A 288,358-nucleotide genomic window follows, 5' to 3' on the forward strand; every position below is an offset into this window, starting at 1 on the left:
CTCTCCCAGCCACCACTGTCAGCCTGGAGCCCCAGCTGTGGGACTGCCTGCCACCCTCCCTGCCCAACTTCACATAGCCGGGGTGGAGCAGTGGCACTGCAGAGGAGGCTGCTGTCCATGTCATTGTGGGACCAGGTTTATTGCCAGCTGTGATCACATTTCATCTGTAAAAACTACCCAGTGGGGGCCGGGCGCGGTGGCTCACGCCTGTAATCCCAGCGCTTTGGGAGGCCAAGGCGGGTGGATCACGAGACCAGGAGATCGAGACCATCCTGGCTAACACAGTGAAACCCCGTCTCTACTAAAAACACAAAAAATTAGCCGGGCGTGGTGGCGGGTGCCTGTAATCCCAGCTACTCGGGAGGCTGAGGCAGGAGAATGGTGTGAACCCAGGAGGCGGAGCTTGCAGTGAGCCAAGAGACAGCAAGACCCCGTCTCAAAAAAAAATTATCCAGTGAATCAGAAACAAATGTAGGCCCATTTTGCCAATGAAACAGAGACTCTGTGAGATTAATTGACTTGCCTAGGGCTCCTTAGCAACGGGAGGGGCAAACTGTGCACCTAGGTTAGTACTGCCCTGAAGCCCCTTCTCTCCAAACTAAATGCCATGAGGCAGAACAGCAGCACAGTTAAACCAGCCCACGTCCTGGCTTCTCCACCTCCCCAGCAGTGTGACCATGCACAAGTCACTTCACCTCTCTGAGCCTGCATGCTGTTCTCTGGAAGATGGGGGGTGCCTGTCCCACACTGTTTTTTGGAGAGTCAGGAGTTCATTCCTGTAAATTGCTTAGGAGAGGGCGGGGCACCCAGGGCTTGTCTGGTGGTGGGGAGGGAGGGGAGGGAGTGGTATTTACCCAAAGCAAGAGAAATCAGGTAAGGGGAGAAGGAAAGGGGCGATACAGACCCTGGACTCTTGGGAGAGGTGAACCTACAGGCTAGCAAGGGGAGGAGTCCCAAGAGTGGGTATGTATACTAATCCCAGGCAGAGCAGGAAGGCTGAAGAAAAAGGAGAAGTATCTTTTTTTTTTTTTTTTAAATGGAGTCAGACGTCTTGCTCTGTCGCCAGGCTGGAGTGCAGTGGCACAATCCCAGCTCACGGCAGCCTCCGCCTCCTGGGTTCAAGCAATTCTCCTGCCTCAGCCTCCCAAGTAGCTGGGACTACAGGCACCTGCCATCACGCCCGGCTAATTTTTTGTATTTTAGTAGAGACGGGGTTTCACCACGTTACCCAGGATGGTCTTGATCTGACCTCGTGATCCACCCGCCTTGGCCCCCCAAAGTCCTGGGATTACAGGCATGAGCCACCGCGCCCGGCCAAAAAATGAGAACTTTCTAAAGCCCTGTTCTTGCAGGGCTCCCAGAGAGAACACAGGAGTTGGGTTTAGGAGGCAGGAACCAGACTGGAAAGGACAAAACATACCCAGCATCTTCCCTGGTGGCTGGAACTGTCACCAGAGGCCTCATGCCCTTAGCAGCCAGTGGAACAGAGTGACTCAGGGAGGCAGCAAGGAGGAGCGGAGCCGTTGGTGCTCGGCTGGCGCAGAGAACAATTACTGAGAAGCCAGGGCGCACAGAAGAAAAACAAAACAAAAAAATTCGCCTCCATTAAATGAAAATGCTAAATGGCACTAGCCAGAAAGTATTCCTGGTTTGGAATTTGTTTTCAGGACCCTAAATGTCACCGGCTGGAGTTCTTTCCCAAGTACCACGCTACCAGTTGCCCTCATGAACATGGAAATTTCATCGTGATTATGGAACACAGCATCCTGAGCTAAAAGATTCCCAAGAGGCAGCTTCCTCTTGCAGGACAGGCTAGGTTTGGAGCCTCTGGAGGTTCCTGGCTGCCAGCTCTGTGGAGGCCTGTGGCCTGGAGGTAAATGCATTAGCACCCGGAGGTGGGCGCCTCTCCCCGCCCCATCCTGTCTCACTGATGTGTTGCCGAGAACTCCTGGAGTTCTTGTTTAGCTAACCAGAATTTGCAAGGCTAGAAGACAGGAGAGAAATGGCCTTTAAAACAAATGAATGAGAGTCATGATGAAGGGGACAGACTGGGGGGTGAAAGTCATTACCAGAACACTTGGGCAGAGACCCGTCAGAGCCAGGGAGGAGCAGAGTCATCAGAGCTGTGCCAGCAAGTGGCATGGAGCAGGGGTGGCACTTGGACTCGGGCTGCAGGCAAACTTGGCGTCAAAACTGGCTCAACCCGTCGCGAGCTGTGTGGTCTCCTTGGGATTTTTTGAGCCTTAGATTCCTTATTTGTAAAATGGATTTGTGAGTCCCCACCTCCCAAGGTCAGTATGGAAATCCAATGAGCTAACACCTATCAACGGCCTCGCACATGGCCCTAGCCCTGCGCATGGAGGCTGCCAAAAGTCACCGCCTCCTCTCTGCAATTGCGTTTATTTATACATTTGATAACTATTGGGTGACTACCCAGCATTGATCAGGGGGGTGGGGGGCTGCCGCATTGACCCAGACAGACTGCTGTGCATTCTTGTTGGAAAGACAAGGCAATAAACCACAGTCACAAAACCCAGGATCCCATGGTAACGAGCTCCACAGAGAGAAGCGAAGTGGGCCAGAGGTTCTGAGAGACACCCATTGGATTGCAGGAGGGTGAGAAGGGGTATTCATCTGTGGTGGAGTTAAGGGGACCTCTGACTAGCTCACCTGCATGAATTTGGAGAGCAAGCCATGCAGAGAGCTGGGGAGAGCATTCTGTGCAGAGAAAACAGTGCAACAGCCCTAGAGCGGCAGCAGCAAAGGGGTAGTTGAAGGGATGGTGGGAAGCCACTGTCACTGGACAATAGCAAGTGGACAGACCAGGGGGTCCCAGGTGAGGCTACAGAGTAGCCAGAGTACGGCAGGGCTCTCCAGCTCCGGGAGGACTTGACGTTTGATTCCAGTTGCCAGAGGAAGCCGTTCACGGGCTTTGAGTGTAGGAATGATGTGTCCGACTTGGGTCTTTTTATTTTTATTTTTTAGAGACAGGGTCTCACTCTTATCACCCAGGCTGGAGTGCGGTGGCACAATCACAGCTCACTGCAGCCTTCACTTCCTGGGCTCAGCTCAAGCAATCCTCCCACTTCAGCTGCTCAAGTAGCTGGGATTACAGGTGCCTGCCATCACGCCTGGCTAATTGTTAAATTTTTTGAAGAGACGGGATCTTGCTATTTTGCCCAGGCTGGTCTTGAACTCCTGAGCTCAAGCAAGATGCCTGCTTCAGCCTCCCAAAGTGCTGGGATAACAGGTGTGAGCCGCTGGGCCCGCCCTGGCTTGGGTCTAAAAGAAACCGTTCTAGTTACTATACAGAGCAGACTTGGGGCCATTGCGGGAGAAAGAGGAAGCCGGTCTGAGGTAGTGGCAGTGCAGAGATTGTAAGAAATGATGGGCTCAGTAATAGACTGGATAAAGAGAATGTAGCACATATACACCATGGAATACTATGCAGCCATAAAAAGGGATGAGTTCATGTCCTTTGCAGGGACATGGGTGAAGCTGGAAGCCATCATTCTCAGCAAACTATCACAAGAATAGAAAACCAAACACCACATGTTCGCACTCATAAGTGGGAGTTGAACAATGCGAACACATGGTCACAGGGAGGGGAACAACACACACGGGGGCCTGTCGGGGATCGGGGAATGGGGAGCTGGGGAAGGGATAGCATTAGGAGAAATACCTAATGTAGATGACGGGTTGATGGGTGCAGCAAACCACCACGGCACGTGTATACCTATGTAACAAACCTTCATGTTCTGCACATGTACCCCAGAACTTAAAGTATAATAATAATTTTTAAAAAAGAAATGATGGGCTTTGGGGTCTAATAAGAAGGTGGGGCTGACAGGGCTTGGGGAGACAGAGAGCTTGACAGGAGACCATGATATCTTCCCCAGGGGTCTGAGCACCTGGGGAAGTGGTGGTGCCATTTACCATGCCTGGAAAGATCATGGGAAGAGCAGGTTTGGGACACTGAAGGCCCGAGAGCCCCTGGCAAATCACGAGTGTAAGTCCAAGAGTCCAAAAGCTGAAGAACTTGAAGTCCAGTGCTTGAGGGCAGAAAACAGCCAGCATGAGAGAAAGATGAAGGCCAGAAGACTCAGCCAGTCTAGACCTTCCACGTTCCTCTGCCTGCTTTTATCCTAGCCTCGCTGGCAGCTGATTAGATGGTGCCCACCCAGGTTAAGCATGGGTCTGTGTCTCCCAGTTCACTGACTCAAATGTTAATTTCCTTCAGCACCCCGTCTCTACTAAAAAAATACAAAAAAATTAGCCGGGCATGGTGGCGGGCGCCTGTAGTCCCAGCTACTCTGGAGGCTGAGGCAGGAGAATTGCGTGAACCCAGGAGGCAGAGCTTGCAGTGAGCTGAGATCGCATCACTGCACTCCAGCCTGGGCAACAGAGCGAGACTCCATCTCAAAAAAAAAAAAAAAATTCCTTTGGTGACACCCTCACAGACACACTCAGGAACAATACTTTGCATCCTCCGATCCAATCAAGTTGGCACTCAATATTAACAGTTTTGGCCAAGCGCGCTGGCTCACGTCTGTAATCCCAGCATTTTGGGAGGCTGGGGTGGCAGGATCATGAAGTCAGGAGATCGAGACCATCCTGGCTAACATGGTGAAACCCCATCTCTGCTAAGAATACAAAAAATTAGCCGGGCGTGGTGGCGGGCGCCTGTAGTCCCAGCTACTCGGGAGGCTGAGGCAGGAGAATGACGTGAACCCGGGAGGCGGAGCTTGCAGTGAGCCCAGATCGTGCCACCACACCCCAGCCTGGGCAACAGAGCAAGACTCTGTCTCAAAAAAAAAAAAAAAAAAAGTATTAACAGTTTCATTCATTAAGGCAATGACCATGGGGCAGCTCCTGCATGCCAGGCCACCTCTGCCCTGACATACTCCCAGGCTGACCAACAAGAACTGGGGAGAGGGCGTCTTGAAGAAACAGTCCACCCTCCGCCCTCACATACCTGTGTCTCCCAGTGGACAAGACACACAAGGGCAGGGACTGCACTTTCCTGTGTGCAAATCTCGGGGATGGTCCAGAAATCACATCTCTTTGGTCTGATTGGCCTTACCTACCAAACCCTTAAAACGATGGAAAGAAGCTTGGTGTTCCAGTGAGGGCCAATGGGAAGACCCCCACCCACCAAACCCTCTAATTAGGAGCCTACAGACCTCATTCCATGGAAGTTCCCCTTGTCCCCTGGGAAACCACCACCTTCTGAATCGGCAGAGCCAAGGCCCCCAGTGCCTGTCTTCAACAGCTTTTCTTAGCCACCTTCCCCATCCTGCAGGGCTTTTCAACATTTTGACCTTTTAATCCTTCCCTGCCTAAGATATAGACGTGGTGTTAGTACCGGAACCCTGAAGGCAAAGGAACAGAAACGAACACCCTCAGAAAGTCCTAGCAGGATGGTCTGAATTAATAGACTGCTGCAGGCAGCCTGTGTGCAAGGCATGTTGGTGGTGGTAGCGGCGTTTCCGGAATGAGGGCTGTGATCCCAGGCAGCCCAGATCCCAAGGCCAAAACATGCACGTCACCTGGCATCACCCTGTCCTTGCCCAGGGTGACCCTGAGACAGCAGTTGGATTCTTCCACAGTTGAACTCAAACCTGCTCCCTCAGCTCTCCCCAGCACGAATTGGAGCCCTCTCCAGGCCGTTGAGCCAAAGCAGAATGTGTCTGGCCAAGCAGATCTGCCCAGGGAAGAACAAAGATGTGTTCAGACACTGTCTGGGGAATTGGTTCTGAGCTCGCTGTGAGCTCCATTTGTGCAACAAGGTCAGCGTCAACTGTTACAGAGAAGGGGCTTGTGACAGTTTATTACCCTGCTGAGCTGGCTTGGGGTGAGGGGGACATGCTGACCGCAGGACTCTAAAGGACCTAAGGCGGTTGGCAATGTGGGAAGCAGCAGTCCCCAAAGCACCCCCTCAAGGAAACGATGCAAGAGCTCTGTCCACCGGACCAGCCCCACCCTACCCCGCCACGCCCCGGCCTAGAGGGAAGGACCTTGCATTTCATGGGCCTGGATGGCCAGGGATGGACAGTGGCATGGGCACAGAGACACCTGGACAGAAGGAAGGGCCCAGGCTCCAGAACCAGACCCGATCCAGGCTCCCAGCTCTGTCATCTACTGGCTGCATGAAAAGGGTGACTTTTCCTTGTTTTGCAGCCTCAGCTATCTCAGCTGTGAGAGAACAATGGCGCCACCTCCCTCACGTGGTGATCCTGAAGATTAAATGTAATGCATGCAGCACGGCTGCCGGCCCACCATGTGCTCTGAGTAACTGGCCGTTGTTCTCTTCAGCCCTCCTGTTACTGAGCACCTCGAGGGCACTGTTCCTCCAAGCTGACCATTTCTTGCCAGTCACCCACTGCCCAGCTCGCCCCGACCATAGAGTGGGCTCTAGTCCACGTGCATGGTGAGCTGCCATCTTTGTTGTCCTCTGGACACCACGTCTACCTCCTTGGGAAATAGAAATGAGCCCTGCATTTGAACCTACCCTTGAGTCCTGCATTGCTTTGTCAAATTTCACAAAAACCCTAGAAAGCAGATATTGCTCTAGTTTACAGATGGATAGACAGAGGCTAAGAGAAGCCAACTGACCCGCTCCAGGTTACAACCAGGGTCCGGTAGGAGAGCACGCCTCCACCCACCGCTCACTGCACCCACCGACTCCTCGCTTGAGGGCAGAAAACGAGCTGGGGTGGGGCGCTCCAGGGAGCACAGGCAGCCTGTGTTCAAGGCAAGCTCCTGAGCCCCACAGCAGGGGCGGAGTCAAACCAGGGCTCTGGTTCTGGGGTGAGCAGAGGGTGGGGCCAGGCCCCCACTGGGAGGCTGACTGAGGAGGGGCTCAAAGTGCTGGCAGGCTCCATCAGAGAGGTTTGATGAGCAGGGCTGCTGAGTGACCCTCAGGTCAAGGCTGGGGCCTGGGCCACCAGGGACCAGGTCTGCAGGGCCAGGGGTCCCTCCCAGGATAGAGCAGGAAAACTCTGGCAACTGCCTTCTTGAGTGGACTTGACCTTCCCTTTCTTTGCTAATGATCTCAGATTAATCCTGTAAAGCAAGTGCCCCAGGGTGGGTGTTGGTTGCACAAAACAAGAGCAGTCTTTCTCCCCTCCCTTCCTGGCACAAACATTTGTAGGCCACCCCCGATGTGGCTCGTCGTGGTCTGGATTTGGGGGCACATTCAGTCACTCAACAAATATGTCGTGAGGCCCTGTGATGAGCGGGGGGGCTGTGCTTGATATTGGCAATACAGCTGTGATCACTCGAACGGATGTGCCCACCCTCACGGGACTGACCTCTAGTGGTGACAGACACTAACCGAGTCACATGTGTGATTACACGTGTAATCATACTTACATATGTAACAACACATGAGTTACACGTGCAGTGGGGGGAGGGGGCCCTTCACGGTGACCAGCCCAGCAGGGAAGGGGATGCGGGTGGCAGAAGGAAGTGGTACACCCTGGTCCTCATGGAGCTCACGGCAGGTTCTCTGACCCTCACCTTGAGCCACAGGCTGTGTCTGAGCCTCACTGCCCTCAGCTATAAACTGGGTGCACGACTAGACCTTAATCACTGGGCAGCGGGAAGTACTACGTAAGCTCATACTGGTGCATACTGGTGCAGAGGCCCTTGGGAGACCTCAGGGAAAGCTATTGCATGAGGCAGTGACAGACTCGGCCTTCGGAGTCGGGCTAGAATCTGAGTTCTGACAATGATCCCTGCCTTGACCCATCTCTCTCCTCAGGCTGCCCTGAGCCTTCCAGTTAGGCCTGGGCTTTGGGCTTCCATGTTTGTCTCTGCATTGTCCGATTTTAGCAAGAGTCCTGCTAAATCGGTCTCACTGGAATCCCCCGCCCTCCACATCTGATTGCCCTCCCTGTCTGATCGTGGTCTTCACACCCCATCACCTCCAGGGGACGTCTGATCACCTGGCCTGCCTTCAGCAAGAATCCCATCAGGTCCGTTTAGCCAGAATGCCCCCGGATGTTTCCTCTTAAGAGGTTTTCCATCCACTGAGCCCACCCTGCTCCTTGGCCATCAATTCCCACTTGCCTATACTGTATTCAGAGTGGACCCCAATCTCTCTCCCCAGCTGCAGTGGGCCCTGTCCGACACTGCCCCCCAACTTAAATAAAGTCTTTCTTACTGTCTTTAACACATGCCGTGAATAAAGTTTTAGCAGATCCACCAATTCCCAGCTCTGTGATCTTAGGCAAGTTACCTAACGTGTCTGGGCCTCAGGATCCTCATTTGAAAAATGAGATAAATGCCACTCCATAGGATTATCAGGAGACTAAATGAAAAAAATGCTACAAAGCAACAGGCCCAGAACCTGGTGCCCAGTAAACCTTGGTAGATGGTGGCTTCTTTCCGCAGGCCCATCTCACAGGCAGCCTCATTTACCCACAGGTCTAGGTCATCAACAGCTGGGGTCCCAAACACCTATAATGTACAGACTTTCCAGGGGCCAATATTCCTCCAGGCCTTCCAGGGCTGCTTCGAGGCAATTTTATTATTCATAAGGCTAGGTATAAACTCTTTGTAATTATTTCTCCTTTCAATTGTAAAATCAAGACACATTTACCAATTAAGGCTAAACAAAACTACAAAACCAATAAAACTCAAATGAAGAGCATTCATTTAAAATAGTGGATGACGTTTTGCAGACACCAAATGAGCTGTCTAATGTGAGGGAGGAGCGGCCGCCAGGGCCCAGGTTTTTTAGAGCTCAGCGCCTGTCCTGGGTGCCAAGCAGTGACTTGGCTCCCTTCTGCTTGCCCCTCAGGCCCTGTGACACCTGTCAGCATGTTTCCCCCATCCGCCTGGGGTCAAGCAGCACTGACCCCCTTGGCACTGATACAATCCTAAGTCGTGGGTCCCTTTTCCCTCCCTCTCTTCCGAACACTCCAGGATTTGTTTAAGTTGGTTTTAAAATGAAAACATAGGTGGGGCACGTGGCTCACGCCTGTAATACCAGCACTTTTGGAGGCCAAGGTGGGCAGATCACTTGAGGTCAGGAGTTTGAGACCAGCCTGGCCAACATGGTGAAACCCCATCTCTACTAAGAATACAAAAATTAGCCGGACGTGGTGGTGGGCACCTGCAACCCCAGCTATTCAGGAGGCTGAGGCAGGAGAATCACTAGAACCTGTGAGGCAGAGGTCATAGTGAGTCAAGATCATGCCACTGCAATCCAGCCTGGGAGACAGGAGTGAAACCCTGTCTCAAAAATTAATAATAATACATAAAATGAAATGAAAGCATAAAAATTTTTTAATTCTTCCAGAGACCTCTAGGAACTATCCTCCCCACCATATATCTGTAGTCCCACGTTTGGGAAGAACTAAACCAGCACAATCAGGTGGGGATTCTTTTATCTGATTAGTATTTGCTTCCACTGTCAGAGCAGGGCTCAGAAAGAAAGTGAAGGAGGCGACAAGCACTCCAGGACTGGGGCAGAGCGATGTGGGATGGGGTCCAGAGAAGGTGAAGAGGCCCTGTGGTATGGGTCAGCAGGAGCCTAGCACAATGTGGAAAGCAGTGGCCCCAGATGAAGCCAGGGGGACCACAGAAGTGTCATTGCCAGCCTCTCCTGGTCCAGGGAGGGCAGGCATATGGGCTCCACCTCAGGCCAGATCACCAAGCATTAGAAGGGCCTTGCTGAGGATGCATATAGCCTTGAGGGCCACAGTAATGAGGATTCACCCCACATGGTGCTAGCATGTGCCAGACTCTGTTCTCTCATCAGGGAAGTGACACTGTTCTCCCAGGGTTACAGGTGCAGACGCTGAGACCCTGTAAGGTTAGCCACCTGGGCCAGGTCACAGCAGCCAGGATGCAACCTGATTTGAAGGTGAGCTGTCTCCAGAGCCCATGCTCTCAGCCTGTCTGCAGTGAGGGCCCTGGGTCACCACACTGGGCCTTGAGTCCATCTTGTACGAGCTACTTGACACCACACTCTGCTGCTGCTGCCCAGACCTTCCCACCTCCCTACCTCCCTGCAGTACAGAGAGCCTGGGCCTGATCCTAGGCAGCTGGGGCCGTGAGCCCATGAGTCCAGCAAAGCCATGTAGATGCTAAAATACTGAAATGACACCAGGATGTTAGCAAACTCTCCCTATTTACTACTTGCCCCAATCCCCTAAAGCCCTATCACCACTCCAGCTCAGTTCCCTGAAGGTCTTCAGACTCTTCCCACAGTCCAACAGAAAAAAAGGTTAACATCAGGCCCAGCAGGGAGTCTTAGGGAGCCGCTCTAAGCTGGGACCTGGCTCTTGTCTGCTTTAAATATCCTCCCTGGTATGGGAAGCCTGGGGAGCAGGGACCTGAAGTCTGGCTGAACTCCCAGCCTGCTCAGCCCCCAGGGAAGGTAGCACCCCCTTTGGCCCCTCTCTGGGCACCCACAAGAGAAGGCTCCAAGCACAGCAGCTGCTCCAGGCCACTGTTCAGCCAGGGACCAGGGCACCCCGAGACCACAAGGAATGAGCCTAGAGGACCTGGTACTGAGTTCTTCACCCTGGAACACTTTCCAAGCCCCCTGCACCTGCCGAGGCAGGAGGCGGAGCTAGGGAGGAACAGAACCTGGTCTTCCCAAGGGAGCCTCAGTCAGATGGGGGCGCCAGAGTGCACCAGGGGCTCTGACGGCATCTGTGGGCACAGGGAAGACACCAGCAGGAATGGAGATGGCAACAGTAGAGCCAGAGATGGCCAGAATTGATTATTGAAGACCACCAGGTGTTCAGCAGACAGATGGAGGTGATGGAGAAGGAAGAAAGGGACCGCACCCTGGAGGTGGAGCTGGCCTCCTCCACCTGAGGCCGAGAGAGCAGCTGGAGCTGGTTGCAATGAGGGAACTCAAGAAGGTTCAAGTGGCCAGCAGGGGCAGGTCACAGAGGGCCCCAGACTCAAACCAGGGCACCTGGACGTTAAGGTGAAGGTCACCGAGAGCAGCTGGTGATGCCATGGGGGCCTTGTGGCTCACAACGGTCCCTGCAGTTGCCCCTTACAGGTGGGAGGAAGAAGAGGCTGGACTGCGGAGCAGGACCCTCTGTGTCCCTGCACGAGGGCTGGAGGTAGGGATGAAGGAGGCTGGGGACAGGGCAACCTGCCCCCTCGCGTCCCCTGTTCATGGAGGGCAGCGAGGTTGCCTCTCCCTGCAGCCTCTGCCCCTCTCCTCCCCATCCCCCATCTCCCTTCCTGCGGATACCACGTGGCTCCACATCTCCTGGGGTGCAGAGGGGCTCTGTTGTGGGCTTCTAGGGGAGAGACCCACCGGGGCAAGAGAACAGCCTGGAACTTCCCTGGAAGAGAACTTCCCTGGGTTGGGTTTAGGTGTCGGGTGCCGGGCAGGCTGTTTGTGGAAACCTGCTGCCCTCTGCAGGATAGTTCTAGAACCACATTCACTCAGGGGCCCTCAGTCTAGGCTTCAGAGAGTCAGAGCTGATCCCAAAACACAGGACAGGCCCCAGTGCCACCCTATGATCATGACAGCTGCCGAACCCACCTGATGTGCACCTCAGGGACCTCACTTGTCCCTGCCTAGCCTGGTGAGAAGCTGTAAGTGTCTATTTGTAGTTGAGGCTTGGAGATAGAGAGAGAATGTGCTCACACGACCAGCTGGTAAGGGACGGAGCCAACGTTCAAATCCAGGTCTGTCCAGCCGTGCTGGCACCCTCCTGCTGGCCCACGTGCCTTCCTGACTGCCCATCCTCATCGCCAGGGCTTGGCCATCTGAGTAGGGGTTGAAGTTTGCCCAGATCCAGGATTTTCACAACCCTGTCCCTCTACCTCTGGCCGTTGTCTCCCTGGCACTCATGTGACATTTGTCCTCTTACTGTTTGCTTCTCTAGAGCCTGCCCCCAACCCCTACCCCAGCTAGAATATCAACTCCAAGGGGCCAGGGGCCTTATCCTCCTGGTTCACTGCGGGTCCAGCTCCTGGAGCAGAACCAGCCCACAGGAGGGGCTTGAGACCTGGTTCAAGGAAAACGTTCTCTCCCATAACTCTGGTGCCAGCAGCGTCTCCCCCATGAGACTATGAGCTCCTGGGGGTTCTGGTCCCTGCTGGGCCTTCCTGCTGGGGTTTAGTCTCCCCACACAGCAAGCTGCAGCTTTCCAGAAGCCCTGGCCAGTGGGGCTCCACGAGGGCAGCTCCCTTGTCTTACAGGCTCTGGAGTGAGAGGTGCTGGGTCCAGTGCTGACCGGGCCTGCCCTCCAGGCCGGGCAAGAGACTTGGTCTCCCTCAACCTGTCCAGCTGCCCTCTGACTCAACCCTCTCCACCCACTCCCTAGCCAAGGACTGAATGCTGTCTCTTCCAGGTAGCGCTTAGGGTTACAAACCTTTTCCTTTCCACTGTGCACTCATTTAAAAACCACATGAACCTGGGTGGCTAAGGCGGGCAGATCACGAGGTCAGGATATCGAGACCATCCTGGCTGACACGGTGAAACCCCGTCTCCACTAAAAATACAAAAAAATTAGCCGGGCATGGTGGCTGGCGCCTGTAGTCCCAGCTACTCCGGAGGCTGAGGCAGGAGAATGGTGTGAACCCGGGAGGCGGAGCTTGCAGTGAGCTGAGATCCGGCCACCGCACTCCAGTCAGGGTGACAGAGCGAAACTCCGTCTCAAAAAAAAAAAAAAAAAAAAAAAAAGAAAAGAAAAAACAAAACAAAACACATGAACCCAGGAAGCTGCCTCCTTCATTTGCAGGTGAAGATGCAAGGTGATCAGCCAACTGAACACGGGGAAAGTCCACATGGGGGCAATGCACTGACCTGGGAGGCCCCTTTATAGCCCCCCACGCTCCAAGGGCCACCACAGTGCCTGTGGTTAACAGGGCATGTGTTTTAGCAACAATTCCTTCTTAGGTCACTAAGGAAATTAAGAGAAAGGTCACGTGTGATGTTCCATAAGTGGGTATTGTTCTGTCCATCTTTGAGGTAAGAAGCCTTTAGGCCATGGACTTGTCCATGTTCCCACACAAAGCCAGACAGCAGGAGGCTCAGCACAAAACCAGGTGGCCTGAGCACATTGTTATCCACCACATCACACATCCGCAGAACTGACCAGAACACCCCCAAGACGTTGAGCCTGGGGGAGGGTCCCACCAGCAGCAACGGGACAGCTCCTCAATTAGCACCCAGGTTTCTGCAGGATGGAGCTTTCATTCAATCCAGCCGCACCTTCTCCTCCCCACCCGCTCACTGATCAGAAGAAATTCGAGGTAGGCTGGGAGACCAAATGGTTCCCGTTATGATAGAAAGGACTGGTGCAGGGGGCTTCAGTGAAGGCAAAGCCTTACATCAGAGCTGGTCCTGCTCCTTTAAAAGCCACAGGTTGGAATCTGGAGCTGACTCTGGTCTGGCAAACTACAGGGACTTGGGTTTCAGTAAGTGACCTTTCTGTTGGCGCTAATCGAGGAGGGCTTGCCGTGATGCCAGGCATACGAGGCCCCGCCAGGGAGGAGGGAGGAGGCAGGGGCCTTGGGCCGGCCGCTTCCAGTAAAAGGCAGGCGTTTTGGCAGCTGGCAGTTTCGAAGCCTTGTTGCTATTGTAAATCATAATAAGCTGATTATTGCAGTACTTGTTCTTAAAGTTTCCCCAAATCGTTCCAGCTGAGTCATGAGTTACAACATGATTGTGAGTTGTTTCTTTATGGGCACGAAGAGCCCTCAGCTTTTCTTCGTCTTTCTCAAGAACTACGTGAACTAAAAATCCCAGCCTCCGGCTCCAGCACAGGCCAGGCCTGGCAAGGGCCCCTGCATCCAAGTCCCCTGGGCTGACAGAGCAGTCACAGGAGTTGACCCCTCAGCTCTGAGTAGACACATGGCTTATTTGGTATCAAGATTGAAGAGTTTCATAGGGATTTAGTTCAGTCTCAAAGTCACCAAAACATTAGTGAAAATCGTGGATCTGGGCAAACTTCGACCCCTATTCAGACACAGATCTCCGCCCGCAGGCTGTGCCACCCTTCCTCTGTCTGGGCTGTGCCAGGGCTGGGCCTGCCCCTGTGCCAGAATGCTAGAGCTAACGTGTGTGTCAGTGTTTCCATTATAAAATGCCACCCCCCTGACCCCATCTGTTAAATTACCCTCAAAGCTACAGGCTGGCAGACAGTGTTATTTCTTACAGGATAGAGGGGGTGGCCCTGCTAGGTCTCCCTGGATCCTCCCAGGCAGGACTAACCCACAGGAATTAACTACCAGTTTCGGCAACTTAGGGTCCTCCCTCAAGTGCAGACCTGTGGGCCATGGCCTGGAGTCGGCCAGGGAGCTGTTCACCTCAGCAACAGCATATTCAGGAATAGCTCAGATATCTGTGGTGTTAAGGCTTGTACGCAACAATGCAACTGCTCCTGGATAGAGGGAAATGCAACTTTAAAAGGCTCCACTTCACAAGCTGTCAAAAAATCTGGATGTGACCCAGCAACCAAGGGAAGGGAGACAAGGAGGTATCTCTAGTCACACAGCTCACACCACAATGCAATGCAACGTGTTAGCCCAATTCTAAAAATCCTCAGTAACACTTTTTAATATACAAGAATCAAAAGTACAGCAGTTTTACAATGTAGGAAAATTTAATACATACTATATAAACAACATTATTTACATCAGAAATCACTAGGACAGTGGCATTTTTCACAAATATAAATTAATTACTGTTTAGTCAACAGGTTTTAAAAGTCCACAATTTTACAATAAAGAAAAACCATCTGTCCCCAGATGAGTGGGGCACAGATGGCCTAAAGCAGCCTGGACCCTTGGCATGGCTCCCCTCGCCCAACATGGCAGCCCTCAGAGGAGCCGGAAGACCGCTGGTGCTGGGCCTGGGCTGCTGCTCCTGCTGACAAGTGGATTTTGGTCTGTAGGATTTCAGTGTCATTATGTGACTTCCTAAATGAACCGTGTTTGCACCGTGAGGACTGATGCAACTTTCAGACACACCAGGCCAGAATGTCTGCAGCACAGCGTGCAAAGTGTTTGGGCTTCCCTTTGAAGGGCTAAGGAATGACTGAAAGGAGAGCGAGCCCCGGGCTCTGCTGGCACCTGTCTGTCCGGCTCTGAAAGACCGCAGTGATTAGCTTGGGGTTTCATGTGGCCCTTTTCTAAGGCCATAGTGTATCATGTCAACCCTTATTCACGTGCAGGTTTTAGGTGATGCTAAATCCCTCTTCCTTAACCCCTGTTATTTCTACCAACAATGAAATCTTTCAAAGCCAGGCTCCAGGGAATACCATCCTCACAGATTCCTCGGGCAGCTTCTCCCATTCACAAGTGAGAGAATTTACCTGTGCAAATTTGTTTTTTATTTAAGCATATAATATTCATATTGATTTAAATCGAAGAAGAAATGCTTCCTTTTTCCCAACACTCTTCATACTTCAGCACCTAAAACAGTTGTCTAATGGGGACACTGTAATTTTACAATCAATGTAACACTGATCTGGCTGATACTGCCTTTTGCTACTTCATATGGCACTAACAGTCAGTCCTGAATGTGAACAAAAGGAAGTTCCTTTTTCCTCATGATAAGACATCTTTGGGCATAACTCACATCTATCAGCGACTCAGGAGAAGCCCTGATGACTGTGGAAACCCCGATGGAAATGCAGGACCTCTGGTGACTCCATTGCCCCTCCTTTCATTCCTGGAGGACATGACCCAACTCTCTGCAGGGGCTCATCCCCTTCCCACCCCATCTCCCATTGCTCAAGGGCTTGACAAGCCAACCTAACCTTCCTCTTTGGCTTGGGCAAGGCAAACGTGGGCTAGAGTCAATATTATCAGCAAGAAGCTCCATCTGTGGTTTCCTTATCACTCTGTGGCCTAAGTGGAGACACATGCCCTGCCCTCTCCACTGAGCGTCACAGCAGGCCCTCCATGGGAGGACTGTGGTCAGGTGGCTCATGCAGTCACCAGGGCTTTGCTTCAGGACATGTGTGCTACAAGTCCAGGCTGAACAACCCCAACAACTACGAGGGTTCAATAAGCGGGGTGGGTCCACTGAGCTCTCAACACAAGCTTCCAGGACCCAGACTCTCATCTGGAAACCGCACAGGCCAGTCCTGCAATGCCCTGTGTAGCAGGGAGCAAGGGCCACATCACAGCCACATCTGCTTCATTTGGGGGATACAACTCGGCATGTCTTGGTAAAGGCATTCATGGTGCTGCCCAGAACACCAGCAAGCACGGAAGTCCTCACAGGTTACTTCAGGGAGTTTAACGCTGCACATGCCTAACAGAGGGGTTTCCACCAGCTCTGAGCCTGGACACTTACAGGCACACTGTATGTTCAAGTCAGTTATTCTGTCTCCATCTAGAAAGGCCTTTGGATACTTTAACAATACTGGCAAGCTACACTGAGAATGATAAACTGAAGGCCCCAGCATCAGTAAATTGAAAAGAGCCTGCTTAACTGATGCAACCAACTTGCTTCCTAAACCTGACTCAGTTCAACTCTAGTATGAGTCTTACTATCTATAGCTCAAGTCACTGTGTCTTTGGATGCTCCCTGTTTGGGAAAAAGTTTAACTTAGGTCTATACCTGATTATATTCTAAGAGAAACTGAATTCAATTCTAATGATCTCCAACTACAGTAGAAACTTGTTCACCACAGGTACTTATTTCCATCTGCCCACCACATGATGTGTGATTCCGTCCCATCTATTTCTTCAAGCTGTGCAAAGGGAAGGAAAATGCAGCAGAAGTGTTGACTTAGCCCAATACTGAAAGTTTCCCCCACTTGCTGGCACTACTGAACCCCACATTAGAAGCCTGTTCACTGCCTGCACCAGGACCCCCACCTTTGTGATTGCCAGCAACAAATTGGTCAGCAGGCCTGCCTCTGCATCCCCTTCTCCAGGTCCTGTAGTTTTCCTTCTCACCATAGGAATTAGAAATCCACCAGGGATTCCAGTTCTCTGGCCACACTACTCCCCACCCTACCCCACCCTACCTCTCACTCAGCCTACTCCCCAGTCAAGTCCATGCTGGAGTCAGTGTTGCCTAACTCACAGTACTCAAAAGTCATCCAGAGCGACCTACTTTCCCCGGCACAGTGGGGAAAGGAGGCCCACTCAGGAGACCAAACCTCTGAAATGTACAAAGACAGTGTGGGAAAAATTAGTGTCGGCAGAGATAAAGCAGTTGTGGAAGCTGTTGCCCTCTCTCTACTTCCCCACCCCAACCCTGCCCATAGGTTTCACATAATGAGGCCGAGTTTTTTCTCCCAAGAACACATGTGAGGGGTGTACCTGCTCCCCTTCAAGTCCTATGCTTGTCCCCACCCACTTGCCCCAACTCCCCACTCCCCATCAGCAGCATCCAACATGTCAGAGTGAACCAAATCAACCAAATCACACACTGTAACATCAGGTTCCAGCAGCCTCCATGCACCAGTTCCTGCCCCAATGACGCACTAAGGTCCTGGGAACACTGACCCTGGCAAGAAAACATTCATGACTCTGAAGATCCCCTATTCCTTGACTGGGGAAACACATCCCAGTGAAGCTGGTATACACAAAGTCAGCTCCTCCTTCAAGTGCCCATCAAAGTGGGAGGCCAGAACTAGGCTGGAATGGGATGGGCTGCCAAAGTGCAGGAGTGGTGACCCAAATCAGAGCTGGACCCAGTGAAAGGCCTCCCATTCCTTGAAGTGCTCCTTCAGCCAGTGAGTTGACAGCAGCAGCGTGTCCGAAACTCCACTTACTGGTCTAGATAACTGGCTACTGTAGGATCAGACCAAAAATATCCACGTGTTTGGTGACTCTTACTCTCTCCTTTACGAGCTGTCCTTTATGTTTTCCGAACATTCCAGTTATAATCTGGGTTGTTTTTCTGTTCTAATGATCTCTCCAAAGGAGACCTATGATCCAGGGGTGACTTGGAATCATGAGGAGATTTCTGAGAAGGGGGTGAGCGAGGATCTGAGACTGCAGGGTGCAATGGGGGTAGAGGCTGTTTATATTCCCCTAGTTTGTCTGTGTGGAAAGAGCGGTAATGGTCTGAGGGTCCCTGGCCATGGTAGCCCATAGGGGGGCGGTGATCAGACATTCGTCGGAAATCCTGCTGGTGGTAATTTTGAGGCCTAAATTCATCGGATCTCCTCCGCTTGGAGTCATGATGGTGCCTGAAATAGAGATGCAAGAATTATTCGAAAGACTGAAGCCAAATTCTCATCCACTTCTCTTCACCACCCACTTGGCTCTTCCTCATATACTCGTATTCAAGGACACTTACAAACAGACTCAAGGACAAATGCTCACATTATCAGGAATCAAAAACATTAATAACAAAGAGTCATTTTACACTTAATAGCAAAACACATCCTATGAAATAAGCCTCAAGTGTGCAGTGACACAAGTACACACTTGAAAAATCACTGATGGCTTTGCAAACTCACTCCCTTTAGGAAAAATCTGGTAAGATCCATAAACATTTCCATATTCCTGGACCCAGCCCATGAGAAAAAGAGCCACAGAAATTATTTTGTAAGTTACTAATAACACCATCAACCTAAATACGCAACAAGTAAGTAACTAGTTAATAAAATTATCTTAAAAATCAACTCAGTGTGAACAGTATTAAAATTTTTAGCTTGGACCATGGTAAACTACTCATGATACCATTAAAAAAGGAATTAGTAAAACTCAACAACAAAAACAAACAACCCAACTCAAAAACAGGCAAAGGATTTGAACAGACATTTCTCCAAAGAAGATATACAAATGGCCAAAAAAACCATGAAAAGATGCTCAATATAATTAATCATTAGGGAAATGCAAATTCAAGCCCACAATGAGACTACTTCACACCCATCAAGATGGCTATATTCATTAAAAAAACAAAAACAAAACAAAAAACAAAAACAGGAAATAAGTGTTGGCAAAGATAAGGAAAACCTTCAACTCTTATACATTGCTAGTAGGAATGTAAAATGGTTCAGCCATCGTAGAAAACATTTTGGTGTTTCCTAAAAATGTAAAGAATATGACTAACAATTCCACTCCTAGGTCCATATCCAAAACTGAAAACAGGTAGTCAAGTACCTATATACCAATCTTCACTGCAGCATTATTCACAATAGCCCAAAGATGGAAACAACTCAAATGTCCATCAACAGATGAGTGGATAAACAAAATGTGGCATATCCATACAATGAAATATTATTCAGTCATAAGATGGAATGAGTACTGATGAATGAACCCTACCATATGAATGAACCTTGAAAACATTATGCTAAGTGAAAGAAGCTAGACACAAAAGGTCACATATTGTATGACTCTTTCTACATGAAATGTCTAGGATAGGCAAATCCAGGGAGATAGAATGCAAACTGGTGGTTGCCAGAGGCTGGGGAGAGAGAATAATGGGGAAGGATTATTTAATGGTTATAGGGTTTTCTTTGAGTGATGAAAGTGTTTTGGAACTAGACAGAAGTGGTGGCTGCCCAATATTATAAATGCACTAAGGTCATTCAATTGTTCGCTTTAAAATAGTTCCTTTAAGTAATATGAATTTCACCTCAATGCAAGAAAGAGAGGGAGGAAGAATTGAGCAACTTCAAGTTCCAGTCAAAATGGAACAACAGGGACTAGATTTACTCTCCTGCCTGAAACAGCCAAAAGGGACAAAACATATAGAACAGTGGTTTTCAAGACACCAGACATCAGGCAATGAACAGTGATCCCTGAGGAATGGACACTAATGAAATGAGCCTTTTAACTGCTCCTGCTCACTATCATGAGATAGTCCTCAGTCTGTGACACAGGAAGAAGGAAACCCAGAAAGACACCAGTTGGCTTCCCAAGGTGAGGCATGGGGAACCAAGGTGGCCAGAGTTCACAGGATATGGCATGAGAGAAGACAGTTCTGCAGAGAAAGAAGTTTGAAGATCTACAGAGGATTTCCAAGTATATAGCTGAATACTGCTTAGGATGTGCATGTGGGTAAACTACCCAAGGCCAGGGAAAAAACCACCCAAAAAGACTAAAGATAATAGTGCCCTGTGCTCACAAAGAACTGGCATCATGCCTGTTGCCACCAGTCACACCAAAGACCTCCAGATTCAAGAGGCACTGGTGATATGGTTTGGGTATGTGTCCCCTCCAAATCTCATGTTGAAATGTGACCTCCAATGTTGTAGTGGGAGGTGTTTGGGCAGATCCCTCATAAATGGCTTGGTGCTGTCCTTGTGATAATGAGTTTTCTGAGTTCATGTGAGAGCTGGTGCTTTAAAAGAGGCTGGCACCTCCTCCTCTCTCTCTTGCTCCCTCTTGCCATGGGACACCTACTCCCACTTCGCCTTTCACCATGAGTAAAATCTCCCTGAGGCCTCTCCAGAAGCCAACCAGATGCTGGTGCTATGCTTGTACAGCCTGCGGAACTGTGTGCCACATAAAACTCTTTTCTTTATAAATTATCCAGCTTCAGGTATTCCCGCAAAACAGACTAACCCAATTGGGTAGAGTGCAATGAGGCTCCTCACCTTGGGGGTGGGCAATCATTAGCCCTTGACTGAGCAATGCTCTGGGTCTACCTAACGAATCTTAACAGCAAGACCTGAAAGAAGGAAACTGCTTCCAAATAACCTGCAACTCATAACAAAGCTCCAGAATACTTACAGGAATACAGAAATATCCAGCACCCAATAAGGTAAATGTTACATCTGTCATCTGATCAAAATTTACTAGGCACGGAAAGCACCAGGGAGCAAGACCCACAGTGAGGTATCAACTGAAACTGACCCAAGTGGTAAGATTCGCAGACAAGGACATCAAAACCATTGTTATATCTGTGTTCCAGGTTTTAAAAGGTTAGAGACAGAACATATATATATATATATATAAAATATATGTGTGTGTATATATAATATATATATAGACCCAAATACAACTTTTTGAACTTTTAGAGATAGAACTACAATGTATAAAATACAAAGTACACTGGATGGGCCTCAGAGCAGTCTTGACATTGAAAAGCAACGTATTAGTGAACTTGAAGAGGCAGCAATAGAAACTATCCACAATGAAACACAGAGAAAGCATAATTTTTAAAAAGTCAACAGAATACAAGTGAGCTGTGAGACAACTTCAAGCAAGCTCATATAGGTGTAATGAGAATCTCCAAAGAAGAAGAGAGAGTGGGGGGTCAGAAAAAATATTTGAAGAAGATTGTAAAAATTGCCAAATTTTATGGAAACAATAAACCTACAGATTCAAGAAGTTCAAAAATTTCCAAGCACAAGAAACCAAGGAAAAATACACCAAGGCACATCATAATCAGTGATTTTTTTAAAAGGAACATTACGTAAAGACGAACAAAGATAAGGATGACAGATTTTTCATCATAAAACAATGCAAGTAAATAGCAGAGGTATATCTTTAAAGTACTGAAAGAAACTAAAAATAAAAATGTACACTCAGCAAAAACTGCTTTCAAAAATGAAGGCAAAATACATTTTCAGCATACATACACAAACACTGAAAGAATTTATCACCAGCAGAAAAAGTCCTTCAGGCAAAAGAAAAGTGAAACCAAAGAGAAATACAGACCTACTAGAGGAATGCAGGGCAAGTGCCCACTGGGTCCAGACAACAGAGAAGGGTGGGAGTGAGGGGCAGACTCCTAAGGAGGTGGCAGCTACTCAGCTACAGCTCTCTGCTAATACAGCCTGCTGTTACCAGTTCTTCCAAAAACAAAGCAGGACTTTGAGACACGTATATGAAATTTTCCCACTTTAAATTCAAGGTACAGTGCAAATGATGCACATCATCAGCCCAGGGAAAACCAAAGTTGCTATGAGGTTAAATTATCCAAGATATGAAATTAGGAAATACAGATAAAACCTCTTTAACCCTCCCTGGACTTGCTACTCTCACAATGTAAAGCTCTGACTCATCATACTACCGGTGGTATTGTACTGAAGGAAAGAGGGTGCAGCTTCAAAAGGCTTCAACTCTTCAATTATGGGCTCGTGGCAGGTAAGGACCATGGGTTGGTACCCATCTTGGGATCCCTGACACCTAGTGTGGCTGACAGCCTCACACAGAGCTTAATAATTTTGGTTGCTGACTCCAACATTTTATGGCGACCACTTGACTTGATTTCCTCAGAAGACGGCAGAAAACTCTTTTCCTTCACAGGTGAAATGTGCTCCCTATGACCCAGAAAATAAAACATAAAACCTATAACCAACACATGGGATTCCCTGTGGCTGACACATGATGAGATCTCCAGTCATTTCATAGATAAATACATTCATGTATACGTCACTTTCTCCCTAGAAACAGCTCCTGGCAAAGATGGGCACCTGGTGTCTCATAGCCTTTTGCATACCTGTCATAATAATCTCTGTGTCCCCGGTGGTCTCGGTCACTGCTGTACTGGTCATAAGGCCTCTTTCTGGACATGTTGTTGGGTCGATAGCTTCCAGAACGGTGGGCATCCATATGTCGCCGGTCCCCATAATGGTGGTCTTTGTACCAGTGCTGCTCATACTGATGGTGCCTGTCGCTTCCCCATGGTGGATTGTTGTTGCCACCACCATAGTTGAACTTTCTTTCCCTCTGCCAGTCTCCTCGATCTGCAGGAAAAGAAAAGAATGACCTGACAACTGCAAGAAATGGATGAATTTCACTTTCACTACAATTTTTTTTTTTTTTTTGAAATGGAGTCTTGCTCTGTTGCCCAGGCTGGAGTGCAGTGGCACGATCTTAGATCACTGCAACCTCCACCTCTTGGGTTAAGCAATTCTCCTGCCTCAGCCTCCCGAGTAGCTGGGACTACAGGCACCCACCACCATGCCTGCCCAATTTTTGAATTTTTAGTAGAGACAGGGTTAAACCAGGTTGGCTAGGCTGGTCTCGAATTCCTGACCTCAGGTAATCTGCCCGCCTCAGCCTCCCAAGATGCTGGGATTACAGCTGTGGGCCACCACGCCCAGCTTTATTTTTTATTTTTGTTTTCTTCCATACCAATCTTCTCTGTATTGTTCCAATTTCCTTAGGTATGCTGCTGAAATAAGCACTACTTTGCTGAAGTTCCAACTGAAAGTCTGACACGTTATAAACAGACATTAAGTTTCTTTCTTCTTGGTCTTGTTGCTGCTAACATATCAGTAATGACTCCTAAACATTCCTTCCAACAAGATTTTAAGGCAAAATTTACTACTCCTCTCCTTCTGAAATTTTAAGAACTACCACTTTTCACTCTCCATACCTGTTTAACCTTCCAATCTGTGGCAAACTCTTAACATCGAAACCAAACTAATTCAAAAAATGATACTGCTGAGTTTCACAGCTGCAAGGTAATATCCTCTGGTTATACATCTAATGTTTATTTCACCTGCTGGTACCTGCTGTGCCTGGTCTCTGAAAATCACTCACTGATTCTATTATTCTTCCCTATTCTGCACACACAAAAAAATGGACCTCCTCCTATAAAAAAGTAATTTCTCTAACTTTGAGCTTGGATCAGTGTTCTGTCTCTTAAGGATAAGGCCAAACTACAATCCTTTTACCTTCTGTAGCCTGCCTTTTCTCCTAAGGAAAAGAATCATACTCACTTGAATCAGAAAATGTAGTGAGGACACAGAAGTCCAGGGATGGAGAGTTAAATTATGGCTACGAAAATATCACGTCTACCCAGAGCCTGTGAGTGTGAAAAAATTTTACCTAGGTATTTGCAGATGTAATTAAGTTAAAAATCTCTAGATGGGATCACCCTGAATTTAGGTTGGGCTATAAATTCCAGGACAGGCATCCTTTCAAAGTAAAGGCAGAGGGAGATATGACAGGCTATGCATAGAAGAAGGCTATGCAAAGATGGAGGCAGAAAAAATCGGCATGATGCACCTATGAGTTAAGAACACCAAGAACTGCTGGTAGCCACCAGAAGACAGAAGAGAGGCATGGAACAGATTCTCCCTCGGAGCCTCCAGAAGGAACCAACCCTACTGACACCTTGATTTTTAAACTTCCTGGTCTCCAGAAATGTGAGAAAAGAAATGTTTGATGTTTTAAGCCACCTAGTCTGTGGTACTTTGTTATACACGGCCCTAGGAAACTAATACAGAGGACTAACCAAAAGGAACCTATGACCTCACGGAAAAATCCACCTTCTGTCTATAATTATGTTAAGATCAAAGACATGCTACCAAATAAATGTCTCTACTCATTTTGCTGGCCTTCTAGCTTTTTTCTACAGAGCTGAAGAATAACACCATTAAGGAAGTGCCCAGCTTAGAAACTGATAGCATTAATATGATGTACAGTCAACCAGTGGCTTAAATTCATTGCTGATCTGGGTAAATCAGATGAGAGTACCATAAAGTAAAAAACTTTTGCTATTCACCCTAAGAATTAACAAATAACATCAAAAAGAGAGAGACACCTTCTAAACATGCAAAGGATCACTTGAAGATGGCTTCAAATCAAATGAGATTTCTAACAGGATATCAATATCTGTGGTTTTGTAGAGATGTTTAAAACTCAAGCTAATTCATTGTTTCCAGAGTAAATCAAACAGATTTTCTTTCTTCTTAAACCTTCTGTGAGGTAAATCACAGGTTACAAAGTACTGAGCTATTAAAAAGATGGGTGAGGAATCCAAAGTTTAAATAAAACAATGCATTTAGTAAGAAGTTAAAGGATTCAGAATATAAAATAAGTGACATCATATGAAAAACACAGAAGCAGCCTAATACTAGAAAAAAAGCCAGTATAACTAATGCAACTAGGTCTAAGAACAGGGAAACATTTCCCAATCATTCTGCAAAGTCATTACCTGTTTTTCCCTCAACAAAATGGTGATGAAATAATTTTGAACTCAGATTTTTAAGATTACAGAACATAGAACTTATGCTTCCAGGCAGGGTAGCTTATAGCAGAATTACATCCTGCCAAAAACAATGAGAAAGGGAAGATTAAAAAGAACGTGTTTAAGGCCAGGCACAATGGCTCACACCTGTAATCCCAGCACTTTGGGAGGCCGAGGCAAATGGATCACTTGAGGTCAGGAATTCAAGACCAGCTTGGCCAACATGGTAAGACCCTGTCTGTACTAAAAACAGAAGAAAAAAAAAATTAGCCCAGCATGGTGGTGTGTGCCTGTAATCCCAGGTACTCGGGAGGTTGAGGCAGAAGAATCGCTTGAACCCAGGAGGTGGAGGTTGCAGTGAGCAGAGATCGTGCCGCTGCACTCCAGCCTGGGTGACAGAGAGAGACTCCATCTCCTCCGGAAAAAAAAAAAAAAGTTTAAAGGCATCAAAGAGCAGCTAAGGCAATGAGGACTAGAAGGACTAAGATTCCACAGAGCAGAAAACCTCAGAGATAAGAGATGACTTCTGTCACCACTGAAGAGATCTGTGATCCTGAGCACCAGCAAGAGGCTAAGGATCTGGGTCTTTCCCAGGCACGGACCACTGCTGGAGGAACAGAGAACCTGCAGAGTGGGTTTCTAGATTATTTTTGAAAAGGTTATTTTTTCACTTTCTTAGCAATTGGTGTGTATTTCCCTTTTCACTTTTTGATGATCTGAATAGGTAAAAAAATTGGTTAACCTATTGTTGCTTTAATTTATATTTCCCTAGTAGCAAGGCTGGTCATCTTGTCATATTGGCCATTTGAATTTTCTCTTTTATATGAACTAATTCATAACTTTTGCTCATTTTGTTTTAAAACAATGGATAAGCTCTACAGAGTTAACTTTTTCTAATCGAATTTCCAAAATTTTAATTCAATATGGATTCGAGTTTTGTTTCAAAACTGCAATTTTTGTTTTGTTTTGTTTTGTTTTGAGACAGTGTCTCACTCTATCGCCCAGACTGGAATGCAGTGGTGCAATCCTGGCTCACCGCAACCTCTACCTCCCAGACCTAAGAAATTCTCCCACCTCAGCCTGCCAAGTAGCTGGGACTACTACACCATTATGCCCAGCTAATTTTCGCACTTTTTAGAGATGGAGTCTATGTTGCCCAGGCTGTAAAAAATTTTTAATTGACAATTAAAAATTGTATATATTTATCGATTACAACGCAATGTTTTAAAATACCTATACATTATGGAATGGCTGAATCAGCCTAATTAACATATGCACTACCTTACGCACTTATTTTTTGTGGCAAGAACACTTAAAATCTCCCAGCAATTTTCAAAAATATAATACATTAACTACAGTCACCATGTTGCACAACAGATTTCTCAACTTATTCCTCATATCTAACTGAAGTTTTATCTCTGTTGTTAATGTCTTCCCAATTCTCCCCTGACCTCCAACCTTGGTAACTACTGTTCTACTCCCTGCTTCTATGAGTTTGACTTTTTCAGATTCCATATATAAGTGAGAATATGCAGTTTTTCTCTTTCTGTGCCTCTCTTATTTCACTTAACATAAATATCCTCCAGATTAATCCACGTTGTTGCAAACGACAGGATTTCCTTCTTTTTAAAGCTGAATGCTATTTGATTGTGTATATATACATTTTCTTTATCCGTTCATCTGCTGATGAACACTTAGGATGATTCTATATCTTGGCTATCGTAAATGATGTTGCAATGAATATGTAAGTGCAGATATTTCTTCAACGTAACTAATTTCATTTTCATTGAATGTATACCCAGTAGTGGGACTGCTGGATAATATGGTAGTTCTATTTGTGATTTTTTTTGAGGCATCTCTACATTGTTTTCCATAATGGCTGTACTAACTTACATTCCCACCAACAATGTGCTAGGTTCCCTTTTCTCCACATCCGTGGCAACCCTTATCTTTTGACTTTTTGGTAACAGCCATCCTAACAAGTGTGAACTGATATCGTGGTTTTAATTTGCATTTCCCTGATGATTAGTCATGTTGAACATTTTTTCATATACCTGTTGGCCATTTGTATGTCTTCTTTTGAGAAATGTCTATTCAGGTCCTTTGCCTACTTTTCAGTCAAGTATTTGCCTTCTTGCTACATAAGGAGCTGAGTTCCTTACACAGTTTGGATATTATCCCCTTATCAGATGTATGGTTGGTATATTTTCTCCCCTTACATAGACTGTCTCCTCACGCTACTGATTGCCCATTTTTCTATTGTTATTGTTTTGTTCTCAATTTACAAGAGCTCTTTCAATATTAGCAGTTTTAACCATTTAACGGCCATACAGAATGTAAACTTCTCCCTCAGTCTTTTTTGTTTGTTCATGTTAGCTGGGTTCTTCTTAATCTGAAGCTTAAATAATAGTCCTGGGGCCAGGTGCAGTGGTTCACACCTATAATCCCAGCATTTTGGGAAGCTGAGGTGGGCAGATCACATGGGGCCAGGAGTTTGAGACCAGCCTGGCCAACATGGCAAAACCCTGTCTCTACTAAAAATTTAACAATTAGCCGAGCGTGGTGGTGCACATCTGTAATCCCAGCTACTCGGGAGGCTGAGGGATGAGAATCGCCTGAACCCAGGAGGTGGAGGTCGCAGTGAGCCACTGCACTCCAGCCTGGGTGACAGAGCGAGACTCAGTCTCAAATAAACAAACAAAAAAATTGGGGGGATCTTTATTTCGTGCTTTCTCTCATTAAGAAAAGAGAGGACAATAAAGTGTTAGAAGAAAATAAAGCACAACAGTCCAGCCACTGTCTTTGGAAAATGAAACGGCTATGTGAATTTTTTATTTTTTGGCACCTCTTTTAAAAACTCCACTTAATGACCTACCTGCATTACTGAAGTGTCTCTTGTTGGGGTGATTGTAGTTATCTCTTGGGTGTCCATGCATCTGTGGGCCATGGGAGGCAGGCAAATGAGGCTTCTGAGGGTGAAGGTTGTGTGAGGTATGGGACTGAGATATCAGAGAGTCCCGGCTGGAGCCTGAGGCCTCTGGACGAAATGGTTTCTTACCCCCAGTCACGTCATCTTTCTTCTTTTGCTCCTAAAGAGTAAAAGGAAACCAAAGAAGCTCAAGATCCCAGGCTTAATTCCCCAGAGAAGAATAAAGGCTATCACCTCTAAATAGCTCCCTCTTGTCCTTCTTAACTTTTGAACTGCCGTTCACTACCTCCTAACCAAAAAACGCTCATAAATTCCACTGTTAGGCTATTTGCTGGGGGAACTCAGTGGAATTTATGCTGAGTTTGACCATCACTGCTAAGTACCTGCAAGAACACATGCATACACCGCTAGACGTCACTGTACAGGGCACTGTACAGGTGCCCAGGCTGGCGGCACTCTCGGAGGATCATCTTGGACCATATAAAGCCAAGATTACCAACTTTCCAAGGCTAACCGCAACAAAAAACCCTCCACTGTCCAGTGGGAACTAACTCCTAAGCCAAAGTCATCAAGCTAAATATCTGAATGTTGGAGTAACATTCTTCCTTATTACACAAGTCAAATAAATGTTTGATACAAAAAAAAATCACAAAATAAAAAAAATAAAGTGATCTAAAACCTAACCAGCAAGGGAATTACTGTTAATAATTTGGCACATATTTTTTAAGCTTTTTTTTTTGTATTTATATAGAGGTTTTTAAACAAAAATATTTGGCATTCATTTTTCACTTAATGTGTAAGTCTTTCCATGTAAATACTTATTTCTACAATATTATGTTTAATGATTGATTAGTACTTTCCAATATGGATATATCATGAACTACTGAGTTTTGTTTTTTGTTTTTTTGAGACAGAATCTCACTCTGTTGCCCAGGCAGGCGTTCAGTGACACAATCTCAGCTCACTGTAACCTCCACCTCCTGGTCTCATGCAATCCTCCCACCTCAGCCTCCTGAGGGGCTGGGGCTACAGGCATGTGCCACCATACCCAGCTAATATTTGTAGTTTATGTAGAGATGAGGTTTCATCACGCTGGACAGGCTGGTCTTGAACTCTTGGCCTCAAGTGATCCACCCCCACCTCAGCCTCCCAAAGTGCTAGGATTACAGGCAGGAGCCACCATGCCTGGACACACTGAATGTATTTCTTATTGCTGGGCTTCCAAGTAATTTCCATTACAAACATGTTTAAATCTCTATCTCCTTCTCAAACTAAATTCCTGGAAGCATAACTGCATGCTTTAGTCTTAATAAATCTTGCTGAATTCTCCCCCAGAAAGGTTATGACAATGTATACTCCCACTATTAGGATACCACCATTTTTGTTATTCAACTTATACTCATTTCTGATCCCTAAATGAATGAAGTCTTTCATTATTATGTGTCCAACTTCAGTCCCTCTTCCTAATTTTCACTCCCTTCTAAAGGGCCTTTCCTAACTATTTCATTCTCTCCAGGGCCTTTCCTGACTATCCTTTTATAGACTTTTTATAATGTTTATTAGTATATGATTCCTGTATGTTACTGCTATAACATATTCTTCCATGTAAAATTAAATTATAAACTACTTGAGGGTGCTGCTTCACAGGCCAACACAGCACTGGGCACAGCATAACAAATACCTCCCTGTCCCCAGCACCATTCTATTCCATTCTATGTGCTGAGGACAGAGCAGTAGATGAGAGACACAAAATCTCTGTCTTCATGGAGCTGACACATTAGTGGAGGTGGTATTTAATGCTCACAGATTGAACCAAATGTCCAACTTGGGTACAGCCCATGTGGCGAGTCAGCAGATATGCAAATGGGCACACCCACACAAGGAACATTGCCTCTTCAGCCTCCTCCATTTCACTTTTGCACCTATCCCCCTACTCCAAAGGAGAGGCAACTTCTAAGCACCTCTCACAAGTGAATAGCAGGACCCCTTCCATACAAAAGCTGGAAGGACACCAAGCAGATGGTCCAGAAAAGAAGAGAAAAAGTATTTTCTGCCCACCACCCTATTACTTCCTAGGAGCCACATTTATAAGCTACCATAAGACATGTACGGAAGAAAAATGCACATGGAAGAAAAAACCTGGTGAACAAATGATTCTAGGACATAAAAACACAGGGTAAACACTCTTTGTCAGAATTTCAACAATGTTAGGCTCCAATACATTGGCTATTTCACCCATCTGGTCTTATTGTTTGACTATTAGCACCAGCAATAACCCATGATTCTGTGACCATCTCCCTGTGGAAAAATAATAATTAAGAGATTTTTCTGTGGAATTGGTATTTGTTTGTATGAATTAGGATTGCATTTGTACTTTACCTCCTCTTCTTGAGACCTTTTCTTATGAGCCATCTTGTATAACTTATGCAGTTTTCGAGCATCAAATTCTGTAAACTTGGAAACAAAAATCCATAGGTTCCTAAAAAGAAAAATGAACAGTTCTGGTGAATTATAGAATTAGAAAAGCAATTTTTTATTATCTTCATGGATGGCAAGCTAATAAATTTTGCTGTGGTATATTCCCTAAGCATAGAAATTAAATTACAGAAATATTATTTCAGGTATTATTTAATAATAATACAGTACTGCATTATTTAATAATAATACAGTACACAGCGTTAATAATACAGTAAGTCTAACTTAATGTTGTCAATAGGTTCTTGGAAACTGCAACTTTAAGTGAAACAAAATCAATTTTTTTTCTCATCAATGTTACAATGAAACAAAGCTGAAGGAAACAATGTTATTTGAGGACTTACTGTACCCCTTTATATGGTTCTGCCAAAATAGTATGACAGAGGGATTTAGAGACTAAGGCTCTGTCAGTACCTAAAACTCCTCTGAATTTGTATCAGTGACACCCCGGACTCCAGTCCTTTAAATTTTCCTTCATTTTCTGGACTCTACCACAAATCCATCAGCACGACTATCTCCCAGGGTGTGGCCTCCATTCAGTCGGTCATCTCTGTGTTACTGCCCCTCCTTCCTCCCAGTTGTCGCCACCATGACCTTTCATTTACTCCTTAAAACTCTCAGTGACTTCTTCCCTCCAATTCCATTATGTTCACCCTACCATGGTGTTTCTGCACAATAGGGGAATGATATGATGAAATGGGTGTTTTTAGAAAGAGTAAGCACAGGTAGTCAGTGAGCGCCATAAAGGAGTCTCATATCTTCTCAAACTTCCTAACAGGCAGTTTCACCATGGCTTGCTGCTGACAGGACACCTGTACAGGCTCCCTAACTAGAAAGCCTGCTGTGTCAGGTGAAGAGCCACTTACCTTCCTGTCTAAAGCCTCCTATAAAGAGCTTCAGTCTTTTTAACAAACTCTCTTTAAGCCCTAAACACCACCCAGTCCCCTCCCTGACCCACTTTCAAGTCTTTGTTGAAGCCTGAGAACTCTGTTCATCTCAGCAATCCAACTCAGGTCATGTACGCTCAGTTCAAGTGCACCTGCCTGCCTCTCAGAAGACCTTCCTTCCTGACTACTCTTCATGCACTTCCTTCTCGGCCCTTCCACTCTATCTGGTCTTGCATTTGCTGCCTCATGATGAACAGTTTCTCCAGAGGCTTGCCTTGTACTACTTTTTTGACTTGTAAAGGGCGAGGACCTTATAAACTACTGCTAGCCAAGATCACAGTGCCTGGCACATTTAAAAATGAGTCTGTTCAGTGGGATGACCTTTTGCTATCTTCTAGTCAGTGTTAAATTTAAAAAGAAAAAAAAAAAAAAGCCAGATGCAAGCTAGGTAAAGAAAGAAGCTGGCAACAGTGTTAAGGTGAAAAAAGTACCATTTTGAAAATTAAATTTTTTTATAGGGGTGAAGCATGCTGTGGACACCATCAGGCAGAAGTTTTCTTAAATCCACTTTTCACTCAAAAACCAGTCCTCTGAGATTGGACATATTATACAAAGATAATCACATTATCCATGAACTATACAAGTTCAAAGTAACTGTGGTTATGTACAAACAAGCACATGTACCCTCTGAGTCTAAAATAAAATAAAGACGAACTAACGTGATTAATGGAAAGAGATTTAATGTTACAACTGCCTTTTAGAATTTCCAGCCATGACTGGGCGCAGTGGCTCACGCCTGTAATCCCAGCACTTTGGGAGGTCAAGGCGGGCGGATCACCTAAGGTCAGGAGCTCGAGAAGAGCCTGGTCCACATGATAAAAGTCCATCTCTACTAAAAATACAAAAATTAGCCAGGCATGGTGGCAGGTGCCTGTAATCCCAGCTACCCAGGAAACAGATCTTGCAGTGCCAAGATTGTGCCACTGCACTCCAGCCTGGGCGATAGAGTGATAGAGTCAGACTCTGTCTAATTTAACACACACACACAAAAAAAAGATTTTCCGTCATGTTTCCTTAAAATATCCAAAGTGATTAGTGGATATATACCTAGCAATCCCACTACTGGGTATCTACCCAGGGGAAAAGAAGTCATTATATGAAAAAGACGTTTGCACTCACATGTTTATAGCAGCACAATTTGCAATTGCAAAAATATGGAACCAGCCTAAATGCCCATCAACCAACAAGTGTATAAAGAAAATGTGGTATATACATACCATGGAATACTACTCAGCCATAAAAAGGAATAAAATAATGGCATTTGCAGCACAACCTCAATGAAGCTGGAGACCATTATTCTAAGTGAAATAACTCAGGAATGGAAAACCAAACATTGGATGCAAAGGCATAAAAATGATATAATGGACTCTGGGGGGAAGGAGGCTGAGGGATAAAAGACGACACATTGGGTGCAGTGTGCACTGCTCGGGTGATGGGTGCACCAAAATCTCAGAAATCACCACTAAAGAGCTTATCCATGTAACCAAACACCACCTGTTCCCTAAAACTACTGAAATCTTTTTAAAAATTTTAAGTGGATATATAAAGGAACATTTATAAACCATGATGCCTTAAACACTGGTAAGTTCTAGATTAACTGCTTTAATCCAAATTACTACTTTAATTATTAAAGAAGGATATGAGAATAGAGAACTCAAAGTTCTTGTGGTTTTAACCTCTGTTTCACCATGTGTTGGTACAGAACCAATCAATTAGTTGTATTAGATACAGTAATATCTGAATATCTGGTTATCAACCTGAGATGGGTAAAGTAGTTAAGACCAGATGATTTCTGTCCCTCGTAGGCTTAAAGAAAATTTATTTCTGAGAACAGACCAGCAAATCCAGTACCACTATCTTTCTCTCATAAAATAAATTAATGACATCATCCTACCCCTTCAAAAGGCTGGTCTCAGCGGAATGGCCTATTTCATGGAAAGGAAAGTTAAAGCCTGCAGGTACACTGCCAACAGATGAGTTTTGTTGGGAAGAAGGTTTCTTAGGTGGCTATGCCACCTTTTATTAAAAGAAAACAGAATCCACTCCCACACTCAGTCAAATCAAACGGGGCAGACGAGGCCAAAGTGGTTACCTCCTCCACAGTTTGATGTGCTCCTGATCTGAGTAGGCTTTAAGGCACTCGGCTATCCGGTCTCCGATTTTTAGTAGGCAGTTCCGGGTGTGTTCCAGCTGTTCTTGCACATTGAGCCCCTTGTCAGGTTTGTCGAGCTGTTTCAGTGCCTTTTTCACAGGCCTCATCCTCTCCTTACACTGCAACAGGACAAAAGAGTAAAGACATAAACAATCTGCAGAAAGTAAGTCTTGTCCCTTGCTTATTGCGCTCTCAATGAAAACACAGTCCACCCCTATGCCATACAATTGCTAGAGGAAGAGTGGGTAAAGCTAGTGCAGTGCAGTAAGTGTCAGCGTTAAAGTCAGAAAACCCTGAGGTGCAGTGCCAGCACCATCACTTAGAGTTATGTGATAACACTTCACGCCTTACTTAACTTCTCTAAATAGTGCTTCCTCATCTGCAAGAGGCATGGCATGCCTTACAAGCCCATTTTGAAGATCTAATGAGGAGCAGTATTACAGACCTAACCTGAAATTCTCCCACCACAAACTGTCTAAAAATACAGGATAAAATATTTACAAATCCTTTAGGCTTGAAAGAAAGCAAAAGAAAGGCTTCCAGATAAAGATGGTAAACAGAACACATCAATCTTTTCTCTGCCTCCCCAATCCCACTAAAACAATGGTAAAGGGAAGGTCCTTAAAAGAGACAAGCCCACAAAGACAGCGAAAACAAGCGAGAGGATAACAGCAACAAAATATTGGCAGCATGGGAAATGACAAAACAGATCTGAGAAAATGAAATTCGAAGCCAGGAGTAAAAAGAGCCAAGAAGTAACCCAGCTTACATGGCAAAACTCCCCCAAAGGTGAGCTGTCTTCAGAAGGAGGGATGAGGGCTAAAATAGGGAGTGGTTTAAAAACGCTTAAGAAGTAACACATATCCAGATTCGTAAAATACCCAGATCTCTAACTCCACCCAGCAACAAATACAAAGACTTGTTCTCCAGAAAAGGATAAAAGAACCTCTGAGCTGGACTGCACAGGCACAGATGAGGGGTGAGCCCACCACATTGAAAACAGGATTATGTGAGCACGTGAGCACAGTCACACAGGATGAGTCACCACCCAAGTCTTCTGCCTCTCAGATTCCAGAATGGAAGGAGCCAGGCCTTCACACTCCAGAGAGTCAGGAAACTGGGGCATTCTTCACAAAATGTGACCGCCCCAGAGGAAAAGCCAAATGATCCTGACTACCCATCGGAAGTTCCTGCTAGATCATCCTATAGTGAAAACTTTCAAAGGAGATCAAGACCCAGCACCCACATGCTCAAACTTCCAATGAGATGTTTAGTCCTCCACTCTTAAATATCAGCTGACAACTGAGGATCAGCAAAGCCATCAAGGCAATATGTATAACATGAACAATGGAAAACAAAGACAAGTATAAAGACATTCAAGAGTGGTGGAGGAAAAAGATATTAGAAATAAATAATGTGAAACAAAGTTGAAGGAATCTCCCAGAAAGTAGAGTAAAAAGCAGAAATGAGCAACTTAAAAAGACAAAATTAGGGACCAACATCCAGAATTCAATATCCAAAAACAATAAATTCCATAAAGGTAAAACTGGGAACTTAGAAAAAATTACCACCGTATAATTCAAGAAAATTTCACAGAATAGTGTAGGGATATGGTTGTCAGCCACTGAGTATCTGGTACAATGAACTAAGTAAGACACGTGGCCATGAAATTTTCAAATAATGAAAACTCTACAAACTTCCATCACTTTGTGGTCATTTCCACAGCTATATACTTACGATCTGTGGATTTTTCTGTTGTATTTCAATTTTTAAAAAGGGCATAAAATAAAAAATATACCAAAAACTAAAAGACTTCTGTAATGACTATAAAAAATAAAAGATTAGTATTAAGAAGGTAAAAGGAATTCCTACAGAAAAGGTAAGAAAAATAAATTATTCCAAATATATCAATTTGGAATAAATGAATAGGCAATTCACAAGGAACATGAATGACCACTAAAATATGAAAATAAAAGTCCAATGACCTTCAGTATTTCACAGCCCTCAGATTAGCAAAAATTAACAACTGTTAACTGAGTCAGAAATTAATAACTGTTTCTAAGGCTGGTAAGCAATTGGAACTTGAATTCATTGCTATAATTAATACAATCTCTACAACTGCTTTCAAGAGTAACTCAGGTATCTAACAAAGTGGCAGATGTGTATACCTAATGAATGACCTACCATTTTTTGCTCAAGTCATACACCCTAGAGAAGCTCTCACTTGTGTGGTACAAGAAAATATGTGCAACAATTTCACTATAGCCTATCTGCAGTAGCAAACACCTGGAAAAATCCTGATGTCCACCAATACGAGAAAGAATAAACTGTGGAAGAATAAATTGTGGGATAACATGAAACTTCAATGACAGCCACAATTAACATATATAAATCTCAAAAATGTTGACTGTTACAAGAGGAAAAGCAAGTTATAGGATACACAAGTGTGCCAATTACAGTTTTAAGACAAGGAAATCAATCCTCTGTATTGTTTATATGTGGGAGGCCAGGCAGCACAATGGTTATGGACCCAACCTCTCATGCCAAACTACCTGGGTCAAAACTGTGTTCTATGTCTTAGCTGTGTGACATAGGGCAAATCACTTAACTCTCTTCACCTTATTTTTAAATATGTAAAATGGAAACAATAGCCTACCTCACAGGATTGCTGTGGAAAAAATATACATAAAGCACATAAACATTAACTGGCTATTAATGTGAGCTACTATCATCTTTACAGACGTAAGTAGTAAAACTCTAGAACTACACGTTAAATATAAAAACTGAATTCGGAATCATGGTTACATCTGGGAGGTAAGAGAGAGAAAAGGCCCAGCGCGGTGGCTCACGCCTGTAATCCCAGCACTTTGGGAGGCTGAGGCGGGCGGATCACGAGGTCAGGAGTTCGAGACCGGCCTGACCAACATGGTGAAACCCCATCTCTACTAAAAATCCAAAAGTTAGCCGGGCGTGGTGGTGCACGCCTGTAATCCCAGCTATTCAGGAGGCTGAGGCAGGAGAATTCCTTGAACCCAGGAGACAGGCTGCAGTGAGCCAAGATCACACCACTGCGCTCCAACCTGGGCGACAGAGCAAGACTCTGTCTCAAAAAAAAAAAAGAGGAAAAAAAGCATAGGTTGAGAGGGAGGTACACCCAGGGATTCAGCTTTATATTCTGAGTCTTAAAGAATTCAGATTTGACAAAACTTCATGGTATATTTATCAATGCCTATTATATCCCTGAAATTTCTCTGCATCTTTTAAAGATTTCATAATATAAAAACAAGATTAAATGAGTCATTTTTAAGAGCATTTTTTAAATGTCATGGTACCACAGAACATTAGATATCATTTTCTCTTATAAACACTTGGATAAGAAAGACTAGGAAACAGATTGGTTAGCTGACTATGTAGTTATTCATTTATTCAATCTACTCACTGATACACTACTAGCATCTAAATGAACTTTATATAAAACATAATACTTGTCCTCAGCTCACAGGCTAAAAAGAGACTTAATTGACATAAAAGTGAAAGAAAACGTTATCTATATACATACGTGTATAGATTTTAGATAACTCAGAAGAAGAAGTCAAAGAGAAGTTACAGGACAGGGTCAACAGGGTCCTTTGCTGCCACAGGACAGAAGTATTTTCAAATTTGGAAGAAAACAGCTTTTTCTTTCGGTCTGAAAGAGCTGTTTGATTAACGGATTTGTGGAAGTATGGGGAGGAGAAACCACAGAGAGGTGGGAAAGGGATGGTGGCACAGTGAAATCTATACCTGCAGCTCCAGCCAGGGGCAAAGAAGCCTTGAGGACACACTGGCCTGTATCCAATCCCGTGCAAGACCTGGTCCATGCACTCGCTCCCCATCGCCTTACCCTCCCCTCTTCTCCTGTTACCTTTTATTATTCCTTCAGAACCCAACTCAAACATCACTTCCTTACACAAGCCCTTCTGGCATCCCCTGACTAGGTCAAATTCCCTTCTCACAGCATCTCCACAGTATGCACACTCTCTCCTCCAGAGGCCTGTCTGTGACAGGTGCACCAACATGATTTGTGTAGTTATCTAACTCCCCTACTCAAATGTACAGTTTACAATGATAGAAATGGTTATCTATTCAACATGGTAACTCTGGGGGCTGCAACACAGAAAACATTCAATAAATATTTGCTCAGTGAACACTTCTCTTTCCCAAATGCCTCTAAGAGCCCTTGGAGCCTCTCTTAACTAGGAGCACAAGACATGAAATCCACTCCTTAAACTTCCCCTCAATAAAAGACAAGACAATCTCTTCCTGCCGGCCTGCTGAAGAGCACATGGTCTTCAGATATTGTAAGCAATGTGTTTCCAAAGTAATGTACTATTGCTCAGCTCAACTGAAGCTCTGGCTAGACCTATAAAAGGCAGAGCCACAGCAAGCACTGTGGCTGCAGACACTGGTATCCCCCAATTTCAAGACTTACTATGCTGAATGTCTCCTGGTCCAGATCATCATCCTCATCCTCTCCAATGGGGACAGGTTCACTTCCTGCTGTAATATGGACAGGACCCTGAGATCGCTTTGATTTACTCGAAGATTTGGCATCACCACTTTTAGGCTTTTAAAAAAGAGTTACAAGGAGTCATTGTCATTTGTGCAATCCTACCGTGGAATCTGGATTTCTTACCTATGTTGCGTTATTACAATGGGTAAATATGATGGTCTCAGTTTATTTTTTAAAAAGTAAAATAAAATCCTGAAACATCATGAAGACAAACCTAACTGATTAGCAGCTTAGTCACACATTATTCCCATTTCCATCTCTAAATGTACCCAATTATAACTTCAATTTCATCAGTGCTATTTTTGGGCTTCTACTCCTTTATCCATAAAATGCACAGAAATGTCATCAAGAGGTTAAGATTGTAAATTGGCAGAACTCTTCTAGAGTATCATGTAGCAACTTTTATTAACAGCATACCTTTTGATTTAGGAATCTGCTGCATTACTAAATTATTATAAATGAAATCTATATACATCTCAATTATATCGAAGGAAACGTTGCAGAAGGATATATAAAATGACTTCATGTACTTTTTTTTTCTTTTTTTGAGACAGATTCTTGCTCTGTCATCCAGGCTATAGTGTAGTGTCATGATCTCAGCTCACTGCAACTCTGCCTCCTGGGTTCAAGAGATTCTTCTGCCTCAGCCTCCCAAGTAGCTCGGATTACAGGCACACGCCACCACACGCAGCTAATTTTTGTATTTTTAGTAGAGACAGGGTTTCACCATGTTGTCCAGGCTGGTCTCGACCTCCTGACCCTGTGATCCGCCCACCTTGGCCTCCCAAAGTGCTGGGCTTACAGGTGGGAGCCACTGCACTTGGCTTGACTTCATGTACATTTTTAAGCATACAGCATGCTTTGTTTATAGTTATATGGATATGCACTATAATATGTACTACAAATATAAATACATGAATAGGAAGGTTTCAAACCCACTTCACAGTGGTGGTTATGGGGGGAACAGAGGAAGAGTAATAAAATCAGGGAAAAGGAACGGGGGCAGCTTCAACCGTACCAGTCATATGTTCAAGAAATACAAAAGGTATCAGCCTCTCCCCCTGCCTGGCCCCACCAAAAAAAAGAAAAAAGCCACTTAAAGTAAACACGAAAAAATGTTAACAACAGTTGTGATATCTGGAGAGTGGATAAACAGATGTTGGCTAAAATTGTTCTTTGTGTTTTTATTTTTTTAATATTTTACTTTAAGAAAAAGAATGTCTTTCTGTGGGAGCACAACTGCACAGGTTATTTGTCACAATATGGTCTATTAACATCAAAAATTAGAAAGTATTTCAAAATGGGAAATTCAAATTGCTTCTAACATGTTACACCCAAACAGAATCCTCCCCAACTATTAAAAATGTTTTTTGTTTGTTTGTTTGTTTGTTTGTTTGAGACAAGGTCTTGCTCTGTTGCCCAGCCTGGAGTGAAATGTGACACAACCATGGCTCAATGCAGCCTCGAGCTCCTGAGCCTAAGCAATCCTCTCACCTCTGCCTCCCAAGTAACTGGGCCCACAGGCACATGCCACAATGCCCAGCTAGATTTTTGCTTGTTTTTATTTTGTAGAGACGAGGTCTCCCTAAGTTGCCAAGGGTGTAAAAATGATTTTAACATTTATTCACTTGGAAAGTTGTGATATACTGCTAAGTGAGGAGAAAAGACTACCCAAACAGTCTAATCTGATTTTTATATTTGTTTTTAAATGTTTATTTTATATTTAATAATATAAAATTTCAAAGTAAAAGTTTCAAAGTACTTATCAAGAAATCTATATTAGAGTTATCACTGGATATTAGAATTATAGCAGTTGTTTGTGTTTTGGCAATGATTTTACTGTGTTCAGACGTCAGCAAGTATACGCTGCAACACTGTACCAAATTATTGGGTTTAGAATGAACTTCATAAAACCCCTATGTAAAGGTTATAATAGCAAGGCTTTTCATCCATTTACATTCCAATAACTCTTGCTAATATTTGTTTTTGACTCAAACTCTTCTTCAAATTCAGTTGTGGACTGTGCTTCTCTAATATGAATCTGAGAACATATTTCGTATTTACATGTAAATGAAGATTTCTCTCACCTGTCCTATCTCATTCAAACATTTCCCCCTGAAATACATAATAAAAGACCAACTAAAGGCCTTCTTTTTTAAAAAACACCCCAAACTTGCAGGTTCCCCTCTCTCTGCAAGGACAAGTGCAGGTATTCCATCAACGGCCCCACCTATCCTTCTTAAACACACCCATAAAAAGACAATTATTGCAGGGCCCTCAAATCTTACGCTACTTCTAAATCCAAACGGGGAACTGCAAAGGCTGTGAGTATCTCCATGAACAGAAGGGCACCATTACCTTTTCCTTCTTATCTTTTGACTTCTTTCTTTCCTTGTCCCCTTCTTTGTCTTTCCTAGAACTCATTTGCTTCTCCTTGTTCTCCTTGTTCTCTTTCTTCTTCTGTTTTTTTTTCATTGGACTTTTTTCCAAGCCATCATCCTAGGAAACAAAACAGGGCTCTGAATTTTTATCACAAATTTTATATCTACTTATGTACTTTCTGGAAAAAGCAGCATTGCCCCCAGTGGTTCATCATTGTCTACACTTAGAAGCTTGTCTTCAAGCAAACAGCCTCAAGACACTCAGAAAAGTCTGAACTTTCCAGTAACAACCAGTTAAAACTGTAGAGGCAGAAGCTCTTTACTGATATCCTCTCATTTAATTCTCAGAGCAACCCTTCAACATGAGTTTTATCACTCTCATTTCATGGATGGAAACTGAGTACCAAAGAGATTATATACCTGTACACAGTCAGCTAATAACTGATTAGGTTGCTCGTTTAAATTTATGTACTGGCCAGGCACATTGGCTCATGCTTATAATTCTAGTACTTTGGGAGGCTGAGGCAGACCTATCACCTGAGGTCAGGAGTTTGAGACCAGCCTGGCGAACATGGTGAAATCCTGTCTCTTTTAAAAGTACAAAAATTATTTTAGGCAGGAGAATCGCTTGAACCCAGGAGGTGGAGGCTGCTGTGAGCCCAGATCGCGCCACTGCACTCTACCTTGGGTGACAAAGTAAGACTCTATCTCAAAAAAAAACTAGTAATAAATAAATTTATGTATATATGACTCAAATCCATGCTAGTTCCTGTACCCACTGCTGATCCTCTTGGAGCTAATATCCAAGTACAATTACACTTTCAGAAATTCCATAAAGTTGTCACTGAAATAGCACACTAAATGACACCAACTTACTATTCACTTTACTTAGACCAGAGGTTACAAACTGGCAAGCCAAACCTGACCCACGGGAGTTTTGTTAACGGAACTCCATAGCAGCTGTGCCCTTTACATTAGGCATGAGCTCTCTGGTAAACCACAGTCCTGACCACTCCCCCTCATTCCCAAGAATGAGGATACGTGTCAATCGCCATTTATCATTAAAACTTTAGGCTGGGAGCAGTGGCTCACTCCTGTAATCCCAGCACTTTGGGAGGCCGAGGCAGGCAGATCACCTAATGTCAGGAGTTTGAGACCAGCCTGGCCAACATGGTGAAACCCTGTCTCTACTTAAAATACAAAAATTAGCCAGGCGTGCTGGCAGGTGCCTGTAATCCCAGCTACTCAGGAGGCTGAGATAGGAGAATTGCTTGAACCCAGGAGGCGGAGATTACAGTGAGCCAAGATTGTGCCAGTGCACTCTAGGCTGTGGTACAAGAGTGAGACTTTGTCTCAAAAAGAAAAAAAAAAAAAGCAACAAAACCTTTCAGAGTCCCCTTCATTTACTTCCATTATGTATGAATTTGCAGCTGCTGACTTAAACTATATTCCTCTCTGACAGATTAAGCAAAGACTTACATCTTCTATTTCCATTTAATCCACTCATAAACCAAACACACTTCAGATGATTTTATTCCAGCTGGCACAATAAGTATAGCTAAAATAAATAAATAACCCTCAACCGAAACCCCACTTCATACTTTCACTTCTCCCTCTTCTGATGGATTATCTGAATGCCTAGGAGATGAAAGCTCAATTCCATGCTCCTCTTTCAGCCTGGGCACTTTGTTTTCCTTCTTTACCCGAGGCTTTCGCTTCTTTAATTTGGCCTGGAAAAGGAGAGAAAATGATGATTAAAGTACAAATCAAGACCCTCGAAAGCATAACCAAACAATATGATGACTCTTTACGGCAGTAGCAGCCATATAATTCAAACAAGAAAATTCCAAGGAAATCAAAAGAGTGCAACTCATTTTACCTGACAAGACCAAACCAAAACAAATAAAAAACCTATAGGCCTTATACATAGCCTATACCACATTAAAATATCCATGTTCCTTTTTTTTTCCGAGACGGAGTCTTGCTCTGTCACCCAGGCTGCAGTGTAGGGGTGCCATCTTGCCTCACTGCAACCTCCACCTCCCAGGTTCAAACGATTCTCCTGCCTCAGCCTCTCGAGTAGCTAGGTGGGACTACAAGCACGTGCCACCACAACTGGCTTTTAGTGTGTCTTTAGTAAAAACAGGGTTTTGCCATGTTGGTCAGACAGGTCTCAAACTCCTGACTTCAGGTGATCCACCCACCTCAGCCTCCCAATGTGCTGGGATTACAGGCGTGAGCCACCTCACCAGCCAAAATATCCATACTCCTTAAACCTACTGATTCCATATCTTTGGAATCCATCCTAAAGATATAATTTTTTTTTTTTTTTTGAGACAGAGTCTTGCTCTGTCACTCAGGTTGGAGTGCCGTAGTGCAATCTCAGCTCACTGAAAGCTCTGCCTCTCGGGTTCATGCCATTCTCCTGCCACAGCCTCCCGAGTAGCTGGGACTACAGGCGCCCTCCACCACACCTGGTTAATTTTTTGTATTTTCAGTAGAGACGGGGTTCCACCATGTTAGCCAGGATGGTCTCGATCTCCTGACCTACTGATCCTCCCACCTCGGCCTCCCAAAGTGCTGGGATTATAGGCATGAGCCACCGTGCCCGGCTAAGATATAATTTTTTTTAAAAAAGGAAAATCACTCTGTGTACAAAGATACAAATAAAGATAATATACTAAAGACATAATAGTAACATTAAAAAACCAGAAAGCAAGTTACATATAATAAAGATTAAAATACTGTTTATCTGCCTAATGGGACATGATCTGTAACATGATCTAATCTGCCTTTCCAGAGCCTAACACATAATGTATTGCATACTCAACGTATTACATGAAGAATGAGACTTATGATCCTATTACTTGAAAAAAATGAGGTGTGGTATTATGGGGTTTTTTTCCTAAAATTTGCTTTGCTTATAATAATACAGGGAAATTAATATAAATGACATAGCTGCAAGAGAACTTAAAGAACACGCACACATGGGCTGCTAGTACAGTGTGTAATTTGTATTTCTTAGCTGGGATTCCATCTTTCTGGGCCTGAACTGAAATTACAAATTGGGGAAATAAAAGGAGATAAAGCTCAGGTGAATTCACTGAGAATTTAGTTGGTATTTCACATAGCAACTAAGGTCTAGTTTCAGAATTAACTGTGCATTCCAACTGTCAATTTTACTCTGGGATCCATTATTATAAGTACCACAGAAATAGATATAACAACAGGCAAACCCATAGGTATTCAGTGCAGTTTGTTCTAAAACTGAGAAAGTAGAATAAAGAAACAGTAACAATATGTGTGGAATAGTGACACTGGGGAGCAAAGAGGATTAATTTGAAGTAACATTTCAGAAGGATGGGTTTGTAAGAAAGCTGCCAAGATGTTGTGGCCTTAAATGAATTTTTTTTGTTTTTTTTGAGATGGAGTCTTGCTCTGTTGCCTGGGCTGGAGTGCAGTGGCCTGATCTCGGCTCACTGTGAGCTCTGCCTCCCAGGTTCACACCATTCTCCTGCCTCAGCCTCCTAAGTAGCTGGGATTACAGGTGCGCGCCACCACATCCGGCTAATTTTTTTGCATTTTTAGTAGAGATGGGGTTTCACCATGTTAGCCTGGATGGTCTTGATCTCCTGACCTCGTGATCCGCCCGCCTCAGCCTCCCAAAGTGCTGGGATTACAGGTGTGAGCCACCACACCAGGCCTAAATGAATGTTTCTATTATTACCAACCAAACCATCACTACTGGAAACTCAAAAACAACATCTGCCTGTGAGAAGGTGACATTCTGTGCAGTGCCCAGAAACGGCCTCTGTCTTCCTACCTAATTCTGCAGGGTGGGAGCCTCAGGCTCCTGAAAAACACCCAGCTGGCAGTGTACTCACCTCTTCCCCACCTGTCACAGTCCCCTTCTTCTCCAGACCCTTTCTGAGCAGCTTCAACAAGTAATCCGCTCGGGTCTGTAGCTGCTTCCCCTGAGGCTTTTTATCTGTCTCCACTGGCAGAATCTTCAACAAGAAAGGAAGAGAAGCACCCGCCACCACCCACATCCTGGTTAGTGGATCAGGATAAACAGAGACAACAAAAACTGAGCACAGTCCTTTCCCTCCCCAACCACCCAAAATATAGATTAAAGCCTCAGATCCTATCTCATGTCCATGGCTCCCAGTCACTGAAAATCCCTCACGAGCCGTTCTCATTTTACAAAATGGGATGGAGAAATCCAGCTCTCCCAATGGCTCCTACCTGTGCTGTTAACAGGGTAGAACAACTCAGGTAGGAGGGGCTTGTGGCTTCATCTGCTAGAGCATCCCAGCCGTCGTGGATTTCCTCCTTCCAGGAGCAGGGAATCCCTGGAGCTAGGTTAAAGCTTCGTTTTAGATTGAAAATGCTTCTTAGAGCATTGCCGGAGAGCACTGAGCTATGCCAGGACATGATCTCTTCCTTGCTACAACAATTGGGCCTCTTGCCAGACTGAATCTGGTCTCAGTGCTCAAGGCAGGGTGCTGTCACCCTCCTAAAACCCAGATGGGATGAGCACTGTTAAACGTGCCAGGAGCACAACATGGAGCAAATCCTACCAAAATTTGAGCCAGTCAGCCTTCCCTGCTTAAAGCTCCAACCATGGCCTTGCTACTTGCAACAGATAGGGTGGGAGGCTTGATTTTGTGGGAGAAGAACAGCCAACGTTTAATTCCATTACAAAAAATACCTAGGTGACATTCAATCATTATGTGAGGAACTGAAATATGGTTGTTTCAAATGTACTTTTAAACAAAAGGGCCAATAACTAAGGCCAAGGAATGTTTTTATCATTAACAAACTTACCTGGGTATTTATTGTAATGAAATCTGACCTATAATTAAATATCAGAATTTTCAGATTTCTCCTATGGTTTCCCCAAAATTTCACCTGGCTACTGTCTTTTCCCTTTGTCTTCATCTGTGAAACAGTGCCACAGACCACTAAAGATGGACGTATTTCCAAGGAGAATGACTGTACTAATTTCTAATTTGATGCCCCCTCGAAAATAATTAGAAATAAGTAATCAATATAAAAATATTACACAACAAATCTTCTAGAAATCTCTAACATGGTAGGGTTACTTACTTTGTCAGTTAATTTAAGCTCTGGGTCTGTTTTAATTAACTCCCAGTTTCCATAGCCATGTTCATAAATTCCCAGCAACAGGCGAGAATCATCTTCCACCCCCCACTCTACATCAAAATGTGCAGCTTTGACACGACAGGTTAAGCAGTATCTAAAGAAAGTTTAAAAACAGGAAGACATTAGAAGAGGGGCCTTTTTGGCATGTTAAAGAGGAGACAGTAAAAACACTATGTAACTACACAAAGTCTAACTTCAAATCTATTTTCTTATGGTACAACCACCTAAGAATGTACACAAAATATACTCACTTTTTTTTTTCTTCAGGGTCCACAGGGATAGATTTATGCAGCATCTCAAACTCTTCTTCATGTTGGATAATGGATTTCACATTAACCTGAACTCCAGATATCTTGATTGTTGGACCTCTCCTTTTCCCTGGTCCTTTTCCTGAAGAATACCAATTTCACATTAGTTAAATGAAAATCTGCTTAAGTTCCACAGAAAACATGTGTCAACGAACCCTGACCTCTTAGTCTCTCTGAATATATCTCTGGCTTGTTATTTTGAAGATATAATCTATAATACAAAATTTTTTCTCAATGTCTGTAAAATAACCTTCGAACATTCAGTTTTTTAAGATTTGGAATTTTTTTAATTCACTGATGTTTATAGTTATATTTTAATCTTCCTGTTTCATACTACTTTGTTTCAAAACTAACAAAAGTAGATTCTGAGGGTATAATATTAGTGCTGAAGGTTTCTCTTTTTGTTTTCCTACCCATCCCACTAGCGGAGGTCAAAAAACTCTCAAGTATTTTAAACATGAACTTGATCTTCACAACACTATTACTGAAAAAACATGAGCTTAAGTTCGTATCTAACACATGTGAAATGATGAACAAGTGGTGGCTTAAGAAAATTACACTAGGCCGGGCGCGGTGGCTCAAGCCTGTAATCCCAGCACTTTGGGAGGCCGAGACAGGCAGATCACGAGGTCAGGAGATCGAGACCATCCTGGCTGACACGGTGAAACCCCGTCTCTACTGAAAAATACAAAAAACTAGCTGGGTGAGGTGGCGGGCACCTGTAGTCCCAGCTACTCAGGAGGCTGAGGCAGGAGAACGGTGTAAACCTGGGAGGCGGAGCTTGCAGTGAGCTGAGATCCGGCCACTGCACTCCAGCCTGGGCGAGTCAGCAAGACTCTGTCTCAAAAAAAAAAAAAAAAAGAAAAGAAAATTACACTAACCCGGCCGGGCACGGTGGCTCACACCTGTAATCCCAGCACTTTGGAAGGCCAAGGCAGACGGATTATGAGGTCAGGAGATCGAGACATACTGGCTAACACAGTGAAACTCCTTCTCTACTAAAAATACAAAAAATTAGCCGGGCATGGTAGTGGGCACCTGTAGTCCCAGCTACTCGGGAGGCTGAGGCAGGAGAATGGCATGAACCCGGGAGGCGGAGCTTGCAGTGAGCCAAGATTGTGCCACTGCACTCCAGCCTGGGCGACAGAGCGAGACTCCGTCCCAAAAAATAATAAAAAGAAAAAGAAAGTTACCCTAACCCAAATTTCAAATTAAAATGATCACGGAAGTAAAAACGAAACCTCAATCAAATAGTCCAAGTTGAAATCCACGAGATAATGCTACCTGTTTATGAGAAGAAAACTCCTTTCAATAGAAAATAGGCATAACATATGAACAGACACTTTATAGAACAAAATGCAAGTGACCCTTAGAGATGTACAATCTTGTTCATTAAAAGAAAAATGAAATACCATTTCTCACCTATCAAACTGGCAACACTCCAAACTTAAACTTTAACTATATATTCTGTTTGTGAGGCTTGTAAACAGGTACCAACAAATATTACTGGTGACCATGTAAATGGCACCAGACTTATGCAGAAGGATTTGGGAATATCGAAGCAAAGTATATATGCATTTTCCCAGGACCCAGCAATCCCACTTCTAGAAATTTATCCCAAAGATATGTTGGCAGAGATACGAAATGGTATATTCATTAAATCATTATTCATTGTGGCTTTCTTTATAATAACAAAAGACCAAGAACAACCCAAATATTAAATACTAGAGGAGAAGTGTGAATTGACATCTATCTACATGGTAGAATACTTGCAACTGTAAAAGGAAAGAGGATGATCTCTACATAATGATATGAATTTATCTCAGTCATGAAAATAAGCAGGTGCAAAAGAGAGTATGTTCTCTTCTGTGTAAGAAGGAAAATATACACACATACATACACACACACACACACACACACACACACACACACTTAAATTTTAAAAAGAAACAAAGGAAAGATAAACTTACAACTAATAGAAACAGTGACCTATTAAGGAGGAAGAGAAGAAGGCTGGGGAACAAAAAAGCAAAAACAAGATGCTCCAAATGTACCTTGTTTTATAGTTGTGACTTTGAACCATGTAAATGTTTTTACATAATTAAAAAAATTAAATCGAATCAAAATGAGAAAAGCAATCACTAAATATTGAAAATAAATGCAAACAAAAGAGTCTAACTGTATATTAAGTTGGTGGCATAACCACACAGAGAAAAGAATAACTTTGAATAATTTAAAAATATATTTTGATTGTATATTGTTAGTGTGATATATTCTAAGATCAAAAAGAAATGCAAAGAAATTACACTTTGCATTTGAGCATTTTTTTGTTAACAGTAACATTGGTATTGATGTTTGGAAACATATGTTTAGGATAAAGCAAATATGTAATTATGTTAACATTTTTAGAAACAAAAATTTCAACCTAAGGGAAAAGAAGTATCAATAATCTTCCATTTAGGCCGGGCGCGGTGGCTCACGCCTGTAATCCCAGCACTTTGGGAGGCCGAGACGGGCGGATCACGAGGTCAGGAGATCGAGACCATCCTGGCTAATACGGTGAAACCCCGTCTTTACTAAAAAATACAAAAAACTAGCCGGGCGAGGTGGCGGGCGCCTATAGTCCCAGCTACTCGGGAGGCTGAGGCAGGAGAATGGCGTAAACCCAGGAGGCGGAGCTTGCAGTGAGCTGCAATCCGGCCACTGCACTCCAGCCTGGGTGACAGAGCGAGACTCCGTCTCAAAAAAAAAAAAAAAAAATTCTTCCATTTGATCTAGTAATGTCAGCCTGGATTCAGAATATGCTGAATACTAGTTTACAGGAAGTACAGGTGTGAGGAAATAAGTTAACACCAAGAAGAAGCAATCAGCCAGATCCAGAATGTGAACATGCACAAAAAAAAGAGGGATTTCGGGGAGAAGGGAGTGCTGTAAGGGAACAGCTCCACAAGATACTATGAGATAAAAAAAGCAAGCACAGAAAAGTGTGCATGCTGTACTACCATTTAAAAGGGAGAAAACATTATTCATTTCTCAAAAGCATCAAGAAGTAATAGGAATATGTTTTTCAGTTTTAAGCCATGTAGATGTATTACTTATTCAAAACAATTACAAAGAAAACATACTGGATGTTAAACCTAAAGTTTACTTTTGGGTGTATTCTGAATGTTATAAAAGCACATATTCAGATCATTTTGCAAACCATACAAGTTATTTGTCTTTTACAAAAAAGAACGTATCTTAAAATAAGTTTTGACTCTCTTGAAGATATTTTTAAATTATATCAAATTCAATAATAACCTTAAAGAGAAAAAAAGAAAATTTCAAAGCACAAATACTCACTTCTTAATAATAGCTAACACTGCAAGCTAGATACTATGCTAAACAATTTACAAGTATGGAATTATTCAATCATCCAAATCCTTTGAAGTAGATATTGTTACTCTATTTTGCAAATGAGATAGTTGAAGGGATATAACTTGACCAAAGTCTTATAACTAGGAAGTGGTAGAACCAAAATTCCAGATAACTGACTGCCTCCTTTTCTGGAGCCTGAACATTTAACTACAGCTCAACGAAGCTGCAGAAGGGTAGCCTTACCTAATAAAGGCTGCCCAAAAAAATGCAGAAATGGCACAGATAAACCACAGTCTGGAGAAGTAGAATGATAACAACTTCATTTCTTTATTTAACTGATTTATTTATATTTTGAGACAGGGTTTTGCTCTGTCACACAGGCTGAAGTGCAGTGGCATGATCTCAACTCACTGCAGCCTCTGCCTCCTGGGCTCAAGTGAACCTCCCACCTCAGCCTCCCATGTAGCTGCGATTACAAGTGTGCATCCTACTACTCTCAGCTAATTTTTAAACTTTTTGTAGAGACAAGGTCTCACTTATATATTGCCCAGACTGGACTTGAACTCCTGGGCTCAAGTGATCCTCTGGTCTCAGCCTCCCAAAGTGCTGGGATTACAGGCATGAGCCACTGCACCTGCCCTCCCTCATTTCTTTTAAGTTCACTATGAGGGTGCCCTTACCAATAACAACTTCAGAGTTCTCTCCTCACAAGCATTCCTATACCTCTTGCTTTTAAGGATATCACACAGGACAGGCAAAATCACTTTCTGGTATCAAAGAGAAAACACATTGCATGTCCAATCCAATGAGAACAAATTCTAGTGGCATGAAAATCTCAATGTAACAAAAATGTTTACAATATTCATCCAATATTTTATTTATTCCAATTAATTTTCTAAATCCTTTCTGTTTGCCATAACACACAATATATATCCAAGATAATTAACAACGCTTGTGCTCTATAACACCTCTTATTTGCAGGAAAAATACAGAGGTGTCCACCAAGCTTTGCCCCTGGGTTTTACATCACTCAAACGAATTTAAACTTTCTACAGCAACATAAAAAGAAACCATTTCATCTTGTTCTTCACTCTACACCTTCTGCAAATCAACTTCATTTGTGAGTAGACCTGTAGGAGCATAGAATATTAAGCTCACAGAAACGCAGCTCAGAATAAACACCTCAAAGCACGAGGCATGTGTGTTCCTCAAGTCTGTCCTCAAAACGCCCTTTAGCAACAGAAATCCAGTCCACGAGTGCCAGCCTGTGAAGACTCACTAAAGCCAACTTCACTTACCCTCGCTGGCATTTTCTTTCAGCTGCTCTTCATATTCCTGCATTGCTGACACACAACTGTTGTGGATCAGTTCACCCAGGCGCTTCAGATCTGCCACCGACTTATCTACCAGCTCAGCATCACGTGCTATGCACTCCAGCCTGAGAAGGAACAAATATGGGGACACTTCAGCGCCCTGTGCCCACTCTTCTTAAATGTCATGAGATGCCACTAGGCCTCATATAAGCTTCTCCTGCAAAGACACTTTTCTTTGTGTTCCTTTAGTGGTCATTCTAAGGCTCCAACAAGAACCCCTGGACATTGAAGGCTAACATATTCATTTTCCATCATAAAGAATTGTGTCTTGAATATTCCACAAAACAAAACAATTCCAAAAAACAGAGAGGAAAGAAATAAACAACGAAAGCAAACTTTATTAAATAAATAGGCTGTTAGTGGCAGTAGGTGAAGTGCCTGAACACCATTTGTACTAGTTTGCTTCTTTGTATTCACTTTCCTTTCTCCAGCCTACTTTCCATTCACTGCAATATTCCTAGAAGCAGAGTATAGTTACTTCTACTACATGTTTAGTTGATCTCCATGTCATATGAAGCACACAAATATATTAACTATATGTTTAGTTGATCTCCATGTCATATGAAGCACACAAACATATTAACAGCTAAAAAATAGGCTGTCAAAAGGTGCCAAGCCCCCTTTTCCACATCCTATTGGCTTTTACAGTAACTGGCCCAAAGACAGGCAGTCTACCCCTGGGTGGTCAGCAATAGTCCTGGAAAGATGCAACTGACTTTCTTGGCTTTGCTGTGGCTTAATGCTACACATCACTACCTCCTCTCCAAATGGAGAGGACCAAACAAAAACAGACTTGTAATTTTCACCCACTCGAGAAATGTGTCAGAAGAAAGAGAAGGGAACCCAATATTTCCTTTAAATTAGGGCTTTTTAGATTTTATAGAAAGCAAAGTACCAAACTATTTGAAATAGAGTCTTCTGTTAAAATCCAACTTCTGAATCATTTTCTAAATGCTTATAGAATAGCAACAACAGCTACCCTTTTGGAAGTTATTATTGGCAAGGCCATATGAGTCCTTTGCATTTATTCCTCATAAAATCCTGCTAATTAGCAGAAGATTATAAAATCATCAAGAGCCTTTTACCTTTGACATTATTAAATCTAAGAACTAGGACACAAATAACTAAATACATTCTTTTCAACTGGAGTTATATGAACATCTCTCTGGAAATTATTTCACGCACTATGGTTTTGAATATACTTGCTTCATCTCCCTCACAAAGGTGAAAGTCTTTTTATGGATGGCCTGTCTTTACCATCTTTGTCATCCCTCTGCAGAGGGACATGAATCAACAGGCACCCAATATATAAATGTTTGTAAATGAATGTTTCCAGAAAAAAAAAATGTTCCCGGCATTATTATTAAATGGAAAAAATTACCAAAAAAGAACGTACTATATAATAAAAGCAAAAAAGAGGAAGATAAGGGACTATTATACTGAACTTACCGTTCAAGAGGGAGACCAAACTTCTTATAAGCCTTGATGAACCTAAGAATAGGATCAATAAAACATATTAAAAAACAGAGACTTACTTTAGTTATGTTGATGCTAACATATTCTGTGATGACATATGAGCCATGCAAATTGTCAAAAGTAGTGTAGGCTCGATCCTTGCAACTACTGAAAAAATGAATAAATGTTGAATGTCTCTGAAACTAGTCAACTTAAAATAATGACTGCTAAAAATCTATTCAAATTAAAGATCAACTTTATTCTCAGTGACTGTCCATAAACCTGCTTAGATATATGCTAGAGAACTGCAACTTAGCTCTAATATCCTTTTAAGAAGGTACAAGTTTATAGACTTCATTGTGCCATAAGGATTCAATCATCAAGACTCAATTGTGATAAACCCTTACATCGTTTTCATCAGTGTGTTCAGTTCACCATTGTTACCTTCAATACCGTATTTTTCGTTATTAGAAAACCAATGATTTTTTAGCTGTTAAGATTTTTTTGACTGTCTCAAATAGTTTTTGGATTAAGGCAAAGTAAAATATGATTTAAAACTTCTTAGGCAAACGATTTTGGAAACTCTACTGACCTCTCCTCCCAAAAATCCAGTCTATCTTCCCACAAGTCTCTACCCTAAACTATGCTACATACCAACTCATGCCATCATCCCCATTCCTACAGGCTGGTCTCAGTACTTTCCACTAAAAACCAGGACCTCATGACACATCAAGGGCATCATGTAATATGCCAAATTACTACAATAATTGGGTTATATAACTGTGTAAGGACAGACATTAAAGGAAAAAATGGAAATGAGAAGATATGGCTACAGAATAAAATGGGACTGAATATGACAATAGCTAAAAACAACATTAAAGAAACAGCACAGATACAAGGGTTAGGAAGATATTATATATGAACATAAACCTGAGGATTACTCCTTAACTCTGCATTTCTCCTTCTTGACAGACACTGAAATATTTTATATCTAAATAACACTTCAGATATGGCAGACTAACAGTCTGTGAAAATATGCTGCTCCATAAAAGCAATAGGAATGCTGGCATAAAGTGTCATAATCAGTATTGTCACAACCCTGGAAATTAACCAAATGCATGCAGCTATCTAAGAAATTTATTCAAGAAAATGGCTCATAGCCATCTAAGAAATTTATTCAAGAAAATGGCTTAGAGCCATCTAAGAAATTTATTCAAGAAAATGGCTCAGCAAGCTTCAGGGCATTTTTTAACTTGCACTATTCCCACCCCCTTAACCCCAGCTGCATGACAGCCTTGAAAACTAACACTTCTGCAACTACAATAGCTGTGCCAACCAGCAGCGTAGCAGCCACTGGAGGGTGAAGAAGAGGCTGGGAGTTCTACAAAAGCCCTATTCCCACAGAATGACTGGACCTGGCTAACAGCACCCTGAGAAGCTCCATTCTCAGGCTTGTCTTTATTGGACTGACCCAGAACTCACTCAGTGTGAATAGCCCTGTCCACAATTCATTGGTCAAAAACAATTAGATGCAAAGGTTTAACATCATGACGGCCTGAGGCGACATTACCAGTTGGAAATAACAAAAGGCTGAACAAAGACAAAAAGAAAAACTGGAGGGAAAGATGTCCATAGGATAGATACTCTGAAAAGCTCTGACACATGTGCTGGTCTGTGTCCATGCAGAGGAAAGATTTCAGAGGGTCCTTCCGCACATTCCTCGGACACCCTCTGTGCTTTGGCTTCCTGTCATCATCAGAGTCTTCCGTCTCACTCTCAGAAGCAGAGGATCTCTGGGCCTGCCTCTTAGACTCCCTGTCAGAGTCACTGTCATTTGTCTGAGCCTGAGAAAGACCTTGAGGAACTGTGCAAGCAGGAAATGAAAGTTAAGGCAGAGTTGTCAACTGCCTTCCAGATCATTGAAACGCCCCAACACACAAGGCTGATAGACTTACAGGGTCAAAGCATTTCAACAAAGGCTGACAGACTTACAGGGTCAAGGCATTTACGGAAATCTCTGTTCAATCATTAGCTGACCACTAAGCTAAAGGAGTAGAGACTACACATAACATGACAAGGATCACATAACATGACAAGGAATACAGACTTCAGAGAACTAGTACAAGAAAGTCACTAAACAAGCAAATACAATAGCAGCGGCAAACACAACGTATGGCTGGGAGGGGAGATCTGATTTCCAGAGTTGCCATATGACTTAAAATGTCCAATTTTTCAAAGAATAAATTGTGGGACATACAGAAAACCAAAAAGTAGGCTGGGCACGGTGTTTCACGCCTGTAATCCCAGCACTTTGGGAGGCCAAGGCGGGTGGATCACCTGAGGTTAGGCGTTGGAGACCAGCCTGGCCAACATGGTGAAACCCTGTTTCTACTAAAAATACAAAAATCAGCCGGACATTGTGTTGGGCACTTGTAATCCCAGCTACTCAAGAGGCTGAGGCAGGAGAATCGCTTGAACCCAGGAGGCAGAGGTTGCAGTGAGTTAAGATTGCACCACTGCACTCCGCCTGGGTGATGGGAGCAAAACTCCATCTCAAAAAAAAAAAAAAATATATGAAGTATACATAGGAAAAAAAGCAGGTAATAGAAACCATCCCTAAGGAAGTCTAGCATGTAGGCTTATCAGACAAGGATGTTAATGAGCTATTACACATCTTTACAAGAGTTAAAAAAAAAAATCTGTCTGGAGAATTAAAAAGAAAGGACAAAAATGTTATCAATAGAAACAGAAAGGCTGTTTAAAAACAGACATTTTTTAAAGAGTGAAATAGAAATTCTAGAGTTGAAAACTACAGTAACGGAAATGAAAAAAAATCACTGGGGAGGCTCAGCAGCAGGTATGAGCCTGAAGAAGAAAAACTGGCAAATCTGAAGATAGGCCAATTGAGACTATCCCACGTGAGAAACAGAAAAAAAGAAATTAGACTTTCTTTCAAAAATGAAGATGAAATTAAGACAGTGCCAGCTAAGCCAAAATAGAGAATCCGTTGTTAGCAGACCTGCCTCAAAAGAAAATGCTAAAAGAGAGTCCTTTGGGCAGACACAAAAGGACATAAAATAGTAACTGAAATCACATGAAGAAATAAGAGCACCCATGGAATAATAAAGTAAATATAAAAACAGTATACATGTATTTTTGTTTGTAACTCTTTTCCTTCTATCTGATTTTAAAAGACAACCAACTAGGCTGGGTGTGGATGGCTTACGCTTCTAATCCCAGCCCTTTGGGAGGCCGAGGCACAGCGATCACCTGAGGTCAGGAGTTCAAGACCAGCCTGGTCAACATGGTGAAATTCCATCTCTACTAAAAATACAAAAAAATTAGCCAGCGTGGTGGCGGGCGCCAGTAATCTCAGCTACTCGGGAGGCTGAGGCAGGACAGTCACTTGAACCTGGGAAGTGGAGGTTGCAGTGAGCCAAGATTGCACCACTGTACCCCAGCTTGGGTGAGAAGAGCAAAACTCCGTCTCAGAAGGAAAAAAAAAAAAAGAGACAACTAACTATATAAAGTATTAATTATAAAACTGCACTCATGGGTTTACAATGTGTAAAGATGTAATGTGTGACAACAGCACAAATGGGGGTGGTAAGCTATAACTGGAGCAAAGTTTTTATAATGCCATTGAAATTAAATTGACGCTAATTCAAAGTAAATTGTTCTAAGACGTTACTTGTAATCTCCAGGGCAATCACTAAGAAAATAAGTGAAAAAATAGTTATTTTTTTTTTTACAGGTAATTAAAATGGTATATATTTAACACAAAAGAAAGTAGTAATGGGGAAATAAACAAAAAGGACATGACATATAGAAAACAAATAGCAAAGTGCAGACATAATTCCTACTTTATAATAACTGCATTAAATGTAAATAGACTAAACACTCTAAGAAAAAAAAGAGATTGGCAGAAAAAATATTTTTAAAAATTTTTAAGACACCTTTTTTTTTTTTTCTTTTAGACAGAGTTTTGTTCTGTCACCCAGGCTGGAGTGCAGTGGTGCCATCTCAGCTCACTGCAAACCTCGGCCTCCCGGGTTCAAGCAATTCTCATGCCTCCGCCTCAGCCTCAGCCTCCCAAGTACCTGGGACTGCAGGTATGTACCACCATACCTGGCTAATTTTTTGTATTTTTAGTAGAGGGTTTCGCCATATTGCCCAGGATGGTCTCAAACTCCTAGGTTCCAGTGATCTGCCTGCCTTGGCCTCCTAAAGTGCTGGGATTACAGGCGTGAACCACCATGCCTGGCCAAATACCATTTTTTAAAATTTCAAATACCGAAAAAGAAAGCTGGAGTGACTATACTATTATCAAACTGAAAATAGGCATTAAAACAAAAATTATTACTACAGACAGAAACACATGTTACAATAATAAAAAGGCCAACCAAGACCTATCGATTATAAAAAATATATACAATTAATAAGAGTCCAAAAACACAGGAAGCAAAAACTGACAGAATTGAAGGAACAAATGGATCATATAAGAGTAACAGAGATGTCAACATCCCATTTTCAATAATGGGAAGAACAACTAGGCTGGGCACAGTGGCTCAGGCCTATAATCCCAACACATTGGGAGGCTGAAGCGGGAGGATACTTGAGGCCAGGAGTCTGAGACCAGCCTGGGCAACATAATGAAACCTTGTCCCTACAAAAAAAATTTTAATTAGCCAGACATGGTAGCACATGCCTGTAGTCCTGTCTACCTGGGAGGCTAAGGCAGGAGGATCACTTGAGCCCAGGAGTGTGAGGTTACAGTGAGATAGGATCATACTCCAGCCTGTGCAAGAGAGCAAGATTCTGACTCTACCAAAATAACCACAACTACACAGAAAATCAATAAAGAAATTAAAGACCTGAAAAACACTAAGCCAAATACAGCTATAGAACACACTGCCCCATAGCAGAAAACACATTCTTCTCAAAATCATACTGGGAATAGGGAGCAAGAGGAGGTAGGGTGTATATATATACACTACAAGTTTGGCTACAAATTCAAAATTGTTAAGACGATAAGTACAAGAGGGATGTGTTATATGCTATTCTGTCAGTAATTTGAAATATTTCTATTTTTCCATAGTAAATTAAACAAGGAAAGAAGAATAGGTGTGACCTTTAAGTGAAAAGAAACACCTCACAGTTTCAAATATATGAAACTTAAAGGACTATTTAATATAATTATAATATGGATTAGGCCTTAAAACCATCCTTATACTTTCTATTTTCTTCAGGCTTAAAAAAAAAAAAAAAAAGATGGAAACTGGAAAAAAAAAATTTGTAAGCAATAATTTTAGATTTTTTTTTTTGGGAGGACAGAGACATTTGAATCAGATACCAAGAAATGTATAGTAATCTCACATAGAAAGATGTCTAAAACTGATTTTAAATGGGATCAGGGAAAGCCACGTGCTGAACAACATGTTGTACATACTACTTATAAACCAAAGCAAACCACCAGCAAACTGATATCAGTACTAAAAGGGGGTGGGACTGGGATTGTGGGGGAGGGGAGAGGTAGTGAGGGTAGACATATTTGTACCATTTTTATTTTTGACATTTTTTTATATACAGATATATAAGTCTGTATATATATGTATGTCAATTATCTTTCCCCCAGCTGAACTTTGCGAAAATGTTCTGAATAACCAGAAAATAAGAGAAACAGAGAGATGAACAACAAATAAAAGTGATCTCAACAGAAAGAAACCTTGGAGAAAGAAGAATAATCCTAAAGATCTGGGACAGGACCCAGCTTCTCTTGCCTTTTTTGTAGTATAAGCCTCTGCCTACCCTGTCACAATGTCCAGGATCCAGTCAACCCAAGACTTACAGTATGCATTTCCAAACAAGCTCAGTGAGACAGAACCTCCACCAACCTTCGGATCTCTGCATCAGTAAATCCCTCCACGAGGTCCTTCCGCACACTCCTGGGACGCCCTCTGCGCTTTGGCTTCTTGTCATCATCAGAGTCTTCCGTCTCACTCTCAGAAGCAGAGGATCTCTGGGCCTGCCTCTTAGACTCAGTGTCAGAGTCACTGTCATTTGTCTGAGCCTGAAAAAGATTGAGGCAGTCACACTGTAACAAGTGCGAAGTTCAAGTGGTGAAAGGACTAAGAGAAGGCCATCTTAATTCTTTAGTACTCAGAACTTCTCATCACATCAGAAAAGTCAATTTTCCTTTGACAAATAAGGGGACAGAGGTCTTGGAGAAATACCCACTTAGGATAGTCATACTTTCAGAGACATTGAAATACAATGACAAGTGAACTGGATTAAAAATATTTGGATATTTTTACAATATCCCATTATAAAACAGGTTCATGTTTACTTCTTTGGGCAAGTAATTTTACTCTTTGTGCCTTTCTCATTTGAAAAATGAAGACAACAGTAGCTATAACATACGGTTTTTAGTAAGTTAAAGCTCTTAGAAGTGTGCCTAGCACACTGTAAGGGCTCAATAAATGGTAGCTAGTGTTACCTCATACTGATTTACTGTAACCTTGAACAAATCTGTGTCTATTATCTCCAACAAAATGGGTAACAAAACTTGTTCTACCTATTTCGATGTTGTTACAAAAATAAAATTAGATAGTGTCTGTGATGGAGCTTTGTGAACTCTGAGGTTGGTATGTGTTTCTTATTTATAGTTACATAATCCTTTAGTATTTATAGCAAGTGCTGTGAACTGTTATGGACAAACAGAGGTTTGACTTTCTGAAAGTTGAAGGCAGTGGCAATTAGAGCCAAATTGTGAGAACTACTGGTTCTAATCTCAAAGGCAAAATGTAAACTTCTGGAAATTTCATATCCTGTTTATCAGCTTCACAAAGAGCCAATCTGCAAAGACCAAATCCAATGTCTCATGGGTGTGCTCATGAGCTCTGCAGATTTCTCCACTTTACTTTGTTAAGTTTCCTACAGTGTCAACTCTGCTCTTGAAGCCTCTGTGTCAGGGGAACAATGCAAGGCCTCTTCTTTGAATAATCAACACTTCTGTAGCCTTCACAACATAAGAAGTAATTTCATATCTTTCATCTCACTTGATCACCTTTTTAGTGGAACTCCGAATTCGAGGCAGCATATAAATTTCTTCTAGCTCCTTCTGCCGCTCTTCCTCCTCTACTTTTTTCCTTTGTTCCTCTGGAATGATCTCATCCCAGTCCTTGTGAGGACGCTCTTCCAGCTCTTCTTCATCTTCCATTGTTGCAAAGTTGGCAACCTTAAAACAGACAACTCATTGTCTGACTGACATTTCCCTATTTCTAAACACCATCTGCTAAAACAACAATTTATCCAGTGTTTTTAATCTAAGTAGACACTGTGAATAATAAGACTTTTGTGATATTACATAATCAGATAATCAATTTTCTATTAGTTTTTCCTTATTCCCCTCCAAAATCAACTTGTCAAATCCTCAAGTTCATCATATCATAAATTTTACTGAAAAGCAGGGAAACAGCTACAAAGATACAAATTGTTTTTATAAGTTTTACTGAATGAGCTGTTATAAATCATAAAAATGTCCTAATACTGATAAAATTTAGATTTACTTAGATATAAAATGCTTAATACCTAATACTCCATGATGAACCTACATTTCTATAAGTTGTATAGAGTTCATTTGAAACAATGCATAACTCAAAGCACTCATTATCATCTAGCCAACTGGTTGCCTTATTCATTTTTATCAAAAATATGAAAGTTAAAGACGTGTGGTGATTTCATATGCTCACAAGTGCACTTTAGTCTTAGGAAATAAAATGAAAACATAAAACGGAAAACATTTAAATCTGGAAGAATATTCTCTTCATTTCATATCAAATATTATTTAATATCTGATATGCATCTGTACTAAAACAGTATGTAACCCAGAAAGAAAGCCATCTAAGTGTATCCATTTCAAAGTACCAGACGAGGGGTACACAGAAACATCTACCACCTCTGGACAGCCTCTGGGCAGTGGCAGGCAGCCTCCAGCCTGGCTCCGCATTCTTCTTATTCCTTCCCTCCTAGCCTTTGAGACAGTCATAAGGTGTAAATGAGCTTCTGGAGACTCCATTCCTTAAAGTCATTTGGAGCTGACAGTGAAGTCAAGTTAAGACTCTCACTTTATGACTTTTGGCTAAAATTAACTAAAATTAAGATTGATGTAAATAAATATGCACATATGTTAGTGGTTCATGCAGTAAGAAATTTAACCTTTCCAAAAGGGACATAGTGGTTAAAGGCCAGACTCTGGCCCTTAACTTAAAATAGTGCTTGAAACACAGTAAGAGTTAACACAAGTGCGGGTTTTTATTGCTGAAGAAAGGAGCAGGAGTCACAGAGGTGGAACTGAACTGAAACAGTGCAATGGACTGAATGTTTATATTCTTCCCAAAAGTCATATGATGAAATCCTAACTCCCAATGTAAGGTGTTAGGAGGTCATGAGGGTACAGTCTTCATAATAGGATTACTGCCCTTATAAAAGGGACCCCCAGAGAGCTCTCCAGCTTCTCTCTCTCTAGCATGTGAAGGTAAGAAAACTCAGCAGTCTGCAACCTGACAGCCTCCATCAGAACCTGACCATGTTGGCACCCTGATCTCAAACTTCAAATCTTCAGAACTGTAAGAAATACATTTCTATTGTTTATAAACCACCCAGTCTATACTACTTTATTGCAAGAGCCCAAACTGACTATGACAAACACTAATAATTCACCTTCACCCTTCTCTACCCCATCCCTCTGCATCCTGACACATTAATCTAGGGCTGTTTGGCCCATTCAACTCCATCCTTGTTCTTCCATTGAAACAACTTCTACCAGTGGCCAGCTTTGGAGCTAATCACACAATATTGCTTCCTTCCAAACACTTCACACAGTTTCCCGAATCCTAATATGCATGCTGCACTTAGCCATCATTGCAATCATCAGGTCTCTCTTGCTTCTCTACCTCCATGCAATCAACCCATGGTCAATCCTTCCTACCATGCTGTCACATGAATCTTGGAAACCTTTGCCATTTTGACTTTCCTGTGCCTTGCAAGCCAATCTCCCACCTTGGGATAGCCAACTGATCCAATTTCTCTGACCTCAAAAGTATTGCTGGTGAAAGTCATACGACCCTGCTGACTGGCTCCACAGCAAAGCTGTATCATCTCAATTCAGCTGACTCCCTATCAAGTTCCTCCCAACAACTCCCTGCCTCATCCATGGTTGTCCCAAATCTTTTCCACTTCTCAAGCAAACACCTCACTTACTTAACTCGTCATTAAGAGCATAAATTAAACTCCCACAGCATCTCTTTCCTCCTCTTCCCTGAAGTGTACTTGTCCTTTTTCTTCCCAATGCCAAGTCTTCCATCTGTGCTTTTGACTGTATCCCTTCCAGTCTCCTCTGTGGCAATGTGCCATCAAATCATTTCTTTCCTGAGAACCTTCAATATCTCCCTATACTCAAGTTCTTTTCGCAAACTAGAAACATGGTAACATCTTTCAAAAACCTTGTCTTGCTTCAATCTTCTAGCCATATAATTTAGAGTCCCTGTACTCTTCTAAGCTTTTTAATAACGTTGATACTCTGTGCTGCCAACTCCTATCATCTGGTGCCCAGCTTCTGTGTTTAGTCCTCATTTCATGTAATTTTCTGTTATATGAGACACCACTGACACCTCTTTCTCTCACTTACCAAACAAACAAAAAACTAAAATCTCACCAAGTCATCAGAGCCTTCTAATTGTCATCTACTCTTTTCCTATCTTTGACCTCTCTTTGGCATCTGATCTATTAACGTGTCTTGCAATGCTCCACACATCCTGGTTCTATACTCTGTCCTGGCTCTCTACCTAGCCCTCTCTTCAGTGATTTCTTTTCCTCCACACACTGACTCTACACAGGATAGCCCACTTCAGCGGTTACCTTTGTGGGGAGGACTGCAGAACCTACATTCACAACGTACTTACAATTCAGAGAACGATATTGAGGATATGACTCAATTCAGGTAAAGAGAAAAGCAGAGTGCCTAGCACAAAGAAAGTGTTCACAAACATTAGTATCATTAATGAATCAATGCTGAGAACTCTCTCCCACAAAGATCTTCATACCTTGAACTGTGAGAGAAGCTCATCTGTTGCACTTGTTGACACTTCATTCTCTCTCGTTTCAGCCAACCGCAAAATTTCATCTATATCCATTTCCTAAAAGAACAAAAGCCAACACAAATAGAATAAAATGGCAACAGAGGAGTTGCCTAGTTGCCCAGAAATTATTAGTATTTACTGAAAATGTTTGATGCAAATAAACCAACTCTCCTTTCTGATAATTCATTTACTTTCAGTTTCAACTCTAAATCCTTTACATCTAATGTCTCAAACTATTATTTATACAAATGACAAGGTGAAATTTCAAAAATTATAACAAAGAGAAATGGGAGAAAAAAATCACCCCAAAAAAGTATCCTCAAATGCTTTATTAATTCCTTCCTACTCAATTCAGTAAGAGCTATGAGAGTCCTATGAAAGAAAAACACACTGTCCTTCAAGTAATTACTTTTTCTTTAGAAAAGCCTCTAACAGTATCTTCTTACAGAAAATTTAGACTCTCACAGATCATACTTCTCAAAAAAATTTCCCTTTCCTCATTGTTAATTACCTGTGGTTCTGATTCCTCCCCTTCCAGTTCTTTGAAGAGATCTTCTGCTCCAAATTTCAAAATAGCTGTCAGCTCTTCTTTATTAAAAGGATTTGAGCTGTGGAAGTAAAATGTAGTTGGGAGAAACATCAAATAACCTCTAAAGCGTTCTACATCAGAATAACTATCCTTCAGAAAGAGGTCAAATAACTGTTGAAAATATAAACTCTGCCTCAAGAAAAATGATTTCTCAACCATCTCATTTTCTATCTACAGGATGAGTCTGTGATGGTAACCCTAAACCACCAGAATAGAAAATTAGTTACAGTCCTACTGGCTTACCTATTGTATGGGTAAGCCAGAAAGGTGACTAGCAATGTTACAGAATGGAGCTCTTTCCTTTGCGCTTTGACTCAGAAAGTTACAATTCACCAAGAATTTTCAACCTTCTCAACTCCGGTCCAAAATAAAAGAGCTAGGCTTTTCTCATCTAGGTTCCTCTTAAACAGAAAACTATCTGAAAACATTCTATTTAGGAAGGGCTAATTTGAATACATCTTTAACATAGCTGCAGCCGGGCGAAATGGCTCATACCTATAATCCCAGCACTTTGAGGGGCTGAGGTGGGCCTATCACTTGAGGTCAGGAGTTCGAGACCAGTCTGGCCAACATGGAAACAACCTGTCTCTACTAGAAAAAAAAAAATTAGCTGGGTGTGGTGGTGCAAACCTGTAGTCCCAGCTACTTGGGAGGCTGAGGAATAAGAATCACTTCAACCTAGGAGGCAGAGGTTGCAATGAGCCAAAGTCGTGCCAGTGCACTCCAACCTGGGCAACGAAGTGAGACTCCATTTCAAAAACAAACAAAAAACAAAGCTGCAACACCGCCACAAAAGACACTCAACAATCTGCTCAAAATGTAAAATTATATTATTATTATTATTATTATTATTATTATTATTATTATTATTATTCTGAGACGGAGTCTCACTCTGTTGCCCGGGCTGGAGTGCAGTGGCACGATCTCAGCTCATTACAAGCTCCACTTCCCGGGTTCACGCCATTCTCCTGCCTCAGACTCCCGAGTAGCTGGGACTACAGGTGCCCGCCACCATGCCTGGCTAATTAAACTTTACAGGAGATGTAGTTGTGCCTCTTTCCAAAGCCAATTAAAACTTCATTACTTTCTTTTTATACTCTTCTGTTTGCAACAGAAAAAAGGACAACAATCTTCACACAAACATTTTTGCCAATAGTAAAAAAAAAGTAGCTGCCAATCCAATCTGGATTCTCACTGCAGGAAAGTCAAAGGTGACATTATGCTGGGCTGACACCCAACACACAGCTCCACTGCTGTTGCTGTGTCATATGTCACATGTGCAGCCAAAAGCAAAGGCAAGGGAGACGGCAAGAAAGAGAGGAAAACACATAAGCAGGGGGGTGATGGGCAAAAAAAGGAACCAAGAAACTCAAATAAAGTGAAAATGCCATCCTATTTGTGGTTCTGGCCTGGCATCTTCCAGGTAATGAACAGACACTAACGTCTGTGGTACAGAATCCTATTATATCCAATGGTGATGTAAAATCAATTTGATTCTGCCTACCTCCCAATCTTTCTGGCACTTACTTGGACCTTCCCGAGTTGTTTTCCAGGATCGTCCGGCCAGTGGTGTCCATGCGCTGAATCACCAGATGATCCAATACCATCTTCTTTTTGGCCCGTTCTATGATCTCCTCCTCCACAGTCCCCTTTGTAACTAAGCGGTAAATATTTACCTGTAGGAAAAGTAACTGTTACGCTTATGCCTGAACCCTCCCGTCAAAAAAAAAAAAAAAAAAGGAGAGAGAGAGAAAGATTACCTCTGTCAAAAATCAAGAGGGGATAATTTTAACAGAATCAATTCTCTAATCATAAAAGACTGTAAGCCATCCAAGCAGGCAGCTTAAGTAGATGCAGTATTTATACTATGTGCAGCAGGTTACAGTCTTAAATAAAATTGCCTCTAAAGATTTGTTGTTATGGCCTGTTCCATCAATAAAAATCGTGCTTCACTGATGGAAAGTTTCACAAAAACACAGTATTTGGCCAAGAATGAAACTTACAAGTTATCCAATACAGAACAGACTTTAAGATTCACAAACAAAAAAGTGTGTGGTTTTCCAAAGTACCTTTAAAGCTAACGCTGTCATGTATAATAAAAACAGACCGTCTTAAACAATAGGATATTTAACTTTTCCACACTAGAGAAAAGGTTCAGTTCTAAGTCTATTCATTTTATAACTCTCTCAAGATAAACACACAGAAGGTCACTGACGTTGTACTTTTCAAACAGAGAAAAAGAAATGTTCCTTAATAGGTTCATCTTGGACCCAAAGACAACATCTCTGTGCTAGTTAACAAACAGAAATCAATGCTTCAGGGGAAATAAAGGCAAAACAGGGAAAAAGCATTTTGTTAACGTCCTGAAAGGGCTGAACAAGCCCCCTGGCCCCCCACTCTAAAGCAATTTCCAGAAGTCTCTTTATACTGACCTGCTTCTTCTGACCAATTCTATGCGCTCGGGCTTGTGCCTGCAAGTCATTCTGGGGGTTCCAGTCAGAGTCAAAGATGACGACTGTGTCCGCTGAAGCCAAATTGATTCCCAGGCCACCAGCCCTTGTCGAGAGCAGGAAACAGAAGTCCTGTACACAATGCAATATACTACTTTATGCAGTGGCCTTCTCAGAAACAGTTTCACAGTCCAATAAGCCCTTATACCTGGAAACCCCTGCAGGTGTGAAGAAAAGTGAGATATGATGGACAAACTTTATGGAGGCTAAAAGAATGTCAGGGACTTGATGGTAGAATGAATTTTCATTTGATTAAGAGGCAAAGTCAGTGCCATGAACAGGAGTAAAGTAGAATCTAATAAGGCAATGGGAGCGAGAGAATTAGTGTTACCTCCCGGCTACAACTAATATACAAGAAGTTAACAGCAACAATAATAAAAACAGACAAACAATTATCATGGAGATCTTTAACTCCAGGAAGTCACCTGTACAATTATTTTTAGGGAAAAGGTAGATTATGCCATGTAAGTCAGTTAGTATAAACAGAGATAATTTATTATATAACTATTTATGTTTGTTAGGCTGGTGAGAAATATAGAAACACCGCACTAAATAGATCACATATGGGAAGTGCTGAGAAGCACAAGATCCTCAATTACCATAAAATATGCCAAAATTATAAAAAAATCAAAACAGGTTTGGCTGGAGAGCGATGTGTGGAACCCCCCAGTAATGACAGTAGAGACTGGGCAGGCATAGCACACCTGCCTGCGTCTGAGTGCTCAGAAAAATATGGGGGCAGGAGAAAAAGAATAAAACATATAAGCCGGGGGGAAAAGGTGAAATATTTCTATTTTCAGGGAATTTAATCATATACGTCAAAAGATGCCTTTGTGGCAGAGAAGTAGCACTGAAAAACTGGTAGTCCTGAGTTCTGTCTTGATAAATGGTTATAGTTAGCATACACATAGAGATGCAATGAAAAGGTCTCCATGTTTTAATAGTCACATTCAACAACACTATGCCATAGAAATAAAAATGGAGACAACTGCCTCAAAAGATTTTTAAACAATTCCAATAAAGAAGTGATCAAAAGGTGTGTCTAGGCACATAATCTGTGATTCTTAGGAGAAATATTAAGCACTACCACATTCCAAAGAGAAGCCTAAAGATAAACAGTGGACAGTTTAAGATGAGATATCTAAAACAGATGAAATCTGGAGTTAAAATGATCATATCAACCAACAATCTGCTATATCACTCTTTAGCAAGGATAATGTGGATTATAATATGTTGTTTGCATCTATGATCAAGTCAACAAAGGTTAAAAAATTATAAAACTCAATGCCACTAAGGGTAAGGTGGTTAAATAAATAAATGGTACAAGCATAAGAAAAATTTAGAAATGTAAAAAAAAAAAATTTTTTTTGAGACAGGGTCTCATTCTGTCACCCAGGTTGGAGTGCAGTGGGGCAATCCTAGCTCACTGCAGCCTCAAACTCCTGGTCTCAAGGGATCCTCCTGCCTCAGTCTCCTGAATAGCTAGAACTACAAGCACACAACACCATGCACGGCTCATTTTTCATTTTTTGTAGAGACAGGGTCTTGCTATGGGCCTAGAAATTAAGTTTTGTAAAATCTTTAATAACATGGGGACTTTTTTTTTTTTTTTGGTAGAGACAGGTCTATCTTGACCAGGCTGGTCTCAAACTCCTGGTCTCAAGTGATCCTCCCCCATCTTGGCCTCCCAAAGTGCTAAGATTACAGGTGTGAGCCACCATGCACCTAGCCGCAAAGTATAATTTTGAAGGGAACAAAACTATATGCAACATGATCCGAATTAGGTAAACATATAAATGGTTCCATTTAGTAGGAAGGGAAATATAGCCCAAAGACATGAACAGCAAATTGTGTCTAGAATGAGGGTTTTTGTACAATTATTTTTTTCTTTGTACTCTTTACCATCTTCCCAATATTCTAAGTAAGCATATAATATTTGCCCCATTTAGTTTTTTAAAGGAATTTTTTAAATACTGCAGAAATGGTAGAGAACTTGTGTTCTATACAGCCATTATAGTGAGTGGGAATCAACTGAGAGCTATGCAAAAAGCAACTTTTTTCCCCCTGAGACAGGGAAATATGAAACATTCAACTCATACTATTTTTTAACCTAAGAGTGGAGAACACAAAATCAATTTCAGCCAACACTGTATGATAAAAATAGCAGACACTTAGAGCGCTTACTATGCGCTGGGCAATGTGATCGGTGCTTTATGTTGATTACTAAATTTAATTCTCACAGCAATATTATGAAGTGGGGTATCAGAATCATCGTGATTTTACACTTGAGGAAACAAGGAGCAAGGAAAGGAGGAATGGGAATTAGTTGATGACCGATGTCTTTAAATTATTCCATTCCTCTTATCCTTAATGAATCAGAGCCTTGGCTCTGAATAGATTAATGCCCAAAGCCCCTCAAGAAATGTTTAGACTACAGAAGTAGCCAGAATACTAGTCTAACTAGGATTTCTATACTCTAAAGGCAGACAGCAGAGCATTCTGAAGTAACAGCAACAGGCATCAAGAGTTTTCAAAGCCCTTCAGAAAGCTAAGTCTGTTCTATCTATTTAAAAAAAAAAAAAAACAGTGGCTCAGGCTCCAGAAATTAGCATTCTCTATGAAACACTTCTACTTCAAGTTGTCTCCACTGCTTCTTTTATCTCTACACATTATTACAGTTTTATTTACACCAGAACTCTTCTCTTCCACTTCTCTCAAATCCCATGGCATCTGATGATTTGATATGCACAAACTACAATGTTGTCATACCTTCTATTTCATTCTAAGTAGCTCTTCTATATGTGCCCCCCAAACAAAATACTTCATAATGCCAAATCCAAGCTCGACACTGATTGTAAAATGTTGCTGTTAGCAAGAGCAAGAACATTAAGCCACACTATATTACAAGTCCAACAAATTCGAGATATGGCAAATATATTATTCAGGACTTAGTCACCAAAAGAGTACAGAGATCAGAACCTTCTAATATTAATTCTATTGCCCAACCCTCCCCTACTCCTGCCTTACTGCTCTTCCAGGCCCAAGGATTTGGTATCTAGAAGCTACCAGGAGAACCACTCTGTTGTCAACCCAGAATAGGGGAGATAAATAAGCACATAGTTATTTTTCTGGAGTGACAACAAAATACCATATTTTATATGAGAGATTTCTTATTTTCTTCTCAAGGCAAAAGAATTGCACTATAAATTGTTTCTAAAACAGAATACATTAAGCTAGACAGACTTTCTCCTTGATGCAGAGCCCAAGTTGCTCAAATAACAAAGCCACGCATAGTATACCTCAGACCCATCTGCATTGAAGTGGTCCAGTGCCTGTTTTCGGATTTCTCCCTTGATGGAACCATCCAGACGCTGTAAAAATAAACCACAAGAAAACTGTAAGATAGGAAGATCAGCTACACTCAGAATAGAACAGCAGACTTGGAACCTTTATCACCTGAACACCCACTGAGTAAAAATAACTGGAATGCACTGGCAAAGTGCTATGAAGAAGCTGTGCTTAAGAAGCACACCCTACTTGACCTGAGCTCTCTAGTTACAGACTCAAGGTTACAAGCTTCTGATTCAAAGGGCTGTCTAGGTTTAGCCAAGGATCAGAAGGGCTGCCAGGACCTAAAAGAAAAAAGATGAAAACCCAACCTGTGCTTGAAGGCTGGGTTTACTTCTGTTTCTGTAGAAACTACGGAGATTAGGAAATAGGACCACTGGTCACTCAATAATAAGCTCCTGGAGAAAAATGATGCTTCTTAGCTAATGTGGCCAAAACTATCACTTAAAGTGTCATGCAAACAAAAAAATTACTTATGTAATAATTTTGTTTGAAAAACATTTTGCTGAATCATTGAAAATGCTATAATTGATCATACATCCCAGCTCTGCCAAAAATTACACTCTGAAATCATAGGAAAGTGTCCAAGCAGCTAAACTACACGTGAATTCAGGAGAGCCCCTGGCATTTATTAGCATACATAATTCCTTTATTAGAACATATGTCAGTTCTACATGCAAAACAATGTCACCATAGAGAAACCATTAACACGTAAAATACTAAATAATTATCACCTATATGCTGTACATTTTATAAAGCATTTCTCACTCTTTAAAATCATTTTCACATTTCATTCCCTCACAATCACCACTTGAGATGAACAAAATACTTCATTTTACAGAAGGCAAAACTAACCTGAAAGGTGACTTGGCTGGCAGCGGACTCTGTGGAAGGGCATACATCCCCAGAACTCTGCCCACTAGACCTAACTCAAGTCAACTCACAGGTGAGGAGCCCCTTACTTCTTTCTCACTGACTACTTACTCAGAGCCTTAAACCAAAGATATATTTAATGGGAGATTCAGAGCCTTTACTTGAAATCAGAAAACCTAATGCCCCCTTTTAATATACCCATTAGTAGAGGACATTAATTATCTAAAAGTCACTGACCAAGCTTATCTATTCCGTAGAAAGAAAAACGATGCATTCTTGATTTACTTGGTATCACAGGATTCGATTCACTGACAGAGATTGACTTTTTGCAATAGGCTGTTTCTTGATAACAACCACAGCCTTAAGCTATATTCTAAGACAGCAACTGAAAGACCATATAAGATATTATGGATATAACAATGCCTTTCAGGGTATTTTGAAAGACAATCTGATAGTCTTAAAGGTGGGCCTTCTTAGGAGATAATCACTGGGTCCAAGTTTCTACAATCCCAGCATAATTATGTGAGTTGGTAGAAGAGTTCATCCATTCAAAGTTTAAAAAAAATGTAATAAATCTTAAAATCTACGCACTATAAACATACACCAAGAGACAAGGTAAATTGCATATATGTCTATATGTCTATAAACAGATCAGAGAATAAGTTTCTACTAGATTATATACACCTAGAAAAATGTCATTACGCGGAAGAAACTTTTTCCCCGTAGGAGATAACTGTGTGAAGATAATAACTCCAGTTAAAAAAACTCCACAGAAGAAAGAGGAAGCCATCATCACTTACTTCAGGGACTAGCAAAGTTTTAAGTACCAGTGTTCTATTATGTTCCCAGCCTCACAGCCAGGGTCAACTTTTGGGGTGAACATCTGATACTGCCCTCCTTCTAGGATTTGGGCTTCTGGAATTGAGCTCGCACTTATTTCCTCTCTACTTTTACCATACACATGTAATAAGATGCTATCTGACATCCTTTTTTTCCTTGCCCAATCTTTGTCTAATCCTCCCCGCCCACCTTCGAAGAAAGAATGGTCTCCTCATGACCACTTTCATATGGTAGCCTAAAGACATGAAAGTAAAAATTAAGACACTCCTGGAATCTTAACCTTAATTTTTTTGAAACAAGAAAACTCTTACTTCCTACTTTAACAAGCAAAGTATACAATCCAATGTAGGAAGGTTGGGGAGGGGAGGCGGGGAGAGAGATTGATTCCCCCCACCGCAATTACTGAAATCACCTTACCTGGAAAGGATAATGTTTAATAGTTAGGTATTCAGCCAGGATATCCAACATTCTCACCATCTGAGAGAAGATAAGCACTCGATTCCCCCTTTCTCGAAGTCTTGTCAACAGTTTATCTAATAAAATCAGCTTCCCACTGCTCCTTATGAGGGACTGAAGATTTAAAAGACATTCCAATAATTACATTGAAACACAAATTTTAATCTTCCCTAATCTCTAAAAATCCATATTTTAAAAATCATCTTAAAGCTTTCTGAAGCCCTTAGCAACCTGGCTGACCAGCAATTCCCGAAATGTTCTTTTTCCCAATATCTGGGATATCATACTTCCCAAATCATTCTTAGTTACCTAACTTTTTTCTCCAGTTTTTAAAGCTTCCTTTGATGCTCCCTCTTAGGTCACCAAGCAGGAAACAGAGCATTCTGATGAAAAGCACCTAGAGAAACTAAGTGTTTTTTTGAGAAAGTAATTATGAGGAACTACGTACCAAAAGAATCTCCTGTCCATTTTCCCTTTCATTTTCTTCAGGGGGTTTAATCAGATAGCAGTGGTTGCAACATTTTTTCAGTTCCATCACAATATTAAGAAAACCAGACGTGCTGCCTCTTGTTCCTTTGGCAAGAGCCTTGTAATTCCTGGTCAGAATCCACCTGCAAATTAATATGATAATGATACTACTAGATACAAAAAAAAAAAAAAAAACAAAAAAAAACAGAAAGTTGTAGGTACCAGAAGAGTATAAGAAAAAGTAGTAGTATTGTGGGGAAAAGAAGAGGCCTAAAAAGGTTTAAGAAGCAAAGAAGAATATTTCCTTTTGTATCTTCTGCCATCTAATCATAATCTTTCACATCTCCAGTCAAAATTAGGAATGTTAAAGATTCTGCTGGATATTTCAACCTCACTGAACACAGGAATATTAGAAGAAAACAACTCTATATACACACAACACACACATGTGCTTTACACATATAGAGACACACACACACACATTTCACATATTTACACATACTTTATACATATTTAAGTGTGTGTGTGTACACAAAGGCTGAGAATCCTAAATGTGAAAATCTAAAATGTTCCAAAATGGCACTCAAAACTTCTGAGTGCCAGTATGACACTCAAAGGAAATTCTCATTAGAGCATTTTACAGTTCTGATTTCCAGATTTGGAATGCTCAACTAGTAAGTATAAAGCAAATATTCCAAAATCTGAAATACTTCTGGTCCCCAAGCATTTCTGATAAGAGACTCAACCTGTGTGTGCATGTGTGAATGGAAAATGACTGTCACTGAAGCACTCTTCACTGAAATATAAAACTTGGAAATAAGCTAACATTATGAGGTTAAATAAATTAAAATATACCATAAAATAGAGGCTATATGTCCATTTTAACATTGTAAAAAAGTATTTTATCTGACAAAATATTTATCAGTATGTTTTCTACCCAAATTTGGAGGAGAAATACAGATATATTCATGTATAACCATGTATAATCCTTAACCATAAACTCCAAAATATTAAAAGTACTTTTTTTCCTGAGTGGTGCAATTTCTTTATCCTTCTCTTAGAAATCACACTTTAGGAATCTATCTCAAGGTCTTCACTGCAGAACTATTTATAAAAGTGGGTAAAACAATCTAAATGCCTACCACAAGGAAACTGGTTGAATAAACCACACTGTATATCCTCAATGGAATACTATGCACTGTAAAGGCCTATCTCTACAAGCTACTATGGGGTGCTCTTCAGCATGCATCATTAGGGAAAAAAGGCAGAGAAACGTGTATATGGTATGCTACCACTTATCTAAGAGAAAGAAGGATATTCAAAGTTAAAATGCATTAACAATTAAAAGTTAAAGGAAGGATAAGCGTTAAAATGTTAAAAAATAATAATTACAGACCAGGTGCAGTGGCTCACAGCTGTAATCCCAGCACTTTGGGAGGCCGAGGGGGGCAGATCACCTGAGGTTGGGAGTTCGAGACTAGCCTGACCAACATGATGAAGCCCCATCTCTACTAAAAATACAAAATTAGCTGGGCGTAGTGGTGCATGCCTGTAATCCCAACTACTCAGGAGGCTGAGGCAGGAAAATCGCTTGAACCTGGGAGGCAGAGGTTGAGGTAAACTGAGATCGAGCAATTGTACTCTAGCCTGGGCAACAAGAGCGAAACTCTATCTCAAAAAATAGTAATAATAGGCCGGGCGCGGTGGCTCAAGCCTGTAATCCCAGCACTTTGGGAGGCCGAGACGGGCGGATCACAAGGTCAGGAGATCGAGACCATCCTGGCTAACACGGCAAAACCCCGTCTCTACTAAAAACACAAAAAATTAGCCGGGCGAGGTGGCGGCGCCTGTGGTCCCAGCTACTCAGGAGGCTGAGGCAGGAGAATGGCGGGAACCCGGGAGGCGGAGCTTGCAGTGAGCTGAGATCTGGCCACTGCACTCCAGCCTGGGCGACAGAGCGAGACTCCGTCTCAAAAAAAAAAAAAAAAAAAAAAATAGTAATAATAATTACCTATGGGGAAAGACGGACGAGAACGGAGGGAAGAGGGAATGAAGCTACATTTCTTTGAACATACCAGGCTTTGTAGCTTTGCCTTTGGAAATCTACAAATATTATAAATAATTTAAAAACAAAATTAAAGCAATCCCTAAAAATAAAAACTACAATGAAATAAATAAATCTATGTATCCATTAGTGGCCTAAACAGACAGAGGAAAAACTATCTTGAATACTTTAAAACTCTCCCATTTCTTGTGGTATATAACCTTAAAAAGCAAAAAAAATAAGTAAAAACAAAACCTGTAAAAAGAAAATCCTGTTGCAGTGAGCTGAACTCACGCCACTACACTCCAGCCTGGGTGACAGAGTAAGACTCCGTCTCAAAACAAGAAAGAAAATCTTAACCTGTTTCTACTATTCTTATTATTGGTGGTATTATTAGCTTTGTTGTATGTATAGAATGAATTAGCTAGGTGAGGTTGGGAAGTGAGATTTTTAGTATAGCATGATATCAGTAAGATCAAATAAAATATCTGTGGTACTGTTCATCATGTATTTTTACCATTAAAAACAAATTTCCCAATTCTGTCCACTGAAAAATATCTGTCAATAATGTTTGCTGCAGTTGCAAAGAGCACTTAGGGCCCAGTATGTGGTCTCCAAATACCATTTCCTCATCTTTGCCATAGTCCATAAACCATCAGAAAGAGGCCAGTCTTCTGAGGCTCCTTCAGACTCAACAGCCTTGGACTCCAGGGTACTGCGGAACCCGACAGTCTATGAAGTTACACCTAGAAGCAAGGTTTGGTGGTGACGGGCGCTGCTCTACAGTGAAAAGTGCAGAAGGGCCTATGCCTGTGGACAGGGATTGCAGGGAATGCTGGTGGCCCTGAAGTAACTCTGCTCACTTTCTTTGGCTCTCTAGTGCTTTCTGCAATCTTGCATGTTGTGCAGCCTGAAGGCAAGAGTATTAGCCAGGACTCTTAAACTGCAAGTGATAAAAACTCAACTAAATCAGTTTAAGCAAACTGGAAGTATCTAGAGTAGGCAGAAAAATCATATGATCAATCAACATCCAAATTAGCATCCACCAACTGATACATTCATGTTGTTACTCAGGTAACACTATTTCCCCTTTTACATTTTATAGTATTAAACTATTTTCAGAGGAAAAACAAAAACAAATATTTCCTTGTAAAAGAGTATGCAGAACTTCTTGGATATATGGCTGACTCTAGTTCTGGCGCAGGAAATGTACAAGACGAATGTGGAACACTTTATCATTCCAGATAGCAAAGAAACTATCAACTACTATTATGGTTATGTCAAAAGGACTCCAAAAACCAACTTGAATAAGTTCCCACTAGCTAAAAATGGGACTGTTAGAGCATGAATATGGATAATAACTGCAACAGAATTAACCATAAATAGGTGTAACTGATGAGTTCATAATTATATCAAAGTAAACCTCACTGGTCAAAACCTTTGAAGAAAAGTAGATCTTCTCCTCTGAAAATGGCGAAAATAAAAAAGAATCTTATTCTGCCTTTCCTATATGAACTGTTCCTCAGCTGACATGGGAAAGTTTCTTTTTATAGAAGTATTCCACCTAATAAACAAGTGAGTGATAAAATTTGAATATCACCCTTTTGTACTATCTAATGAATTAACAGATCTAGGCAACGCTCATCATTAGTCATTAACATCACAAAAAAAAGACATTTATCCTGTGAAAGAACATTCCTCTGCCTCTAAAGTCACACTGAATCTGAGTCTAATCAAGCCTTTACACTTACTTGTGAGTATACAAAAAACACAGTTCAAAGGAAAAGTGGTTTTAAAAAAAAATTTTTTTTAATAGAGATGAGGTGTCACTGTATTGCCCAGGCTGGTCTCAAACTCCTGGGCTCAAGCGATCCTCCTGCCTCAGCCTCCCAAAGTGCTGAGATTATAGGCATGAGCTACCACACCTCGCTGAAAATATTAAAGAATGCCATGGAGCTGCAATCAGCAAAATCCAGATTTTGAGAAAAATCCTCAAAACATAAATTCAGTTTCCTGACTCAAAAAATTTATAAGGCAAGGAAAAATTAATTAAAATATACTTAAGAGACATACCAACCAATCAAAATGCATGGAGCTTACATCAATCCCAAAACAAGCAAAATGGCACATGCACAAATGGATATATATATATATATGACAACCAGGAAAATGTAAACACTAGACATTACAACACTGTTAAGGAATTATTAAAATTTTTTAGACATAACAACAGTATTGAAATTTTGCTTAATAACAACAAAACGTTGGGAGGCCGAGGTGGGCAGATCACCTGAGGTCGGGAGTTCAAGACCAGCCTGACCAACATGGAGAAATCCTGTCTCTACTAAAAATACAAAAAAAATCAGCTGGGCATGGTGGCGCATCCCTGTAATCCCAGCTACTCGGGAGGCTGAGGCAGGAGAATCGCGAGACTCTGTCTCAAAAAAAAATAAAAAATAAAAATAAAAAAAAAATTAAAAAAAAAATATATATATATATATATATCCTATCTAATAGTTTCATGGTACTGATCTCAATCCCTTTAGGCCTAACCCAAACAAGAACTTACTTATAATACTGTTTCTGAAGGGCTGACATCTCCACCCTGAGAATCTGTTCCACTTTAGCAGGAAGGGATTTCTCCACATCTTTTTTGACTCTCCGGAGAAGGAAAGGCTCTAGCACCTTATGAAGACTCTGGTAGCCATTCTCTCTCCCTTTCCCATGGTCTTCTTCAAAATCTTCCCAAAATTCAAACCTAGGGAAGAAACAGTATAGTGTTATTTAGCCACATTGAGGAAAAGAAGAATGGGGGAAAAAAAACTGAAAAAAATGAATCTTTCCTATAAGGAAAGACAAAATTATCAATCACTAGAGCTCTTAAATAGAAGGGAAAACAAAAAGGGGAAAAGCAAAATGAAATCAACTGCATCAGTCTACACTGGATAATACCACGTTTCCAATTCTCAGACTGAATTCAGAGTTTATAAAATATTTCAGTCTATCATGTAACCAACATCATCTAAAACTACCCAGTAACTACTCAAAGCACATGCTCTCTGGTAAGATGGAAGGTCAGACACAGCCGGTGCCAGTACTGCCAATGGACACAACAGCCTCAAGAGAGTCACCGTCATTTCTGAACTCATAAGTAGTCATTTCTTTTTTTTTTTTTTTTTTGAGAGAGTCTCGCTCTGTCACCCAGGCTGGAGTGCCGTGGCGCAATCTCGGCTCACTGCAACCTCCACCTCCCGCCTCAGCCTCCTGAGTAGCTGGGATTACAGGTGTCACCACCACACCTGACTAATTTTTGTATTTTTAGTAGAGACAGGGTTTCACCATGTTGGCCAGGCTGGTTTCGAAATCCTGACCTCAAGTGGTCCGCCCGCCTCGGCCTCCCAAAGTGCTAGGATTACAGGTGTGAGCCACCGTATCCAGCCATACATTTTATCAGGTATCGTGAAGTGAAACAAAATCAGCCTTAGTAACACCTGGTATGGCCTAAAACAATCATCTACAGGAAAGCAGATAACATGATCTTTTGGGGTAGAGATTTAAAGTTGTCATTAAAGCCTACAGCCTGATAAACCTAAGGTAAACTGTATTTTCTCACACTGCTATGCTACTAAGCAAATACTCCGAGAACACAAAATAGGTGAGGAATTAAAACCGATAATTTAAAATGCACAATGAAAACTGAACTATCTCTGGCCGGGTGCAGTGGCTCACAGCTGTAATCCCAGCTCTTTAGGAGGCTGAGGCATGCGGATCACCTGAGGTCAGGAGTTCGAGACCAGCCTGGCCAACATGGTGAAACCCCATCTCTACTAAAAACACAAAAATTAGCTGGGCATGGTGGTGAGTGCCTGTAATCCCAGCTACTCGGGAGGCTGAAGCAGGAGAATCACTGGAACCAAGGAGACGAAGGTTGCAGTGAGCCAAGATCATGTCATTGCACTCCAGCCTGGGTGACAGTGAGACTGTCTCAAAAAAAAAAGAAAAAAAAAAAGGAAAGAAAGAAAACCAAACTATCTCAATGCTGGAGATGATACCTCACACACTAAATGTGTGAAGTGACTGGAAATCAGTAGAAGTAGAAATATCACTATATCAGGCTGTTTTCTGAATACCTGAGAGAATTTCAATAAGCTAATTTACCTAACACGTTATAATAAATTAAAACTTTACTAATCTAAAAAATTAAATGTAAAGTTTATTTCCAAGATTTACTTCCTCTCTTGTTTTAGGCAACCAATATTTTCACCTGCCTACAGTACTCTTATTATATTAAGGGAATTAATGAGACACTAGTTCTTTTTTTTTTTTTTTTTGAGACAGAGTCTCGCTCTGCCACCCAGGCTGGAGTGCAGTGGCGTGATCTCGGCTCACTGCAAGCTCCGCCTCCCGGGTTCACGCCATTCTCCTGCCTCAGCCTCCCGAGTAGCTGGGACTACAGGCGCCCGCCACCTCGCCCGGCTAGTTTTTTTGTATTTTTTAGTAGAGACGGGGTTTCACTGTGTCAGCCAGGATGGTCTCGATCTCCTGACCTCGTGATCCGCCCGTCTCGGCCTCCCAAAGTGCTGGGATTACAGGCTTGAGCCACCACGCCCGGCCGACACTAGTTCTTGACCTACAAATACTGAGGAGACATAAGTATCATTTATTTGTTTATTAATTGTCTATGGCTGCTTTTCCTCTAAACAGAGAGATGAGTGGCTAACAATGATTGTATGGGCTATGAACCAAAAATATTTACCATCAGATTCTTAATTTTTTTGTTTGTTTGTTTGTTTGTTTTAGAAAGAGTCTCACTCTTGTTGCCCAGGCTGGAGTGCAGTGGTGCGATCTCGGCTCACTGCAAGCTCCACCTCCTGGGTTGACGCCATTCTCCTGCCTCAGCCTCCCAAGCAGCTGGGAGTATAGGCGTCCTTCACCATGCCTGGCTAATTTTTTGTAATTTTAGTAGAGACAGGCTTTCACTGTGTTAGCCAGGATGGTCTCAATCTCCTGACCTCATGATCTGCCTGCCTCAGCCTCCCAAAGTGCTGGGATTACAGGCGTGAGCCACGGTGCCCAGCCTACTATCAGATTCTTTAGAAAAAATCTGCTGCCCTGAAAACAATGAATAATTTATAATATTAGATATAGAAAAGGTATAAGGTCATAGTGGAGATGTATAAAGACACCATGTTACATCTAAAGGTTCCTATTTTGGATATATTCCTGCTATCAATTTCTGTATTTAATATTTGTCTCTCATAGAACTAGAAAATATTCTGATCTTTATAACTTTCCAGAACATGGAATTTTAGAAAAATAGGTTACTTTAGTGAGGACCAACAAAGAAGGAAATTAAACCAAAGCAGTGAAAATGGTATGCTAAAAGTCACACAGTAAATATGTAAAAGGAAAAGTGCAAAAAAAATTAAGAGATTGGCCTAGACCACAGAAACAAAAATTTAAAAAATCATCCCAACACTAAAACACACAATCTCTGAAATACATGCTATCAAACTGAATTGTTTTGTGGGGTAAGTCTGAAGCATATATTTGCATATGATGGTCTTTATAAGCCGAATTTTTCAATCTTGTCATATCTTTTTCTACCCTTAATACCAAGTTCCATGCTTTGCAAACAGTATGTACAAAACAAAGCTACTGATTGATAAGTATTCACAATATGGTTAGTCATCATGTTACTCCCTGTCAGAGCCACCCTGCATGAAAGGCACTTAGACTCTATACTAAGGAAACAGAATTTCAGTTGGTTAAAAAGAGGACTAACTTTTGGATTTTGAAACAAAAGCCTGTAACATTTGAGTGGGGAAGTTCAAAAGCTATTTGACTAAACCTAATTCTCTCCTTTACAATAGTTTTTCTTCAGTGGATCCTTTCTTCAAAAGCTCTGTAGAGTCCTAAGGTACCTCAGGAACTTCTGCTAAGGATGAGGCAAAATACTTCACAAGACTATACTTACCCACACAGCAAGGTCAGGCAGAAATAAGGGCAAATCTGAACTACTTAACTAACAGGTTTTCTTTTTATATACACACCTTTGTGAACAATTTTTAAACTTTTTTTGAAAATGACAATGCTTTAAATACAAAATTTTCAAAGAAAAGAAGACCTCTTTCACAGAAAAAAACTTGCATCTCTAACTCTAACCTATCATTCCATAATTGATTCAACTGGCCAAAGGAAAATTTTGGAAGAGACTCCCTGAATGATAAAGTAATTGAAAAGTTCCTCTCTCCAATTACGAAAGAAGGATATATGACATTTTTCCCAACATAGCCCATGCTGAGTGGAATGCCACAGCTGCTTAACGGCAGGAAAAAGCTAATTATGACCACTTACGAGCCAAAATCCCTACCATCCACTTCAGCAGTTAGGTACACAAAAGCAAATCATGGCTAAGTATTCACTGGTAGAAACTACATACCACAATTCTTTTTCTATAAAAACAAACACAGATGTTCCCACTGTGTCTCATAACTCTTACTATGTAGGGTGACTTTACTTCGTCTCAATGGTTTTGTGAAGGATGTATTTTTTCTCTTAGAATTTGAAGTTCAGAGGACACTTGGTGAGAGAAGACTTGATATTGATCTTGGTCTATCTACTTATTGACCATGTGATACGGGACACCTTTTAATCATCTAACCCAGCATATTCTTATTTGCAATATGAAAATAAAGGAAGCCCTTCAGACTAAAAAAAAAAAAAGCAATACCCAACAGCAACCTGAAAACACAGGAACAAATGAAGATCACTGAAAATGATCAAATATATGGGTACATGTGAAAGATAGTATACATATATTTTTCTCTTTTCTATATGTCCTTAAAAGACAAACCTGTTTAAAGCAATAATTATATGCTTATATTCTTGGATTTATAACATAAGGAGATGAAAATGGAACTACAGTGGGGTAAAGTTGCCCTATTTCACCAGAATTGAGTCAGTATTAACCTGAAGAAGACTGATGCATACAATAATCCCTAGAGCAACCAATTAAAATTTTTTAATAGCAAAAAATTAACAGGAGTTAAAATGACACACTGAAAAGTACTTGCTGAAACAGGAAGGCAATAAAGGAGAAAGTGGAACAAAAAAGATGTAAGACATATGGAAAACAAATAGTAAAATAGCAGAAATCCAACCATATTATTCATTCTGTTAAATGTGAGTGAACTAAATATTCCAATCAAAAGGCAAGGATTATTGGCCTGGATAAAAAAGGCACATCCAAGTACCAGTTGTCTATAAGACACATTTTAGACTTACAGAAAGAAATAGGTTGAAAGTAAAATGATGGAAAACAGTATATCATGGACACAGGAATGAGAAGAGACCTAAGGAGCTATAATAAAATCACACAAAATGGATTTACAAAACAATAAATATCATTAGAGGTCAAATGGGACATTCTGGTATTGACTAGAAAAAGGTCAATGCCTCAGGAACATACAATAGTTATGAATGGATACATACCTAACAGAACCCCAAAATATATGAAGCAAAAAATGACAACTCGAAGCCAAAAACTCAACTACAGTTAAAAATCAAAATATTTCATTCTCAATTCAAAGTACAACTAAACTGGCAGTCAGAAAAGATAACAAAAGTCTTGAACACCACCATTAACCACAATGAATGGACATTTACAAAACACTAACCAAACAAAGATAGAATACAGATTATTTTTATAAGCATTTATGGGACAGTCTCCAGAAAAGAAAGCATACTATGACTATTTAATAAGTCATAATAAATTCATTTAAAGCATGTTCTCCAAGACAAAACTGAATTACGAGCCATTTGGAAAATCTCTAAATATATGGAAATCAAACACCATCCTTCTGAAAAACCCATGCTTCAAAGAATAAATCACAGAGAATTTAGAAAATAGATGAAATCAAATGAAAACAAAAACACACAATTATCAATATTTATGGGATGTAGCTAAAGCGGTACATAGGAGTAAACATACCTTTAAACAACTAGAAAAGAAAAAAGTTTTACATCAATAATCTAAACTGTATCTTAAGAGAAAAAGAAAAAATTAAATGAAAAGCAAACAAAGGACAGAAACCTTTGAGAGAGGAAATAAATAGAAAAACAGAGGGGCCGGGCACGGGGACTCATGCCTGTAACCCCAGCACTTTGGGAGGCCAAGGCAGGCAAATCACAAGGTCAGGAGTTCGAGACCAGCCTGGCCAATATGGTGAAACCTCGTCTCTACTAAAAATACAAAAATCAGCCGGGTGTCGTGGCAGCCGCCTATAATCCCAGCTGCTCAGGAGGCTGAGGCAGGAGAATTGCTTGAAACTGGAAGGCAGACGCTGAGTGAGCCAAGATTGTACCGTGCACTCCAGCCTGGGCAACAAGTGCAAAACTCTGTCTCAAAAGAAAAAAAAAAAACAGAGGTAGAAACCAATGATGTCAAAAGTTGGTTCTTTGAGAACATCAAAATTGATAAGCCCTTAGCTAGAGCTGACCAAGAAAAAGAGCAAAGGATACAAATTACCATAATCAAAAAATTAACTTTAATCACTATTGATTCTTAAAAAAGAATCTACCAGGCACAGTGGTTCATGCTTATTATCTCAGCATTTTAGGAGACAGAGGCGGGAGGATCACTTGAGCCCAGAAGTTCGAGATCAGCCTGGACAACTCAGCAAGACCCCATCTCTACAAATCATAAAAAATAAATTTTAAAAATTAGCTGGGCATTGTGGTGCACACTTGTAGTCCCAGCTACTTAGGAGGCTGAAGTGGGAGGATCCCTTAAGCCCAAGAGTTCATGGTTACAGTGAACTATGATCATACCACTGCACTCAGCCTGGGTGACAGAGAAAGACCATGTCTCTTAAAAAAGAAAACTAAAATTAAAAGGCTAAGAGAATACTATATAACTTTATGCCAACATATTAGGACAAGTTAGACAAAATAGACTAACTCCTAGAAAGACACAAATTAACAAAAATAAGTCAAGAAGAAATAGAAAACTTAAGTGAACTTGTAACTGGAAACCAGGTTAGTCATTAAAAATTTTCCCACAAAGTAAAGATTGACATGGCTACACTGGTGAATTCTACTAAATATTTAAAGAAGAAGTAACACGAAACTTACACAAACTCCTTCAGAAAACAGAAAGGAAACACTCTCCAATTCATTTTATGATCCCAAAACCAAAGCAACGTAAACATCAAAACAAAACAAAAAGCTACAGACTAAAATTCTAATTAAAATCAAAAACACAGATGCGGCCAGGAACAGTGGCTCACGCCTGTAATCCTAGCACTTTAGGCAGCGGAGACAGGCAGATCACTTAAGCCCAGGAGTTGGAGACCAACCTGGCTGACATGGCAAAACTCCACCATCTCTACTAAAAGTACAAAAATTAGCCGGGCATGGTGGTGCATGCTTGTAATCCCTGCTACCTGGAAGGCTGAGGCATGAGAACTGCTTGAACCTGGGAGGTGGAGGTTGCAGTGAGCTGAGATCATGCCATTACACTCTAGCCTGGGTGACACAGGGAAACTCTGTTTCAAAAAACAAACAAAAAACACCAAACAGATGCAAAAATCTTTAACAAAATATTAACCAAGTGAATCTAGCAATGCATAAAAACTATTAAACATTGTTAACAAGTCAGATTTAACGCTAGGAAAAAAAAAGTTGGCCTAATGTCTAAAAAGCAATTAAGGTAATATACTATATTGTTAAAGGACAAAACCACATGGTCATCTCAACAGACACAGAAAAAAAGCATTTAACAAAACCTAATATCCATTCTTTATTAAAACCTCACAAACTAGGAAGAGAAGAAAACCTCCTCGGCCGGGCGCGGTGGCTCAAGCCTGTAATCCCAGCACTTTGGGAGGCCGAGACGGGCGGATCGCGAGGTCAGGAGATCGAGACCATCCTGGCTAACACGGTGAAACCCCGTCTCTACTAAAAAATACAAAAAATCAGCCGGGCGCGGTGGTGGGCGCCTATAGTCCCAGCTACTCGGGAGGCTGAGGCATGAGAATGGCGTGAACCCGGGAGGCGGAGCTTGCAGTGAGCTGAGATCCGGCCACTGCACTCCAGCCCGGGCGACAGAGCGAGACTCTGTCTCATAAAAAAAAAAAAAAAAAAAGAAAGAAAACCTCCTCAACCCAATAAAGAGTATCTACGAAAAAAAATCTATAGCCAACATCCTGCACCCACCAATTCTATTTAAGATGGAGGTTCCTGCCAATACAATAAGGCAAGAAGAAGAAATAAAAAGCATCCACATTAGAAAAGAAACCTTTAGGTACAGAAAACATAATCCTGTCTATAGAAAAATACTAAGAAATACAGAACAATATAAACACACAGACAGACACACACAGTAGAAACAGTAAGTTTATCAAGTTTGCAGGATGTAAGATCAATATACAAAACTCAATTATAGTTCTATAATAGGTTATTTTTTTAATTCCACTCAAAATATAGTCAGAATTAAAATAATATTTTAAATGTATAAGATTTCTAAACTGAAAACCACTGTACACTGAGAAAAATTATATGGCCGGGTGCGGTGGCTCAAGCCTGTAATCCCAGCACTTTGGGAGGCCGAGACGGGCGGATCACGAGGTCAGGAGATCGAGACCATCCTGGCTAACACGGTGAAACCCTGTCTCTACTAAAAAATACAAAAAACTAGCCGGGCGAGGTGGCGGGCGCCTGTAGTCCCAGCTACACAGGAGGCTGAGGCAGGAGAATGGCATAAACCCGGGAGGCGGAGCTTGCAGTGAGCTGAGATCGGGCCACTGCACTCCAGCCTGGGCGGCAGAGCGAGACTCCGTCTCAAAAAAAAAAAAAAAAGAAAAGAAAAATTATAGAAGATCTAAATAAATGGAGAAAACTTTCCATGATTATGGTTTAGAAGACTCAATATTAACAATTTTGCTTTAACTGATTCGACACAATTTCTATATTTTTCTTGCAGAAATTAACAACCTGATCCTAAAATGTATATGGAAGTGCCAAGAACTCTAGAGTAACCAAAACAATTCTGAAAAAGAAGAAAATGGAACTTGTACTTCTCCATTTTCAAAAAGCAGTCTAGGCCGGGTGCAGTGCCTCAAGCCTATAATCGCAGTACTTTGGGAGGCCAAAGAGGGTGGATCACTTGAAGTCAGGAGTTCAAGACCAGCCTGGCCAACATGGCAAAACCCCATTTCTACTAAAACACAAAAAATTAGTTGAGCATGGTGATGCATGCCTGTAATCCCAGCTACTTGGGAGGCTGAGGCAGGAGAATCGCTTGAGCCTGGGAGGCAGACATTGCAGTGAGCTGAGACTGCACCACTCCACTTCCAGCCTGGGTGACAGAGCAAGGCTCCGTCTCAAAAAAACTAAAAAATAAAAAAGCAGTTGAAAGTTACATTAATAAAGACAGTGTGACATTGGCAGAAGGACAGAAATATGTATTAATAAAACAGAACTGACAGTCCAGAAACAAAGCATGACATTTATGGTGTCAACTGAGTTTCAACAAAGGTGTCAAGTCAATTCAATGGAGAACAGACATTCTTTTCAACAAGCGATACTAGAACAATTTCCCAAATTCTACTGCAAAAAAAAAATGAACTAAGGCACTCACAGTTCACACTATAAATAAAATGTACTCTGACCTAATATAAAAGCTAAAACTTCCAGAAGGAAATAAAGAAGCAAGTCTTTGTGTCCACAGGCTAGGCAAATCTGTCTCAGATATGATATCTAAAGCACAATCCATACAAAGAAATCCATAAATTAAACTTCATCAAAATCAGTAACTTTTTCTCTTTGAAAGACAACATTTAAAAAGTGAAAAAAAGCCACAGATCGGGATAAAATATGTTCAAATTATATACAGATGCTCCTCAACTTACAACAGGGTTATGACCTGAAAAACCCATCATAAGTTGAAAATAGTGTTAAATCAAAAATTCATTTAATACACTTAACCTACCAAACATCACAGCTTAGCCTACCCTAAATGTGTTCAGAATGCTTATCATTAGACTACTGAGCAAAATCACCTAACACAAAGCCAATTTTATAATAAAGAGTTGAATATCTCACATAATTTATTGAATATTACACTGAAAATGAAAAACAGAATGCTTGTGTTTATTCAAAGTATACTTTCTACTGAAAGTGTATTGTTTTCATATCACTGAAAAATCAAAAAATTTTACATCAAACTATAGAAAGTTGGGGACTGTACTGACAAAGCACTTGTATTTAGAGTATTTTTTTTTTTTAATTTTAATTTTTATTTTTTTTGAGATGGAGTCTCGCTCCGTCGCCCAGGCTGGAGTGCAGTGGCCAGATCTCAGCTCACTGCAAGCTCCGCCTCCCGGGTTTACGCCATTCTCCTGCCTCAGCCTCCTGAGTACCTGGGACTACAGGCGCCCGCCACCTCGCCCGGCTAGTTTTTTTTTTTTTTGTATCTTTTAGTAGAGACGGGGTTTCACCATGTTAGCCAGTATGGTCTCGATCTCCTGACCCCGTGATCCGCCCGTCTCGGCCTCCCAAAGTGCTGGGATTACAGGCTTGAGCCACCATGCCCGGCCTAGAATTTTTTTTAAAGAAATAAAAAACCTCTTCAACTCATAAGACAAACAATCCAATTTTTTTAACCCATTTATGAGAGAGGTTGCAATTTTTTGAATTTTTGCAATCAGACCTTGGCAATGACCTTGAGCAGGAGGATATAAATAATTCCCACATGCTTAGAGTTCCAATGACGGAACAGGAGGCATGAGTTAAATGCCAAAACATTTGAATAGAAATTGCACCAAAGACATACAAATGGCTAATGAACACCTGAAAAGACGTTCAACATCATTAGCCATTAGGGAAATGCAAGTCAAAACCACAATGACACACATTCGCCAGAATGGCTAGAATCAAAAAGACTGACAATGTACCAAGTCCTGGTGATGACGTAGGGAAACTAGAACCTTCAAACGTTTCTGGAAGGACTGAACAATGGTAGTCACTTTAGAAAACAGCGTGGTAGGGCCGGGCGCGGTGGCTCAAGCCTGTAATCCCAGCACTTTGGGAGGCCGAGACGGGCGGATCACGAGGTCAGGAGATCAAGACCATCCTGGTTAACACGGTGAAACCCCGTCTCTACTAAAAAATACAAAAAAAAAAAAAAAAGAAAACAGCGTGGTAGTTTCTAAAATGTTAAATATAAACTTTCCAAATAATCCAGCAATTCTACTCCTCCGTCTCTAAGCAAGAGAAAGAAAAACATACATCCACGCAAAGATATAACAACCCCAAAACAAAGCAATCCAAATGTCCATAACTGGACATTTTAACTGGATGCAATGAAATATTATTACCCAATAAAAGAGAACTACTACTGACAGACTCTGACATGAATGAATCTCAAAAAAAATATGCTAAGTGAAGGAAGCCAGAAACAAAAGCCTACATATTAGGATTCCACTTATGTAAAACTTGTAAAAAAGGGAAATCTCTAGAGACAAAAGCTGATTATTGGTTGCCTAAGGCTATATGTGGAAGCAGAGGTTAACTGCAAACAAGCAATGGGGAACTTTTTGGGATGAGGAAAATGTTCTAAAACTGGGCGATGATGGTTGCAAACTATAAATTTATTAAACAAATTTAAATTTAAAATTTAAAAAATAAAAGTAAAAAATAAAATTTAATCCTGAATTTAAAAAATAAAACAAAAAATGATTGTAGAGCATATACCTATCAATTGAACAACTATATTAATTGAATTGTTTACTGTACACCAGGTGCTATTCTAGGCAATGCAAACCAGCAATGAATCAAGCAAACAAAATCCCTGTGATTTTCATGCATAATTTAATGACATGAGATGAATGAGAACATAAATTTAAAAAGATATGCTATATAGAAACTAAAACAGGTTAGGGATAAGATGTCTAAAGGGCTACTTTAGGTTAGGCAGTCTGCAAAGATTTCTGAAAGGAGGTGGTCGTACAAGATGAGCTGAAGCACTAAGGTGGCTGGCCATGTGAAGATAAGAAGAAACAGCATTCCAGTCAAGAAGGAATACTAATGGCTTGGCATGTTTAAGGGAGAGAAAGATGGCCAGAATGGCTGAAGCATAATGAGTGATGGAGAAAGTGGATGAGAGGAATCAGATTATTGTCAAGGGGCCAGACTGAGTGGGGTCCTCCAAATTAACGAATATAGATGTTATTCTAAATATCACTGAATACCACTGGATAATTTTAAGTTTTATGAGATGTATACATCATCTCTCCCATAAAAATCTTTTCAATAAAGACATTCCACAGTTCTTTAATAATATGTAAATAAGATGTAAAGTTGATGTTTCGGCTATCAGACATTTGAGTGTAACCTACTTTTCACTGCTTGTGTACCTTGTATATTTCATTTTACTTATATTGATTATCTAATACCAACAGTGAAAAGGTCTGATGTCATCTATTTAACAGTTATTTCCCAACTGCATTAACTAATTCAGTCTTTCGGCAGACAATACTGCTTTCCTCCTGCTTAACAGGCTAATTTCTGTGCCTTCTTTCACTGATTATGAAACATTTTACTACTGCCATCCCTGCCTCCATTTGATGCTTTGCTTTCCCCAAACCATGCCATCTGTTTTCCCTAAGGTCTACTAAGAAAGTTAAAAAGCATTGGCATTTCAGACATTCTAGCATCTTTTGAAATACACAGGAAGGAGCTTACTTCTCCGGCATAATAAAGTGCAGCAAGGACCAGAGCTCTTTGAGGGAATTCTGAAGAGGGGTCCCCGTAATCAGGAGCCTATGGTTGGACTTGAAATCAATCAGAGTTTTATACAATAAAGAGTCATCATTCTTCAACCGATGGGCTTCATCCACTCCCAGAAAGGCCCAGTTAATACTGCCCAGCACAGTCTAAAGTAAAAACAAAACAGAACGAGCCACCAGGTCAGAAGGGAACCCAAAAGTGCTTTCAAGTGTTAATTATCTCTGTATAAATACCATTACAAAGGTATAAATAGACACATTTATTCTTCACTGACAATATATATTAGGACTCTTCTGTTTATTCTGTTAGTTGCCAGATTGGTAACTATTCAAACGAGAGTATCATCATCTAAAAGGTATAGGTGGGCCTCTTATACCAGCTATTACTGCATGCCCCACAGCAAGAACACAAAAACTGCTATGCTGGGCAAAAATTAAACAAAAACAAAAACCACATGATTCTGTATTCTCCCCTTAATTACGGTCCTTCTCCTGCCTATTCTCCACCCCAACCCTGAAGCACACAAACACCAAGAGCCACCAAACTGAACTTGTTTGCACTTAATACCAATGGGATCTACCTACCACATATATTTCTTAGCAGAAAGGCGATATTTAAAGAGCTTCTTATTTCTGTCCTCCTCACAAAGACCATTCACGTCATCTTTTCTGGAGAAATGCCTTAACAATGATACAATAGGAAATGCCTAAGATGACATTCAAGGCAAATACCTGAGGTGGCATCCAATGACTGACAATAATCTCAGGTAATTTATTGACCTCAATACCCTTTCATTCTGTTTAATTCAATTGGACTTGGTGACCTAAGGTCCCCTCATTTATAGGGTTCTGTTTTCTATTTATAACCTTAATATCCTTTGAGTAATTTTTCTGGTTGTTCATTTGCTTACTTTTTGAAATAAGAGAAAAGTAACATGGCAAGTAGGAGGTACAGACCCTACCCACTGTTTTTTATTTTTAACTTTCATGTATTTATTTATTTTTAACATGCTCCACAGAAAAGTAACAGACCCTAACATCTGGACAAGTCACAGTGGAAAAGATTTAGCCTCGCAGATATTAATTACACACCTTATCTTTTAAGAGGATCTCATATGTTGTTATAAGTGCGTTGAACTTCAATCTTTTGGTTTGGGAATGAATCCATTCATATTCCCGTATCTATAAGAAAAAAACATAATTAAGACATAATTTCTGCTTCTACCTTTCTATATCACGTAAGTGTTGTGATCGATGTAACAGAAACATGCCAAATAAAAAATAAATCGGAATAGAATTTAATGAATATCTCATACACTCTAAAATGACCTAAGCAACCAAACTATAAAGCAGAAGAGTTAGAATTCAAACACTGACCACTGAACAGCAAAAGCTTTATTGCCAGAATCAGAAGAAACTGGCCCCCAGAAACACATCTAATGAAGAAAATGCACCTCATCAGCTACTAAACCCTGGTGATTTGAACTCAACAAGGGATCTCCCATATCCTTAGAAATTTCTTTTAAAAATGCAATTTATTTACTTTTTGAATAGGAAAATACATATATTAACAAGTAAAACAAATTCCAACCTTTGGAATTTCATCAACCATAGACCAAAGAGATGTGTCCAAGAAAAAGGGAGGCTTATAAGACCAAAATATAATGCAATACGTATAATAACGTCAATGTAAAAGAACACAAAGATGAGCACATTCACACTGAAGTATAACTGGACACTTAGCAAGCACGAAGACTCATGACAAAGCTCTTGCAGTCTGGCTGTCAAGTTAGGAACTGGAGAACAAGACAGTAAGTGCCTGCAGGTGATCACCACCGAGTGGGGTTAAAAAGAACAAAGAGAAGGAGAACTGGAGATAGCAAAAACTTCTGTGACTACAATTTTTTACAGTTCATTTCCTTTGTTTGCAATCATTTTTGGAATGTAGTGCTTTAAGCTATTTTGTAAACCTATGAATTTCTCTTTTTTCTTCTTTAATGGTTAACAAATGATTTAACAAGCTAAAACTATATTCTTAGAAACTCAAAATTAGGCCAATGAAATCAGCCAGCATTTAAGTTACACAATTTTAATGAAACTATTTACTAAAAATAAATTTGAATTTGCATGAAAATATACGATTACAACATGCAACTCAAATGTTTAAACCTTGCTGATGGCTTGTTCTTATTACAAGCAATTTTCCAGAAATAGTTTATAGACAGTGATGAAAGAGGAAAGCTCTGGACTAGATAGATACACCTGTGTCCTAATCCCAGCTCTGCCACATACTTGCTTGCTAGGGCACGTGTTAAGATTCTCTGAGTCAATTCTTCATCAGTAGTAGGAAAGAATGCCATCAACTTTGAAGACTATCATGAAGATTACAGGTATTATACATAAGGCACCCAGCGCAACATCTAGCACACAGCAGGTGCTTTAAAAAAAAGTTACTATAAAGAAAAGATCTGCTAAACAAAGATAAACTTAAGTCACTGTGTTCTAAATTCATGATGCCCAAATAAAGTTTGGTAACCGATTAAAATAATTTTTATTTCTAGAGCCCTAAAATAGCTTATTTTCCTTTACTTTTACTCCTTTTTTGTAAGTTATGCAACCTCACTGTTTTACGAAATTAAGAAACAAATTCGAAGAATGTTTATTTTCAGTAAATGTCTATTGAGATAGCAAAAATAATATTAATATTACACAAAGTATTAACTCCATATTATCTCATATAAAGCAAGTAAAAAGGGCAGAGAGAAGAAAAATATTGCAACCCAGCTAAAAGAGATTCCCACTCACAAACTCCTGTTGCTTTTTAAATAGTAAGCATATTTGTTAAAGAACATCTGAGTTGCACTTTTGTGATAGATACACCTCCTAATATTGAGAACATAGCACAGTATCAGAATAATAACCAAAAACTTTACTAATGATCTACTAAAGGCTTCAAGTCAATTTTCAAATTACATTTATAACACAAATTCTATCCCAGCTCTTTTTGTTTACACACCGTATTTCTGCTCATCAGGTCACCTATGTAAACCACTACGTTAATCTCTGGTGCCCAGATTTCAAACTCTCTCTGCCATGAGGTGAGGGTGGATAAAGGGACGACTATAAGAAAGGGGCCATACAGCTGGTGTTGGTGGAACAGGTAGGAGAGGAATGATATGGTCTGGATGGTCTTTCCTAGGCCCATTTCATCAGCAAGGATTACACTGTTATTTCTGCAGGAAAAAAATAAATAAATAAAAACAAAAAAATCATTAGTTCACCAAAACACAGAATGTCCATAAATAGCAATGACACCAATGCTTCACAATAACAGTTGAGCAAGGTGTCATTCATAAGCCTCAACTGTATTTCCTCTCATCTGCAATTACTTCAGCTTTCGACATAAGGAAGAAAGTAGAAACCAAAAATAGCAGAATAACAAGTGACCTACCTAGACTTGGATTACTACGAGAGCCTCGTCAGACTCTTTACCTTTAGGCTTTTCACATCACCTTCCATAGGCTATCTTTTATCACAGAGAAGACAAGCTTTGTAAAAAGTGAAGACAAGCATGTAACCTTAGACTCCATCAATAGAGAAAGCTATCAGCACTGCTCGTGAATCCTATGGCCGGCCTACCCCATTCCACTGCATACCACTGGGTTGTTTAATGCCACATACACTATTTCCTAGACCTCCATGTATAGGTGTATGGCTCTTGTTTTAAATACACTTTAGCCTAAAGCAGGGGTAGGCTACAGATCGTATTTGTGGACCCTACCCTAGATCTACTAAATAAGACTATATGGAAAAGGGCTGACAAACACCTTTGGAGATTCTGACTCAGGTATTCCTTAGACCAGGGACACCCCACTCAGGAACCTGGCTGCACAGCAGCAGGTGAGCAGCGGGTGAGCGAGGGAAGCTTCATCTGTATTTACAGCCGCTCCCCATTGCTGGCATTAGTGCCTGAGCTCCGCCTCCTGTCAGATCAGCAATGGCATTAGAAGCTCATAGAAGCATGAACCCCACTATGAACTACACATGTGAGGGATCTATGTTGCACACTCCTTATGAGAATCTAATGCCTGGTGATCTGTCACTGTCTCCCATCACCCCCAGATGGGACTGTCCAGTGGCAGGAAAACAAACTCAGGGCTCCCACTGATTCTACATTATATAGTATAATGTAATAATAATAGAAATAAAGTGCACAATAAATGTAATGTGCTTGCATCATCCCGAAACCATCCCCCTCCCTCCTCCTCAGTCTGTGGAAAAATTGTCTTCCATGAAACCGGTCCCTAGTGCCAAAAAGGTTGGGGACCATTACATTAAACCACAGTTTGAAAAACACTACTCTACAAAATGGGCTAGATTTCAACAGGGTATTAATCGAAAAAGAATATCTAAGAAAAAAATTTTAAAATTGAAGAAACAGCCAGAGTTAAGAAAATATATTTGGGAAACAGAACATAGTCATTTGGCAGGAAATTAGGATTACATGTAAGACATCAGATTGAAAACATTATTAAAAGGTTCTTGAAAATAAGAACACTGAAAGTTTGCTGTATATATAATACACGTTTAATCAGCAAATCAGAAAGAACTAAAAGTAATTTACAGGTTAAAGGCAACCTAACTGATTCAAAAAACAAGACGTTTAATTCACCAAAAAGAGGCAATTTCTAAAAATACCTTCTGTGTTCTACAAAATAGCTAAAGGGTAAAATACAGAAACAAGGAAGATCACACTTGAGTAAGGGAGAATGATGAAGCCATACCCCTATACATCTCAGGTACACCTAATTTTCTATACAGTTTAGATGTAGTATATTCCTTTGAGTAACTTCCTTCTCATTTCTTTCACCTTTTCAATATTATTGAGGAGGAAGCACAGTTAAGTTTCTCCAATATTTCCTGCCCCTAGAAAATGCCATTGTCTACACACACATACTAAAGTAGGTTTGAACTGATTCACCTGTTTTTCTGGAATCAGACCAAAATAGCACATTATGTAATGTAACATTCCTGTGACCAGGGCTTAACAGGTGCTTGGGCCCTTTTCAATTGATTTTTATTCCTTTGGTTTAAAGTAAAAAAATGCTGGCCAGGCACAGTCGCTCACAGCTGTAATCCCAGCACTTTGGGAGGCTAAGGCGGGCAGATCACACGAGATCAGGAGTTCAAGACCAGCTTGGCCAACATGGTGAAACCCCATCTCTACTAAAAATACAAAAATTAGCCAGGCATGGTGTTGCGTGCCTGTAATCCCAGCTACTCAAGAGCCTGAGGCAGGAGAATTGCTTGGACCTGCGAAGCGGAGGTTGCAGTGAGCCAAGATCATGCCACTGCGCTCCAGCCTGGGCAACAGAGCAAAACTCAGTCTCAAAAAAAATAAAAAATTAAAAATTAAAACAATGCTGGCCAAGGACTGTACACAAAACACCATGCAACTCTGGATGGGTACATGGCACCTTTGCTCCTAAGAGCCCTCAAATATAAAATGAGGATTATTTTAAGGAAAATTCCTTAAAGTTCATCTAACTTTATAACTGTCATTTAGATGAATTAGGTCCCATTATCCTCTAAAAGGAAAAACCATTTTTAAGCAATTCAGAATCATTATATCAAACCCACATTCTCAAACAATCTTCTCAAGACACCTAATTTTCATAACTGAGTATTAAATATTGTATTAGATTTTATCAGATAAAAAGTAGATGGTTCACTTTGGAAAAAGTCACTGTAAATGCATCTCTATAACTAGAAACCTTCCTTTCAGCATTGAGGGGAAAAAATATTTTTTAAGCTGTCCCTTTTTTTTTTTTTCCTAAGGTAAAGTCTCACTCTGTCACCCCAGGCTGGAGTGCAATGGTGAGAAAATGGCTCACTGAGGTCGGGCGCGGTGGCTCACGCCTGTATTCCCAGCACTTTGTGAGGCTGAGGCGGGCAGATCACGAGGTCAGGAGATCAAGATCATCCTGGCTAACACGATGAAACCCCGTTTCTACTAAAAATACAAAAAATTAGCCAGGTGTGGTGGTGGGCACCTATAGTCCCAGCTAGTTAGGAGGCTGAGGCAGGAGAATGGCATGAACCTGGGAGGTGGAGCTTGCAGTGAGCCAAGATCATGCCACTGCACTCCAGCCTGGGCGACAGAGCGAGACTCCGTCTCAAAAAAAAAAAAAGAAAGAAAATGGCTCCCTGCAACCTTGGCTTCCTGGGCTCCAGCAATCCTCCCACCTCAGCCCCCCAGTAGCTGAGACTACGTAAGTGTGCCACCATGTCCAGCTAATTTTTGTATTTTTTGGTAAAGATGGGGTTTTGCCATGTTGCCCAGGCCTGTACTTTTAATTCTAAATATGGATTTTTTACTTTACTATAAAATACTAAAGACATTAAGAGCTTGCACTTAATTGAGCACTTCGAGAAAGAAGTGTGTGGGTAGGCATTAAAGGTACTTCTTACACTGCATGTTCTGTAAGGACAGCAAAATACATCTATATTAGTTCACTGTTAAATTCTCAAGGACTAATGGATCCCTATGTGAAAAGTAAAAAGTTCCTCTTCAAAGTTTCCCCTTTTGTTAAAGAATAAATAATAAGTGTTAGAAATAATAGTTTCTTTTAAAAATTAACTTCCTTCAAGCTTCCCTGCTTTTTGCTAATAACTCTTCCTTTGTTAAGCCCTATGTGGCTGTTAAACATAGTAAGGGAGTAAGTACATTCTATGTCCTTGTACTTTAAAACGGGTTATCTGTCCTGGACTATAACCTGCTCAGAAATGTCCTAACACGCCCAGACATTTCCTGGCTTACAGTCTACGCCTCTTTCTTATTTGGAAATGTTATTATTCTCCTAGTTCCCCGTAAACAACCCCTTTCCTTTGTTTTCCACTGCGCATTTACCTATTTAAGTTTTAAGTTTTTGGCCAATCGTACTCCGTCTAGATTGTGCGGTCCAGCTCCAGCCAATGGAGACAGGATACAACAGTAAGGACCCAATGCGTCAGGGATAAAAACCTCTGCTTTTCTTTGTTCAGTGTGCTCTCATGACAATTAGGCTTCTGAAAAGCACCCTTTCTGCAGAAAGTAAAATCACCTTGCTGAGAAAATTCCTTGAGCACTAGTTCTTCTTTTCAGCACTGAGGAACAAGCATTTATTTCTAACACCTAGCACTTAGTTATCAGGAACTACTTGAAATTGGTGAAGAAAATTTGTAAGTACTTCCCAAATGTACCTTTAAACCTCCAGTACTATCATTGTCTCATCTTTTTTTTTTTTTTGCCCCCCCCCAAGATTAATGTGGTATCATTATAAAAAGGATACTTTCACAGGTTCAATCTTCCTCTGAACAGGATAATCCTATAGTCTATACAGGTAGGGAGTGGGGTGAAGGGAGGGGAATCACATTCTCTACAGCACTACTGTAGGAAATTAACTTAAAAGTGTGCCTGGCCTAGAAAGAAAATACATGTGAAAAAGACATTTTCTTATTCCTCCTGAGTAACTCCTCCCACATTAAAGATTTGGGTGACTTAACTTGCTATTTACACTCATGAGTAACATGATAGTAGAGGTTTCTGGCTATGACAAATTACCCACCAAATAATGAAATAACAAAGTATTCTTTATATCAGAATAAAATGGTATTATACATACATAAAAATTTCCAGGAAGGATTTCTCTCAATCATATTTTATTTCTGTAATATGCAGTGTAAAGATTTCTTGGTTGAGATATAACAAGGGTGTGAAAAAAGAAAAAAAGAATTCTTGACATCTAACAATAAAGAAGACAGAAACAGTAAGGAAAACTGCACTCATATTTTTCTACCTACTTGCACCAGGAATGAGCAAGCCAGTTGAGACCTTCTAGCTGATAATCTCGAAGTTCCAGATTCTCCCCTCCTAAATATGCAGGTTGTTTCTTTAAAGCTACAAATCGTGGTCTCTGCTTCAGGGCCTGAAAAACAAAAGCCCAAGTCTGAAAGAAAATTTTCTTACTGGTACTATGTTAAAATGCTAGTCACAATTCACGTATTCGGCATCAAAGCATAAAAACCTAAATTTCTTTTTTTTTTTTTTGAGATGAAGTCTCGCTCTGTCACCCAGGCTGGAGTGCAGCAGCGCACTCTCAGCTAACTGCAAGCTCTGCCTCCCAGGTTCACGCCATTCTCCTGCCTCAGCCTCCCGAGTAGCTGGGACTACAGGTGCCTGCCACCATGCCCAGCTAATTTTTGTATTTTTTGTAGAGACAGGGTTTCACCGTGTTAGCCAGGATGGTCTCAATCTCCTGACCTCATGATCCGCCGGCCTCGGTCTCCCAGTGTGCTGGGATTACAGGCGTGAGCCACTGTACCTGGCCAAAAATGTAAATTTCATGTGTGAATCACCAGCTCACTCCATCACCCCTTTCTTATGGTTTATATTCCATAAGCCAGAGTTGGTTCATCCTCAAATAAAATATTTTTAGTTAACTTGTCCCTTTCCAGAAATAAGTCTATGAACATCATTAAATAGCACTTTATGTCTTCTCTATTATATGGCAGTGAGAGTCTCCTATTTTCAGAAACAATTATCTTCATGTTATCTTATCCTAAAAAGTACAAAACATTGCCTCCAGCTGTCATATGCTAAACGCAGTTGATCTTCACCATAACGGGATTTGTAAATTCAGAAATGCAGCCTATCTACCTTAAACCCTTTAAATTGTGTGAATGTGGTTTTCCCTTCAGAAACAACAAGGTTCTGAAGAGAAGGTTTTCAGCCCCAGAGGCTTGAAGGGTAGCATTCTAGTGAGGTCAGCCTCTATGGTTTGCATAAAAATGTGGATTCTGTGGCCAAATCAGTTTAGGAAACAACCGATGAAAAAGTTAAACAAATTTCTTTACTCATGACTTTTCAAAGTCTAAAATGTGTGTCCATAGTGTGAATTTACAGGAGAAATTTATTCAGGGATGTATCCCAAAGTTACATGGCCAGAAGTCTTTTTTCAGGGGACATTTCTCTGAAGATTAGTGCTCTATAGGGTACATTATGAGAAGTATCATCCTATTAAGAGTATTTGATAAGGTTACTGATATATTCAGCTCTCCTATGAGGGCCGCTGGCAGTGAATGGAATCTGACTGCTTACTCTCCAAAATCCAGCCATCCATCCATTCCTACCAAACCTACCCCATAATTGTTCTCCCATCCACTCCTTCCATGCCACTGTTACTTCCCTTGTCCTCACACTACTTCTTCATTCATGGACTTCGATGACATCTTACTGGCTGGACCTTCTGGCTTTAATAATTACTTACTCCAGAGTCTCCTATATACTGCTATTAGATGAAGCTTTCTAAATAAAATACTGTTTTCATACTGCCACTGTACTCAGTAGTACCAATACCTAGAAGATAAAGTCAAAATACCCTTCGAGGTAGCCAAGATACACAGTTTGACCTTGATGTACTTGTCAACATCATTCCTCTTCTCCTCACCCCTGGAGTCTAGCAGTCTCCTACTGAACTACCACTACAAGAATCTTTTTCTTGATACCTTCCATGGGAGGGCAATACCCTGGGCCCCCCTCTTGTCTGTCCAGCCAGCAGCACCAATCCATTATACAAGGGCCAGAGGCAGCTCGAGAACCACAACTTCCTCTTAAAACCCATTCAATGAACACTGGAGCTCAGAGACTTCTACATCGGTGCTTCTCTGATCACATTTTCCCTATCACACTCTTTGACCAGCAATTAAATACTGGTTTTCACAGATAGAATTCTAGTGCCATTAACATGAATGTCAACTTCTAGAGACATACCACTTGTCTGATATTTTATTACTGAGGACCCAAGCACATCACTTTCCTGATGGAATAAATTCCAAGGAAAGGATTTATACAGTCAATCTAGCAAATAAGCCTATATATTTAACTTCTAACTTAGAATTCAAAGATACTCGCCTATTATATCACTTCCTGCTCTCAGAAAGGGTATCACAATCTTGCCCAGGTTGACCTCAAACTCCTATGCTCAAGCGATCCTGCCACCTCAGCCTCCCAAGTAGCTGGAACCATAGGTGTGAGCCAATGCATGGTGGCTCACGCCTGTAATCCCAGCACTTTGGGAGGCCGAGGTGGGCAGATCATTTGAGGTCAGGAGTTCGAGACCAGCCTGACCAACATGGTGAAACCCCATTTCTACTAAAAATACAAAAAATTAGCTGGAAGTGGTGGTGCGTGCCTGTATCCCAGCTGCTCAGGAGGCTGAGGCAGGAGAATCACTTGAACCCAGGAGGCGGAGGTTGCAGTTAGCAGAGATAGTGCCACTGCCCTCCAGCCTGGGCGACAGAACAAAACTCTGCCTCAAAATAAAATAAAATAATAAAATAAAAGTGTTTAAATCCTTTTAAGTACTCTCCAAAATATCTCTATTTCTAACTATGTAAATTGCAAGATTAAAGAAGTCAACAAAGCCATGAAATAATTCATTCTCTGCTTTTGCTTTAATGTCACATTTAAGTCACCTTCTTTCACTTCAAAATGGCAATCACCATTTCATTTTGTAAATTTTCTCAGCACATATGTGACCAATCCTCTGTATCAGTATATCTTCTCCCTGAAAAAACAAAAGCCAACCATCACCATACCTTGCATTCTCTTGTTGGGATGGTTTTTGAGTTGTTCCTACTGTGGAAGCTGTCAATGCAGTTCTGGAATTTCTTTCCAATGAGGGCTTCATCTTCCCAGCTACACTCTGAATAGGGCAGTCCCATCCATTTACATAGATATTCAGGCTCATTTGAGGGTGCCGGCTTCCGACTGTGAGCTATTTCATATAAAAAAATTTATAGATTAGCAACTGTCAATTAAAAGTGAAAAATGACACTCTGTTTTATGCATAATCAACAAAACATCACATGGCAAAAGAAAATAATCTGCAAAACATACACTGTTCTGAAATGTTGAACATTTATAAATAAAATTTCTTGCTTACCTGGAAAATCTGTTTGACCCAATGTAGATTTACTTGTCTTTACAGCTAAACAAATACAAAATAAGACAGAAAAGTTATAAACACAATGAAGAATGAAACAGTTTAGGTTCTATGAATAAGAATGCAAATAGATTCTACTACCTCACATCTTAAAAAAAAAAAAAAGATCGGGTACAGTGGTTCACGCCTGTAATCCCAGTACTTTGGGAGGCCGAGGCAGGCAGATTGCTTGAGGCCAGGAGTTCAAGACCAGCCTGGCCAACATGGTGAAACTCTTGTTTCTACTAAAAATACAAAAATTAGCCAGGCGTGGTGGGGGTGGGGAGTGCCTATAATCCCAGCCACTGAGGAGGCTGAGGCAGGAGTATCACTTGAACTCAGGATGCAGAGGTTGCAGTGAGCCAAGATCACGCTACTACACTACAGCCTGGGCAACGGAGCGAGACTCCATCTCAAAAAAAAAAAAAAAAAAACAAGGAAGAAGAAAAAAAATTATTTTTCTCCTCTCTCTCTCAGGCTGACACTCCACTTCTCTGTCCCTCTTTGTAAGAAAACTCCCCCAATGAGTTGTTTATACTTGCTATCCCCTCTCATTTTCTCTGGAACCTACCCTAGCCACACCCTCACCACTCCATGGATGCATTTCACCAGTGCCAAATTCACAGATCAAGTCTCAGTCCTAATCGTCCTTGACTGACAGCATTTCCTCCCTCCTGGCTATGTGAATCACTTGGCTTCCAGGGACCCACTCTCTCTCAGCTCTCTTCCTGTCTCACTGACTGTTCTTTCTCAGTCTCCTTTGCTAGCTTCTTTCTGACTTCCAAAAGCTGAAATGCTCTCATACTACTTCTTACCATGTGGTACTCTATTTCTGATGATCCTGTTCAATCTCAGCCTTTAAATACTACCTAAATACTGATAAATTTCCAAATTTAAATCTCCAGCCCAGACTAAGAGTTCTAAGCTCCAGGTTCACATATGCTGCAGCCTTCATTATATTCTCCAATTAGATGACTAAGAAGTAAATCAAACTTACAAATATCAAACTAAGGTCTTGGTTCTCACTGCAATGATTGGCTCTTCCCTTCATTTTTCTACTTCAGTAAATGGTACCTCTATACTTCTACATGTTTAGGCCGAAAATCTTGACATGATACTTAACACCTCCTTCTTTCATCCCCCACATCCAAATTTACCAGCCAATCTTCTTAGCTGTTCCTTTAAAATAAATCTAGGACCTGTCTAGTCTCCAAAGTGCATTTTTTAAATTTACATTACTCCCAAAAGCAAAAGCCATTATTCCTTGAGTTCAAACATGGCTGAAGTGAGTTACCATGTACTTACCTATTACTCTTTCTACTATCTGATACTGTTTATTCAACTCTGAAGCCAGCTCCTGTTGGCAATTGAAATATTCTACATCTTCAGGAGAAACTTTCCCTAACCTGGATGGCAGACAGACAGAAAAAGTACACATAAACTAAAGTTTGGGGATCCACACACAATACATCAAAGCAAAAGTCAAAGGTGGAAAAGAAAACCTATTTTTTACTCACATCTGCCCCTTGAGTAATCTTTACTAGTAATTAGGCCAGAGATTTTACAAAAAAAAAAAAAAACAAAAAAAAAAAAACACACACACTTTTAGAAAACACTGAAAACCTTACACTCATAGAAGGATATACCAGTTACCTGCCTCTCTGATGTGTCTTGTTTAAAAAGAGACCTAAAAATAACTATTTTATGTGATAGATTCATGTGACAAATTCACACATCTAAACAGATCAGGAAAATAAAACTATGCCTTTTCTCATATATGTATGGGTTTTAGGATTGATTAAACACGACTTTTGGAAAACTAGTTATTCTTAGTACCAAAACTTTTCAGATGACAACAGCAGCAACTTAACATTAGAATTATTGTATTTCAGAGGACTTCAAATATCTAACTGCTTTACAAGCCTACCTCACCATCTAAGGGGTACATATTTTCAGTTTTGAGTCAAAGGAAAAACATGTAATTTACTAAAGTAGCACATTTTGCACAGTAATAAAACCAGAATTACTGTCCACATTCCACACACAAAAATAGGCTGATCACACCACACAGACAGGTATATCTTCAGGCTGAACTTGACACCATTATTACCCAGTTTAGGTTTGTGTGTGGTATAGCTCCACATATTTCCCATTTACAACACCCAGACATTCAAGGCTGTAAGTAAACTAAACACACGAGGACTGTCACAGTTTTAGTTACTTAATCATCTCCTTCACATCATTTCTGCAAATTGTATAAAACCAGAATTAGTTTTAATTGTATCATAACCCAGAGAGTTCCAGAATATTCTTTACATCTAAGCCATCCCAGCCTAACTACAGGAAAATAACAAGGTGCTTAAGAGAATAAGCTCTGGATTCAGGGTGTCAGAATTCAAATCCTGAGTCCACCCACAGAACTGCTGTGTGCCATATTCTCCCCATCTATAAAACGGGTAATAACAGTACAAATCTCATGCATTTATTGTGAAAATTAAAGAATGTGTGAATAATGCTCCATAAGCTAGTTAACTCCAAAAACTTGGTAATCGTATATAAAAATATAGTATCTTCTGGTCACAATCTTATAAAATAGAATTGTAAATGGCCCCATGTTTAGATGATCAAAGCAAAATCTGAGATTCTAGATAGCTGTGATCTCCATGTATTATTTTAAAACCTCCCCTTCCCTCAGGCTGCAAATATATTTCTTTAATCCATGATGGAAAATGTACCATTGTTTGATTTCATCCTCTTTTTTCTTGAAGTTCTCTAGCTTTTTTAGGCCCTTCACTTTCTGTTGCTGTAAGGATTCTTCACTCTCCCATGTGCTGTGGATGTAAGACCAACCCTTCCACTTGATGAGGTACTGGATTTCACCTTCATCCTTTTCAGTGTCAAAGTCACCACTAGGGTCTCCATTAGCTTCAATCGCATATACAGTAGTAGAAGCTCCAGTGGCTGCAAAAGGATTAAGTACACTTGAAAGAGAGTATATTACACTAGATATTAAAAAGCTTCTCAAGAAAGCAATTCTCTAAAGACTCCCTTTTTGGATGAAGCATCAAAATAGTCCAACCTGAAATAAGTACAAACTCACAAACAGCACAAGATGGACTCAATCACAAATTTCAAGTATTTTAAAAATGTAAACCCAATTTTTACATATTCCAAATTTTGCAGGTGAAATCAAAGAAATCCCTTATCCAAAAACAATAAAAACAGAGCAGTAACACCCTTTTGTTTTGGTCCCTTACTAACTCGTAAAACAAATCCCTCTCTCCAAGACTAAGGATAGAACATCAAAATATCCTCCTCCAACCTCCCCTACTCGAAGTCCCCTGTTAACTCTCTTAACCTCAATAGAAGACAGAATGAAGAAAAAAAAAAAAGCCAAAAGAAAAAGCATTTTGGTATTTCCTTTACGAAAGTTTAATGCAACTTAGTTATGAGATATCTAAATTAGGTATTTAAAAATCGTCGATAGTACCAAAATATGTATTTAACCAGTTTGGTATTTTCACAAGGAGATTAAGAAACAAATAACCAAAGATGGATTTGCTTAATGTGAATTAGCAGGTATCTCTGCTATATCACTGCTTTATAAGACATTGACACTTATCTATACTAGCTTAACTTAAAATCTTAAAGACATAGTGGACACATTCCTTTGTCCTCAGCTCTGAAACACTGGGTCAGAAAGACTTCTACATATCATAACAAATACAGCAGTAGACTAAAATTCATCACATCACAGCTAAAATACCTAAAATCTGAGCCTTACTGAGCATATATAAAATGCAATTTGCTCCCCAAATACACATACCTCCTTTCTTTCCCAGTCTTGAATCTAAGACTTTTTCAATAGTTTCACTATTATCCTGCTGTTCATCAACTCCTTCTCCAGTCATTTCAATGAGATCATCTGAGTCAGTCTCAAAGTCATCATCTTCTTTGTAACTGCAAGAGGAATAATGCTGAATAAATGAGAAATGATCTCTTCAGAATTAAACTGCCACACATAAGTATCACTATAATAAGAAACCATACCCTTTTGGTTCCAAAAACATGTTGTTTTATAGATCTGCCATTTGGTAGGTTCAAAGCTTGCTTTTTTTTCCTAAAGAGCTGATGCATGCTCCTAAGCAACTGTAGGAAGTCTAACTCATATTTGAAAATAAAAATGCTATATTTATACTAATTTGTGTAAGCAAGATAAATAAAACTATAAGGACACTTCTATTTTTTTCATTTTTTAGTATCAGATTATTATGCAAAAAAGCAGACTACCACAAAAGAAGAAAAAGCATAATGGAAGAAAAAATGTACTACCATTTAATCAGGCAAAAAGAGAAGCAATATTTCTAAAATTAAAAATTTCAACCCTGTTTGTTGTCTCCCAGTAACAAGAATATGAAATTTAAGTATTCCCAAACTGTTGGAAGCTTCAACACAAGTACTTGATGGTTTACAAAACGAAAAAGAAAAACACTGGCTAGGCATGGAGGCTCACACCTGTAATCCCAGCACTTTGGGAGGCTGAAGAAGGTGGATCACGAGGTCAGGAGTTAGAGACCAGCCTGGCCAAGATGGTGAAACCCCGTATTTACTAAAAATACAAAAATTAGCCGGCACAGCAGGCGCCTGTAATCCCAGCTACTCCGGAGGCTGAGGGAGGAGAATCACTTGAATCTGGGAGGTGGAGGTTGCAGTGATCCGAGATCGTGCCATTGCACTCTAGCCTAGGCAACAGAGCAAAACTGTCTCAAAAAATATATATACACACATATATAACTCTCTCTCTCTCTCTCTCTCTATATATATATATATGTAACTTCCCATTTAACAACAAATGATTGAGTCACAAGAAAGAAAAACAATCCTGGATGTAGTACAGTTATAGTAAGAAAAAGTGCTAGGCTATATACTAGCATACTCAAAGCCTAGACCTAGCTTTGGAATTATTAACTGGATACACTGAATAAGTTATGAATGTCTCTAGGATTCATTTTCACCATCTCCAAGAAGAACAAAAGAAATCTGTAAAATCTAAAAAAAAAAATACTTGATTTCTATAAAGTAAACTACTAGTGTTTGCATATATCTGTTTCTTTATTTCATTTTTTTTTTTTCTTTTTGAGACAGAATCTAGCTTTTTCGCCTAGGCTGGAGTGCAATGGCATGATCTCAGTTCACTGCAACCTCCATCTCCCAGGATTCTCCCACCTCAGCCTCCCAAGTAGCTGGGAATGCAGGTGCATGCTGCCACCACACTTGGCTTTTTCTCACTTTTTGTAAAGACAGGGTCTCACCCTGTTGTCCAGGCTGATCTCAAACTCCTGGGCTCAAGCAATGTGCTTGCCTTGGCCTCCCAAATTGTTGGAATTACAGGCATGAGCCACTGTGTCTGGCCTATTTCACTAATAATAATTCCTATTAATGCTTCATATCCTATTAGTACTTGATAAAATTAGATTCAAGTAGCAACACATTAAGTTGAACCTCAGAAAAATGTCTGTGACTCAAAAGAGCAATTCAGAAGTAGAAATATAATCCAAATATCTTTAATGAAACAAAAGTTACGAAATGAAGATAATGCCACTAAGTCACCATTGGACATGAGGTGAACTTGTGGTGGTTCTTTAGCAGGAACGAAGGCTTCAAATGAGCTATTGCTACTCTTTTCATATTCCCCTTGGCTCAATACCATTCTTTTTGCAAGAAAGCTAACCAGATTTCTGAAAACAACCTCAGGACATAGGTTGTTATTTTTATCTATTAAGTGCACAACCCCGAACTTATGAGAACCAAACTCTAACCAACTACTTTATCACACTGCACCAGTGAAACATTCTGGGGCACAACTTACCTAACATTTTTAGCCGCTCTTCGACGAGTCTGCCTTTTGGGAGCTTCGTCGTCATCATCATCCTCATCAGAAGAATCTTGCTTTTTTCTCTTTCCACGCTGAGTCTTAGGCTGCTTTTTAACACGAGGTTTGGGCACTGTTCTAAAATGAGAAGAGAAACAAAAAGCTAAGTCTTCACTCTATCATTTGGTGTCTACTTTATATTACAGTATTTCCCAGAGCAGTGGTTCATACATCAGAATGTAACATTTCACTTGGGGAATGTTAAACATGCATATTCTTGGGCCCTACTCCCTGAAATTCTAATTCACTAGAAATTTGGATTTTCAACAGGAGGGTCATTCTTTCTAATGCTGATAATCCTCAATCATTTATGGGAAAGAATGTGAATATTTCACAAATGTTCATCAGGATGACGTGATATAAAAACACATACACAGCATTTTGTTCATGGTAGTATCTCTTTGGCAGACAAATTGGAAATAGCTATCAAACTATTTTACTTGTAAGAATTAACAGTTTTACTTGTAGGAATTAATCCTACTGATATACACCTAAACAGGCATAATAAAGTATTCACTATAGCATTATTTGCAATAACAAAACATTAAGAAAACTCTAAATATTCTTCAACTAGGAACTAAACAGTACCATGTACTCATTAAAAAAAAGAGTTTTCTGTATACTAATACGAAAGGATTTCCAGGATAAAGAAACCTACAGAACAAGAAGCAGAGGATGCTATTATCTGTGTGAAGAAAGCAACGCACAAGAAGTAACTATACATAAAGACTACCTAAGAGACTGTGTGCCCTGTCACAGAATTAACTTCGACAGACCAGGGAGATGGCCAGGACTGAAAGCCACAGTCTAGAAGCTCACATAAGGAAATCCCCAAATATTCCATCAGTGATAAAAAGGTGAAAGAAGTAAGAGAGGGAGAGAAATGAAAACTCATGATCACATTTATTATCTCTTTCTCTCATACCTCCCATACCTTTCTCATAACCAAACCTAGACAGATGATAAAGGATATAATAAATAATGAGCAAAATTCTAAAAGACAGAACTGGTGTGACATTTCAGTCTTGAAGCTTACAATGAGATAAAATAAGATAAAATTCAGTTGACAAATTCCCCTGCTGGGGTTGGGGGGTAAGCACAATGTCCTAGGTCAGAGGTTAGCAAACTTTTTCTGTAAATGGCCAGAGAGTAAATACTTTAGGCTCTGCCAGCCAAGAGGCAAAATGGGGCAAAACGTCCTTAACGTAATGAAAGAAAATAAATTTTCACAAACTTTTTATAAAATTCAAAATGAAATAATCAAGTACATTTACTGCTATATATCTACCAATGAGAACACAATTGTTTTTGAGGGGATAACATTTCACTTAATTGGAGTTCAAATTTAGTGCTCTCTATCCTTAAACTGTAAATTAGAAACGTTCACCTATAAAAACTATTCTTAGCTCACAGGCCATATAAAAATAGGTGCTAGATTAAATTTGGCCCAAAGGGCATAGTTTGCTGAGCCCATTCTAAGCAATACTATAAGAAGGTAATTTTTCCTGGGGCCTGTCTGTCTTCTGACTCCCTTTTCCTGTCATCACTATCTTAGGCTGCCATCTGTCTTATCGAAAATTAGCATAATTTGCTGCTATTTCAGCCTACCTCCTTCTCTACACAATCAGAATATTTGTTTAATGTTATATAGATTTTATGAAAAAGGTAATAAACCACTCAAGTATGCTTTAAGCCAGGCAAACAGTGTTTTAAACAATTTGTTCTCCCAAAAAGAGACTGTACTCTGGCCAAACATATAAGGAGTTTTACTAAAAGCGGAAGACATGTTTGCCCCATGATAGCTAGTCTGTGAAGAAAGAATCAGTAAGATCTGCAGTGTAGGCTGGCTGAAAGTGAACCACAGACATCTAAAACCCAGAATCAAAACACAATGTATCTCATTAAAGCTCTCATTCTAGCACGACATCATCCTTCCCAATCTATGGCAGATTAAGCTCATCCAGAAGTAGAGATTTTAAGCAAACAGTGCACCTTCTGGGCACAGGTCTTCTGGCTTTTACTTTCTTTTGCTCTGGCTCACTCTCTGCACTGGTGCCTTGCTCCTGTTCATCTTCTGAGGGTTCCTGTTTCCATTTTTCTCTGTGATCAAAGCAAAACAAAATAATTTTTTTCTAAAAGAATCCTTCAAGATAAATGATCCAACAAAACCAATTTCAATGTTACTATCCAAAGGGCAGAACATGCATATTTCAGATATGCTAAGAGAGATTCTAGCTCCGTTTAAACTTGAATTGTGATCCTTCCTGGACTACATAATATCTATTCCTATTTTATCTCCAGTAACAAAAATAAATAAAAATGGATATATATGTATTTTTTTTAATTTACTGCTATTACTGACAAGACTGAAACCACAACATGCACAAGATCAGTGGTTCCAAAACTTTAGAATGTATCAGAACCACCTAAAGGGCTTGTTAAAAAAGATTTCTGGGCCAAGTGAGATGGTTCATGCCTGTAATCCTAGCACTTTGGGAGGCCAAGGAGGGAGGATCACTTGAGTCCAGGAGTTCGAAACCAATCTGAGCAACACAAGACACCTCTCTACAAAAATTAAAGTTAAAATTTTAAAATTGACACAGGCCTGGTGGAGTATGTCTACAGTCCTAGTTACTAAGCAGGCTAAGGAGGCAGAAGGATCACTTGAACCCAGGAGTTTGAGGTTGCAGTGAGCTGTGATTTTGCCACTGTACTCCAGCCTAGGTGATAAGAGTGAAACCCTGCCCCCATTTGCCCCATCCCCCACAAAAAAAATTTCTGGGCCTTAGAGTTTCTGATGCGGTAGGTCTCAGGTGAGGCCTAAAAAATATGAATTTCAACAAATTCAAATAATGTTGGTACCGGGAAGAAACTCTGAGAACCACTACACTAGATACTGTAAGTCTTTAGAATACATTTAAAGAAACAGTCCCTAAAATTATTTTTCAACAATAAACCTATCATATAACTAAATAATCTGTTCAGCTACAGATGTAGTTTTTATTATTAGATACAGTAGATGTTCCTTTGCTCCTTGAGATCTTAGAAGGCTTGAAAGAGTCATAACCTACAGGTGTCCTACTACCCCAAACAGTTTTAGTTTACTTGAAAATCAAACAAGATATTGCAGGGACCTCACTCATTTCTCACCTGCAGGGAAGAGGAAAGAAACGTAAACAGCTGCTGGGCATGAAATACCTAGGAAAAAAACTGACAGGCAAGTGCCTGAGGTTTCTCTGTAAATAAAACAATACCAATTTGTCTATGGGTCACTTTATAGGGAATGAGGTCATACTAAAGACAATAGCTACAGAAGTGCAAAGTCAAATCAATATTCTTCTTGGGAGAACAGGTCAAAGTAACAGTGAAAGCTTACTAAAAGGAGGTGGCTGATCTGCAGATTGAGAACCTTCCTAAAAGCTACAACAGTCACCCTATACCTGAATTGGTAGAGACCTTAGGGGGAAAAAACAACAATTCAGGCCTTCCATGGACAGTCAGTGGAGCGCTTTTATAAATATTACTCAACTTCTACTAGCACTGCGTGTTTTCATATGCATTTCTCCAACAGATGGCTCCTTGTACACCAAGCCTTTTTGTTCCAACTTTGTACCAGAGATTAGCCAAAGTCAGGCAAATGGAGATGTTTCTTTGTTAGGATAAAAAAAAAAAATTAATTAAAGAATGCACAATCAGTCAGTCAGACAGGTAGGGGTGCTACTGGTAAGACAGAAAGGCCTGTTAGTATTGCCTAATATCCTTCAGTCTCTTTAAAACAAAGACCTTCATATATACACTCTGGACACTGGTCTAATTCTGCTTCCCCGGAGCATAGTACAATAAATGTTTGCTAAGAATCCAAGGAATATAAGGTGATCACCAGGAAGGAAGAAAGGAAGATGTTTACAGTAAGTGGGAGACCAGCACATGAGTCTGCAGTCTCCCTTAGACCAAGTCCACAACAGTTTACCCCTCAGAGGGTGCTTATACAGTCACACTGGAGACAAGTAGAAGCATGCTTGAAAGAATATGAACAGCTATTCCTTCAGACAAGAAAGATCCACAGTCACCAACAAATTCTAATTACCGTATCTCCCCCAGGAATTGAGAACCTAAACCAGGGCTACCAATGAGGTCCACTTCTACAAGTATGGGAGACAGCAAACACAGAGAATTGATGTGTTGAGGCTAGAGTTTTCCAGTTAGATTACAGATTTAGACTTATGAACATTCGGGAGACTTAGAATCTCCCAATATAAGAATGCAAAAAAAAAAAAAACTTAGCAAATCAACTAGTCTAAAGCTCTCCTCCCAGAGAAGGAAACTGAAGTGCAGTGAGGAAATGAGTTGCTTGGCCATATCACCAACCCTCAGCCCTGCTACTCTCAATCATAACACACTGAGGACCAAAGAATCAGAAAACATTAAAGCCAGGCTTACACATCCTAGGAGTATCTGAAAAACTCAGCGTTTAAAAGGCCTAAGTGTGTGTGTATGTATATTTGAAATTGGTTGGATTCTTTCAAGTTTCCTTTTAATTTACAAGAACAAGAAAAAAGATAGTAAGGACCAGCAATACTAAGTCACTGTGAAGAATGGGTGAAGTGAAAAAAGTGACTGAGCAGGTTACAAAGAAATTACTTCCCATCCCTACAGATGTATAAGACTCTCCCACATGTGAAACTGCTGTCCTCTCCTACATTACTGGCCTCTTATAAAACACAAATCTTATCAAGACTCCACCACTAAGCCATACATTGTAAGTCAGGCTACAATAAAGGATAGTTTAAGATACCAGATCGTGAGCAAAAAAATGTGACTTGGAACCAACCCAAATGTCCATCAATAATAGATTGGATTAAGAAAATGTGGCACATATACACCATGGAATACTATGCAGCCATAAAAAAGGATGAGTTCATGTCCTTTGTAGGGACATGGATGAAGCTGGAAACCATCATTCTCAGCAAACTATCACAAGGACAAAAAACCAAACACCACATGTTCTCACTCATAGGTGGAAACTGAACAATGAGAACACTTGGACACAGGAAGGGGAACATCACACACCGGGGCCTGTCGTGGGGTGGGGGGAGGGGGAGGGATAGCATTAGGAGATACACCTAATGTAAATGACGAGTTAACGGGTGCAGCACACCAACATGGCACGTGTATACACATGTAACGAACCTGCACGTTGTGCACATGTACCCTACAACTTCAAGTATAATAATAAAAAAAAAAGAATACAGACACACACACAAATGTGTACCAAAGGAAACATAATATCCAGCTTAAGAGGCCATTAACAGAATCCCCTAGATATCGTAAAAACACAAAATTCAACTAAATTTTTCCCAAAATTTTGAGAATTAGGGAGAAAAATACCAAGATTTAGCCAAAAGGCTGCAAGGCAATGTAAACAGACATGGAAAAAGTCAAAATGCAACTTAAATGTATGTAATTTTCTTCCTTTATTGGGAAAAGGTGGTTGGCTAGACACAAATCCTAAGAAAGACAAATCAACTCTAATCAACTATAAAGAAGGAAATGAACAAAAGCTACTTTTAAATATAATGAGCCAGAACTTTGACCAAGAGTTGGTAAGGTTTGCTATTAACTGTAAAAAAGAAAACTCCTTTTTCCTCCACTTAGAAGACATCTGGAAAAGAGGGAAGTAGCTACTTTTGTTTCTTCAATCTTCAGTGGATTTCCCCAAGAAAGGATGCCTTTCATAAAAATTCCAATGATCATAGGAAATCTGAGGCTAACAGTGATTCCCTTCCACTGTGTTACAGATATGTGACAATCTCCAATTCAAAACACTGGAAAAGGGCCAGGCACAGGGGCTCATGCCTGTAATCCCAGCACTTTGGAAGGCCATGGTGGGAGGATGGCTTGAACCAAGGAGTTCAAGACCAGCCTGGACATCAGAGTGAGACCCAGTCTTTACAAAAAATTAACAAATTAGCCTTGTGTGGTGGTACGCGCCTACTAGTCCCAACTACTCAGGAGGTTAAGGTGGGAGAATCACTTGAGCCCAGGAGGTCAAAGCTGCAGGGAGCTGTGAATGTGCCACTGCACTGCACTCCCACCTAGTAAGAATAAAATGCTGTCTCAAAAACAACAACAAAACAAAACCATCAGGACGAGGAGTCAACAAAAATCTTATACAACATTGAGCAAATTTGGATAACATTAACAGGTAATGCACGAAAAAAAGAGTTCAATCAAAACAGCATGAGTTGGTTAAATAAAATTCAATGTTTTGTTTGTATGACTCTAAGTCAGAGATACAATCTCAAGATACTCACAGGGGCCAGATGAGAACAAAATGGAGAACTCTTGGTCCGTCACTGTTACATGAGCCAGCATTACCAAATTTTCTCAAAAGAAGCTAAAAACACAGATTGTTATGCACCGTCTCTCAATTAAACGATACCAACTAATTTTTAAAAATTTTAAATATTGTGCAGGTACATTGTGCTATATAACTTCTTCCAAGCTTTAAAAATATGAATACAGCTGGATGTGGTGGTACATGCCTGTAGTCCCAACTACTGGGGAGACTGAAGCAAGAGGATCACTTGAGCCCAGTAGTTCAAGGTTGCAGTGAGCTATGACCACACATCTGCACCAATAGAGTAAAACCCTGTCTCTTTAATTGAAAAAAAAAAAAAAAAAAAAAAAAAAGGCTGGGCGCAGTGGCTCATCTTGTAATCCCAGCACTTAGGGAGGCCGAGGCAGGTGGATCACCTGAGGTCAGGAGTTCAAGACCAGCCTGGCCAACATGGTAAAACCCCATCTCTACTAAAAATACAAAAATCAGCTGGGCACAGTGGTGCATGCCTGTAATCCTAGCTACTCGGGAGGCTGAGGCAGGAGAATCACTTGAGTACAGGAGGCGGAGGTTGCAGTGAGCTGAGATTGCGCCACTGCACTCCAGCCTGGGCGACAGAGTGAGAGTCCATCCCAAAACAAAAAAACCTAATACACATCATGACGGGGTAACTGGTCTCTTTATAAAGAACACAGCCCCTTGCAAGACGGCATTCTTCAAAAACATCAATGTCCTAAAAGCAAAAGAAGGCTGTGAAAGTGCTCCCAATTAAAGAAACCAGACATGTCCTTTGCAAGGTCATGGATGAAGCTGGAAACCATCATTCTCAGCAAACTATCGCAAGAACAGGAAACCAAACACCGCATGCTCTCACTCATAGGTGGGAATTGAACAATGAGAACAGTTGGAAACGGGGTGGGGAACATCACACACCGGGGCCTGTCGTGGGGCAGGAGGAGCAGGGAAGGATAGCATTAGGAGATATACCTAATGTAAATGACGAGTTAATGGGTGCAGCACACCAACATGGCACATGTATACATATGTAGCAAACCTGGACGCTGTGTACATGCACCCTAGAACTTAAAAGTATAATAATAATCAAAAAAAAAAGAAGAGACCAGACATGCAACTAATTGCAGTAACTGACCCTAAACTAAATCCTGTAGTAGAGATGGAAAAATATTATGAAAGACTTTACTGGGTCAACTGACAAAACTGGAATATGAATTAGACAAAAGTATATCAGTAACCGGGTACGGTGGCTCGAGCCTGCAATTCCAGCACTTTGCGAGGCCAAGGCAGGCTGATCACAAGGTCAAGAGATCGAGACCACCCTGGCCGATATGGTGAAACCTTATCTCTATGAAAAATACAAAAAATTAGCTGGACATGGTGGCACATGCCTACAGTCCCAGCTACTCGGGAGGCTGAGGCAGGAGAATGGCATGAACCCAGGAGGCAGAGGTTGCAGTGAGCTGAGATCACGCCACTGTACTCCAGCCTGGTGACAGAGCCAGACTCTGTCTCAAAAAAAAAAAAAAAAAAAAGTACATCAGCAATGTTTTAAACCTAAGTTGAAACTGTACTGTACTGTGCTTATAAAAGAGAATTTTCGTTTTTTTTTTTTTTTTTTTTTTTTTTTTGAGACAGAGTCTCGCTTAGTCGCCCAGGCTGGAGTGCAATGGCGCGATCTCGGCTCACTGCAAGCTCCGCCTCCCGGGTTCACGCCATTCTCCTGCCTCAGCCTCCCGAGTAGCTGGGACTACAGGCGCCCGCCGCCTCGCCCGGCTAATTTTTTGCATTTTTAGTAGAGACGGGGTTTCACTGTGTTCGCCAGGATGGTCTCGATCTCCTGACCTCGTGATCCGCCCGTCTCGGCCTCCCAAAGTGCTAGGATTACAGGCTTGAGCCACCGCGCCCGGCCGAGAATTTTCTTATTTTTAAGAAATATACCTTACATATTTAAGGGAAAGGGGTAGAAGGTAAAATTCTATGAATTTTAGTCTCAAATAGTTAATAAAAAACATTATGTGTGTATATATACAAACATACACAGTCTGGGTGCAGTGGCTCACGTCTGCTAATCTCAACACTTTGGGAGAGCAAGGTCAGAGGATAACTTGAGGCCAGGACTTTGAGACTAGCCAGGGCAACACAGTGAGACCTCTATGTCTACAAAAATACAAAAATCAGGCATGGTGGCCCACGCCTGTTGTACCAGCTACTTGGGAGGCTGAGGTAGAAGGATCACTTAAGCTCTGGAGATTGAGGCTGCAGAGAGCCAAGATTGCACCACTGCACTCAGCCTAGGCGACAGAGCAAGACCCTCTCTCTTAAATAAATAGCACCCACAACAATAAAGCAAATGAAGCAAAAATGAAGCAAAAAAAAAAAAATCTGGGTAAAGTATACACGGTGTCCTTTGTACTGCACTTTCATTCTTGCAACTTTCCTAAAGTTTGGAATTTTTTTTTTTTTTTTTTTTTTTTGAGACGGAGTCTCGCTCTGTAGCCCAGGCTGGAGTGCAGTGGCCAGATCTCAGCTCACTGCAAGCTCCGCCTCCCAGGTTTACGCCATTCTCCTGCCTCAGCCTCCTGAGTAGCTGGGACTACAGGCGCCCGCTACCTCGCCCGGCTAGTTTTTTGTATTTTTTTTTTTAGTAGAGACGGGGTTTCAGTGTGTTCGCCAGGATGGTCTCGATCTCCTGACCTCGTGATCCGCCCGTCTCGGCCTCCCAAAGTGCTGGGATTACAGGCTTAAGCCACCGCGCCCGGCCTGGAATTAATTTTTTTAAACCAATTTTACAAAATTGTCCCTTCTTAAAAACTCTAAAATGTGTGAATAAAATCTGAAGGGTTTCAGAAAAGCGTTTCTTTGTGCCAATATTTCAAACCTTTCACCCTCTGAGTGAGTCTCTCTCAATTCTGAAATGCATGGGCCCACACATTAGGTTATGTTACACTTGCTCAGCTTGGATCACGGAAGCCTCCTAAAGTGCTGTGCCTTGCAACTTGAGTGTTAGCAGCTACAAGACCTCCTCTAATTAATCTTTCAGGAATCTCAACTGGTGACTCAGGGGAAGAGCTCTCTGTAAATCCACAATACTCACCAGCTGGCCAGAGAATAGCAGAAAGGAAGACTAGCCCAGTGTTCAAACACACGAACCTGAGGGGAACTTCCTACCTCAGCCCAAGGCAGTTCCTATGGAAGAGCCCTAGGGTAGGGAAGCAATATGAGAAAGAAGACAGATCCCACTCTGCAAGGAACTAAGAAGTTCTACTCAGGAAAAGAAAGGTCCATACATGCTACTGAAGGTTGGCAAATTTGGGGAATTCTTAAGACTGTTAAGTGGTGGGGCACACTGGCTCACACCTGTAATCCCAGGAGACCAAGGCTGGAGGACTGCTTGAGCTCAGGAGTTTGAAACCAGCCTGAGAAACATAGCTGAGACCCCATCTCTACAATAAATTTTTAAAAACTTAGCTGGGCATGATAGCACATGCCTGTAGTCCCAGCTACTTGGGTGGCTTAGGTGGTTCAATTAAGTCCAGGAGGCCAAGGGTGCAGTAGCTGAGATCAAGCCACTGCACTCCAGCCTGAGCAACAGAGTGAGACCCTGTCTCCAAAAAAAAAAAAAAAAAAAAAAAGGCTGACAAGAATATGAGCCAGTAACCAGAGTAAGTGCAATGTATTATACAGTGACTGAAAAAAATGCTGGCTTCTGCACACACAAATAAGGCCATTAAAATAGGAAGTCAAGAATTCAAGCACAGCACCATTTAACTTGCAGTCAAGAGACCAAAGGAATGTAGCCAGATAGTGAAGTAATGATTACATGTGTGGATTTCCCAGGGTGTAATCAAGGTGGACATTTCAGGAAAGATACTCAAAAGGCCATGATACCAGTAAGCAGGTAATAGTCTCCCAACCAGACCATGAGACTGGGATGGAACAAAAGCCTTCTAAGATGACAAGTGCAGTTTGCTTACAGTTACCATTTCTCCAAAACACAAATGAAAACTGAATGCACTCTAGCAGGGCAATATTAAGTACTTGACTTTTCTGTAAGGCTCTGTAATACCCTACATTTACTTAATGTCACAAAATCTTAGCATAGTTTCTAATAATCCTGTTGGGGAGACAGTATTACTTTTTTTTGGAGATGAGGAAATGGGTTTTAAAATCTCAAATGACTTGCCTTAGGCCACTTACTAAAGATTAATAATATTTTCCAACACAGAATATGTACCTAGAGCTCTTAATAGAAGCCATGGACAGTTGTTTAACATGAGAACCCCTGAACTGGTATACAAAGTTTTGAATACCTACATTTTCGAGAGAAGCTATAGAACTCAGATTGTCAACAGGATTCACACCCTCTCCAAAAAATGACTTTAAAAATCATTTCTCAAAAAAAATCAAATAATTTCATCATATAAATAAGAACTTTTTAAATTAAAACATAATGAACACATAAATCTATGTTATAAAGAAACTTCACATTAAGTCCACAAATTAAATGTTTCTGGCTTATGAACTGCAATATTAAAATTATACAGAAACAACAACATGTAATTTCTTACCAAAATGGATGTTCAGCCAATATAATTCTGCCATAAAAATGGCAAATCTACATTTGTTCCTTGCATACTACAATACCAAATACCTCTGTACTTGTTATTTATACATATTTGTCTGAAAAAAATCAATGGGCTAATTGGGTTAATCCAATGGAAGAAGCTGAGATTGATCCCAAATAACAGCCCGAGTATACGTGGACTCCTTCCATGTGTTAAACTGAGAATCCTGGGTTTCCAATGCTGCTGCTGCTATTGCAACAGGTCAGGGTAGATAGTCACCCGAGCTAGTAAGAGAGACAGGAGCAGACTAAAGGACCTGGAGTAGACTAAAGACACAATGAAGGCAGTCCTAGAAATGCTGACAAGTTTGAAACTACTAGATTGAATAATTTCCCCCATGAAAGACTTACTGTTTTTTCAGCTGCCTCTGGCCTCTTCTTTTTGGGCTCCCACTCTCAGACCCGCTACTTGCCTTCAGTGTGTGAGGGGGGAAAAATGATTACAGACTTTAATTCACAGTTCTTAGGGACAACACTATCTCCTGGATCAACAATCTACTCAATATACCATTATACAATATGAGCTTTTAGACAGAAAGAAACCTAAGTACTTGCTTGGTAGAACTCCCTCTTCTTTTGATTTGAAAATTAATATCTTTCTGCTATTACTGACTTATCTCTAAAGTCAGGAAATATTTATCTCAGCTTGACTTCTAGAACAGCAATATCCAGTAACTTTCTGTAACGATGTAAATGTCCCATATCTACAATGTCCAATACAGTACCCGTCAGCCACATGTGACTACTGAGCACTTAAAATGTGACTGATGTGACTGAGAAATGGAATTTTTAACTAATGTGAACTTTAAAAGCCACATGTGAGTAGTGGGGACCATACTGGATACTGCAGATTTAGAATATCAAATAAAAATGCCACAACATTTAGTCAGTGTGCCGTAAAGGCACCAACTACTGAAGTATTCATTTTAGACTCATTTAAGAGTATGTTCACTCACGAGCCAACAGTGCTCTGCTAACAGCACTAGACCAAGGAAAGTTTACAGTCACAGACATTTCAATAGCTCTTTCTCTCCAAAATTAGGGAAAATAGCAAACTACTCCTATTGCTGTTAATCTTGTACCCTACAGAGAATGTGTTAATTAATACATAAAAGAGGAAAAGATTTCTACAACTATGTGATTGGTTTTAACAAACATGGCTCAGTAACCTAGTGCTAGACACTATGGGAAACAAAAGCAAAGGCAAACCAGCTCAGAGGTCACTCAAAATAAAACCACAAATGTAATGCAGATGTTAGGATAAATTAGATTTTTAAGGTACATTTATTTAAAAACCCACACCCAACTCACTGACCTGTGGCTATCAATATTTAACTTTCATCAGAAGTTCGTTATATAGCTAAGACTAGCAAAGTCCTCCTAAGAAAGCAGAAAGGGGACATTTCATTGAGACAAAAGAACCTCTCTTCAGGATCTAGTCTATAAATCTAATTCAGAATAAGAATCCACAAAAACATCACACAAAATGAGAAAGGTGAAAGAAGTCTGATTCTATAGACAACCAAGCCTGGTATAGAATACCAATTTTAAAATCACCAATCTATTCAATCTCTCACAATTAAGTATGTTTGAAACTCATTATATCTCACACTAAAAATGAGCAAGGAAACCAAATTTAATAAGTTAAATAAAAGTAGATACATTAATTAAGCACTCCCTCCTCTTTCAAGAATAAATCCAAAACTATTTCTATTGCTGTTTGTTTACCAAACAAGTTACCCATTTAATAAAAATCTAGGAGATTTAGAAAGTTAGGGGGTTAAAAAAGTAAACTTCTCGCTATATAATCAATTTTCATTATGAGAAACAACCTAAAAAATAAATAATTTTGAGGTCAATTCTGTATAATACTCTACTAAAAAAAATCACTATTATATGATCTTTCTGGTTAGATTCTTTTATTTGATTATTAACTTCTTGCCTTACTGTATCTGTTCATAGATAGCTCATATTAGAGTCACTTAACCCCCATGCCTGAAGTTCAGTCTTTTTAATGGTAACACATACCATTAGTCAGAAAGAATGAAGATAGGGAGTTTAAATGCATGCCCTTAAAACATTTTTTCCTTACCTCTTCCTTAATATTAAATCGTGATGGTTCTTGTCTGCTTCGATTTGACCGCCTGACCCCATAAACATCAGGATATTCTTCCCACATCTGTAAAATTAAGAGACCACACATTAATCTTTTTTCTTGACCCTCATTATTATTATCAAACATTTATTGCAATGGAAAAGAATTCAAGTAACCAAATATCAATAGGGTTGTTTTGCTAGTTTTATTTATTTTGAAAATAGGCATATTATTCTAGGAAATATTAGTTTAACAATGTCTTCATTACTTAATAGCTATAAATCTACATGGTATACCGCTTACCCATCATTAAAATATAAACATACAGCTGAATAATACAGCAAGGTGAGACAGCAGCTGCTTCCACTAAAGACAAAGTATTTACTGATAAATTTTAAATTCCCTACTGCTTTGAGTTTCAGTCTTGACTGCACTAACCCACCTGTGAAACTGAAAAATACAAGAAGCAAAGCCCCCATTAAGTCTAATTATTTAATTAGAATCAGGAATTTTTATTTTTCTTTAAGTTCCTCGGTCATGTAACATCCCAGATAAATGCAGATGAGGCATTGCTAACACTTAGCTAGAAGTTCTCAGAATGACAACCACTGCCACCCTTTCTCTAATACATCTATTTTTATTCTGTAGCAGTAATTAGTCCTTTGCCTTTAAGACCTGATTTTTGTAGACCTGTAACAACCTTTAAGATCTGCAGGCCGGGCGCGGTGGCTCAAGCCTGTAATCCCAGCACTTTGGGAGGCCGAGACGGGTGGATCACGAGGTCAGGAGATCGAGACCAGCCTGGCTAACACCGTGAAACCCCGTCTCCTACAAAAAAACTAGCCGGGCGAGGTGGCGGGTGCCTGTAGTCCCAGCTACTCGGGAGGCTGAGCCAGGAGAATGGCGTGAACCCGGGAGGCGGAGCTTGCAGTGAGCTGAGATCCGGCCACTGCACTCCAGCCTGGGCGACAGAGCCAGACTCCGTCTCAAAAAAAAAAAAAAAAAAAAATTTAAAGGACAGATTAGTTGCGGAGAAAAATCATTTTCACTTTCTTACCCAGAGATAACTACTACTAAGTATATTCTGTATTCTTTTTTTTTTTTTTTTTTTTTTTTTTTTTTTTTGAGACGGAGTCTCGCTCTGTCACCCAGGCTGGAGTGCAGTGGCCGGATCTCAGCTCACTGCAAGCTCCGCCTCCCGGGTTTACGCCATTCTCCTGCCTCAGCCTCCCGAGTAGCTGGGACTACAGGCGCCTGCCACCTCGCCCGGCTAAGTTTTTTGTATTTTTAGTAGAGACGGGGTTTCACTGTGTTAGCCAGGATGGTCTCGATCTCCTGACCTCGTGATCCGCCCGTCTCGGCCTCCCAAAGTGCTGGGATTACAGGCTTGAGCCACAGCGCCCGGCCTATTCTGTATTCTTTTAACAGAATCACATAGCAGCAAAAGGAATTTGAATGGATTGTGGAACACTGACATGAAAAGGTATAACAGAAATTAAGCAAGTAGTAAAAGCTGAGATGAGAAATATGGGTTATCAAATCACAGGTGACAGCTAACATCATGAGAATATTTGGAAAAGAAAGGCTCAGAACATGCACAAAAGAAGCCACTAACTGAGACTTGTGAAATGTTTGCATTTAAAAGGGTAGGGCCAGGCATGTAATCCCAGCACCCTGGGAGGTCTAGACGGAAGGATGGCTTGAGTCCAGGAGCTCAAGACCAGCCTGGGCTACATAGGGAGATTCTGTCTCTACAGAAAATTTTTAAAATTAGCCAGGTGTGTCAGTACGTGCCTGTAGTCCCAGCTACTTGGGAGGCTGAGGTGGGAGGATCACTTGAACCCAGGAGATCGAGGCTGCAGTGAGCTGTGATTGCACCACTGTACTCCAGCCTGGGTGACAGAGCAAGACCCTGTCTCATCTTTATGAAAAATGATCCAAATGTCACTAAGAAAGGACATTATCAACAATGACTTTAACAACAACAACAACATAAAAATGATGAAGTAAGGCCGGGTGCGGTGGCTCAAGCCTGTAATCCCAGCACTTTGAGAGGCCGAGACGGGCGGATCACGAGGTCAGGAGATTGAGACCATCCTGGCTAACACGGTGAAACCCCGTCTCTATTAAGAAATACAAAAAAAACAGCCGGGCGAGGTGGCGGGCGCCTGTAGTCCCAGCTACTCGGGAGGCTGAGCCAGGAGAATGGCGTAAACCCGGGAGGCGGAGCTTGCAGTGAGCTGAGATCCGGCCACTGCACTCCAGCCTGGGTGACAGAGCGAGACTCCGTCTCAAAAAAAAAAAAAAAAAAAAAAATGATGAAGTAAGCTGAAGAAAATCAAGGCTTCAGGCCGGGCGCGGTGGCTCAAGCCTGTAATCCCAGCACTTTGGGAGGCCCAGACGGGCGGATCACAAGGTCAGGAGATCAAGACCATCCTGGCTAACACGGTGAAACCCCGTCTCTACTAAAAAAAAAAATACAAAAAAAAACTAGCCGGGCGAGGTGGCGGGCGCCTGTGGTCCCAGCTACTCAGGAGGCTGAGGCAGGAGAATGGCGTGAACCCGGGAGGCGGAGCTTGCAGTGAGCTGAGATCCGGCCACAGCACTCCAGCCTGGGCGACAGAGCGAGACTCAGTCTCAAAAAAAAAAAAAAAAAAGAAAATCAACGCTTCAAAAGAAAAGAAGATGGCCCAGGAACAGGCATTTTACAGCTAGAATCCAATGTAATCACATAATCCCAAGTCCACAGATTCTATAATGGCCTTAGCATCACCTTGGAGTTAAAGGACAAAAGTTCCAACCAGAAGGAGTTAGGAATAACCAAGTGGTGGGAAATACAGGAAGAAGCAGTAAACATAAAACACTCTGAAAAAACCTGGCAGAGAAAGGAAGGAGGGAAAGAGCACTTTACTCTAGCCTGTCTACCCAGGCCCACCCCTGACCTCTGCTAGAGCTATGAAAGTTTTTACTCAACATGGGTTTTCATGGAGCCCTTATTAACCGGGAGGGCTAAATCATTTCAGTGTTACTACATCAACCAGTTTTATCACTCCAAGACATCAGACAGGCATTCTAGCTCAACTACTGTGACTTTATTACAGCATATATTGTAATATTTACATCCTAAAATTATCTTGTGCTCTTATTTGCCCTTTTGAGAGCTGATATCTAAGTCAACTCTTCCATGAAAAATCTACCATGTGGAGTTACTCACTACTGAGTACTCTTACATGAGTAATAAGCTTTTGGAGGAGGGCAGGGAGCTAACATGTGAAAAGGATGTATACACAGAAAACCAAGAGCCTTCCTTAGAAGTTCTCATTTTAGGATAATGATTATCAAAGGCATACTCCAATCATTCTGACTGGCTTGTAGGTCCATCCAATCTGTAACTACACATTATTAACTTTGGAACTGCTCACTTTAACCTTAAAAGTATATTTTAAGCTGGGCGTGGTAGCTCAGGTCCATAATCCCAGCACTTTGGGAGGCGCGAGGCAGGTGGATCACCTGAGGTCAGAAGTTCAAGACCAGACTGGCCAACATGGTGAAACCCAGTCTCTGCTAAAAATACAAAAATTAGCCAGGCGTGGTGGCGGACACCTGTAATCTCAACTACTTGGGTGGCTGAGGCAGGAAATCACTTGAACCTGGGAGGCGGAGGTTGCAGTGAGCCAAGATCGTGCCACTGTACTCCAGGCTGGGCAATAGAGCAAGATTCTGTCTCAAAAATAAATAAATAAAGTTAAAAACCAAGCATATAAAAATTTGTCTCTCCTCCCTATAATTGGATGGTTCAGGTAATTTATTTTCCTTAATAGAGCAGAAAGAAGTCTTCATTTGTATCCTCAGATATCCTACTGTATATTACTAGAAAAAATGGCTGTAGGTTTCATTATCAAGATATACTAATGAGTTTTCATAAGCAATAAAGGTCTGCTAGCTTGTCCTCGGCTAGCAACACATTTGTACTGTAGGGCAAAGTAGATACCTTCTTCACATCAGCTATCCGTTCCTTCTTAGAGGCTGGCTTCTCTTTGGCTTCTGGGAGGACTGGCTGGGATTTAGAACCTGCTGATTCGCTCTCAGATTCCGACTGACTCTCAGAAGATTCAGAACTGCTATTCGACTCGCTGCCATGTCCACTTCCTGGATCACTTCCCTGCTCACTTTCCGACTGACTGCCTGAGTCTGAACCCGAAGCTTCTTCAGAGGCTGAGTGACTTATTTTGAGAGAGAGAGAGAGATTTAAAAATATTTAAGAACCGCCACACGAATCTTTAAAAAAAAAAAATTCTCATGGTAAAACATTTACAGATAGTAATGCTGATAATATAAGACCAAAATCTTCAAATTCACATTTATACTTTTACATTCCAAGTAATGTTATTGCTACCATTCTCAAAATCCCCAATAGCTACCATTTCCTGAATGTTTACATGATGCTACAGAGCAGGTGATTTCTATGGACAGACTCTTGACAGACACTCTGAACATGGATATTACTGTCCCCTTCATTCAAATGAGGCTGAACTGAGGCTCTTAAGTATTTAAGTTAACTCTCACACCTAGTTAACATAGTATGATTTGAAACCAGATAGATATGAATCCACTAAGTCTTATGTATTAAGTATCATTCCCCTCTCAACAAGAAAAAAACAAAACACAGAACAATACCAAACCAAGCAGGCTGGGCATGGCGGCTCATGCCTGTAATCCCAGCACTTTAGGAGGCCAAGGCAGGCAGATCAGAGGTCAGGAGATCCAGAGCATCCTGGACCACATGGTGAAACCCTGTCTTACTGAAAACACAAAAATTAGCTGGCTGTGGCTGCACACACCTGTAGTCTCAGCTACTCGGGAGACTGAGGCAGGAGGATCGCTTGAACCCAGGAGGCAAAGGACACAGTAAGCCAAGATCGTGCCACTATACTCCAGCCTAGAGACAGAGAGAGACTTGGTCTCCAAAAAAAAAAAAACCAACCAAGCTGGACACAGTGGCTCACACCTATAATCCCAACACTTTGGGAAGCCTAGGCAGGAAGATTGCTTGAGCCCAGGAGTTCGAGATCAGCCTGGACAATATGCAAACCCCATCTCTTCAAGAAAATGTTTAAATTAGCTGGGTATGACGGTGCGTGCCTGTGGTCCCAGCTACTCAGAAGACTCGGGTGGGAGGATCATTTGAGCCTAGGAAGTCAAGGCTGCAGTGAGCCATGATTTGCCACTGTACTCCAGCCTGGGTGTCACAGTGAGACTCTGTCTCCAAAAAACAAAACAAAACAAAAACAAAGCATCTTACCCAAAGAGGAAGAATGCAAACTGGTTGCAATTATCCAATCAGCGGTTCTCACTAATAGGTGCAAATGAGATTCATCTGGGGTGGTTTGTAAAAATTTATACACATTAACCTCAATCCAGAGGCCTTGCCTTATAATCTGCAGTGAGATCCAGAAGTGGTAGACTTAACAGAAACAAGTAAACAAAAAGGGCACTCTGATGCTAATGAGAACACCCAACCCAATAAAGACTGCTATCGGCCTCCACACATCTCCCTTCCTTTCTTCATTCCAAACATCCCGTAGGGAGCAGCAATCTAAGCAGGTAGATGACATCTAAAGGAACAAACCAGAAACCACAGAGACTGAGGGGTGATAGAGTATCAACCTCAAGCACAGAGAAAGCAATATCCTCATCTTCCTCTAATGGTGAAAAAGCAACTGAGGGGCATGCTGGTAGAGGGGAAGATACTCTGAAGCAAAAAGACCTCAAATGGATGGACTCTACACCAAGAGGTGGACTGTCCACTCTACTCTTTTGCTTGAAAACTACCTATCTTTGCTCTGAGGGGGGCAAGGAAAAACCCAGAACCTACAGTAACATTAACAGAAAAGTCCCTGAGTTCAGAAGCCAGGAGATAAGACACATGGCACAAAACCTGAAAGGGTAAAGGGAAGCTCTATATTTACCATCACTGCATCTTCTAGAGGTGCACAGGGCAGTACACTGCAAACTAGGACTGAATCAAATAACACCATGCGATCCACAGCACATTACAATACGGAGGCCTTTCAGTTACCATGAGGAAGCAATGAGAAAAAAATGGGAGAGCAGGGGTCGGGGGGAGGTTCCCAACACTGGGAAGGGGGGAAAGATGAGAAAAACCATATAACTTCCTGATCACCTAATAGGTATCAGACACTAGGCTAAGTACTTTACATGTGTATGTATGTGTATATATGTGTGTGTGTGTGTATATATATTATTTTGCTTATTCCCAAGAATAATACTATTAGGCATTATTATCACCATATGAAGGACGAAAAAAACTGACATCTTTTATACAACTTGGTCAATGGACAAAACTAGAAATTGAGGAAGAGGGTGAGGGGGCCAGGATTCCAATCCAAGTGTGGATCTAAAGCTCATTTCTATTTTACTCTAGGGGTCCAAAAGATTAGAGACTCAGAAAACTTAACTCTTATCCCTGTTATACAAGGCCCCAAAACAGGCATCCCTGTCACAAGTGACTCAACAGTTTCAAGACCTCATTATAATTACTGACTCTTTAACCCTTTGCACAGTCCAAGCTGACTAGTCCAGGTGACCAAAGCATCTGAGTCACTTATTTTATACCTGTGACCAGGCAGGTTGACATCAGGAAAGAAAAAAGAAAAGAGAAGAGCTGGATAGTGACAGGATCACTTAAAAGGTGTGGGCTCTGGCATCGCAGTTTCCATTTCAGTCCTAGATCACCTCAGGCCTGTGTCATCTTTTAACCTGTATCAACCTATGTGACATCTACCAGTAGTGTCAAGAGAGCATCTAATGCCAGCTATGAAAGCAGTGCCCTATAAATGCCAAAGCCCTACCCAAACAGAGGAAATGTGAGCATATCACACCCAAGCTGAGATTCCCCTTCTAACACAAAATTCTCCCCAGCTAACACCCATTAGTGAGTCGTCACCCCACAATCCATGACACTAGTTGGAATTTATTAGTTTTGCCTCCACTATTTGCTCATGGACAGACAGGTACAGAGACAGCTCCAGAATTTCCTCATAAGTAAGGAAGGGATTTATTTAATAGAAAGGGCAGTCTACTTGAAAGGGATGTTAGGCAAGGCAGTACCTGGAAATTATATGCCCATAGCAAAGGCAGCTGAAGGCTTGTTCACTTCCCAGGCATCCAGGTCTTCGGGTCACTGAAAACATCCAATTTCAGCATGCCCTATAAAACCTGGCCTCTGACAATTTCTCAAAGCACATTACTTAATCATTTCTTCCCTCACTCCCACTGCTCCAGACTCCAGACCTAGCATTGCTCCCCTCTAGCTCCTGCACCCACTGCCGACACAGCAAACTAAATACCTCTCTAATTTTGAGGCCTCAGGTATCACCTTCTCCTGGAAAACATCGTTTGGTCTCCTATCCTAAGCTCAATACCTATCAGATACTTCCACAATACTGACATATGTCATAGCAGTTACCACCACCGAGATGGAAAACAGGCAGCCACATCTCAAATCTGAGCTTCAATTACCATGCCCTGCTGGCTATCCATACTTTTAGCAATGACACACATGCTGTCCTAGAAAGACTCGCTCCAAAGCTCCAGCAGCTGTTAACATCTACACTCCCTTGCCTCCACTTGTCCCATACTACAAAGTAATCTGGCCGCTTGTCAACCTCCCCAATAAACTTGCAAACTAAGCACATCTCCTTTGATGTTCTCTGTGCCTGGTATGTTAGAGGAGGATTCAATTGCACATTCATTCGCTAGAATGTACAATTTGCCTCCCCTCTGAAATAACATATTTAGTTTTTCAACTACTACAATGTTTAACTCCAGATGAAAGTTTAAGAATAGAATCATGTTTTGGCAATCACCACCAATAAAACTGTCACAGGACAACAAGTCTATACACTCCTAGGAAACAAAAAACTCCAACGGCAACAAAAAGACTGAAAATCTTTACCAACTAAAGACCCACAAAAGGCAGCATTAGTTTACTGAAGATAACTAGAACAGTCCAACTAGAAATGTTTACTGTTCTGTGCTGAAAAGCGGGAAGCACTGCAGATGGGATGCAATGGAATGCCAATGTCCGCATCAGGATGTGTCTATACAGATGCCTATCTCATTCCCTTTGAACTGGTTTATACTCTAAATTCACTACATTTTATATAACATTCCCCTATTAATGGTACATTTAGGTTCTTTTCAGATTTTTCACTTAATCAATAAGTTGCAAATATCCTTGATACATTTTCCATATTTCTGTATTTTTGAGTAGAGTATATGTATTTCGAAACTGTTGACTGTACCCATAAATATCTTTCCACATATCTTCTTGTGTAGCTATGTGTTTCTGAGTTTGTGTAGGAGAGTGATTCCTAGAAATTTAACAATGCATACAATACCTTCTGGGGAAAAAAAAAAAGCTGTATTTCTGTCAGCACATATCTATGTGTATAAATGCATTTTAATCACCACATTGCTAACACTGGTTCATTCTGTTGGGGATGGGTTATTTGAAGTACATTTGTGAGCTCCATGGATTACCTGTGTAATTTCAAAAATAACAACAATGAAAATCAAACCCAACAAAAGATAAACACCAAGTTCACAACCATATTTACCTTTAGGGGTTGATGGAGGCAGATGCCCTCAGGGAATGATACTGGTGACATTTTATGACTGAAACTTAGTAGTGAAGCTTAATAGTGAATTCACAGCACTTCAATATATACCTTAAGGATTTTTAATGTCTAAACTAGTCAACTGTCTAAAATATGTCTAACCATAAGAGTTAAATCCAAAGCAAGGGCTGCAAGTACACCCCATCCTATACAAAACAAGCAAAGATTTGAATGAGTGTTTTAAAAAAGTGTTCTTAGGCCAGGCGTGGCGGCTCACGCCTGTAATCCCAGCACTTTGGGAGGCCAAGATGGGAGGATCATGAGGTCAGGAGATGCGAGACTATCTTGGCTAACACGGTGAAACCCCATCTCTACTACAAATACAAAAAATTAGCTGGGCATGGTAGTGCACCTGTAGTCCCAGCTACTCAGGAGAATGAGGCAGGAGAATCACTTGAACCCGGGAGGCAGAGGTTGCAGTGAGCCAAGATCGCGCCATGGCACTCCAGCCTGGGCAACAAAGCAAGACTCCATCTCCAAAAAAAAGAAGTGTTTTTATACTGCTTTTGAAACCAGAAAATCAGATGTAAGACTGAATACAAATACTAAGCAGGGGAACTGCTTAAAGGCAGAAAAAAAAGTCTTAATAAAGGCATTACTTAATTTTCATACTTCTCATAAGAGGAGTAATCACTACATAAACTGGAAATGGAAAATAAGATCGCGCCACTGCACTCCAGCCTGGGCAACAGAGCCAGATTCCATCTCAAAAAAAAAAAAAAATAGTGTAATTATGGGCCAAGCCTGTAATCCTAGCACTTTGGGAGGCCGAGGCTGGTGGAACACCTGAGGTCAGGAGTTCAAGACCCACCTGGCCAAGATGGTGAAACCCAGTCTCTACTAAAAATACAAACAATTAGCCAGGTGTGGTGGCATGCACCTGTAATCCCAGCTACTTCGGAGGCTGAGGCAGGAGAATTACTTGAACTCAGGAGGTAGAGGTTGCAGTGAGCTGAGATCACACCACTGCACTCCAGCCCAGGCATCAATAGCCAAACTCTATCTCAAAAAATATATATATATATGTGTGTGTGTGTATATGTGTGTGTGTGTATATATATATTCGAATTATTCCCTTAAAAAAACAAGACATTTCCTAAAAGACTATGAATTGCCATTAATACCTAATAAATATAACAGTAAATACTATTAGTACTAAGCTGTACCTTTAGTGCTGGTTTAGTACAGGAGGCAGAAAGCCCACAAGACTAATAGAAAGGGTCAAACTGAATTAGTGGGTGGAGTCCTTTAAGCTTTCACCTAAATAACAAAGTAATAAAATTAGCTGACTACCAATGGCTTACTTGTTACAGGGCAATTAAACATTGGATTTTCAGGAATGACTATCCAACATATATATAGAATCTTCATGAAAAACAACTATCTGAAAATTATTCAACATCTAAATTGCAAACAACTTTTATAATTTTTTACTTAACAAATAATTAAAAGGAAAATACAATACACAGATAAAAGAACAAGTCAAAACTGGGAATTCAGATTCCAATCAAAAATAAATGCTGATGAGAAAAAGGTTTACCACTTCCTTTACTTGTGGACAAAAAGGTATTGGTATCTCTTCAAAATACTTTCTGAAGTAGGTAAAAATGGAGTGATTAACCTTCTTGCAACTGGGCTTTGAAACGGGAGCCATTAAGTTACTGTTCCATTTTTTAATCGCCTTTTCCCAAATGGCCACAAGAGGGCAGCACAGCAACATTCCACTTAAAAGGAGCAGGTCTGTGGGAGCCCCGCCTAAAAGCCGCCATTTCACTTTAGTGTTTATTTTCCTAACTTACAAAATGGCCGAAAATTGCTTGGCAGAACTTAGTGTTTTTGTTGGTGAAAGCAAAATCTGGCAAAAAAAAAAAAAAAAACACAAAGCAATCTACGCTGGAATTCTATAAAACTTACTTCCAGGCTAACTTCCTACAGGTGATACAATAGCTAATATATATGGAGCACTTATGTGTCAGGCATATGCAAAAATTCTTCCAATCCTTACCTATAAAGACAAAGCCCAAGAGTGTATGTGTGTGTCACCCCCACAGTCTGAATTATGCAATCCACACTATCAACTATCAGCGTTAGGTATCACTGCCCTTATTTACATACATTCTTCAGTTGAACTGATTATTAAACCAAAGTTATTGTGTAACTATTCCTTCTCAGTCACTTCTATGTGTCTTAAGAAGATGGAAAAGCAAAGAAGACTAATAAGTCACACTTTTTTTTTTTTTTTTTTTTTTTGAGACCAAGTCTCGCTCTGTAGCCCAGGCTGGAGTGCAGTGGAGTGATCCTGGCTCACTTTAACCTCCACCTCCCGGGTTCAAGGGATTCTCCTACCTCAGTCTCCAGAGTAGCTGGGATTACAGGCATGCACTACTGCATCTGGCTAATTTTTTTGTATTTTAGTAAAGACAGGGTTTCACCATGTTGGCCAGGCTGGTCTTGAACTCTGGACCTCAGGTAATCCACCCGCCTCAGCCTCCCAAAGTGCTAGGATTACAGGCATGAGCCACCGCACCCGGCCACACATTTCCAATTGGTAAAGAATACTGGATGTAGTTCTTTAAAATCTCCACCTTTAGTTCAAGTCCTGTGCTTCTTCAGAATAAGATTATTACTATAAACCAGGTTAAAAGACAACAGACTGGGAAATAAAATTTCAATGTACACATAACAAAGGATATAGATATACAACATATGAAGAATTACATATCAAAAATCCAACCAAAAACTGCGCAAAGAAAATGGATATGCAATTAGAGAAGAAACTGAAATGGCCAATAAACTCATTTTTAAAATAACTAAACCTCTGTTAATTTGGGAAACATTATAACTGGCTATTTTGCACTCATCTGTTTTGCAGAAATTAAAGTCTCATAGTATTAAATAATGGTAAGAATAACCAGTAACCTTTAAAATGTATATGAATCAGCCGGGCACAGTGGCTCATGCCTGCCAGCAATTTGGGAGGCCGAGGCGGTCAGATCACGAGGTCAGGAGACTGAGACCATCCTGGACCACATGGTGAAACCCTGTCTCTACTAAAAATACAAAAATTAGCTGGGCGTGGTTGTACACGCCTATAGTCCCAGTTACTCGGGAGGCTGAGGCAGGAGAATCACTTTAACTTGGGAGGCGGAGGTTGCAGTGAACTGAGGTCGCACCATTGCATTCCAGCCTGAGCAACAGGGTGAGACTCCAATTCAAAAAAATAAAGTGTATGAATCCTGCAATTCAATTTGTGGGCATGTAACATAGACAAATTATCAAACTTGTACAGGACGAGGCAAATAAATATTCAGAGCTCTGCTCACAAAAAAACCTAAATAATCCATATACCCATTTATGAAAATGCAAAAGTAAACGTGAAATATTCACACTATGCAACTAAATGCAGCGGCTAGATTAGGGCTGAATTAGGTCTGTAAATATTGTGAGCCCAAAAGTATCTGAGACAGAGCTCAATCAATTTAGAAAGTTTATTTTGCCAAGGTTAAGGACACGCCCATGACACATCCTCAGGAGGTCCTGACATGTGCCCAGGGTGATGGGGCACAGCTTGGTTTTTACACATTTTAGGGAGACATGAGATATCAAGCAATATGTGTAAGATGCACACTGGTTTGGTCTGGAAAGGCTGGACAAGTTGAAGCAGGGGAGGAGGCTTCCAGGTCATAGGTGGATAATACACAAACGGTTGCATTCTTTTAAGTCTCTTGATTAGCCTTTCACTGAATATACAAGTTCCATGTGAGAAGAGAGTAGAGGAATAGTCATTTATCTATCAGTCTGGCTTAGCAAAACAACAAGGCAGAGGAAGCAATCACATATGCATTTGTCTCAGGTGAACAGAGGGATGCCTTTGAGTTCTTTGTCCACAAGGAATTTCCTTGTGGGCAAATTGTTAGGGAAGTATGTCGCATTTTTATTTTTCTAGCTATTTTACGCCAAAATCATAAAAGTGACCCTAGCTGTGTCCAACTTTTTTATTTTAAAACTTTATTAGTCCGGGCATGGTGGCTGGCTCCTGTAATCCCAGCACTTTGGTAGGCCGAGGCCAGCATATCACGAGGTCAGATGAGACCGTCCTGGCTAACACGGTGAAACCCCGTCTCTACTGAAAATACAAAAAATTAGCCGGGCATGGTGGCGAGCGCCTGTAGTCCCAGCTATAGTCCCAGTTACTCGGGAGGCGGGCAGAAGAATCACCTGAACCTGGGAGGCGGCGCTTGCAGTGAGCCGAGATCACGCCACTGCACTCCAGCCTGGGCGACAGAGCAAGACTCTGTCTCAAAAAAAAAAAAAAGAAAAAAAATTTAATTATATCCTTTGAACTTTTCCGAATTCTTAATTTCTGAGAAAAGAGGTCTGTTTGTAACATTTAGAACTGATCAGTTCTAAGGTGCAGGCCCTCCCCAGGATTCATAAGTGCTCTCAGTAGTCACCCTAACACACACACTATGGACCCTCCTTCCAGTGTTAAACAGAATCTATGGAAGGCCACTAATTTGGACTGAGCTCCTAGACCCTAACAGACCAAACCAAAATGGAGTCACTCATGTTAAACTTCTAAACTGTTTACTTTACCTTCAGGAGAGAAGATACCCAAATCCCTAAACAGGCAGTTTGAGTTGGCATAAGAAGTTCCCTCTGCTTTAACCCTTACAAGCAAATTAACCTCAAGTAACCTGATGTTAAACAACCCACATTTTCCGACTAAGTTGTTTCCCTGTTCCTGCTCAACCTTATAAAAACCAATTGTTCCGCCATGCCCAATGGGCACCTATTTTTTTATAGATGGGGTGCTACCTAATTTGTTAATCAACAATAAAATCCAATTAGATCTTTATACTCAATTTGTTGAAATTTTATCTTTTGACAGCAGAAAAAGGTACATGTATAAGAAAAAGTGCACACAAAATGCTGCTTATAATTTCAAGGGATAAAAAGGCTAAATTCCATCAAGTACCTCCCAGATTAAGAAATCCAGCGGTAAAGAGAGAAAAAAAAATTTACCTTTAATAAGTATATTTCTGGCCAGGCGCGGTGGCTCAAGCCTGTAATCCCAGCACTTTAGGAGGCCGAGACGGGTGGATCACGAGGTCAGGAGATCGAGACCATCCTGGCGAACACCGTGAAACCCCGTCTCTACTAAAAAATACAAAAAACTAGCCGGGCGAGGTGGTGGGCGCCTGTAGTCCCAGCTACTCGGGAGGCTGAGGCAGGAGAATGGCGTAAACCTGGGAGGCGGAGCTTGCAGTGAGCTGAGATCCGGCCACTGCACTCCAGCCCGGGCTACAGAGCGAGACTCTGTCTCAAAAAAAAAAAATAAAAAAAAAAAGTATATTTCTAAAATTCACAGCTGAAGCCAGGCAGGCATCACCTTAGCCTCTTCATGCACACTACTTCTGCTCCCCAATAACCAAATATGACTGGTTTCCATAGCACCAAACTATTAGCACCCAGGTATACATTAGAGAAACACGTATTCTACCAAGAAGCCTAGATAAGGTACAAATTAGATAAAGCACTTCGCAAATACCTACCTAATCAGGATCTGGCAATGCGCTAACATACAAAAGACAAAGGAAGCTTTCTATTCAGGTAAAAACGAAAGTCTTTGTAAATAACCAAGCTGTGAAAGCAGTTACAAGGGGAGTTCTCCCCAGAATTCATTAACAAAAGAATACTTAACCACCTCAGGCAACATATTTACACCCATTAAAGCCCTAAGGACGGACAGATGGACCAATTTGACCAAGAGTTCCTTTCAGCCCTGTGAGTCTTGTCTTTAGTTAGCTAATGTTTAGGTTATAAACTTCAGACTTTTATAAAATATATGGTGCTTTCAGCAACTCGCAAAATTCAAAGGAGATTAAAATATCTGATTACCAATCCCAATAATAAATGTGAAATGTATGCCCATAACGTCATGGGAGTAAGAGGGGTTCCTGGATCAGGCCAGAGAAGAAACCACAAAAGGCCTCAACTTTCTTACTAACAACCAACATTCACCATGGCAAGCACGGTTTCTCAATCATAGGTTTTTTTTGTTTGTTTGTTTGTTTTTTGGAGACAGGGTCTTGCTCAGGATGGAGTGCAAATAATGCCATCACAGGTCACTGCAGCCTCAACCTCTTGGACTCAAGCAATCCTCCCACCTCAGCCCTCCAAATAGCTGGGACTATAGGTGTGTGCTGCCATGCCCGGCTAATTTTTACATTTTTTGTAGAAATGGCATCTCCCTAAATTGCCCAGACTGGTCTCGAACTCCTGGCTCAAGGGATCCCACCTCCGCCTCCCAAAGTGCTGGGGTTACAGGTGTGAACCAACGTGCAGAGCCTAGTGGTTATAGATGCGTGAGGCTGGATAATTTGTTACTGTGGGGAGCTGTCTCATACCCACTCTTGGATGTTTGGTAGCATCTCTGGCCTCTACCCACTAGAGGCCAGTAGCACCCCCATCCCCAGTGTGACAAGCAAAAATGTCCAGGGTAATGGAAGGGGACAAACCTGCCACTAGTTAAAGACCACTGCCTAGAAGTATCATTTTATTTAATTTGAACTTCCTTCCCTAAGAGACAAGTACTACTCTTACTCTGTTTTAAAAGATGAAGAAACAGGCTCAGATGCTCCTGCCCAAGATTCTACAGCTAAAAAAGCAGAACAGAACACAAAAGATCGAAACCCTGTCCCACACTGACCTTATTCCCAAACTTGCCTCAGTACAAGAATCAACTGAGGTTGCTGTTCAACATACAGATTCTTGGACACAACCCTAGAACAGTGAATTTTTTAACTTTCAAGCAAGAAGCCTGGGAATATGTTGAACAAGCACCTCAGGTGATTTTTAGCAAGTAAACTTAAGGATTTGAACATCTATATAGAGCTAGATTCAGAGGGAACAGACTTTTTTTTAAGCAAGGGAAAGAAAGAGAACTGTGCAAGAGTTTGACCCATTACTGCTTTCCTTTGAAATTACAATTTACCAGTCATATATTGCCTCTATTTGAACGTCAACCTGCATCTAAATGGAAGACACACTAACCATTTTAGTTTGTCAGGGCCCAGTGCCAGTGGCTCACGCCTATAATCCCAGCACTTTGGGAGGCAGAGGAGGGTGGATCACGAGGTCGGCGGATCACGAGGTCAGGAGTTCGAGACCAGCCTGGCCAACATAGTGAAACCACGTCTCTACTAAAAATACAAAAAATTAGCCAGGAGTCAGGGAAGGCACCTGTGGTCCCAGCTACTCTGGAGGCTGAGGCAGGAGAATCGCTTGAACCCGGGAGGCGGAGGTTGCAGTGAGCCAAGATAGCGCCATTGCACTCCAGCCCAGGCAACAGAGCCAGACTCGTCTCAAGATTGTCAACACTCAAGAACTATTTCCCCAGAGGGCAGATAAACACAACAGTTCTCAAGCCTAGCTATGCCACAGACCCACCAGAGCTTTGGACAATTCCTCAAACCTACTACATGGCTCCTAAATCCAATCAGACAGGGAGCTTGGCTTTTAAAATTCTCCAAGTGATTCTCATGCAAAACCTGTCTGGGAACTAAGTTTCGAACAAAAAAAAAACAAACTTGAAGCAAAGCACAAATCTTCAAAACCTGTGGCCAAATCCAAAGTTCATGTGTGGCAATGGAGGACAAACTGCACAAAGGTGAAGTTCTGAGGCCTCCAGTACCTCCCATCTACCCACCTTTGTGCGTTTGTTTCTTATACTATCCCCATGAGCATTATTACTTCAGGGCAACATTTTAACTAGAATCTTTTGATGTAGTCACGGTCTTTTGAACAGCAGAATGTGTGTCTGGCATCAGTCACATCCACAATGCACTGTGATTTTAATTGTTTCTTTAAAATGCAAAGTGTTTAAAAAGAAGCAAACTACAGAATTACGCAAGATTTTTACTATTTTCCCCAGTCTCATATACATTAGTTTCTCTTTTTTGTTGTTGTTGATTTTTTCTTGGGCAGGGGTTGGGGGGACAGAGTCTCACTCTGCTGCCCAGGCTGGAGTGGAGTGGTGCGATCTCAGCTCACTGCAACTTCTGCCTCCCAGGTTCAAGCGTCTCTGCCTTAGCCTCCCTAGTAGCCGGGATTACAGGAGTACACCACCACATCCAGTTAATTTTTGTATTTTTAGTAGACACAGGGTTTCACCACGTTGGCCAGGCTGGTCTCGAACTCCTGGCCTCAAGTGATCTGCCAGCCTCAGCCTCCCTAGTAGCTGGGATTACAGGAATGCGCCACCACATCCAGCTAGTTTTTGTATTTTTAGTAGACGCAGGGTTTCACCATGTTGGCCAGGCTGGTCTCAAACTCCTGGCCTCAAATATCTGCCAGCCTCAGCCTCCCAAAGTGCTGGTATTACAAGCATCAGCCAGCACCTGGCTAAGTTTCCTCTTACCCATTAATTTGACAGCAACTTTTCACAAGATCTTTATCAATCCTGGAGTCAAACTGCCACTGTTTGAATCCCAATTCTACCATTTACTCTCCTTGTGCCTCAATTTTCTCATCTAGCAAATAGGGATAAGCATGTGTACCTCAGGAGTTGTGAGAATTACACAAACTAACACAACGGAATCAGAACAAGTTCTAGATTCTTAGGCGGTACTATACATGCTAGCTGTTATTTAGTCTTCCTAAAGCATTCAACTTAGTTTTCACTGAAACAACCTCTCACAATCATTTCACCTACTGACTTGCTATTTAATTTAAATGCAAAGTAAAAAGTATCATGCACCACATAAGAAAGTTTAGGTCAATGACTGGCGTCATATACAACAGTAATCCCGTCAGACTGTAATACTGTAGTTTAACTGCACCTTTTCTGTTTAGATATACAAATATTTACCATTGTATTACAATCACCTACAGCATTCAGTATCATAACATGCTCTATAGAGTTGTGGCCTAGGAGCAACAGGCTATATACCATACAGCATAAGTGTGCAGTAGGCTATACCATATAGGTTTGTGTAAGTGAGATGTTCGCACAACCACAAGATCACCTAACAACATACTTCTCAGAATGTATCTCCACTGTTAAGCGATATGTGACTGTACAACCAGCATAAACAAATTCAAGATGTATCTACTAATCCTTGGTAAGCACAAAACTGAAATGAAGGAACAGAACAGTATGGGCAGTAAATGCTCAGCAGGGACCAGGCGCAGTGGCTCACCCTTGTAATCCCAGCACTTTGGGAGGCCAAGGTGAGATCATTTGAGGTCAGGAGTCTGAGACCAGCACGACCAACATGGTGAAACCCCATCTCTACTAAAAATAGTAAAAAGTAGCTGGGTGTGTGGTGGCAAATGCCTGTGATCCCAGCCACTAGGGAGGGCTGAGGCAGAAGAATCGCTTGAACCTGGGAGGCGGAGGTTGCAGTGAGCAGAGATGGCGCAACTGCACTCCAGCCTGGGCAACAGAGCGAGATTCCGTCTCAAAAAAATAAATAGTAAGTAAGATCAGCAGGATCTAAGGTCATCCAGAGGCCTTTAAAGGAAGAGGCCTATGTAATAGTTCATTTAGCAAGTTGGTTAACTTTAGTAGGGTTACTAACATTTTTGCTATACTGACTTTCACATGAAATAAAATATACGTATAGCCAGGCGTGGCAGCTCATGCCCAGTTCAAGACCAGCCTGGGAAACATGGTGAAACCCCATCTCTACAAAAAATGCAAAAATTAGCTAAGTGCAGTGGCATGTGCCTGTAGTCCCAGCTGCTAGGGAGGCTAAGGCAAGAGAACTGCTGGAGCCTGGAGGATGGAGGTTGCAGTAAACTGACATTGCACCACTGTACTCTGGTGTGAGAGACAGGAGTGAAACCCTGTCTCAAAAGAAAAAAAAAAAAAAAAAAAAATATATATATATATATATATATATATATATATGCACATACACACACACACACACACACATAAAACCCTTAAAACAGTCCCTTACCCAGTATAAGCACTCAATAAATATAAATCTACTTTGGTATTTTTCTACAAAATGTTCACCATGTACAATTTTCCTTCCTGATAAAATCCAAAGTGAAAGTCAGGTACGGTGGCTCACATCTGTAATCCCAGCACTTTGGGAGGTCTAGGTCAGCCCAGGAATTAGAGACCAGCCTGGGCAACATGGTGCAAACCCATCTCTAAAAAAATTAGACAGGTGGGGTGGTACACACCTGTGGCCCCAGCTCCTAGGGAGGCTGAGGTGGGAAAATCACCTGAGACCAGGGAGGCTGAGGCTGCAGTGGGCTGTGATCGCACCACTGCACTGTTTATGAGACAGTTCCCCACAATAACAAATTATCCAGCCTGAGGCATCTATAATGCCACCACTAGGCTGGGCATGGTGGTTCACACCTGTAATTCCAGCAAAACAGAGTGAGACTCTGTCTCAACAAGAACAAAAAATCCAAAGTGAAAGATTACCAGCTAGCAGGCACTGCTAGACTTAGAAACAGCCCATACAAATGGGATACCCTAGAGTTTATTACCATATTCTAGTCTATTTTTTTAATGTTGGTCACAATTCACAACCCACCAATGTTTTTATAAACCCAAGAGAAAGGAAGTTTAGAATGGAATGTAACGGCATTCCAAGTAAATAATTCTACAATCGGCCGGGCGCGGTGGCTCAAGCCTGTAATCCCAGCACTTTGGGAGGCCAAGACGGGTGGATCACGAGGTCAGGAGATTGAGACCATCCTGGCTAACACGGTGAAACCCCCTCTCTACTAAAAAATACAAAAAACTAGCCGGGCGAGGTGGTGGGCGCCTGTAGTCCCAGCTACTCGGGAGGCTGAGGCAGGAGAATGGCGTAAACCCGGGAGGCGGAGCTTGCAGTGAGCTGAGATCCGGCCACTGCACTCCAGCCTGGGCGACAGAGCGAGACTCCGTCTCAAAAAAAAAATAAAAAATAAAAAATAATTCTACAATCTAAACTCCTGAAGATATCCAAAGGATGTAAGGAGAGAAGTACACTAAGAAAGGGACCACAAGAGCTTAAAGCAACTAGAAGACACTTAGAAGGAATTCAGAAATCTTGAGGTGAGAAAGCCTACCTGCATATACATTTTTTCTTTACTTTTTTTTTTTTTTTTTGGTCACCCTGTCTCCCAGGCTGGAGTGCAGTGTTGTGTGATCTCGGCTAACTGCAACCTCCGCCTCCCAGGTTCAGGCGATTCTCCTGCCTCAGCCTCCCGAGTAGCTGGGACTACAGGCGCCCACCACCATGCCCAGCTAACTGTTGTATTTTTAGTACAGACAGGGTTTCACCATGTTGGCCAGGGGGTTCTCAAACTCCCTACCTCAAGTGATCCGCCTGCCTGGGCCTCCCAAACTGCTGAGATTACAGGAGTGAGCCACCACGCCCAGTCTGTGTATACATTTTAAAGGTATGCCTAGAGCTGGATCTGCCATGACATTCAATATAGAAATATCCTCTTCCATCAAGGCTACAATTCCCCCTCTCAGCATCCTACCCCACCTTTGCTTCCAGAGCTCCTAACTCAAGCAGCTATTAAAACTAAAAAGGGAATTTAAAAACGGGACAGGCAATGGAAAGACCAAAGGTTATTAGAAAAGAATTTAAGTACAAGAAGTGCTCCATCAGAAGATATGAAAACACATGGAGATACTGCAAACATACAGAAACACATGCAAATCTGAAACATATGGAGAGCTTTTAAAAATTAACTAGATCCTAGGGACAGGGCTGGACACTGGTATTTTTAGTTCTCCATTGTCTGAAATGGGAACAAAAAGTAGAACCCAACTGACCCATAACCCAAAAAGGACAAGAAATAGAGGAAGTAGAAGAAACCCAAAACACACAAATCTTAAGACTACAGTTTAAGTAGACTTGCATGTTTGGCATTATGCTAAGACTATATGCTATAATATATAGTCCTATGGTTTAGACTGAATACTGAAAGCAAGCTACAGCCAATTAGACATTGCTTGTAAATACTACTACTGTTACATTTATATCCATGGAGCAATGCACCATAGTATTCAGTATTCATTCTGTAACAGCTTGAGAGGGGAAATGAGACAGAGGATAAACCAGGGCAATAATTACCATCTTGGGGGGGGGGTAGTTATCTACTCAGACTAACTGGCAAAAGCAGGGCTGTGATTCACACAAGAAGCTGTTGTAGTCCAGGAAAAGTCATATGCTCTCCCAAAAGGCTGGCTCTTCTCAAAAAAAAAAAAAATTCTAAGAGAGGATGAACTGTAAAACACACCCAAGCTGACTAAATGGGGACTTGCCTCCTAAAATCATTCTCACAAATCTCTCCTGGTAGGCCAAGACAACCAGCGAGTTCCTCAGGGCCAACCTAGCTCTTGAAGAGGAACTTAGGACATGCAGGAAGGAGGGGTGCAAGAAAGTAAGATGAAATAGTAAGAATAAATAACGTTACTAAAACCTTACATTGATTGAGCAATTTTAATGTGATGGGCTCTTTGCTAAGCATTTTATGGGCATTATATTATTTAATCTTCATGACCCAATGAAGATTATCTACATTTTTAAAATGAGAAAATTACAAGTCCAATCAAAAGTGCTTCTTCACTGCCCTAAACTGGGAACAAAAATTTTCAGGACTAAAGTAAAAGGTGAACTCGTACCTAGCTCTTGCCAGTCACGGAGGTAACAGTTAAGCATATACAAGTGACAAAATGACTCATCAGAATTAAATTCAAAGTAAAATCCGGACTATCCCTACAATGCTGCCTTAACCAGGATGCTTGTGTAACATTCTCTCCTTCAAGATCAGTGATCACATTGTCCCCAAACTACAGGGACTCAGTAATGAGAATTGAAATGCTTTTCAGTATGATATCCAGTCCAGAACATCTTGAAATACCAAAAAACGAGACCCATAATCAAACACGTTAACAATAAAATGCTAAATTATGTAGCATGAATGGCTATCACATATCTATGTCCTCCATCATTTATTTCAAAAAGAAAAGCCTTGTCCCTCACTTCATAATCAAGGCTCAAATATATTCAGTATATAGGAGCTTTTTTTAGAAAGGTCTCTTCCCACAGACTTGCTTTATCACTTAAAGATTCCACTGATTGCAGAAAAAGGTAATAAGACAAATATAAGTAATGCATTCCAGCATTGTGCTTAATTACTGATTACAAAATAAAAATACAATCCAGCCTGGACAACTGAGTCAAGTTTTGTTACTCAGGCTTCACAATGAAAACCCTAAAGTTCCAAACAAGTTGTGACTGGCAACTTTGCAAAGGTATACATTTGAACTCAATGCTTAGTCAAGCTCGAGTGCAGGAGGGACTTACTCAGCTGTGACACACCCAGTGTAACCAAGCCAACAGTTACTTTCACCTGTATACAAAATACTCTTAGAGAAATTTATTTTTCTTTTTTTTTTTAGTTTATTTGTTCAAGTGACACCCCTTCAAGAAAACCAAGTTCTTCAAGGAAGCCAAGTTATAAGGTTACCAGAAAGAAGCCAAAAACTAAAGGATCTTCAAAAAAAAAAAAAAAAGATGACTCACAGCAAGAAAATATTTAATGGCTGACACACAGCAGTCACTCAATTTTTATGCCAGAAACAAACTTAGTCTATAAAATTTTATGGGAGAAATACCATGTGGTCTCAGGAGGTCTCTCACAACTGTCAATTGTTTTATTTGGGGGTAGGGGAGAGTAAACTAACGATAAAATCTGTGAGTTTCAGTTAAAATTCAAATAAACTTCCAGATTCACTCGTCAAGCAATAACTTGCTACAACTGTCACAACCAAAAGTCCTTATCGAAAATATTTGCCCACCTTCCTCTGCTGACTTAATCTTTCTTTACAAATATACTAACTCCCTAACGGCCAAATATTAGTTGGAATGTGCATATTTTAAACAGCAAGAGAGAGAGAGAGAGAGAGATAAACATTCTTTTCTTGCTACTTGATGCCATTCTCCAAATCAAAGGAAAAAAAATAGAGGGCTCAACAAACATACCTAAGAATACTGGTTATTTAAAAAAAGGTTAATTGGCTCCAAGATTATGAACAGTTAATAGGTAAATTGTTATATCACGGTATGCATTTTAACTCATAATGGTATTTAGGCTAAAATATCTTAAATAACAGAATAGTTCATATCCTCTTAAAAAATAAGTAACTGCAATGTTGACTACTTTGACCCCAGTTTTAGGAACTGAAGGGCATTGAGCAAATATTAAAATTAGAATTCAGTCTAATTAGAACTAATTACACAACTAATTAGAATTCAGTCTCTACACAGAAAGAGATGAGATGATTACCTTTGTTCTCGTGGCAAGTATACTTTTAAGTTGGAAGCTACAGTAAAATGCTCAAGTTCTACAAGTACAAGTACTTAATTCTCTAAAGATGTTTAGTATTTTATACGCAACGTACATTTGAGCATATAATTTTAAAATTAGTTACAAATTATTTGATGAACACTTCTCTGTAACAGAAAACGCAATTTCTGCTAGTTTTCATGAACTACCCAAATAATTCTTCCCAAAGAATCTAGATTATGAGAACCTACAAAACTATCATAGTGAATTTTAACTTTCAGACTGTATTCAGAAACTTGACATACGCCCAAGCAAGTATCACCTGCATTGAAGAGGTCAACATCTCCTTTGAAGTAATATACTTTACTCAATTAATATAATAACTGAACTATGGCTAACTACAGTACAGCCTACTCCTTTCAACTGCTAAAAATCTCTAGTATGGGAGGAAAAAAACTTCGTCTACAGTAGATAAATCCACTGAATTTCTTGCTGGCTTGAATTCAATATGTGTAATCAGACATCGTTGCTAAACGATAAAGTTTTAACCAGAAATCCTTGCAAAGGTTTCCAAACAAGGCAAACCAGTGAGCCTAAACCGGAACGGTTTACGGGGACTCAGAATTCCCGAAATAGAGACCTAGGGAAGATAATTCTCAAGATTTGGCCAAGTGACCCCATTATGAGCCAAGCTGTCAGTCACCCTGCATTAGCAAGGGCTATTAACACTTAAAAGAGTAGTTTTCTGACTTTTACTTACATAGTAATGGTTGCCTAACACTATATTCTGCCACTTTTTAATGTTATTAAACATGTAACATTTTCTATTTTCTACTAAAATATCCCACTGTGAATCTTAAATATATAGTATTTAACACATACTGACCTGAGTTTTTCTCCATCAAATACCAACTGAGAAAATCTACGGTACCAAGTAAAAATGCACGGGGACAAGTTCAAATAATTTTCCCTTTGTTTATGAGCCATGTGTTAAACAGCTGTTAACACCCGTCAAGAGGTTTTCACTAAACGTATCCGCCTCTGACACTCAAACGTTTTGGTCAATGGTAACAAAATTAAACCCACTCATCTCTTCACACTGCACGGGGGCGGGGAGGGAGGGACGCTAAGGTATGAAAAGGGAAAATGAAAATTGTAAAACTGGGCAAATTTTCTATTTTAAGATTTCCAAATAGTGCCTGTACTTTTTCTCCAAAAGCAGCAGCTTCTAAGACGATAAACCATTCCCGGAAATGGGCAAAAGAACACACGCTACAGGGTGCGCACCGCTACAGATATGGGCGGACACGACTGCCGGGAGCAAACGCATCCAGGAAAGTAGCCGCCCACCGGAAAGTCCCAACTAGAGTTCCCTTCCTTTTCCCCTCGGCGTGCGGCTCCCTGGGTAGGAGGAGGAGAAAGCGCCAGACATGCGCACGCAGCCAGACGTCACTGCGTTCTCTCCCCGCCCCCGCGGGGAGCCGTCTGACGTCACGGGGCGGGGGCTGCGGAAGGCGCCGCCGTTGACCCTGCTGTTACCAGGCGCGCGCACAGCCAATCAGCACCCCGCGCCGGCACCGGCCGGCCTTTGAACTCGGCACGGCAACTTCCTGCTGTTTGGCGAGTACACAGTGCAATGCAGTATGTCTGTCAGCGCTGCGGCACAAAGGAACAGCCATTTTGTGACTGAGCTGGACTTGCACCAAGATGCCAGGGGCTCAAAGAGCTGCTCCGTGCCCTAACTATCGAGCTGCCTTTTATTTCGGCACCAGAGCTCCCCAGAAGAGCAGAGAGGGGGAAGGAAATAGGTTTTGGTATTTCCGATTTCAGTTAGATTCAGTCTTCTCCAAAATCCCGTTTTTTAATGTATTATCAGCGTCATAAAATGGCTGCCAGTTAAACTGCCTGTTCTAGTACACAAGTAACTGCATTATGCCATGTCTAATCATCCCCAGCCTTTTAGAATAACTGCTAAAGTGCCAATGAAAATTGTAGGATTTACTCGCACCTCAGGTTATAAAAATCTGGCTCAAAGGCAGACGATTTGGAGATAAATTTAATAAACTCGTTCAATTCTTGAAGATAAATTGCGAACGTGGTGCCCTAAGAGAACACACTGAACTCTTTGTGTGCACACAGTCCCCTTTTCATTCTTTGATGTTACTTAAGTTACCCACAAGCTGCAAATTATTCAGATAAAAAGTATGGCATACTTCTTGTATGTCCATCACTAAAACTTTGTTTTAAATACTTAGAAATTTTACAAATATCAAATGTTTTTAAAATAGCATTTTTAAAGTTAATTTTTAATCTTCAAAAATCGTGTTAAGTATTAGACTTTAGCATTAACTTCAAATTCAAATACAAACTTACGTAACCACTATTAACTACTGCACTATTTCCAAAAACAGGATATTACCAGATTTACCTAAACTTGCACTCATTCCTTCCAGATCCTAAAGTAATTCTCAGACCAAAGTTTACTTGACCTGCAAACTCATTTCTTCTTCTGTGGCTCAGGCTGCAAAGGTGATTTTCGTATTCCCTAAACACTATACTTTGGGCAAAAGTCTGATGGCAGAAGGAACCAAGTACTAATTACAGGGACAGTTCAGCTCACTAGAAGTAACATTAATCTATCACATTAAAACACTAGTAACATTCTTCAGCTGCACAATTTTAAAAGGAAGTGATGTCATAATCATGTACATGTATTAAGGTATGAAATTTAGGGTAACTCATTTAAAAGTAACTACCTTCTTTTCAAAGAGTGTCTTAAATATTTTTGGAAATCCATCAGGTATATGATTCAAAGTACACTTGACAAATGATTTCAAAAGTACAGTCAGTACATGCTTCATGTTCAGCTGTAACCTCCACTACCAGGAGGCAAATGCCTGACAACTTCAAGGTAGTTTTCCAGGTGAGAGTAAAAATACTGAAAGAATACCAACACTGCTCAATTTTTTAAAATTAGAAAGCACAGTCTGATCAATGATGTTAACCACAAACCTTGCATAAGAAAGCCAAAACCCATGTGAGACCTATGCAAATGATACACTCAAGGGAGCAACAATTTTAGTGCTGAATCTTTAATAACTTGCCAGATATATCTGGAGGTTTTCATTTCTTCAAATTGTCATTACTTTCCAGAAAAAACAGTTTAGGATGAGTAAAAAACTTTTCTGTCCTCAATTTAATCTAATAATTTACATGGGCAATTCAATTAAGACAGCACTACAAACTGGGTGACAACTCAATTTGCAAAAAAATTTGGTAACTTATTTTCTAAAGCAAGGCTCAATATGCTTTTAGTCAAATAAAATAAATAGAATTCAGCAGATTAGTAATATGTCATGTTCAAAACTTTCAAATTCACTAGCCTAACAGAAGAGTGTATTATTTATAAAAATGAGAAAAGTAAAAAGAAAATTGGGAAGGAAAATCACATAATGAATCACATCCTTGTTAAACTACATGATTTAAAATTTATAATATGAAAATGCATTAAGAACAAAAAAATGCATTCTGTGTACTTTTTTAAATTAATATACAGAGGTCATACAACAAAAACATCTTAGAGGCTTTATTACTTCATCACTAATAAGGTACTCCAAGGAATGTGAAACAAATCATGATTTGCACAAACAGTACATTTGTAAGCTTCAGAAGATAAAGCATTCCAGACGACTCTGTCAAAATACATCAGTAAATTTAAAGCAGCTACATCTAAAATGTGAGGATAAAATACATCTACCAACAAGAAATCAATGTCTTAAGCATACAAATGCAAACCTTAAAATAATTTAAATGTAAAATATACAACTGTAAATATGATCACAATAACACAAAATAGCAGTATATTAAGAGTATTCCAGGATTTCTGTTATTACAGATTTGATTTCATAAATGCAGGAACTCTAACCATCAAGTAAAGGTTTTGATAAATCATATCAAAATTTCCTAAAATGTCAAGTATATCAAAAGAAATATAAAGTCACATAAAAATATAAACTGAGAGGCATCAGTCAAAGGGTCCTTTAAGTGATTTTGTTTTTAAATGTACATTTTTTCATTCATATAACTTTCTGAAATGTCTATTTACTATAATTTACTACTACAAGGCTTCTCTATGGCCCTCAGTTACAAGTTTAGATATCCTGGATTCTTCAAAGAAAAAATTTGCCTTGTATGTAAAATGGTGCAATGCAGCAATGGCTAAACCGACAAGGTCATTTTTCTGCAGTACAAAAACCTAAAAACTGAAATTTACTGACAGAAAAACTGTACATTACAGGAAAGGCCCCTTTGAATAAAGGTACCTTACCTTTTGACTGCTGTAAGAGGCCTTAAGTCACAACTCAACTTTCATAAATTGCTACCAAAAAATTAGGGTGTGGCATATTAGCAATCTCAAGGTCATGCTTTAAAAAACGAATCCAAATTAGAAAAACACAATAAAACAGACAGCAATCCATGTCTGTCAAGGTAAACAATTGTAAGCTGAGGTTTCTCCCCCAAAAAAAAAAGACAAAAAGGAAGAAAGTTGATAGCTCATACCTCGATGCATTGCTGTGTAGCGAACTGTCCTCCTCTTGGCTTTTGTCCTTATTTCTCATCATCTTTTAATTCTTAAATATTAAGGGGGAGGGGGAATCTGTGTTTGCTTTGAAGTCCTGTGCCCAGGTATTTACTGTCAAAAGTTGAAAGAAAGGTAAGGTCCCGGCTTCTATCGATGCTTTTTATTATCAGGAACAAAGTCCTGACGATGTTAACGATATTGTTATAATACAACAACGGTAAGCACCAAAAAACTAAATATTTCTATTTTTTCCTTAAAAGAAAAAACAACAGGATAAACCGAACAGTGGAAGCATCACTATCAATAAGGAAACTTTCTCAAAGTAGCACACTCGATACAAATAACAATCTCTGTATCTTATTGCGTCATCCAAGAATTTCTCGTATTTACAGAAAACAAGGCAAACTTTAACAAATAAATCTTTAAAATTATCACCAATGATCGTGAACTTACCTGATCCATGTAGTATGTCCAAAGCAAGAGTCCTATCTACTAGTAGAAAAATATCAGATCCCAGATAATTAAAAATAAAGGCAAAATCCTCCGTTAAAAAACGAAAAATAAATAAAATAACCCTCAAATATGTTAACTGGTCAAAAAAATAAAGCAATAATTAATACTAAAACAGGTCCGAAAGAAAAAAAACCTCATTAGGAGAGCGCACAAAAATGGAGGTGCGCCATGGCTTCTAAGCTGGAAAAAACAACGACCTGGGCTCTCAGTACGGCTGCTTCTTTCCAACAAGGCACGAAAAGAAAGCTCCTAAAAGCTGCTTTTCTCCCAAAAAAAGGTTCGAATCGACCCCAGTAAGTCACTAGGAAAGGCAGGGGGCTACGGGGGCCCCCTGAGGCTGCCCGAAAGTTAGGGAAAGTTGCGTAAAGTGAGGCAAAGGCAGGGAGCAGAGCGCGCTCTCTCTAAGGCACAGCCGCCATCTAGAGCCTCCTTCCCAGCTCTGAGAGCTCTGCCTTTGATTGACACTCTCTACATTTACCCCACAACTCAGGTGATGTACCATAGACCCACCCCTTCATCTCCACCAAAAAAAAAAAAGAGAGAGAGAGAGAGAGAGATCCTCCATCCCAGGGAGCCTAAGGACCCCCACCCCCACACCTCCCTGCCCCTCCAGACCACCCCAACAGTGGGAGGGGGGAGGGCTTCTTAACCCCCTCTGGCTCAAGCACCCTTTTTAAGCCAGAGAGAAATGTAATTTGTTCCTTTTGTCTAAAGATCTGCTAAATATTTCAGTCCTTGAGCTAAAATAACTTCCTCCCTGGACAGGAAGTGGTGTTTTATCAAGCCATTTTGAAAAAGGGATAATTCTTAGAGAATCTAAAGCTCAGCTTAAGTACTAATCTTTGTAAAAATTAATCCCCCAATGGGTAAAATGATTGCTAAATAAAAGTAAAACCTTAATTTCATAACTAAATTCAAGTTTTTCCTTCTTTATGATGCCTAAAAATAATCTAAAGACAAAATTTAAGGGGGAATTTTCCATCTCAACTGGAAGAAAGGGGTAATTTTTACAACTCAAGAGCGCCTCCCTAGTGTTCAGTTGCATTGGAGCAAAAGTTAATGCAACCAATTTTTACTCAAAAATATCCATTTTTCTTTGTTCTTTCACAAAATTCTTTAACCCATTATATAACCTTGAAAATATTACACTCCTCCTCCCAAAGAAACTTCTCATAATCACAATATATTTACTTCCCACACTGATTCAGGCAAAACAAGTATCTTTAAATTCAAGAGTATGGGCCAACCATGATCACCTTTAAATCAGTAACCCAAGAAACTCCACCTCCAAATCCAACAGAAAACACATACTCCAACACTTCCCTTGTATTTCAAATCAAATAAGTATACACAACCATTTCAACAATGTTATTAACAATAGGACATACCTGATTGCAAATTATCAAAGTTAATGTCACAAAGCAAATTCTCCTAATTATCAAGACCATGAGATCCACAGAAACAAATTACTAATTCCAAAAACAATATTCTCACCAAGCACTCCATTCAGACAAGCATATTCATACACCCAAAAAAATCCAATCAGCTTTCCTTTCTGCCAGAACCATGTCCCTCCCTCACTGAAGAAATCCATTTTAGATTTACACCAAACAAAAGCGACAATGTCCAATCTAGGTAAAATCCATAATCCAAACTGTTTCAATTCCATACTCTCTACACAAAGATAAATTTTATACCAAGATCAAAATCCAAAATTCTGTTTTTGAATGTAACAAAGACCAACCACCTCACATCAGTCAATAACAAATGGTGCACGTGTATTGACCATGGATGTGTATGCTGCAGTATTTGACATTAATCACAAACAATATGATTAACACAAAACTATTTAACCTGAACTATTTCTTCATCTCATGTAAAATGGGAAAACAGAATCAACAACTCATTTTGTCTATCAAAATAACGCCTACCACCTTTGTAACAGTTACCAAAACTGGTATCAGTTGATTAGTAATAAATGAAAACCTGGCATTTAAAAATCAAACGTTAAGTAATCTATGGCAGGGTGTAGTTCATTTCATCTAAATTCCCAATTGTACAAAATAAAGACAATACAAGATATTAATCTTACTTCAAAGTTATATAAAATGGATTACACACATAATTATGAATGTAAAAAATTGTGAATACTCCAAGGACCCTAACCCATAAATCCAACACTTCTTATAGTAAGACAATAGGAGACATCAGTTTAAATATTCAGATGAATATTCTATAGCAAGATGTATTTATAGTATTAAAAAGCTTAAGAAACCATTTCAATCAACACAAAATAATTCAGAAGTATATGTGTATCCTCATTCTGAATTTTGGGCAACAAGCAGTTTGTTTCAAGTTCATTAAAATCTTGTGGCAGATTAAAATCAGATTCTATTATTACCCATTGAGTTGTTTTGAAAGGTGTTTCATGAAAGCACAAACAAAACAGTATTTAAACCAAATGACCATCTAAGAGCACAACTTTGTGAAAAATGATAAATCTTCATAAACCAAGTAAAATGTTTTTGATTACACCATTTCCAATTTACCAGCTTTATTCAGTACACTTTACCACTTGGCAACTATAAAGGTCAAAGTATTACTAAAATAAAAGTAAACATTTAATGAAACTTCCACTTAAAAAAAAAAAGCCCAAACTGAGAAATTTTAAAGTGTTATAAATTTTATTAAAGTTAACATTCCAAGAGGTCATACTCATACAAATCAAACTACAAAAAATTCCAGGCATAAAAACTATTATCTGTGTTAGTGTGCCATCCTCCTTCTCCAAATGTCAAAATGTCCACAAAAAAAAGTCTTTAGAAAGTCAAATCCACTGTCCATTTGTGTTGGATAAGAAACCTATGTCTTCATTCACTGCATGGAATCCATGTTAAAAGAACCCTGTCTTGGTTGTGTATTATCACAGGACTCTTGTATTAATCCATTTTTCTCAATTCCCCATAGTAGACTGCCATCTTGATTTCTCAGTGGTAGGGTCCATTTGAAACTCTTCAAGCTGACTGGGTGCTTGATGAAAAAATTAAAAGAAAAAAATGCTGTTGGAATCTTAATCTTTTAAACAGAAAACAGCCACCCACCTTGAAGATATCCTACCATACACAAAACTTTAATTTTGTAACAGCTTTCAACTATGAAACTGTATATTAAAGTTGTATGAAAACACACACACAATTCCTCCATAAGACTGCACACCAAAGTAACAAAGTCTTTGTACTACCACAGATACATTAGTATCTATAAAAAGGTCCCAGTGAAGAGTCAGATTTTTAATATTTAACACTAACATCATTATACTGTGTACATAAAAAGTAAAAACAAAAATTAAAATTCAAAATTCCTGGAAAGCTAAATTACAGAAACACTGTGGATTCTAAATCTCAATGCAGAAAACTTTCCAAGCTTCTTCAAAGAAAACTAATTATAGAAAAGAATCTTAAGGGATTTTAAAAACACACACACACACACACACATAAAGCAGTCGATCATAGCATAGTTTTTCAATCCAACAGATGTTGATTTTGTTTAGATAATGAAATGGCCACTATAGGTGACACCATCTTTAACTACATATCTGAGAATACAGAAAAGATGTAGCCACCAAAAAAAAAAAAAAAAAAAAAAATCAAAAATGCAAAATATCTGCCTGGCTTGATAGATCTGCCATAAAATGCTATCAGTTTTCAAATTATATGCAACTAAAATAATACTCTCTCATTACCAAAATACCAAATGTCTCACAGAAAAATAAATCCATTACTTAAATAATTTGAACTGAAGGGAGAAGTGAGAAGTCAGATGATTTTACCATTAAATAAATGATTCAGATTCATCATGACCAAATATAATTTGAAAAAACAAGATTTAAACCTTGGCCTTCTCTATAAATTTTCCAGCTCTCCAACTGAATTTGTGGAGATACAGTCAATGGTGACTGAATTTGAGGTAAATTTAAGGGCATTTTAGCCCATTAGGTAATTTCCTTGTCTCCTTGGCAATTATTAGGATATACTGTTTACTACACACAATACAAAAATCTACCTATTTAACTATTTGGTTAACCGAGATATGCTACCCATATTAAAAAAAAACATTGATTAAAGGGAGTGTCACAGCATCAGTAATAAATATCAAAAGCAAGATATTTCTCCTTAATTGATCTTGCTCATTTCTCCCCAGCTTTAAAAAGAAAACTAAATTACTCAATTCATTCCTGATCTCAGTAAAGTATCTTCCATCTGACTTGTTCACTGCTTAAAATTAAGGGACATGTACACTTCTATAGAGAAGTATAAAAGTAAAAACATCATTCTCTGTCAAACAGTTAATTACAACCCACTTTCTTTTCAATCTCTATTGTTACAAGGTTCAAGCTCTAAATGAAGTTGGTGATGTAAATACTATTATGATGAACCGATGACACTGAGAATGCATTAATATCAAATTAGTCATATTTCAATATCTGTAGATGCAATTTATTCATCTTGGTACCTTAATTAAAAAACTCAAGTTTTATGTTTTTCTGACACAAGACAGATAAAATTTATCCAGATTTCCTTCTAAATCCATTATTTTTTTAAAAAATCAAAAGAAAATCTAATGACATTAGTATTTCAAAATTAATAAAATACATTGGTTTATGTGACAACAGCAGAGATTAGAAAATAGCATATTTATCATGCTCTCACAGTCATATATTTAAAGATAGTAAAAAAAAAAAAAAAAAAAAAAGTTAAGAAAAGAATGCCTCAAGAGAAAACTCTGACAACTTTAAGGACATGAAAAAAGCTATGATCAATCTGCACTCCTGCAAAGCCAATCCAAAGCCAAAAGTGAGAATTTTGTTAATAAGGAAAAGTGTTCACTCAAGCATCAGAGATTTAGGAGTAATCCATTTATTTTCATAGAATTCAAATTCTTATAAAAACTTTATTTGCAAATAAGCAAAGTTATGCTAAAAAATACAAAAAAGAAATCAGGCTTAGTTCTGTGAGCCTGGAAATTCTCTCAGAAACAAAATCCACAGTTCTTCATCTGTAAAATAAAAATAGTACCTACCTCTTGTAGCTGTAGAAAGAATACTTATATAGGACTTATATTACCTGACATATAGAAAGATCTCAGCAAATGTTAGCTATCATTCTGATATACCACAATAACCGAAGTATTTTGAGACCTACAAACTGACCTTACTGAATCAAAGTTCATTTATGTATCATCAGTAAGAGTATCTCTGAAGAACATACAGGATCATGGGGTCAGCAGTCTTGCATTAAAATCAAAATTCTACAGAAAACTGGGTAGGGTTTAGATATCAAAGCCCTCTACGCATTCCTTTCCAGTAACTTGTGAATTACTGCAGACATGGAAGAGATGTTTTGATCTACAACTCCATCAAACAAACCTAGATCTTTTCTGTATTTCACATATAACCTTCAAGCTTATAATATAAATGATTAAAAATTTTTCCCCTTTGATATTAGTTAGTTTATACTTAAAAATAATGTGCATGTTCTAAGAGTACCATTCCCACAGCAAAAGTAAAAACTTAAATGGCAACAAAGCTTCAGTGAGTGAGTACTACCCCTTAAAATTCCCACATATCATACATCCAGAAGAACATAAAGTAGAACATGGAGGTCTTCTCTTCATTGTATTTTTAATTATTTTTTAAGATGGAGGTCTCACTACGTTGCCCAGGCTGGTTTCAAACTCCTGGGTGGAAGAGATATTCCCACCTCAGCTTTCTCAATAGCTGAGAACACAAGTATATGCCTCTGCACCCAACTAAGGCTTTATTTTTTATTTTTTTGAGATGGAGTCCCTCTGTTCCTCAGGCTGGAGTGCGGTGGCGCCGTCTCGGTTCACCGCAACCTGCACCTCCTGGGTTCAACCGATTCTCCTGCCTCGGCCTCCCGCGTAGCTGGGACTACAGGCACACACCACCATGCCTATCTAATTTTTGTAATTTTAGTGGAGACGGGGTTTCACTATGTGGGCCAGGCTGGTCTCGAACTCCTGACCTTGTGATGCGCCTGCCTCAGCCTCCCTAAAGTGCTGGGATAACAGGCCTGAGCCACCACACGCCTGGCCTGGTATTCTTTTTAAATTCTACTTTAGTAAATTTGTTCCAAAAACACTGGGACATGATAAAATACATTGCTGGTGGATACACAGGTAGTGATTCACCATCTGGATTGGGTTTAGGAGGGCTCCCCTAAAATAAACCATCTCCTTTCCTCTACTTCTCAGCAAATTTTCCCATTTTTAATAGCAAAGAAAAATGGGGTGGGGGGACAGAGAGTAGTATAAAGAAAAAGAAATTAGTGACTCCTAATTGTCTTAATGGATGACTATCATAAAGCTATTATTATTAATGTAGCAAATTATTTTAAAACCTAAACACTTATTTCAAAGCCAATGATGGGACAAACAGGTGTAAAATTACCTAGAGCAAAAATTCATCCTTCTCCTCATGTAACTAACATTCTTGCTGCTTATGATGATTTCAATCTTCTTCGTCTGTCTTTAAATGTGAAAATATTTATGTAAGAAAGCCCTGAGAGGCTAGGCACAGTGGCTCACACCTGTAATCCAATCACTTAGGGAGGCCGAGCAGAGGCCGGGAGTTTGGAGTCAGAGGTCGGGAGTTCGAACACCTGAGGTCAGGAGTTCGAGGTCAGCCTGGCCAACATGGTGAAACTTCATCTCTACTAAAAATACAAAAATTAGCTGGGCGTGGTGGCAAACGCCTATAATCCCAGCTCCTCGGGAGGCTGAGGCAGGAGAATCAATTGAACCTGGGAGGTTCGGGGTTGCAGTGAGCTGAGATGGCGCCACTACACTCCAGCCTGTGCAACAAGAGTGAAACTCCCTCTTGGGACAAAAAAAAAGAAAGCCCTGAGCAGTAAATTAACATATGTTGTCTTATTACCAAGATAACCTTGAATCTTCAGTAGAATATATATTAACAAGTCTGGGTCTTATCGGCATAAAAACTAACTATAAAATGAATGTCAATTATGACAACTAAGAAAAGGAGTCATCTTATTTAAGGTTTACAATCAAATCAAATATTCCATACTGTTCTCATTGGTTTAAAACTTGACTATATATGCAAACTAAGAGATGGAGAATTGCAGAGAAAAAATGAAGTCTTGTCACTTTTAATTTTTACTTAGTCAAAATTTTGCCTTTCAGGCATGCCTAAAATTTAATATTTATTAATTCATTAAAACTTGTTTTAATCGTGAATGTCTGTTTTTAAATTAAACACAAACACTAGCTGAGAAACAATGTTTAACAGAAGCTGTATTGATACACTAAGTATTTATTGAGCATCCACTATTTGCCAGGCAACTGATCTCTTTAAAATGACCACAGCCAATAATTGTACTATATTAGAAAAGTTTTCATCTCTTTCATCATCTCGTATCAAAAAACAAATCCCCCTCCAAAAATATTGTTGCAGGCCCTAGTAGCCATTTACACAATGCAAGCTAAAGTAGCCATAGGCAAAAATTATCATCTAAAATTTAGATTCCCAAATGTGATTTTAAAAAAAGTATTTTTATTAAGTAGCTAATATATAATTACCAAAAAGGTTGTCAATAATAAATCATGTTGGCCAGGCATGGTGGCTCACACCTATAATCCTAGCACTTTGGGAGGCTGAGGTGGGCGGATCACCTGAGGTCAGGAGTTCAAGACCAGCCTGGCCAACATGGTGAAACCACACCTCTACTAAAAATACAAAAATTAGCTGGGCATGGTGGTGTGTGACTGTAATCCCAGCTACACTGGAGGCTGAAGCAGAAGAATCGCTTCAGGCCTGGAGGCGGAGGTTGTGCTGAGCCAAGATCACACCACTGCACTCTAGCCTGGGTGACAGTGGGACTCTGTCTCAAAAAATATAGTAATAATAAATAATGTTGAGAATTCACCAAAATTCATTTATACAACCTTCCCATCAACTCTTCCCAACTATTTTTCAGGCTGTCAGAAAAACTATTCCAGAGGTAGTAACCATGTCTTCTAACATCAAAGCATAACTTCAGGGACAATCAGGCTAAAGAACTTTTTGTTGGGCTTTCAAGTTTAACTTCCAAATTAATTAATTAGAAGTAATTATAATATTGGAAATCATTAAAGATTATGTTCTATTACCAAAAGAGAACCCAAGGGCTTCTGAGTTCTATACAGGTTAAGGCAATGCTTACCAAAAGGAATAGCTGTAGGACCTAGGATAAACTTTCCCTATAGATGAAACAGGAAATACTTTAGGCTTTGTGGCCATTCAATACAACTCCTCTGCTTGCTGCTGCTATACTGAGAAAGCAGCTGCAAACAATAACTAAATGAAAGAGTATAGCTGTGTTGCAATAAAACTTTATTTACAAAAACACAGAGGAACCATTTATCAACATCCACGTTCATAATAGTGTTAGAGGTATGTTCAAATGTGGGTTGTTTGCATTTTAACTCGCCTAGGTGAAGAAAGCAGAAAATAATAGATTGGAGTAAATTAATAAGCAGAATCTCCATGCTGATTTTCTTGTACTGTGTTGTTTCACTAAATCCCTCTATTTACAATTCTGACTCAAATTTTCAAAATTTCCAAAGTAGTATTTAAACTTTTTAAACAGATTAAACATGTAAATTGAGTAATACTTACTAAATGCTTCCACCAATGTCTACTTCATTGTATGGGGCCTTTAGAGGATTCACTTTGAGGTTCATTATTTCTGCAGAGGACAAAAAGAATTTAATTTTATACATAAAAAACGAAAACAGATTATTAAGCACCATGATTTATACCCAAAATGTCAACATCTTGCAAGGATCATCTGCCAACAGACCAAAAGATGTATGCATTTATTAACAATATAGTCCAAGCAGAAAACATACAAGCTCTTGAGTATCACAAATTTGGCTGTACAAGAGTCTCCTCTGTAGAATGTTACTACAAAATCACAAGCATAAGTTTCAGCCCCTAAGAACTCCAAAAACGTAGGTAAATATTTGGGCTCCCCAGGTGGATCTGACAGTTGGGAACTAGTTATTTAACAGAGTCAACATCACTCCTACAGTACAGAATTGTTTCACTTTCTAGTCTTACATCTATTTACTTTCAATTCTTCTACAGGAAAGCTTACACTGCCCACCTGTAAGGCCACTTTCTCATTCCTTATTATTACCATATTATTTCACATTTTTATGTCTTTAATCAACACTAAGACAAAATGATAGGAAACCATAGGCATCATTTCAAACTAATTGTACCAATCTACTCAACTAAACCAACACTAATCATTCCTAAAATACATGCTTGATAATAAGAATTTATCCAGCCAGGCCCGCTGGCTTACGCCTGTAATCCCAGCACTTTGGGAGGTGGAGGCAGGCAGATCACTTGAGGTCAGGTGTTTGAGACCAGCCTGGCCAACATGGTCAAACTCCGTCTCTACTAAAAATACAAAAATTAGCCGGAAATCACTTGAACCCGGGAGGCAGAAGTTGCAGTGAGCTGAGATCGCATCACTGCACTCCAGCCTGAGCAACAGAGCGAGACTCCGTCTCAAAAAATAAAGAAAATGTATCCATACTTCCCACTAGTCAGACTTAAATACCTCATAACTAAACATGGAAAACAGCGTTTCCCGTATCTCAAGTAACTTATATACTTTTCTCATCACTCCTGTTCCCAAGTATGATTACAATAATCATCCCACCCCCAAAAAGAAAACTTATTTAAAAGTTCAGTTTGAAAATGGGCTGGGTACAATGGCTCACACCTGTAATTCCAGTACTTTTGGGAGTCCAAGCTGGGTGGATCACCTGAAGTCAGGAGTTCAAGACCGGCCTGGCTAACAATGGTGAAACCCCAGTTCTACTAAAAATACAAAACTTAGCCGGATGTGGTGGTGCACGCCTGTAATTCCAGCTACTGAGGAGGCTGAGATAGGATAATCACTTGAAAACGGGAGGCAGAGGCTGCTGTGAGCTGAGATCACACCACTGCACTCCAGCAGCCTGGGCAACAGAGCAAGACTCCATCTCCAAAAACAAAAAGAAAAACAAAATGTAGCAATTTAAGGTTTTTAGAAGGAAATAAAGATTAGAATTTACTTTACGCTACCCAAATGCTTTTTTAGGACTAATTTTCAAATTTATAGAGCAAGTCCCTGTTTATCTTCCCAAATCTAAATTCCTTTAGTCATTCAGACAGATCATAATCAAGAAATATAGCAAAGATCTGCTTCAAAATTACTCTAAGAGTAGGTGCTAAATTATCTTCCCAAGAAATTGACAAATGAAGCAATTTAAAAGGAACACAACATATTTCTAATCTTCCAAATTTAATCTGATCTTATAAGTAACAGAAGGTTTTGTGAAGAAAGACAAATCGTAAACCAAGTAAAGCCTTAAAAGAAGGGTAGAATTGACTTAAGGAATCTTGGTAAAAGAAATGTCTAAGGGAAATCCCTCACACTGCTCTGATGAGCTTATAAATAAGTTGTCTACCAGTAGATAGGGTTCTCACACCACCAAAGACAGAAAATATATCTCACTTTGCATCTTCACAAAAATTACTGACACTAACGTAATCTACCATAGCATCTCCTTCCCCATGCATCACTCACAAAAATTACTAACAACCAAAATTGACAAAGTCTAAAATCACTTTGCCATCCTTGGAAAGAGGGGAGAAGGGAGCAAAATTCAGCTTAGGCAGACTATCAAAGTTGATGATTTTGCTCATATTCCCACCTATCCTATTTCGTAATATCGTAGTTTCAGATTTAATAACTTACAGGTATAATATACATATTTTGGTTGTTCTTTTAAACGGTAAGGACGGCTTTAGTCAACTGTCTTATTATTAGTCATTTATGCTTTTCTTAGAAAACTTGGTTTTTAAAACAATATTTTTACTTTTTTTTTTTTTGAGACGGAGTCTCACTCTGTCGCCCAGGCTGGAGTGCAGTAGTAGTGTGGATCTCAGCTCACTGCAACCTCTGCCTCCCAGGTTCAGGCGATTCTCTTGCCTCAGCCTCCCAAGTAGCTGGGACTACAGGCGCGTGCCACCACGCCCAGCTAAATTTTTTTTTTTTTTTTTTTTGTATTTTTAGTAGAGATCGGGATTTCACTATGTTGGCCAGGCTGGTCTCGAATTCCTGACCTCAGGTGATCCGCCTGCCTCGGCCTCCCAGAGTGCTAAGATTACAAGCGTAAGCCACCACGCCTGGCCAATTTTTAACTTAAAAATAAAACCTGAGAGCACCATTAACTATAAAGTCATTAATATGTCTAAGAAAATTCACAAACCTCAAAGTTAAAATATAGCTTTATAATCTAAATTAAAATGACTATGATTACTACGTAGTACACGCTAAAGATATAATTGGGAAATAATTTCAAATACATAGCTTCGTTTCAAAAGGCAGAAGAATGTTTTCTAAAACACAGATATGTCAAGCAACATACAAGGTATATATCAAAACTTTTATCGTATTGTTATAGAAAACATGCTACTTGAATGTTACATAAATCATCAAGTCATATATTTATAACCTAAGGATCAGAATATCCTTCAATTTAAATTGTAAAGGTTAATTACATTAAAAAAATAGCCAATTTGAAAATCAAAGTATACTGAAGCATTCAATCTGGAAGGAGGTAGCTGGTAAAATGAAGATATTTATCTTTGATGTAGAAAAATTTTGTAATGGAAATTAAATAGATTGTATCAGGCATGAACACTATAAATCCTCTTATTTATAACATGATCATGGCCAGGTGAAAAATATTAAAACCACTTAACTTTATATTAGATACATTTACTACATCATTAGAAAAATTTTTTTAAATGCTTTTATTGAAGCATTCTAAACAGTGTTTAAAGACAGTATTAATTCCTTAATCGCTTCTCTGAAATCAATTTACAAAGTTTGTATAAGAGAATTAGGCATGCTTAACAATTTTTTTTATCCCACAATTTGATAGCTAATAGGGATCTTAAAAGCTTGGAACTCTAAAGTCTTCATACAAATTATGAGATGAAGGTACAAAAGGAACAAAATGTCAAGACTGCAAGGCTTATTTACATTAGAAGGTAGGTCTCCTGATTGCTGAAACGTGTTAGATTTTCTACTCTATCACCACTTCTGATTAACAAAAGATAAAGAGATGTCCTCAACTATCTTTCTCCCCCTTATGCCACTCCACAATCAAATCTCAGTGGATAAAAAGTAAAATTAGTTGTCCATAGTACAAATTTTTAAATAATCAAAAAATGATGAATAATACTAAATAAAACTTACAAGAAAATTTACATTTGAAATTACCTATTTTATATAATCTATAAATGTCATGTCATGTCATGAAAGCCTTGTGATTACACAGCATGTCTCCTTTCGTTTCTATAGAATGTCAGGTAATTTTTTAAACAGTTTTTATCAGAACTAATGCAATCCAATTCAATCACAAAGTTGATCAGATTTTTATGATTCAAGAATTATCCCAAAATGCTAGAGTAGAAACAAATATGTAAGTACCACTCTGGTTCTTAAGCAGAAAACAGTGGTAAATAAATAATAATCCACCTTCCTTACAAAATACAGTACTTTAATATCACATCTACAGGATCCACTATATTTATCTAATATTATCTATCTATAATAATCTACATTTACATTTGACCTCATGTGCCAATCAATTATGTTCATTATACAAGACCGTCTCAAGCAGTAAATATCAAAACACTGAATATAAGCACTAACAAAGATCTAAGTACATGTGGATCTTTGATTCAACATTTCTAGCCCTTTCTAGCTGTTTTTTTATTAATCAAATTATACCTTCCATAGGCCATTATAAATGTATTGCCTGTTTATACTTAAACAAAGATTATGCTTCACATAAGAGACCCATTTCTTAATTTCCGTAACAGTGCCCAATGACAGGAATGCCAATTTAATATTACATCAATTGCACGGAGGAAACCCTAATCTTGGCATTTGTGTTAAAGTTTTGAAGTGAAGGATGTTTCAACTGTTCTTGTAAATGTTGTATCTTTAAAACACTACAGTTAAAAGTCAAACATTTAGTTTTCTCTTGCACACTGTAACACACCCAAATTTGACTGAACTGCAAAAAAGGACTCAAAAGTTAAGCTGAAGCAAAGGCAATAAAAATATTCCTCTTATCACCTATTTCAATCAATAGAATAAGGCAACATCAAGCATTGAAAGACTGTATTTTATTTTCCACATAAATTTTGAAGAAAAGTAAACTTGCCCTTATTTTAATTGATCATTTGGCAATTCTTAAAATTTCCCAAGATACCCATTATTACACCGCGTATTTCCTCTAGTCAATCACTAATAACAGCTTGACATTAATTTTCAGATTCAACGTTAACTTCTAAAAAAGGCATATTTCCTTAAAAATATCCGTGGACATTTTTTTAAATTCACATATCTAGCTTTAAGATTTCAAAATGTGATATACACGGTATGTTAGAGGCCCAATACCTATTGCATGTGAAAATAATTTCTACCTTTTATGCTTTAAAAGCAATTACTAAGCAATTAAATTAGAGGACTCTTTATATGTATTAACTCTAATTTCCTAGAAAACACCACATTTTTGGACCTGTCTGAAAACTCATGAAAACAAGTAAAATGAGTATTTTAAATCTATTAAATGACTAAGATATGAAACTATTTAGTTTTTGAAATGTAGTTAAGAATCTTACGATCAGCAAATGCAAAATTCCAGACCATTCCTAAAATGTGATCTGTACAATCAAAAAAAAAAATGGCTGAAGATTGTATATACCAGATTTGTAAAAACATAATCTTGATGACTCTACTGCAGATTTAACCACAATCCTAAAGCACCATTTTATTAAGCAGTACTAAATGTCTTCCTGCTCCAATATAAATTACATGCATCGACTGTCTTAATAGTAACAGAAGTGTTTCAATGTCAGGCAAAAGAATTTGATGGTTTTCCCATCCTTTCAGTGATAAACAGTCTACAGTTTGTTTCATTAACAAACTTTAGTGATATTTTTCACTTAAATGTTGGTAACTATTCAACTGCAGATGTTGCGTAAAAACATTTACTTACTTGCTATATAAAATACTGACTTTCCCAAAGATTTCTTTTATCCTCAAGGATAAAACTCCAACGTCTCAGTCTTCAAAATGGCATACCTTTTGGTGAAAACAAAGATTCTAAACTTACTTATGAAGCAAACAATAGCAAGTAAAACTAAGTGTTTTTAAACTTCTTAATTACAAAAAAGAAACTTAAAATCTATGCTCAAAACCTGATTTTTTAAACATTCTTCCCTAAAATCTGTTAGTACGAACAGCAAACTAGTTCAAATTCTCCAATAAGCTTATTTCTTTAAATACTTAAAAGATTAAAATTGTTTGCACAGTATATAGAGTTCAACAGAAAAAAAGCTATCTTTCTTTGGTTCATGGTTTTCCTCCAAATCTAATCAGTCTTCTCTTGTTCCCAAAATTAAACAAGGTTTAAAGGACCTTCAGTATTTTAAACTATTCAAAGGGTACGTTAAGTTACAATGGCTATGCATATATGCTTTTAATCTTTCCTGCAGTGAAAAGGCTTAAAGGCTTTGTCAAATTATTTCAGATAGTTTACTCATATTCATAATCACAACTTTTTTAAATGATACCATTCACTGATTAATTGAAATGTAAATTATTAAAGAATAAAAAACTTAAGCTAATTTTTGTCAAAACAATAAAAACCCAGTCTTACCTCAAATAAAAGAACTCTATTTGTTCAGAACCATCAGCAACCAAATTAATTTTAATCTCTAAGTCACCTTTAAAAAAAAGAAGAAAGATGGTATTAATGTTTTGAATTTTAAACATTTCTTGGCCAACGATTCAGTGTGATGAAACAAGAAAATATTCCACAGACAAAAATCTATGGGTAAATTGAAGAGACGCCTCATCGACACACAACCTGTACATTTATGGTTGCAGTTATTTATCTTAGTATCTATCAGTCTTTGTTTTCCTCATCTTTTGGCTGTATTGACCAATACTAAAGATTAACACATTGAATTAAACAAATACAGAAAATTCAAATTTTTGGACTGATTTAAGATTACGAACCTTTTTTTTTTTTTTTTTTTTTTTTTTACTTTCCCTCTTTTTATGACAGGCAATAAACAAACAAAGAAAAAGTTTACCATTCTTCAAGACAAATCATCTTAGTATCTCCCTTACCATCCAGAAATCTCTTTTACAATTATGAGCAATTAGAAATTAGCTCCTCTAAGAGAAATTAGTGAAGTTAAAATGGCCACTGGTTACTTTAAATTTTAAATCACAAGTTACTTGATCTCACCAAGTGGGATATTAGCTTTGTCTTTAAAGCTATTCTAAAACTTACAGTATCTAGACCTTTACTCAATTTCAAACCAGGGTCTTGAACATTTTCATTTCAGTCTTTCTCCTCCCCCATTTATCATGTAAAAAGATCTTTCAGGTTAAACTGCTAGCAATTATTTTGCATTTCACAATTCAAAGAGGATTCTAAAGAACTAGATTCGAATATCCATTTAAAACCACTTTCAGTGCCCAAAAATTTCGGAAACATTGATTTGAAAAACCAAAATTGGTACTTAAAACAGATTCTGTAAAATCAAGATATGCGCAACTGATGTAACATGTACCATTATAAGAAGGGTACTCAAAAAACAAAACAATTTTACTGGAAAAATGCCCTTAGAAATATGGTCGAATAAACCAGTATCTGATTTCAGACGTACTATGTAAGTCTGCCCAACACTATTTTTACGTAGTTCTGCACCTTTACAACACAAGAGCTCCGCAGAATGAAGACAAATATATTCTAAAATACACAAAGGTTTGTGCGCTTCTGGTTTGTTCTTCAAACCACTACTTAAAAATTACCCTTCAAACATCTTTTTAAGATTAGAGACTATACACAGAACTCTACTAAATTTTATGAAACCTGTACTTTTAAAATACTGTTCCGTTTTAAGCATATCTAGATTTTTATACATGCAACAAATGCAACAAATATGGCTCCTCTTCATCGCCCATTACCGAGAGCAGTCCTACTTTATTCATATTTACATTACGAGAAAGTAACTTCAGGAAGAGATTTGGTGTCAGAATGTTCTTTTGTGAAAGTTTTTCCATCATGGCTTGTGATAATATACATTCTCAAAAAAATTAAATTACGAACTTTTGACTAGGAATTGACCCAAGTACGTTCTAACATTCAGGTGTGAGAAGTTACAGATAACGGCGCCTTGTGACCTTTTCAAAGAAAAAAGTACCAAACAGTGTATTTAATCATATTTAAATATCAGGAGATCAAATGATCTTGGCGTAATTACTCGGTAAAATAAACATTAACCAAACGTCATCAGCTAGCACCGTAATTATCAAATCTATTTCCATTAAACAGCTTTGACGACACAGTAAACTTGTCTTCGTAATTCTGAAATACCAGCAGCACTCCTCCAACTTGCATTTTTCAAAGACAACCTTAACGTCATAAAGGTTTAATAAGCAGCAAGTACCTTCGCATGTATCACTGCAGCCGTTTCAAAATCGGCTTTGAAAGAGTTAAAAGCCAACACCCAATAGGAGGGAAAAAAACAAGTTTTATTTTTGTTGAAACGTAGTCAGGGTTCCATTGTTCTTTTAAATTCGATCATGAAGATGAGTTCCCACCTCACCGGAAAGAGGTTAAAAAGCTCCTCCGTTGGAGAACCTGAAAGGGATTTTTTTACCCTAAATAACAAAATAACTCACCAGGACAGAAAGGGGCTCTCACGCCCGATCCCCTTCGGGCTCTCGCCGGCAGTCACCCGCCGCCCCTTTCCTGGCTGATCCAGTCCCGGCGACGAGGCCGCCCCCCGCCCACCTGCCGCCCGCGGGGTCTGCAGCGGGGCCCCGCGTGCCCCCTACCCCGGGACCCCACGACTCGGGCCCAGGGCACCGAGGCGCATCCCACCGGGGAGAGCCGGCCCGCGACCACAGAGGGGCCGTGCGAGAAGAGCCGAGCGGCGAGGCCTGGCCCGCCGCCCCCTCCTGCTCGCGCGCTCAAGGACATTTTGCTTTTCCTCCCAAGGACAAAGGACAATAAAAGGAGCCGGGGAGCCACTCACCGGGTCCGAGCGCGGCAGCCGGCACCTCCTGGTCGCCCAAGTCCGAGTCCCGGGCCGGACCGCCCGCCCGAGCCTCCCGCCCGCGCCGGGTCCAGCCGCCGGGGCCCGGGGAAGCCTCCGAGGCGGCAACCGCAGCGGCGCTTTCGGCGTCGTGGGCCCGGCCGCCCTGGGAGCCTCTGCCGCGGGCTCTGACGCCGACGCCCGCGGCCCGCCTCGCCTCAGCCGCGGCCGCCCCACTCCCACGGGCCTGCGGGCCGTCCGGGCGTAGCTCCCCGCCGGCTGGTGGGCCCCGCGGCCGCGGCGGAACGCCTGACAGCTCGGGGTGCTGCTGCCTCTCCGGCCATCTTGTGCCGTGTGTGTGGTGTCTCTTTCCCGTCTCCTCTCTAGGCTTTACTCCCTCCTCCTCCTCCCCCCGCCCCACACACCACACAACATGGCCTCTTCGCTGCGGCGGCAGCGGCTGCGGCGGCGGCAGGAGCTCCGCCGCGCTCCAGCCCGCTCCCCTCCCCCACCGTCTCCGCCTCCCGCCCGCAGCTCCGGGACCCAGCGCGCACGCGCGCCGCCGCCCGCCCGCCGCAGCCATTGGCTCCAGGAGCTTCCTGCATCCCCTATCGGGAGCGGCCTCACGCACGCTAGTTGGCGTCTTCCTCCCGCCCAACAACAACTACTTCCATCCTATTGGGTAATTTCAACCCCACCCCTTCCGCCTCCTTCGTGCGGATAGGCTGGCCTTAGTGCCATTCACTACCCGTAGGCGTTTCTGGTTTTCCTGAGAAGCTCCGGCCCAGGATTGGCTGGTGATGGAACCTTTGGGGTTGGAGCTGAGCTGTTGCTTTTCTCCCCGCAGTGCGGACCCCTCCAGGCTAGCTGTAGGGTACTTGGTATGGTCTAGGCCAGTCTAGAATCGTTAGTGCAGGGTCGCACAAAATGTGGCTTCGCATCTAGAAAAAGCTCTGGCTTCGGTGTTTCTAAGTTCAGATTTTGTCTTTAAAAAAAGGAAAGAAAAAAATGACTGACAGGATGATGAGCAAACAAGATGCAGGCCCACAGCCCTTGGGCAAGCAGCCATATCCTCAAAATATTTGTTCTAAGCACCCAGGCCTCCCATGAAGGTCACACAGTCAGGACCAATGGTTTTACCACCAGCACATTCCCTAGCCCCAGTATCCGAATTGAGATGCGATTTATTTTGAGGATTTGTAGACTGCGTGTTGCCCATTTACCTGAGACCCTAAAAGAATGTCTAGTGTCTTGTGAGCTGTCGCCATGGAAATCAAAAAATAAAAATTAAAAAGAATGTCCAGTGTCCTGAGGCCTTAGCGAATGAATCTCAATACCGGTTAACTGGATTCCACCCTGTAGGACAATGTTTGTTAGAGTAGCAGTTTGAACCTGAAAAACCGTGGTCTACCTTTTCAGCCTCCTTCCAGAGAACCAGGCAAAACAAGCTTCATTTCCTTTCGGCAAATCTCACTTTTTTCATTACTTCTTCCTACTTTAAGCTGGAAACAACTCTAAGCAGACCATAGGAACAAAATGAAAACCTAAACTTTCCTGAAATGGATGGGGAAAAAATAAAAGAGGTAGCTCTCTCCAGTTGCCAGTATTTAGAAATCTTGCTCCTTTTGGCAGGGGACCTGGGGAAAATGAAAGGAACACCAGATGCTTAGTTTTAACGGATTTTTTTTGAGGGGAGGGGCTTAGGGGTGAGGGAAACAACTCTTAAATTCTTTTGAGCCTCTGCCCCTGGGTTAGCATCAGAAAATGTTACATACATGTAGAGCCTAGGAAATAGTCTGGCCGCTTTTTTAAATGACACAGTTGTTGATTGATTTGGCTCAGTGTAGCATCAGCCACTTAGGACAGAGCTAGGACTTGATCTCAAGTTGCCTGACTTTTTATAGATCTTGATTTCCTTGTATGCAACCTGGCCACCCTCCTTGGCAATATACTTTGAGCTCTAAGTGGGCACACGCACACACCCACAAAATACTTCTTCAACCGAAATTAAATTTTCTCCAAGAGACATTTAATTTCCAAGAGACATTCCCTTACACAGTGTAGCTTTGAACACCATGGACCTGCAACAAGGCTGTTTTTGCTGAAATAGCCCCATTCTGAATCCTTTTTTCTCATTCTTCTGGTGTGTTTTTGCTGTGCTGTTGTTCACTCCCTTTTCCTTCCGTTTTTCCCCTCTTATTACGACCTGAAATCCCTCTCTGATTCTGCCTTTCCAGATTCATCACCGAGTATGTCTATGCCAGGGAAACAGGCCTGAGCAGGCCTTTATTAAAACAGTCATGGCTGAAAAGCATTGAGTTAGCTGACTAGGTGCCAGGCATTGTTCTCAACTCTCATTGGTGATTAACTTGATCATACTGCACTCCAATGAGAGACAGTTATCGTTCCTCTCTGTGTCTTATCCCTATCAGGAAACTGAGACTCAAGGAGTTTAACTTGCCCGAGTTCACACTACTAAGAAGTATTTTAGCCCAGATAATTTGCCTTCAGACCCTTCTGCCTCTCCCAGTTTTCTTTCAAAAACTGTCCCTTCGCTGAATAGGTTTATTTGAATCTTTTGTTGTGTGGATCCTCCAGATTTGCCAGCTCCTCCCTCCTATGCTTCATTGAAGGTATTCTACCTTTAGAATCAAACATGAGATCCAGTCTAATTGAATCCCCAGACTTTGCCCCACCCCATTGCTGTCAATCTCCTAAAGCCACCTGGGAGCCCTCCAGCTCTCTTGTTTGCTCCCACTTTGATTTCTGGACCCCTACGATTCAGCTTTGGAGTGGCTCAATTGTATGAAGGGATACCTTGGGCAACTTACATAAAACAGCTTTCTTCTCCCAAGTTTACATCCCACACGATGTCCTCTTTAGAGAAGGCCCTTTATTGAAACTTTGTCTGCTATCACAAATGACAGCTATGATTTCTTTTGCCATAGCTATACCATCTCTTCAGTCATCCCTCCTTATTGCAAGAAGAGTTCTGTTGTAAATAAAAAGCACCTGACACCTGGCAGACCACATCCTACCCCCTCCACAGCTCCTTTTCACTCTCAGTGATCTGCCAGAGAACCAAGAGGAAATCCCTCCCACCCCCAAGTCACACTGACTCCTGTGACTGCCATCTCTTTGGGAAAGAAGATGAAGAGGCAAACCCCTAGCCTTGGCTCACTTAGAGGAAAGGCCTGTGCATGTGCTCTGAGTAGTTCTGTTACTATTCAGTACTATCCAGTGAAAAACTTGGATGGGCAGAGAATATTTCTAGAAGGATACAAGGACATGTTTATACTGGTTGCCTCAGAAGAGGAAACCTCAGATGTAGCTACAGAGTTAGGGAAGAAGGGACACTTTTCGCTCTACTTTTCTGTGACTTTGGAATTTTGAACCATGTGAATAAGTATTGCCTTCTTCAATTAATTTTTTTTTTTTTTCGAAACAGAGTCTTGCTTTGTTGCCCAGGCTGGAGTACAGTGGCTCAATCTCGAATCACTGCAACCTCTGCCTCCTGGACTCAAGAGATTCTCTTGCCTCAGCCTTCCGAGTAGCTGGGATTACAGGCACGCACCACCACACCTGGCTAATTTTTTTGTCATTTTAATAGAGATGAGGTTGCACCATGTTGTCCAGGTTGGTCTTGAACCCCTGAATTCAAGTGATCCGCCTGCCTCGGCCCCCCAAAGTGCTGGAATTACAGGCATGAACCACCACGCCCAGCCCTAATTAATTTATTTTTAAGTAATTTATTTATTTTGGAGACAAGTTCTCGCTCTGTCCCAGGTTAGAGTGCAGTGGCAAGATCATAGCTCACTGCAGCCTTGAACTCCTGACCGCAAGCCATCCTTCCTCCCACCTCAGCCTCCCAAGTAGCTGGGACTACAGGCATGCACCACCATGCCTGGCTAATTTTTTTTTTTTTTTTACTGTAGAGACAAAGTCTTGCTTTGTTGCTCAGGCTCATCACAAACTGCTGGCCTCAAGCAACACTCCCACCTCAACCTCCCAAAGTGCTGATCTTTAGGAGGGAAGCCAAGATAGAAAGAAAGAAGGAAAGAAACTAAACAATCTGTTGAGCTAAAAGTTGACACTACTGGAAAGGAAGGTTAACTTTTTTATTTACTTCACAAGAATCTGCATTGTGTGAATTAGTTACAGTAAACACTTGTAATTTTTTTTTTTTTTTTTTTTGAGACGGAGTCTCGCTCTGTCACCCAGGCTGGAGTACAGTGGCCGGATCTCAGCTCACTGCAAGCTCTGTCTCCCAGGTTTATGCCATTCTCCTGCCTCAGCCTCCCGAGTAGCTGGGACTACAGGCGCCCGCCACCTCGCCCGGCTAGTTTTTTTGTATTTTGTAGTAGAGACGGGGTTTCACCGTGTTAGCCAGGATGGTCTCGATCTCCTGACCTCGTGATCCGCCCGTCTCGGCCTCCCAAAGTGCTGGGATTACAGGCTTGAGCCACCGCGCCCGGCCACTTGTAATTTTTTTTAATGAAGTGAAGGTCACAGGAGGCTCAGTACTTCCAGGGCTGTGAATGTCATCTAAGGTGCACCTGTCTGATAATAAGGACTCCTGGTACATAGAATGGGAGGCAGTAGCTTCCACTCCAAATGTCACATGACCTCACACAGCTCAGCAATAGAACAGGGCTTTCCACTGTCCTCCCTGCTTCCCTGAAGCTTCACAGGTTTATTTTCCTTCTTCTGCCTTCTACTCCTGTAATAGCAATTAAAGAAGAGGCAGAGACACCAGCAAGGTCTGCCTTTCCCCCTGTTTCCCTTCCTCCCTGTCCCCTTTTGCTCTGGAGTGTCTCCTTTAGATTGTCAGCGGAGCTTATCTTGGAGGTTCAGCAGAAACCTAGGATGACCTTGACTCAAGCCAAGGACACGGTTGTCAAGTGCAGGCGTTTCCAGATTGCTGCTGTTCTGCTCCTGCTCTTTGCAGCTTCTCTTGCTCCTCATACTCTGCAGAACTTGCACGCAGGCTCTGTCTTACGCTCTGTATACCCACTGTTCCTTCTTCACGAGTGGTCGTCTTTCTTTGCTTTGCCCAGGGTATGTCACACACAGCGCTGAAGATCATTTGATTCTCAAAATATCATTGCCAAGCACAATTACTGAGTTTCTTTAATATGCCAGGTATATTTTAGGAGCTGAGCGTGTAGCATGGACAAAAGAGATGGAGTACCTGTTCTCATGGAGTTATATTCTAGAGGTGGGGAAAGGCAATACACAAGAAAATGCCCATAGCTGGGCGTGGTGGCACATGCCTGTAGTCCCAGCTACTAAGGAGCCTGAGACAGAAGAATCACTTGAACCTGGGAGGTGGAAGTCGCAATGAGCCAGATCGCACTACTGCACTCCAGCTTAGGCAACAGAATGAGACTCCATCTCAAAAAAGAAAAGAAAAGACCCAGTAGTAATAAGTGCTGTGATGATGGGAGCCAAATTTTGGTTGAGTGGTCAGGGAAGACTGATCTGAGGAGGCAGTGTTTAAGTTGAGGCAGGAAGGGCACAAAGGAGGCAGCTAGCTACATGTATATCTATGGGTGGATTCCAGGCTAAGATGGCAGATAGTATGCATGCTACTAATTTTGCCCTATCCCAAAACTGCACTAAACAGATTTTCTTTTCTATTCCTTTTCTTTCTTTTTTTAAGTCGTAAAACCATAAGGAAAGGAGAACAGGAGAGGAGAAAAGAGCAACACAATTTTAGAAGCTGAAAAATAGATGGATGAGTGGTAACTGATTTAGCAGACATGAGAAAGCTGAGATCCAACCCAACTTACACTGGAAAAACCTCAAAAGGCTCAGAAACTGCCAGAACCAGGGACCGTCGGGACTGAGGGTGGAGGAGAAGGCTAAAATAAGGAGAACTCAGCGAGAGCAATTTAAGGAGCAGTGAGATCCCTAGATCCCCTCTGTCCTTCCAGCAAAAAAAAACTGGAGGTTTATCTTCTAGAAAGTCTCTGACTTAGAGGATGTCAGGCTTGCTGAGGACACAGGAAATATGGAAATGGGGAGGTCCAGAGGCCAGATGCACAGTGAATGCAGAGACTCCAGCCGTCCTGCCCCATCTGGCTCTCAGATTGCTGGCAAAGTGACTTCTGTCTTCCAGGTAGGAGAGTGGAAGACTTTTTTTTTTTTTTGAGATAGTCTTGCTCTGTTGCCCAGGCTGGAGTGCACTGGCGTGATCTTGGCTCACTGCAACCTCCGCCTCCTGGGTTCCAGAGATTATCCTGCCTCAGCCTCCCAAGTAGCTGGGATTATAGGTGCGCACCACCACGCCCAGCTAATGTTTGTATTTTTAGTAGAGACAGGGTTTCACCATGTTGGCCTGTTTGGTCTCAAACTCCTGACCTCGTGATCCACATGCCTGGCTTCCCGAAGTGCTGGGATTATAGACGTGAGCCACCACGCCCAGCCAGAAGACTTTTCTCCGAGGAATGTTATCAGCCTAGAGGAATGATGCACAGAGTCTAACACTGGAGTTTTCCAAACAAATGGTTGAACAAGGTCACCCCTCAGTGAAGCTCAGGATCAATGTATTGGACACATTCTGTGCACTGCTTCTAATCCTTTTGGTCTGACCTCTTACTCCACCAATATCTGCAGCCACCTTTCCATCAAGTTCTTTACAGCTTTGAAAGGCAAAGGAAAGTCTCCTCTCAGCCCTGAATCCCAAAGCTTCTCTGACATTGTGTGGGCCTGCAGAACCACTCAGCATCAGCATTTAGGCACGTGCAACCTAGGCATTTAGGGAACATCTCTGGGGCCACCTTTGAGGATAAATGTTTTCCTCTGTCATCCCAAGTGGACAATTCTGAGACACATTTCATAAGACTCAAAATATCCCATGGAATGCAGCACAAGTCACCTAAAATGGTGGCCAACTAAGTAACACAGCATTGTATTGACTTTCTCTCTGTCCTTTTTCACCGCCTCAGTCCCTCCCCCCATTTCTGCTTCCTTGTATCAATTCCCAAATGAGCTACCGCCATGTAAATCTTTGTGTTGGGCTCTTCTTTGGAGTTAATACAAGGCCCAATCCTACACTCAAAGCTGAGACGGAGTCTTGCTCTGTCACTCAGGCTGGAGTGCAGTGGCGCGATCTCTGCTCACCGCAGCCTTCACTTCCCCCATTCAAGCAATTCTCCTGACTCAACCTCCTGAGTAGCTGGGATTACAGGCGCATGCCACCATGCCCGGCTGAGGTGGGAGGATTGCTTGAGGCCAGGAATTTGAGACCAGCGTGGCCGACATGGTGAAACCCCGCCTCTACTAAAAATACAAAAATTAGACAGGCGTGCAGGCATGGTGGCACATACCTGTAATCACAGCAAGTTGGGTGGCTGAGGCAAGAGAATGGCTCGAACCCAGGAGGCAGAGTTTGCAGAGCTAAGATCACGCCACTGCACTTCAGCCTGGGCAACACAGCAAGACTGTCAAGAAAGGATGTAAGGAAGGGAGGGAGGGATGGAGGAAGGGAGAGAAGGAAGGAAGGGCAATCTACAGAATGGAAGAAAATATTTGCATATATCTGATAAGGGGTTAATTTTCAAAATATAGGGAAAACCAGGCCCAATGGCTCACGCCTGTCATCCCAACATTTTGGGAGGCCGAGGTGAGTGGATCGCTTGAGGCCAGGAGTTGGAGATCAGCCTGGCCAACATCATGGTGGAACCCTATCTCTACTAAAAATACAAAAATTATCTGGGCATAGTGGCTCACACATGTAGACCCAGCTACTAGGGAAGCTGAGGCAGGAGAATTGCTTGAACTTAGGAGGCAGAGGCTACAGTGAGCTGAGATCACGTCACTGCACTCCAACCTGGACGACAGAGTGAGATTCCATCTCTAAATAAATAAATAAACAAATAAAATATAGGAAGAATTCCTACAGCTCCATAACAGAAATAAAAAATGGCCTGAATTTTTTTTTTTTTTTTTTTTTAAAGACAGAGTTTCACTCTTGTCACCCATGCTGGAGTGCAGTGGCGTGATCTCGGCTCACTGCAACTTCCGCCTCCTGGGTTCAAGCGATTCTCCTGACAAATGGCCTGATTTTTTTTTTTTTTTTTTTTTGAGACAGAGTCTCGCTCTGTCGCCCAGGCTGGAGTGCAGTGGCCGGATCTCAGCTCACTGCAAGCTCCGCCTCCCGGGTTCACACCATTCTCCTGCCTCAGCCTCCCGAGTAGCTGGGACTACAGGCGCCCGCCACCTCGCCCGGCTAGTTTTTTAAATTTTTTTAGTAGAGACGGGGTTTCACCGTGTTAACCAGGATGGTCTCAATCTCCTGACCTCGTGATCCACCCATCTCGGCCTCCCAAAGTGCTGGGATTACAGGCTTGAGCCACCGCGCCCGGCCTGCCTGATTTTTTATATGGGCAAAGGATATGAACAGATATTTCCCCCAAAGAAGGCATACAAATGATCAACAGGTGTATAAAAGATGCTCAACATCATTATCAGAGAAATGCAAATCAAAACTACAGTACGATATTACCTTCTACCTTTTAGGATGGCCTTTTTTTTTTTTTTTTTTGAGACGGAGTCTCGCTCTGTCGCCCAGGCTGGAGTGCAGTGGCCCGATCTCAGCTCACTGCAAGCTCCGCCTCCCGGGTTCACGCCATTCTCCTGCCTCAGCCTCCCGAGTAGCTGGGACTACAGGCGCCCGCCACCTCGCCCGGCTAGTTTTTTGTATTTCTTAATAGAGACGGGGTTTCACCGTGTTAGCCAGGATGGTTTCGATCTCCTGACCTCGTGATCCGCCCGTCTCGGCCTCCGAAAGTGCTGGGATTACAGGCTTGAGCCACCGCGCCCGGCCTTTTTTTTTTTTTTTTTTTTTTTTTTTTTTTGAGAGGGACTCTGTGGCCCAGGCTGGAGTGCAGTGGCACAATCTCAGCTCACTGCAAGCTCCGCCTCCCAGGTTCACTCCATTCTCCTGCCTCAGCCTCCCGAGTAGCTGGGACTACAGGTGCTCGCCACCATGCCTGGCTAATTTTTTTGTATTTTTAGTAGAGACGGGGTTTCACCGTGTTAGCCAGGATGGTCTCGATCTCCTGACCTCGTGATTTGCCTGCCTCAGCCTCCCAAAGTGCTGTGATTACAGGCCCATTATTTTATTAAAAGGTAACTTTGTGGCCAGCAACTTAACATTTTGTTTAATAAACACAGAATGGGCAGGTGCGGTGGCTCATGCCTATAATCCCAGCAATTTGGGAGGCCTAGGCAGGTGGATCGCCTGAGGTTAGGAGTTTGAGACCAGCCTGACCAATATAGCGAAACCTTGTCTCTACTAAAAATACAAAAAGTAGCCGGGCGTGGTGGTGGGCACCTGTGATCAGAACTTCTCAGGAGGCTGAGGCAGGAGAATCCAGGAGGCAGAGGTTGCAGTGAGCTGAGATCGAGCCACTGGACTCCAGCCTGGGTGACAGAGACCCTGTCTCAAAAACAAACAAACAAAAGTAAAATCAGAGTAAGATAACACTACATGCATAGGAGACAGCTGAGCATTTAAAAGACAATGCCAAGTGTTGATAAGGGTGTGGAACTCTCTCATACTTTGCCAATGAACATGCAAAATGGTACAGCTACTTTGGAAATATTTGTCAGTTTCTTATACAGTTAAGTATAGTTACCGCATCACCCTGATCCTAGGTATTTTCTCAAATGGTATAGCTATAACATTCAATACTATTCAACGATAAAAATGAATGAACTATTGATACATGCAATCTGGATGAATCTCATATCTAATTTTGCTGAGTGAAATAAGCCAAACAAAACAGTGCATTCTCTACAATTCCATTTATATGAAATTCTAGAAGATGCAAAATAATAGAAAGCAGATCAGTGCCTGGGAATTGAGAGTGGGAAAGAGATGGAAGGAGGGGATTTCAAAAGGGCATGAGGAAACTTTCAGGGGTAATAATTATATTCACTGTCTGGATCATGGTGATGGTTCCTCAGATATGTATGTCAGAACTTATCAAATTGTACACTTTGAACATGCGCAGCTAATTGTTATCAATTATACATCAGTAAAACGGTTTTATAAAAAATTGCATGGCTGGGTGCAGTGGCTCACACCTATAATCCCAAGACTTTGGGAGGCTGAGGCAGGTGGATCACCTGAGGTCTGGAGTTTGAGACCAGCCTGGAAAACATGGTGAAACCCCATCTCTATTAAAAATGCAAAAATTAGGCCGGGCGTGGTGGCTCACGCCTGTAATCCCAGCACTTTGGGAGGCGGAGGCGGGCAAATCACGAGGTCAGGAGATCGAGACCATCCTGGCTAACATGGTGAAACCCTGTCTCTACCAAAAATACAGAAATTAGTCAGGCGTGGCAGCACACGCCTGTAGTCCCAGCTATTCAGGAGGCTGAGGCAGGAGAATTGCTTGAACCCGGGAGGCAGAGGCTGCAGTGAGCCGAGATCACGCCACTGCACTCCAGCCTGGGCAAAACAGTGAGACTGCCTCAAAAAAAACAAAAAAATTAGCTGGGCATGGTGGCATGCACCTGTAGTCCCAGCTACTCAGGAGGCTGAGGCAGAAGAATTGCTTGAACCCAAGAGGCAGAGGTTGCAGTGAGCTGAGATCATGCCACTGCACTCCAGCCTGGGTGACAGAGCCAGAGTCCATCTCACAGAAAAAAAAAAAAAAAATTGCATACAGGTTGCCTGCAGATATCTCGTGATAAATAAAGAAGAAAAGAAAAATGCATAAGGGTTTGCTTCTTTCCTTGTTTGTCACTGGAGTAGCCTGTGAAGATGGTACTCTTAAATATTTATTCCTATTTCTTTTTTTTTTTTTTACCACACATGTATTTTATTCTTTGACTTTTTGTAATTTTAATTTTTTAAATAGCACCTGGTTCAAAATTCAAAAGGTGCAAAAGGATGAAAAGCCTCTCTCACCTCTATTTTCTTCCATCCAGCACCGCTCCCTGAGAGCAGTTAATGTAGCTAGTTTTCAAAGTATCCTTTCTAAGATATTCCAGATTTTATTATAAGGCACATGCTACTGAGATAAACTAGAATGGGGTTGTATTTTATCTGTTGGCTCAAAGACTTCAGGATCAAGAGCATGTTCAACATCAGACAAATCGTCCTGTACAATCTTTGTGAAGCCACACTATCAGGCTATCAGGTGGAATCCCCACCCTACTGCCACATCCTGCTAAAAATGCGACCGACGATCTCAAATGTTTCTCTCCTCTTTGACGTTTCTCTTGCACCTAACAGTAACCTCTCACCTCTTGTAGCTCTCAGCACCTTCCTGATATTGCATGGTCCCAGCTTTCCTCTGACACCTTTAGCCCTTTCTTTTCCACTCATCTTCCTGATTGCCTTCTGGTTTCCCTCTGACTCTCTATATGAAGATGGTTTCCAGGCGCTGTTCTTGAAGGGCTTCCTAAAAAGTCTTACCGGTTTACAACTATCTACACTAAGGCGTCCTTTATGTCTTTAATTGGTGCTTTGCCAGCTTAATGCATCACCTACTCTGGCCTCAGCCAGACTGTTACTGTCCTGTCATCCTGTCTGGCACACGACTGCCCCCCAAGTTTGCACAGCCCTCCCCACAGCCCTCAAATGTGCACTGCTCACATCTCCGGCTCTGTGCCCATCCCACAGGGCCAGTTCATGCAAACTGTTCGAATTTCTGTCTTCCAAAGTGATTACTTTCCCTCCTTAGGATTTCTACCAGTTAACGCCTATGCTATTTCTAAGAAATTGTTTCTTATCATAAATTATTATCTATTTGAGTACAAGGACTGTATCTCCCTAAGAAGACTCAACCTGGCTTTACTGGAGGTAGAGACCTTGGCTTAGATTTATTTTGTTTACTAATGCACAGCTGTAGATGCTCAAATAACTGAGGGAATGTTTACTATATCAAAATTATCCAACAGGCCATTAAAATACCCAATTGTACATCAAATTCCATTAAATAAATTAGGAGAACTTGATATTGAATGGGCTTCAACATGGTTTCACCAAAGTAAATCACAATTTAAGATATTTTTTATGTAAATATAGGCTTCCATTTATGAGAGCTCCTAAAAAGTAGGATACACCCTGTATGTCAGTGATCAAAAAATAGATTTTGCCCTTGGCACTCTGATAGAATCTCTGGAATGCTGGCATGTTATGTAATAGCCCCTAACCAGCCAGCCAGAAGTATCTCAATCCTGAGAACTCTTTGGTACTTTACTTGGGCTCTTACTATTTTCAGTTTGCAGTACAGTGATTCATTTACAAGTGCCTTCTCCTTACTAGGTGTAGGCACTAGGAAGACAGAGAGTGGTAGCAACAAGTCAAGCGCAAGGACCTTGGCACCATCAGCTTTGGGATCCAAACCTGACTCGGCCATTCCCCGGCTGTCTGACCCCAGCCTGTTCTGACCCCATCAAAACACATGACTAGATGGCCACACGTGGTGGCATGCCCCTGTAGTCCCAACTACATGGGAAGCTGAGGTGGAGGATCACTTAAGCCCAGCAGTTCAAGGCTGTGGTGCACTATGATAATACCTGGGCAATACAATGAGACCCATTCCTACAAAAAACATTTAAAAATTAGCCAGGTGTAGAGGCATGTGCCTGTAGTCCCAGGACTCCCGGGGCTGAGTTGGGAGGATCGCCTGAGCCCAGGAATTCGAAGTTGCAGTGAGCTATGATCACGCCACTTCACTCCAGCCTAGGTGACAGAGCGAGACTCCATCTCTTTTAAAAAATAAAATAAAATAAAAAGATTATATAGAAACCTCCACATTGTCCAATCTATTTGTACAACATTGTCAACCCTCAAAAACCCACTTGGCAGCAAATGAGATGGACTGCGTGGCCTGGAAACTACAGGCTAACTGGAAAGGACTGTTCCTGTTGCAAAATATTGCAGGGTCACAGAACAAGCAAGCCATGGGTCTTTAATTTAAAATCTTTGGCTGGGCACTGTGGCTCACACCTGTAATCCCAGCACTTTGGGAGGACAAGGCTGGCGGATCACTTGGGTCCAGGTGTTCGAGATCAGCCTGGCCAACATGGCGAAACCCCATCTCTACTAAAAATACAAAAAATTATCCCAGCCTGGTGGTGTGCACCTGTAGTTCCAGTTTTTCAGGGAGATCTGAGGCAGGAGGATCACTTGAGCCTGGGAGGTCAAAGCTGCAGTGAGCCCTGATTGCGCCATGGTGCTCCACCCTGGGTGACAGAGTGAGACCCTGTCTCAAAAAATATAAGTAAGGCCGGGCGCACTGGCTCACGCCTGTAATCCCAACACTTTGTGAGGCTGAGACGGGCAGATCACGGGGTCAGGAGTTTGAGACCAGCCTGACCAACATGGCGTAACCCTGTCTCTACTAAAAATACAAAAATTAGTCCGGCGTGGTGATGCACGCCTGTAATCCCAGCTACTCGGGAGGTTGAAGCAGGAGGATCACTTGAACCTGGGAGGCAGAGGTTACAGTGAGCTGAGATCGCTCCATTGCACTCCAGCCTGGGATACAGAGCGAGACTCCATCTCAAAAAATAGTAATAATAATAAATAAATAAAATTAAAATGTGATATTTTGTTCATCAGAGATGTATTGACATTATTTTAACCTTTAAAAATATTACATGCAAATATTATTTGTTTTGATTATTGAGTTTTTTGGTGCCTCACTTGCTTCATCCTAATCCCAGCCCTGCTAGTATCTATAGAATCAGAGAAAGGGGACTCTGGTAACCACGAGCTTTGGTTCTGACTTCAGCTCTGCCATTTACAAGCTTAGAGACTTGGACTCCCTGAGCCTCACCTTCACAACTCCCAGTCATACAGTATGGATGATTATATCTGCCCCATTTTCTTTGCAGGGCAGTTAAATATGAGGGTCAAATGAGATAATGCAGGAAAGAACATTTTTAAAAGAACATTGTGCCATATATGAAAAAGGAGATAATAATTAGCAATAGTTTTTCTTCCAGTTTACTCTTTGAGCAGGGATTAGCAAATCCAGCTTGATCTGTGAGCTCCTGAATCAGACAGGATGGTAACGTTCAGAAACCAGAAACCCTAGGACAACCAACACACCCAGATCTATGCAGCTCCACGGTACTGACTGATGCTGGAGCAAGTCTATGCTAGCACAGTGGCCCTGACCACTACTTCCACCTCTCTGTGATACAGAAATGGGATATATACCCGAAGAGAGAGAGAGAGAGAGATTTTATTGAGATAGAGAGATTATACTATAGCTGATATATTTTTTAGATCCTGAACCCTCTAAATCTCATGTTGAATTGCAATGCCCAGTTTTGGAGGTGGGGCCTGGTGGGAGGTGATTGGATCATGGGGGTGGATCTCTCATGACTTGGTGCTGTCCTTGCAATGGTGAGAGAGTTCTCAGGAGATCTGGTTGTTTGGAAGTGTGTGGTACCTCTCCTCCAACTCTGCCTCTTCTTCCTGCTCTGGCCATGGGATGGGCCTGCTCCTGCTTCACATTCCACCATGAATAAAAGCTCCTTGAGGCCTCCCCAGAAGCCAACTAGATGCTGGTGCCATGATTGTACAGCCTGCAGAACTGTGAGCCAATTAAACTTCTTTACTTTCTAAATTACCCAGTCTCATGTATTCCTTTATAACAAGGCAAGCATGGCCTAAGGCAATATCCTTTACAAACTTTTTCTGACCTGACCGGGCACACTGGCTCACACATGTAATCCCAGCACTTTAGGAGGCCAAGGTGGGCAGATCATTTGAGGCCAGGAGTTCAAGACCAGCAGGGTCAACATGGTGAAACCCTGTCTCTACTAAAAATACAAAAATTAGGCAGGTGTGGTGATGGGTGCCTGTGATCCCAGCTACTCAGAAGGCTGAAGCAGGAAAATCAGTTGAACCTGGGAGGTGAAGGCTGCAGTGAGCTGAGATCATGCCACTGCACTCCGCCTGGGTCACATAGAGAGATTCTGTCTCAAATAAACAAAAAAACAAAGTTTATATGACCAGTGAGCACAGCTGATGTATTTCAGGCCTGAACTAACTATTTCCAGATTGTAGGCTTTTGCCCAGGAAATAAGCATAACTTTAAGTGGGCCAACACCTCCTCCATTTGTTTCTTAACAATGTCATTACTTTTGTATAATCGTTATACTCACACTATATCAAGTTTTAAAGTACAGATTGTGGGCTGGGCATGGTGGCTCATGCCTATAATTCCAGCCGAGTTGGGTGGATCACCTGAGGTCAGGGATTCCAGACCAGTATGGCCAACATGGCGAAACCCCATCTCTACCAAAAATACAAAAATTAGCCAGGTATGGTAGCACATACCTATGATCCCAGGTACTTAGGAGGCTGAGGCAGGAAAATCACTTGAGCCCGGGAGAGAGAAGTTGCAGTGAGTCGAGATCATGCCAGTGAACCGAGATCACTCTGGGTAACAGAGTAAGACTCTGTCTCTAAATAAAATAAAATAACAATTTTATGTATTAATAAAATTAATACATAAATTTAATAAAATAGATTGTGGAGTGGTCATTAGGGATCCTCCTAAAGCCTTCTTGTAGCATTAATTTACTTGTTTCTTGCACAATTACGTAATTTATTTGTGGTATTTCACTGGTCTTTCATTAAAACAGTGTTATTCTTCATGGTGGCTCACACCTGCAATCCCAGCACTTTGGGAGGCCAAGGCGGGCGGATCACGAGGTCAGGAGATCGAGACCATCCTGGCTAACACGGTGAAACCCCATCTCTACTAAAAATACAAAAAAAATTGCTGGGCATGGTTGGGGGCACCTGTAGTCCCAGCTACTCGGGAGGTTGAGGCCGGAGAATGGTGTGAACCCGGGAGGTGGAGCTTCAGTGAGCACAGATCGTGCCACTGTGCTCCAACCTGGGCGACAGAGCAAGACTCTGTCTCAAAAAACAAGAACAAAAACAAAGACAAAAACTAAACAGTGTTATTCTGGTTACCTATTTTAGGTAATTTTTTTTTTTTTTTTTTGTCATAGCAGTTAAGATCAACAGTGGTAAAAAGTTTACTTTTGGAGGCAATCTTGTTTTCCTTCTTTGGTTTATTTAAAATGACCAAAGGTTTTCAAAGTTTATGAACCAGTGTTCCAAAGCCTTTTGTAATATTTGGAGAAAGTTTTAAACTGCATATATGGAACGTAATATAATTCTTCGCAACTTTCCTGTGTTGATATTTCTTCACCCTAGAATTTTGGGGTTTGTTTTTGCTGCTTTCATAAGCAGGTGCCATATACAATGCAAAATGAAAGGATCACTGAAGCCGGGGACAGTGGCTCATACCTGTAATCCCAGCACTTTGGGAGGCTGAGGCAGGTGGATCACTTGAGGTCAGGAGTCCAAGAACAGCCTGACCAAGATGGTGAAACCCTGTCTGTACTAAAAATACAAAAATTAGCCAGGCATGGCGGTGTATGCTTGTTAGTTCAGCTACTTGGGAGGAGGATTGCTTGAACCCAGGAGGCTGAGGTTGCAGTGAGCCAACATCATGCCACTGCACTCCAGCCTGGGTGACAGAGTGAGACTGTCTCATCATTGAGATAACATACTTTGTGATTATTGTCCAAAGTACCTGCATCAGTCAGTACCTGCTCCACTTTGCCTTTATTTTTTAAATTTTAATTTTAATTTTTGGAGACAGGGTCTTGCTGTGTCACCCATGCTTGAATGTAGTGATGTGATCACAGCTCACTGCACACATTGCCTTTAAAACAGACTGCCTGCTCCAACCTGAGGTCAGCTTTTTCTCTACACTCCGTCTCAAGAGTGAAAGAACACAGTTGTCAAAGACATACACTTTGTATATACCTTTATTCTCACTTTATTTCAGTGTATGTCATTACCAGTTTGCATGTCTGTAGTGGGTATTTGAGGCATTGGCCACTCAAGCATCCATTCACTTGAATTTGCTATGGGGAAAATCCTGCCTCTTTGGAGACTGTTCAGTGATAGTCATATTTCCCCACTCTATGCCAGCACATGAATCAAAGTTAGCTACTCAGTCATCCTTCCCTCTCTCTCCCTTCTTGCAGTTGAATCTTACTACGCTTTTAATGTCTGTAGAATCTGTACTGATGACACATCTTTCATTTATATTTTCACATCTTTTTTATGGATCAGTCTAGCTAGGGTTTTATCAACTTTGTTGATCTTCTCAAGGCTCCAAGTTTAACTTTGTTAATTGTCTCTCTTGTTTGTTTTCTATTTCATTGATTACTACTCCATCCTTATTATTTTATTCCTTCTATGTACCTCCTTAGGTTGACATTGCTCTTAAGATAGAAACTTCACTCATTAATTTTAGGCCATTCTTCGTCTTCTTTTTTCTTTTTTTTGTTTTGAGACAGAGTCTCGCTCTGTCACCCAGCCTAGAGTGCAGTGGCGCAATCTCGGCTCACTGCAAGCTCCGCCTCCTGGGTTCACGCCATTCTCCTGCCTCAGCCTCCCGAGTAGCTGGGACAACAGGCACTCGCCACCACGCCTGGCTAATTTTTTTGTATTTTTAGTAGAGACGGGGTTTCACCGTGTTAGCCAGGATGGTCTTGATCTCCTGAACTTGTGATCCGCCTGCCTTGGCCTCCCAAAGTGCTGGGATTACAGGTGTGAGCCACTGTGCCTGGCCTCTTTTTTTTAATTCTTTTTTTTTTTTTTTTTGAGACAGAGTCTCCCAATGTCACTTGGCCTGGAGTGCAGTGGCAAGGTGGCATGATCTCAGCTCACTGCAACTTCTGTCTCCCGGGCTCAAGTGATTCTCCTGCCTCAGCCTCCCAAGTAGCTGGGATTACAGGCACCTGCCACCATGTCCACCTAATTTTTTGTTTTTGTTTTTGTTTTTGTTTTTTTTGGGATGGAGTCTCGCTTTGTCGCCCAGGCTGGAGTGCTGTGGCGCGATCTCAGCTCACTGCAAGCTCCCCCTCCCGGGTTCACGCCATTCTCCTGCCTCAGCCTCCCAGTAGCTGGGACTACAGGCGCCCGCCACCACGCCCGACTAATTTTTTTTTGTATTTTTAGTAGAGATGGGGTTTCACTATATTGGCCAGGCTGGTCTCAGACTCCTGACCTTGTGATCCTTCTGCCTCAGCCTCCCAAAGTGCTGGGATTACAGGCATGAGCCACCACACCTGACTAAAATTCAGCATTTTTTTTTTTTTTTTTGAGATGGACTCTCACTCTGTCACCCAGGCTAGATGGAGTGCAGTGGCACGATCTTGGCTCACTGCAACCTCTGCCTCCTGGGTTCAAGAGATCCTCATGCCTCAGCCTCCTAAGTAGCTGGGGCTATAGGCAAGCACTACCACCCCCAGCTAATTTTTGTATTTTTAGTAGAGATGGAGTTTTGCCACGTTGGCCAGACTGGTCTCGAACTCCTGACCAAAAGTGATCTGCCCACCTCGGCCTCCCAAAGTGCTGGGATTATAGACATGAGCCACCACGCTTGGCTTTAGGCCTTTCTTCTTTTTTAATATAATCACTTAAAGCACAAATTTCCCTGTGAGTACTACTTTGAATGCATCCTAAATTTTTTTTTTTTTTTTGTAGCGGCAAGATCTCAATGTGTCGCTCAGGCTGGTCTCGAACTCCTGGACTCAAGTGATACGCCCACCTTGGCCACCTAAAGTTCTGGGATTACAAACATGAGCCATCACCACCAGCCCCATATTTTTTATATGCTGTATTTATTATCATTCATTTTGAAATTTTTTTTTTTTTTTTTTTTTGAGACGGAGTCTCACTCTGTCACCCAGGCTGGAGAACAGTGGCATGATCTCGGCTCACTGCTAACTCTATCTCCTGGGTTCACACCATTCTCCTGCCTTGGCCTCCCGAGTAGCTGGGACTATAGGCACCCACCACCACGCCCGGCTAATTTTTTGTAGTTTTAGTAGAAACAGAGTTTCCCCGTGTTAGCCAGGATGGTCTCCATCTCCTGACCTCGTGATCTGCCTACCTCAGCCTCTCAAAGTGCTGGGATTACAGGCGTGAGCCACCACCCTTGGCCCACACCAGCTAATTCTTAAGTTTTTTTGTAGAGATGGAGGAATCTTGCTATGTTGTTTAGGCTGATCTCGAACTCCCAAGCACAAGCAATCCTCCCACCTCAGCCTCCCAAAGTGACGGGATTACAGGTGTGAGCCACCATGCCTAGCCAACTGTATATCTTTTACCAAATTTGAGAAGCCATTATTTGTTCAAATGTTTTTTTCTACCTTCTTTAAAACATTTCCTTCCTCATACCAACCTGGGTGATGGAGTGAGACTCTGTCTCAAAAAATAAAAATAAAATAAAAATTTCCTTCCTTTTGGGATTCCAATTACCTGTATTTAGACTTATTGATACTGTTGTACAGCTTCCTTTTCTATTTTTTTGGTCTTTATTTTTCAGATTGCATACTCTACTGTTATATCTTCAAGTTAGCTGACTCTCTGTCATCTTCATCCTACTATTAACCCCATTCAGTGAATTTTTCATTGATTTATTTAAATTTTTTTGAGATGGAATCTCACTCTGTCACCCAGACCGTAGTGTAGAAACATTTTCAATTATAAAATTTCTTCCAGCTCTTTTTCATACTTCTCTGATGAGATTTTCTATGTGTTCATTCATTCCAAATATAGTTTCCTTTACTTAATGGAACATGGTTATATTGGCTGCTATAAGGTTCTTGTCTGAAAATTCCAACATGTGGAGTCACTCAGAATTGTTCTCTATTGATGACTTTTTTCTGTGAGAATGGATTGCATTTTCCTAGTTCTTCATCTATTGAGTGATTGTTATTGTATCCTGGAATTTATGATGCTATTTTGTGGAAACCCTGGTTATATCTCCCCAGAGATTACTGTTCATTTTGTTTTAACTGACACTTACTTTGGAGAGATTCAAACTGCAAATTCCAACTTGCCCACAGTGGGCAGTAGTTCAAGTCTCACTTCTGTTCTTTTAGCCATAAATGCAAGTTGTTTTGAATCTGTTACACTTGAGTATGGTTCGGGAGTCAGCCTAAGACTTGGGCAAACTGTAAATAGATTTGGGAGCTCCCCTTTTCTGACTCTTTGTGGTCTGAGATTCCCCCTTCATTTTCTGATGGCCATGGTGGCCTTGGGATTTGTTCGCTGGTTCCTTGGCCCAAAAAGTTGGTAGGCTTTCCACTGAAGTTACAACTACCCTGTTCCACAAAATGACAGTCTTTTTTCTGGCCAAAATCACACACAAAAAGGGAAACCCATCTTGAATCAGTTCCTTTAAGTTTCAAATCCTCTTCAAAATCTGCCTACTTTTGTTAACTCTCCAGAAACACTGGTTGGTTTCTTTTGCATTTTGCCCATCATCTCTACTTATCTTGGTGGGGGGACAGTCTGTTAGGCTCTTACTCTGCTATAGTTGAAGTGGAATTTTCTTTCTGTTGAATTTTTTTCATTGACAAATAAATTCTATATATTTATGAGCCGGGCACAGTGGCTCATGCTTGTAATCCCAGCAGTTTAGGAGGCCAAGGCCAGCGGATCACGAGGTCAGGAGTTTGAGACCAACCTGGCCAACATGGTGAAACCCTGTCTGTACTAAGAAAATTAGCTAGGGTGTGGTGGTGCACCTGTAGTCCCAGCTACTTGGGAGGCTGAGGCAGAAGAATCACCTGAACCTGGGAGGTGGAGGTTGCAGTGAGCTGAGATCATGCCATTGCACTCCAGCCTGGGCGACAGAGCAAGACTCTGTTTCCAAAAAAAAAAAAAATCTATATATTTGTGGTGTACATGATGTTTTGATATACATATAGATACTTTGTGGGATTGCTAAATCAAGCTAATTACCATATTCATTACTTCACATATTTATATTTATGTGGTGAGAACATTTAAAATTTACTCTTTTAGCAATTTTCAAGTATATAATACATTGGTCTTAATTATAGTCACCATGTTGTACAATAAATCTTCGAGAATTAGTCCCTATGTCTAACTGAAATGTTGTATCCTTCAACCAACATCTCTTTAACCCCCTACCCCACTCCAGTTGAATACTGAGCAGATACCTAAAAGATTGAAAAGGGCTGTAACTCATTCATCCCAGAAACAATGTTCTAAGGAGATGGAGCTCCAGACTCCCAGCACCTCCACATTCTTGTCTTTTTAGAGTCTGGACCTTCAGACTTCCCTTGGATCAGGTGCATTCCTACATATTCTTTCTTTCCTTCTTTCTTTCTTTCTCTTTTTTTTTTTTTTTTTTGATGGAGTCTCGCTTTGTCGCCCAGGCTGGAGCGCAGTGGTGCGATCTCCGCGCACTGAAAGCTCCGCCTTCAGGGTTCACACCGTTCTCCTGCCTCAGCCTCCCGAGTAGCTGGGACTACAGGCGCCCGCCACCACGCCCGGCTAATTTTTTGTATTTTTAGTAGAGACGGGGTTTCACCGTGTTAGCCAGGATGGTTTCGATCTCCTGACTTCGTGATACGCCCGCCTCGGCCTCCCAAAGTGCTGGGATTAAGTGAGCCACCACGCCCGGCCTTTTTTTTTTTTTTTTTTTTTTTTTTCTTTTTTGAGACGGAGTTTCCATCTTGTCACCCAGGCTGAAGTGCAGTGGTGCAATCTCGGCTCACCGCAACCTCCGCCTCCCAGGTTCAAGAGATTCTCCTGCCTCAGCCTCCGGAGTAGCTGGGATTACAAGCATGCTAATTTTGTATTTTTAGTAGAGATGGGGTTTCTCCATGTTGGTTAGGCTGTTTTTTGTGTTTTTTGTTTTGTTTTGTTCTTTGTTTTTGGCAGAGTCTCACTCTGTCGCCCAGGCTGGAGTGCAGTGGTGCGATCTCGGCTCACTGCAAGCTCCGCCTCCCAGGGCCAGATCCTGCCTCAGCCTCCCCAGTAGCTGGGACTACAGGCGCCTGCCAGCACGCCTCGCTAATTTTTTTTTTGTATTTTTTTAGTAGAGACGGGGTTTCACCGTGTTAGCCAGGATGGTCTCGATCTCCTGACCTCGTGATCCACCCGCCTCGGCCTCCCAAAGTGCTGGGATTACAGGCATGAGCCACCGCACCTGACCATATTCTTTCAATAAATCCCTTTTTGGTTTCCAACCACATCAGGTTTCTGTGGCTTACAACGAATGATATACTATCGTGCTTATCGGTCCAACTAGACTCTGAGCACTTTGAGGGCAGGTACTCTATCCTTTTGCCTTGGTGTTCTTTGACCCCTCAGCCCTGCTGCTTTCCTTTCCAGGCCACAGAGGCAGCCCCAACTGTACAGAAGCACTGAGAATACAGAACAAGTAGGTGACAAGAACCTTGCCCTAGATAATCTGCCATCTAGATAAGGTAGCAAGATTGGCATTTACTAAATGATTGTGGCTAATACAAAGCAGAATGTGATTCAGTATCGAAATCGGAGGCTCACTAATAAGGTCACTGTGGGGTCCAGAAGCAGAAAGATCAGGGTGGGTTCCCTAGGACATTCTCTAGCGGAGTTTCTTAGAGAAGCTGTGAAGACCTGGGTGAGAAGAGGCAGATGATCTGCAGGGAATAGCAGGGCTGCAATCAGTCTCCCTAAACCATACTTTCGAAAAGTCAAATTTTTAAAGTTAATGTGTTGACTGGGCAGAGTGGCTCACGCCTGTAATCCTAGCACTTTGGGAGGCCAAGGTGGGCAGATCACAAGGTCAGGAGATCGAGACCATCCTGGCTAACACGGTGAAATCCCATCTCCATTAAAAATACAAAAACAAAATTAGCTGGGCATGGTGGCGGGCGCCTATACTCCCAGCTACTCAGGAGGCTGAGGCAGGAGAATGGCGTGAATCCGGGAGGCGAAGCTTGCAGTGAGCCGAGGTTGTGCCATTGCACCCCAGCCTGGGTGACAGAGCGAGACTCTGTCTCAAAAAAAAAAAAAAAAAAAAAACTGTGGCTGGCCAGGCGCAGTGGCTCATGCCTGTAATCCCATTACTTTGGGAGGCTGAGGCAGGTGGATCACGAGGTCGGGAGATCAAGTGGCGCATGCCTGTACTCCCAGCTACTCAAAAGGCTGAGGCAGGAGAATTGCTTGAACCTGGGAGATGGGAGATGGAGGTTACAGTAAGCTGAGATTGTGCCACTGCACTCCAACCTGGCGACAGAGTGAGACTCCGTCTCAAAAACAAAACAAAACAAAACAACAACAAAAAATAAAAACAAAAAACCACGGCCTCCAAAAAGGAACAGAAGAGAGGTCTGGAAATGAGAAAGTTCTGTTGGGTCTTGGTTTCCAAGAGCAGGGGTAGGTTTTTAAATACCAGAGGAGGAAGAAGAATAGAAGTGTCGGTGTGTGGCTGAGCAGCCCCTCTTTCCCTTGATGAAGAATCAAGAGGGCTAATGTCTCAAGCCTGGGAGAGTGAAGAAAAAAAAAAAAGGAACGATGTGGGTTAACGGATGTGCTAACTAACTTGGTCATGGTAATCATTTCACAATGTATATGTATATCAAATAGTCATGTTGCACACTTTAGGTTATACAATATATTTGTCAGTTATATCTCAGTAAAGCTGAAAACAATAACAACAAAAACAGCCCAAGGCTGGGTGCGGTGGCTCATGCCTGTAATCCCAGCATTTTGGGAGGTTAAGGCAGGCATATTGCTTGAGCCCAGGAGTTCAAGACCAGCCTTGACAACATAGAAAGACCCCATTTTTACAAAAAATAAAAAAAGTAGCCAGGCGAGGTAGCATGTGCCTGTAATTCCAGCTACTCAGGAGGCTGAGGTGGGAAGATCTTGAGCCCAGGAGTTCAAGACCAGCCTTGACAACATAGGAAGACCCCATTTTTACAAAAAATAAGAAAAGTAGCCAGGCGTGGTAGCATGTGTCTGTAATTCCAGCTACTTAGGAGGCTGAGGTGGGAAGATCTTGAGCCCAGGAGCTCGAGGCTGCAGTGAGCCATGATCATGCTACTGCACTTCGGCCTGGGCAACAGGGCTAGGGACAGAGGTAGATCTTTTAGGTTCTGGAAGGAGACCACACTTTCATGACTAGGAAGAACCTAGGGTCATTCTAAAGGCTTAAATTTGGGGGAATTTAGCTCTCCTGTGTAAATGGACAATTGGACATTTGCAGTGCTATTTTGTGAGCATGAGTGTTTTCTATGAACCAGGCATATATAAATGGTGACTGACCTTCCTGATCATTCTTCAAGTGGCAACTGCTCTCTCTAGGGAGATAATTTTCCCAGGATCAACACAGAAGGTCAAATCAAGCAAACCAAAGTAGAGCATTTCCCCCCAAGGTGACTTAGGCATATGAGGAAGGTCCATCTGTGACCCTATAAGACACATGTGCCACAACTGCTTTGTATGAAACTGTATCTGCTTTTTTCACTAATGGTGGTAAAACACACACAACATAAAATTTACCATCTTCACCATTTTTAAGTGCACACTTCAGTGGCATGCAGTACATTCACATTGTTGCGCTACCATGTATCTGCTTTTTTTTTTCTTTTTCTGAGACAGAGTCTTGCTCTGCTGCCCAGGCTGGAGTGCAGTGGCATGATCTTTATGGGCAGGGGAGGGAAAGGGAGCAAAGAACAGAGGTGGATTGGTGGAACCCAGGTGATGTTTTTCTGCAGTTTAGCTTTGAGAGAGATGAAGCTGAAACAAAATCAGGGTAGAAGTGATTTCTCTCTGCGGAAGAGGGGCTTTTTATAAGGCAACTGGAAGGCAAGTTGTAGGTGTCCTGCTGGTACTGCTTCAATGGAGCACATGGAGATTGTTCCTGTGGCGCACACAGACCAGAGAGGAGGGCTGTGGGAGCTCCAGGGGAGGCAGGGGCTCTGTTGGCTGAGCTGCCTCAGGAGCTTGAAATGCAATTATTATACAAAGAAAATGTTTGTTGTAAATGGAAATTATTTTATAAAAAATTCACTAAGGCCGGGCGCGGTGGCTCAAGCCTGTAATCCCAGCACTTTGGGAGGCCGAGACGGGCGGATCACGAGGTCAAGACCATCCTGGCTAACACGGTGAAACCCCGTCTCTGCTAAAAAATACAAAAAACTAGCCGGTTGCGGTGGCGGGCGCCTGTAGTCCCAACTACTCGGGAGGCTGAGGCAGGAGAATGGCGTAAACCTGGGAGGCGGAGCTTGCAGTGAGCTGAGATCTGGCCACTGCACTCCAGCCTGGGCAGCAGAGCCAGACTCTGTCTCAAAAAAAAAAAAAAAAAAAAAAAAAATTCACTAAAAGCAGTATGTAGTGTATCTAATTAGGTAATAAAAAAATTTTAAAGGTATGTATTCTCTTTGAAAAGCTCTACAAGTATTTTTCCTTGTCCCCTTTCTGTAAGATTTGTCAGTAATGTTATTCTATTTTAAGGTCATAAATATCCAAACTGAAGTGATTTCCTGTTTCTGGTATCAAACTAGCTTTCAAACTCATCACCAAAATTCCTTCCTTGTATTTTAAAAGACAACAGAATAGGAAATTTCCGAAGTAGCTTTGAATGATTCAAATTACCTTTGGTGGCCAGGCTTGGTGGCTCAAGCTGGTAATCACAGTGCTTTGGGAGGCCAAGGCAGGCGGATCACTTGAGCCTGGGAATTTGAGACCAGCCTGGGCAACATGGCGAAACCTCATCTCCATAAAAAAAAAATAATAAAGTTTTTTTCTTTTGTTTTGTTTTGTTGAGACAGAGTCTTGCTCTGTTGCCCAGGCTGGAGTGCAGTGGCACAATCTCGGCTCACAGCAACCTCCGCCTCCCGGGTTCATGCCATTCTCCTGCCTCAGCCTCCCGCGTAGGTGGGACTACAGGTGCCCACCACCACGCCCGGCTAATTTTTTTGTATTTTTAGTAGGGGTTTTCACCGTGTTAGCCAGGATGGTCTCGATCTCCTGACCTCGTGATCCGCCCGCCTCCATCTCCTAAAGTGCTGGGTATATAGGCATGAGCCACTGTGCCCAGCCATTTTTTTTTTTTTAAGGAAAAGAACAAATTACCTTTGGTTAAAGCATTTTTATACGTATGATTTACTATTTATGATTGACCATTGGTTGTTTCAAAAGCAAACAAAATAAAGACAAAATCTACACAACAGGACTTCACTTTAAAAAAAAAACTGCTAGGCTCAAATGATCCTCCTGCCTCAGCCTCTCAAGTAGCCCAGACTAAAGGTGTGCACCACCGCACCCAGCAGGGCTTCAATCCTTACTCTGATACTATAATCCTTCCATGATTAGATTTCATCATGAAACTCTTCCTTTGAGTTGGCTGTCTTTTGTATTCTGTGAAGTGGCACATTTTAAAAAATGTTTCTGTATCCAGAGAGCTAGGAAAAAGGGTCCTGGACAACTCCTGATGGTGGGGCTAAACATTTGGAAAGACGATTATTCTTCCAATCTGTTAAATTCCAGCATATTTGTTTAAAACTTTATTAAAACAAACCTCTCCAGCTCATTCAAATGAAATTATAACTTTTTAAAATAGCTTTTATGGAGAAAATGCTCATGAAAATAAAGACCAAACAGGTCAGGCGCGGTGGCTCACGCCTGTAATCCCAGCACTTTGGGAGGCCAACGCGGGCAGATCACCTGAGGTACAGAGTTCGAGACCAACCTGACCAAAATGGAGAAAACCCATCTCTACTAAAAATACAAAATTAGCTGGGCGTGGTGTCGCATGCCTGTAATCCCACCTACTCCGGAGGCTGAGGCAGGAGAATGACTTGAACACAGGAGGCGAAGGTTGCTGTGAGCCAAGATCTCACCATTGCACACCAGCCTGGGCAACAAGAGGGAAACTCCATCTCAAATAAATAAATAAATAAAATAAAGACCAAATAAACGTAGTTTAGTCTGGGGATGAGTTAGGGGGAAATTTGAATGTTGGATTACTGCTTCTTTTACAGAGGCCTCTGAAACTTCTAGTCCTAGATTGTGATTCTAAATCAGCAATTCTCAAATTTTCTAAGGGTAATCTAGTTACCTTCACTTGGTATACAGACAAATGGAAGATAAAATACATCTTCAAGGCCAGGCACGGTGGCTCACGCCTGTCATTCGAGCACTTTGAGAGGCTGAGGCAAGTGGATCATGAGGTCAGGAGTTCAAGACCAGCCTGGCCAACATAGTGAAACCTCGTCTCTACTAAAAATACAAAAATTAGCCAGACATGGTGGTGCACAACTGTAGTCCCAGGTACTCGGAAGGCTGAATCGCTTGAACCTGGGAGGCAAAAGTTGCAGTGAGCCAAGATTGCACCACTGCACTCCAGTCTGGGCAATAGAGTGAGACTCCATCTAAGAAAAAAAAAAAATCTTCAAACCATGTCATTAAGGAGCCTGTTGTTTCTTTACACGATAACTACATAAAAACTTCTGTTTATTCATTAGCAAAGCAAAAAAAAAAAGTTATTACTTAAAAATCATAAGTTGAATAAATTTCCAAAACCTTTTCCTTAGTTTAAAAAAAAAAAACTAATATATGCTTTTGAGAGGCAAAGCCAGCTGCACTTCCTGGGTGGAGGGGGGACTTGGAACTTTTCCCACTAGCTAAAGGATTGTAAACACACCAATGAGCGCTCTGTGTCTAGCTAAAGGTTTGTAAACACACCAATCAGCATTCTGTAAAAATGCACCAATCAGCACTCTGTAAAATGGACCAACCAGCAGGACATGGGTGGGGCCAAATAAGGGAATAAAAGCTGTCCACCGGGTCTCAGGCTGTTGAAGCTTTGTTTTTTTGCTCTCTGCAGTAAGTCTTAATGGTGCTCACTCTTTGGGTCTGCACTACCTTTATGAGCTGTAACACTTACCATGAAGGTCTACAGCTTCCCTCCTGAAGTCAGCCAGACCACCAACCCCGCAGCTTCACTCCTGAAGTCAGTCAGACCAGGAACCCACCAGGAGGAACAAACAACTCTGGACCTGCCACCTCTAAGAGCTGTAACACGCACTGTGAAGGTCTGCAGTTTCACTCCTGAAGTCAGCAAGACCTCGAACCCACCAGAAAGAAGAAATTCCGAACACATCTGAGCATCTAAAGGAACAAGTTCTGGACACACCATCTTTAAGTAGTGTAACACTCACCACAAGGGTCCGCAAGTCAGGGAGACCAAGAACCCACCGGAAGGAACCAATTCCGGACACACTTTCAAGTCTCATTAGTTTCCTAGCGTGATTGTAGCAATGTACCACAGGCAGTGGTTTAACAAGGGAAATGTATCGTCTTGAAGTTCTGAAGATCAGAAGTCTGTGACCAGTGTGTGGGCAGGGTTGGTTCCTTCTGAGGCTGTGAGGAAGAGTCGTTTGCATGCCTCTGCCCCTAGCTTCTGGTGTTTTTTTTGTTTTGTTTTGTTTTTTTTGGAGACAGTCTCGCTCTGTCACCCAGGCTGGAATGCAGTGGCGCGATCTCGACCTACTGCAACCTCCACCTCCTGGGTTCAAGCAAGTCTCCTGCCTCAGACTCCAAAGTTGCTGGGATTACAGGCTCCTGCCACCACCCCTGGCTGATGTTTGTATTTTTAGTAGAGACGGGTTTTCATCATGTTGGCCAGGCTGGTCTCGAACTCCTGACCTCAGGTGATTTGCCTGCCTTGGCCTCCCAAAGTGCTGGGATTACAGGCGTGAACCACTGTGCCCAGCCGCATCTGGTGGTTTGCTGTCTTTGGTGTTCCTTGATTTGTAGAAGCGTCACCCCTATCTCTGCCTTCCTCTTTACAAAGCATTATCTCTGTGAGCAGTGTTTATGTCCAAATTTCCCCTTTTGATAAGGACCCCAGTTATATCGGAGTAGGTGTCCACCCTACTCCAGTATGACCTCATCTTAACTAACTACATTTGCAATTTCCAAATATTTTCCAAGAAAGTCACATTCTGAGGTCACTGGGAGTTAGGATTTCTACATATAAATATCAGGGGGAGGGTGGCAGTGATACAGTTTAACCCAAGACATCTGTGAATACATTTTTCTTACCAGATAACTGTAATGCATTGTCCAAATGAAAGACCTACACTCTCTGGACCTCAGAGGACTCATTACTTAGGAAAGGTGATTGTGACTACTCTCATTCCCACAACAATGGGTCTTTAGGAGCCCAAGAACTGACCTGTCTTACTGAATAGGCTGAGAGGAAAGCACGTCCAACTTTATGTCTGCCCAGAAAAGTACCTGGAAGCAGGACTGTCCCCTCCCCTTACCACCAATGCCAGTGGAGTAGAGTGCTTTGTTTCATTCAACTGTCACACTTGTGTATAAGCTGCACTTCATTACCAACACAGCAGTGGTTACCTAAATGGTTCCATCCCCATTGCTCTGATCACATGGCTCCCACCGCCCACCCTCCCAGTACATGGGCAGTTGTCATTCCAGGTTCTCATATCTAGCTTGATGATATTCTTCCTCTGATTTAGTGGCATTCTGGCCAATGAATGCCTCCAGCCCTCCTTTTCCAAGGTCCTGCCTTGTTCTCCCAAGATTAAAAAGGCGCAAACATGATGTTTTAGCTCAGGCCTCCATAACACCACCAGATGATGGGTGCTTTTAAATACACATTCAGCAGTTCCTCCTATCTTAGAGCCTATTAGACCTAAAACGCTCCCACAAACATAATGTCAAAGCTCTACAAAATGCATTTCTAATTCTTAGAATGAAATTAACTGAAATCCAACTTTTGGAGCAGTGTATTCGTGTAGCCAGTGAACTAGCCACAGCAACGTTCCAGCAGGGACTGCGCTCACAGATGAATGCTGTCAACATCTTACAATATACTTAACAAAACCCAGTAGACTACGTACTCAGAGACAAACTTTCAGGGCCATGGGAACATGGGCTGAGAGGGGCCTTTAAAAGAAAAGAAGACTAGGTGCCTTCTTGGATGTGTGATATGGGAAAGAAAATCCAGTGGGATGATTAGGTGAAGGTTAGTTTCATGTCTCAACTTGGCTAGGCTATGGTGACCAGTAGTTTTTCAAACACTAGTCTAGACGCTACTGTGAAGGTATTTTGTAGACGTAATTAACATTCAGAGTCCGTTCACTTTAAGTAAAGTCAGTAATATCTCATCGAATCAGTCGCAGGTCTTAAGAGCAAAAACTGAGGCTTCCTGGAAGAGGAAGAATTCTGCTTCAGGACTAACACAGAAATTGTACCTCAGTTTGCAACCTGCAGGCTCACCCTATGCATTTTGAACTTGCCAGCCTCCACAATCATATGAATCAATTTTTTAAGATAACCCCCCTTCTCTAAGTAGATTGATTGACATAAGCAATGCTTTAAATATCTATGAAACATATATGTGTGTTGGTGGGGGGGTGTATTTTATTGGTTCTGTTTCTCTAAAGAACCCTAACAGTCAGATTCGCTCTTTTTTTCCATAGAGAGAGGGTCTGCATTTCCTGGGCTCAAACCATCCTCCTAGCTGGGCCTCCCAAACTGCTAGGATTACAGGCATGAGCCACCTGACCCAACCAGATTCATTCTTAATGGTGGTCAAAAGAACAGAATGAGGCCGGGCGCGGTGGCTCAAGCCTGTAATCCCAGCACTTTGGGAGGCCGAGACGGGCGGATCACGAGCTCAGGAGATCGAGACCATCCTGGCTAACACGGTGAAACCCCGTCTCTACTAAAAAATACAAAAAACTAGCCGGGCGAGGTGGCGGGCGCCTGTAGTCCCAGCTACTCGGGAGGCTGAGGCAGGAGAATGGTGTGAACCTGGGAGGCGGAGCTTGCAGTGAGCTGAGATCCGGCCACTGCACTCCAGCCTGGGCGACAGAGAGAGACTCTGTCTCAAAAAAAAAAAAGAACAGAATGAGTTGTTTGAATAAGGGATTAGCAATGAACTAATAAGGGGCTAGAAAAACAGAATCTTTAGCAATTTTTTACTCTGAGTAGTAGAGAAAGAAAGAGAAAGATAATGGCACTTGATAACTCCAAATGATATGCATCCACTTGGAAGTTGTATCAATAAGGCAAAATCCTAAGAAGGATGTCTAAGATGCTTCTTAAGTCGACATAGCTCAGATCCAACGCTAGAATAAATTCGCAACCTACTTCTACAAATAAATGCTTAGAAAATTCCCTTGTTGACAGGCTATAAACATAAGGTGGACTTTCCTTCCATCTCTACACAGTTCTTGAAAAGATGTGATAAGTAGGTTATTCTAGCCTCAAAGGCAATGAAATGAATTATGGATGACTCAGTGGATAGAACTGAACAGATAAAAATGTAAATCTTTCAATGGCCGTTTGGAGCTGTGTTTTAGAAGAAAAAGAAAATAAATCTTCTGGGCCAAAAATAAGCTAATTAAATCAAAACTCAAAAGACAAGCAATAGACCAGGGGAACTATTTATTGCTAATGTGAAACAGAATTAATAGTTTTTACATCTAAAGAGATCATAATGTTCTGTAAGAAAAACCCCAATAGATAACTGCAAAGATTTCTACCAGACAATTCTCAAAAACAAGTTATATAAATGGATGGCATACATTTGAAAAACAGTTCAGAGAAATGCAAAGTGCCCTTTTAATGCATATATATCCACCCATAACCTTAATAGTTAAATTCATTTAAGATGCCTTGGACTGTGCGCTCTGGCTCACGCCTGTAATCCCAGCATTTTGGGAGGCCGAAGTGGGTGGATCACTTGAGGTCAGGAGTTCGAGACCAGCCTGGCCAATATGGTGAAACCCCATTTCTACTAAACATACAAAAATTAGCTGGACGTGGTGACAGGCGCCTGTAATCTCAGGTACTCAAGAGGCTGAGGCAGAATGGCTTGAACCCAGGAGACGGAGGTTGCAGTGAGCCAAGATGGCGCCACTGCACTCCAGCCTGAATGACAGAGCAAGACTCCAACTCAAAAAACAACAACAACAAAAACCTGGTTTAAAGACCACTTAATAGCCACATGCAGTGGTACATGCCTGTAGTCCCAGCTACTCTGGAGGCTGAGGCAGGAGGATCTCTTGAGGTCAGGAGTTCTTGGCAGAAATGAGCTATGATCCCACCTGTGAATAGCCACCGCACTCCAGCCTGGGCAACATAGGGAGTACATTAAAAGAAAAAAAATTACCGGTCACGGTGGCTCACATCTATAATCCCAGCACTTTGGGAGGCCAAGGCGGGCCGATCATGAGGTCAAGAGATGGAGACTATCCTGGCCAACATGGTGAAACCCACCTCTACTAAAAATACAAAAATTAGCTGGGTGTGGTGGTGCACCCCTGTAGTCCCAGCTACTCGGGAGGCTAAGGCAGGAGAATCACTTGAACTCAGGTGGCGGAGGTTGCAGTGAGCTGAGAACACGCCACTGCACTCCAGCCTGGCAACAGAGCGAGACTCTGTTTTACAAAAAAAAAAAAAAAAAAAAAAATAGATCCCTTAATATAAAGTAAGGAAACATACAGATAACCTCAAGGTTTTAATTCTTACACAAAACAAAAGTTTTAATTGTGATTTATTTTGTGGACTTACAAATGATTACATTTGTTTTAATGTACTTTATGAGGCTTTGTAATCTACAGTAATTCGTTTATCATCAAGCAGTTTTTTAAAATTCTCCTCTATATGAAAAACAGGCAACAAAGTTGTAATAATAATAAGTTGCATTTACCAGTGAATGTATCTCTTTTCTATAGTTTAATAATGAATGACAACATCAGTTGAAACAGGCATCTGGTTTAGTATACTGATTCCCTTTACCAACCCCTCCCCTCTGACTGGTAGTCATTTACTTTCAAAATATCATTTCCCACTAAAGAAACTAGCTGGCAAACTACCAAGAGGAAGTGTATTTCACTAAATGAAGTTCCTGAAATGCAGCTTTTGTTTCTTGTTTCTTTTTGCTCTGCCAGCAACTTCAGACTATAAGAAAGTGCATTCTCTGCACTGCATAGCATAAAACAGTTCAGAACTGTTCCAGAAGGTACAGCCACTATTAGATACAAAGTACAAAGCAGTAGTGAGGGGGGAGGTTGAGGAAAGAATGAAGGGAATTTAAAGAAAGAGTCTGTTTTTGTTTTTGAAATTCACAGGAATTAGTTTGATGTTCAGTGAAGTACCAGGTACTACTGGAGAAAGTCTGGTGCATTATGAAAACAAATAATTGGAGACAGAAGTATAAATAAGGTCTATGAATGAAGGAATGAGAAGGACCAGGTTCTGTGAAAACATAGTGAGTAATCAAAGATGTCCCAATCAGGTGAAGGGGACTTTGCTGTGAAATTCCTCAATGAAAGGAATCCCACAGACTTGCTGGAAAGAAGTGAGGCTAGGCTGGGTGCAGTAGTTCACTCCTGTAATACCAGCACTTTGGGAGGCCGAGGTAGGTAGATCACTTTCTTTCAGAAGTTTGACACCAGCCTGGCCAACATGGTGAAACCCTATCTCTATTAAAAGTACAAAAATTAGTCTGGCGTGGTGGTGCATGCGTGTAATTCCAGCTACTTGGGAGGCTGAGGCAGGAAAATCACTTGAACCCGGGAGGTGAAGTTTGCAGTGAGCCAAGATTGCACCACTGCACTCCAGCCTGGGCTACAGCCCAAGACTCCATTCCAAAAAAAAAAAAAAAAGGTCGGGGGAGTGGCTCACACCTGTAATCCCAGCACTTGGGAGGCCGAGGCAGGCGGATCACGAGGTCAGGAGATTGAGATCATCCTGGCTAACACGGTGAAACCCCGTCTATACTAAAAAAAAAATACAAAAAAATTAGACAGGCATGGTGGCAGGCGCCTGTAGTCCCAGCTACTCGGGAGGCTGAGTAAGGAGAATGGCGTGAACCCAGGAGGCAGAGCTTGCAGTGAGCCAAGATCGTGCCACTGCACTCCAGCCTAGGCAACAGAGTGAGACTCTGTCTCAAAAAAAAAAAAAAAGGAGGATAGCTGATGAGAAATTGAAAATATTATTAAACTAGAGAATCAAAGTTGAGGTGCCGGTAACAGGAGCATATGTATGGATATAGATCCCAGTGTACCAGCGGACATGCTCACACACCACCCATTGCCAATTGTCCACCTAAGACAGGAGATTGGGAAAGACAGCTGATGAGACGGGGACAGGGGCAGGATATGGCTCATCATTGAGGGAAAGCATAGAGTGTGCTGTGTTCCTGTGGCCTCAAAGGGCCTTGGTAAGAAGGACAAAGAGGAGAAGGGGGAGGAAGAAAAAGGTAGGAAGGGAAAGGAAAAAAGAAGAAAGATGAAATTCTCATTTCGGTCCCCAATCTTTTTGGCACCAGGGACCAATTTTATGGAAGACAATTTTTCCATGGGGACAGGGGATTCATTTGCTTTGAAATATCACTTGATTAAAAATATCAGCAACTCCCTATAGTGTAAATTTTTTTTCTTTCCTTTTTTTTTTTTTTTTTGAGTTGGGGTCTCACTCTGTTGCCCAGGTAAGAGGCAATATCATCAGGATGAATTTGTTCCACTTCAGATCAGATCATCAGGCATTAGATTCTTCTTATAAGAAGCAGGCAACCTAGATCCCACTCACATGTAGTTCATGATAGCGTTCATGCTCCTATGAAAATCTAATGCTGTGCTAATCTGACAGGAGGCAGAGTTTAGGTGGTAACGCTCGCTCACTGCTGCTCACCTCCTGCTGTGCAGCCTGGCTCCTAACAGGCCACAGACCAGCACCCGTCCATGGCCTGGGAGTTGGGGACCCTGTCACAGAGTTTACAAAAAAGAAAAAGAAAGGAAAATGTAGAGGCAGAAGGTAATATCTATAGATATCATCTAATTTCCTCCACTCTAAAACCCCAAAGTAGGCCAGGTGCACTGGCTCACACCTGTAATCTCAGCACTTTGGGAGGCCAAGGCAGATGGATCACCTGAGGTCAGGAGTTCGAGACCAGCCTGACCAATATGGTAAAATCCCATCTCTACTAAAAATACAAAAATTAGCTAGGCGTGGTTGCACGCGCCTGTAATCGCAACTACCTGGGAGGCTGAGGCAGAGAATCACTTGAACCTGGGAGGCGGAGGTAGCAGTGAGCCGAGATCGCCCCACTGCACTACAGCCTGGGTGACAGAGCAAGACTTCATCTCAAATCAATCAATCAGTCAATAAAACCCCAAAGTGGCTTTTTTTTTTTTTTTTCCAGACAGAGTCTCACTGTGTTGCCAGACTGGAGTGCAGTGGTGCAATCTCGGCTCACTGCAACCTCCGCCTCCCGGGTCCATGTGATTCTCCTGCCTCAGCCTCCTGAGTAGCTAGAACTACAGGCACCCACTACCACGCCCGGCTAATTTTTTGTATTTTTAGTAGAGACGGGGTTTCACCATGTTGGCCAGGATGGTCTTGATTTCTCGACCTCGTGATCCACCTGCCTCAGCCTCCCAAAGTGTTGGGATTACAGGCTTGAGCCACCGCGCCCAGCAATGTAGTGGCATTTTTATCCCCACTTTACAGGCAAAATAGGCACAACACCACACAGGTATGACAGAAAGAGCCAGACTAGAACTCCTGTCTACCTGAGCACAGTAATTCCCCCTCCTTTCCATGCAGCCTATGACAAAGGTCAACAGTCACAGAGAGAACAATGGCTTACTATGGTCCCATCAATTGGCATCAGTGTGTGAAGGGAAATCAGCATGTGGACATTACTGGCAGAATTGTTGCTGTAACATTAAGTTAAAATTTACCTCTGGGAAAGAGATAATGAAAAAAACCTTTTTTTAAAATTTTTATTTTTTGAGACTGAGTCTCACTATGTTGCCCCAGGCTGGAGTGCAGTGGCGCAATCTTGGCTCACCGCAAGTGCCGCCTCCCAGGTTCATGCCATTCGCCTGCCTCAGCCTCCCGAGTAGCTGGGACAACAGGCTCCCGCCACCACACCCAGGCAATTTTTTCTATTTTTTAGTATAGACAGGGTTTCACCGTGTTAGTCAGGATGGTCTCGATCTCCTGACCTCGTGATCCGCCAGCCTCGGCCTCCCAAAGTGCTGGGATTACAGGTGTGAGCCACCACATCCAGCCAGGAGAAAGCTTTTAACTTCTTTACATCAATCCTGAACACAGGAATGGAAATTACAACTGGTCATAACAACACACTGAAAGACTTGGCCTTAAAAAAAAAAAAAAACAGAAACGGGGGGATTAGTTTATCCTGGAAATGAAAAGCTGACAGGAGATGTAGTACTCCGTGATACAAAAATTAGACTATAGAGAGGCTGGGCGCAGTGGCTCATACCTGTAATCCCAACACTTTGGGAAGTCGAGACAGGCAGATCACTTGAGCCCAGGAGTTTTGAGACCAGCCTGGGCAACATGGGGAGACCCCATCTCTAATAATATACAAAATTTGGCCAGTCGCAGTGGCTCATGACTGTAATCCCAGCACTTTGGGAGGACGAGGCGGGTGGATCACCTGAGGTCGGGAGTTCGAGACCACCCTGACTAACATGGAGAAACTCCTGTGTCTACTGAAAATACAAAATTAGCTGGGAGTGGTGGCGCATGCCTGTAATCCCAGCTACTCAGGAGGGTGAGGCAGGAGAATCACTTGAACCTGGGAGGCAGAAGTTGCAGTGAGCCAAGATGACACCACCGCACTCCAGCCTGGGCCACAAGAGCGAAACTCCGTCTTCAGAAAAAAAAAAAAAAAAAGTTTCAAAGTGCTTGTAGATATATGATCTTACTTTATTCTATGTGTCTTCTTCATTGTAATGAAGGATAAAGACAAAGGGTTATTTTATAAATTTTTAAAGAGAAGTCAATCACAAAAGGAAGAAAACAACTGCGAAAAGCATGCCATGACAACCAGTCCTCTGAGAGGTTTTATCAAAGGCAAGGAGGGTGAAGAGGCTCCCAGCTCTGTTTTTTAGGGCAGTCTTTGGCTCCTGTGTTGTCCTTGACATGCTGGAGAAGTTCAATGCCAGACCGGAGGAAGCAGGAGCAGGGAGTGCTTGTCGTAGACGGTGGCATTAATAATCTGCATCCCCGTTGTTTGATCACAAAAAATACAGTAAGTTCAATGTTGCTATAATATAAACAAGGTCAGAACACAAAAGCCAACTTACTCGTAATTTGTTTGTTGAACCTGACGTTCGCATAGCGCTAGATTAAGAAGGTTTTTTTCACCATGATTATCCCATCACAGGAAAGCCTCTACCGAACTAATGATTAGAGAAAAGAGGCTGAAGAACATGACAAGTACTTGATGAGTTCTTCAACATTCGTTCATGCATCAACAACTATTTTTCAGCGACTGGTGGATAACTGCTTTTTTTTTTTTTTTTTGAGATGGAGTCTCACTCTGTTGCCCAAGCTGGAGTGCAGTGGCACAGTTTCAGCTCACTGCAACCTCTGCCTCTTGGGTTCAAGCGATTCTCCTGCCTCAGCCTCCCAAGTAGCTGGGACTACAGACACGTGCCACCACGCCCAGCTAATTTTTGTATTTTTAGTAGAGACAGGATTTCACCATGTTGGCCAGGCTGATCTCGAGCTCTGAGCTCAGGTAATCCACCCGCCTCGGCCTCCCAAAGTACTGGGATTACAGGCGTGAGCCACCGTGCCCAGTCATTTTTTGTTTGTTTCTTTTTTTTTTTTGAGATGGAGTCTCACTCCATCACCGAGGCTGGAGTGCAGTGGATTGATCTCGGCTCACTGCAACCTCTGCCTCCCGGGTTTAAGTGATCCTCCTGCCTCAGCCTCCCTAGTAGCTGGGATTACAGGCATGTACTACCACGCCTGGTTAATTTTTTGTATTTTTAGTAGAGACAGGGTTTCGCCATGTTGACCAGGCTGGTCTCAAACTCCTGACCTCAGGTCATCTGCCCGCCTCAGTCTCCAAAAATGCTGGGATTACATGTGTGAGCCACCGTACCCAGTATAAGTGCACTTTCACATGAATTGTCTTACTTCATTCTTGCAAGAACCCTCTGAGGCAAGCTTGATTAGCCACATTTTGTAGGGTTAGCATCAGGCACGATGCTGAGGGCGGCACAGCATGTGGGCTCTGCAGCCAGAGGGGCTTGGCCTGACTCCACCATTACCAGCTGGGCCACCTGCACAAGGGACTTCGCCATCTTGAAGTTCACTTTTAAAATGAGGCCAATAGTAATGTCTACCTCCTAGGGCTGTTGTAAGGATGGAATGTGATAAAACATGTTAGCCAGTTAGTCCAAGGCTTGGCAGGCAGCTTGCACTGAATACACATCACCCATTATGACTCAGATGCATTTGCCTCAGTTTACCTGTCCACCTCCCCATGAAGTATATATTCTTACTATGCCCATTTTATGGGTGAGAATACAGAAGCTTAGAGAGGTTAAATAACAGAGGTGGAGATCAAGGCTGGCATCCGGTTTCAATTCCAGATCTCCTCAATTTTAGAGCTGGAACCCCTGCCTAGGAACCCTTCAAGTGACAACATCGCCACAAGGAGACCAGGTGCAGCTACCTGGAGCTCTCCTGACTGCAGCTGGGGAGCTCAGCAGGAGCTGTAATCCGTGCTGGGAGCTGGCTGGGGCCACAGCAGTGTCCATAACCTTGTGACAGCTGCTGCCTGGGTACAAAACCGACACCCCAGCTCTTGATGAGCAGCTGTGCTAGTGGCTTCACCCACACTCATTTGCAAACTCCTTTCCTGTGTCTTCATACCCTTCCTTCCTTTCTTGGGCCCTCTCTACCTCTTCTCACCTCTCTTACCTGCTCTTCTCCTTCTGACAGCCACATTTTCCCTTTCTGTTTACCTCTAACATCTCTGTAGCCTAATTTGGAATACAACAAAATTATTCATTCTATGTTTATTTACTTATTTATTTTATTATTTTTTTTGAGACGGAGTCTCGCTCTGTTGCCCAGGCTGGAGAGCAGTGGCACGATCTCAGCTCACTGCAGTGTCTGCTTCCCAGGTTCAAGTGATTCTCCTGCCTCAACTTCCCTAGTAACTGGGATTACAGGCATGCACCACCATGCCCGGCTAATTTTTGTATTTTTAGTAGAGACAGAGTTTCACCATGTTAGCCAGGCTGGTCTCGAACCCTTGACCTCAGGTAATCCACCTGCCACGACCTCCCAAATTGCTGGGATTACAGGCATGAACCACCACACTCAGCCGTTCTGTGTTTATTAAACAAGATGTTAAGTTTCCTTTTCTGAAGTTTTAAAAGCAAAGGAATATCCAAGGCAAACTTTCAAAAAGTCTCAAAAATTAGTGGCTCAGCGAGATCCTGCCACTGCACTGGTCCAACCTGGGTGACAGAGTGAGACCCTGTCCTCTCCCCCCCCAAAAAAAGAAAAAGCTGGGCGCTGCGGTGGCTCACACCTGTAATCCCAGCACTTTGGGAGGCCGAGGCGGCTGGATCACGAGGTCAGGAGTTTGAGACCAGGCTGACCAACATGGTGAAACCCCGTCTCTACTAAAAATACAAAAATTAGCCATGTGTGGTAGCGTGAGCCTGTAATCCCAGCTACTTAGGAGGCTGAGACAGGAGAACTGCTTGAACCCAGGAGGCAGAGGTTGCAGTGAGCTGAGATTGTCCCACTGCACTCCAGCCTGGGCAACAGAGTAAGAATTCATCTCAAAAAAAAAAATCAGTGGCTTAGGTAGATGGAAGGTAATGTTATAAAGAAAGCAAGTCCAGAAAAATGTTAATTGTAGAATTGAAGTGGTGGATGGATGGGTATTCACTGCATAATTTTTCAACTTTTCTGTATGTTGGGACATTTTCACAATTAAATGTGTGGCAGTGGGAATTAATGGTTCTGTGTCTGTCACTTTCAATTTAGTTTTGTTGTTGGAAGGCTGAGACAGTGACCTCAAAGTAAGAAATATTTCTCCTCCATCCTATCAGAGCATTTGGGGCCAGGGGCTTCTCAGTGTTCACTTTTGGCAGGAAAACACTGAGGGGTTTACCCAGGGCTGGCACTCAAGCAAGGCATCTTTAGACAAAGCCAGTCAGAAGCAGGCACTCAGCTGGCTTTTCTGGGAGGAGCCCTGAGCCTCATCAGAAACTTTGATCTCAGTGAAGAGAACATGAGAATCGAGATGAATTAAGTTGCCCAGGTTGTTTCACAAGAGAAACAGCCATAGGTGGGTAACATTCAGGCAACTCCATCCCAGTCATTCTCCATCTGTTGGTCCACGTTGCTCTAGACCGTAAAGCAGTGCCTCCAGCTGTGTGAGTAACAGAACTGGTCTGGTCCCTGAGACTGAAGGTCCCTCTGCAAAAGATGACCGTGGCATATTTGGCCAGGGATGGTGGAAAAGCTTGTGGTGTTTTCTTTTTTTATTATTTTATTTTAGTTTTTGAGACGGAGTCTTGCTCTGTCACCCAGGCTTGAGTGCAGTGGCGTGATCTCCGCTCACTGCAAGCTCCCCCTCCCGGGTTCACGCCATTCTCCTGCCTCAGCCTCCCCAGTAGCTGGGACTACAGGGGTTCGCCACCACGCCCAGGTAATATTTTTGTATTTTTAGTAGAAATGGGGTTTCACCATGTTAGCCAGGATGGTCTCAATCTCCTGACCTCGTGATCTGCCCGCCTCAGCCTCCCAAAGTGCTGGGATTACAGGCGTGAGCCACTCCGCCCGGCCAAGCTTGTGGTGTTTTCATTGCTCTTGTCACTGATGTTGATGGGTTGAGCTGCCTTCTGGATGCTTTTTCTGAGCTATACCTTTTCTTAGCTGTATGAATTTTCTGACTCCAGTCCTATAGAGGAAACACTACAGTAATATACACCTTGCTGGCTGGGGAAGGACGTGCCTTAAACCTCTCTCCCTTGGCCGGGTGCGGTGGCTCAAGCCTGTAATCCCAGCACTTTGGGAGGCCGAGACGGGCGGATCACGAGGTCGGGAGATCGAGACCATCCTGGCTAACACGGTGAAACCCCGTCTCTACTAAAAAATACAAAAAACTAGCCGGGCGAAGTGGCGGGCACCTGTAGTCCCAGCTACTTGGGAGGCTGAGGCAGGAGAATGGCGTGTACCTGGGAGGCGGAGCTTGCAGTGAGCTTCGATCCGGCCACTGTACTCCAGCCTGGGCGACAGAGCATGACTCCGTCTCAAAAAAAAAAAAAACAAAACCTCTCTCCCTGCTCCCACATACATGACATGAGAGATCTCAGAGGGGCCTACAGGGTGCTGCAGCAAAGACACAAGCAGATTCACTATGCTTGGCCTGTCAAGAGCTTCAGATCAGAAACAACCTCAGGGATCCTAGGGGATGGTTAAATAAGTGATGGTGCATGTCTAAAATAGAAAAATGTGCCACCCCTTTAAAAAGTGCTTTTGGTATTATAAGGGATAATTTCTAAGCCATATTGTTAATTAGAAATAAAAAGGATCAGAACAGTGTGTGTAGTATGTGCCTACTTCTGTGATTAAAAAATATTTTCCTTGGTCAAATGCGGTGGCTCATGCCTGTAATCCCAGCACTTTGGGAGGCCGAGGCAGAGAGATCACTTGAGGTTAGGAGTTCAAGACCAGCCTGGCCAACATGGTGAAATCCCATCTCTACTAAAAAATACAAAAATTAGCCATGCAAGGTGTGGTGGTGCCAGCTACTTGGGAGGCTGAGGCAGGAGAATTGCATGAACCCAGGAGGTGGAGGCTACAGTGAGTTGAGAATGCACCACTGCACTCCAGCCTAGACAACAAGAGCAAAACTCCGTTTCAAAAAGAAAAAAAAAAAAAAGGTGGAGGTATAAAAAGCTGAATAGAAAATGCATCAATTTGTCTAAAAAAAGGAGAAAGGAGTGACATTTATATTAATGGGAAGGGTGGCTCCATCTTGGCTCACTGCAACCTCCGCCTCCCTGGTTCAAGAGATTTTCCTGCCTCAACCTCCCAAGTACCTGGGATTACAGGAGTGTGCCACCATGCCCGGCTAGTTGTTTGTGTGTTTTTAGTAGAGATGGGGTTTCACCATGTTGGCTAGGCTGGTCTCAAACTCCTGACATTAGGCGATCCACACACCTTGGCCTCCCAAAGTGTTGGGATTACAGGCATGAGCCACTGCGCCCGGCCTAAAAATTTGTTTTAAAGAGACAGTGTCTCCCTGTGTTGCCCACACTGATTTCAAATTATTGGGCTCAAATAATCCTCCTACCTTGCCCTCCCAAAGTCCTGGGATTACAGGTATTTGCCATCCTGCCTGGCCGAGATATATTTTCTAAGCCTCAGTTTCTTCACCCAAAAAGTAGGAAAGATAGTGGAATTGAAGAGAATAATGTTACTACTGATACCATAAGGTTGTTTTTAACAGTGGCTTTCAATAAATGTAGCTTAACAACATGGTGGATTCTGGAGCCAGACAGCCTGGGCTTAAATCACAGCTAAACCCCCTTTACTAGTTTACTGACTTTGGGAAAGTTAATCTCTGCACCTTGGTTCATTCATTTGTAAAATGGGCATTTTAATAGTACCTATATAATAGATTTTTATGAGTCACAAATTAATATATGTGAAATGCTTAGAACAGTCCCTGGCACCACTTTTCAACTGAATAACTCCTTAAACGAAACTTTTATTCTGTTTTTATTTATATATAAGTAAAATATATATAACATTTATATATAAATAACATATATAAATAAAATATATATAACATTTATATATAAATAACATATATATAACATATTTATTTATTTTCATTTATCTTTTTTTTTTTTTTTGAGACAGAGTCTCGCTCTGTTGCCCAGGCTGGAGTGCAATGGCACAATCTTGGCTCACTGCAACCTCCACCTCCTGGGTTCAAGTGATTCTCCTGCCTCAGTCTCCTGAGTAGCTGGGATTACAGGAGACTGCCACCATGCCCAGCTAGTTTTTTGTATTTTTAGTAGAGATGGGGTTTCATTATGTTGGTCAGGCTGGTCTTGAACTTCTGACCTCAGGTGATCCACCTGTTCTGGCCTCCCTAAGTGCTGGGATTACAGGTATGAGTCACCGTGCCTGGCCTATTTATATATATTTTTTGAAACAGAGTCTCACTCTGTCACCCAGGCTGGAGTCAAGTGGCGCGATCTCGGCTCACTGCAAACTCTACCTCCTGGGTTCAAACAATTCTCCCACCTTAGCCTCCTGAGTAGTTGGGACTACAGGAGAACACCACCACGCCTGGCTAATTTTTGTATTTTTAGTAGAGATGGGGTTTCACCATGTTGGCCAGGCTGGTCTTCAACTCCTGACCTTAAGTGATTTTTATTTTAAATGATAGGGAACATAGTCCAGAGAAAGACATGCTTTAAAAAAGGCTGTTGAGTAGTAAGACAGCCAGGAACAAAACCCAGTCTCCCAAATGCCAGTCTAGAATATTTTCCACTGTTTACTTCAGGCAAAAATACATTCCACATTGTGGTATAAAATTAGAAAAAAATGAGGAAAAGCCTATTTTGGATCAAATAAAAGGATACTTGGTTCAAATTTAGTTGTGTGGTCATAGCCAAGTTTCATAAACTCTCCAAGCCAATCCTCCTCTTCCCTGGGAAAAGATGAGGATAAAAATATGTACCTCGTAGTGTTGTTGTGGTAAGCTTATATATGTGAAATGCCTAACAAATAGCATTTCTCAATTAATGGAAAAAATATTAATGCTAATTAGCAATCAATAGGTGATAGTATAGTTAGAATCAAGAATCCCACATCTGTGGATAGACAGTTTTATTCTTCTCTTTCAGGGTTTGCAAATTAACTTGATAAATCATGATGAGGAGAATTATATTTATATACTTTATATATAATTATAACTATACAGACTCAATTGGTAACAATTATTTTAAAACATACTGGAAGTATAAGCATAAACTCTAGTATCACAGGTAGGGGTGAGCTGGTCTTATGAAATGTGACAGTGAAATATCATGGTGAATAAAATTGGCTGCTGAATTGGGTAATAATATTTCTGATCAAAAGTAGATGTGTGGCCAGGTGCAGAGGCTCATGCCTGTAATCCCAGCACTTTGGGAGGCTGAGGTGGGTGGATCACCTGAGGTCAGGAGTTTGAGACCAGCCTGGCCAACATAGTGAAACCCTGTCGCTACTAAAAATAGAAAAAGTTATCCAGGCATGGTAGTCAGTGCCTGTAATCCCAGCTACTCGGGAGACTGAGGCAGGAGAATCGCTTGAACCTGGGAGGTGGAGGTTGCAGTGAGCCACGATAGCACCATTGCACTCCAGCCTGGGCAACAAGAGCAGAACTCCATCTCAAAAAAAAAGGAAAGAAATCAGGTTGGTACTTCCTTATAAAGTTAACCATAATCTTACTATAGTAGTTATCTTTTCCTGTATAGCAAATCGCTCCCAAATTTAGTGGCTTAAGATAGCAATAGTTGTCTTCTTCCTCTTTTTTTCATATCTCATGGTTTCTACAGGTCAGAATGAGACAGTTAAGACCAACAAAGCTTATAGATAAAAAATTAAAATTAAAATAATAATAATAATAATTAATTTTTTTTTGAGATGGAGTCTTGCTCTGTCGCCCAGGCTGGAGTGCAGTGGCCTGATCTCGGCTCACTGCAAGCTCCGCCTCTCGGGTTCACGCCATTCCCCTGCCTCAGTCTCCCGCGTAGCTGGGACTACAGGCGCCCGCCACCATGCCTGGCTAATTTTTTTTTTTTTTTGTATTTTTAGTACAGACGGGGTTTCACCGTGTTAGCCAGGATGGTCTCAGTCTCCTGACCTCGTGATCCACCTGTCTCAGCCTCCCAAAGTGCTGGGATTACAGGCGTGAGCCACTGTGACCGGCTAAAATTATTATTTTTTTAAATAAATAAATCAAGACAGGGCACAGCAGAGGGTAGCTTGACTTTGCTGCACCATGTCTGGATCACAGCTGGAAGACTCTGAAGGCGGAAGAAAAATCATCTGAGGCTTGTTCATTCAGATGTCTAGTAGTTGATGTTGGTGTGGACTGGGGGCTATCGTCTGGAATATCGACACATGACTTCTCCATGAACTTCCTCACAGCATGGTGTCTAGGATCAAAGGGCAAGCCTCCCAGGAGAGAAGAGGGAGGAGGGAGAACAGGATAGAAGGAGAGGGAGAGAGAGAGAAAGAAAGAGAGACCTTCAGGGGGATACAGATGTTGTAAGGGTGCCCATTTTTATACTTTTACAACATCTCCAACATGGTAAGCAATGCTGTTACTTTAACAAGTGAAGTTAACACATGAATTTTTCAAAATGAGTTTGTTAACCTGTGGTTGGTTAATTTTATGTGTCAACTTGGTTAGTCCACAGTGCCCAAACATTTGGTCAAAGATTCTCCTGGATGTGTCTGTGAGGGTGTTTTTGGATGAGATTAACATTGAAACTGGTGAACATTGAGTACAGCAGATGGCCCTCCATGCTGTGGGTGGGCCTCATCACATCAGTTGAAGGCCTGAATAGAACAAGAGACTCCCTCTTATTCTCCTGGCTCCATACAAGAAGAAATTCTGAGAATTCTGTCAGCTGACATCTTTTGGATTGAACCACAACACTGGCTCTTTTCTAGGTCTCCAGCCTACCAGCCCACACTGCAGATTTTGAACTTAGCCTCCGTAAGCATGGGTCAATTCCTTAAACAAAATCTCTCTCAGTCAGGCTTATGCCTGTAATCCCAGCACTTTGGGAGGCTGAATCTGGCAGATGGCTTGAGCCCAGGAGTTCGAGACCAGGCTGGGCAACATGGCAAAACCCCGTCTCTACAAAAAATAAAAAATTATCTGGGCATGGTGGCATGCACCTGTAGTCTCAGCTTCTCATGAGACTGAGGCAGGAGGATAGCTTGAGCTAGGGGAGGTTGAGGCTGCAGTAAGCCATGATTATACCAGTGCACTCCAGCCTGAGTGACAGAGCAAGGACCTGTCTCAAAAAAAAAAAAAAAAAAAAGAGAGAGAGAGAGAGAGAGAGAGATAAATATTTGTCTATAAACACGCACATCCTATTGGTTCTGGTTCTCTGGAGAACACTATTACAGCCTGCTTTCCTAGTATCAACAAAACCGTGGGCTCCTTGTTCAGAAGTTTTTGCCCTTGCTTCATAACTGCAAACAGAATTTTCATGGAAAATATTTCCTGTGTTACTTTTTTTTTTCTTTTCTTTTTTTGTCGTCCAGGCTGGAGTTCAGTGGTGCAACCTCAGCTCACTGAAACCTCCCCTCCGGGTTCAAGAGATTCTCATGCCTCAGCCTCCTGAGTAGCTGGGACTACAGCTATGTGCCACCACGCCAGGCTGATTTTCAAATTTTTCATAGAGAGGGGTTTCACCACGTTGGCCAGGCTGGTCTTGAACTGACCTCAGGTGATCTGCCTGCTTCGGCCTCCCAAAGTGCTGGGATTACAGGCATGAGCCACTGTGCCCAGTCACAGTACTTTGTAATAATAGATAATGTGCCCCTAATATACAGTATTTACATATTGGCTGTAAAGCCTTGCAGCAAGGTGGCAGTTCTCAGTCATTTTTGAGGAGGATGTGAACAGGAGCCATTACATGGCTCATCAGTAATCTGTTACAAAGAAGCTGTGCTCATCAGCGCAGAAGTAAATCTTTCATTACTGGAAAATGTGAATCAGCTCAAGTGAAACAGGGCTCTGTCAGCTTAAAAAACTTAATTATGTTTTTAACTCCATAAATTAGTTCAAGTAAAGACGTTTGAAAATACCCGGTTTCCAGTTTGAACTTACAGAAAATTAATAGCAAGAATGCAAACTTCTAAAGTGTTAAGGAATTATTTGAATTTCTTAACTGTGTCTCCCACTAAAGGTTTGTGCTTTAAATGTTGTGTCAATTCTGCATCAAAATTGCTCAGTTTCCTCTTATACAAGAAACCCTAAAAAATTCTAAAGTTTCAGAATAAGAGCATTTCCTAAAGAAAAGAAAATATGCTGGGGGTGGTGGGGGGGAGTGGGATCAGAACGTGGCTTAAGTTTTTCACCCTTGAGGAGTTAAGAAAAACACTTCAACATAAGGACAAAAGCTCCCTTGTTTAAGCACTTCCCCAGCTGCACTTCAACTAAATATATCCTGGGCAGAGTGTTTTCATTTCTCCACCCCTCTCCTGAGCCAATCACACGGTGACAAACAGCTCGGAGGCCCCTTGGGACTAGCACTGCAGAGGTAAAGCCTTGGTTACAGGGCTTGGCGTTCCTTTCCAGCACAGGCCTGCTCTGGGCCGCCCTGCCTCCCCCAGAGGCTGCAGGGAGCCCCAAGCAGGCGCATTGCGGGCTCAGCTCAGAGAGAGGCCTCCACGGGTTAATTCAGCGGCCTCTGTGTGGAATTTATGCACCACCTGGGCTGACAGCATGAATGACTCATTGTTTCCCCTCTGAACAGGCTGAGGAGTGCTTCTTGGTGTCAATAACTGAGGCAAAGTAAAATTGTTTTTCCCTTTCAACATGACCAATTTTCTAAAACTGAATATAGAACTGGAAATCTGCGGGGTATGTTTCTTCTGCAGCAACGGTAGCCAAGGTTACTGCTTTGAGTTGGTCCGCAGGGACAAAGGATTTAAATTTACTGTCTATAAACAGAAAGAGGCCTAAAGCCAGAACTCCTTTATTTACAGCTTGTGTCATGGTTTTATAAAATGAAGGAAACTTAATTTAAACCTCTAGTTTGTGTAAATCTGGGGTCTGACTGTACACAATACCTGATTTTATTTATATTACCCATGATTTGTATAAATGAAGATTTTGATAATTTTCCCATAGCTAAATATGAGACACGTATGCATTGAAGTCTATATATGAATCTTCCATACCAGTATTTCCAAAGCAGTGTATTAATAATTATGCCCCACCTTAAATTTTCCTATATGGTACCCTTCTTGTTTTCAGTTACTTTTAGTTTCCTTGGGAAACTGGACTGGTTGATAATCCTGGACTATAGGATCTTTTGCCTTGCTTAAGCATATCTCAGTCCAAAAGCTTGACAGCCAGAACTATACGGATACTTTACTACCTTTCTGCAAGTGTGCATGTATAACATTCTTGTTTCTTTGAACTCTTGTTTCTTTGGCCTCTTCTACTTGCCTAAACTTTAGGTGTTTTTTAAAAAATTCAAAAAGAGGCCGGCTATGGTAGCTCATGCCTGTAATCCCAGCACTTTGGGAGGCTGAGGGGGGCAGGTCACGAGGTCAAGAGATGGAGACCATCCTGGCCAACATGATGAAACCCCATCTCTACTAAAAATACAAAAATTAGCTGGGCGTGGTGGCATGTGCCTGTAGTCCCAGCTACTTGGAGGCTGAGGCAGGAGAATCGCTTGAACCAGGCAGTTGGAGGTTGCAGTGAGCTGAGATCGCACCACTGCACTCCAGCCTGGCGACAGAGCAAGGTTCCATCTCAAAAAAAATAAAATAAATAAAAAATCAAAAAGAAAGATGTAGAAAAAAAGAAATAAACGCAGAAAGGAAAGGGAAAAGATATTGTGTAAATTTAGGACCTCAGTTCTAATTCAAATCTGGGAGGTTAGCATGCAACAGAGTACTTTCTTCATCCAATTAAGTAGCAGCCCTGAATAGATTGCAAGTCATCCTGACTTTGAATAGGGGTGAGGACAGCTGATACTGAAGAAGAGAGAATGTTGAGGCCCACGTATAGCCTTAAAAAAGAGAGAGAGAATGAACTTGGGATGTGGAGATTAAATAGGGCGTTTGATAAAATGGCGGTAGATGCTTTTATTTTAATTGGTATCAGTCAGCTCAAGTAACCTTTAAATTTCTGCAATAACAGGAGACTGAGTTGGCTTTGGCAGGATTCTCCATCCCATGAATGGAAACTCACGCAGGTTCTGAATCAGAAAGAATCAAAATACCAAAAAAAAGTCCCTGTCTTTAAAATCTATGCTATAATTTAGCAAACTGAGTATCTTTCCTTGCTTGCCAGTATCTTTAAAATAAAGTCAGGTATCAAAATATTTGTATTCCCTTTTTCGAAGCTAATAAAAACCTGCAAAGATTAAGTATTTCTCCATCTTTGTAGAGAGAACACAATTATTGCACCATGCTTACAAAATGACAATTATCAAAGCTTCAATTTCTCACCTCTACCCGCAAGTAAATGTGTAGTAAATGTGTAGTTCTCTGAATGAGCCCCTTTTACGTCCTATGCAATAAATCTGTTTGTCAAAGAGCCTCCTTAGCTACTGAAGATTTCATGGTCCTTGTGCCAACAACAGAATCAAGCACCTTGGTTGAATATCTGGAGGACTGCCACTTGAAACATGAAGAATGAACACAATCCTACTACATGTAATATAGTTTGTTCTTCCAACAGACTGAAAAAATTTCTAGGCAGCTTCTAGCCTCTGAGAAAGGTGCCTGAATTAGCTGGGTGTGGTGGCAGGCACCTGTAGTCCCAGCTACTAGGGAGGCTGAGGCAGGAGAATCACTTGAATCCAGGAGGCAGAGGTTGCAGTGAGCCAAGATCATGCCACTGCCACTGCACTCCAGCCTGGGTGACAGAGATTCCGTCTCAAAAAAGAAAGAAAGAAAGAGGCCGGGCGCGGTGGCTCAAGCCTGTAATCCCAGCACTTTGGGAGGCCGAGACGGGCGGATCACTAGGTCAGGAGATCGAGACCATTCTGGCTAACACGGTGAAACCCCGTCTCTACTAAAAAATACAAAAAAAAACTAGCCGGGCGAGGTGGCGGGCGCCTGTAGTCCCAGCTACTCAGGAGGCTGAGACAGGAGAATGGCCCGAACCCGGGAGGCGGAGCTTGCAGTGAGCTGAGATCCGGCCACTGCACTCCAGCCTGGGCGACAGAGCGAGACTCCGTCTCAAAAAAAAAAAAAAAAAAAAGAAAGAAAGAAAGGTGCCTTATTTCCATTTCTCATCAATACAGTCAGCTTGCCCTTGGCCTCATTTAGTCTTTTCATCAAGACAAGGCTCTCAAGACTGTAACTTTAAGTCCTTCCTAGTGGGCGATGTGTTCCTTCTGCTTTTCTCAAGTCCAAAGTAAAGGCAATTTACATAGCTGATTGTTCCTTTCGAATGCATAGAACTCTTTCACCACCAGTTTAATAAATGAAAAATTATCTGATGCAAGCTTCCTCTTGAGAGAATCCTTGTTGTATACCCTTCAGTTTTTTTGTTTGTTTGTTTGTTTGTTTGTCTTTTAAGACAGAATCCCACTCTGTCACCCAGGCTGGAGCGCAGTGTTGCCATCTCAACTCACTGCAACCTTCGCCTCCCAGATTCAAGTGATTCTCTCACCTCAACCTCTTGCGTAGCTGGGATTACAGACGTTCACCACCACTCCTGGCTAATTTTTGTATTTTTAGTAGAGACAGGGTTTCACCATGTTGGCCAGGCTGGTCTCAAACTCCTCACCTCAGGTGATCTGCCTGCCTCGGCCTCCCAAAGTTCTGGGATTACAGGTGTTAGCCACCATGCCCGGCCTTCTTCAGTTGTTTTTAAGTGGACCTAAAGGAAAACAAAGGGCAGGGTATGTCCAAATCAACTGAGGCTTTCCCAACTTAACCCTATCTCCAACCACTGCCCTAATAGTTCTCCAGATTTGGAAAGGACTAACATAGACAAGTAAAACAAAATTTAATTACTTTAGTATTTTATTATTTTATTTCATTTTTTAGAGACAGGATCTCACTATGTTGCCCAAGCTGGTCTTGAACTCCTGGCCTCAAGCAATCCTCCTGCATTGGCCTCCCAAAGTGCTGGGATTATAGTGAGCCACTGCAGCCGTCCTAATGACTTTAAAACCCCAGGCAAGGAGAAGGGGACAGATGACTTGAGTTTTATTTCATGATGTCACAGCACATTTGGAGCAAAGTAGAATACTCTGCCTTGGCTACACGTCAGTCCACAGTCAATAATGACATTAAAAGATAGCAAACACCGCCGGGTGTGGTGGCTCAGGCCTGTAATCCCAGCACTTTGGGAGGCCAAGACGGGCGGACCACAAGGTCAAGAGATGAGACCATCCTGGCCAACATGGTGAAACCCAGTCTCTACTAAAAATACAAAAATTGGCTGGGCATGGTGGCACACTACTACCTCTCGAGTAGTAGTCCCAGCTATTCGGGAGGCTGAGGCAGGAGAATTGCTTGAACCTGGGAGGCGGAGGTTGCAGTGAGCTAAAATCACACCACTGTGCTCCAGCCTGGTGACAGATACAGACTCTGTCTAAAAAAAAAAAAAAAAAAAAAAATAGCAAACGCTCAAGGTCGCTCAAGGTGTTCAGAAGGAGTCTCTATTCTGTGCAACCAGATAGGATTCTTGTTCAAACAATGTAAATCTAATCTACAAGAATTTAGGAGAAAACAATAATTTAAACATCCTTTCTCGGCCGGGCATGGTGGCTCACACCTGCAATCCCAGCACTTTGGGAGGCCAAGGGGGCAGATCACTTGAGGTCAGGAGTTTGAGACCAGCCTAAGCAACATGATGAAACCCCATCTCTGCGAAAAATACAAAAATTAACTGGGTGTGGTGGCAGGCACCTATAATCCCAGCTACTTGGGAGACTGAGGCAGGAAAAGAGCTTGAACCTGGCCTGGGTGACAGAGTAAGACTCTGTTCCCCCTTCCAAAAAATAAATAAATAAATAAATAAAATCTTTTCGTGAAAACAAAAGCTTTGTTAAACAAATATCTGAAATTAAAATCAATGTTTGTAGTTTCTGAAATATGGTTTTGTTATCTTGATAAATTTCAGGTGAAGGCCGGGCACAGTGACTCATCGCTGTAATCCCAGCACTTTGGGAGGCTAAGGCAAGTGGATTATCTGAGGTCAGGAGTTTGAGACCAGCCTGGCCAACATGGTGAAACCCTGTCTCTACTAAAAATACAAAAAATTAGGCTGGGCATGGTGGCTCATGCCTATAATCCCAGCACTTTGGGAGGCCAAGGTGGGTGGGTCGCCTGAGATCAGAAGTTCGAGACCAGCCTGGCCGACATGGCAAAACCCTGTCTCCACTACAAATACAAAATTAGCTGGGCATGGTGGCAGGTGCCTGTAATCCCAGCTACTCAGGAGGCTGAGGCAGAAGAATTGCTTGAACCAGGAGGCGGAGGTAGCATAATCCGTCTCAAAAAAAAATTAGCCAGGTGTTGTGGCATGTGCCTGTAATCCCAACTACAACTATTTGGAAGGCTGAAGCAGGAGAATTGCTTGAATCTGGGAGGTGGAGGTTGCAGTGAGCCGAGACCATGCCACTGCCCGCTAGCTGGGCAGAGTGAGACTCCATCTCAAAATAATAAATAAATAAATTTCATATGAAACAGAACCTTAACATCTTACTACTTTGCACTTGCATCAGTACTTACATCACTGGTGTTTAGAAAGACAGTATTTATTTGGACACTCATTTTGTTATATAAGCATTGATAGCAACAAAACTAACATTTTTTTCTTGTTCCTATGTTTTGCAAAACAGTTCTTAGTTTCACACAGCAGATAAGGTCTACCATATATAAGGTGCTGTGGATAATGCTCTGAAAAACCAATTACCCATATGAACTGAACTTTTTTGTATGCATTCTATATTTCTGGAGTCATTAAGGACAAAATGCATATGTATAAACTTAACTCACAGGCTTTTGCCAAGGCAATAGCTATAGGAAACCGAGTATTGTGTTGCTGGGCTTAGAAAAGGATACCTGAAAGTTTGGTGCTTCGGCATGCCAAGTACTTTGAACTGAAGGACAATGGAAGGGCCTCAGAAGCAAAGTTTCTCTCAGACCTTCTCTTGCCCTCCTGTCTTCCTCTCCCACTTCTCCCCTAAAACAGGCCATAGAAACTAGAATTCCTTTTCCCCACGGCAGGTCACAGAAGCTAGAAATACTACTCTAGGATTCTCCTGCCTCTCTATTTAGGAACTGGCCATAAACAAATTATCTGACCTATCTTGTTTGATAGTAGTAGATCATAAGGCCCTTGTTCCGCAGGGGGTCCTGCTGTATACCCAGGAGGAAAGAGTGCTGCACAGAGGCCAAGAAGAATCTGACCAGACAGGTCCTGGTTGGTTTCCCCTCCTCAGACTATCAGCACTAGCTCATGCCTGCTTTGGTATTTTTACACGGCTGTCCATTCTTCATGAATCCTAAGCATAAAAATGGATAGCTTTGCAGCCGGGCACGGTGGCTCACGCCTGTAATCCCAGCACTTTGGGAGGTCAAGGCGGGAGATTGAGACCATCCTGACTAACATGGTGAAACCCTGTCTCTACTAAAATACAAAAAAAAAAAAAAAAAAAAAATTAGCCAGGCGTGGTGGCATGCACCTGTAGTCCCAGCTACTCAGGAGGCTGAGGCAGGGGAATTGCTTGAACCTGGGAGGCAGAGGTTGCAGTGAGCCGAGATTGTGCTACTGCACTCCAGCCTGGCGACAGAGCAAGACTCCGTCTCAAAAAAATAAATAAATAAAAAATAAAGGATAGCTTTCCATGGGCCTTTGGGTCTTCATTTCTGAAGTCTCCCCTGTCATATAAAACTTTGATTAGATAAATTTGTTATGCTTTTCTCTTGTTAACCTGTCTTTTGTCATAGGAGTGTTGCTGTGACCTTTACTATGGGTGAAGAAAGGTATCACATTTTTCTGCCCCTACACTTCCCACACTTAACTAAAATGCAACAAATGTTAGACACGATGTCCAAGGTGAAATTAAAGGATCGGCTAAAAGTGGTAATTTGGGAAGTCTGTTTAAGTGGGTAATTAGGGAATTCTGTTTAAGTTTGGTATTTGTTTTTTGTTTGTTTTGTTGTTGTTGTTGTTTTTGTTGTTGTTGAGATAGGGACTTGCTCTGTCACCCAGGCTGGAGTGCAGTGTCACAATCACAGTCCACTGCAGCCTCAACCTCTTGGGCTCAAGTTGTTCTCCTGCCTCAGCCTCCTTAGTAGCCGAGACTACAGGTACACACCACCATGCCTGGCTAATTTTTTATTTTTTTTTTGTTTGTTTTTTGAGATGGCCTCTCAATCCGTCCCCCAGGCTGGAGTGCAGTGGAGCAATCTCAGCTCACTGCAAGCTCTGCCCCCGGGTTCACGTCATTCTCCTGCCTCAGCCTCCCGAGTAGCTGGGACTACAGGCGCCCGCCACCACACCTGGCTAATTTTTTGTATGTTTAGTACAGACGGGGTTTCACCGTGTTAGCCAGGATGGTCTCGATCTCCTGACCTCGTGATCCGCCCGCCTTGGCCTCCTAAAGTGCTGGGATTATAGGCATGAGCCACCGAGCCCAGCATTTTTTTAGTTTTTATAGAGACAGGGTCTCCCTATTTTGTCCTGGCTGGTCTCAAACTCCTAGGCTCAAATGATCTACTCACCACTGCCTCCCAAAGTGCTGGGATTATAGTCATGAGCCACTGCACCCAGCTAGTTTGGAATCTTAACCATTTGCTGAACTAGTTTATCCTTCCTTCCTCCTCCCCCACGACCCCAACCATGCCTCAGTTGTTTTTTTTTTTTGAGACAGAGTCTCGCTCTGTCGCCCAGGCTGGAGTGCAGTGGCCGGGTCTCAGCTCACTGCAAGCTCCGCCTCCCGGGTTTACGCCATTCCCTTGCCTCAGCCTCCCAAGTAGCTGGGACTACAGGCACCCGCCACCTCGCCCGGCTAGTTTTTGTATTTTTTTTTTTTTAGTAGAGACGGGGTTTCACCGGGTTAGCCAGGATGGTCTCCATCTCCTGACCTCGTGATCCGCCCGTCTCGGCCTCCCAAAGTGCTGGGATTACAGGCTTGCGCCACCGCGCCCGGCCTCATACCTCAGTTTTTTACCCTAAGAGTCAAAAATTCAAATATCTATAGAGGCCAGGAAGTTAACTTTAATGAGCAAAGAAGCTAGATTTGAGAAAAAAATAGAAACAGACACATTTTATGTGTCTAATAAACAGAGGCAACTCTTCATTTCTACTAAGAAATGGGCTCCCTCGGTTGGGTGCGGTGCCTTACGCCTGTAATCCCAACACTTTGGGAGGCCCAGGCGGTCGGATCACCTGAGGTTGGGAGTTTGATACCAGCCTGACCAACATGAAGAAACCCCATCTCTGCTAAAAATGCAAAATTAGCTGGGCCTGGTGGTGCGTGCCTGTAATATCCCAGCTACTCCGGAGGCTGAGACAGGAGAATCGCTTGAACTCGGGAGGCAGAGGTTGCAATGAGCCGAGATCACACCATTGCACTCCAGCCTGGGCTACAAGAGTGAAACTCTGTCTCAAAAAGAAAAACAAAGCTGGGGGGAGTCCCTCTCATTATTCTTGAAAGATGCTTTTGTCTTGTTTTCTCTCTTTTGGTACTTGGAAATACTTTACTCCAAGAAAAATATTAGTGTAGACTCAATATAAATGACACTTCATACTTAGTGTCAATGGGGAAGCAATAGGGAATGGCAAAGGCTATGGCAAAGTGGACGGCTCATGTACCATCTAAAGTAGCACCAGGCACCTACTGATAGGGTAGCCATATCTTGTTCTTTTCTTCTTTTAGATGGAATCTCATTCTGTCACCCAGGCTGGAGTACAGTGGTGTAATCTTGGCTCACTGCAACCTCTGCCTCCTGGGTTCAAGCGGTTCTCCTGTCTCAGGCTCCCGAGTAGCTAGGATTACAGGTGTGCACCACCACACCTAGCTAATTTTTGTACTTTTAGTAGAGACAGGTTTCACCATGTTGGCCAGGCTGGTCTCGAACTCCTGACCTCAGGTGATCTGCCCGTCTTGGCCTTGCAAAGTGCTGGGATTACAGGCGTGAGCCACCGCGCCCAGCTGCCATATCTTGTTCTTTAAGATAAGCTGAAGTCTCTGATTTGTATGTATATTCAGATTTTAAAATGCAGCTTCAAATTTTACAAAACAAATGTCAAAAAGAGCCCAAGAAAATAGTTTCGTGGGCTTGACTCAACCTGTAGGTCACCAGTTTAAGATCTCAAATCTACTCATGTAGGCACCCTGCTGTGAAGTGCTGGGAACACAAAGATTAAAAAATCTTTAAATATAAAATAAGAAGTTTATGGACTAGAGAATTAAACATGACTACCCACACTTAACTATTTGTGTGCTCTAACAGGAGAAATTACCAAGTGGTCTGGGAGCCCAGGAGAGACCAAATCAGATGCAGGTGCATGAGCAGGAAGGTAGGTCAGGGAAGGATTCCAAAAGGAAAGGATAGTAGAACTGTCTTGCTGGTTAAGCCAAGCAAGCAGAAATGGTGAAGGAAGGTGGTCCAGGCTTGGTTATCAGCACAGGCTAAGATGTGTAGCCACAAGCAGCCTGAGTCTTTTGGAAAAGAAGCTAAGGTAGGATGCTAGAAGCAAAGGTGTCTTAAGCTCAGGAGGTCAGTGGAGAGAAGTCCTTGTGAGGCATCTCCAAGGTGCCTACATGAATAGAAGAGAGAAGACTGAGGAGTGAAGACAACTCAAAAGAACATCAAGGCCAGTTGCCTGGTCTGCATTTCTTAGACACATTCTCGTGGTCTGGTGCAGCATACAAACTCACTTCAGCATCTACCAGAAATTAGGCTTAATTTCAAAGAAACCAGGAAGTAAAAATTTCCATCAAAATAGATGATTTAACCCTTAGCATTTGACAATACCTTTCTCCTGGCTTCCCACTATCTGATTCATTATTATGTCTGTGGAAAGGGTGGGCCAGCAAGGTGAAACTGAATGCAAGCTGACTCTTTGAGTGGAATGGCTGGTCTCTTAATCTTGACACAGATGCAGATCTAAAATATAAATCAAGGCGTCCCTAGTACAGCAAGGGAAAAAGACTCCCCTTCCTCCCTTCCTTTCAGCATTTATTTGAGAACACTCGTAGAGGAAAATTCTTTCTCTATCCCTTTGAGAGGTATGTAAATCTTTTTAAAAGCTAAATAAGCCTCTTGCCAGCTTTACAACCCAGAAATGTCTTACTCAATGACCTGGGAGCTGTCTCTTTGAAATGTAATCACCACAGAAGGCAGCGTCCCTACTTAACAGTTTCTGTGGGAGAGCAGGAGTCTTAACTACAGTAGGTGCCCTTACTTCAAGGTGCAAACCTAATTCCTGTTATAAAAATGTAAGTTTATTTTTCCTCCAAATAAAACGAAGTAGCTAACACAGATTACCAGCTACCAATTACCATGTGCATTCTGCATGAACTAGGTGTGACAAATGGTGCTGCCAAGTCCTCTTACTTGGAGACCAGTTACTATTTAATCTTGAGAACATGTATGGTAATGGAGTGTATCTGCTTAGGTATGTAAAAAGGTGAAACTTCTTTCTGTCCTTTGCAGTCTCTTTAGCTGATGTCCTGTGATGCACATCACATTTTAGCTTAATGTTTATTCTATCATAGAACTGTTTTTTCTTCTGCTTTTGTGGGTAGGTTTTTTTTTCTTCTTCTTATAGGTTGGCAGGAAGTTTTAAATTATACTTCCCCAATCTCTGCCACCAAGGTTGGCTAGGGTTGGGGCTTTCAGCTCAGAGGGAAGCATCTAAATGGCTGGATGACTAATACCTGATTCAAATGTGAGAAGTCAGTTCACAACAAAGGGATGTACTTCGGGGAAAGCGGCTTTCACACTCCTCTCAAGTGCTGCACTTAGAAGACGTCGTGTACTCCCAGTAGTAGTATATTTACAGAGGCAGTATATAGCACAATGGCTGCCTTAGGGCAGGCTCTTATCAGACTGCCTGGGTTTGGATGTGGATTCCACCATGCACACTAGCTGCGGCACCTCAGGCAATTACTTAACCTCCCAGAGCCTTAGTTTCTCTGTCTGTAAAAATGGGGGATAAAGTGAAGGTACCTATCTTATGGCAGTGCTCGGCAGAATAGATGTCAATTAGTATCTTTCTGATGTTAATTAGTATTATTTAGCAACTTTATTTGAAGGTTTGTTACAGGCAGAGCCCAGCCGTAAACTAACATTTAAAGAAAAAGAAAAATAGGGCCTGGCGCGGTGGCTCACGCCTGTAATCCCAGCACTTTAGGAGACCGAGGCGGGCGGATCGCCTGAGGTCAGGAGTTCGAGACCAGCCTGGCCAACATGGTGAAACCCCATCTCTACTAAATATACAAAAAAATTAGCCAGGTGTGGTGGCCGGCGCCTGTAGTCCCAGCTACTCGGGAGGCTGAGTCAGGAGAATCCACTGAATCCGGGAGACGGAGGTTGCAGTAAGCCCAGATCGCGCCACTGCACTCCAGCCTGGGCGACAGAGCGAGACTGTCTCAAAAACAAAACAAAAAAGAAAAGAAATATCAACAAGTATTTTTAAAAGGGGAGTGGATATGGCCTAGGGCATCATTACCCAAACTGTACTACACGTAATTACATGGTTCTATAGTTAACCGTCATCGCCTAGACTTCTTCCTGAGCTAGTTTAACAAGCCAGAATTCTTATCAAAAGCAACAACGAATGCAAAAGCCCTGCCACAGAAAGGCTGAGACCGTGGCTTACACACCTGGAGGCACTCCCTTGATTTTTCTCATCCAGACAACATATGAACGGATTTTTGTAAGGTTATAACAGTAAATAAATATTGACATTGAACAGTCTGAAAGCCAGCCATATAACTTTTGCTTTCTGCTAAGCTCAATCGTGTACAACTGGCTTTGTTCCCGGCGCACTAAAACAGGATTCGGAGGCCATCTTGGAAACAAAAGGGCCCTGGGCGCCGGGGGGTGGAGGAGGCGGTATCCTGGCAACGGAGGCGCGCGCCCTGCCGCGCAGCCGCACTCTGCCGCGCCCAGTATCCCGCCGCGTCGGCGGGGCGGTGGAAAATTACTGCAGATTCCTCTTAAAGGCGCCCTAACATTTCCTGCCCCAAACCTGTGCGCTGGTCGGCCTGGGCTGCGGCTCCTGGGAAGCCAAAATGTGAAATGGGGTTGCCATCCTGTCTTCTTAGAGGAAATAAAATTCAGGTCGAAGACAGTTCCCAGGGTAGCAGTAGTCTCTAACTGGGCAAATAATGTCGGAGAATAGGCTTCCTCAAATTAAGGAAAAAAAAACACACACAAAAACTAAAACCCTAAAATACTGACTCGGGCAAAAGAGAGCTACTCAATACGGGAACGGAACAAAAGAAATAACTTCACAAAGTCACACTAACTGTGTAACAGGTTTAAAAGATGAATGGGTCCTGAAGCAATGAAAACTCATTTTTGACAAATGGATGGACAAATTATAGCTTACTAAGAATGACCAGAAAACAGAAATAACTTATCTGAGAAGCTAAGCATGATCAGAAAACGTATCATCTCTTTATAAATCAGTTCTTACAGTAGAATAAATAATCCCTCTTCCTTAGTCCTCGAATAACTTGCGTTCAGATTAGTCACTTTTGTGATTTACAAGTCAAGCGGTAGTTTATTGCTGTCTCGCTTTTCCGACGGAAGAAATAAATAACAATGCCCTGGGTTTTTGCAACGTAAACATCCAGGATATATTCTACGGGACTCCATGGCTCTGAAATTAATCTTCTTACCAAGCAAAATTTACTGGGAGCCCTCCTTGAAATAACTGAATAAAAAGAAATATTGGTCTCCCGGAAGTAGAGTTCTTGACACATTAAATATCTCTTCAGTCCATTTCCAAAGATGAAAGATACAGCCAGCCCTTCACCGGGTGCCTTCTCTGATGGTTTGCTCGGTGGTAGATGTCTGTTTGCTGTAAACTGCTGTCAGGCATACCCGTGCACTCCTCCTGAACCCTGCTCTGATGGCTGGCATGACTGTGGCCTTCAGGATGGCTTCTCATGAAATATAGAGGAGGTAGATGTTCCAGTCTTATCATGGCCTTGGCAAATTGATTTTTCGTTCCCGGATTGAACCATTTTCCCCATGCTTCTCAGCCATATTCAGCCACATTTATTGCACCTCCACCCCAACCTCCTTTTAACATATCCCTTTTTTCCCTAATGTAAATGCTCCTAAATTCCAGTCACCACTTCTTAGTAATTTCTGACGGACGTTTCATGTTTTTCAGAATGCGGAGCTGTGATATTTGAGTACTAAACAAATGTTTTGCATGAGTTTAGACACCTACAGACAGTGTTAGCTGATAATTTTCAAGTTTGGATGTTGAAGGGATGGCGACTTATCACAGGGAAAATTAATTGCGTGTAACAAAAAGGTTGTCTTGTAGAACTGTCATCCACTTTGAAGCTTCAGGGGAATGCAATTTAATGTAATAGGAACTGTGCCTGTGAAACAAAAATATGTGCAGCTGCAGTTGGTGCCCACATTTTTGGTTTTGGTGCTCATTTACCAGTACTAAGAAACTGAAATCTGAAAATGCCTTCTTTCAGATCACCTGGTGGCTCTAACTTCTGCAAAAGTCGTGGAAAGCCTAGTGTATAATAATATGTAATGGCTGCCAAGCTAGGTCGGCGCAGAGGCCGGGTTGGATAGTATCACTCCCACCTTCCCTCTGCAGGGACGTGGCATTTTAAAGCCCAAACAGCTCTCCAGGGTTTCTAATGGCCTACAGCAGCCCCATCACCATACCTGGAGAGAATCTTCCTTTAACTAAGACGTACTGCAGAATAGAGACTTCAAGAAAATGCCGGTGGAAAGATACAGGGGGATTTGCCCTCTCAAATACAGTTCTGTTAAGTGGCTACACTCTAGTGTTTAAAATATAATAAAAGAGTTTTGAAGAAAGCAAAGTGTTTAAATATATGTAAAAGAGCAAGCAGAGTTGGAGGACTGGTTGTCTATTTAATAAAGATGATAAAATTGCATAGTTCATCTAAGGATTACAGGATCTGAGTGCAATAAGGCAGGGTTTGGAAATTTGGCCTTTGAGGTAAGGCTGCCAGATAAAATACATCAGTCAAATTTGAATTTTTGATAAACTGAATAATTTTTTTAATGTAAGTAGTATTTTTGAGACATACATTTAAAAAGATAGTTTGTTGTTTGTGATTCAAATTGAACTGGGCAACTTGTGCTTTTATTTGCTAAATCTAGCAATCCTAGTTTAAGGGTCTGCACGCTTACAGAGGGAATATGTAATTAGGTTTCTACACCTGCATTAGAATGGCAAACACGAGAAAGCCTCCAGTTCAAGGTGCCAAGCCGACATGTGAATGTGACAAACACAGCATACAGGTGTGTTGCCCCTAATAAGTAACTTCAGGGATGGCCTTCAAGTGTAGCCCATCCAAATATTATGAGCACTTACTATTAACTTGTTCATTCATCCATTCATGCAACAATTATTTATTGAGTGCCTGCTATGTGCCAGGCATAATTTTTGGGAAGAGTAAGATAACAAAGCAAAAATCCCTGTCTCTGAAGAGTCCTCATTTTTGTCTGGAGGACTAACATGTAAAATGATAATTGCCATAAATGATAAGTGATCACACAGTTTGATTAGACAGAGAGTAGAAACATCAAGTTAAGCTTATCTGAGATTGCTGAGGGGGCGGGGGACAGAGAAGCTTCAAAGAGGAAGTGACTTCCATGAGCTGGTCTCAAAGGAGTCTAAGCTGGCAGAGTTGGGAAGGACTTCAGTAAAGGGAATGGCATGAATAAAGGCTAGAAGTGGGTGAGGACATTGTGGATATTTAAAAAACAAAACAAGACAAAACCAACAAGCTACAAAAACATAGTGAAAAGTCAGCTGTAGCAGGAGCCACAGGAACGTTTGCTGGAGACGTCTGATAATATAGGCTAGGGTGAGATTGTAAAAGTGAGTCTGTAGAGCTCAAAGTCTGTGCACAAGCAGACTAGGATAAGGGTGGTGTGGTGAAAGAGATCAGTGATAGGAGACTTTTTCCATTAACTCTTTAAAAAATGTGTAGGGAGATTAAAGCTGACTTTAAAAAATGTGTATATGCACATGTCTATCACTTTGCAACGGAACCTAGGAACATAAAAATGGATACAGTATCAATCAATATCAATACCTTCTAGATATTCTTGGTTTTCCAACACATGGGATAAGTGCTGTAATATAATAGAAGTAAACACCGTGAAAAGTCTGGTAGTGTGAAAGGAGAAACTCCAGCCGGGCGCAAGGGCTCACGCCTGTAATCCCAGCACTTTGGGAGGCTGAGGCGGGTGGATCACGAGGTCAGGAAATCGAGACCATCCTGGCTAACATGGTGAAACCCCGTCTCTACTAAAAAAAAAAAAAAAAAAAAAAAAAAAAATTAGCAGGGCGTGGTGGCGGGCGCCTGTAGTCCCAGTTACTTGGGAGGCTGAAGCGGGAGAACGGCGTGAGCCTGGGAGGCAGAGGGTGCAGTGAGCCGAGATCGCGCCACTGCACTCCAGCCTGGTTGTCTGAGCAAGACTTTGCCTCAGAAAAAAAAAAGAAGAAGAAGAAAGGAGCAACTCCTGGAAGGAACAGAGGGGGCCAGCCAGAGTTTCCCAAAGGAAGAGATGCTAGATTTTTTTTAATTAAAAAATTTAACATTTATGCAAATCGTTATACATTTTCCCAACAATACAAAAGAGTATACAGTGAAAAGAAAATCTTTCCTCACCCAGACCCTTGACTGCCCATCAGAGACACCCTTCCCATTAATATAAACATCACTCCGGCCAGGCGTGGTGGCTCACGCCTGTAATCCCAGCACTTTGGGAGGCCGAAACGGGCAGATTACGAGGTAAGGCGATCGAGACCATCCTGGCTAACATGGTGAAACTCCGTCTCTACTAAAAATACAAAAAAAAAAAAAAAAAAAAAAATAGCGGGTGTGGTGGCGGGAGCCGGTAGTCCCAGCTACTTGGGAGGCTAGGCAGGAGAATGGCGTGAACCCGGGAGGTGGAGATTGCAGTGAGCTGAGGTCACGCCACTGCACTCCAGCCTGGGTGACAGAGCGAGACTCCATCTCAAAGAAAAAATAAAGTAAAATAAAATAAAATCACTCCTTTCTCTCTTTTTTTTTTTTTTTTTTTGAGACGGAGTCTGGCTCTGTCGTCCAGGCTGGAGTGCAGTGGCCGGATCTCAGCTCACTGCAAGCTCCGCCTCCCGGGTTTACGCCATTCTCCTGCCTCAGCCTCCCGAGTAGCTGGGACTACAGGCGCCTGCCACCTCGCCCGGCTAGTTTTTTGTATTTTTTAGTAGAGACGGGGTTTCACCGTGTCAGCCAGGATGGTCTCGATCTCCTGACCTCGTGATCCGCCCGTCTCGGCCTCCCAAAGTGCTGGGATTACAGGCTTGAGCCACCGCGCCCGGCCACCTTTCTCTTTTTTTTAGACAAATAGATGCTTTTTTTTTTTTTTTTTTTTTTTTTTTTTTTTAAGATGGAGTTTCGCTCTTGTTGCCCAGGCTGGAGTGCAATGCCCTGATCTCGGCTCACTGCAACCTCTGCCTCCCAGGTGATTCTCCTGCCTCAGCGTCCCGAGTAGCTGGGATCACAGGCATGCGCAACCACACCCGACTAATTTTGTGTTTTTAGTAGTGACGGGGTTTCTCCATGTTGATCAGGCTGGTTTTGAGCTCCTGAACTCTGGTGATCCTCCCACCTTGGCCTTCCAAACTTTTGGGATTACAGGTGTGAGCCACCACACTCGGCCTATTGTTTTTCCATTTAACAATGTATTTTAGAAATCAGTGCATATAGGCTGGGCGCAGTGGCTCACACCCATAATTCCAGCACTTTGGGAAGTCGAGGCGGGCAGATCACCTGAGGTCAGGAGTTCAAGACCAGCCTGGCCAACATGGCAAAACCCTGTCTCTACTTAAAATACAAAAATTAGCTGGGCATGGTGGAGACGAATCAGGAGGCAATTGGCCAAAGGAGAAGGAAGTACTGACGGTAGGCAGAAGGTGGATTAAGGAAGCAGAAGGATTGATAATTACCACCGTCTATTGAGAATTTATTATTTGTGCCAGGCATTTTACTAAGCACTACATACTGTCCAGCATTCATCCAATCCTTGGAACAAATAAATAAATATTTGCAATTTACAAGGTAGGAAACTGAAGCTCAGAAATATTAACCTGTCCAATGTTACACAGTTTGGAAAGGACAGAAATGGACTCCAACTCTGGCTCCTCTGACTCCCAAGTCCCAGTTCTTTTTTCTTTTTTTTTTTAATTGAGATGGAGTCTCTGTCGTCCAGGCTAGAGTGCAGTGGCGTGATTTAGGCTCACTGCAACCTACACCTCCCGGGTTCAAGCGATTCTCCTGCCTCAGCCTCCTAAGTAGGTGGGACTACAGGCGTGTGCCACCACGCCTGGCTAATTTTGTGTATTTTTAGTACAGACGGGGTTTCACCATGTTAGCTAGGATGGTCTCCATCTCCTGACCTCCTGATCCGCCTGCCTCAGCCTCCCAAAGTGCTGGGATTACAGGCATAAACCACTGTGCCCGGCTCAAGTCCCAGTTATTAACCACAGTTCCACAGGGCCTTGGAAGAACCAGGAGCAAGGCCTTAGGGCTATTTGATATGGGGGAGGAAGAGAAATTGGGGGGAGACTAGTAGTGATACATAGGCCTAGAGCCCTAACCCTGCTGGAATGTGTCCATGAGAAAATACGGTTAAAAATATAGGGGGAGGCCAGGGTTGGTGGCTCATGCCTATAACGCCAGCACTTTGGGAGGCTAAGGTGGGCAGATCACTTAAGGTCAGGAGTTTGAGACCAGCCTGACTAACATGGTGAAACCCTGTCTCTACCAAAAAAATAGAAAAATTAGCCAGGCATGGTGGCGAGCACCTGCAGTCCTAGCTACTAGGGAGGCTGAGGCAGGAGAATCCCTTGAACCCTGGGAGGTGGAAGCTTCAGGGATCTGAGATTGTACACTCCAGCCTGGGCGACAGAGGGAGACTCCATCTCAAAACGAACAGAGGGGTGCGGGTGGTGGTCAGAACTGATCGCCCAAGGAAAGAGCACTGCATTCTCTGGGATTGTTTTTAAGATGATTATGTACTGGCTTCTAATTGATATTTTCCCATTATTCATGTTTGTTTGTTTTTTTTTTTTTTTTTTTTTTTTTTTTTTTTTTTTTTTGAGAAGGAGTTTCACTCTTGTTGCCCAGGCTGGAGTACAGTGGCCCGATCTCGGCTCACGGCAACCTCTGCCTCCTAGGTTCAAGTGATTCTCCTGCCTCAGCCTCCCGAGTAGCTGGGATTACAGGCATGTGCCACCACGCCCAGATAATTTTGTATTTTTAGTAGAGACGGGGTTTCTCCATGTTGGTCAGGCTGGTCTTGAACTCCCAACCTCAGGTGATCCGCCTGCCTCGGCCCCCCAAAGTGCTGGGATTACAGGCACAAGCCACCGCGCCTGGCCTCATGCCTTTGTTTTATTCCTTTTTACTATTCCGTGTTCTCTAAATCATTTTGAGAGAGCAAAGGAATGACTGTGGCAAGCACAGTATAATTTTGGAATAACAGACTACTGAAGGTCAGGTGTGGTGGCTCACACTTGTAAATACCGGCACTTTGGGAGGCTGAGGCGGGTGGATCACAAGGTCAGGAGTTCGAGACCAGCCTGGCCAAGATGGTGAAACCCCGACTCTACTAAAAATACAAAAACCAGCCGGGCGTGGTGGCGGCCACCTGTAATCCCAGCTACTCGGGAGGCTGAGACAGGAGAATTGCTTGAACCTGGGAGGCAGAGGTTGCAGTGAGCCGTGATTGTGCCACTGCACTCTAGCCTGGGCAACAGAGCAAGACTCTATCTCAAAAAAAAAAAAAAAAAGACTATTGAACTTGCCAGTTTAGCAGCAAAGACTCTGGGGTCTACAGTCTAGGACATGAGACAACCTATAGATTGCCTCTTTCATTTCTGGCAGGACTGAGTAAAGAGGCAAATTTACAAGACGTTTTCCTTTCATTGCTAGGCAGTAACTGTACCTAAGTAAAAGGATATTTTCAAAGGCCCTTGAGATTAAAAAAAACTTTTTTTCTTCTTCTTCTCCTTGTCTTCTTCCTCAGTCATATCAGTAGCAGATATGAAATTTCAGCTTTAAGGAGACAGGCTTCTAAGAGCTATAGCTTCCGCAAGCTGTTCAAAGTCAAGTGTTCCTTAAAACAATTGAAATGTAAAATATTCATCATTATCTGCTTTGGGTATCAGCTATGAAATATAAATGACAAAACAAAAATATCTAGAGCTGTTTTGAAAGGATCACCATGAATCTCTGGTAACAGATTTTAATCTCAGATGCACAGTGCTGGTTTAGCTAAAAAAAAACAAATCTCATGTTTATTGTTGTGGTTCTATAGAATCAGACTACTTAGTAACTTTGCAAAGGTTTACTTGGAGACTTTCAATTGACCTCAAATACTGTAGTCCAAGAGATCAAACTCTGCCCTAGGTCACTATAAGGAAGCCTATTACAGAATAATGACTGCCATCTAAGTTTTTTTTTTTTTTTTGAGATGGAGTTTCACTCTTGTTGCCCAGGCTGGAGTACAACGGCATGATCTTGGCTCACTGCAACCTCCACCTCCAGGGTTCAAGCGATTCTCCTGCCTCAGCCTCCTGAGTAGCTGGGATTACAGGTGCCCACCACCACGCCAGGCTAATTTTTGTATTTTTAGTAGAGATGGGGTTTTGCCATGTTGGCCAGGCTGGTCTCGAACTCCTGACCTCCGGTGATATACCCCGCTCACCCTCCTAAAGTGCTAGGATTACAGTGTGAGCCACTGCGCTTGGCCTACGATAGTTCTTAAAGCCCCATATCCTTTTAATATTCTTAGCAAAGTGTTCTTCATTCTACTGGAATGTATTTTATTGCAAGTATAGTAAGTAGAAGGACTTCATTTAAAGAGAAACTAGGGTTAAAAATATAGGAGGTGGGCAGGCGTGGTGGTTCATGCTTGTATCCCAGCACTTTGGGAGGCTGAGGCGGGTGGATCATGAGATCAGGAGTTCAAGATCAGCCTGATCAACATGGTGAAACACCGTCTCTACTAAAATTACAAAAATTAGCCGAGCGTGGTGGCACACGCCTGTAATTCCAGCTACTCAGGAGGCTGAGGCAGGAAAATCGCTTGAACCCTGGAGGTGGAGGTTGCAGTGAGCTGAGATAGAGCCATTTCACTCCAGTTGGGCAACAAGATTGAAACATTGTCTCAGGGAGAAGAAAAAAAAAAAAAGTGGGGCACCGTGGCTCACAGCTGTAATCACAGCACTGGCAAGGTGAGGTGGGAGGATCACCTGAGGTCAGGAGTTCGGGACCAGCCTGGCCAATGCGAAAAAACCCGTCTCTACTAAAAATATAAAAATTAGCCGCACATGTTGGCGCGCGCCTGTAATCCAGGTACTCTGGGGGCCGAGGCAGGAGAATCGCTTGAACCCAGGGGGGTGGAGGTGGCAGTGAGCCAAGACAGCACCATTGTACTCCAGCCTGGGCAACAAGAGTAAATCTCTGTCTCAAAACAAACAAACAAACAACAAAAGCAAACGTTCATTTACACTTAAATAATCTTAGGGCAAAGTTTATATCCTTGCTGCACATCAGAAAGAAAATTTTAGCAATTTCCTTTGCATCACATCTCTACATAGAAATGAACTAGTTAAAAAGGAAAACATGGCCGGGCGCGGTGGCTCACGCCTGTAATCCCAGCACTTTGGGAGGCCGAGACGGGCGGATCACGAGGTCAGGAGATCGAGACCATCCTGGCTAACACGGTGAAACCCCGTCTCTACTAAAAAATACAAAAAACTAGCCGGGCGAGGTGGCGGGCGCCTATAGTCCCAGCTACTCGGGAGGCTGAGGCAGGAGAATGGCGTGAACCCGGGAGGCGGAGCTTGCAGTGAGCTGAGATCCGGCCACCGCACTCCAGCCTGGGTGACAGAGCGAGACTCCGTCTCAAAAAAAAAAAAAAAAAAAAAAAAAAAAAAAAAAAGGAAAACATGGCCGGGCGCGGTGGCCCACGCCTGTAATCCCAGCACTTTGGGAGGCCGAGATGGGTGGATCATGAGGTCAGGAGATTGAGACCATCCTGGCTAACACGTTGAAACCCCGTCTCTACTAAAAAAATACAAAAAATTAGCCGGGCGTGGCGGTGGGCGCCTGTAGTCCCAGCTACTCGGGAGGCTGAGGCAGGAGAATGGCGTGAACCCGGGAGATAGAGCTTGCAGTGAGCTGAGATTGCGCCACTGCACTCCAGCCTGGGGGAAGAGCCAGAGGCCCCATTTCAAAAATAAAAAACAAAAAAAAAGGAAAACAGTTTTCCGTAGTATTAGCAGGTTGACGGTGATGGAGTCCTTTTAAATATTTAACTTGAAGTTAATGTCCATGTCCGGTATTTATTGGACACACATGCATATAACATCGAGAATATACAATTTACAATTTTCAAAAAAAAACCAAAAAAAACCCAGTATCAATTTAGAAGAGTGAGGGCAATTAAAGTTGAGCTAGGATTTGAGCTAGGCTGGGGAGGCAATACAATTAACAAATTTGGTTTGGAGAGTTAAAATATGTATCAAACAACCAAATACAATCAAATACAATAAAAAAAAGTATCAACAGATTCATTGTAAATCTTATTTTACAGAAACTTGTACAAAACTTTTTGTATTAAAATGTTCATGCCAGCATTATTTACAGAAGCAAAAAACGAGCTGCATACAGCATCTTGGGCCAGTAGTCCCAGCTACTTGGGAAGCTGAGGCTGGAGGATTGCTTCAGCCCAGGAGTTTTAGGCTGGAGTGCACTATGATCTCACCTGGGCAACGCCTTGACTCAAACAAAACAAAACTCAAAACCTATTTAACAAATCTGGTGTCCAATAGGAGAACTGTTAATGGTTAACTATGGCATACTCATCTGCTGGAATACTGTGCAGACTCAAAGTCATGAAGATTCTTATTGCCATAAAAAAGTACATTATATGTAAATACAAAATGTAGGTTACAAAACTATGTCTAGTATTATTTTAAGACAAATACAGATGTACAGACGATTAGCTTAATAGTGGTTATTTCTTGGTAGTCACATTTTGGGTGATTTTCTTTGTATTTTTCATGTTTTCTGTTGAGCACAATTTGCTTCAGTAATATAACAGTAATTTCTAAATGTTAAGTAAACAAGGTAACAAATTGTACACCCAGTATAATCCCCCCAAAACAAACTTAAGCCTAGCCTAAGAACAAGTAACTACATTATTAGAGTATGGGTTCTTTTAAATTTGTTCTCTCTCTCTTTTTTTTTTTAACTAAAGTTCTTAGAATAAGGTATTTTAAAATTTAAAATACATTTTCTCTTTTTTAACAGGAAGCCTGTGTTAATGAAAGTCTGGAGACAACTTAAGACCTGAGGCTCTACTCTAAAGCTTGTGTTCCGGTATGCCAGTGGCATTTGCTGAAAAAGTTGTCCGAGATTTTATCTGAACCGTACGTACAAAAGGAGACAAAAAAGGAGGTAGTCACTGCAAAATATATGGACACAAATGGGGCAGGGTCCTTTGGAAGAAATGCTATGTAGGAAAGCTGCATTCTTTTCGCAGACTGAGGGGAAGGAGGGTTCCTGACCTTTCTAGGTTAAAGGATTCTTTAGAAACTCTGTCCACCGCTTCTTTGCCAAACGATGTAAGAGTCTGAAGTGAAGCCTCTGAGGGCATGGATACACAAAGGAGTGGCTAAAGAAAAATTCTCTTAAATCTCTGATTGGGTCAAAAATCCACCCTTAAGCCTGATAATAGAAGACTTGACCACGCCCTCCGCCGCCCCCCTTCACATTATACTATCAATAGTAATACAGTTTTGATCACAGCACAAGTGTTAAAAATCCCTACCAGCCTGAAGAAACCATAAGGGATCTCTTCATAAAGAAAATAATGTCTTTTCCCCAGCTGTCACTGTCGTGTGCCCTCGATTGGAAGCCTTATTACATTCAGGCTTTTTTTTTTTTTTTTTTTTTTACATTAACCTCCCAAACCTTTGGGAGGCAAGTATTATTGTTTTAAAAAAGGAAGAAAAAGGTCATATTTCAGAGACATGCCAATGGCCTCACAATTTACTTAGCGAGCATGAGAGAATCCGAATCCTAAATGTAAGATGACACATTTATAAATAAAACCAAGGACAAATGTCTCCTTTATTCTAAATATATCATCACACTCTGAGTAGCTGGGGTTAACTATTTTTACCCACACTGGCTCGTTTGCATCTCAAACTCACGTAAAATAAAAACAGTGGTGAGAAATGAAAACGGACTCTGGGGCAACTGCCCCGGCAGAGCGTGAAAGGCTTGGTCTTTCAGCACTAGATTCAACGACATGAAGGGGAAGCTGTGGGCCTTGAGCACTTGACTATTGTGCTTTATTTCTTGCATTTTATAATACACAGCGACCGATGTCTACATTTTTATTTCCTGAAAAGATGTCCAAGGTGGCTGATATAAATTAACAGAATTTCAGACTTTACCACATATTCAAGGTCCTAGGGCAGCTCCCGCTACGGTCAAAAACAAAACAACAACAACAACAAAATTCCAACATTTGAACGGGGCGGGGAAGCTACTTTAAAACCCAGATAGAGATTTTTCTCCTTCGTTTGGAGGAAGGTAGGAAGGGTTTGTTTTAATGCTTTGCACAAAGGCGGGAAACGGTCATCAAAGCTGTTGCAAAGGGAAGAGCCAATGCATTAATTCGATCCAAGAGGACTCGCCTCGTTGGATTTGCAGCAACCTAATCTCTCGCTCAGGAAGAAAACGCCCCGAGGAAGAGTTTTCTGTCCTCCTCGTTTGCAGGGAGCAGCAAATGCTGGGACAAAAGAAACGGGCGCCGACTGGGAAGCACGCTGGCAGCTTTGCGGGACTGCGCCGTGGGACCCCCCGCAGGGCCTGGGTCTATGAACTCCGACCAGGCGGAGGGCGCGTCCGCTTGGCGCAGTTGTCCCCGCGCGAGCCCATATTTAGTCGAACGGCCCAAGGCTAAGCAAAACCACTTAATTTATCTCTCCGGGTCCCTCGAACGCGGGCCTTTAAGGGGCTCGCAGCCTCAGGGACGCCAGGCTGACCCCGCCCCCCGGCCGCCGCCATCTTGTTGTTTTCCCCGATCCTTCCTGACCGGCCACGTGGCACGGCGCTGCGGAAGCGAAGGCACCGCCCCAACTTCCGGCAGGGCTGGTTCCAGCCGCCCGCGGGACGCAGACGCGCGGCTGCCCCCTGGTGGATGGCCTCGGGGCTCCGGCCGCACCCTGCCCCGCCTTCCTCCGCCATTTCATTCCCTGCCCACAGCACGTCCGCTCTCCGCTGCCAGCCTTGGCGCAGAAGCGTGCTCCGAGGGCGGGGCCGCTCCGGGGACCACCTCTAGTGTGGGAGCGTTTTTAGTCTGGTTCATCGAGGGCTAGAGGGTCATCTACATCTTTACACACATTTAATTATTAATTTTGTATTTTGTCTTATATTTTTGAGACGGGCTTACTCAGTCCCCCAGACTGGAGTGCAGTAGCCGGACCACAGCTTTCTGCAGCCTCGAGATCCCATGCTCAAGGGTTCCGCCCGCCTCAGCCTCCCAACCTGGTGGGATTACAGGCGTGAGCCACCGCCCCGGAACAACTTAATTTAAAAAGAACGCCATACGGTTGTCTGGAGGTGTTTTGGTATGCGGTGCTTGGTGCTTCCAGACTTTCACACAGGAGGCCCCAACCTTGGTTTTCAGACCTCCCTTCTGCCCGGAGCCCCAAGCCAGGCCAGGCCAGGGCGTTTCCCAAGCAGCGCGGGGTGGTGCTGGGGGCGGGGAGGGGGGGACGACGAGCGCGGGGAGGGCACGGTGTGGCCGGGGGAGATGGGGAGGCGCATGGGGCCGGGGTGCAGCTCCAGGGACCTGGTCAGCACCCTTTGCTAGTACTATTTCTTGGTTTTCTGGACGTTCCTTTCCCCTTGGAGCTGCTCTTGTGTCTCCCATTTCATCTCCAAACCAATTCTGGTTTCTTGAACGTTTGCCTTGAGCAAGGCGTGGGTTATCTTAGGTAATCCTCGTAGCAGCCTTTGACATAGAAGCTGTTTCTACTCACGCAGACTTTGACATAGAAGCTGTTTCTACTCACACTGGTGCTCAGAGAGAGTAATTCGCTCATGGGGTAGAGCTTGGTTGGAATCAAGGGCACCTAAGTCTCTACTGTAGACATTGAGGTTCTCGGCCCTCCAACAGTAGCATCTCCAATGTCAGGGAGCTTGTTGGAAATGTCACTGTTAGGCGTCTATCCCGGACCTTCTAAATGGGAAACGCTGAGGACGGTGGTGGATGGGGCCCGACAGGCTGTGATTACCAGGCAGCAAGGTGATTCCGAGGCACCCTGAAAACGCTTTCCCTCACAGCCCTTTTCAGGGTGAAGAAAGGGAGACTTGCCCTTAATGAGTGCTGATTCCATGGCATTTTGCATAATTCTGTGGTGTAATCCTCCCGACCACTCTTATAGAAGAAACCGTAGCTCAAACTTTTCATGAATTTAGAGTGCCAATATTTATGTAAAATGATGGTATGTGCCATTTGCTTGCACCGTGTATGCATAAAATATCTCTGGAAGAATATCAAGGTGTTAACACAGTTTTACCTCCAGCAAGAGGAGGATATAGGTTGCTAGGGTGACTGAGTTGGGAATTTTTTTTTTTTGGTAAGATTTAGTAATTTACCGCCTGGCGCGGTGGCTCACGCTTGGAATTCCAGCACTTTGGGAGGCCAAGGCAGGCGGATCACGAGATCAAGAGATCGAGACCATCCTGGCCAACATGGTGAACTCCTGTCTCTACTAAATATACAAAAATTAGCTGGGCGTGCTGGCACGTGCCTGTAGTCCCAGCAACTCAGGAGGCTGAGGCAGGAGAATCGCTTGAACCCGGGAGGCGGAGGTTGCAGTGAGCCGGGATGGCACCACTGCACTCCCGCCTGGGAGACAGAGCGAGACTGTCTCAAAAAAAAAAAAAAGTAACTTATGAATTTGGACCATGTGAATCTATTACTTGTTCCAAGTAAAACTGAATAGTTGAAAAGTACGCTGAGGCTAAGGGTAGTCGCTCAAGCCTGTAATCCCAGCACTTTGAGAGGCGGAAGTGGGAGGATCGCTTGAGTTCAGGAGTTTGATCAAGACCAACCTGGGCAACGTAGATCCCTATCTCTATTTTTAAAATATACCCTAAAGTCCGGGTGTGGTGGCTCACGCCTGTAAGGGCTGGGCACTGTGGCTGCCAGCACTTTGGAAGGCCGAGGCAGGCGGATTGCCAGAGGGCAGGAGTTTGAGACCAGCCTGGCTAAGTGAAACCCCGTCTCTATTAAAAAGAGAAATAAATAAATAAATAAATAAATAAATAAAATAAAAATTAGCCTTGCATGGTTGCGCACGCCTGTAGTCTCAGCTACTCGGGAGGCTGGGGCAGGAGAACCACTTGAAGGCGGCAGGCAGAGGTTGCAGTGAGTCGAGATTGCGCCACTGCAGTGCAGCCTGGGCAACAGAGGGAGACTCTGTCTCAAAAAAAAAAAAAAAAAGTGTCTACTTACCTACCTATATAAATACACACTAAGAACAGTATTAGCACTAAAACCAGAATTTGAATTGAGGTCTGACTGGTTCCAGATTCCATATCCTCTGTTGATTACACGTGAAAACCTGTTTTAAACATAAAGTGCTCTGCTGGGCACGGTTGGTCACGCCTGTAATCCCAGCACTTTGGGAGGCAGAGGCCAGTAGATCACTTGAGGTCAGGAATTCAAGACCAGTTTGGTCAATGTGGTGAAGCCCCACCTTTACTAAAAATACAAAAACTAGCTGGGTGTGGTGGGCGCATGTAATCTCAGCTACTTGGGAGGCTGAGGCAGGAGAATCGCTTAAACCCAGGAGGCAGAGGTTGCAGTGAGCCGAGATAGTGCTACTGCACTGCAGCCTGGGCAACAGAGAGAGACTCTGCCTCAAAAAAAAAAAAAAAAAAGAAAAAAGAAAAAAAGCTCTATAAATTTCGGGTGTTGTTATTTATTTATTTATTTATTTTTGAGACGGAGTCTCGCCCTGTCGCCCAGGCTGGAGTGCAGTGGCGCAATCTCGGCTCACTGCAAGCTCCGCCTCCCAGGTTCACGCCATTCTCCCGCCTCAGCCTCCCGAGTAGCTGGGACTACAGGCGCCCGCCACCTCGCCCTGCTAGTTTTTTGTATTTTTTAGTAGAGACGGGGTTTCACCGTTTTAGCCAGGATGGTCTCGATCTCCTGACCTCGTGATCCGCCCGTCTTGGCCTCCCAAAGTGCTGGGATTACAGGCTTGAGCCACCACGCCCGGCCGGGTGTTGTTATTGATAATATAAAATATTAAATTATTTCTTAGGACCAGGCACCATGGGTCATGCTTGTAATCCCTGCACTTTGGGAGACCAAGGCAGGAGGATCACTTGAGCTCAGGAGTTCTGAGACCAGCCTGGGCAACATAGCAAGACCTCATCTCTAAAAAAAAATAAATAAATAAAATGAAATAAATTATTTCTTAGAAATATAGTTCCTGTTTTAGACCTTTGAACAATGACGTGTCTAGTGGTCTCTGCATAGCACATGATGTATAAAATTTTTCTTATTTTCATTACTAACAACAGCTACAAAATAACTATAAAGTAGGTCATAAATGTATGTAAATATGTATACATAGTGCTTTTTATTTTTATGTGGAATCTAAATCTGAAATATGTGAACAGGGTTGGGAGAGTGGTCATTTATTCTGCCACTTTTTAAGGGATATTGCAAAGGCAATTCAGGCTTTGTGACTTTGGACAGGTAACCTCTCAGCACTTCAGTTTGCTCCTTTGTAAACCAGATTTTTAAAAAGTGCTTGCCCCAGGCTGGTCTTGGTGGCTCACGCCTGTAATCCCAGCGCTTTGGGAGGCTGAAGCAGGTGGATCGCCTGAGTCCAGCAGTTCGAGACCAGCCTGGGCAACAAGGTGAAACGCCCTCTCTACTAAAATTACAAAAATTAGCCGGGTGTGGTAGCATGTGCCTGTAATCCCAGCTACCCTGGGGATGCTGAGGCAGGAGGATTGCTTGAGCCTGGCAGGTCGAAGCTGTAGTGAGCCCAGATGGTGCCATTGAATTCCAGCCCCGGCAACAGAGTGAGACTCAGTCTTGATAAATACATAAGTAAACAAATGAATAAACAAATACGTAAAGTACTTGCCTGTAGGCTTGTTGTAAGGTTGCATTGTGTCAAGGTGTATACCTTACTTGGAACATTGCTTGGCACAGTCATTGTTAGATAAATAAAAAATCAAAAGAGATGTAGAAATAGAAGTTTGATGAGAGTTCACAGGAAAAAAAAATATTTTTTTTTCTTGAGGTGGAGTCTTACTCTGACTCTCAGGCTGGAGTGCAGTGGCACTATCTTGGCTCACTGCAACCTCTGCCTCCTAGGTTCGAGCGATTCCAGAGGAGAAAGATGTTAATATTTGTTTTGTACCTAGAACCTCATTGCTGGATGGGATTGTAAAGATCTGTGACTATTTTACACATTTGTTCTTTTTTTTTTTTTCTGAGACAGAGTCTTGGTTTATTGCCCATGCTGAAGTGCAGTGGCGTGATGTCGGCTCACTGCAACTTCCCCTCCCGGGTTCAAGTGATTCTCCTGCCTCAGCCTCCTGAGTAGCTGGGATTACAGATGCATGCCACCACGCCTGGCTAATTTTTGTATTTTTATAGAGACAAGGTTTCACTATATTGGTTAGGCTGGTCTCGAACTCTGACCTCGGGTGATCTACCCGCCTCAGCCTCCCAAAGTGCTGGGATTACAGGTGTGAGACACCGCATGTGGCCTCCCATTTGTTCTTAGCAGTTATATTTGGTCCCTGAAATTAGGAAACTGACTCTATTGTGATCTTTTAAGAGCTACATTGTCCAGCTCCTGGGCCTCTACATCCTCGTGGAGTGAAGACTGACAATTTTCACTTAGGTCTGTGGAGCTACAGTGGTGTGCTGGAGTCAGCTCCTCAGAATGATGATGCACATTTCTTTCCAACTTTGGTTCCAATGACATCATGTTGGTAGCTTGAAATTGGCCATAGCAGGGGTATTTACACCACAGGAATAGGTAAACACTACATATTAAGACTTTTCCTCTTGGAGATGCCTTGTTAAATGTTTACCAACACACCACTGCCTATTACAAAACAGCAAAAGCCCCTCTGAGAGAAGGCCGGAGAATGTACCCAGCTCCTCCCAGGTTGTCCAGTGTTTCCTTGTCCCTGGACTCAAGAGTCTCTCAGTGGCCTTTGCTGAGATATTTCAACACCCTAGTCCCTTAAACTGTAAACAAGGGAGAGTCATGAGTTATTCCTGGGTGAGTCAGTTCAATATTGCACAAGCATTTCTGGGGGTAGTAGAGGGGAGGCGAGAGGGAAACTGGACAGGCTGGGGAGCTATCTAACTGCCCAAGACACTTGAATCCTAAACAAACAGGAACTAAGTGGGAGTTGGGAGGGACATAGTCTCTTCTGATGGGAACTGTCTGTGACTCATTCTGTTTCAGGAGTCAGAAACTCCAAAACTTGTGGGGGTGGGGAGGGGCGAGCAGTGTGGTTTTTAGAGAGGTGTGGAGTTATTATAGGAGGGACTCAGTTAAAATTCCTTCTCCCTGGCTCAGTGTGGTGACTCATACCAGTAATCTCAGCACTTTGGAAGGCAGAGGCAGGAGGTTCACTTGAGCCTAGAAATTCAAGACCAGTCTGGGCAATGTAGCAAGACCCCAACTCTATAAAAAATAAAAATAATTAGCCAGACATAGTGGTGCATGCCTGTAGTCCCAGCTACTTGGGAAGCTTAAAAATCTAGCTCCATTTAACCTGATAGATTTGGGGATGTGTGTGGTGGGCTGAATAATGGTCTCCCAATGACATCCTAATACATGGAAACTGAATGTTACTTTATCTAGCAAAAACAAAAACCAAAACACAGGCAGGGCAAAGTGGCTTGGTAATCCCAGGCCACCTTGGGATTATCTCATGGTAATCTCAGTGAGACTCTGTCTCAAAACAAACAAACAAAATCCACCCCAACAATGAGGGCTTTGCAGGTGTGCAGCTGTGTAAGTTAAATATCTTACTTTAAAAAAAATTTCATTTTAGGCCAGGCGTGGTGGCTCATGCCTGTAATTCCAGCACTTTGGAAGGCTGAGGCGGGCGGATCACCTGAGGTTGGGAGTTCAAGACCAGCCTGACCGACATGGAGAAACCCTGTCTCTACTAAAAATATAAAAAATTACCTGGGTGTGGTGGTACATGCCTGTAATCCCAGCTACTCGGGAGGCTGAGGCAGGAGAATCACTAGAACCCAGGAGGCGGAGGTTGTAGTGAGCCAGGATTGCGCCATTGCACTCCAGCCTGGGCAACAAGAGCGAAACTATGTCTCAAAAAACAAAACAAAACAAAAAAACAAAAAACCATATATTATTTTATTTTGAGATGGAGTCTTGCTTTGTCACCTAGGCTGAAGTGCAGTGACATGATCTCGGCTCACTAAGCCCAGCTTAATTTAAGGATCTTGATGCCAGGCACAATGGCTCATGCCTGTAATCCCAGCACTTTGGGAGGCTGAGGCAGGTGGATCACTTGAAGTCAGGAGTTTGAGGCCAGCCTGGCCAATATGGTGAAACCCCATCTCTACTAAAAATTCAAAAATTAGCTGGGCATGGTGGCACATGCCTGTGGTCCCAGCTACTTAGGAGGCTGAGGCAGGAGAATCACTTGAGCCTGGGAGGTGGTGGATGCAGTGAGCCAAGATTGCGCTACTGCACTCCAGCCTGGGAAACGACAGAGATCCATCTCAAAAAAAAAAAAAAAAGTATCTTGAGATGGGAGGATGATGATTTTGGATGATCAGGGTGGGCCTTAAGTGTTATCACATGTATCTTCATCAGAGGGAGACAGAGGAAGGCTTGTCTACATACTCCAGAGAATTTCTGCCACATAGACTGGAGTGAAGCATCATCCATGAAACAAGGAACTCCAAGACTGCCACCAACACCAGAAGAAAAAGGCATGGAACAGAGGGTCTCCTCTGGAGGCTTCAGAAAGGGCATGGCCCGGGCCAGGCATGGTGACGCCTGTCTGTAATCCCAGCACTCTGGGAGGCCAAGGTGGGCGGATGACTTTGAGCTCACAAGTTAGTTCACCATGGGCAACATGGTAAAACCATACCTCTACTAAAAATACAAAAAAAAAGTTGGGTGTGGTGGCACATGCCTGTAGTCCCAGCTATTCTGGAGGCTGAGGTGGGAGGATTGCTTGAGCCTGGGAGGAGGAGGTTGCAGTGAGCCGAGATTGCGCACTGCACTCTAGCCTGGGTGACAAAGCCAGACCCTGTCTTGGGGGGCGGGAAAAAAAAAGGACAAAAAAATGAGAAAACCTAGACAGAAAAGATGGAACAGCTCTTTCAACCTTACAGAGCTGGTATAGAGAAGCAGGATTTGAACACTGATCGCTAAGTAGAGAGATGACCAGGTAACCCCAACTGATAGGATTAGTAAGGATGTTTTCTGGAAAAGAGATCCTTATAAGGCATTCAGAAGAGCAAATGGAGTTTCTGGGGGAAATGCTGGGAAGGGCATTCCAGGCAGTGAGCTACTGCATGAGAAAGGGCAAAAACATGTCTGTGGGAGACAGCTGAGTGCAACGGGGTGTGGCCTGTTGTTTGGTGTGACTGGAAGACAGGGGAGAAGGGCCAGAGACAAGGCAGAAAAGGACAGTAGGGGCCTGTGCCCCCAAACCTGGGGCAGGGACTTCTCTCAGCCCGGGTGCTCCAGGGTGCCCTTCAGCAGCCTGGAAGAAGGAGCCAGGAAACCTTGGAGGCTTGGCCACAGCATTGCATGGTGATGGTGCCATTGAGTAGGACCTCTGTCTTTCTGAATTTATCTTCCCAGCATTCCTGTGGCTTTCACGCCTTGGAGTTGGTTTGTCTGCCAGAAGGGAAGTTCTTGCAGCTGTCGGCTCTTAAATCCAAGGAATTGGCTGGGTGTGGTGGCTCACGCCTGTAATCCCAGCATTTTGGGAGGCCGAGGCAGGCGAATCATGAGGTCAGGAGATCAAGACCATTCTGGCCAACACGGTGAAACCCTGTCTCTACTAAAAATACAAAAATCAGCTGGGTGTGGCGGCGCATGCCTGTGGTCCCAGCTACTCAGGAGGCTGAGACAGGAGAATTGCTTGAATCCGAGAGGCGGAGGCTGCAGTGAGCCAAGATCGCACCACTGCACTCCAGTCTGGGTGACAAAGCAAGACTCTGTCTCAAAAAAAAAGAAAAAGAAAAAGAAAAAAAAAATCCAAGGATTTGTGCGAAGCTTCCAATTAGTCATCAACCATTTTCAACCTTTATAAGATGAAAAAATGTTTAGAAGCTTATATATTGCAGTAAACCTAGGGAGGAACTGGGTTTTAGTGCATCTTCTATCTTGGAGGGCAGTAGGGCAAAGGAACATATTATAAATGGGAACAGACTAAGGCATTATCCTCACTAAATGAACAACTGGAGCTGGGTGCGGTGGCTCATGCCTGTAATCCCAGCACTTTGGGAGGCTGAGGCAGGCAGATCACCTGAGGTCAGGAGTTTGAGACCATCCTGGCCAACATATGAAACCCTGTCTCTACTAAAAATACAAAAATTAGCTGGGCGTGGTGGCAGGCGCCTATGGTCCCAGCTAAGGAGGCTGAGGCAGGAGAATCACTTGAACTTGGGAGGCATAGGTTGCAGTGAGCCAAGATCATGCCACTGCAGTGTAGACTGGGTGACAGAAGGAGACTCTGTCTGTCTCAAAAATAAATAAATAAATAAATAAAGTGAAAAAACAGACAAAAAAACTGGATTGCTTGAGCCTGGGAGGTCCAGGCTGCAGTGAGCCATGATCACACCATTGCACCCAAGCGTGAGCAACAGAGACCCTGTCTCAAAACAAAAACACAAATAAAAACAAAAACAAAAATACCAAAATACAACAAAAACTTCCCCCAAAACCCCAAAAATGAAAAAACTTCTTGATATGCTGGGTGAGGTGTCTCACACCTGTAACCTCAACACTTTGGGAGGGTGAGACAGGAGGATCACTTGAACCCAGGGGTTTGAGACTAGCATGGGCAATGTAGCAATATCCCCTCTCTACCAAAAATGAAAAAAAAAAATTAGTTGGGTATGGGGGTGCACACCTGTAGCCCCAGCTACTTGGGAGGCTGAGGAGGGAGGATCACTTGAGCCCAGGAGGTCAGGACTGCAGTGAGCCATGTTTGCACCAGTGCACTCCAGCCTGGGTGACAGAGCAAGATGCTATCTAAAAAAAAACCCCAAACCATAAAACAAACACAAAAGTTTTAGTGATGAAAAATCCCAGGCGGGGTGCGGTGGCTCAAGCAGATAATCCCAGCACTGTGGGAGGCCGAGGCGGGCGGATCACGAGGTCAGGAGATCGAGACCATCTTGGCCAACATGGTGAAACCCCGTCTGTACTAAAAATACAAAAATACAAAAAAAAAAAAAAAAAAAAATTAGACGGGCGTGGTGGTGGGCACCTGTAGTCTCAGCTACTCAGGAGACTGAGGCAGGAGAATGGCATGGACCTGGGAGGCAGAGCTTGCAGTGAGCCGAGATTGTGCCACCGCACTCCAACCTGGGTGAAAGTACGAGACTCCGTCTAAGAAAAAAAAAAAAGAAGAGAAAGGAAAAGAAAAAACCCAAACCCTGAAATATACAGAAGTAGAAAATAATGTAATGAACCTCCATGTACCCATCACCCAACTTTAACAGTTCTCAACTAATGGCCAATCTTGCTTAATCTATATTCACACCTGCTACTGTCCTTACTAGGTATTTCTTTTTTTTTGTTTATTTGTTTTTTGTTTATTTGTTTGTTTTTTTTTTTTTTTTTTTTTTGAGACGGAGTCTCGCTCTGTCGCCCAGACTGGAGTGCAGTGGCCGGGTCTCAGCTCACTGCAAGCTCCGCCTCCCGGGTTTACGCTATTCTCCTGCCTCAGCCTCCCGAGTAGCTGGGACTACAGGCGCCAGCCACCTCGCCCGGCTAGTTTTTTTTTGTATTTTTTAGTAGAGACGGGGTTTCACTGTGTTAGCCAGGATGGTCTCAATCTCCTGACCTCGTGATCCACCCATCTCGGCCTCCCAAAGTGCTGGGATTACAGGCTTGAGCCACCGCACCCGGCCTTTTTTGTTTATTTGTTTTTTGAGATGGAGTTTCGCTCTTGTTGCCCAGGCTGGAGTGCAATGGCACGATCTTGGCTCACTGCAAACTGTGCCTCCCAGGTTCAAGCGATTCTCCTGCCTCAGCTTCCCAAGTAACTGGGATTGCAGGCATGTGCCACCATGCCTGGCTAATTTTGTATTTTTAGTAAAGGTGGGGTTTCTCCATGTTGTCAGGCTGGTCTCAATCTCCTGACCTCAGGTGATCCACCTGCTTTGGCCTCCCAATATGTTGGGATTACAGGCATGAGCCACTGCCCCTGGTCTGGTATTTCTATTTTTATATGCCCCAATTATTTTTTATTTAGAAAAATTTGAAGCCAGCTGGGCGCGGTGGCTCACGCCTGTAATCCCAGCACTTTGGGAGGCCGAGGCGGGCGGATCGTGAGGTCAGGAGATCGAAACCATCCTGGCTAACATGGTGAAATACTGTCTCTACTAAAAATACAAAAAATTAGCCGGTGTGGTGATGGGCGCCTGTGGTCCCAACTACTGGGGAGGCTGAGGCAAGACAATGGTGTGAACCCGGAAGATGGAGCTTGCACTGAGCGGAGATCGTGCCACCGCACTCCAGCCTGGGCAACACTGGGAGACTCCGTCGCAAAAAAAAAAAAAAAAAAAAAGAAAGAAAAATTTGAAGCCTATTAAAACATTACAAGAGTCTTGGGCTGGGTGCAGTGGCTCACGCCTGTAATCCCAGCACTTTGGGAGGCTGAGACGGGTGGATCATGAGGTCAGGAGTTCAAGACCAGCCTGGTCAAGATGTGGAAACCCTGTCTCTACTAAAAATACAAAAATTAGCTGGGCATGGTGGCACACACCTGTAATCCCAGCAACTTGGGAGGCCGAGGCAGGAGAATTGCTTGAACGAGAGATTGCGCCACTATACTCCAACCTGGGCAACAGAGCAAGACTCCGTCTCAAAAACAAAAACAAAAACAAAGCATTACAAGACTCTCATCTGAGGCTGGGCATGGTTTCTCATGCCTGTAATCCCAGCACTTTGGGAGGCTGAGGTGGGTGCATCACTTGACGTCAGGAGTTTGACGTCAGGAGTTGGTCTGGACCAGCCTAACCAACATGTTGAAACCTTGTCTATACCAAAAATACAAAGTTAGCTGGGCATGTGGGAGGCTGAGGCAGGAGAATTGCTTGAACCTGGCAGGCAGAGGTTGTGATGAGCCGAGATCATGCCATCGCACTCCAGCCTGGGTAACAAGAGCGAAACTCCTTCTCAAAAAAAAAGAGTCTCATCTGAGAGGCAATTTTATATCACATAGATTCACCGGTTGTTAACATTTTGCCACAATTGCTTATCTTTCCAACCTTTCTCTTTCTCTTTACTTACCGGACTGTTAGCTGCAGAGAAGCCCTAGTTAGGGGAACTAGAGTTTAGAGAGGTAAATAATTGCCCCAGGCTCTCACAGTTTATATTGGAAGGAACCGGGTTATGAAGCCAAGCCTGTGTATGTCTACTATTAGTACCTCTCCTGACCATGCTTTGACTGTTGAAACAGGGATGGACAAGAGAAATCTCTCTCAAAGTTAAGAACCATGCTTCGGGTGAGTGTGGTGGTGGGCAGATCTCTTGTGTCCAGGAGTTCGAGATCAGCCTAGCAAACATGGTGATACTTCATCTCTTCCAAAAAATAATTTAAAAAGAAAATTAGCCCTATGCCTGTAGTCCTAGCTACTCACAAGGCTGAGGTGGGAGGATTGCTTGCGTTCAGGAGGTGGAGGTTTCAGTGAGCCATGATTGTGCCACGGCACTCCAGCTTGGGTGATAGAGAGAGACCCTGTCTCAAAAACAAAAAACCAAAAAGACAAAGAAATCCCTCCACCTCCACTGCTGTGCTTTGGAACAGCTGACCTACCAAGCCAAGCACCCCTCCTCCTACAACATCTGTTTTTTTTGAGACAGAGTTTTGCTCTTATTGTCCAGGCTGGAGTGCAATGACGCGATCTTAGCTCACTGCAACCTCCGCCTCCCGGATTCAAGCGATTCTCCCGCCTCAGCCTCCCGAGTAGCTGGGATTACAGGCATGCGCCACTATGCCCAGCTAATTTTTTGTACTTTTAGTAGAGATGGAGTTTCTCCACGTCGGTCAGGCTGGTCCAGACCAACTTTCTCACTCTCCCTCCCTCTTTTTTTCTTTTTTTTTTTTTGTTGAAATGGAGTCTCATTATCTGGTCTGGAACTCAGGTGATCTGCCCACCTTAGCCTCCCAAAGTACTGGGATTACAGGTGTGAGCCACCGTGCCCGGCTTCCTCCTCCAACATCTAAGCTGAAGGCTGTATGTGTGATGAGGTGTCATAAACGCTGGCACTCAAGTGTTTGGGCCAGCCCAGTTAAACAACCCATACAGTGCTTGGGGACTTTTGAAAGGAGCTCATCCCCTTCTCTGAGAGGGAGTTTGGTAGTGAGAGCAATTTGTTGAGAAGAGAACTCAGGCATATGCTTCTTATAATCCTGTTATCGGTCAGTTTTGGTTCATTTTATGCTTCAATTCTCTTGAAACCTTCCCTTCTCTTCTCTCATACCCTGTCCTTTTTGTTTTGAGCTGGGTATCTCACTACGTTGCCCAGGCTGGTCACAAACTTGTAGGCTCAAGTGATCTTCCTGCCTCGGCCTCCTGGGTATCTGGGACTATAGCAGGTGCACGCCACTGTGCCGGGCTGAAACCATCCTTATTTCTATCCTGATCTCTGTCTCTCGTTAGATTTCTTTCTTTCTCTCTTTCTCTCTCTCTCTCTCTCTCTGTTTTTTTTTTTTTGGTAGAAACAGGGTCTCACTATTTTGCCCAAGCTGGTCTCAAACTCCAGGAGGTGGAGAGTGCAGTGAGATAGTATCATGCTACTGCTCTCAAGCCTGGGTGACAGAGCAAGACCCTGTCTCAGTTAAAAAACAAGGATATCTCAAAACCCCTCAAAATCAGCCTAAACATAAGCTCATGACTTTCCTTCCCCTCTACCCAAGCACAGTTGAAGGCCCCTCCCTCCTTTTAGCCTAGTGGGTGGCCCCACCTTCCATTTGCTGTCTCTGAACCAGGTGGTTGGGAGCTATCTCTGACACTTCCCTCTTCTGCACCACCCCCGCTAGCTACTGAGTCCTGTACTTTCCTTTATCTCTTGACATGGACTCTCTTGTTTTTTTTTTTTTTTTTTAATTTTTTACTATAAAAATAAGGTAGGGCACATGTGCACAACATGCAGGTTTGTTACATATGTATACATGTGCCGTGCTGGTGTGCTGCACCCATTAAGTTGTCATTCACATTAGATGTATCTCCTAATGCTATCCCTCCCCCTCCCCCCAACCCCACAACAGGCCCCGGTGTGCGATGTTCCCCGCCCCGTGTCCAAGTGTTCTCATTGTTCAATTCCCACCTATGAGTGAGAACATGTGGTGTTTGGTTTTCTGTCCTTGTGATAGTTTGCTCAGAATGATGGTTTCCATCTTCATCCGGCATAGACTGTCTTCTTTTTTTTTTTTTTTTTTTTTTTTTGAGACGGAGTCTCGCTGTGTCTCCCAGGCTGGAGTGCAGTGGCGTGATCTCGGCTCACTGCAAGCTCCGCCTCCCGGGTTCACGCCATTCTCCCACCTCAGCCTCCCAAGTAGCTGAGACTACAGGCGCCCGCCACCACGCCCGGCTAGTTTTTTTTTGTATTTTTAGTAGAGACGGCGTTTCACCATGTTAGCCAGGATAGTCTCGATCTCCTGACCTCGTGATCCACCCGCCTCGGCCTCCCAAAGTGCTGGGATTACAGGCTTGAGCCACCACGCCCGGCCGACTGTCTTCTTAATCAGAACTTTAGTCAGGTTCCTCTGAGTTCTTTGCTTGACTAGTCCTGACCATGGACTTCCCTCTCTGTTCTTGTAGATTCGTTTAAGTAAGAATCTTGCTAAAACCCTAACCTATGATATCTGTCCATCCTCTATAATAATCCCAAGTCAGAAACCACATGTCCTTGATGTTTCCTCTTAGTAATTTTCCATCCAGTGACCCCCACCCTTCTCCTTGGTTATAAATCTCCCCTTGTCTTTGTTGAAGTTGGCGTTGAGTCCAATCTCTCGTACCCACTGCAAGACTCTGTGGTAGTGGTCCCTACGCCTATCACTGTGACTCCTTTTGGATAAATAAAATAAAATAAAAAATAAAATAAATAAATAAAAAATAAATAAATTATTATTTATGACATTTTAACAAATGTCATAAATAATAATGAATAATTTTTTTTTAGCTTTTTTTTTCTTTTTTTTGAGACAGAGTCTTGCTCTGTCTCCCAGGCTGGAGTGCAATGGCACGATCTTGGCTCACTGTAACCTCTGCCTCCTAGGCTCAAGTGATTCATGTGCCTCAGTCTCCCAAGTAGCTGGGACTATAGGCATGCACCACCACGCCCAGCTAATTTTTGTATTTTTATTAATTTGTTTGTTTATCTATTTATTTATTTATTTTGAGATGGAGTTTTGCTCTTTTTGCCCAGGCTGGAGTGCAGCGGCATAGTCTCGGCTCATTGCAACCTCTGCCTCCCAGGTTCAAGTGATTCTCTTGCCTCAGCTTTCCGACTAGCTGGGATTACAGGCGTGTTCCACCACGCCTGGCTAATTTTGTATTTTTAGTAGAGACAGGGTTTTGCCATGTTGGCTGGGCTGGTCTCGAACTCCTGACCTCAGGTGATCCACCCTCCTCAGTCTCCCAAAGTGCTGGGATTATAGGCGTAAGCCACTGCACTCTGCCTAATTTTTTTATTTTTAGGAGAGATGGGGTTTCACCATGTTGTCTCAAACCCTGATCTCAAGTGATCTGCCTGCCTTGGCCTCCCAAAGTGTTGGGATTACCGGTGTGAGCCACCACGCCTCACCTGTCTTTCTCTCTCTTTTTTTTTTTTTTTGAGATGGAGTCTTGCTCTGTCACCCAGACTGGAGTGCAGTGGTGTGATCTCAGCTCACTGCAAGCTCCGCCTCCGCCTCCCGGGTTCAAGCAGTTCTCTGCCTCAGCTTCTGGAGTAGCTGGGACTACAGGGCCCACCACCATGCCCAGCTAATTTTTTTTTTTTTTTGTGAGACGGAGTCTCGCTCTGTCGCCCAGGCTAGAGTGCAGTGGCGCGATCTCGGCTCACTGCAAGCTCCGCCTCCCGGGTTCACGCCATTCTCCTGCCTCAGCCTCCCGAGTAGCTGGGACTACAGGCGCCCACAACCACGCCCGGCTAATTTTTTGTATTTTTAGTAGAGACGGGGTTTCACCGTGGTCTCGATCTTCTGACCTTGTGATCCGCCCGCCTCGGCCTCCCAAAGTGCTGGGATTACAGGCATGAGCCACCGCGCCCGGCCCCAGCTAATTTTTTTGTATTTTTAGTAGAGATGGGGTTTCACCATCTTGGCCAGGCTGGTCTTGAACCCCTGACCTCGTGATCCGCCTGACTCAGCCTTCCAAAGTGCTGCGATTACAGACGTGAGCCACCGCGGCAGGTCTTTTTTTTTTTTTTTTTTTGAAAGAAGACCAAACTTCCCAACTTGAATAAGGCTCCTGAGGGCATGCAAGGCCTGGCCTCTGCATGTCCCTCCAGCAGCAGGCCCTAGCCTGCTTCTGAGCCTTTGGCAAGCTCTTCCTGGGGACCCCGTTTCCACCCCTCACCTACTGTCTATCTTCCTTGGATCTTTGCTCCTTCATCTTTTTCTCATCTGCTTCTCAGGGACACCTTCCTTTCCTACCATGGCTGCTTCTTCCCTTATGCTGTGGTATCTTGCTGGTGTGATTCTTTGTCCATTTTCCTACCTACCCTCTAAGGTCTGTGTGGGCAGGCACTGTGTCTTCCTTGGCTGAGCCTAGTATCCTAACTGCCTACTGTGGTGCCTGACATACATATTTGCTGAATGATACATATCTGCTGATATGATACAAATACATATTTGCTGAATGAAATAATGAGTAAAATCTGGTAACAGAAATAATACTTAGGTCTAAGAGGGACCAGTCTTTTTTTTTTTGTAGTTGTTTAGCTACTTCATTTTGTTAAAAAGGGTGTCTTAATAACTAATTACTTAGTGCCATTACTGCCATCTAGTGGTGACTGATGTTATTATACTGCTGGGTCCATTCTCAATGATGTTACTGTACTGGCAGAGAAGGGAATCAATATATGCAAGGTATCTGTTGGGTGTTTGCCTTGTTTCAGGTATTGTACCAGGAAGTTTACGGCAGTTCCTGCTGGTTGCACCAGCAAAGGGAGTGTAAGCTGCTTTCCCATTGTCACCATCTAAGGAGGAGACCTGAATTCAACACCAGGAGACCGGCTCTATTTTTTTTTTTTTTTGACATATATTTCTTTATTTTCATTCCCACATAGTAGAGATGGAACAAGGATAGTGATGCTGGGAAATCCTGCTTCAATCAAATCATCACATAGGTTAACATCAGAAAACCTGTATTTGAATCTGACTCCTCTATCCTTGAACTGAGAAATTGGACGTATTGACCCAGTTGCTGTGAGGGCTAAATTAGATGATGCAGAAAGTGCTTGGCATGCAGTAGATATGCAAAACAATAACTGTTATTTTAGACACTCTCCAAGCAGGAAAGAAAGTCTTCATGCCTTCCCCACTAATAATACAAACACATGCAGTGTGTTTAAACTCTGGCTTCAGAGTTTAACAAATACAAATCTTTTTTTTTTTTTTTTTTTTTTTTTGAGACGGAGTCTCGCTCTGTCACCCAGGCTGGAGTGCAGTGGCCGGATCTCAGCTCACTGCAAGCTCCGCCTCCCGGGTTTACGCCATTCTCCTGCCTCAGCCTCCCGAGTAGCTGGGACTACAGGCGCCTGCCACCTCGCCCGGCTAAGTTTTTTTTTTGTATTTTTAGTAGAGACGGGGTTTCACTGTGTTAGCCAGGATGGTCTCGATCTCCTGACCTTGTGATCCGCCCGTCTTGGCCTCCCAAAGTGCTGGGATTACAGGCTTGAGCCACCGCGCCCGGCCAACAAATAGAAATCTAATCAAAAAATTAGTCAAACTCTATAAACAAGTTTATGACAAATGCAAATCTAATCGAAAAAACTAATCAAACTCTATAAACCCAACTTGATTTTAAAATTCTAGTGGCTATAACACTCAATAATGTTTTCATGTTGTTTGTGAATCCATTCCATTGATGCATTTAAAGATGTAGAATAAACCATTTCAGAACCTCTGGGAGGACCAGTTTGGTTATCTTATGATGCTGCTGGATCCCAAAGCACTTCCGAATTCTACGGCGGCATAACTGCATCAAAGAAGAGGGACTTCCCTCTCCAAGAAGAGCTGGACCAAAGGGCTCTCTGGAGGCACCAGCTCCACAGGATATTTGCCTTCAGCATTCTTGGCCTGGGTGTCTGCTCCAAAATCCATGAGCAGGAAAGCCAGCTCTTCACTGGCTGTCCTGGCCACTGCATGAAGTGGGGAATCCTGACCTCTCCCTTGGTTCATGTCTGCTCCTGACTCCAGAAGCTTCTTTACACAGGCTATCTGCTGGTTTTCACAAGCCAAATAGAGTGGAGTGCCCAGGTGGCTGATATTATGGTCAATGTTGCCCCCATAAGCTATAAGAGAGTCAACACACTCCACGTGGCCTCTCCTAGAAGCTTTATGGATGGGGGATGCCAGATCACTCTCAGGTTGAATGCTGGCTCCATGCTGCAGAAGCAAATTCACACAATCCCAGCTGTGGCTAACACAAACATTAAACAGTGGAATGTGCCAGTCTGTTGTCATACCAATCACCTGAGCTCCATGCTTTAATAAAATCTTTACAGAAGAGGGATGACCTCTGAGACGGCCTTCATGGAGTGGGGAAACATGATCTGCCGTGATGATGTTCACAAGCCACCCCTGGCTGATGAGGGTCCTCAGAGACAGCTGATGTCTGTAGATTGCAGTTTCAGGCATAGGAGACCAATCAGACACAGTGAATTTGAAAGAAGCCTGGTGTCAGGAGAGTCTCTTGGCCCCGTGGGCTTGCTCCCATCCATGCCCCCTTGTTCGCCATCCATGGGGCTTCTCCTAAGCAAGCAAGCTCTGCGCTCACTTCAGTTGCTCAGCAAAGTCCAAACTCCATGCTCCCCCTGCTCCTGAAAAAATTCCAGTTCTGTGGCTGGCTGAGCTGCACGCGTCCTGGTCAAGTGGTCTAACTGGCTGGAGGCCCACCAGAGGCCACCTATTTTTTTTCTTTTTTTAAAAGAGTCTTGCTCTGTCACAGTTGCCCAGAGCTTGAGTGCAGTGGCATGATCATAGCTCATGGTAACCTCGAACCCCCGGGCTCAAGTGCTTCTCCCTGCTCAGCCTCCCGAGTGGCTAGGACTACAGGTGTGCGCCACCATGCCTGCTTCATTTTGAATTTTTGTAGCTCTTGCTATATTGTCCAGGCTGGTCTCTAAATCCTGGGCTCAAGTAGTTGCAGAGGGCCAGAACAAAACGCTCCTTAATGGCAATAGACATATTTTGTTTTTTGAGACAGAGTCTTGCTCTATCCACCAGGCTGGAGTGCAGTGGCAGCATCTTGGCTTGCTGTAACTTCTGCCTCCCAGGTTCAAGTGATTCTCGTGCCTCAGCTTCCCCAGTATTTGGGATTACAGGCATGTGCCATGACTAATTTTTGTATTTTTAGTGGAGACTAAAATAAAACAATTTTGCAAAATTGTTGCAAAACTGGGCAACAATTTTGCCACGTTGCCCAGGCTGGTCTCAAACTCCTGACTTCAAGTGATCTGCCCATCTCTGGCTCCCAGAGTGCTGGGATTACAGGCATGAGTCACCATGCCCAGCTGACATATTTTGTAAACAAGGAGAAAAATAGGTGGCTCTTAAAATTTCAGTAAAATGTCCACATTCCTTCTTCTTTTTTTTTTTTTTTTTGAGATGGAGTGTCACTCTGTCGCCCAGACTGGAGTGCAGTGGCACGATCTCGGCTCACTGCCAGCTCTGCCTCCTGGGTCCATGCCATTCTCCTGCCTCAGCCTCCCAAGTAGCTGGGACTACAGGCGCGCGCTACCGTGCCTGGCTAATTTTTTGTATTTTTAGTAGAGACGGGGTTTCACCGTGTTAGCCAGGATGGTCTTGATCTCCTGATCTCATAATCTGCCCACCTCGGCCTCCCAAAATGCTGGGATTACAGGTGTAAGCCACTGTGCCCAGCCTACATTCTTTCTTATACAACAACAGAGGACCAGTGAGTTCCTTCACTTTGAAGACCCCAGGAAACCTGGATACGCAGGATTTCTGTATGGCATTTTTTTTTTTTTTTTGAGACGGGGTCGTGCTCTGTCACCCAGGCTGGAGTGCAGTGGTGCAATCTTGGCTCACTGCAACCTTTGCCTCTCGGGTTCAAGTGATTCTCTTGCCTCAGCCTCCCAAATAGCTGGGACTACAGGCATGTGCCACCACGTCCGGCTAACTTTTGTGTATTTAGTAGAGACGGGGTTTCACAATGTTGACTGGGCTGGTCTGGGACTCCTGACCTCAAGTGGTCTGCCCACCTCTGCCTCCCAAAGTGCTGGGATTACAGGTGTGAGCCACTGCGCCTGTCCTCTACCTGGCTTCTTATAGATGGTTTCTCTTGGTGTATGTTTCCTAGGCTTTTTGACTTTGTGGACTGGAAAACTCTGGTCTCCAAGTCCCTACAAAGTTCCGGATCTTCTATAGATTAGACATTTTAACAGCCTTCATAAAGTGCATTTGAGATCTAAGGTAAACATTCATTACCTGTACACCAACTACTTCAAAGGTTTTATGAAATAAGAATATACATAAAATGCATGAGACAGGTGTACTTTGCTTTATGTGTTTGTGACAAGTTCACACAAGTAAATTTTTAAAATTTTGCTGAGGAGATAAATTTGGCAATTTTTTTTTTTTTTTTGAGATGGAGTCTCACTCTGTCACCCAGGCTAGAATGCAGTGGTGTGATCTCTGCTCACCGCAATTTCTGCCTCCCGGGTTTAAGCAATTCTCCTGCCTCAGCCTCCTCAGTAGCTGGGATTACAGGCGCATGGCACCAAGCTCAGCTAATTTTGTTTTGTATTTTTAGTAGAGACAGGGTTTCATTATGTTGGCCAGGCTGCTCTGGAACTCCTGACCCCAAGTGACCCACCTGCCTTGGCCTCCCAAAGTGTTGGGATTACAGGCATGCCCCACCACTCCCCGCCAGGCAATTTTTTTTTTACCAAGAGTAAATTCAAAGGAGCCTGAGCATGAGTTTTAACAGGTAAGTCTGGTAGAAGATCAGGGAGCATGCCATAAGTGGCATGTACAGTGTACTCTATTATAAAGAGGAATGGTTTTAAACCTTTTTTTTGAGACAGGGTCTCCCTCTGTCATCCAGGTTGGAGTGCAGTGGCATGATTTTGGCTCACTGCAACCTCCACCTCCCAGGCTCAAACAATCTTCCCATCTCAGCCTCCAGAGTAGCTGGGACTACAGGTCATGCTACCATGCCCAGCTAATTTTTTATAGAGAAGGGGTTTCACCATGTTGCCCAGGCTGGTCTCAAACTCCTGACCTCGAGTCATCTGCCCACCTCAGCCTCTCAAAGTGATGGGATTACAGCGGTGATCCACCAGGTCCAGCGGTTTTAAACTTGAACTTACATCTGTGCTTGTTAAAGCACAGATTCCTAAGCTCCATCGCCAGAGATTCTGATTCAGTAGGGCTGGGGGCAGGACTGATAATTTTTTTTTTTTTTTTTTGAGACAGAATTTTGCTCTGTCGCCCAGGCTGGAGTGCAGTGGCACGATTTCGGCTCACTGCAACCTTCATCTCCTGGGCTCAAGAAATTCTCCTGCCTCAGCCTCAAGTAGCTGGGATGACAGGCATGTGCCACCATGGCTGGCTAATTTTTGTATTTTTAGTAGAGACAGTGTTTCACCATATTGGCAAGGCTGGCCTTGAACTCCTGACCTTGGGTAATCCATCTGTCTTGGCCTCCCAAAGTGCTGGGATTACAGGTGTGAGCCACTGCACCTGGCGAGAATGTGTTTCTTTTTTTTTTTTTTTTTTTTTTTGAGACGGAGTCTCGCTGTGTCTCCCAGGCTGGAGTGCAGTGGCGTGATCTCGGCTCACTGCAAGCTCCGCCTCCCGGGTTCATGCCATTCTCCTGCCTCAGCCTCCCGAGTAGCTGAGACTACAGGCGCCCGCCACCACGCCCGGCTAGTTTTTTGTATTTTTAGTAGAGACGGGGTTTCACCGTGTTAGCCAGGATAGTCTCAATCTCCTGACCTCGTGATCCACCCGCCTCGGCCTCCCAAAGTGCTGGAATTACAGGCTTGAGCCACCGCGCCCGGCCGAGAATGTGTTTCTAACAAGCTCCTGGGGGATGTGAATGCTGCCGGCTCAGGGATGACATTTGGAGAACCATCAGAGCAATGAATTATACCCTGACTTACAGTAGCCTGTGTCCTGCTTTCTGTTTTTTTCTGGAGGGGTAAAAATTGATGTAGCCTCCTTATTACTTGTTCCCCCTTTGAAAGAAAGCAGGAGAGAAGGATTTCTTTTCTGCTTTAGTCTCTATGCCTCATGTCTTTTTTGTCATTGTTAAAAAACAAATAGAGACGGAGTCTCCCCATGTTGTCCAGGCTGGTCTTGAACTCCTGGGCTCAGGAGATCCTCCTGCCTCTGCCTCCCAAGGTGTTGGGATTACAGGCATGAGCCACTGTGCCCGGCAGTATGCCTCATGTTTTATCCAGTATGATAAAAAAAAGTGGGCAGTGGTCAGTGTAAGAGGCAATAGTGAGTCCCCTTTCGCCTATGGATCTGTGTCTGGTTCCTCTTCGCGTTTTGGAAGACTTAATAAATGTCCACTATGGCCGGGTGAGAGATCTCAGACTGCCACAGGCCTGAGTGGTTGTATTTTGGAGATGTCTATGGCTGGCCTGTGTAGGTATGTGCATTTGCGACCTGTGGTGGAGGCTGTCATCACCCTGCCAGGGTTGTGGCACCTGTCTCCTCTCCGTCTGGCCTTCTACCTGGCTCCCTCCAATCCAGTTTCCAAATGGAAGCCAGAGTCCACCTAAAACACAGGATAGGAGGTCTGTGTGCTACATACATCTTTAGTTGCTCTTGCTTCTTAGAGAATAAAATCTCTTTTCTTTAGCAGGGTACATGAGGTCTTTATATCTGGCTTCTGTTCACTTCGTCTTCTCTCTGGTTCTGCTTTTTTGGTTTTCCACATCCTGAACTTACTGCCTATAATGTCCTCATGTCATTTATTTGCCTACTTAATTTCCTTTTGTCTTTCTTAGTCCACAGATAAGTCTTTACATAAATCTCTGTGTGATTCTGGCACACATACTTTTATTGAATGATTGAACAAATGCATGAATGAATAAATAAGTACACAGGAAATTGATTTTTAAAAAATTGTTGTAAAACACATATAACTTACAACTGGCCATCTTAACAACTTTTTTTTTTTTTTTTTTTAACTTTTTTGGGTTTTTTTGAGATAGAGTTTCGCTCTTGTTGCCCAGGTAGGAGTGCAATGGCATGATCTCGGCTCACTGCAACCTCCGCCTCCTTGGTGCAAGTGATTCTGTTGCCTCAGCCTCCCGAGTAGCTGGGATTACAGGCATGTGCCACCATGCCTGGCTAATTTTGTATTTTTAGTAGAGACGGGGTTTCTCTATCTTGGTCAGGCTGATGTGAAACTCCCGACCTCAGGTGATCCACCTGCCTTGGCCTCTCAAATTGCTGGGATTACAGGCATGAGTCACCTTGCCCGGCATCTTTTTTTTGTTTTGTTTTGTTTTTTTTGAGACAGAGTCTTGCCTCTGCCTCTTGGGTTCAAGTGATACTCCTGCTTCAGCCACCTGAGTAGCTGGAATTACAAGTGTGCACCACCATGCCCAGCTAATTTTTGTATTTTTAGTAGAGACAGGGTTTCACCATGTTGGCCAGGCTGGTCTCAAGCTCCTCACTTGGCAATCACCACTACCATCCATCTCCAGAACTTCTTGGTCACTCAAACAGAAAGTCTGTACCCATGTAAACAACAACTCCAAATTCCCCTCTGCTTTCAGTTTCTGGCAATCACCATTCTACTTTTTGTCTCTATGAATTTGACTACTCTAGGTATGTCTCAGTCTGTTTTCTGTTGCTGATAACAGAATACCTGAAACTGGGTAATTGATAAAGTAAAGGACTTTATTTCTTATAGTTATGGAGGCTGACAAGTCGAAGGTTGAGGGGCCACATCTGGTGAGAGCCTTCTTGCTGGTGGGGAGTCCCTGTAGAGTCTGGAGGTGGTGCAGGGCGTCACATGGCAAGGGGCTGAGTGGTTGAGTGTGTGCTGGCCTAGGTCTCTCTTCTTCTTTTTTTTTTTTTTTCCCAAGATGGAGTCTTGCTCTTATCACCCAGGCTGGGGTGCAATGGCACGATCTTGGCTCACCGCAACCTCCACCTACTGGATTCAAGTGATTCTCATGTCTCAGCCTCCTGAGTAGCTGGGATTACAGGCGTGTGCCACCACACCCAACTAATTTTTGTATTTTTAGTAGACACAAGGTTTTGCCACGTTGGGGAGGCTGGTCTTGAACTCCCGACATCGAGTGATCCGCCTGTCTTGGCCTCCCAAAGTGCTGGGATTACAAGTGTGAACCACTGTGCCCAGTCTGGTGTGCTATTTTCTGTATGTTCTTTGTATCTTTCACATTTTGTGCCAGGTGCTATGTATTTCCTATTTTATTTTTTTTATTTATTTATTTTTTTTGTTGAGACGGAGTCTCGCTCTGTCGTCCGGGCTGGAGTGCAGTGGCCGGATCTCAGATCACTGCAAGCTCCGCCTCCCGGATTTACGCCATTCTCCTGCCTCAGCCTCCCGAGTAGCTGGGACTACAGGCGCCCGCCACCTCGCCCGGCTAGTTTTTTGTATTTTTTAGTAGAGACGGGGTTTCACCGTGTTAGCCAGGATGGTCTCGATCTCCTGACCTCGTGATCTGCCCGTCTCGGCCTCCCAAAGTGCTGGGATTACAGGCTTGAGCCACCGCGCCCGGCTGTATTTCCTATTTTAAATAATGTTGAAGAGAATGCAAATAACCTGTCTGGTGGGAGAGGTGATTAATTTTTTCCCAATCTTACATGGAGAGGGATGCTTTGTGGCCTAGAAATAAATGTTAAGTCAGTAAGAAAAACCCTAAATTAAGTTAAACTTGGCTGGTTAATTTTCTTGACTCTCAAGAAAGATTAACCATCAGTCTGATTCTTTGACTGCTCCAAGGATTTTTTTTTTTTTTTTTTTTTTTTGAGACGGAGTCTTGCTCTGTTGCCCAGGCTGGAGTGCAGTGGCCGGATCTCAGCTCACTGCAAGGTCCGCCTCCCGGGTTCACGCCATTCTCCTGCCTCAGCCTCCCAAGTAGCTGGGACTACAGGCGCCCGCCACCTCGCCCGGCTAGTGTTTTGTATTTTTTTTTTAGTAGAGACGGGGTTTCACCAGGTTAGCCAGGATGGTCTCGATCTCCTGACCTTGCGATCCGCCCATCTCGGCCTCCCAAAGTGCTGGGATTACAGGCTTGAGCCACCGCGCCCGGCCTGCTCCAAGGATTTTAAAATAACTGTATATATATAAAAAAATATTTTTTTTTGAGACAAAGTTTCGTTCTTGTTGCCCAGGCTGGAGTGCAATGGAATGATCTTGGCTGGCTGCAACCTCCACCTCCTGGGTTCAAGTGATTCTCCTGCCTCAGCCTCCTGAGTAGCTGGGATTACAGGTGCCTGCCACACCTGGCTAATTTTTGTATTTTTAGTAGAGACAGGGTTTCACCATGTTGGCCAGGCTGGTCTTGAACTCCTGACCTCAGGTGATCCACCTGCCTCGGCCTCCCAAAGTGCTGGGATTATAGGCGTGAGCCACCAGGTCCGGCAAATAACTGTATCTTATTCACAATGTAATGATTAGATATTTTTAGTATTCAGAAATTGACCTGAAAATGCCCCATCCAAATGCATTTAAGGGCAAAATCTCATTTTTATACAGTTTCTCTTAGCAGCTGCTCAAGTGCAAGTTTCAGAGTTTCTATTTCTTCTAAACTGTCTATAGCAGCAAGGAAAAGCCCTTTAAGATGAATTTGATAGGCCAGGTGTGGTAGCTCATGCCTGTAATTCCAGCACTTTGGGAGGCCGAGGTGGGTGGATCACCTGAGGTCAGGAGTTTGAGACCAGCCTGGCCAACATGGAGAAACCCCGACTTTACTAAAAATACAAAAATTAGCTGGATGTGGTGGAAGGCACCTGTAGTCCCAGCTACTCGGAAGGCTGAGGCAGGAGAATTGCTTGAGCCTGGGAGGCAGACGTTGCAGTGAGCCAACATTACACTATTGCACTCCAACCTAGGGACAAGAGCGAGACTTTGTCTCACAAAAAAAAAAAGAAAAAGAAAAAAAAAAAAAAAAGACGAGATTGATAGCTTTGTCCTAATAAATGCTTATGTCTGGATCCAAAAGGGACAGTGTCTCCAGCTCAGGGGGTGATGATAGGCCTTCCTGCAGAGTAGATGTTTATTGATTGCTAAAGCATCTATTTGAGTTAATCACTATCATTTTTATCATAGTCTCACTGGTGGCTGAGCAATGTAAGAATATCTGCTCAGGCCGGGCACGGTGGCTCAGGCCTGTAATCCCAGCACTTTGGGAGGCCGAGGCGGGCGGATCACAAGGTCAGGAGATCGAGACCACGGTGAAACCCCGTCTCTACTAAAAATACAAAAAATTAGCCGGGCTCGGTGGCGGGCGCCTGTAGTCCCAGCTACTCAGGAGGCTGAGCCAGGAGAATGGCGTGAACCCGGGAGGTGGAGCTTGCAGTGAGCCGAGATCGCGCCACTGCACTCCAGCCTGGGCGACAGAGCAAGACTCCGTCTCAAAAAAAAAAAAAAAAAAAAAAAGAATATCTGCTCATCTTTGAGCTGGATTTCATTCTGTATTAGTTCATTCTCACATTGCTCTAAAGAACTATCTGACAGTGGATAATTTATAAAGAATGGCGGTTTGGCCTGTAATCCTGAGAGGTGAAGCCAGCTGGACTTCTGTGTCGGGCAGGGACTTGGAGAACTGTCTTACAAGAGGATTGTAAAATGCACCTATCAGTGCTCTGTAAAGACGCACCAAACAGTGCTCTGTGGCTAGCTACAGATTTGTAAAATGGACCAATCAGCACTCTGTAAAGTGGACCAATCAGCAGGACATGAGCAGGGACAAATAAGGGAATAAAAGTTGGCCACCCCAACCAGCAGCGGCAACCCGCTCTAGTTTTTTTTCCCATGCTGTGGAGGTTTTGTTCTTTTGCTCTTCACAATAAATCTTGCTGCTGCTCACTCTTTGGGTCCATGTGGCCTTTAAGAGCTGTAACACTCACTGCGGAAGTCTGCGGCTCCATTCTTGAAGTCATCAAGACCACGAACCCACCAGAAGGAACCAACTCGGGACACAATCCCAGCACTTTGGGAGGCTGAGGCAGGCGGATCACGAGGTCAGGAAATTGAGACCATCCTGGCCAACATGGTGAAACCCCATCTTTACTGAAAATACAAAAATTAACTGCACGTGGTGGTGCATGCCTGTAATCCCAGCTACTTGGGAGGCTGAGGCAGAGAATCCCTTAAACCAAGGAGTTAGAGGTTGCAGTGAGCTGAGATTGCACCACAGCACTCTAGCCTGGAGACAGAGTGAGATTCCATCTCAAAAAAAAAAAAAAAAAAAAAAAAAAAAAAGAAAAGAGGTTTAATTGACTCACAGTTCCATAGGTTGTACAGGAGGTGTGACTGGGGAGGCCTCAGGAAACTTACAATCATAGGGGAAGGTTGAAGGGGAAGCAAGCATGTCTTCACAGGGCAGTAGGAGGGAGAGTGAGTGAAGGGAGAAGTGCTACACACTTTCTTTCTTTCTTTTCTTTTTTTTTTTTTTTTTTTTTTTGAGACGCAGTCTCTGTTGCCCAGGCTGGAGTTCAGTGGCCTCCCGAGTAGCTGGGACTACAGGCGCCCACCACCACGCCTGGCTAATTTTTTGTATTTTTTTTAGTAGAGACGGAGTTTCACCGTGTTAGCCAGGATGGTCTCGATCTCCTGACCTCGTGGTCTGCCTGCCTTGGCCTCCCAAAGTGCTGGGATTACAGGCGTGAGCCACGGTGCCCAGTGACACACACTTTCAAACAACCAGATCTCATGAAAACTCACTATCACGAGAACAGCAAAAAGGAAATCCGCCCCCGTGATCTAATCATCTCCCACCAGGTCCATCTCTCAACATTGGGAATTACAATTCAACGTGAGATTTGGTGGGGACACAGAGCCAAACCATATCACACCCCATTTGAAGCTATGAGATTATAAAATGGTCCTTCTCCTATCACTCTGATGACTGTAAATTCATGCTGGCACATCCACACCATGGCAGGTAGGTGAGTGAATCCTATGTGCTTTGGACGTTTGTGACAAATAACTTTTCTGTTTCAAATATTCCGATTTAATAAAAAGGTAACATACTCATTATGTTCCTGTTTCCCGAAAGACGCTGCTTGGGAATTCTGTTCTATCATCAATGGAGCTGTGATGACTGTGGATGTCACTGGTAGTGGCCGACATTTCTGCAGCTCCTTCTCAGTTACTCCTCATCATCCTCAACACAAACTCCTCACCAAGTACGATGGTTTTCAGGATCTGATCCCTGTCTCGTCTCTGTTCTCATTTCTTCACGCGTCCACATCTTCATAGTAACGTCTCCAACTTCCTAATGACTCTAAGTTTTCTGAGCACATTGTAATTTTCCTTATTTCTGGCCTTACCTTTTTATTTTCCTCAACTGTTAGGATGTTCTTCCCTGTCCCACATTGCCTGGTCAACTATTTCTCAGAACCCAGCTTAGGTGTGACTCCTTCCTGGGGGTAGGGGACCTTTCGTGGTAGGTCAGAGCAGGTGTCCCTCTAAGGCTTTCATGCTTCCTTGTGATGGCCATTTTGGTGGCTCCTTCTACCCACTGCATTATAATTGCTTTCTTATATTTGCTGGATTGCAAACTCCTCTGGGCAGTGATTCTCAAACTCCTCTAGTGAGCATCAGTATCCAGGGGCTTGTTAAAGCCCAGAGTGCTGAGCCCCACTCCAGAGCTTCTGATTCAGTAGGTGTGGGGTGGAGCCTGAGAACTTCATTTCTCAAAAAGTTCCCAGTTGATGCTGATGGTGCTGGTCTGGGGACCACACTGTGAGAACGCTGCTCTAGGGCAGTAACGGGGCTTTCTCTCTTGGTTTCCATGTTCCTAGCATCCAGACCACCTTGGTATAGAGCTGATAGTCAAATGGTGTTTGTTAGTGTTGAATGAATGAGCATAAAGGGGGTTATGTTGGGTACTGAATACCCCAGGTGTTCCCATCACATGTGGAAGAGAAATCTGAACAATTTCAGAGAATTGATGATGAAGATGGTGGGGGAGGTGGTAGTGCCTGGGTAGTGCCTGGCACTTGGGAAAAACTCAGGAAGTACATGAAATCGGAGGAGGAAGGAGTGTGAATAAGGTGGGAGATTCAGGGAGAAGTGAGGAGGCAACAGGGGTGAGAAGCAGACCCTTCCAGGCACCTTAAATTAGGGGTTTAACACATTCATTTTGCAACTTTTTAATTTTTTAATGTCAACTTTTTAAGGCTGCAAACTTTTCTCTAAGGGATATTTTTGTGATAAGCCAGTGAACTCCGAATGTAGTTATTTTGCTGTGGTTCCGTTCTAAATATTTTGAAATTTCTATTATGATTTCTTCTTTGATCCATGCGTTATCTAGAAATGTATTTGAAACTTCCAGTCATATGGGTCTTTTTCGTGCTATCTTTGTGTAATTGTTAACTGCATTGTGGTCAGAGTATGAAGTCTGCATAATGTCAATTGTTTGACATTTTCTTTGAGCAGACGTTACTGGTCTAGCATGGGGTTGCTTTTTGTAAAGGTTCTCTGTGTTCTTGAAAACAGTGTGCATTTTCCGCTTGTAGGCTATTGTGTTCCACAGGTGTCTAATGGGCAAGTTTGCTAATGGTACTATCTTTATTATCTTTATTCTTATAAGCCTTACTGTATTCTTTTTTTTTTGTTTTTTTGAGGCAGGGTTTTTTTATTCAGGCTGGAGTGCAGTGGCAGGATTACGGCTCACTGCAGTCTTGACCTCCCCAGCTCACGTGATCCTCCCACCTCAGGCTTCCAAGTAGCTGGGACTACAGAGGCACACCACTACACCTAGGTAATTTTTTTATTTTTTGTAAAGACAGAGTTTCACCATGTTGCTCAGGCTGGTTTTGAACTCCTGGGCTCAGGTGATCCTTCTTCCTTGGCCTCCCAAAGTGCTGGGATTACAGGGATGATTCATTGTGCCCAGGCTGAGTCTTAATATATTCTCACTCTTTCTTTGTCAGCTCTATCGATCCATTACCGGAAAAGGAGTGTTAGAATCTCCCATTATGATGGTGGATTTATCAAGTTATCCTTGCAGCTATGTTAATTTTTGCTTTATGTACGTTAAAACTTAGACTCATTTCTTTCTGATGAGTAGAGTCTTTTCTTATGTTGTTTCCTTGTCATTGCTAGTAATTCTCTTTGTCTTACAGCCTGTTTTGTTTGATGATGTAGCAATATAAACTTTCTTTTAGTTAGTATTAACCTGGTATAATATTCTCAATCTTGACACCCTTGACTTTTCTGTGTGTCTATGTCTTCCTTCCCTCCCCTCCACTCCTTTCTTTCTTTTTTTTTTTTGAGATGGTGTCTCACTTTGTCACCTAGGCTGGAGTGCTGTGGTGCGATCTCAGCTCTCTGCAGCCTCCGCCTCTTGGGTTCAAGCCATTTTCCTGCCTTAGCCTACTGAGTAGCTGGGATCACAGGCATGTGCCACCATGTCTAGCTAATTTTTGTATTTTTAGTAAGGATGGGGTTTCACCACGTTGGCCAGGCTGATATCGAACTCCTGGCCTCAAGTGATCTGCCTGCCTCGGCCTTCCAAAGTGCTGGGATTACAGGCATGAGTCACAGTGCCTGGCTTTTCTTTTTCTCTCTCTCTTTCTTTGTCTCTCTCTCTCTCTGTGTTTGTGGCCTCTCTTTAAAATAGCAGCTATATCTAACTTTAAAAAAATCCAGTCTGAAAAATCTTTGCTTTTTAATTTGAAAGTTTTTCCCTTTAAGTTTACTGCAATTATTGATCTATTTGGATTTATTTTCTACTACCTTATTATATCTATTGTATTTCTTCTGCTTTTTCTGTTTGCTCTTCTTTTCCACCACCACCTACCTCTTGGATGACTAATGGTTTTGTTTTTTCTCTTCTTCTAGTTTTTTCTTCCTAAAATAACTATTCTATGTCTCTATAAGAATATCTGTTCTTCTGGTGGTTACCTTAGTTATTCTGAGGTACATACTAAATACAATTTAAGATTAATGAATTTCTAAGTTCTTTCAGATAGAAAGACTGTAGAATGTTTCAGATCAGCATCTTCAAATTGGAGTATTTTTGTATGTACATTCTGCAAGGTGTATCTGGATTTGTTTTAAGGAAATACATTTCCAAATCTTTTTTTTTTGAGACAGAGTCTTGCTCTGTCACCCAGGGTGTAGTGCAGTGGTGTGATCTTGGCTCACTGCAACCTCCACCTCCTGGGTTCAAGTGATTCTGTTGCCTCAGCCTCCTGAGTAGCTGGGATTACAGGCGTGTGCCACCACACCTGGCTAATTTTTTTGTATTTTTAGTAGAGACGGGGTTTTGCCATGTTGGCCAAGCTGGTCTCGAACTCCTGGCTTTATGTGAATTACCTGCCTCAGCCTCCCAAAGTGCAGGGATTACAGATGTGAGCCACCGCACCCGGCCTACTGTTACTTTTCTTTATTATCAGGTTGCTTATTTACTTCTCAGGGCTAGCTAGGTGCCTGGAATTTCCTTTGAAAGAGTTCTACATTTTCCTTATGTCTATATTTGGTGGGGGGGCGGGTGCTGCAGGCCTCTCGGAGGGGTCTCTGCTCTGTTGCAGAATGTGGGAGGTCAAAATTTAATAACCAAAACTCAGGTTAGTCGCTCGCCCTTTGCAGAGTCCAATTAACAAGAGTGAGGTTTGCTATAAAGAAAGTGATTTATCCCAAAACTAGCTTAGGGGAAGAAGCACAGGCATCCCACTTTTTTTGTGTGTGTGTATGTGACAGAGTCTCGCTCTGTCGCCCAGGCTAGAGTATAGTGGCATGATCTCGGCTCACTGCAATGTCCACCTCCCTGGCTCAAGTGATTCTCCTGCCTCAGCCTCCTGAGTAGCTGGGATTACAGGCACATGCCACCACGCCCAGCTAATTGTTGCATTTTTAGTAGAGACAGGGTTTCACCATATTGGCCAAGCTGGTCTGAAACTCCTGACCTCAGGTGATCTGCTTGCCTAGGCCTCCCAAAGTGCTGAGATTACAGGTGTGAGCCACCGTGCCCTGTGGGCATCCCACCTTTTTTTTTTTTTTTTGAGATGGAGTTCCGTTCTTGTTGCTCAGGCTGGAGTGCAATGGCACGACCTCGGCTCATTGCACCCTCTGCCTCCCGGGTTCAAGCGATTCTCCTGCCTCAGCCTCCTGAGTAGCTGGGATTACAGGCATGTGCCACCGCGCCCGGCTAATTTTTGTATTTTTAGTAGAGACGGGGTTTCTCTATGTTGGTCAGGCTGGTCGTGAACTCCCGACCTCCGGTGATCCACCTGCTTTGGCCTCCCAAAGTGTGAACCACAGCGCCTGGCCCGGCATCTCACTTTTCCAAACGTACCACTTTGCGTTTGGAGCAGAAAGCAGCACTTTTATTTATTATTTCTATTTACATTTATTTAATTATTTTTCTTTACTTAAAGACCAGTGGGATAGTTTGAAAGTGGGCACTTTTAGGGCTGGGCGCAGTGGTTCACACCTGTAATCCCAGCACTTTGGGAGGCCGAAGCAGGTGGATCACTGGAGGTTAGGAGTTCACGACCAGCCTGACCAACATGGAGAAACCCCGTCTCTACTAAAAATACAAAAATTAGCCGGGCGTGGTGGCACATGCCTGTAATCCCAGCTACTTGGGAGGCTGAGGCAGGAGAATCACTTGAACCTGAGAGGCGGAGGGTGCGGTGAGCCGAGATTGTGCCATTGCACTCCAGCCTGAGCAACAAGAATGAAGCTCTATCTCAAAAAAAAAAAAAAAAAAAAAAAAAAAGAAAGAAAGAAAGTGGGCACTTTTAAAAGGCAGATTTCGAGGAAGTGAGCAAGACGGGAAGTCTGCATGTTAGCTTGGTGCCTCATCTACTGGGCAGTCGAGCGGGTGACTGCTGGTACCTTCATGGGTAGACTAGGCCCCAGGTGGGAGAGAGTAGTGGGCATGTTTTTCTACTGCTATCTCTTGACACCACCCTCTGGAGGGTTAGATTTCTGAGGCAACCTCCTGGTGGGTGAGAGTTCTATAGCGGGCATGCTTTGGCCTTTAAACCAATTGTTAACTCTTGAGGAGAGGTCTATCTTGGAGTACATGATTAGATGAACTTGCCTTATAGGGAGTGTCCAGTGAAGCAGGGGTAAAAGACTATATTTGCATTTCTTTTTTGTTTTTTTGAGAGGGAGTTTCCTGCTTGATGCCCAGGCTAGAGTGCAATGGTGCAATCTCGGCTCACAGCAATCTCCGCCTCCCGAGTTCAAGCGATTCTCCTTCCTCAGCCTCCTGAGTAGCTGGGATTACAGGCACGTGCCACCACACCTGGCTAATTTTTTGTATTTTTAGTAGAGATGGAGTTTCACCATTTTGGTCAGGCTGATCTAGAACTCCCGACCTCAGGTGTTCCACCTGCCTGCCTCAGCCTCCCAAAGGGCTAGGATTATAGGCATGAGCCACTGCACCTGGCCTATATTTGCATTTCTAAAGGGCTAAGTGGGAAGTGGGGAACTAGGGGAATGAGAAAAGAAGGAAGAGAAACAAATAAACTATCTCTTAGAAAAATGAAGATCACTTGGTTACAATTCCTCACTCAAATCAGAGGTTAAGAGTTCATGTGTCACCAGGAGCTTGTCACCAGGAGCTTGTCACCAACAAGCTGGATTCTTGGCTTCCAGAATCAAGCCACTTCTACCGACTTTGGCTGATAGATGCAGAAGCGCTTGTTCTTCTAACAAAGGCTTGTGGACATAAAGAAAGCTCAGTGTCACTTTCCAGACAACCCAAAGAAATATTTATTCCTGGCTCTGAGCAGGTGGCAGAAGTGGAAGAAGTTGAGATGTGGCTGTGAGTCCTGACTTCATTGCTGTCCAGTGGAGAGAATCTGAGCAGTCTAAACCTGAGGTTTCACCAGTGTGAAATGGGGCTAATTATATAGACATATGGTTTTTACAAAGTTTTGACAAATCAGAACTTTTGTTTTATATGCTGGGTTGAAATCAAGGAGCTGCTGGGTCTGTTCCTGCTACTTGTGGTTGGGTGGGGGAACAGAGGATAGAGAAGAAACTGTTCATCTCAGATTGGAATGTGCCAGGTCTTCAGCCATCCAGTGGCTTTTTTAGAAAACATTTTTATTTATTGTTGAGACAGAGTCTTGCTCTGTTGCCCAGGTTAGAGTGAAGTGGTGCAATCTCGGCTCACTGCAGCCTCCGCCTCCCGGGTTCAAGCAATTCTCATTCTTCAACTTCCCGAGTAGCTGGGATTACAGGCTTGTGCCACCACAGCCAGCTAATTTTTTTTTTTTTTTTGAAATGGAGTCTCACTCTGTTGTCCAGGCTGGAGTGCAGTAGCGTGACCTTGACTCACTGCAACCTCCACCTCCTGGGTTCAAGGGATTCTCCTGCCTTAGCCTCCCAAGTAGCTAGGACTACAGGCATGTGCCACCATGCCTGCTAATTTTTGTATTTTTAGTAGAGACAGGGTTTCACCATGTTGGTCAGGCTGGTCTCCAACTCCTGAGCTCAGGTGATCCACCCATCTCGGCCTCCCAAAGGGCTGGGATTACAGTTGTGAGCCACTGTCCCTGGTCTTTTTTGTATTTTTAGTAGAGATGGGGTTTCGCCATGTTGGCTAGGCTGGTCTTGAACCCCCAACGTCAGGTGATCCATCCACCTCGGCCTCCCAAACTGCTGGGATTGCAAGCATGAGCCACCAAGCCTGGCACATCCAGTGGCTTTTGATGGCTGAAGTACAAGTCGCACCGCCTCTCTGAATTGCACCAGGCCTACAATTCACCAGATTTGCCAGGCTGGGTGGAAGAATATGTAAACCGACTCAATTCACAGCCTCTCTTAACAGTTCAATCAAAATTGCATCTAATTGAGGCTCATTCATAAACCTCATTGATGTAAACAACTGCAAATGTGGAGGAGCCCTCCACAAAGCTTGATAATTACTTCACGATGAAAACTCAACTGTCAGAACATCACTGTTGCTATGACAACTATGAGAGAAGCTGGTTGCCCACGGTTACCCATGTTACCAGATGTCACTGGTGCTTGAGTGTTAGCTTCAAATGAGCCTCAGGAGCATAATGAGGAAAGGCAATGAGAACAGTATAAATAGGTTTGAATAAGAGAATTTTTTTTTTTTCTTAAACCCCAATAGATTCAGGAAGTGTCTATCTCATTACAGGACAATCGAGTTATATCTTGGAACCAGGGAGTCCTAAAATGACCTATCCTCTAAAAGGCCTTTCTTTCTCTTTTTAAAATTATTTGTTAAATTTTTAATAAGTAATACACATATGTGCTTCAAGCTTTAAAAAATGCAAAAGGCAGCCAGATGTAGCAGCTCACACCTGTAAACCCAATGCTTTGGGAGGCTGAGGCAGAAGGATCACTTGAGGCCAGGAGTTCAAGACTAGCCTGGGCAACCTAGTGAGATCCTGTCTCTACAAAACTAAAAATAAAAAAATTACTCTCTGATGCTTCAAGCAACATCTCTGAAGAGTTGTGTGGTGTGAATTGGTTTGTGTATGTTAGTATGTATATGTATTCACACATTCATATACACTCAGGATACCGTTGGCCTAATTATCATTAGGGCCACAGGTAAACCTTATGAAAAATGTTCTCATGCTGAATTGTAATTTTCTTTTACCTGTAAAGTAAAATTTAGATCAATCCCATGTCTGTGTTTATTTTGAATATCATAGATATGCTCTAAATTTAAAGAGGCAATGCTATTGGGATTATGTGGGTTCTAACTCATTTTAACAAGGGTACTGTCAGGTCTCTAAGCCCAAGCCAAGCCATCATAACCCCTGTGACCTGCATATATATGTCCAGATGGCCTGAAGCAACTGAAGAACCACAAAAGAAGTGAAATAGTCAGTTCCTGCCTTGACTGATGACATTCCACCATTGTGATTTGTTCCTGCTCCACCCTAACTGATCAATTGACCTTATGACATTCCTTCTCCTGGACTGAGTCTCAGGAGCTCCCCACCAAGCACCTTGTGACCCCTGCCCCTGCCCACAAGAGAAAAACCCCCTTTAACTGTAATTTTCCACTACCTACCCAAATCCTATAAAACTGCCCTACCCCTATCTCCCTTTGCTGACTCCTTTTTCAGACTCAGTCAGCCAACACCCAGATGATTAAAAGGCTTTATTGCTCACACAAAGCCTGTTTGGTGGTCTCTTCACAACGATGTGCCTAACAGGTACCTGACCTGCATAAGGTAACTTGAGGCCAGGCGTGGTGGCTCATGCCTATAATCTCAGCACTTTGGGAGGCCGAGGCAGGCAGATCACCTGAGGTTGGTAGTTTGAGACCAGCCTGACCAACATGGAGAAACCCCATCTCTACTAAAAATAAAAAAAATTAGCCAAGTGTGGTGGTGCATGCCTGTAATCCCACCTACTCAGGAGGCTGAGACAGGAGAATCACTTGAACCCCAGCTGAGATCACACCATTGCACTCCAGCCTGGGCAACAAGAGTGAAACTCCATCTCAAAAAAAAAATGACTTAATATTATGTTTCTTAGGACTATACTAATATTCTTCTCACAAAAGATCTATAAAATATTGTAGCTGAAAAATATTTTGTATCAAAATGTTTGGAAGTCGGGAGAGGTGGCTCACGCCTGTAATCCCAGCACTTTGGGAGGCCGAGGCAGGCATATCACAAGGTCAGGAGATCAAGACCATCCTAGCTAACAAAGTAAAACCCTGTCTCTACTAAAAATAGAAAAAATTAGCCTGGTGTGGTGGTGGGCGCCTGTAGTCCCAGCTACTTGGGATGCTGAGGCAGGAGAATGGCATGAACCCGGGAGGCAGAGTTTGCAGTGAGTGGAGATCGTGCCACTGCAGTCCAGCCTGGGCGACAGAGCCAGACTCCATCTCAAAACAAAACAAAACAAAACAAAACAAAACAAAAAACCAGTCTGACCAACATGGAGAAACCCCATCTCTACCAAAAATACAAAATTAGCCAGGCATGGTGGCACATGCCTGTAATCCCAGCTACTCAGGAGGCTGAGGCAGGAGATTACTTGAACTCGGGAGGTGGAGGTTGTGGTGAGCCGAGATGACGCCATTGCACCATTGCACTCCAGCCTGGGCAATAAGAGGGAGACTCCACCTCAAAAGAAAAAAAGAAAAAAAAAAAAAAAAAAAGAAGCTACTCCTTAACCTGTATTGATATTCACTTGAATTATTATTTTCTAAAATTAAGAGCCCTATGACTACCTGTAAATCTTTACACGTATCATTTAAACCTTTGTATTATTATTATTGATTTACAGCTTAATTACTATTTTTTCTTTACAGGGATGCCATTGATGTGCAAGCTTTTATGTTTTTCAGAAAAGGGTATGTTTGGATAAAAGTAAAAAAAAAAAAGTAAAATCTTTCACTGTGAAAAAAAAAATTACAAGGGTGTAGTGGCACATGTCTCTAGTGCCAACACCTGGGGAGGCTGAGGTGGGAGGATCACTGGAACCCAGCAGTTTGAGGCTGCAGTGAGCCATGATCATGCCACTGCACTCCAGCCTGGGTGACAGAGTGAGACGCTGTCTCAAAAAACAAAACAAAACAAAACAAAAGAACCCAAAAAAACCCCCCAAAAAAAGCCAAAGCCAAAGGTATATGGGGAAGTTCTTTTCTCCATCTTTACCCCACCCCAGATACGCCCACTTCGTATCTTGCCCCAAACATATTTTTGTGCCTGTACGAATCAATATAAATTATATTTTTCCTCTTCTTTTTGCATAAAACAACATATACACAGAAGAACAAATATTATTATTATATTTATTTATTTATTTTTGTCGAGACGGTGTCTCGCTCTGTTGCTAGGCTGGACTGCAGTGGTGTGATGTCAACTCCTGGGTTCAAGCGATTCTTGTACCTCAGCCTCCTGAGTAGCTGGGATTACAGGCGTGCACCACCACACCTGGCTAATTTTTGTATTGTCAGTAGAGACGGGGTTTCACCATGTTGGCCAAGATGGTCTCGATCTCCTGACCTCGTGATCTGCCCACCTCGGCTTCCCAAAGTGCTGGAACTGCAGGTGTGAGCCACCGTGCCTGGCCTATTTTTGTTTTTATTTATTTACATTTTTGAGACAGAATCTTGCTCTGTTGCCCAGGCTGGAGTGCAGTGGCGTTATCTCAGCTCACTGCAACCTCCACCTCCCAGGTTCAAGCGATTCTCCTGCCTCAGCCTCCTGAGTAACCTCCTATGTGCCACCATATCGAGCTAATTTTTGTATTTTTAGTAGAGATGGGGTTTCACCATGTTGGCCAGGCTGGTCTCAAACTCCTGACCTCAGGTGATCTGCCTGCCTCGGCCTCCCAAAGTTCGGGGATTACAGTTGTGCACCACCTCACCTGACCAAAAGAATAATATATTATATATATTGTTCTGCACATTGCTTTTTAAAAAAATCTTAATGTATTTTGAAATGATCTTATATCAATCCATAGCTTCCTCAACTTTTTTTTTTTTTTTTTTTTTTTTTTGAGATGGAGTTTTGCTGTGGCTCCCAGCCTGGAGTGCAGTGGTGTGATCTAAGCTCACCGTAACCTCTGCATCCCAGGTTCAAGTGATTCTCCTGCCTCAGGCTCCCAAGTAGCTGGGACTACAGGCATGTGCCACTATGCCTGGCTAATTTTTGCATTTTTAGTAGAGAGGGGTTTGCCATGTTGGCCAGGCTGGTCTCAAACTCCTGACCTCAGGTGATCTACCCGCCTCCGTCTCCCAAAATGCTGGGACAACAGGCATGAGCCACCGCACCTGGCTGCTTCCTCAACTTTTTACAGTGCAAAGTATACTGTAATTTAGATTTATCGAATTTATTCAACCAGTCTCAATTGATGGACATTTAGGTTGTTTCCAGGACTTTACAATCGCAAAGAAGGCTGCAATGATTAGCCTTACGTTAATGTCATTTTGCATGTGTGAGTTGTCTGTAGAATAATTTCAAGACATAGAATTGCTGGGTCAAAGGGTATGTGGATTTGTAATTTTAAATTGCCCTCCATAGATTTTTTACTGATTTTCATTCCCACCAGAAATGTCTGTGAGTCAGTTTCTCCACAGCCTCAGAGTGTTTTGTCAAACTTTTAGGTTTTTGCCAATCTAGAAGGTGGGAAATGGTATCTCGGTAGAGTTAAAATCTGCATTTTTCTTGTTATATACTTAATTTTATTGAACAGTCTAGTCATATGCTTTGCTTCTTTCTCTACTGGGTTGTTGACCTGTTTTCTTAGGTGGAGCTCTTAATATATTAGCAAGATTAGCTATTTGTGATATGAATTTCAATTTTTTTTCTTCCAATTTGTCTTTTACCTTTGACTTTGACAGTATAGCAGAATGGATTGGAGTACAGGCTCTGAAGCTAGGCCCTCTGGTTCAAATTCCAATTGGCCAGTAGGCTGTGTGATGTTGGAAATTTACTCTCTATATTTTATTTTCCTCATCTATAATAGAATGGGTATAATCATAAGGCTTTGGTGAGGATTAAATGCATAATATATTTGAAGTGTTTGTAACAGTGCTCTACGTAGAACAAAATGGCCTGTAATCCCAGCACTTTGGGAGATCAAGGTGGGAGGATTGCTTGAGGCCAGGAATTCAAGACCAATCTGGGCAACATAGCAAGACCTCGGCTCTATTGAACACAAAACAAAACAAAACAAAACATAGTAAGCCCTATATTTGACACCAATATCAATTCTTATTTAAATTATTAATACTTTTATAATTCCTGGATTTTGTGTTATACTTAGAAATGCTTTAAGAAACTTTCCTGGCTGGGCGTGGTGGTTCACACCTGTAATCCCAGCACTTTAGGAGGCCGAGGCGGGTGGATCACCTGAGGTCAGGAGTTCTAGACCAGCCAGGCCAACATGGTGAAACCCTGTCTCTACTAAAAATACAAAAATTAGCCAGGCATGGTGGTGGGCGCCTGTAGTCCCAGCTACTTGGGAGGCTGAGGTAGGACAATTGCTTGAATCCGGGAGGTGGTGGTTGCAGTGAGCTGAGATGGTGCCACTGCACTCCAGCCTGGGCAACAGAGCGAGATTTTGTTTCAGAAAAAAAAAAAAAAAGAAACTTTTCTTATGCCCTCCTTGGCACTGCCCCTGATTCTTTTCACATACTGGGAAGTAGTGTACCAAGTAGCTATGGGGGCTTGTGTGTGTGTGTGTGTGTGTGTGTGTGTGTGTGTGTGTTTTCTGAGACGGAGTTTCACTCTTGTTGCCCAGGCTGGAGTGCAATGGTATGATCTTGGCTCACCGCAACCTCTGCCTCCAGGGTTTGAGTGATTCTCCTGCCTCAGCATCCTGAGTAGCTGGGATTACAGGCATGCGCCACCACGCCTGACTAATTTTGTATTTTTAGTAGAGACAGATTTTCTTCCTGTTTGTCAGGCTTGTCTGGAACTCTCGACCTCAGGGGATTCACCCACCTGGGCCTCCCGAAGTGCTAGGATTACAGGCACGAGCCAGCCACCATGCCCGGCCTAGTTTTTTTTTTTTTTTTTTTAAAGTGTTTAAAATATTTTTTGCTTTTGAATTTTTTCTTTTTCAACTTTTATTTTAGAATTGAGGTTATGTGAAGGTCTGTTACAAAGGCATATTGCGTGATGCTAGTTTTGGGATGTGATTGGGCCTGTCAGTCAGGTAGTGAACATAGTAGCCAATAGGTGGTTTTTCAACTCTTGCCACCCTCCCTCCTTTCACTCTCTAGTAGACCCCAGTGTCTGTTTTTTCTGTCTTTATGTCCATGTGTGTTCTATATTTAGCTCTCACTTATAAGTAAGATGTGGTATTTGGTTTTCTCTTCCTGCATTAATTTGCAGCCTCCAGCTGCATCCATGTTGTTGCAGAGGACATGATTTCATTCTTTTTTATGGCTGTAAGAGGACTAGCTCTTTTTTTTTTTTTTTTTTTGCGGTGGAGTCTCACTCTGTTGCCCAGGCTGAAGTGCAATGGTGAGATCTCAGCTCACTGCAACCTCTGCCTCCTGGGTTCAAGCTATTCTCCTGCCTCAGCCTCCTGAGTAGCTGGGATTACAGGAGTGCACCACCACACCTGGCTGATTTTTTTTGTATTTTTAGTAGAGACGGGGTTTCACCACGTTGATCAGGCTGGTCTCAATCTCCTGACCTCAGGTGATTCTTTGGGAGGCCCGCCTCAGCCTCCCAAAGTGCTGGGATTACAGGTATGGGCCATAGCGCCCGGCCGAGGGCTAGTTCTTGAGTCAGACTTATTTCAATAGCAGCTCTGGACACTTACTAGCCAAGTGACCGTGAGGAAGTCATTTCACTTCCCTAAATGAGGATTAAAATGACACTGTTTCATAAGGTGGCAGTGGGAATTGGGACTGTGACTGGCACATGGTGATTGTGAATGAAAAGTACATGGTGATAACTGCTTGTGTGTGTGTGTGTGTGTGTGTGTGTGTGTGTGCCTGTGCAGGGTATCAGCCACACTTCAGGGCATTTACTTTTTGCTTCTTTGTCTTTCCAGTAGTTTGTGAGTTCCTGAAGATCAGGGACTAGGTCTTGTTTTGTATCCCCAGAGAGATCTGTACAGAAGGACCTCAACGAGTGCTGTTGTGTAGGAAAGCAAGTTCAAGGCACTTTAGGGATTAGTTTAGATAATCCTTGGCAGTTCAAAAAGGTGAAAACCAAGGCAAAAATGACTTGCCCACAGTCACAGAGTTAGAATGGAAGTTGGAGATTTTTCCATCCAAGGCTTGTTCTACCACCATGCAAGGCAGAAGCTGGGTGGAGGAGGGAAACCTGCCACCCTCGATGCTGTGTTGGCCCCAGGCCAGAAAGAATGGTGTTCAGGGTTCCGTCATAGCAGGTATCTCTTCCAATCACTGTACAACGAGGTCTCTCATTCCAACTTCTGAAACATCATTCATTTTCCTTGTTTGTGAAAGACCCATAGAAACAAAAAAAAAGTATAAATTGAAAGTTGAGCCGGGTGCGGTGGCTCACGTCTGTAATTCCAGCACTGTTGGGAGGCCAAGGTGGGAGGATGACCTGAGGTCAGGAGTTCGAGACCAGCCTGACCAACATGGAGAAACCCTGTCTCTATTAAAAATACAAAAAATTAGCCGGGTGTGGTGGCGCATGTCTGTAATCCCAGCTACTCGGGAGGCTGAGGCAGGAGAATCACTTGAACCCAGGATGCAGAGGTTGCGGCGAGCAGAGATCGCACCACTGCACTCCAGCCTGGGCAACAAGAGCGAAACTCCATCTCAAAAAAAAAAAAAAAAAAAAAAAAGAAAGTTGAATCAGATTTAATATTTCTGGGCCTTGGTTATTCCATTTCTAAAATAGGAGCAGTTATTCTTTATTCCCTTGTTCATTGAACAAAACATTTGTAGAGCCTCTGTGGCCTCAGTCTGGCACTATGGCGGACACTGTGGCTGCAAAGATGAGCAGAGTGAGAGCTCTGCACGCAGAGAGCTCAGAGAACTGCAGAGCGGCCACCTCATGATCCATAAACAGCGGCTCACTCTTCCGATTGCCCGGGCTTCACAGCGTGGACACTGAGCTTTGGAGAACACAAAGCGAGAGGCTGTTTGTTTGGCTTGGGGAAGAATTAACTCAACATCAAAGAAGATGTGACGTTTGAGCTGCCTTTTGAAGGATAACTAAATATACCTAGTTTATTGTCTTGACTGCTGTTTGTAGATCTATCTGGACTGATGATGCACTTTATGTGACAGGCTTTGTTGGGAGCAGATGCAGAGATTATTCAGAAACTCAGGGCTTTATACTTTTTTTTTTTTTTTTTTTTTGAGATGGAATCTCACTCTGTCGCCCAGGCTGGAGTGCAGTGGTGTGATCTCGGCTCACTACAACCTCTGCTTCCCGGGCTCAAGTGATTTTTCTGCCTCAGCCTCCCGAGTAGCTGGGATTACAGGAGCCTGCCACCTTGCCCAGCTAATTTTTGTATTTTCAGAAGAGACGGATTTTAGTAGAGACCATGTTGGCCAGGCTGGTCTCGAACTCCTGACCTCAGGTGATCTGCCGGCCTTGGCCTCTCATATACTTCTTTGATGTGATGATGCATCCTCTAGTCAAGGTCTTACAATCCTTTCCTCAATTTTTGACCCCCGTGAGAGGATGTACTACTTAGCAAGTAAAAGTACAGGACTGTCAAGTGTAGTGGCTCATACCTATAGCCCCAGCACTTTGAGAGGCTGAAGTGGGAGGGTGAGCCCAAGAGTTCAAGACCAGCCCAGGCAACATAGTGGGACCTCATCTCTGCAAAAAAGGAAAAAATCAGCTGGGCGTGGTGGCGTATACCTGTAGGCCCAGCTACTTGGAAGGACTGCTTGAGCCTGGAAGGTCAAGGCTTCAGTGAGCCGTGTGTGTACCACTGGACTCCAGCCTGATTGACAGAGCATGACCCTGTCTTGAAAAAACAAAACAAAACAAACAAAACAAAACAAAACAAAACGGGACTTCAAGCCAGGTGTGGTGTCATATGCCTGTAATTCCAGCTACTAGAGTGTGAAGTAGGAGGATCACTTGAAGCCAGGAGTTCAAGGCCAACATGTGCAACATAGTGAGACCCTGTCTCTAAAACAGAAACAAAAACAAAACAGACTCCAATTAATTGGAGCTTCGAGTAAATAATATTGTAACAGATAAATCTAAGGTAGCTATCTCCATCTTGCTTCTAATCCCAAAAGCTACCTGCCTTTGCTTATTCCTGCACATAGGCCGAGATAATCATGAAAATAATTTATAGTTTAGGCTGGGCGTGGTGGCTAATGCCTGTAATTCCAGCACTTTGGGAGGCCAAGGTGGGTGGATCACCTGAGGTCAGGAGTTCTAGACCAGGCTGGCCAACATGGTGAAACCATGTCTCAACTAAAAATACAAAAATTAGCCAGGCGTGGTGGCAGCCACCTGTAATTCCAGCTACTCAGGGGGCTGAGGCAGGAGAATTGCTTGAACCTGGGAGGTGGAGGTTACAGTGAGCTGAGATTGCGTCACTGCACTCCAGCTTGGGAGTGAGATTTTGTCTCAAAAAAAAAAAGAAAGTTTACAGTTTAGATATGATGACTACTTCTCTCTTTTCTTTTTCTTTCGTTCTTTCTTTTCTTTTTTTTTTTTGAGACAAAGTCTCGCTCTATCCCACGCTGAAGTGCAGTGGTGCAATCTTGACTCACTGCAACCCTCACCTCCTAGGTTCAAGCGACTCTTGTGCCTCAGCTTCCTGAGTTGCTGGGATTACAGACATGTGCCACCACTCCCAGATGCCTTGCTAATTTGTGTATTTTTAGTAGAGACAGGGTTTCGCCTTGTTGGCCGGGCTGGTCTCGAACTCCTGACTGCAAGTGATCTACCTGCCTTGGCCTCCCAAAATACTGGGATTACAGGTACTAGCCACCGCACTGGGCCACTATTTCTTTTTTGAAACAGATCCCTGAGGGGACAAGGAAACATGCATACAAGTAACGATGTTATGTTAAAGATTTATAGGCACAAGGTGGCCTGGTTTGTGTCATCTGGCAAGTAGTTCACCGTGAACAAGGAGTTCTGCAAACTTCTTGGACTCCTGGTGATGCCCACATATCTGTGGTCACCAGTTTCTCCTGACCTTACCCCACAATATAAAAAGAAACTTGAGGCTGGGTATAGTGGCTCACACCTATAAACTCAGTAGTTTAGGAGGCCAAGTAGGGAGGACTGCTTGAGCCCAAGAGTTCAAAACTAGCTTGGGCAACATAGTGAGACCTCGTCTTGACAAAAAAAAAAATTAAAAAATTAGCTGGGCATAGTGGTGCACACCTGTAGTCTCAGCTACCTGTGAGGCTGAGGTGGGAGTATCACTTGAGCCTAGGAAGTTGAGACTACAGTGAGCACTGGTCACGACACTGTACTTCAGCCTGGGTGACAGAGTGAGATTCTGTTTTTTTTTTTTTTTTAAAGAAGTTTGCGGCCAGGCGCCGTGGCTCATACCTGTAATCCCAGCACTTTGGAAGGCCAAGGTGGGAATTCGAAACCAGCCTGGCTAACGTGGTCAAACCCTGTACAAAAAATTAGCCCAGTGTGGTGGTGTGCGCCTGTAATTCCAGTGACTGGGGAGGCTGAGGCTGAATAATCACTTGAATCCAGGAGGCAGAGGTCTCAGTGAACTGAGATGGAACCCAACACTGCGCCTGGCCAACATTCAGTTTTTTAATACCAAACATAAGCCCCCCAACTTTTTAGACCTTCAGAAAGAAGGTCTAAAGCTGGATGATATTCTATTAACTTTGTGTGGAATGTTTATATTGTCATCCACCTTTTGGAGAATGGCTTCTACCCATTTATAACCCTGGGAGACCTGATTTGCTACAAAATCCAAGATTTTTTCCAATTTATAGATTAGCATTAAATTCCATACAACTGGTGTCCAACTACCAAAAAGAGTAGGCCCCCAGAAACCCTATTAAAATCTTCCCTCATTGGAAACTAGCTTATCTTTATCTATTCTAAGGTTGGTGCTAATTTTTATTATTGACCATTTTGACCTCTGATTGTGGGAACTATTATGGAGACTTTTTTTTTTTTTTTTTTTTTTTGAGACGGAGTCTCACGCTGTAGCCCAGGCTGGAGTGCAGTGGCGCGATCTCGGCTCCCTGCAAGCTCCGCCTCCCGGGTTCCCGCCATTCTCCTGCCTCAGCCTCCTGAGTAGCTGGGACTACAGGCGCCCGCCACCGCGCCCGGCTAATTTTTTGTATTTTTAGTAGAGACGGGGTTTCACTGTGGTCTCGATCTCCTGACCTTGTGATCCGCCCGCCTCGGCCTCCCAAAGTGCTGGGATTACAGGCTTGAGCCACCGCGCCCGGCTATTATGGAGACTTTTATGGAGCTATTCAAAAAGCAAGAATGAGCCAGGCCAAATATCAAGATCTGAACTAGTAAAAAGGCAGAATGAGGCCGGGCATGGTGGCGCGTGCCTGTAATCCCAGCTACTCGGGAGGCTGCGGCAGGAGAATCACTTGAACCCAGGAGGTGGAGGTTGCCGTGAACTGAGATTGTGCCACTGCACTCCAGCCTGGGTGACAGAGTGAAACTGTTTCTCAAAAAAAAAAAAAAAAAAAAAAAAAAAAGGATTAAGGAGATGCTCCACAGACCCAATATAGGCCCTCAGGGGTTTTAAAAGAGGGCCACCTGGTTGTGTTTGAGCAACATCACTTAAATTTCTTCACCCACAAATCTGCATAGCTTCTGAACAAGGACCAGTGGGAAATCCACTTTTTTTTGTGGCCCCTTTATTACTGTAAGGGTGTACAGTAAATCTTCACTTAACATCATTGGTAGGTTGTTGGAAACTGCAACTTTAAGCAAAATGACTCTAAGAAAACCAGTTTTTTTCTCATCAACGTTATAATGAAATGAGGCTGAACAAAATGACATTATTGGAGTATCTGCTGTACATTGCATTTTGCTTAAACTTGCAGTTTCCAAGAACCTATCAGCAATGTTAAGTGAGGACTTACTGTATTAACACATTTAGTAAAAAAGGATCCCACTGGATTTAATCCAGTAACATTATATAAGCAGTTACTTGTACACACACAAGTACAATTAATTGTACACACATATAAGTACAAGTTCCCAGATCTTGAGTTTGTGATGCCTGGAAGCACAATATACCTTTTGCAGGCATCACTCAGGCGGGTTTTCTATATTTAGTAATTATTAGGTTATTAATTGGAAAAGTTAGACTGTTGTTTGTAGCGAGTGCAGGAAAGCGATTAGCAATGATGTTTACAATATCAAGGATAGCTTTCTGCTCTTCTTTTAACATTTTAAGGTGACTCTCATTGAGAACACAGAGAGGCATTAGTGTTAATGGAGTTGTTTTCTGATTTTTTGCCATTAGCCCATAAACCCAACAATTGCTCTGGTTTTGTGCTAGGGCATTAACTTGAGCTAAAGCTTGATTATGGCCCTATAGATTTTCCTGGAGAAAAAAGGAAAAGATTAGGATAGGAGGAAATGAGGAAAAAATAAAAAGGCATAAGTCTTTCATGATGGCAGAGAAGTTTTGCTCCACAATTTTGGGAAAGCTTTCCACGTCTAGTATGCTGTCTGCTTCTGGGGAGAAATTTCTCTTGTTGCCTTTACCTTAAACTTGCCAACCAGTGTACAGTTCCAAGAATCTGAGCGGGCCCTTTTGAGCTGTGACATAACATTCAAGGCCCTGAAGCTTCACTGCATTGTGGGTGGTGAGAAGAAATTTGTACGGTTCCTTCCAACAAGGTTCAAGGGCAGTCTTCCTCTGATGTCATTTCCAGATGACCCAATCTCCAGATTCTAGACTTTGAAAGGTTTGATTGTCCTCAGTTGATGGGTCAGTAACAATTGCTTTACCTGCTGAAAATACACTTGGGCATAATGCATTAAAGCCTTGCAATATTTAGTCATATGAAAGTTAAGGAGAGCAGGAGATGCATAAAGTTCTATTATTAGGGGTATGGGCCTTCTAGGGACTACTTTATAAGGGGTCAACTTATGTTTTCCAGTGGGAATGGATCTGATTGCCATTAAAGCTAATGGTAATATCTTTGGCCAAGGTAATCGATTTGACTCAGTTAACTTTGACAGTTTAAGAAGTCATTTGTTCTTTCAACTTTTCCAGGAGGCTGAGTGATAGGGACAATGGGAGTGTGTCTGTAACACTTATTTAACTGCTTTATAACTTGCCCAGTAAAACGAGGTCTCCTATTGCTACAGACTTCTCCAGGGATGCCCTGTAGAGAAAACAGATTTTCTAATAATATTTTAGCTACTGTCACAACATGACTTTCCTACATGGAAAAGCCTCTACCCAACCTGAAAACATACAGCTATGACAGGAACATACTCATACCCCACTGAGGGTGGCAACTGAATGAAGTCTATCTATAAATATTCAAATGGTCCATTAGGTGGTAGAAATATACCCCCTGAAGTTTTGATTGTTTTCCCAGGACTATGAGTTTGATAAACCAAACATTGGTTATAAACCAATGTTTTAGCAATTTTAGAATAGTCACTCCACCCGTACCTTTTAATAATTTGGAACATTTTTTCTTTTTTGGAGACAGAGTCTCTCTCGGTCACCCAGGCTGACATGCGGTGGCGCTATCTTGGCTCACTGCAGCCTCCGCCTCCCAGGTTCCAGTGGTTCTCCTGCCTCAGCCTCCTGAGTAGCTGGGACTTCAGGCATGTGCCATTGTGCCTGGCTAATTTTTGTATTTTTAGTAGAGGTGGGGTTTTACCATGTTGACCAGGCTGGTCTTGAACTCCTGACCTCAGGTAATCTACCCTCCTCAGCCTCCCAAAGTGCTGGGACTACAGGCATGAGCCACAGTGCCTGGCCTGGAACATTTTTTCTGTTCCATGATGAGTTATGAAGTGCAGAGCTTTTAACAATGGTAGCTTTAAAGACTCAGGTAGGACTAGGTGGCCATCTAGGCCCTCTGTGAGACTGTGCTTAACATTGAATTTATATACTCTTATTTATTTATTTTTGAGAAGGAGTCTCGCTCTGTTGCCCAGGCTACAGTGCAGTGATGCAATCTCAGCTTACTGCAACCTCCGTCTCCTGGGTTCAAGTGATCCTCCTGCCACAGCCTCCGAAGTAGCTGGGATTACAGGCAGGTGCTACTATGCCCAGCTAATTTTTGTATATACTTTTAGATATCAATTTTGTTTTTCCAAATTAGGCGCATTACACTGTTTATAAAATAGGTCATCAAAAGGGAGTAGTTGACTCAGATTAATCTTATGGAGTTCATCCAAATTGCATATGCCAACAGTTTCAGCACTAACTGATTTAGCATTAACATCTGCTAGGGCAGTCCCTTGGTATTCAGTTTAGTTTTACAGGTATGGGCTTCAATCTTAATAATGGCAATCTGTGACAGTAACAGGATAGCAGAAAAAAATTCATCTAGTTGGAGTCCATTTTTGATGGGGCTCCCACTAGAAGTGAGAAATCTTTATTTCCTTAACATGCAAAAAATCACACATTACTCAAGAAAGATATACATTATCTGTATAAATATTTACCGACTTGTCATTAGCTATATAACAAGCTTGGATGAGAGTAAAATCTCCTTAGGTTGAGCTGCCTTAAATTGAGGAAGAGTTCCCTTCTCCAGTAACTCGTTTTGGGTAGGAATGGCATATCTTACCTATTATTTTCCTTCCAAATTTTTGGCATAGGACCCATCAACAAAAAGTATTAACTCAGGATTATCCAACAGAGTAAACGTGAGGGGTTGCTTTACTTTCTTGTTTTTTCTTTTCTTCTCCCCCACCTCCCTCTTTTTTTGCTGTTGCAAAAAGTTTTATTTCTATTTGGTCCAAGGCATGGAGAGGGCTCCAGGGTGGTTAAAAAGCTGCCCAGTGACTGGAGGGAGAGGCTCAGGCAGAAGCCCTGATGCTTTGAGGGGGCCCTTCTGGAGTTGCTGGGTTCAGTAGGCTCCTAGATGTGCTTAAGGTTGAGCCTTTCGAAGAGACACTGGTCCAGTCGGCCCGGGGGCCAGACAGCCTGCAGAGGTTGGTCGGGTGGTTGCCCATCTTTTTAATGAGTTTCACCTCCTCGTCTATGAAGAGGCTCTTTAGGAAGTCACAGAGATGGGGGTCTGTGTAGGCAGAACCCCAGGCATGAAGATCCAAAAGGGCCTGGATCAGGTTCTTTTCCAGGACTGTGGTGGCCTCCATGGGGTCCAGGGTTTTACTCCACTCATCTTTAAAAATATTTTTAGCTGGGAATGGTGGCTCACCTATAATCCCAGCACCTTGGGAGGCTGAGGCGGGCAGATCATGAGGTCAGGAGATCGAGACCATCCTGGCTAACATGATGAAACACCATCTGTACTAAAAATACAAAAAAATTAGCTGGGCGTGGTGGCAGGTGCCTGTAGTCCTAGATACTTGGGAGGCTGAGGCAGGAGAATGGTGTGAACCCGGAAGATGGAGCTTGCAGTGAGCCGAGATTGCACCACTGCACTCCAGCCTGGGTGAGAGAGAGAGACTCCGTCTCAAAACAAAACAAAACAAAACAAAACAAAATAAAAAAACAGCGTTTGGATGGACCAGACCCAGACTCCCTCTCTTCCAGCCTCTGACTCCTCTCCAATCTCCCCTCCACTTGCAACCTCCGGACCATTGTCAGAGTGCAGTGACGCAATCTGGGCTCACTGCAACCTCTGCCCTCTGCGTTCAAGTGATTCTTGTGCCTCAGTGTCCTGAGTAGCTGGGATTACAGGTGCACGCCACCATGCCTGGCTAATTTTTGTATTTTTAGTAGAGACAGGATTTCACCATGTTGGCCAAGCTGATCTCGAACTCCTGACCTGAAGTGATCCGCCTGCCTCGGCCTCCCAAAGTGTTGAGATTACTGGTGTGAGCCACTGCGCCCAGCCAAAACACTGTTGAAGCAAGAGACAGATCCGCAGTACTGCAGAATGCACTGCCCACTATTACTTTTTTGAGACAGAGTCTTTCTCTGTCACCCAGGCTGGAGTGCAGTGGTACAATCTCAGCTCACTGCAACCTCTGCTTCCCGAGTTCAGGTGATTTTCCTGCCTCAGCTTCCTGAGTAGCTGGGATTACAGGTGCATGCCATCATACCTGGCTAATTTTTGTATTTTTAGTAGAGACAGGGTTTCGCCATGTTGGCCAGGCTGGTCTTGAACTCCTGACCTCGAGTGACTCTCCCACCTTGGCCTCCCAATGTGCTGGGATTACAGGAGTGAGCCACTGCGCCCAGCCAACTTCTGATACTACACTCACACAACTGTGATCTTCACCATTGTCAGGCAGAGGTAAATGAATAGCAGGGCTAAGCAGGTTGCAGCATTTTAGATGGAGAGAAGAAAGGAGACAAATTTCATAAGACCTTAGTCTACTTGGTGAAAAATGCTGAGTTTGGTTGGAATTTAATAGACTTTCCACACCATGTGGGACTTGCAAATTAAGTTTATTTCCTAAAACCAGCTCATATGAAGCTTCTACCACTAGGCTTCTGCTGCTACTGCTTTTAAACAATTCGGATATGCCTTAGCTACTGGGTCTAATTACAGGTTATAATAGGCAGTGGGCCTGTTTCCTCCCGTGTTTTTGGGTAAGAACTCCTAATGCCTGACGTTAGGTTTAGAAATGAACAAGGTAAAAGATTTAGCCTAATTTGAAAGTCATAAAGCTGGGGGGTGCTGTAAGGCCAATTTGATGGTGAAAAGTTGCTCATGACTGTCTTCTCAAGGTAATGGCTCTGGGACTGTGTTTCTAGTGAGCTCATACAGCGGTGAAGACATCACAGGAAAATTCAGGGTCCAGGATCTGCAATATCCTGCAAGTGTAAGAAAACCTCTTAATTGTCTTTTGGTTGCAGGCTGAGAAAAACTTTGAAGGGTTGAGAGAGAAATCCCTTCAGCAGTCAAGTCATATCCCAAATAGTAAATCTCTCTCTCTCTCTCTCTCTTTCTCTATTTTTGAGGTGGAGTCTTCCTCTGTCACCCAGGCTGGAGGGCTGGAGTGCTGGGATTACAGGCGTGAGCCACTACACCCAGCCCTGAATAGTAAACTTTTTCTCCTGATGTAAAACTAAAGTTTTTCCATCACAGCTTTGTGACCTATATGTTTGAGTTGCTGTAAAGTAGACAGAGTCAATTTCAGAGCACTTTTTTTCCCTCATTCAACACCTTTGGTGTCAGAGCACTTTTTTTTTTTTTTTTGCTCTGTCGCCCAGGGTGGAGTGCAGTAGTGCAATTTCAGTCAGCTCACTGCAACCTCCACCTCCTGAGAATCAAGTGATTCTCCTGCCTCAGCCTCCTGAGCAGCTGGGACTATAGGTGGGAGCCACCATGACTGGCTTATTTTTGTATTTTTAGTAGAGAGAAGGTTTCACCGTGTTGGCCAAGCTGGTCTCAGACTCCTGACCTCAAGTGATCCGCCCGCCTTGGCCTCCCAAAGTGCTAGGATTATAGGCGTGAGCCACCATGCCTGGCCCAGAGCACTCTTCAGTGGGAGAGCATAACATGCCATCTACATACTGAATAAGAATAGGATTTCGACCAGGCGGAGTGGCTCCTGTCTGTAATCCCAGCACTTCAGGAAGCTAAGGTGGGTGAATTGCTTGAGCTCAGGAGTTAAAGACCAGCCTGGGCTACATGGCAAAACCTCATCTCTATTAAAAAATACACATTTAGGCCGGGCGCGGTGGCTCAAGCCTGTAATCCCAGCACTTTGGGAGGCCGAGACGGGCGGATCACGAGGTCCGGAGATCGAGACCATCCTGGCTAACGTGGTGAAACCTCATCTCTACTAAAAAATACAAAAAACTAGCCGGGCGAGGTGGCGGGCGCCTGTAGTTCCAGCTACTCGGGAGGCTGAGGCAGGAGAATGGTGTGAACCCGGGAGGCGGAGCTTGCAGTGAGCTGAGATCCGGCCACTGCACTCCAGCCTGGGCGACAGAGCGAGACTCTGCCTCGAAAAAAAAAAAAAAAAAATATATATATATATATATATATGTGTGTGTGTGTATATATATATACACATTTAATAAAGAAAAATAGAAAGGAAAAAAGAATAGGATTTCAAGGAAACTGTAGGCTTATTAATTCCTGATTCAATGCCTGGGAAAAATACAAATAGGCTTCAGTAAACCTCTGTGGCATTTTAGTCCAGGGATACTGCTGGCTTTTCCAAATAAAAACAAACAAATACTGACTGTCTTTATAAACTGGAATGCTAAAGAAGGCTGAGCAGAAGTCTGTTACTATGAACCACTTTGAATCAGAGGGTAAATTAGATAATAAAGTTTTAGAATTTGGAACCACAGAAAGCCTTGATATTGCAGTTTTATTAACTGCCCATAAATCTTGAACGAATCTCCAACCTCATCCATTTGGTTTTGTTTTTTTGTTTTTTTTTTGAGATGGAGTCTCACTCAGTCACCCAGGCCGGAGTGCAGTGGCGTGATCTTGGCTCACTGCAACCTCTGCCTCTCGGGTTCAAGCAATTCTCCTGCTTCAGCCTCCCTAGTACCTGGCAGTACAGGTGTGTGCCACCACATCCTGTTAACTTTTGTATTTTCGGTAGAGACGGGGTTTCATTATGTTGGCCAGGCTTGTCTTGAACTCCTGGCCTCAAGTGGTCTGCTCGCCTTGGCCTCCCAAAGTGCTGGTACTACAGGCATGAGCCACTGCCCCCCGCCCCCCCCCCCCTTTTTTTTTTTTTTAAACTGGTAGGATTGGAGTGTTTCAAGGACTGGTACACAGAACTGTAAATACTTGTATAATTAAATCTTGTGCAATTGGTGAGAGCCCTTGAATTGCTTCTGGTATTAGTGAATTGGGGTAATTTAGGTAAATGTTTAGAATGAGCCATTTGCACTTTTATAGGTTCCACCTTTTTAGTCCTTCCTATATCATTTGAGAAAGAGGCCCATAAACATTCACGTGTTTAGAAATGTCAGCGGTGTTACAGGGTTGAAAGTTGATCTAATCAGTTTCTGCCTGTAGAGAGACCAGTTCTGGTTCAGGAGAGTCAGGAAACTCTAAGATTAAGTTTTTCTCTGAGGAGATATTGATATACCCTTTCAGCATTGAAAGTAAGTCTCAATCTAGCAAGTATACTGGAGTAGAATCATGGTAAAAAGGTATGTTTTTCTGAAAATGGCCCCAAAGTCGATTGGATGGATTCAGATTAGGGAACTTCTTGAAGTTGGTTGAAAATCCCCACCACAGAAATGACCTTTTCAATCTGCAGGATTTGTTGGCATATTAAAGTGGGGTTTATGGATGAGTTGGTTCTGATATCCACCAAGATTGCACAAGATTCTTCATTTTTTTTTTTTTTTTTTTCAAGACGGAGTCTCGCTCTGTCGCCCAGGCTGGAGTGCAGTGGCCAGATCTCGGCTCACCATAACCTCCGCCTCCCGGGTTCAAGTGATTCTCCTGCCTCAACCTCCCGAGCAGCTGGGACTACAGTTGTGCAGCACCACACGCAGGTAATTTTTTTGTAGTTTTAGTAGAGACGGGGTTTCACCATATTGGCCAGGCCAGTCTCAAACTCCTGACCTTGTGATCCACCCACCTCGCCCTCCTAAAGTGCTGAGATTACAGGTGTGAGCCAGATGCCTGGCAAGATTCTTCATTAAAAAAAAAAATTATTGTTTTTTTGAGACAGGGTCTCGCTCCATCACCCCGGCTGGAATGCAAGGGCACAATCTCAGCTCACTACAATTTCTGTCTCCTGGGCTCAAGAGATGCTACCACCTTAGCCTCACCAATACCTAGGACTACAGGCACACACCACCATGCCTGGCTAATTTTTGTATTATTATTATTATTTTGGTAGAGATGGGATTTTGCCTTATTGCCCAGTCTGGTTTCAAACTCATGGGCTCAGGCTCTCTGCCCACCTTGGCTTCTGAAAGTGCTGGGACTACAGGTGTGAGCCACCATGATCTGCCTCTCCATATGTTTATTTATTTTAACTCTTGTTTCTCCATATTTATTTAAGCATTTTACAAAATTGAAGAATCTCTTGGGGCCTCATTCATGTTGACTACCATCACAAGAACTAAAATATCTTGTGCTCTCACTGTAGATGAAATAGACTGTATTAGTCCGTT

At 42.5% G+C, this 288,358-nt stretch overlaps 1 protein-coding gene, 1 long non-coding RNA gene and 1 pseudogene across 6 annotated transcripts; all 3 read right to left on the reverse strand.

Annotated features, from left to right (window-relative positions):
- Nucleotides 1–14,530: 14,530 nt before the first annotated feature.
- On the reverse strand, nucleotides 14,531–154,905 carry LOC105479354 (chromodomain helicase DNA binding protein 2). 5 transcript variants are annotated; one of them, XM_071100628.1, is made up of 40 exons: nucleotides 154,831–154,905; nucleotides 146,076–149,165; nucleotides 145,601–145,733; nucleotides 122,011–122,242; nucleotides 118,017–118,103; nucleotides 116,276–116,337; nucleotides 106,935–107,042; nucleotides 104,880–105,020; nucleotides 102,837–102,970; nucleotides 101,746–101,971; nucleotides 100,316–100,416; nucleotides 98,972–99,016; nucleotides 98,625–98,803; nucleotides 95,829–95,953; nucleotides 91,003–91,219; nucleotides 89,079–89,168; nucleotides 87,943–88,133; nucleotides 75,767–75,955; nucleotides 71,134–71,296; nucleotides 70,647–70,799; nucleotides 68,468–68,539; nucleotides 65,091–65,240; nucleotides 64,186–64,334; nucleotides 62,581–62,677; nucleotides 62,034–62,126; nucleotides 58,997–59,167; nucleotides 57,825–58,000; nucleotides 51,925–51,966; nucleotides 50,401–50,540; nucleotides 45,689–45,827; nucleotides 45,381–45,531; nucleotides 44,156–44,278; nucleotides 41,873–42,001; nucleotides 40,249–40,389; nucleotides 37,810–37,944; nucleotides 33,279–33,457; nucleotides 30,144–30,243; nucleotides 27,711–27,924; nucleotides 22,355–22,601; nucleotides 14,531–18,146 (listed from the first exon to the last, which is right to left on the reverse strand). In XM_071100628.1, the coding sequence occupies exons 3-40, from the start codon at nucleotides 145,660–145,662 to the stop codon at nucleotides 17,813–17,815; spliced, it is 5,487 nt and encodes a 1,828-aa protein (XP_070956729.1). In that variant the 5' UTR covers nucleotides 145,663–145,733; nucleotides 146,076–149,165; nucleotides 154,831–154,905; the 3' UTR covers nucleotides 14,531–17,812. The 5 variants fall into 5 exon arrangements, with proteins under 5 accessions (XP_070956729.1, XP_070956730.1, XP_070956728.1 ...); XM_071100629.1 differs by having other exon boundaries at nucleotides 145,601–149,165; XM_071100627.1 differs by having other exon boundaries at nucleotides 141,927–149,165.
- A 5,387-nt stretch (nucleotides 154,906–160,292) lies between these two features.
- On the reverse strand, nucleotides 160,293–191,566 carry LOC139364371 (uncharacterized). Its single transcript, XR_011626109.1, has 3 exons — nucleotides 191,398–191,566; nucleotides 160,956–161,022; nucleotides 160,293–160,378 (listed from the first exon to the last, which is right to left on the reverse strand). It is a non-coding gene; the product is annotated as an uncharacterized lncRNA (long non-coding RNA).
- Nucleotides 191,567–251,443: 59,877 nt separating this feature from the next.
- LOC105479353 (ankyrin repeat and SOCS box protein 9 pseudogene) lies at nucleotides 251,444–252,314 on the reverse strand (annotated as a pseudogene).
- Between the last annotated feature and the right edge of the window lie 36,044 nt (nucleotides 252,315–288,358).

This window comes from Macaca nemestrina, chromosome 7, assembly GCF_043159975.1.
Source record: "Macaca nemestrina isolate mMacNem1 chromosome 7, mMacNem.hap1, whole genome shotgun sequence".
Taxonomy (NCBI): Eukaryota; Metazoa; Chordata; class Mammalia; order Primates; family Cercopithecidae; genus Macaca; species Macaca nemestrina.

Bases quoted from the DNA above. Each gene is read 5' to 3' on its own strand.
- LOC105479354 (XM_071100627.1), bottom strand. From the start codon at position 142,027: ATGGCTCATAAACAAAGGGAAAATTATTTGAACTTGTCCCCGTGCATT. The intron at 37,945-40,248 runs GTAATGGTGCCC...CTTTTTTAAAAG, and splicing joins CAAAAGATAAGAAGGAAAAG to CCTAAAAGTGGTGATGCCAA. The intron at 30,244-33,278 runs GTAACCACTTTG...TTTTCTTTTTAG, and splicing joins CACATCAAACTGTGGAGGAG to GAACCTATGGATTTTTGTTT.